This window comes from Scyliorhinus torazame, chromosome 21 (genome assembly GCF_047496885.1).
Source record: "Scyliorhinus torazame isolate Kashiwa2021f chromosome 21, sScyTor2.1, whole genome shotgun sequence".
NCBI lineage: Eukaryota > Metazoa > Chordata > Chondrichthyes > Carcharhiniformes > Scyliorhinidae > Scyliorhinus > Scyliorhinus torazame.
In genome coordinates this window covers 13,273,152-13,558,667 of record NC_092727.1, presented here as the reverse complement: position 1 = coordinate 13,558,667, position 285,516 = coordinate 13,273,152, and the positions used below count along the sequence as shown (strand labels likewise).

General features: G+C 50.8%; 3 protein-coding genes across 6 annotated transcripts in view; all 3 read left to right on the top strand.

Annotated features, from left to right (window-relative positions):
- The window catches only part of hinfp (histone H4 transcription factor), a 17,222-nt gene extending 14,649 nt beyond the window's left edge, over window positions 1-2,573 (top strand). For all 3 annotated transcript variants that reach the window (XM_072486523.1, XM_072486524.1, XM_072486525.1), the window contains one exon: window positions 1,704-2,573. In XM_072486523.1, the coding sequence (XP_072342624.1) occupies window positions 1,704-2,232 (529 nt within the window). In that variant the 3' untranslated portion in view covers window positions 2,233-2,573. The remainder of the gene's footprint in view (window positions 1-1,703) is intronic.
- A 66,077-nt stretch (window positions 2,574-68,650) lies between these two features.
- On the top strand, window positions 68,651-206,424 carry c2cd2l (c2cd2 like). Of its 2 annotated transcripts, none has more exons than XM_072486521.1 (14): window positions 68,651-69,643; window positions 162,406-162,501; window positions 171,113-171,232; window positions 179,681-179,788; window positions 180,909-181,019; window positions 181,665-181,782; window positions 187,787-187,910; window positions 189,218-189,282; window positions 191,593-191,720; window positions 192,883-193,054; window positions 197,668-197,760; window positions 198,603-198,739; window positions 200,433-200,718; window positions 203,995-206,424. In XM_072486521.1, exons 1-14 carry the CDS (start codon window positions 69,281-69,283, stop codon window positions 204,222-204,224), a joined length of 2,151 nt encoding a protein of 716 aa, XP_072342622.1. In that variant the 5' UTR covers window positions 68,651-69,280; the 3' UTR covers window positions 204,225-206,424. The 2 variants fall into 2 exon arrangements, with proteins under 2 accessions (XP_072342622.1, XP_072342623.1); XM_072486522.1 differs by having other exon boundaries at window positions 68,652-69,643; window positions 198,606-198,739.
- A 7,006-nt stretch (window positions 206,425-213,430) lies between these two features.
- On the top strand, window positions 213,431-213,984 carry LOC140398173 (histone H2A-like). The gene has a single exon (XM_072486520.1). The coding sequence runs from the start codon at window positions 213,451-213,453 to the stop codon at window positions 213,904-213,906; it is 456 nt and encodes a 151-aa protein (XP_072342621.1). The 5' UTR covers window positions 213,431-213,450; the 3' UTR covers window positions 213,907-213,984.
- Window positions 213,985-285,516: the final 71,532 nt, after the last annotated feature.

The window sequence follows — 285,516 nt, the reverse complement described above, 5'->3', positions numbered from 1 at the left end:
TCGTGTACAATCTCTTGGCTGATGGGGAAGGTCCTCTGTCACTCTATAATGAGCAAGATTGATGATGCATAAGAATTGGGGGAGGAATGGGGGTTTGCAAACCAACTGATATCTTGTTGCTTCCCTGCCTCACTATATCACTCCTGTGCCCAGAAATTATGAATTTACATAAACAAATCTGTGTACATAAATTAATGTTTTGCCCTATTGAGTGTGACAGCGAGCTTGTCTTGCTCTTTTGATTCATTTCAAATAGAAGTGATACTGTAAATGATTTGCTCATGTGCCGTTCCATAGGCTGTGAATTTCCTTGTACATATCATTCCACTTTAAAATGGTGATTGGTTATGTGAATTGAGACTCCATAAATCTTCCAACACTCAGATTGCCATAAATATATTCTTCAATTAAATTGAAGTGTCAGAATCATAGTGAGTTGTTTATCTTTACTGTATCTAGGTTAAATCACATGATTCCAAGGAAACTGGGTCACCTTGTTGTCCTTTCCGATTTCTCCTGATTTAAAAACAGATACGTTTAGCGTAGGATCAAGACAACCTGTCCTTTCTCAGCAACACTAAACTCAGCACTGAAATGACAAACTTACTGTTTTCATATTCGATTAATGGGAGGCATCTCTTTGGCTGTATAAAATGAATTACTACTCGGGGATGCAAAGTTGCCCAAAGTTTGGTGCTAAGTGAGTTTGCAGTCTCCATTTCAATGGGAATGGCTACTTTGGGAAAATGAAACTGCTTTTGTGGAATGAGCACTTGTTCTTGGGCTGGGCTTTGCTTCTGTATCAAATTATTTTAGCTGTCTCGAGCAGAAAGGTGTTTCATTCCTCAGAATGGCCTTGGACTGAAGAAGAGATTTTGTTTTAGAAACTCCTTTAGATTTGAACAAAATATGTAAGGAAATATAAAAACCAGGCCCGGTTTTTAAAAACAAAAAATGTACAGTTATTTGGGAAGAGTGAGAAATGGGGAAATGACCCACTGACACGGCTAATCTGCACTTTAACTCCATCTGCCTGGAGTTTTTGGCTTGCAAAAACCTTATTGATCTCGGGTAGAAATTCATAAGTAAGCCAGCTTCCCCTGCTTTTTGTATGAAAAAATGCTTTCTAACTTCTCTCCTGAATGGCCGAGCTGTGGTTTTAAGGCTATGTTTGCTTGTGCTACAAGGGTAACGTACCTGAGCTGGTCCATTGGACGAGAGGAAATGAGGTGCCTATTTTTGTCTACTCGTGGAAACAATGGGGGCATCCTGTGGCAGAAACGTAGTATCATTCTTGGCCGATGTGATGTTTTGACCAGGACCTATCATGGGTCTATGAACCGTTGATCCTGACCACCTATGGCTTCACTCGGGAAGGCATTCTCGTGGCATGGCTTGTGAATGGCATGTTGGCTCAGCACATGGATGCACTTGTCCTGGGCTCATGTCTGCCATTTCCCACAGCAATTCATGAGTATTGCTGATTGCAAGTTAGCTCTTTGCTAGAAGGAGAAGATGGGGGAAAAAATACTTCCCCTGCAGACAGACCATCTCCTGACCCTAGTATCTTGCCTGAGAGCTAAAAGCAGGTCGCCTCTTCTGGATAAGGAACTTGCAAGTTGTTGGAAAAGCATTAAAAGAAATAGCTAATGGGGCACGAATTGCATGTTCTCACCTTTTTACATTAATGTTCATTCATCCAGATACAAAGAGCACGAGGATGGTTACATGCGTCTGCAATTGGTCCGTTACGAGAGTGTCGAACTGACCGAGCAATTAATGAAAGACCGGGAAAAGCAGGATGGCCGTGTGGACAGCACGTCGGAGAGTTTGATTTTATCGGAAGCAAACCTAAGAGGGATTATACTGGAACCAATAGAGGAAACAAACAGTGAGGAGCATGACACAGGGAGGCAGAGCCCCGATGCTCTGAGCTGTTGTACAGCCGAATATGTGGAACATCCCAATCACGATGTGGCTGCTGGAGAGCAACATCGGCAAGAATCACCGTTAGATTCCCCTGACTCGAATAAAAACCCCATTATCCGAGTGGTCAATCGGACAAATGAGAATGGGGAAAATGAAACCGTTTACTACGTTCTGACCAATGCACCACATATCCCAGGGAACGCAGAAGCATCTGCTGAGGACATTAATATGGAGGTTGAGGGGACCTCCACTGACAATATAGAAAAGACTGCGGAAGAACTAGGCATTCAAATAATTGGCTAGGAGCTAGGATTAGCCACCCACGCACATCACCACTTGATGCAAATTTTAAGCCTTGATCTGATCTGCATATTCAGTTTTACCTTGGAGTCAGGAATGAGCTTTGCGATGTTGTATGGATTTGGTTGGCCAACATGGGCTGTATTTCTAGTCATGTTTCTTTAATTTACCCCTCCCTTCAAGACAAGCCTCATTATGTTCCAGCTGTAGTGTTGTCGGGCACAGTGCGGTTCCTACTAAATTATGCTTTAAAGATTAGGTCAAACAAATCTGTTAGAAAATAGATTTTGACAGATGGGTGATCAGTGTCAATACAGCAAATACAGTTTTCACCAGCAAATGTATTTTTATTGTGTAAAAGTCCTCTGGTGTTATTGCTGTTCATTTTTCAAGAAATGCGCTATCTTTATTGCCCTGCAATCCTATTCATTAACTGTTATAAAATAACTCCTCCTTACTCTTGAGGATTAGGAATTATTATAGAAAATTTCCTCTTTGTTGCCTTCAGGTACTCTTACTTTCCTCCTCCATCAGGTACCATACTCTAATTGGCAATCATGGACTTAGATTAGGCTGGTGCATGATTTTGCTTGGCAAAGTACTGCAGTGGTTTGCCAGTGTTTTCTGCAGTGAGCTGACCAGGAACTCTCCTCTTCCATCAGGCGTATCACAAGGATCGACGAGCTGATAATCAACCTGTTTGGCCACATTATTAACATCGCTTCCATGGCCATCCAGTTCTGAAGTGGAACTTGAACCGGAGCTCCCTGTCCGAGGCAGGCATGCTACCCACTGTGCCACAAGACCGCCACCATTTCTTTACACGGGAATAACTGATTCCTGAAATGTTTGAAGTCCTTTCACTTGTCAGCTATTGATGGCTGCCACCTTGATATAGAAGCATTAGTGAGCGCAGCAAGGACCAACATGTTTTCTGTACTGTAACCTCAGTATCTTATGCCTAGTTTATCTGCATACTCTTTCTCACTCTCTCTGCCCACCCCCACCAAAATGTAAAGGCACTTCTGAGTAGCTAATAGCTCTTTCACTTTATGGTTCTACTACCTATTGTTGAAATCGGGTGTGGTCACTAACCATCACCAGTGCCTATGTATTTATAGATTAATCGACCTGTCATCTATTTCAAACAGGGAAAAGAAAATAAATATTTACACCTTGGCCACTGCTCTCTCAGTTAATATTGTGAGCAGTCAGCGCACACTTCACTTGCCCTTGCTTTACAAGCAGCCTAGAGACTGCCGCAATGTAAATCTGTGACTGTTGTGCCAAAACCTTGTCCTGCGTCCAGAAAGTGGTCGAGGGATGCGTCTGAAATAATCCCCCCAAGGCCAGAAAACAGAGGCAACTGGAATTCCCAGCTTGCTAATATGTATTTCAGTTTAACAACCACAGAGCATTGAGGGTGATATACATTTTTTAAAACTCTTATACATGCCTCCCCTGCTATTACAATGGTAGTATCACCAAAGTTAAATTGTTTGGGGTGCTATCTGGAATATATTGTTTCCTTAAGCCAAATGAGCTAAGCCCTTTGGCACTTTCTTTGTAACAAATGTTTGGTTATCAAAGGCAGTTCTAGCAAGCATGTATGCTATTATTTAGAATAACTGAATAGTCCTGAGCAAGTATTAAACGAATAAAAACATGACAATGCTGGAAATACTCAGAAGATAATATAGCGTCCTTGGAGAGAGAATCAGTTAACATTTCAGGTTGATTGCCATGCATTAAAACTGCAAGAGATGACTAAGCATGGAGTAAATTTAAAACACGCTGTCGCTGGGACAAAATCCTGGAACTCCCTGACCGCACTGTGGGTGTGCCTCCACCTCAGCGACTGCAGCGATTCAAGAAGGCAGCTCACCACCACCTTCTCAAGGGCAACTAGGGATGGGCAATAAATGCTGGCCTAGCCAGTGACAACACATCCCATAAATGAATGAAAACAAAGGAATTTCAGTTGGAATTCACACCACAATAAGTGGGAGCTAAAGATGGGTTGCTCAGGGAGGGGATGTGGCTGTCTGAGCATGTTTTGGTAGATATCTATCAAACACACAAAAAGAGAAATGGAAAGCAATGAAACTGAAGAAGGTATGAGAGACAATCTTAAATCCCGTTGGAGCAAAGAGCAGAACTCCCAAGGTGGATATTGTTCAAAGTGGCAATGGATTCAAATAGTCAAATTTGTTTTTAAAATGTTTGAATTCATCTGTGTTTTGTGGTTGCATTCCATTGCGTTGCCTATTTTTCTGTGTAAATGGAAAACCAGTTGCTTTGGTCCACAATATACAAAATAACTTCTATTCCCTATAATCAAGACTGCCAGTATATGTCATTCCACTCAGTTGGCGCTAAATTATCTCTTCATAAAATGCGTTCATGTTTTAGTGCATTTCTATCCCATGGCATTATTCAAAAAGCAATGACTCCCCATTTTTCTGACCAACATTGCAACACCAGTTATTTGTTTCATTGTGGTTTGTGGGAGTTTACCGTGTGCAAATTGGCTGTTGCGCTTTCTGACTTAATGATGACTGCATTTCGCGTGAAGCTCTTGGGAATATCGGAGTTGTGTTGAGGCCATATATAAATGCAAGCCGATTATTTGACTCAGAGCATTTGTTCAGTTCTGAGCTCCACGTCTTACTCAGGATAGATTGGCCTTGGAGGGAGTTCAGCGTAGATTTGTTCTCAGTTGGACTCCCAAGAGTTAAATAACAAGAAGCGATTACATGAACCAGGGTTATATTCCCTGTACGTCAGAAGATTAAGTGGTGATTCCATCAATGGCTAAATCAAAGCTATTTTCCGAGGATGAGGATTGGGGGCATTGCATTAAAATTGGATCCAGGCCTTTCAGAAGCGAAGTTAAGAAACACACGCAAAGGTTGGTAAAAGTATGGAACTCCTTCAACTAATGGCACTTAATGCTCGGTTAATTGTTAATTTAAACCTGAGATTGTTGGAATTCTGTGAACCAATGGATTGAGCAATATGAGGCAACGGTGAGCAAATGGAGTTACTTTGCACATCAGCTCTGATTCCATTGAATTGTTCGTGGGGCTTGTGAGGCTAAATGGTCTACCCATGTTCCAATGCTCCTCTTCAAGAGTTTAGTTAATAGTTTCGGGATTGTCCATGTCTGGATAATGGTGGAGACATGAATAGATTTTGAGGTATGCATTGCACCTTTGAGTTACATCTGGTGCTTTTTTTTTCTATTAGTTAAGGAACACACAATCTGAAAATCCACAAATTCGGAGAGCAATGACAGGTTAATCTTTGAAATGTAAACCCTTCAATAGACAGAAATCAGAGTGACTAAGTTTCCTGCTTGTCTTTAAGCTTCAGAGTGCATCTATTTAGATGCGATTTAGCCCTTGTAAATTTAATAATTAAAAAGTTCAAAGCTCAAAAATAAGAAATTTTCCTTTTCATACGTTAACAACCTTGAAAGTATGGCGGATAATCAAAGCAGGACCAGGCCCCTCGGGCCTGATGCATTATTCAATCAGGTGGTGACTGATCTTCAACTTCAAAACCCCTTTCCTGTTTTATCTCTTGATTCCTTGAGCGAGCAAGGATCTATCTATCTGCGATCTCAATGAATAAGAATTCACAACCCTCGGGGAGAGAATTTCAAACACGTAATTCTCTGGTGATGAAATTCCTTCTCTTCCTAAATGGCCTTTTTCTGAGATGCTCCAGTCCGAGGAAGCAGGTGCTCACCATCGGTCCCATCAAGGCCTCCCACAACCTTTTTTTTTTAATAAACATTTTATTGAGGTATTTTTGGTATTGTAACAACAAAATAAACAATGTACATGAAACTATATAACATAGTGCAAAAGCCGTCTCCCTTCCTTACAGGTCCCACCTTTATTAACCCCCTACTCTAAGCTAAACTAAGCCCCCCCCCCTTCTGCTGATGATTAATTTTCCGAGAAGAAGTCGACGAATGGCTGCCACTTCAGAGCGGACCCTAACAGTGACCCTCTCAAGGTGAACTTCATTTTCTCCAAACAGAAATAGCTAGCCATGTCCAATAGCCAGGTCTCCGACTTCGGAGGCTTTGAGTCCCACCAAGCTAATAGTATCCGTCTCCGGGCTACCAGGGAAGCAAAGGCTAGAACATCTGCCTCTTTCTCCTGGATTCCCGGGACTTCCGACACCCTGAAAATCGCCACCTCTGGACTCCGTGCCACCCTTGTTTTTAACAGCGTGGACATGACATCTGCAAACCCCTGCCAAAATCCCCTAAGCTTTGGACATGCCCAGAACATGTGGATATGGTTCGCTGGTCCTCCCGCACATTTTGCACACCTGTCTTCCATCCCAAAGCATCTGCTCATCCGGGCCACTGTCATGTGAGCCCGATGAACGACCTTGAATTGTATCAGGCTGAGCCTGGCACATGTTGCGGACGCGTTGACTACTCAACGCATCCGCCCATAGACCATCCTCGATCTTTCCTTCCTGCTCCTCCCACTTGCGCTTCAACTCCATGGTCTGCATCTCCTCTGACCCCATAAGTTCCTTGTAAATGTCAGAGACGCTCCCTTCTCCTACCCACCCTCTGGAAACTACCCTGTCCTGAATCCCCCTTAGCAGGAATGTTGACACCTGTTTACATTGGAAGTCCCGCACTTGCAGATACCTGAATTTGTTTCTCCTCGCCAATCCAAACTTCTCCAGCGCCCTCATACTCGGAAAGCTCCCCTCTATAAACATGTCCCCAATCCTCTCAATCCCTGCTCGCCGCCATATCCGAAACCCCCCATCCATACTTCCCAGGGCAAACCGGTGATTAATTCAGATTGGGGACCAGACCGATGCTCCCACATGTCTCCTCCATTGCCCCCAGACTCTCAGGGCCGCCACCACCATGGGCTGGTGGAGTACTGTGCCGGCGGGAACGGCAGAGGCGCAGTTACCAACGCCCCCAGACTGGTGCTTTACGTGAAGCCGGCTCCATACGCTCCCATGCCGACTCCTCCCCCACCACCCACTTCCTGATCATGGCTATATTCGCCGCCCAGTAATAGTTACTAAAATTTGGCATCGCCAGCCTGCCCTCTCCCGACTCCGCTCAAGCATTACCTTCCTTACTCATGGGGTCTTGCCCGCCCAAATGAAGGCAGTGATCACTTTGTTGACCCGTTTAAAAAAGGACCGCGGATGGGGAGACACTGAAATCAAACAGGAATCTCGGGAGGACCATCAACTTCACCATCTGCACCCTCCCAGCCAGTGACAACGGAAGCGCGTGCCATCTCCGAAAATCATCCTTCATTTGGTCTACTAGTCGGGCCAGATTTAATTTATGCAACCGGTCCCATTCCCGAGCCACTTGAATGCCTAGGTACCTAAAGCTTCCCCCTACTAATCTAAACGGCAGCTCCCCCAATCGCCTCTCCTCTCCCCTTGCCTGGACCGCAAACATCTCACTTTTCCCCATATTTAGCTTATACCCCGAAAACCGGCCAAATTCCCCTAGAATCCTCATGATTTCTTCCATCACCTCTATTGGGTCCGATACATACAGAAGCAGGTCGTCTGCATAGAGCGAGACTCTGCTCCCCCCCCCCCCCCCCCCCCCGAACCAGCCCCTTCCAGCCGTTTGAGGCTCTCACAGCAATTGCCAACGGCTCTATAGCTAGCGCAAACAACAGTGGGGAGAGGGAGCATCCCTGTCTCGTCCCCCGGTGCAGTCTAAAATGGCCCGATGTTGTCCTATTCATCCGTACGTTTGCCACAGGAGCCTGATACAGCACCCTGACTCAGTCAATAAAGCCCCGCCCAAATCCGAACCGTCCCAGTACCTCCCACAGATAATCCCATTCTACCCGATCAAAAGTCTTTTCTGCATCCATTGCGATCACTACCTCCACCTCCCTACCTTCTGGGGGCATCATGATCACATTTAACAGCCTTCTTACATTGGCCACCAACCGCCTACCCCTAACAAACCCTGTCTGGTCCTCCCCAATAACGTCCGGAACACAATCCTCAATCCTGGAGGACAAAAGTTTGGCCAGCAATTTAGCATCCACATTCAACAGGGATCTCGGCCTGTAGGACCCACACTGCTCCGGGTTCTTGTCCCGCTTCAGAATCAGCGAAATCGTGGCCTGTGACATCGTCTAGGGCAGCACCCCTCTTTCCCTTGCCTCATTGAACGTCCTCATCAACACCGGCCCCAATATCCCGAGGAACCTTTTATAAAACTCCACTGGGTACCAGTCCGGCCCTGGGGCTTTACTCGACTGTGCGGCCTTCAGACCCTCCACTATCTCTTCCAACCCGATCGGGGTCCTCAGCTCTTCTACCAGCTCCCCGTCCACCTTTGGGAAATTCAGCCCCTCCAAGAAGTGCCCCATCCCCTCCAGCCCTGTAGGGGGTTCCGACCTGTACAGCTTACTGTAGAAATCCCTAAATGCCTTATTCACCCCTGCTGAATCTCCCCTGTCCGTCACTTACTTTCCCTATCTCCCTGGCTGTCTCCCTCTTTCTAAGCTGCTGTGCAAGCATTCTGCTGGCCTTCTCTCCATGCTCATAGATCACCCCTCTCGCCTTTCTCAGCTGCTCCACCACCCTGCCTGTGGTTAACAACACGGATTCCACCTGTAGCCTCCGCCGTTCCCTTAAAAGCCCTGTCTCTGGGGTCTCCGCATACCTCCTATCCATCTGTAGTATCTCCTTTATCAGTCGGGCCGTCTCTGCCCTGTCCACCTTCTCCCTATGGGCCCGTATCGAGATCAGCTCCCCTCTGACCACTTCAGTGCTTCCCAGACCACCGCTGCTGAAATTTCCCCCGTGTCGTTGACCTGCAGGTAGTTCTGAATACATTTCCTCAGCCGCTCGCACACCCCTTCGTCAGCCAAAAGTCCCACATTTAACCCTCCAGTGCAGGCGCTGGTTACTGTCTTTACTAACCTGCAGGTCAACCCAGTGCGGAGCATGGTCTGAGATTGTGATCGCCGAGTACCCCGTGTCCACCACCCCTGGCAGTAAGGCCCTGCTCAAAATGACGAAATCCGGGAGTACACTTTATGCACGTGTGAGTAGAAGGAGAACTCCTTCACCCTCGGCTGCCCAAATCTCCATGGATCCACCCCCCCCCCCCCCCCCCTCCCCCTCCCCATCTGCTCCATGAACCCTTTTAGTTCCTTTGCCATTGCTGGCACCCTGCCTGTTCTCGAGCTTGACCGGTCCAAGCCAGGGTCAATAACTGTGTTGAAGTCCCCTCCTATGACCAACCTGTGCGAGTCCAGGTCTGGTATCTTACCCAGCATCCTCTTTATAAACTCCACATCATCATCCCAATTTGGCGCATAGACATTTACTAATACCCCCTCCAGTTTCCTACTGACCATAATGTACCAACCTCCCACATCCGAGACTATTCTACCCGCTTCAAACACCACCCGCTGATTGAACAGGATTGCGACCCCTCTAGTCTTTGAGTCTAGTCCCGAGTGAAAGACCTGACTGACCCAGCCTTTCCTCAATCTGATCTGGTCAGTTACTCTAAGGTGCGTCTCCTGCAACATTACCACTTCCTCCTTCAGTCCCTTAAGATGCGCGGACACACGTGCCCTCTTGACCGGCCCATTTAACCCTTGAACATTCCAGGTGATCAGCTTAGTTGGGGGGCTCATTGCCCCCTCCCCCCTTCGCCGATCAGCCATCCCCTTTTTTGGGCCCTTCTTCAGTCCATGCTCCGCACCTCCACAGGTCCGCCCCCAGGCAGCCTCCGCCCCCAACCTCCTCTCTGTCCCTTAGCCCAAGCTCCTCCCTTGTCAACAGAACATTTACCCCCCCCCCTCCCTCCCCTAGTATCAACACTCTGTAACCCAACCACTTTAATAAACCAAACATATGCACACCCCCCACTGCGCTTCCGTGAGCTAGCCCGCCAGCTAGCTTGGTGGCCCCATCCCTGGCGCGGGATAGTCTCCCTTCTATTGTTCCCTCCCTCCCCCGCTCATACAAACATACTCCAACATCAAACAATCCCCACACAATTGCCCGACAGAAAAACACCAAGATCTAAACAAGCACACTTCCATCCCCCAACAGTGCAAATGAAAACCTTAACTCACTCAGCTCTACCGCTGGTCCCAAATCAATGCAAAAGGCATTACAAACAGCTTCCCCAAAATGAAAAACGAGAAACTTTTTTTTTTAAAGAACAGAAAAACAATACAAACGTTGCAACAAAGTTCAAGAGTTCTCAGTCCCCCACCAGTCCTTTCCTTTTTGTGAAGTCCAATGCGTCCTCAGGCGACTCAAAATAAAAGTGCTGTTACTCGTGCGTGACCCACAGTCGGGCCGGATACAACAGTCCAAACTTCACCTTTTTCTTAAAAAGGATCGACCTAATCTGGTTGAAGCCTGCTCTTCTCCTGGCCACCTCCACACTCAGGTCTTGGTAAACCTGCAGGATACTGTTGTCCCACTTACAGCTCTGTGCCTGCTTGGCCCACTGTAGAATGCGCTCCTTATTCAAGTACCTGTGGAATCTCACCACCATTGCCCTCGGGGGGGTGTCTCCCATTCACGGTTTCCTCGCGAGCGCTCTGTGAGCCCTGTCCACCTCCAAGGGCCGGGAGAATGCCGCATCCCCCAGCAGCTTCTCAAACATACCCGCTGTGTATGCCCCAGCGTCCGCTCCTTTGGACCCCTCCGGGAGCCCAATGATTCTCAAGTTCTGCTATGAGTATTCTCTAGGTCCTCCACCTTCTCCAGGAGTCTTTTCTGCTGGTCTCTCAGCATCCCCACCTCCAGTTCCACCGCAGTTTGATGTTTCTCCTGCTCAGCCAGCGCCTTCTCTACCTTCTGGAGCACCCGATCTTGGATGTCCAATCTAAGCTCCAGCCGCTCAATTGACACTTTTATCGGGTCCAAGCAATCCCGTTTCTGCTTGGCAAAGCCTTCCTGAATAACTTGCATCAGCTGCTCCGTTGACCGCTGGGTTGACAAACCAGAGGTCCGGTCCTCCGCCATGTTGTCTCCTGCTGCAGCTTCAGCCCAAGCCTTCTCTGTCTTACTGTTTCTGCCTTTACGAGCACTTCTAGTCCTTCTCTCCATGCACCGATGTGGAAATTCAGTACACAATTGCCTCTGTCATCAGTTTTACAATTCAAGTCCGGTAGAAAATCGGGGAAAAGGTCCAAATGTCCGACCAGAGCGGAAGCCACCAAATGTGCGACTTACTCCTTCATAGCCGCCACCGGACGTCCCCTCCCACAACCTTTTCTTTCTCAATGAGGCCACCTCTCATTCTTCTAGTCGCCAGAGAGCACAGGTCTATACTTCATCTCCCTCATCCCAAGAATCAATCTTGTAAACCTTTGCCGTACTGCTTCTATGGCAAATATATCCTCCCTTGGGCATAGAGACTAAAACTGTGGAGTAGCCCAATGTTGTGTCACAAAAACCCTGTACAATTAAAGCAGAGCTTCCTTACTCTTGTACTCCAACTCCTTCGCAGTAAAGATTAGCATGCAATTTGCCTTCCTAATTGTTGTACCTATAATAAAAGCAAAATATTGCAGATGCTGGAAATTTGAGATAAAAACAAACCCCATAAGACATAGGAGCAGAATTAGGCCACTCGGCCCATCGAGTCTGCTCCGCCATTCAATCATGGCTGATATTTTCTCATCCCCATTCTCCTGCCTTCTCACCATTACCCCTGATCCCCTTATTAGTCAAGAACCTATCTATCTCTGTCTTAAAGACACTCAGTGATTTGGCCTCCACAGCCTTGTGCGGCAATGAGTTCCACTGATTCACCACCCTCTGGCTGAAGAAATTCCTCCTCATCTCTGTTTGAAAAGATCGTCACTTTAGCCTGAGACGGTGTCCTTTTCTTCTAGTTTCTCCTACAAGTGAAATGAAATGAAAATTGCTTATTGTCACAAGTAGGCTTCAAATGAAGTTACTGTGAAAAGCCCCTAGTCGCCACATTCCGGCGCCTGTTCGGGGAGGCTGGTACGGGAATTGAACCACGCTGCTATCCTGCCTTGGTCTGCTTTCAAAGCCAGCGAGCGAATTAGCCCTGTGCTAAACAGCCCCTGTAAACATCCTCTCCACGTCCACTCTATCCAGGCCTCGCAGTATCCTGTAAGTTTCATGGAAAACCTCAGCAGGTCTGGCAGCAACTGTGGAATTTTTAAAAAGTTTGTCCAGAGCTGAATAGTGGGAGAAATGTGATGGAGGGGGTAGAACAAAATGGAAGGCCAGGGATAGGTGTGAGCTAGGAGAGATTGAAATAAAAGATGCTCAGGGCACAAGACAAATGCAGCATTGGTAACAGTGGTAAGGACTAAAGAAGGTGCTGATAGTGGCATGAAGGTAAGATAGAAGAATGTGTTAATAGCATCTGCTATTAAACAGTATAAAATCCATCACATTTCACCCTCTCTCCAATTCTGAAGATGAGTCATTAAGGGCTCAAAATAGTAACTTTTTTTCTCTTCACAGACTTGCTGAGTTTTTCAGCATTTTCTGTTTTTAATTGCTGTGACTACATGTTAACTTGCTCTGAAATGTGTGCAAGAAAATATTGGGGTCTGTTAGCTCAGTTGGCTGGACAGCTGGTTCATAATACAGAGAGACGCCAACGGTGTGGGTTCAATTCCTGTACCAGCTGAGGTTATGCATGAAGGCGCAACCTTGCCCCTCGCCTGAGGTGTGATGACATCCGTAGCAGCCGATGGTCCTCGGGAAACATGGTGACATTAATTTTCTTTTCAATTCATTTAAAAAATAGTGTAGTTTTCTATTCTTACCAAAATGAATAAGCTCATTATCTCTATATTCCATTTGTCACCTTGTTGCCTACCCACTTATCTATGTCCCTTTGCAGACTCGGTGTTCTCACAGATTACTGCCCCGCCTGGCTTCATATCACGAGCAAAGCCACACTCCACCTTGTGGTGCCCCACTGCTAACAGACTTTGTTCAATTTTGAAAGTACAATGCATCTGCTCTCGATTGGAAAAGCAATATCTTGTTTGAGACTGCTTGAGGTCTTGACTTCAGCTGACAGGAATACACAAGTTGCATGTTAAATGTTTGGACAGGAGTCTGTACGCCTTTGGGTCAGTGGGAGTAACTTGCTGATCATTTTGTTCACCTGTTCTTCAGTTAAGCAGAGCAGAGGCAATGATCACGGTTACGTTGAGATTTGTTTCAATTTCATAGAATCCCTACAGTGTAAAAGGAGGCCGTTCAGCCCATCACTTCTGCACCGACCCTCTAAATGCCCACCCCACCCAAGCCCACTCTCCAGCCCTATCGCCGTTACCTCATAACCCCATCTAACCTGCACATCTCTGGACACTACGGGGGAATTTAGCACGGCCAATCCACCTAACCTGCACATTTTTGGACTGGGAGGAAACCGGAGCACCCGGAGGAAACCCACACAGACACTGGGAGGAAGTACAAACTCCACACAGACAGTCACCCAAGGGCGGAATTGAATGTGGGTCCGTGGCGCTGTGAGACAGCAGTGCTAACTACTGTGGCACCATGCTGCCCAAAGTTCCTCGAATGTTGGAGGGAATAGAACTGGTGAATCATGGGTGGGTGGGGAGAGTGTATCTTCTTTGTGTGTTTGGAATCTAAAACTGCAGCAATTGTTTGACTTTGTCAAAAAAAGGACTGTTGACTATTGACCTTGTTAATGCGAAGCAGGCATCTTCGCCTTTGTGTACATACATTGCTTGTGTTTATTTTATAATAAAAGCAGAACACCTTGAGCTGTGTATAATGTTGGAGAAATAGATCATTTTAAACCTTTCATACTAAATACTAAAATATCTAATTTAGAGAAGGTATGATTAGCAACAACGTCAGACTGACACAGATGGACTAAGATTTTGAAAATACTCTGTCCAACTTAATTCCAGAGCTAAAATCAGACTGGCATCGTTTTTAAGGAAATACCTAAGGAACTTTTACTGTTAAATGCAAGAAGTGTGAATGATGTGCATTTATCACTGACATTAATCCATATTGATTAATTTGTTGAATAATAAACCTAGCATTCATTGATTTATTAAGAGTGGGTTAATGAGAGTGTCCATATATCTGCATCAGTGGCAGTATTGGGTTTGGTGTCTTTTGTAATCTAATCAATCAGTCTGATTGCTGTATTTTTTCTCTTGGCACCAAAGAATTGACTTTTTTAGATTTAAAATGATCTATGGTACAGATAATATGTACCATATCTGTATGTTTGACAGTTAGTATAAGGCTCTTGTCGCTGAGTAAGCATTTGTGGATTCAATTTCTACTCCAGGGCTTGGTCACGTAACCTCGCGTGACATTGCGGGTACAATCCTTCCACTGAAGAGTTGAATCAAGAACCCATCTTCCTGTCCTAGCAGTCCAGGTGGGTGTTAGCTGCTACACTCAAACAGTAACAGCTACCAAAAGATTACTTGACCATCCAGCCTATCCAATATAATTGGGATGTGTTGTGCATCACAATACTTAGACTCAGCACCCTACCTGGGATCATTTTGTGTGAAAGGCTGGCTGCCAAACTTCCTGCAGAGATAAGAAATAGTTTCCTTTCTTTGTACTTTTACTCCCATTTTGTTCCTTCTGAAGAATGTTCCCCTATTCTGCAGTGATATCATGGTTGTGTTGTAATTCACTGACTGACCACTAGGGATCTCACGAGTTATGTAAGTAAATGACCCCTCAGACTGATTCGAGGAAGTCAAAGAGACAGTTGCTTGTGCATGATTTTACTGTTTCATCTGTTCTCGTGTATATAGTTTACCCACACTTAATGTTAATAAATCGTTTATAGCTTTAACTACAAGTGTTCTTGTAATAAATAAGACCATCTGACAAGAACATTACATATTCTTCAGCCAGTCTGGCTTATCTGAGACCAAAGAGGCTGGTATGTGGTCTGCTTGCAAGTCTGTCAGCCTTTTTAGTATCATTGTCAATCCTGGCTGCAGATCTTGCAGATAGCATCAGAAAAAGTAGGGATGTCTAACTCTAAAATGTCACAAATAGGCACACAGATCAAGGAAGTAATTGCAGTTATGTTAATCCCAGCTGTGAGCAATGTGCTAAAATACTCTGGTGTGATTAATTCCAACTAATTTCTAGAATTGAACATCATTGGTTAAACACCAGTGCACACTTTTTGCTATTTTTCTATAGTTAAGATGGTAAAACTACAAGATGGTAAAACTACTAAGGTGGGGGGAGGTAATCATAGAATTATACGGCACCTACAGTGCAGAAGGAGGCCATTCAGCCCATTGAGTCTGCATCAACCCTCCGAAAGAGCACTCTACCCAGCACCCCCCCCCCCCCCCCCCCCCCCAGCCCCATCCCTGCAACCCCATCCAACCTATGGACATAAAGAGGCAATTTATCGTGGCTAATCCACCTAACCTGCACATCTTTGGACTGTGGGAGGAAGCGGGCGGAAACTCACGCAGACACGGGAAGAATGGGCAAACTCCACACAGACAGTCACCCAAGTTCAGAATTGAACCCAGGTCCCTGGCGCTGTGAGGCAGCAGTGTTGACCACCGTGCCGCCGTGATGGTGTACTTGTCTTGGTCACTGACTAATAATTCAGGGACCCAGGGTCGTTCCTTGGGTACATGATACACCATTTACCAACAGCACATGGCGAAATTTGAATTCAATTTTTAAAAATCTGGAATAATGACCATGAAACCATTGTTGTAAAAACCCATCTGGTTTATTAATGTCCTTTAGGGAGAAAAAATCTGCCATTCCTTACTGGACTGGCTGGCATTGACTCCCGATTCACAGCAATGGGGCTGACTCTCCCATGTCCTCAGTTTGAGGGTTCGGGCTATTAGGGATGGGCCTGCCCAGCCAGTGATGTCCACATCCCATGAATTAACCTTAAAAAGAATTACAGCTGTCCTCGTGCCTCCTGACTTGAGATGCAGATTATTTTCATTCAGGTCTCATTCATCTCTCCTCTGCTGGCCATGTGGATGTTTTGGCGACAACAGAAATGGGCATGATTGGGATCCAGGTCCTCAAAAGAGAAAATGCAGAGCGGTAAAGATGAAGCACTTGAACGAAGAAAGGAAAAACAGGGGAGAAAGACACCAATTTGACGTGGGTTGGGGAAGTGGAAGTGGTGGAGCATGTAACTCTAGAAAGTCACAAATGTGAGGTTATCCATTTTGGTAGGAATAACAGCAAAAGGGATTATTATTTAAATGATAAAATATTAAAACATGCTGCTGTGAAGAGGGACCTGGGTGTGCTAGTGCATGAGTCACAAAATGTTGGTTTACAGGTGCAACAAGTGATTAAGAAGCCAAATGGAGTTTTGTCCTTCATTGCTAGAGGGATGGAGTTTAAGACTAGAGAGGTTATGCTGCAATTGTATAAGGTGTTAGTGAGGCCACACCTGGAGTATTGTGTTCAGTTTTGGTCTCTTTACCTGGAAAGGACGTACTGGCGCCGGAGGGTGTGCAAAGGAGATTCACTAGGTTAATCCCAGAGTTGAGGGGTCGGATTATGAGGAGAGGTTGAGTAGACTGGGACTGTACTCGTTGGAATTTAGAAGGTTGCGGGGGGGGGGGGGGGGGGGGGGGATCCTATAGAAACATATAAAATTATGAAGGGAATAAATAGGATAGATGCGGGCAGGTTGTTTCCACTGGCGGATGAAAGCAGAACTAGGGGGCATAGCCTCAAAATAAGGGGAAGTAGATTTAGGACTGAGTTTAGGAGGAACATCTTCACCCAAAGGGTTGTGAATCGATGGAATTCCTTGCCCAGTAAAGCAGTTGAGGCTCCTTCATTAAATGTTTTTAAGATAAAGATAGATAGGTTTTTGAAGAATAAAGGAATACAGGATTATGGTGTTCGGGCCGGAAAGTGGAGCTGAGTCCACAAAAGATCAGCCATGATATCATTGAATGGCGGAGCAGGCTCGAGTAGCCAGATGGCCTACTCCTGCTCCTAGTTCTTATGTTCTTATGTAACTAGGTCGAACAGACTCAATGTGGTGTGAAGGAGTCCGAGTTAATTAGGAATAAAAAGATAAAATGCTGGATAAACTCAGAAGGTCTGGCAGCATCTGTGGAGCGAGGAACAGAGTTAACGTTTTAAGTACGATATGACTCTTCCTTGGAACTGAATCAAAGGCACGAGATAGAGAAAGCCATTTTTATAGAATTCACATTATAAGTTGTAAATTAGAATTAGAGAAAAACAAACATTTTCCAGGTTTAGTACGGGGTAATCCATAGAGCCTCCCTGGCTCCTAAGTCAGTAGTACCTGTTCTTTTTTGAAGGACCAACTCTGAGTTCTCCGGATCATACTGGTACTGCAGATAGAGGCTTCTTTTTCTTCGTAATTATTTGCTTATTTATTTTTCTGTTCAAATAGTTAGTGAGAAACTGCTTCAACCAGACCTTTTTTTTAAAAAAAATTTTAATTCAAATTTTTCCAACAATTTTTAATAACAAACAAACCCCCCCCATAACAAAAGGAGGAAAGAACACAAACCCCACATTCAAAAATAATAAACTACATATACATTGGGTTTCTCCCCCATATATTAACCCCTCCATATAAGATTCAACAGTACCCTTGGGGAACCCGCCCTGCCCAAATACCCCCCCGAAAGAGACATCCCCCCCTCCCCCCCCCTGGGTTGCTGCTGCTGCTGATCTCCTCCTAGCGCTCCGCGAGATAGTCTAGGAAACGTTGCCACCACCTGAAGAACCCCTGTACAGACCCTCGCAAGGCAAACTTTATCCTCTCCAGTTTAATGAACTCTGCCATGTCATTTATCCAGGCTTCCACACTGGGGAGCTTCACGTCCCTCCATAGTAACAAGATCCTTCGCCGGGCTACCAGGGACGCAAAGGCCAGAATACCGGCCTCTTTCGCCTCCTGCACTCCCGGCTCGTCCGATACCCCAAATAATGCCAACCCCCAACTCGGCTTGACCTGGACTTTCACCACCTTGGACATAGTCCTCGCAAGACCCCTCCAAAACCCCTCCAGTGCCGGGCACGACCAGAACATGTGGACGTGATTTGCCGGACTCCCCGAGCACCTCCCACACCTGTCCTCCACCCCAAAGAACCTACTCATCCTCGCCCCTGTCATATGCGCTCTATGAACAACCTTGAATTGTATTAGGCTGAGCCTGGCGCAAGAGGAGGAAGAATTGACCCTACTCAGGGCATCAGCTCACAGACCCTCATCTAACTCCTCCCCAAGCTCCTCCTCCCACTTGCCCTTTAGCTCCTCTACCACAGCCTCCTCCTCTTCTTTCAGCTCCTGGTAGATCACCAAGACCCTGCCCTCCAACCCATATGCCCGAAATCACCCTGTCCTGAATCCTCTGTGCCGGGAGCAACGGGAATTCCCTCACCTGCCGCCTCACAAGCGCCCTCACTTGCTTGTACCTGAACGCATTTCCCGGGGGTAACCCAAACTTCTCCTCCAGCGCCCCTAGACTCGCAAACATCCCGTCTATAAACAGGTCCCCCATTCTTCTGATCCCTGCCCTATGCCAGCTCCGAACCCCCCCCCCCATCCATCTTTCCCGGGACTAACCGATGGCTCTCCCTAATCGGGGACCAAACCGAGGCGCCCATCTCGCCTCTATGCCGTCTCCACTGCCACCAGATCTTCAACGTTGCCGCCACCACCGGGCTCGTGGTGTACCTTGTCGGCGAGAGCGGCAGCGGTGCCGTCACCAGCGCCCTCAGGCTCGTGCCCCTGCAGGATGCCATCTCCAACCTCTTCCACGCCGCCCCCTCGTCCTCTATTACCCACTTACGGATCATCGCCACGTTGGCTGCCCAGTAGTAGCCACACAGATTCGGCAGCGCCAGCCCTCCCTGTCCCTGCTACGCTCCAGAAACACCCTCTTTACCCTCGGGGTCTTATTTGCCCACACAAAACCCATGATGCTCCTACCTACCCGTTTAAGAAAGGCCTTGGTAATCATAATGGGAAGGCACTGGAACACAAAAAGAAACCTCGGGAGGACCATCATTTTAACCGACTGTACCCTGCCCGCTAACAAGAGTGGCAGCACATCCCATCTTTTGAAATCCTCCTCCATCTGCTCCACCAACCGCGTCAAATTGAGCTTGTGCAGTGCCCCCCAGCTCCCCGCCACCTGAATCCCTAAGTACCGAAAGTTCCTTTCCGCCCCCTTCAATGGTAGGTCGTCTATCCCCCTTCCCTGGTCCCCTGGATGCACCACAAAGAGTTCACTTTTCCCTACGTTAAGCTTATAGCCCGAAAAGTCCCCAAACTCCCTTCGGATCCGCATGACCTCCACCATCCCCTCCACTGGATCTGCCATGTATAGCAACAAGTCGCCCTCATACAGCGACACCCAGTGTACCTCACCCTCTCGGACCAACCCCCTCCATTTCCTGGGCTCCCTTAGTGCCATGGCCAAAGGCTCGATTGCCAACGCGAACAACAAGGGGGACAGGGGGCATCCCTGCCTCGTCCCTCGGTACAGCCGAAAGTACTCCGACCTCCGCCGATTCGTAGCCACACTCGCCACCGGGGCTCTATATAGGAGCCTGACCCACCTGATAAACCCCTCCCCGAACCCAAACCTCCGCAACACTTCCCACAGATACTCCCACTCCACCCGATCGAAGGCCTTCTCCGCGTCCGTAGCTGCCACTACCTCCGGCTCTCCCTCCACCAATGGCATCATAATCACGTTGAGGAGCCTCCACACATTGGTGTTTAGCTGCCTGCCCTTTACAAATCCCGTCTGGTCCTCATGAATCACCCCAGGGACACAGTCCTCAATTCTCGTGGCCAGCACTTTTGCCTGCAGCTTAGCATCCACATTGAGGAGCGAGATCGGTCTATACGACCCACATTGCAGTGGGTCCTTCTCCATCTTCAGAATCAGCGGGATCAGCGCCCCGGACATTGTTGGGGGCAGGGTCCCCCCCTCCCTTGCCTCATTGAAACTCCTTACTAACAACGGGCCTAGCAGGTCCACATACTTCCTATAAAACTCAACCGGGAACCCATCAGGCCCCGGGGCCTTCCCCGCCTGCATGTTCCCCAATCCTTTAATCAGCTCCTCCAACCCAATTGGCGCCCTTAAACCAGCCACCTCCTGCTCCTCCACCTTCGGGAACCTCAGTTGATCCAAAAATCGTCGCATCCCCTCTTCCCCTGCTGGGGGCTCAGATCTATACAGCTCCTCATAGAAGTCCTTAAATACCTCATTCACTCTCGCCGCACTCTGCACCGTATTCCCCCCTCTATCCTTAACTCCACCTATCTCCCTCGCTGCCACCCTCTTACGAAACTTGTGTGCCAGCATCCGGCTTGCCTTCTCCCCATACTTGTACGTCGTCCCCTGTGCTTTCCTCCACTGTGCCTCTGCTTTCCCTGTGGTCAACAGATCAAACTCCGTCTGGAGGCTTCGCCGCTCCCTAAGTAGCCCCTCCTCGGAGGCCTCTGCATATCTCCTGTCCACTCTTAAGATCTCCCCCACCAGCCTCTCCCTCTCCCTGCCCTCTCTCTTATCCCTGTGGGCCCTAATGGCGATTAACTCTCCCCTGACCACCGCCTTCAATGCCTCCCAGACTACCCCCACCTGCACCTCTCCATTGTCATTGGCCTCCAAGTATCTCTCAATGCACCCCCGCACCCTCCCACACACCTCCTCATCCGCCAGTAATCCCACATCAAGACGCCACAGCGGGCGCTGGTCCCTCTCCTTTCCTAACTCTAGCTCCACCCAGTGCGGGGCGTGGTCCGAGATGGCTATTGCCGAATACTCCGTTCCTTCCACTTTCGGGATTTGCGCCCTACTCAAAACAAAAAAATCTATCCGGAGTAAGCTCTATGTAGATGGGAAAAGAATGAGAATTCCCTGGCCAGGGGTCTAGCAAACCTCCATGGATCCACTCCCCCATCTGATCCATAAACCCTCTAAGCACCTTGGCCACAGCCGGCCTCTTCCCTGTCCTGGATCTGGAGCGATCTAATGCTGGATCCAGCACCGTGTTGAAATCACCCCCCCATTATCAAGCTTCCTGCCTCCAGGTCCGGAATCCGACCCAGCATGCGCTTCATAAATCCAGCATCATCCCAGTTCGGGGCGTATACGTTTATCAGTACCACCCGCACCCCCTGCAACCTACCATTCACCATCACATATTGACCTCCAATATCCACTACAATATTCTTGGCCTCAAACGACACCCGCTTCCCCACCAGTATTGCAACCCCTCTGTTCTTTGCATCCAGCCCCGAATGGATACCTGTCCTACCCATCCCTTTCTCAACCTAACCTGATCTGCCACCTTCAAATGTGTCTCCTGAAGCATGACCACGTCTGCCTTCAGTCCTTTTAAGTGCACGAACACCCGGGCCCTCTTGATCGGCCCATTCAGGCCCCTCACATTCCAAGTTATCAGCCGGATTGGGGAGCTTCTCAACCGCCCCCCTGCCGACTAGCCATCTCCTTTTCTAGGCCAGTCCCGTGCCCGGGCTTCCCGCACCCTCCAGTCCCCCAGACGGCGGACCCCCGCCCCGACCACCTCTCCTATTTCCAGTTCCATATTGGCCAATGCAGCAGCAACCCTATACCCCCCCCCCCCCCCCCCCCCCCGCTAGATCAGTATCTAGCTCTTTTGCTCCCCCCATATGTCAGCTGACTCCTGCTGACCCCGGCCTCAACCAGGCCCTTGAACAATAAGACTAACTGTCCATGTTCATGAGCAGGAAGGTGGGTACATATTATTGCCATGAAGTTCATTCACTTGCCCCAGAGGGATGGGTTTAAATATGGTAAAGGTTTCTTATTAGTCCATTGGTGAACTTTCCTGAGCTTTAAATGTTGTTTGAGTCAATTTTGCACCCTCAGCTTCAAGTACTCAATGAACCAGGTGTGTACCTAAAGGAGGTGCAGAAGCAAAGGCATAGACATCAATAGCAAGGAAGTTATGCTGGACCTTTATAATTTAATTAATAATCTTTATTGTCACAAGTAGGCTTACATTAGTGGGCAGCACAGTAGCATAGTGGTTAGCATAATTGCTTCACAGCTCCAGGGTCCCAGGTTCGATTCCCAGCTTGGGTCATTGGCTGTGCGGAGTCTGCACGTTCTCCCCGTGTGTGCGTGAGTTTCCTCCGGGTGCTCCGGTTTCCTCCCACAGTCCAAAGATGTGCGGGTTAGGTGGATTCGCCATGATAAATTGCCCTTAGTGTTAGGTGGGGTTACTGGGTTATGGGGATAGAGTGGAGGTGTGGGCTTGGGTAGGGTGCTCTTTCCAAGAGCCGGTGCAGACTCAATGGGCCGAATGGCCTCCTTCTGCACTGTAAATTCTATGATCTATGATTACAATGAAGTTACTGTGAAAAGCCCCTCGTCGCCACACTCCGGCGCCAGTTTGGGTACAGAGGGAGAATTCAGAACGTCCAAATTACCTAACAGCACGTCTTTCAGGACTAGTGCGAGGAAACCGGAGAACCCGGAGGAAACCCACGCAGGCACGGGGAGAACGTGCAGACTCCACACAGTGACACAGCCGGGAATCAAACCTGGGACCCTGGTGCTGTGAAGCAACAGTGCAAACCACTGTGCTACCATGCTGCCCTAAAACTCTAGTTCAGCATCAAGGTGTTCTTCACTGCATCTGCCGCAGTGATAACACTCCTATTAGGCCAAAGGTTCTTGGCTTGATGGCCATGAAAGGTGCATTAATCTGTAAATTCTTCCAATATGGCAGGTGGTAGAAGTGGGAGAGTTTCCTGGTCAGCCGTACTGCAGAAACTGATGGCAAACCACTGCAGTACTTTTTCAAACATAATCATGGACCAACCCAATAGGAGTCCATGCTTGCCAACGCCCTCTTAAGGCATGGTACCTGGAGGTGAAAGAGTTCAGCCTCATTGGCTTCTGGTCACCGCACTTTAAGAAAGATGTAAAGAGCATTAGGAAGGGTGCAGAAAAGATTTACATGAATGGTTCCAGAGATGAGGGACTTCAGTTACATAAATAGATTGGAGAAGCTGAGGCTGTTCTTCATAGAGAAGAGAAAGTTGAGAGGACATTAGATCATGAAGGGTCATGTGATGAATGTAGAATATTTTTATATAGATTGTATTGTATATACCTGTTGCAGTAATGTTATTAAAAAGAAGGGTTATGGTATATATATCTTGCAGTAATGTGTTTTTGGGACATTGTGTTTAGATTTAGGGAAGCAGTCATGGAATCTGAGTGGGTTAAAGATGATGTAATTAATGGGAGAAGCCAGGTCTGTAGCAGGCAGTTTTGCTTTGGGTTTTGCGAGGTGTTTTAAGCTGAGCAGAATCTTTTTCGAAATGCTGTCAGGTTGAGCAATAGTTTGACAAAGACTGTTTCCTGAAAGTGTCTTTTTCTCTTTCTCCTCAAGCAGTCTTTCCAAGAAATCTCTGACAAGTGTTCAGCAAATAATTCTGCGCTTGATAACTTTAATTGTAATGGGCTTTACTCAACTGGAGATAGAGAAGGTGGAAGTTAATAGTAAAAAGCATTTCCTTTTATTTTAAGAATTGTTTAGCTATTAATTGAAAATCTATTTTCAATGTGACATTAATGTGTTTAATCCTGTGTTAAGAATAAAGTTTGTTTTAATATAAAAAATATCTATTGGTCAGTGAAATCACTCCTGAGCGAAGTATCCTTTTTTCATAGTTGAATTATTTTTTTTAACAAGTGTTTGGGGTTCTTGTCCGATATCCTAATGGATGTTGGGGTCAGGTTCAGCATCTTAACAATCTGGGTAGAGTAGATAGGGAGAATCTGTTCTCATAAGCGATAACCTGAGGACACAGACATAAGGTGATTGGAAAAAGAGCCAAAGACAACATGAGGGAATTATAGAAATATATATCGTATGAGGATAATATAACTTTTTTAAGCATCGAGCGGTTAGGGTCTGGAATGCACCGCCTGAGAGTGTGGTGGAGGCAGATTCAACTGTGGGTCTCAAAGGAATGAGATTCGGTGTGTCAGAAGACCCGGGAGTCCAGGGGGTGAGAAAGGCCGTTGTCTTGGCCTATGCCTCCCTGGTAGCTTGCAGGCGGATATTGTTGGATTGGAGGGACTCGGGACCTGCGAAACCGGCGGGTGTGGGTGACTGACCTGGCAGAGTTTCTCAGGCTAGAAAAACTAACGCTCGCCTTGACAGGTTCTGTGGAGGGGTTTGCCTGGACGTGGCAGCCATTCATCGACTTCTTCGAGAAACGTTGTCAGTGGGGGGTTAAAACGGGGAGGATGAAAATGAAATGAAATGAAAATCGCTTATTGTCACAAGTAGGCTTCAAATGAAGTGACTGTGTAAAGCCCCTGGTCGCCACATTCCGGCGCCTGTTCGGGGAGGCTGGTACGGGAATTGAACCGTGCTGCTGGCCTGCCTTGGTCTGCTTTAAAAGCCAGCTATTTAGCCCAGTGAGGAGTCGGGGGGGGGGGGGGCACAGGATAGTGGGGTGTTTGGTATTTTGTTGAGTGGGTTATTTGCAGCCGTGTTGGCTTGCTTTACTTTGTGATTGTTTGTTGTGTAAATATATAAATGCCTCAGTAAAATATTTTTTTAAAAAATGGAATGAGAATTTTTCTAATAGAAAGCATTCACAGGGCTATGGGGAAAAGGTGAGGATGCCGAACTAGGTGAGTTACTCTGCCAGAGAGCTGGTGTGGACATGGTGAGTCGAATGTCTCCTGTGCTGCAACTGTTCCATGAACCTATAATCACGGACCTTCAGATATGGATAGCCACAGATCTTCAAAGAATGGATTGGTGGATCCATGTAGCTGCATCATCTGCAGTTGGCTTGACGATTTTGATTTTTAAATGAATGTAATTATACTGACTGGCCACGTTAAGCTGCAACAATTGCCGTCAACTTGTGTCAATATATTTTGGATTGTTTGATGTTTGTTTCAAGAGGGTTTGTGTCACATTAAACTGGCTGTTTTAGGAATATCTGAATAATCGCTGATTGTTGGGCTGAATAGATTTGGGGAGAACTGGGTTGCGAGTGGAGCAGTAATATTGCAGACAAACAGCTTTGATCAGAAGTCCATCAGACAGTTGTCTACATATAATGTCATCAAGGCCCCGCGGGAAAGAGATGGTGGATCCTGTTGGACAGCTCCCTGAGCAGACTGTTTAAAAGTCATTTGGCAGAATGCTTCATCACCAGAACTTTCAAAGAAGCACCAAGATGTAGCCTAGATGGGAGTTAGGAGGGTCCTCCCCGTCAGGTCCTTCCTGTACACCTGGAGTCTCACCTTTTGCACGTTGCCCTCGAGGGGGCGGTGGTGGTGCCTTTGCAAAGAAAGTCTGGGAGGAGATGCGGTGGCTTTTGTCGAGGTTCACCCCGAGCAGCTTGGTAATGTAGGTCTTTGCAAGTGCTCCAATGGCAGTGCCCAGGGACGCACACCGACATAAACATCAGCTGTGGCAGGAATACCATCAACCCGGTAGAAGACATTCTTTGGTTCGCCTGAACACGGCTGACCTTCCAGTGCAAAGGGCAGACTGCCACATTCCAAGGTGCAGGGCCATGTGCTGAGCAACACCCCAAAGTTTGTCTTAGTCTCCACACACAGGGGCTGGAAACTGTGTAAAACCCCTCAGGCTTTATGTTTGACAGATGATGAATCTTGTAAATCGTGTAATTGTAAATGTTGTGAATAACATACAGTATTCACACAGAATGAGTGTTGGAAGAGACTGATTAGGTTTGCACCTTATGTCATGTCAAATTTGAATTGTCATGTAATGTACTTTTATAGATTTTATGAATAAAGTATACTTATGGGAAAAAAATTGGAGCAGTAATTCAATTAAGTTTGGAGGAAATCTACTTCAATTGAAGGAGGGGCGTGGGGATAAGACTAAATCCCTTGATGAGCTGCTATATGTATTTAATTGGCAAGATAGCACGTGGATGTGAAATTTTAAAAAGATTTTGTTCTAGAGTCATATGGTTTTACAGCAGAGAAAGAGGCTCTTCAGCCCATCACGTCTGCACCGGCAATCAAGCACATACCTATTCTAACCCCAATTTTACAGCACTTGGTCCGTAGCCTCGTATGTTATTGACTGTACTGTACGTGGTATACTGTACACGTGTTATACTGTACATGTGTTGTACTGTACATGTGTTATACTGTACATGTGGTGCAATGTACATGTGTTATACTGTACATGTGTTGTACTGTACACGTGTTATACTGTACAGGATTTATACTGTGCATGTATCATACTGTGCATGTATCATACTGGGTATGTGTTATACTGTACAGGTGTTATACTGTACACGTTTAATACTGTACATGTGTCATACTGTACACATGGATACTATACATGTGTTAAAAGCTGGCATGTCACTCTTCCCTGACTTTGTGTGCTTCATGTATGAGAAAGCTGCTCATGTGTTAATCGGCCAATCCCTGAGGGCAAGGCAAAATACATCAGACACAATAAGGTGATGGTTTCATGCTGCATAACCACCCCCTTTAAACCTGTGTTTAAACCTATGTTTCGGTGTATACTCAACTGGGGCAGGAGATTAAACGTCCCCACCACTGCAGCAGGAAGTTTGTCAATGTTTCAAAACAAGTGTGAAATAATAGCTGTTTATCTTCTCTGTCTGGGACTTATGTTAAAAGCATAAGAAGCCTAGAATCACTCGGTGCTCTATCGCTGCTCCAATCAGTGTGTAAGATTATTGTATCACAGTTGGCACGTGTACACACACAATAGCACGTACATTCCCTTCATCACAGATTCCTCAGCTGCAATAGATTGTAGGTGTATCCAAGGGAGGTAAAATAATGCAAATAATCAACCATGAAAAGAGGTTTATAAACTACAAGAGAACAAATCAGAGTTTACAAGCCTGCACCAACAAATCTGCACACCTTTCGTGTCCCAGTTCTCAAGGTGCCCCAAGCTGCTTCAGAGAGAAAGAATGACTTTGAAAGAGTTCTCATCATTACAGGCAGAGAGAGCTGCCAGTTTGCGCACAGGATTCTGTTAGTGTTGATGCACTATCAGTTATGACGAGACGAGAGTAGAGTGTAGTCGAGGCTTTATTAAGCAGAGATGTGTAGCCTCCTGCAGCTGCTACCAGAAATGGCTGCAGCTCGGTGAGCACACACCAGCAGGCGGAGCCAGCAGGCAGGGATCTACCCCTGTACCTGCAGTACAGGAGCCTTACGGTATTACATCTCGTATGTGTCATATATCAAGTGCTTTGATGACGGTAGCAGACGTCATTTCGGGGCATGTGATGGCGAAGGGGAATCTGGAGTATTCGCCGACCACGTTAAGGAAGTACGTGTTTCGGTCGGTGGAGGGGAGGGGCCCTTTGAAATCCACGCTGAGGCATTCAAAGGGGCGGGAGGCCTTCACTAGATGCTCGCGGTCTGACCGGTAGAAGTGTGGTTTGCACTCCGCGCAGACCTGGCAGTCTCTGGTGATAGCCCTGACCTCCTCAGTGGAGTAGGGCAGATTGCGGCCTTTATGAAGTGAAGGAACCGGGTGACCCCTGGGTGACAGAGAGCGTCGTGTAGGGTCCGGAGTCGGTCCACTTGTGCGCTGGCACATCTACCTCGGGATAGGGCATCGGGGGGCTCGTTGAGTTTGCCGGGGCAATACAAAATCTTGTAATTGAAGGTGGAGAGCTCGATCCTCCACCTCAAGATTTTATCATTTTTTATGCCCCACTGTGTGTTATTGAACATGAAGGCAACCGACCATTGGTCAGTGAGGAGAGTGAATCTCCTGCCGGCCAGGTAATGCCTCCAATGCCGCACAGCTTCTACGATGGCTTGAGCCTCCTTTTCGATGGAGGAGTGCCGAATTTCGGAGGCATGGAGGGTGCGGGAAAAGAATGCTACTGGCCTGCCTGCCTGGTTGCGGGTGGCGGCCAGAGCGACGGCTGATGCATCGCTCTTGACTTGGAAGGTGAGCGTCTCATCAACCGCGTGCATCGCGGCCTTGGCGATGTCGGCCTTGATACGGTTGGAAGCCTGGCGAGCCACAGCCGTCAGGGGGAAAACAGTGGAGTGAATGAGTGGGCGGCTTTGCCCGCATAGTTAGGAACCCACTGGGTGTCGTATGAGAAGAACCCCAGGCATCGTTTGAGGGCCTTGGGGCAGTGGGGGAGGGGGAGTTCCATGAGGGGGCGCATGCGATCGGGGTCGGGCCCGAGAACTCAATTTTGCACCACATAGCCGAGGATGGCTAAGCGGTTGGTGCTGAACATGCACTTCTCCTTGTTGTACGTTAGGTTGAGGTGTTTGGCGGTGTGGAGGAATTTGGAACGGTTAGCGTCGTGGTCCTGCTGGTCGTGGCCGCAGATGATGACGTTATCCAGGTACGGGAAGGTGGCCCGCAGTCCGTACCGGTCAACCATTCGGTCCATCTCCCGTTGGAAGATCGAGACCCCATTAGTGACGCCGAAGGGAACCCTAAGGAAGTGGTAAAGGAGGCCGTCCGCTTCAAACGCGGTGTACGGGAGGTCCGCTTTGCGAATGGGGAGCTGGTGGTAGGCAGATTTCAGGTCCACTGTCGAAAAGACCCGGTACTGCGCAATCTGATTGACCATATCAGATATGCGTGGGAGGGCGTATGCGTCGAGCTGCGTGTACCGATTGATGGTCTGACTGTAGTCAACAACCATCCTGTTTTTCTCCCCAGTTTTCACAGCTACCACTTGGGCTCTCCAGGGGCTGTTGCTGGCCTTGATAATGCCTTCCCGCAGTTGCTGCTGAACCTCCGACCTGATGAAGGTCCTGTCCTGGGCACTGTACCGTCTGCTCCTGGTGGCAACGGGTTTGCAATCCAGGGTGAGGTTTGCAAACAGAGAAGGTGGGTTGACGTTAAGGGTCGTGAGGCCGCATACAGTAAGGGGTGGTAGGGGCCCGCCGAATTTTAGGGTTAAACTTTGGAGGTTGCACTGGAAGTAGTGGCTGAGTAGCAAGGCAGCGCAGAGGTTGGGGAGGACGTAGAGCCGGAAGTCACTAAACTCTACGCCCTGGTGAGGGTGGCAGTGCAGTACCCCCGGATCTCCACGGAGTGAGATCCGGAGGTGAGGGAGATTCTCTGGTTAATGGGGTGTACCGCGAGGGAGCAGCGCCTTACCGTATCGGGGTGGATGAAGCTCTCTGTGCTCCCAGAGTCAAGAAGGCTTGATGCCTTGTGCCCATCGACCTTAACCGTCGTCGACGTGGTTGCGAGGTTGTGCGGCCGGGACTGGTCGATAGTGATGGAGGCGAGGTGAAGCTGGTGTTGGAAAGCCCCTGGCTGGTCGGCAGCCGATGAGCGGCCCGATGAGGTGCCCACCGAGCAGGGGTCCTGAGGCGGGGAAGATGGCGGCGCCCACGGGGCGCACGTGGCGGGCGGCGTTAAAGATGGCGGTGGCCACTGGCCGCACGAGGCTTGATGGGGGGAAGATGGTGGCGCCCACGGGCCGCACGTGGGTTGCGGGGGCGAAAATGGCAGCGCCCACGGGCTGCACGTGGGGGATGCAGGAACAATGGGCCTGGTTACAGCGACGATCGAGCGGGCCTGGCACACAGCAACAAAATGTCCTTTCTTCCCGCAGGCCTTACAGTGTGCGCTCCGGGCAGCGCTGCCGGGGGTGCTTTGTCTGTCCGCAGAAGTAGCACTTGGGTCCCCCGGGGTTGGCTGGCTGCCGCGCGGCGCAGGCTTGGGGTTGGCGGGGGGCGGTCGCTGATGGGGTCCACGATGGGGTGTTCGCTGGTGGGGTTCATGATGTCCAGGAGGTGGGCGCTGTGCGGTCGGGGGCGTACGCTTGTACATTACGGGGGGCGACCGTTAGTGAGATCGCGAGTTTCTTGTTCGCCGCGAGGTCGAGGGTAGCCCCTTCTAAGAAGCGCTGGCGGATGTACGCCGACCCTATACCCGTAACAAAAGCGTCCCTAATTAGGAGTTCGGAATGTTCAACAGCCGAAACAGCCTGGCAATCGCAGTCCCTCGCCAGGGCGTGCAGGGCACGCCAGAAATCTTCCACAGACTCACCGGGGAGTTGATGCCGCGTGGACAGGAGGTGCCTGGTGTAGACCTTGTTGGTCTGCTGAGTGTAGTTCTCTTTCAGTAGCACCATGGCCTCAGTGTAGGTCGGCGCGTCCTGGATGAGGGGAAAGATATCGGAGCTCAGCCACGTATACAGGAGCTGGAGCTTCTGTGCCTCTAAGGGTGGTTCTGTCGCAGATCCGATGTAGGCTTCAAAGCAAGCTAGCCAATGTGAGAAGGCCGACTTGGCGTTGTCTGCTTGAGGGTGCAGCTGCAGGCGATCCGGCTCGATGCGGAGATCCATCGTTGTAAAATCTATGCTTAATAAATTGATGCACTATCAATTATGACGAGACGAGAGTAGAGAGTAATCGAGGCTTTATTACACAGAGATGTGTAGCCTCCTGCAGCTGCTGCCGAAATGGCTGCAGCTCGGTGAGCACACACATTTATACTCCGCCTACTGGGCGGAGCCAGCAGGCAGGGATCTACCCCTGTACCTGTAGTACAGGAGCCTTACCGTATTACATCTCGTATGTGATATATACAACAGTGGTGACTACCACAAGTGGTTTGGGTTTGTGGGGAAGGAGGTGAGGGGGGAATGTTGGCTGGGTCCCCTGCTGTTTGTGGATAATATGCTCAACATCTTTACATCCATCGGGTCCACCTAAACAGGCAGACAGGCCTCAAGTAAACTTTGCACGGGCGACAGTGCAGCATTCCCTTGGAACTGCACCGAATGTCAGCCTGGACCACATGCTCAAGTCTACATTGCTAATAAATCCCGTGGACACCATAAAATTATTTTTATTTCTTAATTAGTAAAGTGCTTAACCTCATTTTTCAATAAGGTGGATATTTTATATACTTAGAGAACAATATGTTTCTGCCCTGTAGGTGGTGCAATGGATTAGGAAACAATTGTCCTTTAACTTTGGGACATAACAGCTAATATACTGTCGATCATAGACAAGTTTCCTATTTGGACAGTTCAGTAATTGCTGAAATTGGCCACAAGCCAGTCAGCCATAAGTTACCCTCCCTCCTTAAAGTATCCCACCAATAACAAACAGTCCTCCTAATTAAATGTACAATTGTTTGAGCAGGTTAAGAAAAGCAGGCAATCTTGCTCAGTCCACCATCCCTCTGCAGAAAGCTTCTTGCAAAAATGGCACATTATCGAGGCTAAAGGCACCTTGAATAGATAACCAGCATTAATAGCATACATTTAACTGCTTACTGTTAATGCCAAATATTCCCATTACTTGTACCCTAACCTAATGCTGTTGGTAGAATTTTGTTTCCCTCAGCAGTTCGTAGTCCGAACACGGTGGTTAGTGCTGCTGCCTCACAGCGCCAGTTACCCAGGTTTGGCACTGCTGCCTCACAGCGCCAGTGACCCAGGTTTGGCACTGCTGCCTCACAGCGCCAGTTACCCAGGTTTGGCACTGCTGCCTCACAGCGCCAGTGACCCAGGTTTGGCACTGCTGCCTCACAGCGCCAGTGACCCAGGTTTGGCACTGCTGCCTCACAGCGCCAGTGACCCAGGTTTGGCACTGCTGCCTCACAGCGCCAGTGACCCAGGTTTGGCACTGCTGCCTCACAGCGCCAGTGACCCAGGTTTGGCACTGCTGCCTCACAGCGCCAGTTACCCAGGTTTGGCACTGCTGCCTCACAGCGCCAGTGACCCAGGTTTGGCACTGCTGCCTCACAGCGCCAGTGACCCAGGTTTGGCACTGCTGCCTCACAGTGCCAGTGACCCAGGTTCGGCACTGCTGCCTCACAGCGCCAGGGACCCAGGTTTGGCACTGCTGCCTCACAGCGCCAGGGACCCAGGTTTGGCACTGCTGCCTCACAGCGCCAATGACCCAGGTTTGGCACTGCTGCCTCACAGCGCCAGTGACCCAGGCCCGGTGCTGCTGCCTCACAGCGCCAGTGACCCAGGCCCGGTGCTGCTGCCTCACAGCGCCAGTGACCCAGGTTCGGCACTGCTGCCTCACAGTGCCAGTGACCCAGGTTCGGCACTGCTGCCTCACAGCGCCAGGGACCCAGGTTTGGCACTGCTGCCTCACAGCGCCAGGGACCCAGGTTCGGCACTGCTGCCTCACAGCGCCAATGACCCAGGTTTGGCACTGCTGCCTCACAGCGCCAGTGACCCAGGCCCGGTGCTGCTGCCTCACAGTGCCAGTGACCCAGGTTTGGCACTGCTGCCTCACAGTGCCAATGACCCAGGTTCGGCACTGCTGCCTCACAGCGCCAGTGACCCAGGCCCGGTGCTGCTGCCTCACAGCGCCAGTGACCCAGGCCCGGTGCTGCTGCCTCACAGCGCCAATGACCCAGGTTTGGCACTGCTGCCTCACAGCGCCAGGGACCCAGGCCCGGTGCTGCTGCCTCACAGTGCCAGTGACCCAGGTTTGGCACTGCTGCCTCACAGCGCCAGGGACCCAGGCCCGGTGCTGCTGCCTCACAGCGCCAGTGACCCAGGCCCGGTGCTGCTGCCTCACAGCGCCAATGACCCAGGCCCGGTGCTGCTGCCTCACAGTGCCAGTGACCCAGGTTTGGCACTGCTGCCTCACAGCGCCAATGACCCAGGTTTGGCACTGCTGCCTCACAGCGCCAGGGACCCAGGTTTGGCACTGCTGCCTCACAGCGCCAGTGACCCAGGTTCGGCACTGCTGCCTCACAGCGCCAGTGACCCAGGTTTGGCACTGCTGCCTCACAGTGCCAGTGACCCAGGTTTGGCACTGCTGCCTCACAGTGCCAGTGACCCAGGTTTGGCACTGCTGCCTCACAGTGCCAGTGACCCAGGTTTGGCACTGCTGCCTCACAGCGCCAGGGACCCAGGTTTGGCACTGCTGCCTCACAGCGCCAGTGACCCAGGTTCGGCACTGCTGCCTCACAGCGCCAGTTACCCAGGTTCAGCACTGCTGCCTCACAGCGCCAGGGACCCAGGCCCGGTGCTGCTGCCTCACAGCGCCAGGGACCCAGGTTCGGCACTGCTGCCTCACAGCGCCAGTGACCCAGGCCCGGTGCTGCTGCCTCACAGCGCCAGTGACCCAGGTTCGGCACTGCTGCCTCACAGCGCCAGTGACCCAGGTTCGGCACTGCTGCCTCACAGCGCCAGGGACCCAGGTTTGGCACTGCTGCCTCACAGCGCCAGTGACCCAGGTTTGGCACTGCTGCCTCACAGTGCCAGTGACCCAGGTTTGGCACTGCTGCCTCACAGCGCCAGTGACCCAGGCCCGGTGCTGCTGCCTCACAGCGCCAGTGACCCAGGTTTGGCACTGCTGCCTCACAGTGCCAGTGACCCAGGTTTGGCACTGCTGCCTCACAGCGCCAGTGACCCAGGTTCGGCACTGCTGCCTCACAGCGCCAGTGACCCAGGTTTGGCACTGCTGCCTCACAGCGCCAGTGACCCAGGTTCGGCACTGCTGCCTCACAGCGCCAGGGACCCAGGTTCGGCACTGCTGCCTCACAGCGCCAGGGACCCAGGTTTGGCACTGCTGCCTCACAGCGCCAGTGACCCAGGTTTGGCACTGCTGCCTCACAGCGCCAGGGACCCAGGTTCGGCACTGCTGCCTCACAGTGCCAGGAACCCAGGTTCGGCACTGCTGCCTCACAGCGCCAGTTACCCAGATTTGGCACTGCTGCCTCACAGCGCCAGTGACCCAGGTTCAGCACTGCTGCCTCACAGCGCCAGTTACCCAGGTTTGGCACTGCTGCCTCACAGCGCCAATGACCCAGGTTCGGCACTGCTGCCTCACAGTGCCAGTGACCCAGGTTTGGCACTGCTGCCTCACAGCGCCAGTGACCCAGGTTTGGCACTGCTGCCTCACAGAGCCAGTGACCCAGGTTTGGCACTGCTGCCTCACAGTGCCAGGGATCAAGGTTCTTACATCCATAAATGTGCAGGTTAGGTGGACTGGCCAAGCTAAGTTATTCCTTAGTGGCCAGAATGGAACCCTGGCACTGGGACACAGCAGTGTTAACCGCGGTGCCACCCTAATGCTTTGGTACAAAATGGTTGAAATCTTCCGTTGTTGTTCGCACGCGGCTGGGATTTTCTGGTGGGGATAATATTTCCCATTGTGGAAGAGTCTCGAACTAGAGGGCATCATCCCAGGGTAAGGGCGTGGCCCGTTCAAAACAGAGATGAGGAGGAATTTCTTCTCTTAGAGGGTATCGATTCTATGGAATTCTTTACCGCAGAGAGCTGTAGATGCTGGGAAGTTAAGTACACCCAAGGCTGGGCTGGACAGATTTTTAATCAGTAAGGGAATCAATGGATGTGGGAATAAGGCGGGAAAGTGGAGTTGAGGGTTATCACATCAGATCAGTTGTGATCGCATGAATGGCGGGGCAGACGAAGCTGAGTGGCCTACTTCTGCTCCGAATTCATGTGTTAAAAAGCACCGGTCTGATAGCTAAGAGTCGGAATATTGTGAACAAGAAATGTGCCTTAGGGAGAGAGCAAAGTAAAATTCAAAAGGTCATAAATGTCTGAATCGGGCTGAACACACAGTCAGTGACGCCTGGGGCAGGCTACGTTATGACTGAATATAATTTCCAAAAAGAAACAGACTTACCACAATGACTAGATATCTAATTTTAAAATCACATCAGGAAACCAGCTTCAGGAGGACTTCACTGAACAATGGACTTGGCAGCCTTTGACAAGAGTTGGCCAGTTGCTCACCTTGAGAAGCCAGCGGTGCTTTTTGAGCAGTGGTGGAAAATGTCACAACTATCTCTGTTAAGAATCTTCCTTTCGAAGGTGTCTCTTTGCAGAATGTGTGACAGAACTGTAGAAATTATTATTCACCTGACAGTTAGGCCTCTTGGTTCATCGTGTCTGCTAGCTCTCTCCTAAACTAATCCACTGCCCTTTCTCTCTCCGTACCCCTTTCCGTATTTATCTTCCTATCCCAAAAGTTGCAAAGGCGTCCACCTCAACCACATTTAACGATCCGTGCAAAGAAATTTCTCCTCAACTCTTAGCGACAATCTTAAATTGAGGGCCTTCCATTAATACTTACTCTCAAATAGAGACAATCATTTTTCCCTTTTCACTCTCTCAAGATCCTTCCACTAAATACCCCCTTAACCTTCTTTGCTTCAGTGTAAACAGGGCTTTAAATCTCTCCTCATAATTCCAGATCCCATTTATTTTCTGGTTTGAACAAACAACCCTTGGACCTGTTGACATTGCTCAGTTTAAAATGTGCTCCCAGCTCCCAGAGTTATTTATTTCAGCTCGGAGCCTGTTACACATCTGTTGTGGGGACTGGAGTGTTCAATTGTTCAGTGTTTGATTACTCACTGCCGCCTTCTCAAGGGCAATTAGGGATGGACAATAAATCCTGGCCCAACCAGTGACACCCACATCTCTTGAATTAATTTTATAAAAAAGCAAAAAAAACTGGTTGTGCATAGAAACATATGTAGAAAATATAATCAGGAGAAGGTCAGACGGCCCTTTGGGCCTGCTCCCCCATTCATCACAATCACGCTGATCGTCAAGCTCAATCCTCTGATCCCCCCTCATCCCGTGATTCCTTTAGCCCCAAGCGCTATATCTAATTCCTTCTTGAAATTATACAATGTTTTGGCCTCAACTACTTTCTCTGACAGCGAATTCCACAGACTCACCACTCTCTGGGTGAAGAAACATCCCCTCACCTCAGTCCTAGAAGGTTTACCCCTTATCCTCAAACGATGGCCCCTAGGTCTATTCTCCCCCACCATCGGGAACATTCTTTCTGAATCTACCCGGTCTAAACCTGTTAGAATTTTCTTTTTTTTAAATAAATTTAGAGTACCCAATTCATTTTTTCCAATTAAGAGGGCAATTTAGCGTGGCCAGTCCACCTACCCTGCACATCTTTTGGGTTGTGGGGGCGAAACCCACGCAAACACGGGGAGAATGTGCAAACTCCACACGGACAGTGACCCAGAGCCGGGATCAAACCTGGGACCTCGGCGCCGTGAGGCAGCAGGGCTAACCCGCTGCGCCACCGTGCTGCCCCGGTTAGAATTTTCTAAGTTTCTATGAGATCCTGTCTCACTCTCCTAAACTCCAATGAATATAATCCTAACTGATTTAGTCTCTCCTTTGCTCCTTTGTTATTTATCTCCTTTGCTACTCGTAGGATCTTCCTATGTACAAATTGTCTGCCACATTATTGACTGTCTAACAACTGTGGCAGCATTTCACAATCCATTGTTTGTAAACCACATTGGAACTGTGTGAGGAAGTCACAATAAAAATACGAATTGGAACAGGCTTGACACAGTTGAGCAAGTCCTTTGACCCTCACTGGCCAAGATCTTATATAAACAAGTCGGTGTGTGGCACACTCACCTCAAGAGGCTGGAGGTTCTGTGCTCAGCTTCCACTCCAGGGCTTAAGCACAAAAAACAATGCAGTACTGAGGAAGTGCTGCACTATGTGGTAAACCACGGTTACACCTGTATTAGGTGATGTAAGGTAGGACCTGAACTACAGGTTCGCCGGGCTACCGGGCTACTGCTGGATCCGCCCAGTAGGAGGAGTATAAATATGCATGTCCTCTATTCAGCAGCCATTTCGCCAGCTGCTGTGGGAGGCCACACATCTTACTGCAATAAAGCCACAGTTGTATCCAACCTGAGTCTGCGTACAATTGATCGTGCATCAATTTATTGCAGTAAGATTTTCTATAAGATGGACCACCGAATCAAACCAGATCGCCTGCAGCTGGATCCGCAATCAAGCGACGCCAGAAAGGACTTTAATCACTGGCTAGCCTGCTTCGAGGCCTATATCAACTCAACGACCACCCCTCTGACGGAGGCTCAAAAGATACAGATCCTGTATTCAAGGTTGAGCTCCAGCGTGTTTCCGCTGATCCAGGTCGCCCCGAACTACGCGGACACATGGCGCTCCTCAAAGAAAACAACGCACAGAAAGCGTACACATTCTTCGCCAGGCATGTACTCGCCACTCACTCTCAACTCCCTGGTGAGTCCATAGAAGACTTCTGGCGGGCCCTAATCCCACTCATCCGGGACTGTGACTGTCAGGCCATTAGGGCCACCGAACATTCTAACCTTCTTGTGCGCGATGCTTTTGTAACGGGGATTGGGTCGAACCTCATTCGCCAAAGGCTGCTTGAAGGGTCCACGCTCGACGGAGCGGGGACTAAGAAGCTAGCACTCTCCATGGCAGTCGCCTCACGTAATGCTCAGGCCTACCCCTCCGGCCGCGCGGCCCAGCCCTCCTATCCCTCGTGGACCCCACAAACGGCCGCCCCAGCCGGGGCTTTACCCAGCCAGTACTCCTGCGCCACACGCCAATCCGCACACCCCGGGGGTCCCCGATGTTACTTCTGCGGCCAGCAGAAGCACCCTCGCCAACGCAGCCCGGCCCGCGCTGCCATTTGCAAGGCTTGCAGCAAAAAGGGTCTCTTCGCCGCGGCGTGCCAGGCCCGCGCAGTCGCCGCTATCGCCCCCTCCCCCTGACACACACACAAAGGGCACCGCTATCTTCGTCCCAGACCACGAGCAGCCAGTGGGCGCCACCATCACCCCCCCCCCCCCGCAGTCCACGTGCGGCCCATGGGCGCCGCCATCTTGTCCAGCCCCCGCAACGTACGGCCCATGGGCGCCGCCATTTCATCCCCCGCAGGATCTTCTGGCGCCGCCATCTTGTCTTCCCCACGGGGCATGGTTGCCGACAACATTCCACGACCTGGGCCCCCCACGCTCTCCATCTTCGGACGCCAGCGACGACCAACCGCAGCTCGCCTCAGTGACGCTCGACCAGTCTCGTTCACACAACCTGGCCACCGCCTCGACTACGGTGAAAATCAATGGCCACGTGATCTCTTGCCTGCTGGACTCCGGGAGCACCGAAAGCTTCATCCACCTGGATACGGTAAGGCGCTACACCCTCGCAGTCCACCCCGCCAATCAAAGAATCTCCCTGGCCTCCCATTCCGTCTCAATCCGGGGGTTCACTCTCACGGTCCAGGGCGTAGAATTCAGCGGCTTCCGCCTCTACGTCCTTCCTAATCTCTGCGCTGCACTACTACTAGGCCTGGACGTCCAGTGCAATCTCCAGAGCCTCACCCTCAAATTCGGCGGGCCCTTACCACCCCTGACAGTGTGCGGCCTCGCGACCCTGAAGGTCGACCCACCCAATCTAACTTCGGATTGCAAGCCCGTTGCCACCAGGTGCAGACGGTACAGCACCCAGGACAGGACCTTCATCAGGTCCGAGGTCCAGCGGCTGTTTCGGGAGGGCATTATCGAGGCCAGCAACAGCCCCTGGAGAGCTCAATTGGAAGTCGTTAAAACTGGGGAGCAGCACAGAATGGTCGTGGACTACAGCCAGACCATCAATCGGTACACGCAGCTCGACGTGTACCACCTCCCAGGCATATCTGATATGGTCAATCAGATTGCGCAGTACCGGGTCTTCTCAATGATAGACCTAAAATCCGCCTACCACCAGTTCCCATTCGTAAATCGGACCGTCCATATACTGCCTTCGAGGCGGACGGTCGTCTCTATCACTTCGTCAGGGTTCCCTTTGGCGTCACTAATGGGGTTTTGGTCTTCCAAAGGGAGATGGACCGAATGGTCGACCGGTACGGTTTGCGGACCACCTTTCCATACCTAGACAACATCACCATCTACGGCCATGATCAGCAGGACCACGATGCCAACCTTGCTAAATTCCTCCGCACCGCCACTCTCCTCAACCTCACCTACAACAAGGAGAAGTGCGTGTTCAGCACAACCTGCCTAGCCATCCTCGGTTATGTGGTCCAGAACGGAGTTCTGGGGCCCGATCCCGACCGCATGCGGCCTCTCATGCAGCTTCCCCTCCCCCACTGCCCCAAGGCCCTCAAACGCTGCCTTGGGTTCTTCTGCTACTACGCCCAGTGGGTCCCAAACTATGCGGACAAGGCCCGCCCACTCATACAGTCCATCCACTTTCCCCTTACGGCCGAGGCACAACAGGCCTTCGCCCGGATCAGAGCTGATATAGCCAAGACCACAATGCACGCTGTAGATGAGACACTGCCCTTCCAAGTAGAAAGCGACGCATCAGACGTCGCACTTGCCGCCACCCTCAACCAGGCAGGCAGACCCGTGGCATTCTTTTCCCGCACCCTTCATGCCTCAGAAATTCGGCACTCATCCGTCGAAAAAGTGGCCCAAGCTATCGTTGAAACTGTGTGGCATTACCTGGCCGGCAGGAGATTCACTCTCCTCACTGACCAACGGTCGGTAGCCTTCATGTTCAACATCACGCAGCGAGGCAAGATCAAAAATGATAAAATCTTGCGGTGGAGAATCGAGCTCTCCACCTATAATTATGAGATTTTGTATCGCCCCGGCAAACTCAACGAGCCCCCAGACGCCCTATCCCGAGGTACATGTGCCAGCGCACAAGTAGACCGACTCCGGGCCGTATACGACAGCCTTTGTCACACGGGGATCACACGGTTGTACCATCTTGTCAAGGCTCGCAATCTGCCCTACTCCGTCGAGGAAGTACGGACAGTCACCAGGGACTGCCAGGTCTGTGCAGAGTGCAAGCCGCACTTCTACCGGCCGGACTGTGTGCGCCTGGTGAAAGTCTCCTGCCCCTTTGAACGCCTCAGCATGGATTTCAAAGGGCCCCTCCCCTCCACCGGCCATAACACGTATATTCTCAGTGTGGTCGATGAATACTCCAGGTTCCCCTTCGCCATCTCCTGCCCTGATATGACGTCTGCCACCGTCATCAAGACCCTCAACACAATCTTCGTTCTGTTCGGCTTCCTCGCCTACATCCACAGTGACAGGGGATCCTCATTCATGAGTGATGAGCTGTGTCAGTTCCTGCTCAGCAGGGGTATCGTCTCCAGCAGGACGACCAGCTATAACCCCCGGGGAAACGGGCAGGTAGAGAGGGAGAACGGGACAGTTTGGAGGGCCGTCCAACTGGCCCTACTTTCCAGGAACCTCCCAGCCTCTCGCTGGCAGGAGGTCCTCCCTGATGCACTACACTCCATCCGGTCGCTACATTGCACCGCTACGAATAACACACCCCATGAACGTCTTTTTGCCTTCCCCAGGAAGTCCACTTCCAGGGTGTCGCTCCAGACTTGACTCGCAGCTCCAGGACCGGTCCTGCTCTGTAGGCACGTCCGATTCCACAAGGCGGACCCGTTGGTGGATAGGGTGCACTTGCTCCATGCCAACCCCCAGTATGCCTATGTGATGTACCCCGACGGCCGCCAAGATACTGTCTCCCTCAGGGACCTGGCACCAGCAGGTTCCACTCATACACACTTCCCCAGCCCGGCGCCACCCTCCCCTCCCCCGGCGCTCCCAACATTAATCCCACCAGGACCATCCCTCCTTCCCCTGCCCACGCAAGAGGATGAAGAGGATTTCGGCACGCTCCCGGGGTCACCCGACATCAGGCCAGCACCGACGTCGCCAGCATCGACATCGCCGCCATCGTTACGTCGCTCCCAGTGGAACGTCAAGGCACCAGACCGGTTGAATCTCTAACTGGCACCGGACTTTCAAAAGACATTTTTTTCTCTCCTAATAAAACACTGTACATAAATTCACTACTGTATATAGTTCTCCACCACCCACGCTGGACTCATTTTTAACAGGAGGTGAATGTGGTAAACCACTGTTACACCTGTATTAGGTGATATAAGGTAGGACCTGTACTGCAGGTTCGCCAGGAGCCCCTGCCTGCTGGCTCCGCCCAGTAGGAGGAGTATAAATATGCGTGTCCTCTATTCAGCAGCCATTTCGGCAGCTGCTGTGGGAGGCCACACATCTTAAAGCAATAAAGCCACAGTTGTCTCCAACCTGAGTCTTCGTACAATTGATCGTGCATCACACTGTCGGAGGTCAATACTGAGTTAGTGCAGCACTGTCAGAGGGTCAGTACTGAGGGAGTGCTGCCCTGTCAGAGGGTCAGTACTGAGGGAGTGCTGCACTGTCAGAGGGTCAGTACTGAGGGAGTGCTGCACTGTCAGGGCCGGTACTGTGGGAGTGCAGCACTGTCAGAGGGTCAGTACTGAGGGAGTGCTGCACTGTCAGAGCGTCAGTACTGAGGGAGCGCTGCACTGTCAGAGGGTCAGTACTGAGGGAGCGCTGCACTGTCAGAGGGTCAGTACTGAGGGAGTGCTGCACTGTCAGAGGGTCAGTACTGAGGGAATGCTGCACTGTCAGAGTGTCAGTACTGAGGGAGTGCCGCACTGTCAGAGGGTCAGTACTGAGGGAGTGCTGCACTGTCAGAGGGTCAGTACTGAGGGAGTGCTGCACTGTCAGAGGGTCAGTACTGAGGGAGTGCTGCACTATCAGAGGGTGAGTACTGAGGGAGCGCTGCACTGTCAGAGGGTGAGTACTGAGGGAATGCTGTACTGTCAGAGTGTCAGTACTGAGGGAGTGCCGCACTGTCAGAGGGTGAGTACTGAGGGAGTGCTGCACTGTCAGAGGGTCAGTACTGAGGTAGTGCTGCACTGTCAGAGGGTCAGTGCTGAGGGAGTGCTGCACTGTCAGAGGGTGAGTACTGAGGGAGCGCTGCACTGTCAGAGGGTCAGTCCTGAGGGAGTGCTGCACTGTCGAGGGTCAGTACTGAGGGAGTGCTGCACTGTCAGAGTGTCAGTACTGAGGGAGTGCCGCACTGTCAGACGGTCAGTACTGAGGGAGTGCTGCACTGTCAGAGGGTCAGTACTGAGGGAGTGCTGAACTGTCAGAGGGTCAGTACTGAGGGACTGCCGCACTGTCAGAGGGTCAGTACTGAGGGAGTGCTGCACTGTCAGAGGGTCAGTACTGAGGGAGTGCTGAACTGTCAGAGGGTCAGTACTGAGGGAGTGCTGCACTGTCAGAGGGTGAGTACTGAGGGAGCGCTGCACTGTCAGAGGGTCAGTACTGAGGGAGTGCTGCACTGTCAGAGGGTCAGTACTGAGGGAGTGCTGCACTGTCAGAGTGTCAGTACTGAGGGAGTGCCGCACTGTCAGAGGGTCAGTACTGAGGGAGTGCTGCACTGTCAGAGGGTCAGTACTGAGGGAGCGCTGCACTGTCAGAGGGTCAGTACTGAGGGAGCGCTGCACTGTCAGAGGGTCAGTACTGAGGGAGTGCTGCACTGTCAGAGGGTGAGTACTGAGGGAATGCTGCACTGTCAGAGTGTCAGTACTGAGGGAGTGCCGCACTGTCAGAGGGTCAGTACTGAGGGAGTGCTGCACTGTCAGAGGGTCAGTACTGAGGGAGTGCTGCACTGTCAGAGGGTCAGTACTGAGGGAGTGCTGCACTGTCAGAGGGTGAGTACTGAGGGAGTGTTGCACTGTCAGAGGGTCAGTACTGAGGAAGTGCTGCAATGTCAGAGGGTCATTACTGAGGGAGTGCTGTACTGTCAGAGGGTCAGTACTGAGGGAGTGCTGCACTGTTAGAAGGTCAGTACTGAGGGAGTGCTGCACTGTCAGAGGGTCAGTACTGAGGGTGCGCTGCACTGTCAGAGGGTCAGTACTGAGGGAGTGCTGCACTGTCAGAGGGTCAGTACTGAGGGTGTGCTGCACTGTCGGAGGGTCAGTACTGAGGGAGTGCTGCACTGTCAGAGGGTCAGTACTGAGGGAGCGCTGCACTGTCAGAGGGTCAGTACTGAAGGGGGCGCTGCACTGTCAGAGGGTCAGTACTGAGGGAGTGCTGCACTGTCAGAGGGTCAGTACTGAGGGAGTGCTGCACTGTCAGTTGGTCAGTACTGAGGGAGTGCTGCACTGACAGAGTGTCAGTACTGAGGGAGTACCGCACTGTCAGAGGGTCAGTACTGAGGGAGTGCTGCACTGTCAGAGGGTCAGTACTGAGGGAGTGCCGCACTGTCAGAGGGTCAGTACTGAGGGAGTGCCGCACTGTCAGTGGGTCAGTACTGAGGGAGTGCCGCACTGTCAGAGGGTCAGTACTGAGGGAGTGCTGCACTGTCAGAGGGTCAGTACTGAGGGAGCCGCACTGTCAGAGGGTCAGTACTGAGGGAGTGCTGCACTGTCAGAGGGTCAGTACTGAGGGAGTGCTGCACTGTCAGAGGGTCACTGCTGCGGGCGTGCTGCACTGACAGAGGGTCAGTACTGAGGGAGTGCTGCACTGTCAGAGGGTCAGTGCTGCGGGAGTGCTGCACTGTCAGAGGGTCAGTACTGAGGGAGCGCTGCACTGTCAGAGGGTCAGTACTGAGGGAGTGCCGCACTGTCAGAGGGTCAGTACTGAGGGAGTGCCGCACTGTCAGAGGGTCAGTACTGAGGGAGTGCCGCACTGTCAGAGGGTCAGTACTGAGGGAGTGCTGCACTGTCAGAGGGAGTGCTGCACTGTCAGAGGGTCAGTACTGAGGGAGTGCTGCACTGTCAGAGGGTCAGTGCTGAGGGAGTGCTGCACTGTCAGAGGGTCAGTACTGAGGGAGCGCTGCACTGTCAGAGGGTCAGTACTGAGAGAGTGCTGCACTGTCAGAGGGTCAGTACTGAGGGAGTGCCGCACTGTCAGAGGGTCAGTACTGAGGGAGTGCTGCACTGCCAGAGGGTCAGTACTGAGGGAGTGCTGCACTGTTAGAGGGTCAGTGCTTAGGGAGTGCTGCACTGTCAGAGGGTCAGTACTGAGGGAGTGCCGCACTGTCAGAGGGTCAGTACTGAGGGAGCGCTGCACTGTCAGAGGGTCAGTACTGAGGGAGCGCTGCACTGACAGAGGGTCAGTACTGAGGGAGTGCTGCACTGTCAGATGGTCAGTGCTGAGGGGGTGCTGCATTCTCAGAGTGTCAGTACTGAGGGAGTGCTGCACTGTCAGAGGGTCAGTACTGAGGGAACGCTGCACTGTCAGAGGGTCAGTACTGAGGGAGTGCTGCACTGTCAGAGGGTCAGTACTGAGGGAGTGCCACACTGTCAGAGGGTCAGTACTGAGGGAGTGCTGCACTGTCAGAGGGTCAGTACTGAGGGAGTGCTGCACTGTCAGAGGGTCAGTACTGGGGGAGTGCTGCACTGTCAGGCTCAGCACTGAGGGTGTGCGGCACTGTCAGAGGGTCAGTACTGAGGGAGTGCTGCACTGTCAGAGGGTGAGTACTGAGGGAGTGCTGCACTGTCAGAGGGTCAGTACTGAGGGAGTGCTGCACTGTCAGAGGGTCAGTACTGAGGGAGTGCTGCACTGTGAGAGGGTCAGTCCTGAGGGAGTGTTGCACTGTCAGAGGGTCAGTACTGAGGGAGTGCTGCACTGTCAGAGGGTCAGTACTGAGGGAGTGCTGCACTGTCAGAGGGTCAGTACTGAGGGAGTGCTGCACTGTCAGAGTATCAGTACTGAGGGAGTGCCGCACTGTCAGAGGGTCTGTACTGAGGGACTGCTGCACTGTCAGAGGGTCAGTACTGAGGGAGTGCTGCACTGACAGAGTGTCAGTACTGAGGGAGTGCCGCACTGTCAGAGTGTCAGTACCGAGGGAGTGCTGCACTGTCAGAGGGTCAGTACTGAGGGAACGCTGCACTGACAGTGGGTCAGTACTGAGGGAGTGCTGCACTGTCAGAGGGTCAATGCTGAGGGAGTGCTGCATTGTCAGAGTGTCAGTACTGAGGGAGTGCTGCAGTGTCAGAGGATCAGTACTGAGGGAGCGCTGCACTGTCAGAGGGTCAGTACTGAGGGAGTGCTGCACTGTCAGAGGGTCAGTACTGAGGGAGTGCTGCACTGTCAGAGGGTCAGTACTGAGGGAGTGCTGCACTGTCAGAGGGTCAGTACTGAGGGAGTGCCGCACTGTCAGATGGTCAGTACTGAGGGAGCGCTGCACTGTCAGAGGGTCAGTACTGAGGGAGTGCTGCACTGTCAGAGGGTCAGTACTGAGGGAGTGCTGCACTGTCAGGGTCAGCACTGAGGGAGTGCGGCACTGTCAGTGGGTCAGTACTGAGGGAGTGCTGCACTGTCAGAGGGTGAGTACTGAGGGAGTGCTGCACTGTCAGAGGGTGAGTACTGAGGGAGTGCTGCACTGTCAGAGGGTCAGTACTGAGGGAGTGCTGCACTGTCAGAGGGTCAGTCCTGAGGGAGTGCTGCACTGTCAGAGTGTCAGTACTGAGCGAGTGCTGCACTGTCAGAGGGTCAGTACTGAGGGAGTGCTGTACTGTCAGAGGGTCAGTACTGAGGGAGTGCTGCACTGTCAGAGGGTGAGTACTGAGGGAGCGCTGCACTGTCAGAGGGTCAGTACTGAGGGAGTGCTGCACTGTCAGAGGGTCAGTACTGAGGGAGTGCTGCACTGTCAGAGTGTCAGTACTGAGGGAGTGCCGCACTGTCAGAGGGTCAGTACTGAGGGAGTGCTGCACTGTCAGAGGGTCAGTACTGAGGGAGTGCTGCACTGTCAGAGGGTCAGTACTGAGGGAGTGCTGCACTGTCAGAGGGTCAGTACTGAGGGAGTGCTGCACTGTCAGAGGGTGAGTACTGAGGCTCGGAGCGCTGCACTGTCAGAGGGTCAGTACTGAGGGAGTGCTGCACTGTCAGAGGGTCAGTACTGAGGGAGTGCTGCACTGTCAGAGTGTCAGTACTGAGGGAGTGCCGCACTGTCAGAGGGTCAGTACTGAGGGAGTGCTGCACTGTCAGAGGGTCAGTACTGAGGGAGCGCTGCACTGTCAGAGGGTCAGTACTGAGGGAGCGCTGCACTGTCAGAGGGTCAGTACTGAGGGAGTGCTGCACTGTCAGAGGGTGAGTACTGAGGGAATGCTGCACTGTCAGAGTGTCAGTACTGCGGGAGTGCCGCACTGTCAGAGGGTCAGTACTGAGGGAGTGCTGCACTGTCAGAGGGTCAGTACTGAGGGAGTGCTGCACTGTCAGAGGGTCAGTACTGAGGGAGTGCTGCACTGTCAGATTGTCAGTACTGAGTGAGTGCTGCACTGTCAGAGTGTCAGTACTGAGGGAGTGCCGCACTGTCAGAGGGTCAGTACTGAGGGAGTGCTGCACTGTCAGAGGGTCAGTACTGAGGGAGTGCTGCACTGTCAGATTGTCAGTACTGAGGGTGCGCTGCACTGTCAGAGGGTCAGTACTGAGGGAGTGCTGCACTGTCAGAGGGTCAGTACTGAGGGTGTGCTGCACTGTCAGAGGGTCAGTACTGAGGGAGTGCTGCACTGTCAGAGGGTCAGTACTGAGGGAGCGCTGCACTGTCAGAGGGTCAGTACTGAAGGGGGCGCTGCACTGTCAGAGGGTCAGTACTGAGGGAGTGCTGCACTGTCAGAGGGTCAGTACTGAGGGAGTGCTGCACTGTCAGTTGGTCAGTACTGAGGGAGTGCTGCACTGACAGAGTGTCAGTACTGAGGGAGTGCCGCACTGTCAGAGGGTCAGTACTGAGGGAGTGCTGCACTGTCAGAGGGTCAGTACTGAGGGAGTGCCGCACTGTCAGTGGGTCAGTACTGAGGGAGTGCCGCACTGTCAGAGGGTCAGTACTGAGTGAGTGCTGCACTGTCAGAGGGAGTGCTGCACTGTCAGAGGGTCAGTACTGAGGGAGTGCTGCACTGACAGAGGGTCAGTACTGAGGGAGTGCTGCACTGTCAGAGGGTCAGTGCTGAGGGAGTGCTGCACTGTCAGAGGGTCAGTACTGAGGGAGCGCTGCACTGTCAGAGGGTCAGTACTGAGGGAGTGCCGCACTGTCAGAGGGTCAGTACTGAGGGAGTGCCGCACTGTCAGAGGGTCAGTACTGAGGGAGTGCTGCACTGTCAGAGGGAGTGCTGCACTGTCAGAGGGTCAGTACTGAGGGAGTGCTGCACTGTCAGAGGGTCAGTGCTGAGGGAGTGCTGCACTGTCAGAGGGTCAGTACTGAGGGAGCGCTGCACTGTCAGAGGGTCAGTACTGAGAGAGTGCTGCACCGTCAGAGGGTCAGTCCTGAGGGAGTGCCGCACTGTCAAAGGGTCAGTACTAAGGGAGTGCTGCACTGTCAGAGGGTCAGTACTGAGGGAGTGCTGCACTGTCAGAGGGTCAGTGCTTAGGGAGTGCTGCACTGTCAGAGGGTCTGTACTGAGGGAGTGCCGCACTGTCAGAGGGTCAGTACTGAGGGAGCGCTGCACTGACAGAGGGTCAGTACTGAGGGAGTGCTGCACTGTCAGAGGGTCAGTGCTGAGGGGGTGCTGCATTCTCAGAGTGTCAGTACTGAGGGAGTGCTGCACTGTCAGAGGGTCAGTACTGAGGGAGCGCTGCACTGTCAGAGGGTCAGTACTGAGGGAGTGCTGCACTGTCAGAGGGTCAGTACTGAGGGAGTGCCACACTGTCAGAGGGTCAGTACTGAGGGAGTGCTGCACTGTCAGAGGGTCAGTACTGAGGGAGTGCTGCACTGTCAGAGGGTCAGTACTGAGGGAGTGCTGCACTGTCAGGCTCAGCACTGAGGGAGTGCGGCACTGTCAGAGGGTCAGTACTGAGGGAGTGCTGCACTGTCAGAGGGTGAGTACTGAGGGAGTGCTGCACTGTCAGAGGGTCAGTACTGAGGGAGTGCTGCACTGTCAGTGGGTCAGTACTGAGGGAGTGCTGCACTGTGAGAGTGTCAGTCCTGAGGGAGTGTTGCACTGTCAGAGGGTCAGTACTGAGGGAGTGCCGCACTGTCAGAGGGTCAGTACTGAGGGAGTGCTGCACTGTCAGAGTGTCAGTACTGAGGGAGTGCCGCACTGTCAGAGGGTCAGTACTGAGGGAGTGCTGCACTGTCAGAGGGTCAGTACTGAGGGAGTGCTGCACTGACAGAGTGTCAGTACTGAGGGAGTGCCCCACTGTCAGAGTGTCAGTACCGAGGGAGTGCTGCACTGTCAGAGGGTCAGTACTGAGGGAGCGCTGCACTGACAGAGGGTCAGTACTGAGGGAGTGCTGCACTGTCAGAGGGTCAATGCTGAGGGAGTGCTGCATTGTCAGAGTGTCAGTACTGAGGGAGTGCTGCACTGTCAGAGGATCAGTACTGAGGGAGCGCTGTACTGTCAGAGGGTCAGTACTGAGGGAGTGCTGCACTGTCAGAGGGTCAGTACTGAAGGAGTGCTGCACTGTCAGAGGGTCAGTACTGAGTGAGTGCTGCACTGTCAGAGGGTCAGTACTGAGGGAGTGCCGCACTGTCAGAGGGTCAGTATTGAGGGAGTGCTGCACTGTCAGAGGGTCAGTACTGAGGGAGTGCTGCACTGTCAGAGGGTCAGTACTGAGGGAGTGCTGCACTGTCAGAGGGTCAGTACTGAGGGAGTGCTGCACTGTCAGAGGGTCAGTACTGAGGGAGTGCTGCACTGTCAGGATCAGCACTGAGGGTGTGCGGCACTGTCAGTGGGTCAGTACTGAGGGAGTGCTGCACTGTCAGAGGGTCAGAACTGAGGGAGTGCCGCACTGTCAGAGGGTCAGTACTGAGGGAGTGCTGCACTGTCAGAGGGTCAGTACTGAGGGAGTGCCGCACTGTCAGAGGGTCAGTACTGAGGGAGTGCCGCACTGTCAGAGGGTCAGTACTGAGGGAGTGCTGCACTGTCAGAGGGTCAGTACTGAGGCTGTGCCGCACTGTCAGAGGGTCAGTACTGAGGGAGTGCTGCACTGTCAGAGGGTCAGTACTGAGGGAGTGCCGCACTGTCAGAGGGTCAGTACTGAGGGAGTGCCGCACTGTCAGAGGGTCAGTACTGAGGGAGTGCTGCACTGTCAGAGGGTCAGTACTGAGGCTGTGCCGCACTGTCAGAGGGTCAGTACTGAGGGAGTGCTGCACTGTCAGAGGGTCAGTACTGAGGGAGTGCTGCACTGTCAGAGGGTCAGTACTGAGGGAGTGCCGCACTGTCAGAGGGTCAGTACTGAGGCTGTGCCGCACTGTCAGAGGGTCAGTACTGAGGGAGTGCTGCACTGTCAGAGGGTCAGTACTGAGGGAGTGCTGCACTGTCAGAGGGTCAGTACTGAGGGAGTGCCGCACTGTCAGAGGGTCAGTGCTGAGGGAGTGCCGCACTGTCAGAGGGTCAGTACTGAGGGAGTGCTGCACTGTCAGATGGTCAGTACTGAGGGAGTGCTGCACTGTCAGATGGTCAGTACTGAGGGAGTGCTGCACTGTCAGAGGGTCAGTCCTGAGGGGGTACTAAAGGAGATTACCCGGTCACGGTCACATTCCTGTGTGCGATCTTACTGAGTGCAAATTGACTGCTGTGTTTCCTACATTACAACGGTGACTACACTTCGAAAATATGTCATTGGCTGTAATGTGCTTTGGGTCGTCCGGAGGTCATGAAAGGCGCCAAATAAATGTAAGTAATTTTTTCCAAGGGCTGCTGGGGACTGTGGAGCTTGTCCCAGCGCCTCACGGAGAAATGGGAAGAAAATTAAAAGGGGAAGCGAAAGGAGCAGGACAAGCCTCTTGCTACATTGACACACATGGACTGATTAGACGATAACTCTGTAATCTGGCCCAGCTACAGCTCGAGCCCAGCACACCAGGCAGCAGCTGTATGATGACAGGCACATAATGTCACTCCAGCAGCAGCAGTTTGATCTATAACTAATACCTCTTCCAAAATTATAATGAAATCTGCATCCACAATTCATCTTTTAATTAGGTCAAATCAGCTTGGTCATTATCATTATCTTTCAAAGCCCGGCTCTACTCTGGGCTGTACTCACTGTTTTTTTAAACAATGCTTTGCTGCCTCCACCCCCCCTCCCCCAATGTAGGGGAGCTCTGTGTTGCTGATTAAATTAAAAAATGCTATTACATCAGTGAAAGAAGATAGAATAATGTTCATGAAATCCCTCCAGTGCAGAAAGAACACATTCCGCCCATCAAATTTGCACCAACCTACTGAAAGAGCACTCTAACCTAGGCACAAACCCCCCACCCAAACCTGTAATCCCGCTAGAAGGCAATTTAGAATATCCAATCCAGCTAACCTGCACGTCTTTGGACTGTGGGAGGAAACCAGAGCTCCCGGAGGAAACCCACGCAGACACGGGGGTGGGGGGGGGGGGGTGTGGAACTGCAAACTCCACACAGACAGCCACCTGAGGCCGGAATCGAACCCGGATCGTTGTGACTCTGAGGCTAACGACTATGTCACCGTGCCGCCCCAGTTCAGTGACCTGTACTACCAGACTACAGGAGGTGCACTCCATCACTCCTCCTAGAAATTGAAACTATTGTGAAGAACTGTAATTGTAAGCAGTTGTATTTATAGTGAGCCTGTCACAACCTCGGAATGAAACAAAACCCGACACAACTAATGATCGTGAAATAAGAAAGTGCTGGAAAGACTCGGCAGGTCTGGCAGCGTCTGTGAAGGGAGAAGCCGAGCTATAATGTTTCGAGCCTGTGTCGCTCTCCTGCACAACTGTACATTGAGTTGTTGAAGAAGTCTGGGAACAGAAATCGTACAGGCCCACATGCACCACAGTATCTCTGGTTCCTTCTGAAAACAAACTTTGATCTGTAGTGCCAGTGTACGGCAGTCCCTCCAGGGAATCTCAGAATCTGTGTATATGAACAGATTATAAGTGGCTGATTCCCAGGTCAGTAATGTTACAAAATGCAGCATACAAAAATGGTACTGCCAAACACGGCAAAAAAAAAAACCTTTGGGGAAATTTTCTGTTCTAACTCCACAATGGTGATTGACGCCAAACCAGGAAATAACATTAGTCATTGTTGGAAAATCTGTGCAATGAGGGTGAATGGCACAATATTAGCATTTGAGTGTAATGTCACTGAGTCTTTACATTTGTAGGGCAAATTTAAAATGTGAATGATTTTTTAAAAACATTATTAATTTAGGATTTGAATGTCCTTGCTTCCCTCTGCAAATCTGCTCCTCATTTCTCCCTCTCTCGTTTCTCACTTCCTCCCTTTCTCTCCTCCGGTTTCTCTTCTATATCTCCACTCCCCTCTTCTCTGCTGCTCTATTACGGTTCTGCCCCCACCTCTCTTTTTTCTCCCCGCTTTTCTTTTCCTTGCTCCTCAATCCCTCTCTCTTAGCCCCCAATCCCCCCTCTCCCAGCCCCCTCTCTGTCTCCATCCCTCTCCCATGACTCCATCACTCCTTTCTTTCCATTTCCCTCCCTCATCCATGCCTCCCTTTACTCCCTCTCTCCTCCCTTTCCTTCCTCCCTCTTTTCCCGCCCCTCAGCTCTCCCTGTCCCTCCCCTAGCTCGCATCCCTCTCTCTTCCTCCACCCTTGCTCTCAGCTTCCTCCCCTCTCTGTCTCTCCTCCCTCCAGTCTCTCATCCATATCTGCCCCTACCTCTTTCTTTCTCTCCGTCCCTCCCTACACCTTTCTCCATGTCTGCCCCTCCCTCATTTCTTCTGTCTCTGTCTTTTGTTACCACCCCTTGGGCTAGTGCGCAAACAATTCCAGCCCCATTTGAACCGGAGTCGCAACAATGAACCAATAATTCTTGGGAAAATACCCAATATCTTTGGCCCTTGACTGCCCCATAATTTCAGTCACCAGGTGTGGTAAACCACTGTTGCACCTGTATTAGGTGATGTAAGGTAGAACCTGACTACAGGTTCGCCGGTAGTCCCTGCCTGCTGGCTCCGCCCAGTAGGCGGAGTATAAATATGCCTGCCCTCCGTGCAGCAGCCATTCCGCCAGCTGCTGTGGGGGGCCACACATCTTAAAGCAATAAAGCCACAGTTGTATCCAACTCTAGTCTTTGTTCAATTGATCGTGCCTCAATTTATTGCTCTAAGATTTTCTAAAAGATGGACCTCCGAATCAAACCAGATCGCCTGCAGCTGGATCCGCAATCAAGCGACGTCAAAAAGGACTTTAATCACTAGCTAGCTTGCTTTGAGGCGTACAGCAACTCAGTGACCACCCCTGTTCCGGAGTCTCAGAAGGTACAGATCCTGTACTCAAGGTTGAGCTCCAACGTGTTTCCGCTGATCCAGGTCGCCCCGAACTATGCCGACGCCATGGCGCTTCTCAAAGAAAACTACGCACAGAAAACGAACACGCTCTTCGCCAGGCATGTACTCGCCACTCGCTCTCAACTCCCTGGTGAGTCCATAGAAGACTTCTGGCGGGCCCTAATCCCACTCGTCCGGGACTGTGACTGTCAGGCCATTACAGTCACCGAACATTCCAACCTTCTTATGCGGGACGCGTTCGTAACGGGGATTGGGTCGGACCTCATACGCCAAACACTGTTAGAAGGGGCCACGCTCGACCTAGCCGAAACAAAGAAGCTAGCGCTCTCCATGACGGTTGCCCCACGTAACATTCAGGTCTACCCCACCAGCCGCGCGGCCCACCCCTCATACCCCTCGTGGACCCCACAGATGGCCGCCCCAGCGGGGGCCTTACCCAGCCAGTACGCCTGCGCCACATGCCAGCCCGCGCACCCCGGGGGTCCCCGATGTTACTTCTGCGGCCAGCAGAAGCACCCTCGCCAACACTGCCCGGCCCGCCCTGCCCTGTGCAAGGCTTGTGGCAAAAAGGGGCACTTCGCCGCGGTGTGCCAGGCCCGCGCAGTCGCCGCTATCGCCTCCACCCCCCCCTAGCCTACACACAACGTGCGCCGCCATCTTCATCTCCCCGGACCACACGCGGCCAGTGGGCACCGCCATCTTCTCCCCCTCAGTCCACATGCGGCCCATGGGTGCCCCCATCTTGTCCAACCCCCGCAACGTGCGGCCCATGGGCGCCACCATTTTGTCCCCCGCAGGATCTTCAGGCGCCGCCATCTTGTCTCCCCCACGGGACATGGACACCGACAGCATTCCAGGACCTGGGTCCCCCAGGCTCCCCATCATCCGACATCAGCGACGACCGACCACGACTTGCCTCAGTGACGATCGACCAGTCTCGTCCGCACAACCTGGCCACCGCATCGACCAGTGTGAAAATCAACGGCCACGTGATCTCTTGCCTGCTGGACTCCGGGAGCATCGAAAGCTTCATACACCTGGATACGGTAAGGCGCTGCTCCCTCGCAGTACACCCAGCCAACCAAAGAATTTCCCTGGCCTCCGGATTCTATTCCGTCGCTATCCGGGGGTTCTGCACGGTCACACTCATGGTCCAGGGCGTAGAATTCAGCGGCTTCTGCCTCTACGTCCTCCCTCACCTCTGTGCTGCCCTACTACTCGGCCTGGACTTCCAGTGTAACCTACAGAGCCTAACCCTCAAATTCGGCGGGCCCCTACCACCCCTCACTGTGTGCGGCCTCGCAACCCTAAAGGTCGATCCGCCTTCCCTCTTCGCCAATCTAACCCCGGATTGCAAACCCGTCGTCACCAGGAGCAGTCGGTACAGCACCCAGGACAGCACCTTCATCAGGTCCGAGGTCCAGCGGCTGCTTCGGGAGGGCATCATCGAGGCCAGCAACAGCCCCTGGAGAGCCCAAGTGGTAGTCGTTAAAACTGGGGAGAAGCACAGAATGGTCGTGGACTACAGCCAGACCATCAATCGATACACGCAGCTTGACGCGTACCGCCTCCCACGCATATCTGAGATGGTCACTCAGATTGCGCAGTACCGGGTCTTCTCAACAGTGGACCTCAAATCCGCCGACCACCAGCTCCCCATTTGTAAATCAGACCGTCCATACACCGCCTTCGAGGCAGACGGTTGTCTCTATCACTTCCTCAGGGTTCCCTTCGCCGTCACTAACGCGGTCTCGGTCTTCCAAAGGGAGATGGACCAAATGGTTGACCGGAACGATTTACGGGCCACCTCCCGTACCTAGACAACGTCACCATCTGCGGCCATGACCAGCAGGACCACGATGCCAACCTTGCCGAATTTCTCCACAGCGCCACTCTCCTCAACCTCACCTACAACAAGGAGAAGTGCGTGTTTAGCATGACCCGCTTAGCCATACTCGGCTATGTGGTCCAGAACGGAGTTCTGGGGCCCGATCCCGACCGCATGCGCCCCCTCATGGAGCTTCCCCTCCCCCACTGCCCCAAGTCCTGTGCCCTAGCACAATTGCTTCACAGCTCCAGGCTCCCAGGTTCGATTCCTGGTTGGGTCACTGTCTGTGCGAAGTCTGCATGTTCTCCCCGTGTGTGCGTGGGTTTCCTCCGGGTGCTCCGGTTTCCTCCCACAGTCCAAAGATGTGCGGGTTAGGTGGATTGACCATGATAAATTGCCCTTAGTGTCCAAAAAGGTTAAGTAGTGGTTGCTGGGTTGCGGCGATAGGGTAGATACGTGGGCTTGAGTGGATTGTTTTGTAAGGGCCGGTGCAGACTCGATGGGCCGAATGGCCTCCTTCTGCACTGTAAATTCTATGAAGGCCCTCAAACGCTGCCTGGGGTTCTTCTCCTACTACGCCCAGTGGGTCCCAACCTATGCGGACAAGGCCCGCCCACTCATTCAGTCCACCCATTTTCCCCTGACGGCCAAGGCACAGCAGGTCTTCGCTCGTCGGGATGCACGCAGTAGACGGAACACTGCCCTTTCAAGTAGAGAGAGACGCATCGGACGTCGCCCTAGCCGCCACCCTCAATCAGGCAGGCAGACCCGTGGCATTCTTTTCCCGCACCCTTCATGCCTCAGAAATTCGGCACTCATCCGTCGAAAAAGAGGCCCAAGCTATCGTTGAAGTGTGCGGCATTGGAGGCATTACCTGGCCGGCAGGAGATTCACTCTCCTCACGGACCAACGGTCGATAGCCTTCACGTTCAATAACACACAGCGGGGCAAGATCAAAAACGCTAAAACCTTGCGGTGGAGGATCGAGCTCTCCACCTATAATTATGAGATTTTGTATCGACCCGGCAAACTCAATGAGCCCCCAGACGCACTATCCCGAGGTACATATGCCAGCGCACAAGTAGACCGACTCCGGGCCCTGCACGACAGCCTTTGTCACCCAGGAGTCACCAGCAGGTTCCACACACACACCCCTCCGGCCCGGCGCTCCCAGCATTAACCCCACCAGGAACATCCGTCCTTCCCCTGCCCACCCCCGAGGATGAAGAGGATTTCGGCACGCTCCCGGAGTCACCGAACATCAGGCTCGCATCGACATCGCCGCCACCGCTACGTCGCTTCCAGCGGAACATCAAGGCACCAGACCGGTTAAATCTCTAACTGGCACCGGACTTCAAAAGACATTTTTTTCTGATCAAATACTGCAAATATAAATTCATCGCTGTATATAGTTCTCCACCACCCCCGCTGGACTCAATTTTAACAGGAGGTGAATATGGTAAACCACTGTTGCACCTGTATTAGGTGATGCATAAATAGCCATTTCGCCAGCTGCTGTGGGAGGCCAGACATCTTAGAGCAATAAAGTTTCAGTTGTATCTAACTCTAGTCTTTGTTCAATTGATCGTGCCTCACCAGGTTAGTAAATTTAAACACAATTATTGTTTATTTATAACAGGAACCAGAATGAAATGTGCAGTGAATAGAACTGGTTAACTAATTCCTAATCCCTGATTTTAACTTGCCCCACCCTCGACACACACACACCAGACAGACAAACACAGAGGGGAGAAGAGGGGTGTAAAATAATAATGAAAGGGATAAAAGTCTTTGTTTTAGATGTTTGTTTCTAGCACACTGTCCTTCAAACCACTACTTTCGACTCTAATGTTTTTCACTATAGATTTATGCAGTTTCTGGACAAGACACAAGTGTAAGAGAGCAGGTTCATTTCTCTGTGTGTCCAGTTTTCAACTCTGCTTCCCTTGGGTCTCTGGAAATCATCCCACTCAGGCAGGATCCAATCACCACCTGTTACCAGGCAGCCAATCAATCGAACCGAGTCCCAGCCCATCTCCCGGGTGCCACAAAGTCTGAGTTCTTCAGTCCAAAGCTAGCAGAGTGTTCCCTTTTGTAACTTTTGAATTCCCCATAATGATAATAATCTTTATTGTCACAAGTAGGCTTACATTAACACTGCAATGAAGTTACTGTGAAAATTCCCGAGTCGCCACATTCCGGCGCCTGTTCGGGTACACAGAGGGGGAATTCAGAATGTCCAATTCACCCAACAACACGTCTTTCGGGTCTTGTGGGAGGAAAACGGAGCACCCGGAGGAAACCCGCGCAGACACTGGGAGAACGTGCAGACTCCACACAGACAGTGACCCAAGCCGGGAATCGAACCTGGGACCCTGCCGTTGTGAAGCAACATCCTGTTCGACTTAAAGATACAAGCCCATTTAGCATCAGTGGATCAAAATGAAAACCGCAAAAAATAAAGAAAAGGGAAATAAAGGAATCAACAGAAGGACCTTTACACTCTCATACCCTCCACCTCACTCTCTGTTCCTCCTTCCTACACGGGACCTTTACACTCTCATACCCTCCATCTCACTCTCTGTTCCTCCTTCCTACACCCCCCCACACTCTGACCCTTACTTCCACTCTCACTGTCCCTTCTTTTTGTCCCTATCCTACCTACTCTCCCCTCCCTCACTCACCCCATACTCCCGCCCCTCCCTCTCTCCCTTCCTCTCCCTCCCATTTCCTTTCCCTCTACCTGTCCATCATCACTTCCCCTCTCTTTTTCCCTCCCCTCTCTCTGTCCCTCCTCCTCCCTATCTCCCTCCTATTCTCTCTCCACTTTGCGCTCTCTCCCTGCCCTCCACACAGCCACCTTCCCTCTCTCCCCAAACCCCTCCCTCTCTCCTTTTTACTCTCCTTCCTGTCCTCTTACCTTCCCTCTCTCCGTCCCCCCTCTCCTCACACTGTCCCTCTCTCTCTACCTCTCCCTCCCAGACCCTCCCCATCCCTCAACCTTCGCTCACTCCCTCCTCTTCTCTGCCCAACCCTGTGCTCCTCTCCTTTCACCTCTGCCTCCCTCTCTTCCGCCCTCCTTCTCCGTCTCAATCCTTCCACTCCCATCTCTTCCCTCCCACCTGCTCCCTATCACTGCCCCTACCTCCCCGTCCCCTCCCTCGATCCACATCCCTCCTTTCCGTGCCTCCCTCACTCTCTACCCCTTCTTCTCCCTCACTCTCTCCATCCTTCCCTCTACCTCATTCTCTCTCCATCCCTCCCTCTCCCTCACTCCCTCCCTGCCATCCCATCTCTCCATCCCAACCTCTCTCCCTCCTCATCCCCCCACCACGCTTCCCCACACCTCCCTCTCCCCCACACCCTTCCCTCTCTCCACCTCTCTTCCACCCCATCCTCTCCCACCTCACTTCTTTCCCATTCCTCCCTCCACACCTCCCTATCCCTCAGCCCACCCTCCCCCACATGTTCCTCCCTCCTCTCCCTCCCCATCTCCCTCAGTTTTCTTCCACCCCACCCCTTTCCCGCTCCCTCTACCCCAACCCTCCATCTCCTGCATCTCTTCCTCTCCAACCCCACCCCCTCCTCCCTCTCCTCCCTCCCTCTCCTTCCACCCCTCTCTCTCCCCATCCGTATCGCCCCTTCTTCCCCCCCTGCATCTCCCCTCCCCCCGCACCCCTCCCCTCCCCTCCCTCATCGCCCCAATCCCTACCATCTTCTCCAACTCACCTCCCCGCCATCTCCCCATTTCCCCTGCCCCCTATCTACCCCACCCCTCCCTCCCCATCTCTCCCACTCCTCCCGCCCCATCTCCCCACCCCCTCCCCATTCCCCATCTCCACTCCCCATCTCCCACACCCACCCTAAACTCCCCATCTCCCTGAGCCCCCCTCCCCATTTCCCTGACCCCCCCTCCCCATCTCCCCCCGGCCCCTCCCCATCTCCCCCAGCCCCCTCCCCATCTCCCCCAGCCCCCTCCCCATCTCCCCACCTCATCTCCTCCACTCCCCAGCTCGCCCACCCCCCTCCCCTCCCCATCACCCACCATCCCACTCACCCCCATCCCCCTCCCCGAGCCCCCTCCTCTACCCACATCACCCCACCTGCCCGTCCCCCTCTCCCCGACCCCCTCTCCCCGACCCTCCTCTCCCCACCCGCCCGTCCCGCCTCTCCCCCCGCCCGTCCCCCTCCCCCTTCTCCCCCGCCCCCTCCCCATCTCCCGCTCCCCATCTCCCCCCGCACCCCTCCCCCCGCACCCATCCCCATCTCCCCCACTCCATCTCCCCACCCCCTCCCCATCTCCCCCACCCCCTCCACATCTCCCCCGCACCCCTCCCCATCTCCCCCCGCACCCCTCCCCATCTCCCCCGCACCCCTCCCCATCTCCCCCCGCACCCCTCCCCATCTCCCCCACCCCCTCCCCATCTCCCCCACCACCTCCCCATCTCCCCCACCCCTTCTCCCCATCTCACCCCCTCCCCATCTCCCCCCCCACCCCATCCCTATCTCCCCCGCACCCCTCCCCATCTCCCCCCGCACCCCTCCCCATCTCCCCCCGCACCCCTCCCCATCTCCCCCCGCACCCCTCCCCATCTCCCCCCGCACCCCTCCCCATCTCCCCCCGCACCCCTCCCCATCTCCCCCCGCACCCCTCCCCATCTCCCCCCGCACCCCTCCCCATCTCCCCCCGCACCCCTCCCCATCTCCCCCCGCACCCCTCCCCATCTCCCCCACCCAATCTCCCCCATCCCCTCCCCATCTCCCCCCTCCCCATCTCCCCCCTCCCCATCTCCCCCCCTCCCCCCACCCCCTCCCCATCTCCCCCCCACCCCCTCTCCCCCACCCCATCTCCCCCCACCCCCTCCCCCCACCCCCTCCCACCCCCTCCCCATCTCCCCCCCACCCCTCTCCCCCCCACCCCCTCCCCATCACCGCCACCCCCTCCACATCTCCCCCACCCCCTCCCCATCTCACCCACCCCATCTCCCCCCACCCCCTCCCCATCACCCCCACCCCCTCCCCATCTCCCCCACCCCATCTCCCCCACCCCTCCCCATCTCCCCCACCCCATCTCCCCCCCGCACACCTCCCCATCTCCCCCACCCCATCTCCCCCACCCCCTCCCCATCCCCTCCCCATCCCCTCCCCCCCCATCTCCCCCTACCCCCATCCCATCTCCCCCCCAACACCTCCCCATCTCCCCCGACCCCATCTCCCCCCCACCGCCTCCCCATCTCCCCCAGCCCCCTCCCCTTCTCCCCCAGCCCCCTCCCCATCTCCCCACCTCATCTCCTCCACTCCCCAGCTCGCCCACCCCCCTCCCCTCCCCATCACCCACCATCCCACTCACCCCCATCCCCGAGCCCCCTCCTCTACCCACATCACCCCACCTGCCCGTCCCCCTCTCCCCGACCCCCTCTCCCCGACCCTCCTCTCCCCACCCGCCCGTCCCGCCTCTCCCCCCGCCCGTCCCCCTCCCCCTTCTCCCCCGCCCCCTCCCCATCTCCCGCTCCCCATCTCCCCCCGCACCCCTCCCCCCTCCCCCCGCACCCATCCCCCCCACTCCATCTCCCCACCCCCTCCCCATCTCCCCCACCCCCTCCACATCTCCCCCGCACCCCTCCCCATCTCCCCCGCACCCCTCCCCATCTCCCCCGCACCCCTCCCCATCTCCCCCCGCACCCCTCCCCATCTCCCCCCGCACCCCTCCCCATCTCCCCCGCACCCCTCCCCATCTCACCCCGCACCCCTCCCCATCTCCCCCCGCACCCCTCCCCATCTCCCCCCGCACCCCTCCCCATCTCCCCCCGCACCCCTCCCCATCTCCCCCCGCACCCCTCCCCATCTCCCCCCGCACCCCTCCCCATCTCCCCCCGCACCCCTCCCCATCTCCCCCCGCACCCCTCCCCATCTCCCCCCGCACCCCTCCCCATCTCCCCCCGCACCCCTCCCCATCTCCCCCACCCAATCTCCCCCACCCCTTCTCCCCATCCCCTCCCCATCTCCCCCCCTCCCCATCTCCCCCCTCCCCCTCCCAATCTCCCCCCCACCCCCTCTCCCCCACCCCATCTCCCCCCACCCCCTCCCCCCACCCCCTCCCCATCTCCCCCCCCACCCCTCTCCCCCCCACCCCCTCCCCATCACCCCCACCACATCTCCCCCACCCCATCTCCCCCACCCCCTCCCCATCTCACCCACCCCATCTCCCCCCACCCTCTCCCCATCACCCCCACCCCCTCCCCATCTCCCACCACCCCCTCCCCATCACCCCCACCCCCTCCCCATCTCCCCCACCCCTTCCCATCTCCCCCACCCCATCTCCCCCCGCACACCTCCCCATCTCCCCCACCCCATCTCCCCCACCCCCTCCCCATCTCCCCCATCCCCTCCCCATCCCCTCCCCCCCCCATCTCCCCTACCCCCATCCCATCTCCCCCCCAACACCTCCCCATCTCCCCCGACCCCATCTCCCCCGACCCCATCTCCCCCCCACCGCCTCTCCATCTCCCCCCCACCCCCTCCCCATCTTCCCCTCCCCACCCCCTCCCCATCTTCCCCTCCCCCACCCCCTCCCCATCTCCCCCACCCCCTCCTCCCCACCCCCCACCCCACCCCCTCCTCCCCACCCCACCCCACCCCCTCCCCTCCTCCCCACCCCACCCCCTCCTCCCCACCCCCCCCCACCCCCTCCTCCCCACCCCCCCACCCCCCCACCCCACCCCCTCCTCCCCACCCCCCCACCCCACCCCCTCCTCCCCACCCCCCCACCCCCTCCTCCCCACCCCCCCACCCCACCCCCCCACCTCCTCCCCACCCCCTCCTCCCCACCCCCTCCTCCCCACCCCCCCTCCTCCCACCCCACACCCCCTCCTCCCCGCCCCCCCTACCCCATCCTCCCCACCCCCCTCCTCCCCACCCCCCCTACCCCATCCTCCCCACCCCCCTCCTCCCCACCCCCCTCCTCCCCACCCCCCTACCCCATCCTCCCCACCCCCCTCCTCCCCACCCCCCTCCTCCACACCCCCCAACCCCCTCCTCCCCACCCCCCAACCCCCTACCCCCTCCTCCCCACCCCCCAACCCCCTACCCCCTCCTCCCCACCCCCCCAACCCCCTCCTCCCCACCCCCCAACCACCTACCCCCTCCGCCCCACCCCCTCCTCCCCACCCCCCAACCCCCTCCTCCCCACCCCCCAACCCCCTCCTCCCCACCCCCTCCTCCCCACCCCCCCACCCCCTCCTCCCCACCCCCCCATCCCCTCCTCCCCACCCCCTCACCCCATCCTCCCCACCCCCCTCCTCCCCACCCCCCAACCCCCTCCTCCCCACCCCCCAACCCCCTACCCACCCCCCAACCCCCTACCCCCTCCGCCCCACCCCCTCCTCCCCACCCCCCAACCCCCTCCTCCCCACCCCCCAACCCCCTCCTCCCCACCCCCCACCCCCTCCTCCCCACCCCCCACCCCCTCCTCCCCATCCCCTCCTCCCCACCCACTCACCCCATCCTCCCCACCCCCCTCCTCCCCACCCCCCAACCCCCTCCTCCCCACCCCCCAACCCCCTCCTCCCCACCCCCCAACCCCCTACCCACCCCCCAACCCCCTACCCCCTCCGCCCCACCCCCTCCTCCCCACCCCCCAACCCCCTCCTCCCCACCCCCCAACCCCCTCCTCCCCACCCCCAACCCCCTCCTCCCCACCCCCCAACCCCCTCCTCCCCACCCCCCTCCTCCCACCCCCTCCTCCCCACCCCCCACCCCCTCCTCCCCACCCCCCACCCCCTCACCCCATCCTCCCCACCCCCTCACCCCATCCTCCCCACCCCCTCACCCCATCCTCCCCACCCCCCTCCTCCCCACCCCCCACCTCCCCCACCCTCCTCCCCCCACCCCCCCCACCCCCCTCCCCCCACCCTCCTCCCCACCCCCCTCCCCACCCCACCCCACCCCCTCCCCACCCCACCCCTCCTCCCCACCCCACCCCTCCTCCCCACCCCCCCCACCCCACCCCTCCTCCCCACCCCCCCCCACCCCACCCCCTCCTCCCCACCCCCCCCCCACCCCACCCCCTCCTCCCCACCCCCCCACCCCACCCCCTCCTCCCCACCCCCCCACCCCCTCCTCCCCACCCCCCCCATCCCACCCCCCCACCTCCTCCCCACCCCCTCCTCCCCACCCCCTCCTCCCCACCCCCCCTCCTCCCACCCCACCCCCCCCTCCTCCCACCCCCTCCTCCCCACCCCCCCCTCCTCCCACCCCACACCCCCTCCTCCCCACCCCCCCCTACCCCATCCTCCCCACCCCCCTCCTCCCCACCCCCCACCCCCTCCTCCCACCCCTTCCTCCCCACCCCCCACCCCCTCCTCCCCACCCCCTCCTCCCCGCCCCCCACCCCCTCCTCCCCGCCCCCCACCCCCTCCTCCCCACCCCCCCCCACCTCCCCACCCCCCCCAACCCCCCCCCACCCCAACCCCTCCTCCCCACCCCGACCCCTCCTCCCCACCCCCCCACCCCCCCACCCCACCCCCTCCTCCCCACCCCCCTCCCCACCCACCCACCCCACCCCCCCCACCCCCTCCCCCCCACCCCCCACCCCACCCCACCCCCTCCTCCCCACCCCCCCCCTCCTCCCCACCCCCCCAACTCCCACCCTCCTCCCCAACCCCACCCCCCTCCTCCCCACCCCCACCCCCCCTCCTCCCCCCTCACCCCCCACCCCCCTCACCCCCCACCCCTTCCTCCCCCCTCACCCCCCACCCCCTCCTCCCCACCCCCTCCTCCCCACCCCCCCACCCCCTCCTCCCCACCCCCACCCCCTCCTCCCACCCCCCACCCCCTCCTACCCACCCCCCCACCCCCTCCTCCCCACCCCCACCCCCTCCTCCCACCCCCCACCCCCCTCCTACCCACCCCCCACCCCCTCCTACCCACCCCCCACCCCCTCCTCCCATCCCCCCCACCCCCTCCTCCCACCCCCCCCACCCCCCCCACCCCCTCCTCCCCACCCCCCACCCCCTCCTCCCATCCCCCCACCCCCTCCTCCCAACCCCCCCACCCCCTCCTCCCATCCCCCCCACCCCTCCTCCCCACCCCCACCCCCTCCTCCCATCCCCCTCACCCCCCTCCTCCCATCCCCCCCACCCCCTCCTCCCATCCCCCCCACCCCCTCCTCCCATCCCCCCCACCCCACCCCCACCACCCACCCCCTCCTCCCATCCCCCCCACCCCCCCACCCCCACCCCCCACCCCTCCTCCCATCCCCCCCACCCCTCCTCCCCACCCTCCTCCCCACCCCCCCACCCCCACCCTCCACCCCCCACCCCCTCCTCCCCACCCCCCCTCCCCACCCCTCCTCCCCCCCCACCCCCTCCTCCCCACCCCCCCCTCCCCACCCCTCCTCCCCACCCCTCCTCCCCCCCACCCCCACCTTCCCCCCACCCCCACCCCCCCCACCTCCCCCCACCCCCCCTCCCCACCCCTCCTCCCCCCCACCCCCACCTTCCCCCCACCCCCCCACCTCCCCCCCACCCCCACCCCCCCACCTCCCCCCCACCCCCACCCCACCCCCCTCCTCCCCACCCCCACCTCCCCACCCCCTCCTCCCCACCCCCTCCTCCCCCCCACCCCCACCTCCCCACCCCCCTCCTCCCCACCCCCTCCTCCCACCCCCCTCCTCCCCACCCCCCACCCCCTCCTCCCACCCCTTCCTCCCCACCCCCCACCCCCCTCCTCCCCCACCCCCCCATCCCCTCCTCCCCGCCCCCCACCCCCTCCTCCCCGCCCCCCACCCCCTCCTCCCCACCCCCCCCCAACCCCCCCCACCCCAACCCCTCCACCCCACCCCGACCCCTCCTCCCCACCCCCCCCACCCCACCCCCTCCTCCCCACCCCCCTCCCCACCCACCCACCCCACCCTCCCCACCCCACCCCTCCTCCCCACCCCCCCCACCCCCTCCCCCCCACCCCCCACCCCACCCCACCCCCTCCTCCCCACCCCCCCCTCCTCCCCCACCCCCCCAACTCCCACCCTCCTCCCCACCCCCACCCCCCCTCCTCCCCCACCCCCACCCCCCCTCCTCCCCCTCACCCCCCACCCCTTCCTCCCCCCTCACCCCCCACCCCCTCCTCCCATCCCCCCACCCCCCCCACCCCCTCCTCCCCACCCCCACCTCCCATCCCCCCACCCCCTCCTCCCAGCCCCCCACCCCCTCCTCCCATCCCCCCCACCCCTCCTCCCCACCCCCACCCCCCCCCACCCCCTCCTCCCATCCCCCTCACCCCCTCCTCCCATCCCCCCCACCCCCTCCTCCTCCCATCCCCCCCACCCCCTCCTCCCATCCCCCCCACCCCCTCCTCCCATCCCCCCCACCCCCTCCTCCCATCCCCCCCACCCCTCCTCCCCACCCCCACCCCCCACCCCCTCCTCCCATCCCCCCCCCCACCCCCCACCCCCACCCCCACCCCCTCCCCCCACCCCTCCTCCCATCCCCCCCACCCCTCCTCCCCACCCCCCCCACCCTCCTCCCCACCCCCCCACCCCCACCCTCCACCCCCCACCCCCCCCTCCCCACCCCCTCCTCCCCACCCCCCCTCCCCACCCCTCCTCCCCCCCACCCCCACCTTCCCCCCACCCCCACCCCCCCCACCTCCCCCCCACCCACCCCTCCTCCCCCCCACCCCCACCTTCCCCCCACCCCCACCCCCCCCCACCCCCTCCCCCCCACCCCCACCCCACCCCCTCCTCCCCACCCCCACCTCCCCACCCCCTCCTCCCCACCCCCTCCTCCCCCCCACCCCCACCTCCCCACCCCCTCCTCCCCACCCCCCCACCCCACCCCCCCACCCCCTCCTCCCCACCCCCCCACCCCACCCCCCCACCCCCTCCTCCCCACCCCCCCACCCCCTCCTCCCCCTCCCCTCCTCCCCACCCCCCCACCCCCTCCTCCCCACCCCCTCCTCCCCACCCCCCCACCCCCCCACCCCCTCCTCCCCACCCCCTCCCCACCCCCCCCTCCCCACCCCCCCCCCCTCCCCACCCCCCCCCCCACCCCCCCCCCTCCCCACCCCCCCCCTCCCCACCCCCCCCCCCCACCCCCCCCCTCCCCACCCCCCCCCTCCCCACCCCCCCCCCCCACCCCCCCCCCTCCCCACCCCCCCCCTCCCCACCCGCCCTCCCCACCCCCCCTCCCCACCCCCTCCTCCCCACCCCCTCCCCTCCCCACCCCTCCTCCCCACCCCCTCCTCCCCACACCCCCCACCCCCTCCTCCCCACACCCCCCCTCCTCCCCACACCCCCCCTCCTCCCCCCCACCCCCACCTCCCCACCCCCTCCTCCCCACACCCCCCCTCCTCCCCCCCCACCCCCACCTCCCCACCCCCCCACCCCCACCTCCCCACCCCCCCACCCCCACCTCCCCACCCCCCCACTCCCTCCTCCCCACCCCCTCCTCCCCCCCCACCCCCTCCTCCCCCCCCACCCCCTCCTCCCCACCCCCTCCTCCCCCCACCCCCTCCTCCCCACCCCCTCCTCCCCACCCCTCCTCCCCACCCCTCCTCCCCACCCCTCCTCCCCACCCCCCCACCCCACCCCCCCCACACCCCCTCCTCCCCACCCCTCCTCCCCACCCCCTCCTCCCCACCCCCCCACCCCACCCCCCCACCCCCCCACCCCCCCTCCTCCCCACCCCCCCCTCCTCCCCACCCCCCCCTCCTCCCCACCCCCCCCTCCTCACCCCCCACCCCACCCCCCCCTCCTCCCCACCCCCCCCTCCTCCCCACCCCCCTCCCCACCCCCCACCCCACCCCCTCCCCACCCCCTCCTCCCCACCGCCCCTCCTCCCCCCCCTCCCCACCCCCCTCCTCCCACCCCCCCTCCCCACCCCCCACCCCACCCCCTCCCCTCTCTCTGTCCCTCCTCCCCCTCTCTCTCTGTCCCTCCTCCCCCCTCTCCCTCCTCCCCCTCTCTCTCTGTCCCTCCTCCCCCCTCTCCCTCCTCCCCCTCTCTCTGTCCCTCCTCTTCCCCTCTCTCTCTCTGTCCCTCCTCCTCTCCCCCTCTCTCTCTCAGTCCCCTCCTCCTCTCCCCCCTCTCTCTCTCTGTCCCTCCTCTCCCCCCTCTCTCTGTCCCTCCTCTCCCCCCTCTCTCTGTCCCTCCTCTCCCCCCTCTCTCTGTCCCTCCTCTCCCCCCTCTCTCTGTCCCTCCTCCCCCCCCTCTCTGTCCCTCCTCCCCCCTCTCTCTGTCCCTCCTCCCCCCTCTCTCTGTCCCTCCTCCTCCCCTCCTCTCTCTGTCCCTCCTCCTCCCCCCTCTCTCTGTCCCTCCTCCTCCCCCTCTCTCTGTCCCTCCTCCTCCCCCTCTCTCTCTCTGTCCCTCCTCCTCCCCCTCTCTCTCTCTGTCCCTCCTCCTCCCTCTTCTCTCTCTCTGTCCCTCCTCCCACCTCTCTCTCTCTCTGTCCCTCCTCCTCCCCCCTCTCTCTCTCTCTGTCCCTCCTCCTCCCCCTTCTCTCTCTGTCCCTCCTCCCCCCTCTCTCTCTGTCCCTCCTCCTCCCCCCTCTCTCTCTGTCCCTCCTCCTCCCTCCTCCCCCTCTCTGTCCCTCCTCCTCCCCCCTCTCTCTCTCTGTCCCTCCTCCTCCCCCCTCTCTCTCTGTCCCTCCTCCTCCCCCCTCTCTCTCTCTCTCTGTCCCTCCTCCTCCCCCTCTCTCTCTCTCTGTCCCTCCTCCTCCCCCCTCTCTCTCTCTCTGTCCCTCCTCCTCCCCCCTCTCTCTCTCTCTGTCCCTCCTCCTCCCCCCTCTCTCTCTCTCTCTGTCCCTCCTCCTCCCCCTCTCTCTCTCTGTCCCTCCTCCTCCCCCCCCTCTCTCTGTCCCTCCTCCTCCCCCTCTCTCTCTGTCCCTCCTCCTCCCCCCTCTCTCTCTGTCCCTCCTCCTTCCCCCTCTCTCTGTCCCTCCTCCTCCCCCTCTCTTGCTGTCCCTCCTCCTCCCCCCTCTCTTTCTCTCTCTGTCCCTCCTCCCCCTCTCTCTCTCTCTCTGTCCCTCCTCCTCCCCCCCCTCTCTCTCTCTGTCCCTCCTCCTCCCCCCTCTCTCTCTGTCCCTCCTCCTCCCCCCTCTCTCTCTCTCTGTCCCTCCTCCTCCCCCTCTCTCTCTCTCTGTCCCTCCTCCTCCCCCTCTCTCTCTCTGTCCCTCCTCCTCCCCCCCTCTCTCTGTCCCTCCTCCTCCCCCTCTCTCTCTGTCCCTCCTCCTCCCCCCCCTCTCTCTGTCCCTCCTCCTCCCCCTCTCTTGCTGTCCCTCCTCCTCCCCCCTCTCTTTCTCTCTCTGTCCCTCCTCCCCCTCTCTCTCTGTCCCTCCTCCCCCTCTCTCTCTGTCCCTCCTCCCCCTCTCTCTCTCTGTCCCTCCTCCCCCTCTCTCTCTGTCCCTCCTCCCCCTCTCTCTCTCTGTCCCTCCTCCCCCTCTCTCTCTGTCCCTCCTCCCCCTCTCTCTCTGTCCCTCCTCCCCCCCTCTCTCTGTCCCTCCTCCCCCCTCTCTCTGTCCCTCCTCCCCCCTCTCTCTGTCCCTCCTCCCCCCCCTCTCTCTGTCCCTCCCCCCTCTCTCTCTGTCCCTCCCCCCTCTCTCTCTCTGTCCCTCCCCCCTCTCTCTCTCTGTCCCTCCCCCTCTCTCTCTCTGTCCCTCCCCCCTCTCTCTCTCTGTCCCTCCTTCCCCCTCTCTCTCTGTCCCCCCTCCTCCCCCCCTCTCTCTGTCCCTCCTCCTCCTCCTCCCCCCCTCTCTCTGTCCCTCCTCCTCCCCCCCTCTCTCTGTCCCTCCTCCTCCCCCCCTCTCTCTGTCCCTCCTCCTCCCCCCCTCTCTCTGTCCCTCCTCCTCCCCCCTCTCTCTCTCTGTCCCTCCTCCTCCCCACTCTCTCTGTCCCTCCTCCTCCCCACTCTCTCTGTCCCTCCTCCTTCCCCCTCTCTCTGTCCCTCCTCCTCCCCCTCTCTTGCTGTCCCTCCTCCTCCCCCTCTCTTTCTCACTCTGTCCCTCCTCCCCCTCTCACTCTGTCCCTCCTCCCCCTCTCACTCTGTCCCTCCCCCCCCTCTCACTCTGTCCCTCCCCCCCCTCTCACTCTGTCCCTCCTCCCCCTCTCACTCTGTCCCTCCTCCCCCTCTCACTCTGTCCCTCCCCCCCCCTCTCACTCTGTCCCTCCCCCCCCCCTCTCACTCTGTCCCTCCCCCCCCCTCTCACTCTGTCCCTCCCCCCCCTCTCACTCTGTCCCTCCCCCCCCCTCTCACTCTGTCCCTCCCCCCCCCTCTCACTCTGTCCCTCCCCCCCCTCTCACTCTGTCCCTCCCCCCCCCTCTCACTCTGTCCCTCCCCCCCCCTCTCACTCTGTCCCTCCCCCCCCCTCTCACTCTGTCCCTCCCCCCCCCCTCTCACTCTGTCCCTCCCCCCCCCTCTCACTCTGTCCCTCCCCCCCCCCCTCTCTCTCTCTCTGTCCCTCCTTCCCCTCTCTCTCTCTCTCTGTCCCTCCTTCCCCTCTCTCTCTCTGTCCCTCCTCCCCCTCTCTCTCTCTGTCCCTCCTCCCCCCCCTCTCTCTCTCTCTCTGTCTGTCTGTCCCTCCTCCCCCCTCTCTCTCTCTCTGTCTGTCCCTCCTCCCTCTCTCTCTGTCCCTCCTCCCTCTCTCTGTCCCTCCTCCCTCTGTGTTGCTGTCTGCCTCAGTCCTGCGCGCTGTGTGTCTGTTGCGCTCTGAATGCTGGTCCGTAGCGGCTTCTATTCCGGTCGGAGAGCCGGGGGAGGGTGGCGGGGAAACGTCGCTGCCTCCATTCACACTGCCTCTGCCTCCCTCAACTCCAGCAAAGACACCAAGAACTCTCCTGGAGGAGGAATCCAGACGAAGCAGCAGAGAAAGACACATTGAATCGCAGAGCAGGATCACCCTGGTGCTGGCAGAGGAAATCACCTGCTGAAACTGACACGCCAGCAATTTCAGCCGCAAGCCCAGTGAAACAGGATGGACATTGGAGGATTATTCGGCATTTAAATGGATCTTTTTTTCCCTGGGATTAGTGCAGAAGCGGCGAGCCGGCCAAATCTGATGTTACGCCTAAAGTTGCATTTTAATGTTGCAATCCTGCGCGATAGAATGTAGCCAAACTGGGAGGATTTGCCTTTTTTAAAGGGGTTGCAGTTTATTTCCCTTTGCTCTACAACTGGGCTGGGAGTGAAGGGTCCGGAGTTTGTCCCATGCACCAGATCCCTTGGCAAGTTGGCCATTGCTCTGTGTGTGTGCCCAGGCTGCAGGGTGCCCATGGCTCTGCTGCTCTCTGCCGCCTTCAGCCTCTTAGGGGGCCCCTCGGCCCCGGCGGCTGCTTTTCCCGACGTGGGCTGGATGGCCCTCCTGCTCTTGTTCGCCGCCTCCCTCGCCACCGTGCTGACTTGGCTGGTGCAGTACTCGCTCGGGATCCTGCGCCGGGACGCCCAGCAGCGCCCCTCTCCTGCCAGCCTGGGACTTTGGAGCTGCCTCGTCAAACTGGGATGCTCCCGGGAAGACAGCGCCTCGGCTTCGGGACTCAAGCGTTTGGTCACTTCCCTGTTCTCCTTCAAATCCTTCAGGGATAACTGGCAGAGAGCGTGGATCAAAGCATTGAACGAGCAGGCTTGTCGAATTGGGGTAGGTTACTGTATTCTCATAGATCTGATGGTGCAAGCCCCCCCCCCCCCCCCCCATATCCTGTTGACTATGGGCCAATCTCCCCATCGGACCAGCTTCTTCCCCGCTGTTACCAGACTCCTAAATGACCCTCTTATGGACTGACCTCATTAACACTACACCCTGTATGCTTCATCCGATGCCGGTGCTTATGTAGTTACATTGTATATTTTGTGTTGCCCTATTATGTATTTTCTTTTCCTCCCTTTTCTTCCCATGTACTTAATGATCTATTGAGCTGCTGGCAGAAAAATATTTGTCACTTTACCTCCGTACACGTGACAATAAACAAATCCAGACCAAGCTGGTTGGCTATGCTGGGCCCAGTCCACCGGTTTATCATGGACCTCCAGTGTACCCTGTGTAAAGTGGAGAGCTCTTGAGTCGTTTTCTTGCGTTCAAATTGCTGGATGTTTACAAGTTGTGATTTGAGATTGATACATTCCACTACTGCAGGTGCAGATATATCATAGACTGTTGGGCATCCATGAGTTTGGAGATTGCAGAGTTCTCTCATGTCAGAAGCAGCAAGAATTTAACACTCATTGTGCAAAGACTTTCTGCAGGCACCGGTGACCGTAATGCAGGGCCATTATAACATTGGAACTTGTAACTCACCAGCATATGTTGGAGATATTGGCATCTGTGTTCTATGTAGCATTGTCCATTCTTTTCATCTTTTTACTTGGGCCATAAGATGTAGGGGGATGAGTAGGCCTTTCGACCTATTAGATCTGCTCCGCCATTGAAAGATATCGTGACTGATCTGATAATCCTCAACTTCACTTTCCTGCCTTATATCCATTTCCCCTGATTCCCACCCTGACTAAAAATCTGTCCCTCTCGGCTTTAAACCTACTTAACGACTCAGCCTCTACAGCTCTCTGCGGTAAAGAATGCCACAGAGAAGAAATTCCTCCTCCTCTCTCTGAAATGGGCTGTCCCCTCACTCTGAGATTATGCCCTCTGGTCCTAGACTCTCCCACAAGAGGAAACAACCTCTCAGCATCTACCCTGTCAATCCTCCTACCTTTTCCTGAATTGGTCCTGGTTCAAGTACCGCTCCATGGGCACTGACCTCGCCCAACATTGTAATTTGCTTAAAAGTCCTCATACAAGAGTTAAGACCTTAAGTGTTTGGCCCTTGAGTGCATCACATGTGGGCTTGATTCTGTTAGCACACCCCCCCCCCCCCCCCCCCCCAAAGAAAATGTCCATCCACAGAACTTGCCATCAGGAATCATCGATTGGCAATCAACTGTGGGAAGAATTTATGAGCTTGTCCAAACACTAACTTGGGGATGCTGAGAGCAAATTCCTTCTGCACAGACTGGGATTTCTGCCCCCTCAAACCTGTGCAGCTTGGCAGAAGCGCACATGGTGCATTTAACCCTCTGCTAAACAACTATATCACCATAATCCTAAGTAAGTAACCTGCTGAAAACGTAGGTCTGGCCTTGGGGCATATTACTCTAGAGGTTCATTTTTTGAAGATTATAATGTCTTCAGTTGGGAGTACATTTTGAAGAGTTACTTTACGAATGTTTAACCAATGTAGAGTAATAATGAAAGGAAAATTCATCAGTAAGCAATGCACAGGATAATAACTGGTTACCCATAAGTTAAAGGGCACCTGTTTTGAGTTGTATATATTCGGTACAATCATACATCCATTATTATGTCCCTTAAGTACAATATCCAAATGTAATTAATATGGTGACCTTTAATTGACCCATCACCTTATTTATAGTTTGTGCCTCCTGATTTATCCAGAATCACTCTGATAGTTATAATTGGTTGGATTCTGGTTCATGCTGGTAAACCTCCTGATTGCACCCTGCACAGTGAGCAGGGACGTTTATGTGTGATGTTGGGAGTCTAAACGTGACGTTTTGCTGATCGTGGGTGACTTATGAAGTCTGTTAGCTGCCTGACAACACTGGGCTGAAAACATGGTCCTTTTCCCCCAGTTTGAATTCAACCCAGGCTGAGGGATGAACGATTTCTGAACAAATCGACCTTGGATGCCAGAAGCCACTTCCTGATAGTTGAGGGCCAAAGTCATAGAACTGCCCACAATTGGTCTGCAATGAGCAACCTCACTCAGAGTGCCCTGTGCGGGAAATGGAAATGTTACATTGCAGCTGTAGGTATCAACTTCTGAGGTTTGGTTAGACCAGTTTGTTGGATAGAAGTGAGATTTGCTGTGTCTGATTCCTGACATGTAAATGCTTCACTCTCATACTGAATGCTACAGATGGAAAATTCTCCATTCACAGAATTGTTGTTCCTTTCACTGAGCACAACTTCTTGAAAGATCTATGACTTAGAAATACTATTGGTGACAGCAGTGGGCCAACACAATCTATTATATAATTTATAGATGTAAATAATGTATTTTAGATCATATGGAACATTTGGCAGCATGGTGGCATTGCGGATAGCACAATTGCTTCACAGCTCCAGGGTCCCAGGTTCGATTCCGGCTTGGGTCACTGTCTGTGCGGAGTCTGCACATCCTTCCTGTGTGTACGTGGGTTTCCTCCGGGTGCTCCGGTTTCCTCCCACAGTCCAAAGATATGCAGGTTAGGTGGATTGGCCATGATAAATTGCCCTTAGTGTCCAAAATTGCCCTTAGTGTTGGGTGGGGTTACTGAGTTATGGGATAGGGTGGAGGTGTTGACCTTGGGTAGGGTGCTCTTTCCAAGAGCTGGTGCAGACTCGATGGGCCGAATGGCCTTCTGCACTGTTAATTCTATGATCTATGATTAAGGCCATTAGATGTAGGAGCAGAAGGAGGCCATTCGGCCCACTGAGTCTGCTCTGATATTCAGTGAGATCATGGCTGACCTGATGTGACAATCCTCAACTCCACTTTCCCACCTTATCCCCATAACCCTCGATTCCCTCACTGAGTAAAAATCTGTTTCTCTCAACCTTGAGCATACTTAATGACCCAGCCTCTGCAGCTCTCTGCGGTAAAGAATTCCACAGATTCACTACCCTCGAAGAGAAGAAATTCCTCCTCATCTCTGTCTTAAATGGCTGCCCCTTACTCTGAGATTATGCCCTCTGGTCCCAGACTCTCCCACAAGGGTAAACAACCTCTCGGCATCTATCTTGTCAAGCCCCCTGAGAATCCTGTTTGTCTCATGTGTTCGCTATTCTGACCAAGTCATCAAATGTTGTGCATTTTGCTGTATGCTTCTCGGAAGTGTCACGTTTATGCCCTACCATGCTTCACTACATTCTTTCATTTATTATGAGCAATGCTATGGCCGATGGTCTGGTTTATTTTAAACAGATTAATATCAGTGTTAAAATAACATGGGTGCTCAACAATGGCATAACTTTGTGAGAAACTCCCAACCATTTCTGAGCACATCAGCAGTGAAAGGGTTACTGCACAGATTCACCACGATTATACTAGGGCTCAAAGGGTTAAATTCTGAAGATAGATTACGTCAATTTGGCTTGCTTTGCCTTGAGTTTAGAAAGTGGACGTCTGACCTGATTGAGTTGTTTAAAATGATTAAGGAATTTGATACGGCAGTCACAGTGAAGATATTTCCACATCAGGGCAGATTTCCAGAAGGGGAGGGCTGTAATTTAACATTACGGATAGATCATTCCGGAATGGGGGTCATTTAGAATGCAGTTGGTGTGACAAACCTTCACTGTCTGGTGTTGCCTCCTCTGAGCCAACCTCAGTTAAAGGTGTGGCTCATTGAAGTGTGACTTTATTTTTAATTATTCTTTCACGGGAAATGGGCAACGCTGACTAGGCTGGAATTTATTATTATTTTAAAAAATAAATTTAGGGTACCCAATTCATTTTTTCCAATTAAGGGGCAATTTAACGTCGTCAATCCACCGACCCTGCACATCTTTGGGTTGTGGGGGTGAGACCCACGCAAACACGGGGAGAATGTGCAAACTCCACATGGACTGTGACCCAGAGCCGGGATCGAACCTGGGACCTCGGCGCCGCGAGGCAGCTGTGCTAACCACTGCGCCACCGTGCCGCCCTACTAGGCTGGAATTTATTGCCCATCCGTAAACGGGCTTGAGAAGGTGCTGTTGCAGTCCGTGTGGTGTAGGTACACCCACAGTGCTGTTAGGGAGGGAGTACCAGGATGTTTGACCCAGTGACCGTGAGGAATGGCGATACGTTTCCAAATCTGGGTGATGTACGGTTTGGAGGGAAACTTGAGGGGAGTGGTGTTCCTTGCATCTGCTGTCCCTGTCCTGCTTGGTGGTAGAGATCACAAATACGGAAGGTGCTGCAGTGCATCTTGTCGATAGTACACACTGTTGCCATTGTGTGTCAGTCGTGCAGGGAGTGAATGTGGATGGGGTGCCAATCAAGTGCGCTGCTTTGTCCTGAATGCTGTCAGGTCTCCAGAGTGTTGGTGGAGCTGCACTCATCCGGTAAGTGGAGAGTATTCTGTCACATTCCTGACTTGCAGATGGTGGACAGGCTTCAGGGAGACAGGAGATGAGTTACTCACCACAGAATTCCCAATCTCCACCCTGCTCTTGTCACCACAGTACTGGAAATATATCGCCGTTCCTTCGCTGTCGTTGGGTCAAAATCCTGGTACTCCTCCCTAACAGCACTGTGGCTGTACCTACACCATGTGGACTGCAGCGGCTCAAGAAGGCTGCTCGCCACCACCTTCTCAATGGCAATTAGGCATGGGCAATAAATGCCGGCCTAGGCAGCGATGCCCACATCCCTTCTATAAACAATAATTATATAGCCAGTCGAGTTCAGTGTCTGGTCAATGGTAATCCCCCCCCAGGATGTTTATAGAGGGGTATTCAGCGATGGTAGTGCCATTGTTTGTCAAGGGAGATAGATTCTTTCTTCTTGGGGGTGGTCAGTGCCTGATAGTTGTGTGGCGTGAATATTAATTTTCAGCCCAAGCCTAAATGTTGTCCAGGTCTTGCTGCATGTGGACACGAATACAGAGGAGTTGTGAATGCTGCTGAACATTGTGCAATCATTGTCAAATGCTGCCTTGATATCAAAGGCAGTGACTCTCACCTCACCTCGAGTTCAACTGTTTAGTCCATGTTTGGACAAAGGCTGCTCACAGAAAATGGGAGCATGTTACTTTCATTCTTTTTACTTGTTCTGAAAGACTGTTGTGACCTAACCACACTACTCCGCTCTCCTCCAGTCCTGTGTGATGGTGGGACATGAAAGTCATACATGTTGCTAGTGAATGTGGGACAGTAGCTGAGCTGTGGGGAATTGAGTGACATTGAACACCAGCACTGTTCGACAAACATGGTGCAGTGGTGAGGAAATCCAGAAAGTGTGGATTTCAAAATGAGGTAAATAAATGTCATCCATCCCTTGGATCCACTAAGATCCAATGCATTACAGGGCAAACTGACCGGCCAATTGTAAATCCCGCCCAATGAGTATTAAACATTTTCCTTAATGGATGAGCAATCCAAACCTAAAAATGACTTGCTCCTAATTACAGCAACTTTTCATTGATCTAGAGTCTTTTAGCACAGTAGAACTAGTACAGTAAACATCCCGTGGTGTTCGCTGTAAGGTTGGAAGAGATATGCCGGGTGCCGCGAGTTTAAACAGTTTCAACCCTGTTCCCACTAGTCAGGCCCACAGCACACAAGCTGCACTAACTGACGTGGAATTTACAAATCTCACTTTAGAGATGATGCAGGATAACTAATGTGTGAAATACAGTGTAGGGATTGAGGCAATTTTCTGGGACATAGAAAATGTTACTCTCTGCTAACCTATTCCGTACCAGATAGGAAATCGTAATATGTTTCCTTTCTCAATATTAAATTCCTTCACCTCAATGCCCGGGATGCAGAGACACAGTGTGCCCTCATGTCCCACCTACGAGGCTGCACTCAGAACTGATGATCAATTGTGTTACTCACAATTTGAAGGTCTGGCACACTTGTGGAAAAAGAAGCAGAAAGAGCCACCAAGGGCTTGTGGTCAACAGGTTTTGGGGCGTTTATTTATTTGTTCTTTGGATTAGCCAGCAAGTCAGCATTTGTTGCCCACCCCTTGAGAAAGTGGTGGTGAGCTGCCTTCTTGAACCGCTGCAGTCCATGTGGTGTAGGTACACCCACAGTGCTGTTAGGAAGGGAGTTCCATGATTTTAACTTCAACGACAGTGAAGGAACGGTGATATATTTCCAAGTCATGGTGGTGTGTGGATATTGGGGGACGGGGACGGGGGACGCTTGCAGCTGGTGGTGTTCCAATGCGTCTTCTGTCCTTATCCTTCTAGGTGCTGTCAAAGGAGCAGAGTTGATGCAGTGCACCTGGAGATGGTGTACACGGCTGCCATTGCCGAGGTAGTGGTGGAAGTGAATGTGTAAGGTTATGGATAGGGTGCCAGTCATCATTAGAACACAGGAGATTGGAACACAGGACATTGGAACACAGGACATTGGAACACAGGACATTGTATGAGAAATGAGCACGGTGTTTCTCACAATTGGAACATAGGACATTGGAACATAGGACATTGGAACATAGGACATTGGAACATAGGACATTGGAACATAGGACATTGGAACATAGGACATTGGAACATGGAACATTTGGGACATTGGAACATTGGAATATAGGACATTGGAACATGGAACATTTGGAACATGCAACATTTGGGACATTGGAACATTTGGGACATTGGAACATTTGGGACATTGGAACATAGAACATTGGGACATTGGAACATTGGAACATTTGGAACATTGGAACATTTGGGACATTGGAACATAGGACATTGGAGCATTTGGGACATTGGAACATAGGACATTGGAGCATTTGGGACATAGGACATTGGAACATAGGAACACAGGATTAGGAGCAGAAGTAGGCAATTCAGCCCTTCGAGCCTGCTCTGTCATTCAATCAGATCATGGCTAATCCCTTCCTGGTATCAAAGCCCCGCCCCCTCCCTGTCTGTTCCCCATATCCATTTAACCCTTCTTAAAAATCAGAAAAATATCTATCTTCCCCCTTGAAACCATTTAATGATTCAGACACCGCACTAGTTCCACACATTCACTTCCCTCTGCGAGAAGTAGTGCCTCCTCGACTCAGTTTTAAATCTACCCCCTTTCAACCTATATCCGTGACCTCTTGTTCTAGATTGCCCCACAAGGGGGAACATTTGGTCTATCTTTACTTTGTCAACCCCTTTTAGTATCTCATACACCTCAATCAGATCCCCTCTCATCCTTCTAAACTCGAGCGAGTATAAGCCCAAACTGTTTAATCTCTCCTCGTACGTCAACCCAATCGTCCCCGGAATCAATCTAGTGATTCTCCTCTGAACTGCCTCCAATGCCACCACATCCTTCCTCAAATAAGGAGACCAAAACTGGACTCAATGTAGTCTCACCAACACCCTATACAATTGCAACAATACTTCTCTACTTTTATACTCTAGGAGTTATCGCTGACATTTTATTTGCCTTTCTTATTACATTTTGTACCTGTACACAGACTTTCTGTGATTCATGAACAATGCCACCCAGATCCCTCTGTTCCAGTTCAATTTGAATCTGCTTTCCATTTTGGAAATTTGTCTGATCATTTTTTCGGCCAAAATTGATAACCTCACAGTTATCCACATTAAACTCCATCTGCCAAATTTTGGCCCAATCTCCTAGCCTATCTATATCCGTTTGTAAAATCTGTATCTCCTCTTCACTGCCTGCTTTCCCACCTGTTTTAATATCATCTGAAAATGTTGCTATGTTACACTCTGTCCCTGTTTGCAGATCATTTATATAGATTGTAAAGAGTTGAGGTCTGAGGACTGATCCCTGTGGCACCCCGCTAATTACAGTTCGCCAGCCAGAGAAGGACCCGACCCTCTGCTTTCTGTCAATCAGCCAATCCTCAATCCGATCTACCCGGAACCCCCTGCAATCTCGCCTTCTGGATCAATCTTTTATGCGGAACCTTGTCAAATGCCTTCTGGAAGTCTAGATATGGCACATCCACAGGTTTCCCATTATCCACCTTGCTGGTTACATCCTCAAAGAACTCAAGCAAGTTTGTCAAGCATGACTTGCCCTTCATAAAACCATGCTGACAATGGTGGAGTGAGCTTTGTCTTTCCAAATGTTCAGTCATCTCCTCCTTTAATGATTGATTCAAGCCCACCAGAGGTCAAGCTAACCGGCCTATAGTTTCCTACCTTTTGCCTCTCTTCATTTTTGAATAGGGGAGTTACGTTAGCGTGTTTCCAATCCACTGGAACATTTCCAGAATCCAGGGAGTTTTGAAATATCATAACCAATGCATCACACTACCTCTGCTGCCACCTCCTTTTACCCTGGGGTGCAGGCCATCAGGTATCGGAGACTTATCTGCCTTTAGTCCCATTAGTTTATTCAATACCTTCTCCCTAGTGATGCTTATTGCACTAAGTTTCTCTGCATTAACCACAGTTCTTGGAAAACTTATTATTATCTGCCGTCACGGCGCCGAGCTCCCAGGTTCGTTCCGGCTCTGGGTCACTGTCCGTGTGGAATTTGCATGTTCTCCCCGTGTTTGCATGGGTTTCGCCCCCACAACCCAAAGCTGTGCAGGCTAGGTGGATTGAAATGAAATGAAATGAAAATTGCTCATTGTCACAAGTAGGCTTCAAATGAAGTTGCTGTGAAAAGCCCCTGGTCGCCACATTCCGGCGCCTGTTTGGGGAGGCTGTTACGGGAATCGAACCGTGCTGCTGGCCTGCCTGCAAAGCCAACGATTTAGCCTGTGCTAAACCAGCCCCTGGTGTGGATTGGCCACACTAAATTGCCCCTTAATTGGAAGAAATGAATTGGGTACTCCAAATTTATAAAAATAAATTTAAATTATCATCTACCGTGAAGACAGAGGCAAAATATTGGTTCAGTGCCTCCGCCATCTTTGTGTTCCCCATTGTTACATCACCAGCATCGTCCTCTAAAGGGCCAACGTTTACTTTAGCTATTCTCTTCCTCTTTATATAAAAGTTCTTGGTATCTGTGTTTATGTTTTCTGCTAGTTTCCTTTCATAGTTCACCTTAGCTTTCTTGATTCTATTTTTGGTAGCTTTTTGCTGACCCCTAAAGATCTCCCAATCCCAGTCAAGCGGGCCTTGGAAGGTGTTGAGCTTCTTTTATATTTTATATTTTATTTTTTAAAGTACCCGATTCTTTTTTTTTTCCAATGAAGGGGCAATTTAGCATGGCCAACCCACCTACCCTCCACTTCTGTGGGGGTGAGACCCACGCAGATACGGGGAGAACGTGCAGACTCCGGTGTCGAGCTTCTTTAGTGCTGTTGGAGCTGCACTCGTCCAGGCAAGTGGAGGGTATTCCATCACACTCCGAGCAAGTGCCCTCTTCACCTCTGCTGTTTCACCGAAGGGGTGTCCACTGTGGACGCTTTCTAATTGGTGACTCGCTCTGAGCATGTCACTTTAACCACACCCCCTCAGTCTTTCCTTGCAGCAGCAGCACATCCAAACTGTTTTGCTGTTGCTCGCATTTCACTTGCCCTTTAGGGTAGTTTAGATATTTTTAGTTGTTGACCAGGCTGCACGAAAAGTATTTATTTGCTGGTGTTGTGTTGCAACCGGTTTCTTGGCTTCTGAACAACACACTGGGATTGTTGCACTATCCAGAAAGGATATTTATGGAAGGGATTTTAGTGTAAAATGAGCTCCTCCTCATTCGTGGGTCAACCAGGAAATAACTTTGCTATCCAGTGATTGGTCATTGTTAAAAACCTGATCCTTCTTTTCAAATTCCCTCCCTCGCCTGGTCATTGTAATCTCACTGGTGGCTTACTGTCAAATATTACTTGATAGCACTTCTGTGAAGTCACTCGGAACCCTTTGCTAAGCTAAAGGTACTATATAAATGCAAGTTGTTGTTCGTAGAACCCCTACTGTGCAAAAGGAGGCCATTCGGCCCATCTAGTTCCGCACCGACCCTTTGAAAGGGCACCCTATCCAGGCCCACCCCGCCCGCAGTGTCAACCCGTAATCTAACCTGCACATCTTGAGACACTAAGGGCAATTTATCATGGCCAATCCACCTAGCCTGCACATCTTTGGATTGTGGGAGGAAACCTGAGCACCCGGAGGAAACCCACGCAGACACGGGGAGAGCGTGGAAGCTCCACACAAACGGTCACCCAAGGCCGGACTCGAATCCTGGTCCCTGACGCTGTGAGGCAGCAGTGCTAACCACTGTGCCGCCGTGCCTGTTGTATCGTTTGCCTGGATCCCGTTCAGCTTTTTTTACACAATTTTTGTAAACCTGCGGCTCCCTCTGCAGCGGAGTACGGCGTTCTGAAATCAAAATGTTTGGAGCAGCCATGGGTCTTGGAATTTCCTGCATCAGTATAGCTTATCTTGGGCGTTGGAGGGAACGGGGAGTGGGTGGAGGCTGCTGATAGGGAAGAGAGGAAATTGGCAACTTGGGGACACACAAGCCGTTGTTTGTGACGGCCAGAGCAAACAAGACACTGAACTCCTTTGTTTTTTAGAACTCATCAAGATTTGCCCACTCCGCTCTTGCAAATACAACAATGCTGAGCGTGCCTGGCACCATTGCGATGATTGTCTTAGGAGTGAACTTAAGGATTGACCACCTACTCCTTGGCAGCCGTCTGCCTGCTGCTGGCAGCAGTGTCATAGTGGTTTTACCATTGTGTTTACCTCAGTGAAAATAGTGCCTTGATTTCAGTCTGCAATTGCTGCAATTGCCAGCCAGAGTAATGAATTAGATCATTAATAAAAATTTTTTTTTAAAATTTAGAATACCCAATTCATTTTTCTAATTATGGGGCAATTTAGCGTGGTCAATCCACCTACCCTGCACATCTTTGGGTGTGGGGGCGAAACCCACGCAAACACGGGGAGAATGTGCAAACTCCGCATGGATCCCAGAGCCGGGATCGAACCTGGGACCTCGGCGCCGTGAGGCAGCAGTGTAAACCACTGTGCCACTGTGCTGCCCTTAAATTAGATAATTTTTAATCCCTGGGTTATGAAGAAACATATTTGATCACAACTCACTTCAGTCGTCGATATTATCAAGAACAACATGAATCAAACCTGAATGTTGTGTGCAAATCTTGAGGCTTTTTTTGATTTGGTTAATAACATTTTATTACAATGTAATTTATTCAGTTTAATAGAGTCAGAAATTGTTTTCATGGTGTGTGTATATACATGGGCCAGGTTCAATAATGAAAGTAGGAGCACTGAGCTTAATGTGGTACTTACACAACCCAGGGAAAGGGTTCTGCTGAGCAAAGTGGGAAATGTCCAAGAACCATCAAACAGGACACCTCTCAGGTTGAAAACAGCAGATGGGGAGACAAAGGGCGTAAATTTACCAAGACAAAGAACAAAGAAAAGTACAGCACAGGAACAGGCCCTTCGGCCCTCCAAGCCCGTGCCGACCATGCTGCCCGACTAAACTAAAATATTCTATACTTCCGGGGTCCGTATCCCTCTATTCCCATCCTATTCATGTATTTGTCAAGCTGCCCCTTAAATGTCACTATTGTCCCTGCTTCCACCACCACCTCCTGCAGCGAGTTCCAGGCACCCACTACCCTCTGTGTAAAAAACTTGCCTCTTACATCTCATCTAAACCTGGCCCCTCGAACCTTAAACCTATGCCCCCTAGTAATTGACCCTCTACCCTGGGGAAAAGTCTCTGACTATCCACTCTGTCTATGCCCCTCATAATTTTGTAGACCTCTATCAGGTCGCCCCTCAACGTCCTTCGTTCCAGTGAGAACAAACCAAGTTTATTCAACCTCTCCACATAGCTAATGCCCTCCATACCAGGCAACATTCTGATAAATCTTTTCTGCACCCTCTCTAAAGCCTCCACATCCTTCTGGTAGTGTGGTGACCAGAATTGAACACTATACTCCAAGTGCGGCCTAACTAAGGTTCTGTACAGCTGCAACATGACTTGCCAATTTTTATACTCAATGCCCCGGCCAATGAAGGCAAGCATGCCGTATGCCTTCTTGACTACCTTCTCCACCTGTGTTGCCCCTTTCAGTGACCTGTGGACCTGAACAAAGCCAATGGCACAAAGTGTCAGAATCTGACTGCAAACCGGCTGGTTTCTCTGAGAAACAGCCAGGTTCTCTCTCCAGAACGTCTGACACTTTGTGGGGGGAAAAAAGCAGAGGGACGTGCTTTCCGCCGTCGCTCTGGCAAGGCGGGGGCTGATAGAGCTGGCAAGCCCGGCTCTACAGGTGGGCTGCCCCAAAAGAGTGCCCCGCCACCCCCACCCACCCACCACCGCCAACTCCGGCATCAGGGCGTCTCCCCGCCACCATCGCCAGAATCTCCCCCCGCCACGGGGTTCCCTGGAGGCCCCTCCCCCCCGGCAGTGCCCACCTATAAGTGCCAACTTGGCGGTCCAGGTTAGCACTGCCAGGTGGGCACAACCCTGGCCACCCGGCGGGGGAGGGGGATGGCTACACTGGCCTCTGCACCCCAGGTATGGTCACCTGGACTGCTGGGAGCAGTAGTGATTCCCGCTAGCCTGCTGATGCACCTGCAGGGGGAGCACCGGAAGTCCCCGGTGCAAGGCATATGTAAATCCATTCAAATTGATGGTAATCAAGCTCGAGGCCTCGCTTGGTTGGGGGTGTGGGGGGAGATCTCATTCTGAGATTTCCCCGCCCCCAAAACTGTTATGGCCTCCTCGTGAGAGTCTGCCTGTCCTGGAGAATGCTGGCTCATTTTATTGACATGTTGCCACAGTTTCCTGACCTCTCCCAGCCTGAAATATTTAATGATGGGTTAAATTATCATTGACCGAGCAAGCCGGAGAATTCCATGAAAAAATTATTTCAAATCAGCGGTGTTTTTAGCCTGACTAAACTTGTCTCTCTCTGGCTGTTGCTTCATTGCTATCATGTGAAGGAGGTACACTTCATTGCTACCCACTCTGCATTCTGTTGCTTGGCAACCTAATTCTGCAAAGTACGTGTGGACTCAAGTCAATAATGTGGAAGATGGAGAGTTACCTTTTTTTTTGGTAAAATCAAATCTCTAATCATTTTCTATCACTGACCGTTTTCTAATATTTTGTTACTGGGGTCCTGTGTTTCAAGGTGGAGTGCCCAATGTCTTCCAAATGCACGCTCCCCCTGTTTAAGCCTCTTCTGAGGGCAATTCTGCCCCTGACTGAATATTGGGAGAGTAGAGAACCCCTGAACAAACGCAAGGATGTTTTATCGCAGGCGAACCAGTCTCACCATCACTCTTATCGAAACCGCGCTGCCTGCAATCAGTCATCGTCAGCCTGACCTGGCGACAGGTCCTTGCAGCAACCTGCACCTTTAACTTGGGTCAGGATCCCAATACTTCCGGGTAGGAAGGAAATTGGATGTCAAGCCAAATGGGGAACAATGAGGGAGGGTGGGCAAACATGTTTGGTACTGGAGCAACAATTAATAAGAGTCTTAAAGGAAAGGGTGGTGGGAATATCGGGGGTTTTGACGATGGAATTTCAGAGAGAGTGGGGGGTTATATGGCTGCCATTGGTCCAGCTGGGTGTCAGATTAGGACATGCCAATCCTGTTTGTCAGGGGCAGAATTTGTGTTTTCTTACTGCCCATGATCAATGTATTTTGGTATGTGAGGTGTGTGCATTTCCTTATCTTCATAGTGAAGCCATTAGCCATTTTGTGCATTTTTAAATAAAGGAGATTATTCATTATCCCACACTTGCCCTGATAGTTTAAAGTGATCGCTCAGTTGACTCATTCATACTATCACACACTCCAAGATTAAATGCAGATGAAGTAAACGAAAGAACAATACAATTACAACCTGGGATTATATCAGTCTCTTTTGTAGCAGATCTGTAGTTTCTTAGATGAGTTGGTGCTTTGGTCAGAGTGAAGGGCTTGAAAAGCAGATACTTCTTAATAAGCTGTGAGGCTTTCAGGAGTTGAATTTCCAGGAGATTTGTGAACTTGAAGTTGGAACAGGTTAGAGGGAGCCCTTCTCCCATTTTCAAGGCATTGCTGTTTATTACCTTGGCTGTTCAGTTGACTGCAGCTGATTCAGTGTCTTCTCTGATGGAATTCTGACTCTACAGAGTTGATTCTTGCTTATTTTTAAAAAGCAGGTAACAAACATGCGTGTCTCATCTCTACCTGGTCCAAATGTTCTTTTGTCTTTACGCTGACTCAACAACTTGGATGAAGTTTCACAAAAGGCGATAGACCTTTGTTAAACAACTAAGCAATAGTCCATACTCACAATAGTCCCAGTTACTTTGTTTCCCGATGGTGAATCCTCCGTGTTTGCAATCAACCAAATTGCTCTAACCACCAAGAGGCTCTGTGGCCTCCTTTTTTTAAAAAAAACCTTTTATGATATGGCTCTGTGGAGGTAAAGCCTTCATTTAGTCTATTTTTGAACAGTAACCAGTGGAGGGCCACAGGGATCAGCGCTGGGACCACAGCTCTTCACAATATCTATTAATGATTTGGAGGAAGGAACAGAGTGTACTGTGGCCCAATCTGCGGCCGATACAAAGGTTGGAAGGCAGATATAAGTAGCTTACGCAGAGATATTGGCAGGCTAAGTGAGTGGGCAGAAAATTGACCAAATGGAATTCAACGTGGGAAAATGTGAGATTGTTCATTTTGGAAGGAGGAATGAGCAGGCGGATTATTATTTAAATGGAGAGAGATTGCAGAAAGCTGCAGCACAAAGGGACTGGGTGGTGGTGGTGGGAGGGGGGGGGGGGGGGGGGGAGTTGTGGGACGAGGTCCTCGTTCATGCAAACCAGAAAGATAGCTTACAGGTGCAGAAGGTTATGGGGAAAGCAAATGAGATGCTGGCTTTTATTTCAAGAGGTCTGGAGTATAATAGTAAAGAGATGTTGCTGCAAATGTACAAGGTATTAGAGAGCCCACATTTAGAATATTGTGTACAGTTTTGGTCCCTTTATTTAAGGAAAGATATATTATCATTGGAGGCAGCACAGAGGAGGTTAACTGGAAGGACCCTGGATACAGAGGGCCTGCCGGATGAGGAAAGATTAAACAGGTTGGGTCTGTACTCCTTGGAGTTCTGAAGAATGAGAGGTGATCTGGTTGAGACATGTAAGATTCTTCAGGGGTTAGACAGGGTAAATGTTGGGAGAATGTTTCCACTCATGCGAGAGTAAGACCAGAGCGCGTAGTCACAGAATAAGGGGGTGCTCATTCAAGCCGGATAATAATATTATTGTAAACCTAGTTTTAAAAAAAATAAAAATTTAAGAGTTCCCAATTAATTTTTTCCAATTAAGGGGCAATTTAGCATGGTTAATCCACCTACCCTGCACATCTTTGGGTTGTGGAGGCGAAACCCAAGCAAACATGGGGAGAATGTGCAAACTCCACATGGACAGTGACCCAGAGCCGGGATCGAACCTGGGACCTCGGCGCCGTGAGGCAGCAGGGCTCACTCACTGCGCCACCATGCTGCCCCTATTATAAACCTAGTTGAATCTGTGTGGAGTTTGCACATTCTCCTCTTGTCTGCATGGGTTTCACCCCCACAACCCAAAGATATGTAGGGTAGGGTAAATTGCCCCTTAATTGGAAAAATAATAATTGGGTACCCTAAATTTATTTTTAAAAAATAAACCTAGTTGAAGGTATTCAGCCAGAGTCTGATGGGGTTCCAACCGGAGCCAAATCTGTTTTACAAAGCAAGTATTACTCCATGCCCTGCTCATTTTAAACTGGATTAAGAGTTGTATGTTTTTATTCTTGCGGTTTAATGGTAAATTGTATAGTTGTGTTAAGGGGTACTTGTAAGCTGTTCTTTTTGGGTGTGAAGTTAAAAGTTTAATATTGTAGTCATAATAAAGTTTTGTTTTAGAAATACCAAAGCCCTATTTTTCATGCAATCACTGCTGGAGTGAATCGTTTTTTCCGCACAGCCTTAAACTGAATTAAAATATTGGGGTTTCGATCCAGTATCCGAGTCACTGTTATGGTCTGATCTGGGATTGTAATACAGTTCCCTTAAAACCTGCCTTACTGTCCAAGCTTTTATTAATTTTGTCCCTTTAACAATATGATTATGTTGGTGGGAAGGGGTAACACGGTGGCGCAGTGGGTTAGCCCTGCTGCCTCACGGGGCCGAGGCCCCAGGTTCTATCCCGGCTCTGGGTCACTGTCCGTGTGGAGTTTGCACATTCTCCCCGTGTTTGCGTGGGTTTCGCCCCCACAACCCAAAGATGTGCAGAGTAGGTGGATTGGCCCTAAACTGTCCCTTAATTGGAAAAAAAATGAATTGGGAAATCTAAATTTAAAAAAAATGTTGGTGGGAAGGACTGTAAAGTCTTTCTCTGTATCTAAAAGCATTATAGCAAATTGCAGTTGTGTGATTCGATGTGGCGGGGATACCTATGGCTGCAGTCATACAGCTGGCAATCACCACAGAGGAGCTCACCGCCACCACTCCCCACCCCATTTCTTTAATCCGCCCTCTGCTGTTTTCTGTTAGCATTTCCGAACCTTTGACCCTCGGCAACACTTAAAGCAGGAAAGGCGTGTCGGAGAAAGTCCGATGACTCGACGATCTTCAGGTCACTTCAGTGATGTTTCTTTATATTTCAACAGTGACCGCACCTCAGAGGTACGGTGTTAGCTGTGAAGGGACTCGGGATGTCCCGAAGCCCTGTAAATGGAACTCTTTCCTTTTGCCTGCTTCAGTTCTCTGGGGGCCTGAGCTGGCCCCTGAGCCTCCCTGGTATCACGTGGAGACAACATACCACAGTGAGAGACACAGCAGAATTCAGTGAACGAGGCTGCAGTGAACATTGCGGGAGATTACTGTCGCTTTGTTGGTATTTCTGGGCTGTGGATCTTTCCTATTATTCCTGTTAGTGTTCTGTGTTATGGAAGGCGACAGTGGCTTTTTAAGTTGAAAACTGTGAGGATACATTATATTGACTGTGACTGTTTTGATGTATCTATCGAGTAACAGCTTTGTCAAACTGAACTTCCAGGACTATTAAAGGTGTCACTGGGATCTCAGTGATAGATACATACATAGATACACAGAAGCTAGGAGCAGGAGGAGGCCGATCATCCAACACAATAGCCTTTCTCCGCATAGCCTTTGATCCCATTCTCCCCAAGTGCTATATCCAGCCGCCTCTTGAATATATTCAATGTTTTAGCATCAACTACTTCCTGTGGTAATGAATTCCACAGGCTCACCACCCTTTGTGTGAAGAAATGTCTCCTTATCTCTGTCCGAAATGGTTTACTCTGAATCCTCAGACTGTGACCCCCGGTTCTGGACACACCCATCATTAGTAACATCTTCCCTGCATCTACTCTGTCTCGTCCTGTTAGAATTTTCTAAGTCTCTATGAGATTCCCCCTCATTCTTCTGAACTCCAGCGAGAACAATCCCAACCTAGTCGATGTCTCCTTGTATGACAGAACCGTCCTCCCTGGAATCAGTCTGGTAAACCTAATGTGTGTAACAATGGAGGAGTGAAACTTGGGTGAAGATGTAGCTATGTGTGTTTTACACACGTGAGGAGAGCCACATTGTGGTTGTGTTACTGGACTAGCAATCCTGAGGCCTGGCTTATTGACCCAGAGATGAGCCAGATACCAGCACAATAGTTTCTGAATTTAAGTTCAGTTAGTTAAACAAATCTGCAAAACAAAAACTTGTATCGATAATGGTGCCCATGAAACTCTTCGATTGACGTTAAAAACTCATCTGGTTCACTAATGTCCTTGAGGGAAGGAAATTGGCCATCCTCGCCTGTCTGGCTTACATGTGGCTTCAGACACTTCGCATTGTGGTTGAATACTTAACTTCCCTTCTGAAATACTCTAGCAAGTCACAATGTATTAAATCACAGTGAAATGTTTCATAAGAATGGGACAGGACGGGCCACCCAGCATCGATCCAGGCACCGGAACGTGAAAGGGGTGCATCCATCAGTCAACCCTGCAGAGAACTGCCTAGACCAGTCAAGCCACCGCCTGAGATAGTCACACTCACCGAATCCCTCCCCATCCCTGGGTGTCCCACTGCCAGGACAGTCTCGCCAGAGGTGGCGGGCGGCACAGTGGTATGCAGTCAGCTGGGACTTGCCCAGGGAGGAGCCAACATTGACACGGGACGATCGCTTCCAATACGAGACACTCCTGTGTGTCCTGGGACAGTGAGTCACCCTTCGGGAGATCAGCTTTGATTCCGTGAGGAGAGTAGGAAAGCACCAGACACGCACAACAATTTGAAGGCAACCAGGTAAACCTACAAATAGGATTTGAAGCAATGGAAGCTGTGCTCAATAGACAAAACAACGCGCTCCCACAACCAAATTGATTCACGGCATTATTTCGGGTGGCCACCTGGAATGCCTGGAAAGAAACCTTTATGATTTTGGCAGCTCTTAACAGAAGCACTCTTCAGGTGCGGGCCGTTATTTGATTACACGCCTCTGTGAAGCACCTTGAGGCACTTTCTACAAAACGTTGCTGCAGAACTGCGAGTTATTGTAGACATGGGATAAATGAGTTGCTGAATCTCGGGATAATCCTCTCGGATTTCTGGAAGCCTCCCAGGAGCAAACCCCGGGCGAAATATCATAAGAGGTGGTTTTAAAAAAAACAGTGTTTTCTTTAACGCGTACAATCATCTTTTAAATTAATACCATGGGCAAAAGGACTGTATATATCAGGGGATGAGGGCGATTGGAGTGGGGGGTGAGAGGGGGTGGAAGTTGGGGGGCTGGGTGGTCATATGATGAAATCTCTGAGAATATGTCCAACCAGAATTGGTGACCTTGGCTGTAGTGACACCTGTCACCTGATTGAGGCCTTTGATTGCTTGATGGTGCTGTGTCGATTCAAGTACTGGTGGAAAGTGGGCAATAATATTTGAACATTTGTGACACCGCAAAATCAAATTGGTGACGGCAGAAGCCAGTGAACGTTATGTTTTGGCCCTCACCGACGCTGTAAATCGAATACTGAAGCTCGCACTCCGCCTCTTTGCCATCTCGCGCGCTTAACGGCTTTTCCTGAGCAGCTACCGGCTTCGGGACTATCATGTGGCACTGCAGAACACAACTCATTCGCTTCCTCTCCTCGGCTGCTTTGCGAGTTTTACCTGAATCCGAAAGACCCTCAGCCACGACTTTTAATCTGTTTATCGATCAGTTGTTTCCTGTTGTGACAGGACAGATGGAGATGGGACAAGCATTTACAGGCCTTTCATAACCACCAGCGCAGTGGTTAGCACAGTTGCTTCACAGCTCCAGGGTCCCAGGTTCGATTCCCGGCTTGGGTCACTGTCTGTGCGGAGTCTGCACGTTCTCCCCGTGTGTGCGTGGGTTTCCTCCGGGTGCTCCGGTTTCCTCCCACAGTCCGAAGATGTGCAGGTTAGGAGGATTGGCCGTGCTAAATTGCCCTTAGTATCCAAAAAGGTTATGTCGGGTTACTAGGTTATTGGGTTACAGGGATAGGGTGGCGGTGTGGGCTTAGGTCGGGTGCTCTTTCCAAGGGCCGGTGCAGGCTCGATGTGCCGATTGACATTCTTCTGCACTGTAAATTCTATGAGTCTATGACTGCAGTGCTTCAAGATGGCTCACCATCAACCAGCTGAGGGCAACTATGGACGGGTGATTAATGTTGGCCTTTAAAACAAAAATGATCATCCAGTCATCCTCCAATGCAAATTCTATGTTGCTAGGTAACAGCAGAATCTGATGATACCTCATCTTGGCCTTCAATCTCGTGTTGACGTTCTCCGTCTAGGCTTCCCCGCGGTGATTGGACATTCGGGGGAGCTGTGTCGGGCTGATAGTGCTGATTGAGCAAAACATCAGCAAACACCAACAGTTTAGGCAGAGAAGAGCAGGAAGTGATGGAATCAAGGTTTTGTACGAGGCCTATTTTTGTGCACTGGAGTTAACACTAATATAGTGCCCTGAAAATAACTGCGCCATTGAACGCACAATTGCCCATGGACAGCTCTATTATGTGTTTACAGATTTTGCATCTGCTAACCTCTGCACTGGTATTGTAACCCATCTGTTACTGGCCACATTATTTGATCTGTTCAAAGGGTGAAGCTACCAGAGCTGTGTTGGGTTGGAGACGCTTGAGGCTGCAATTATGCTGCTGCTTTCTATATCGAAGTAGAAGGAGGGAAATTCCTGGACGCGGGAAGTTTTGAACCACTTTCCAGTTCACATGCAAAGTGTGAATTTTGGGTGTGATGTGCTCTTTGTGTACTGCACAGGGGCCACATTCAATCCAACTCGAATGCGACCCAGTTATGAATACTACAAACTGCTGATGCTGACGGATCTTGCTGTCCTCAGTTTATTCACTGTAATCCCAGTTCCTTCCAAGTTGCACCCATAAATTCTGAGTTCTAATGCTTGGTTTTGATGTGGGTGGGTTTCTCCATTTCAGAAACCCTCCCGCCAATGGAGAATTGTGTTGCGGCGAGGAGACGCGATTCTATCCATGCAGATGGGCCAACACGCTGCCCACGTGCAGCCCGCCCGAGTCCCGGTTCCCCAGGCGTGTGCTTCACTGGAGCCAGGAATCCCATTGGGAGCCTGACGGGCTGGAGCAGCTTTTAACCGCTCCACTCACCCCAGACTCTCATCCCAGCCAAGGGGATGGCTGTTAAGAGAACCGCACTCCGTTCATTGGTGTAGACATTAACAGGATGTTGGACGCCATTGAGGCGAGGAGGGGCACCCTCTTCCCCAGGGTGGGGTGGAGACACCAGCCAGCTGTAATTAATCAAGCCTGGGGGCTAAGGTGGCAGATGCAGTGAGTGCTGACACCCCACCAAGAGGATCGGCAACGCAATACAGGAAGAAGATGTATGCCCTCCTTCGGGCAGCTCGAGTGAGTAACCACCTGTACGACCCTGGCATCACTCCAGTACTTGATCCTGACCCCAACCCCTTTTTTGCCCGTAATACTCCATCTACCAGCATGTTCCCCCAGAGCCCACCCTCCAAGAACTGCCAACACATGTCCTGCCCTCCTTGGCCAGACATCTTGCCCGCATATACCACCAGTTAGAAATCACCCCCATAAAAGCAGCATGCCGGGGTCTCACTCTGTACTTTCTGTGCCCCCGGGCCATAGTCAAAGGGAGCGTCAGAAGACGGGTAGAGGCATGCCCACCTATCACTGGCACATGTGATGGGCAGTAAAGGGTGCCACGTTACCTGTGACACCTGAAATTCGGCCAGGCCCATCCAGGCCCTCCATTGGTCGTCCGCCTAGGGCACCACAGGGCCGAGGATAAGAGAGCAGCAGGTCTCCTCCACTTCTGATGTGCAATCTGGGGGAACACCTTGACCGAGCAGGAGGCTGCAGAAGATCAGAAAGTTAGACGACACTACCGGGGTGGTTGAACGTACTGAGTCGGGGGTAAGGGTACAATCTTTAGAAACACACCATTAAACTCTTTTCCACCACCTGTCCGATCTGCCTCTCACTGTCGACCCATAGGTGGGATAGTTGGGCTGAGGCTGGACGGGTGGATTGAGGGGGACGGGAGGGGGTGACGGGAAGGGGGTTCAGTGTGTATCAAGACCCATGGACGTCGCACAGGCATTCACCCTCACCGGGAAGTGACAGGCCATGGGAGCCGCAGTGTTAGACTGCCGAGTATGACTGCATCCACAGTCTATGGGTCCAAGGCATCCTCTGTCCAACCCCTCACCCAAAATAAGCTGGCCCATGAGAAGGAATCCCCATCGCAGAATCAGGGATCACCTGGGCAGACGGTGGTATGAAATGAAAATCGCGTATTGTCACAAGTAGGCTTCAAATGAAGTTGCTGTGATAAGCCTCTAGTCGCCACATTCCGGCGTCTGTTCGGGGAGGCTGGTACGGGAATAGAACCGTGCTGCTGGCCTGCCTTGGTCTGCTTTCAAAGCCAGCTATTTAGCGCTGTGCTAAACCCATACTTTGTCTAACAATGAGGAGCACCAGAGCGAGTCGTCCTCATCCTCTGTCCCGCAGACAAGACCCGGTGACACTGCCGACCCAGCACCAACACCCTGTTGTGATGCTGAGGTGACCTTCGGAAGGGGTAGAGGGGTGGGGAGATGTGGCCGTGGGAAGGGGTTGAAAAGCTAAGGAAAGGTTGGGCTTTCTCCCTTGGGACAGAAGAGACTGAAGACGGTTGGCAGTGGGGCAGGGGGTGTGATGGCGATGGAGTTGCTGGCCTTTTTGGTCTCCGAATCGGCAAATTGGGAGCGGATCAGGTTCTCCCTGGTTCGTCAGCTGTGAAGGACCCGTTCTGTGGACGGTCGAGCCGGCTCCCGGTCCCCGCCTGGCTCATCCTGGACACCATCCTTGTCCGACAAGGTCGACCGTTCTTCCCTCTCCTCCAGCATGCCACCCCGCTGCTGCGCGATGTTGTGCTGGACACAGCAGACCACTACGATGCGGCGACCCTCTGGGGGCTCCTTTGCAAAGCCCCACCAGAGTGGGCCAGGCAGCGGAAGCACATCTTTAGGAGCCCGATGCACCACTCGCTCCCACTCCTCGTTGCTGCATGATCGTCATTTATAATGATTCTCCACCTCGGTCTGGGATCTCCACACAGGCATCATCAGCCATGACTTCAGCGAGTAGGCCTTACAATCATAGAATTTACAGTGCAGAAGGAGGCCATTCACCTCATCAAATCTGCACCGACCCTCCCAAAGAGCACCCTACCCAGCCCCACATCCCCACCCTATCCCCGTAACACAGTAACCCCACCTACCTAACCTTTGGACACTAAGGGGTAATTTATCACGGCCAATCTACCTAACAAGCACATCTTTGGACTGTGCGAGGAAACCGGAGCACCCGGAGGAAACCCACGCAGACACTGAGCGAACTCCACACAGAGAGTGACCCAAGGCCGGATGCTGTGTGCTAACCACTGAGCCACCCTGCGGCCAATTATTGAACCCCTCACCCGAGGTAGCACCTCAAAGGTGCCAGCGACTCAGAGTGCGCCAGGATGCATGCGGCGTGCATGCTGCCTGGGTATCGTGCACAGACGTGCATGGTGTGCAGCTAGTGGTCGCCGTTTCTGTTCCAACTATTTTGATTGGCTCGAATTTTCAAAGTTGGTCTTTGGGGAAAGGTTCCCTCCCCTGTAAATGGCGGTTCCTGTAACTGCCTGTCGACATGTGAACCCGGGTTCAAAGACCACTCCAACATGAGTCGGTCCTGTCAAGGCATCGATGTGCCAGGCTGAGAGTGCAAAGGCCTGAATGAGTCATCATTCTGAGTAGGCGGGAAAGGAATTGTTGAATTTTTAAAAAAACACACACTCACATTCCCAATTATTATTTAGCTTTGTGATTTGAACCAAACTGAAAATATTGAAACCCTGAATTAAAATAAGAGAGATGCAAAGAACCTGTCCCAACATTTTCTGATTTGACTTCCGTTTTGAGAAAAATGTTGTTTGTGTTGTGGGCCAACTCTTAACTTGTGGAGTGGGAGGTTGCAAAGACCTTTACACCAATTTTGATTTCTTGAGAATAGAGAGGGTTCATAAGAATATGAGGGGCAGGTTTCTCCAGTCCGCCGCACCGGATTTCTGGTTCAGCACACCGCTGGGAAAACCCCCGGACTGCTGGCCAGATGGAGAATCCCGAAGGCGGAGAATCCAGCCCGGGAATTAGGAGCAGGGGCCATTCAGCCCCTTGAAGCTGCACTGCTATTTTGCAAAGTCACGGCTAATCTGTCTATTCCACTTCCTTGTGTCTATCCCCGTAATCCTGTTGATTCGCTTAGTCCAGCAATCAACTCATCGCCCGCCTGGAAAATAGTCAACGATGGAATCAGAGAATTTACAGTGCAGAAGGAGGCCATTCGGCCCATCGAGTCTGCACCGGCCCTTGGAAAGAGCACCCTACTTAAGCCCACACGTCCACCCTATCCTCGTAACCCAGTGACCCCACCTCACCTCAGCATCCGCAATCCTCCCGAGTTGCAGGGATTTCCCCTCGCCTCAGTCCAGCCCCTGATCCAGAGCCTGTGAACCCCACCCCAGAGACACCCCCCCCCCCCCCCCCCCCCCCCCAGACATGAGAAACAGCCTTCAGCATTCACCGTGTCAGCACTTTCTCTGCTCCAGTTGGACCACACTTCATTCTTCTCACTTCCTGGAGAATATTGGCCCATTCTGCTCCCCTGTCTCTAACAGTGTGGGCGTATCTCCAGCTTGTGCTTATCTACGAGCCGGAAGAGAGGGGAGTGGCTTCTGCTTGCAGAACAGAGTTCCGCTCAAACAGCTTTTGAAACCTCAAGTGCAGCGAATGTAAATAGTGATTTTAATCTCCAGAGAAACTGGATTTTTACTGATTACACTTTCCCTCGATCGCTTCGGTATGTAAACAGTAACCTGCATAGTCACTTCAACCTTCCTTCAACACCCCTCTCTTGTGTGACCCGCGTTGACCTTGCCCCTCGTCTGGACACGTGCAGTTTTGTTCCTGAGTGGGCGCCATGAGAATCATAAAGTTCTGCTGATCACAGGACCTGCTTTAATTGGCGGGTCAGAGTATGAACCTGCATCCTGTCCCCCGTTCAGCTTGCCAACCCTCCCGGATTTTCCTGGAGTCTCCTGGGATTAGGGATAGGTCATTGCTGCCAGCAACCAGCGGGAGAGGTTCATGGGGTGGCTCAGTGGGTTAGCACTGCTGCCTCACAGCGCCGGAGACCCCGGGTTCGATTCCGGCTCGGGTGACTGTCTGTGTGCACGTGCTCCCAGTGTGCGTTTCCTCCGGGTGCTCCGGTTTCCTCCCACGGTCGCGAAGGTGTGCAGTTTCGGTAGATTGGCCACGATCAATACGCAGGGTTATGGGGTTAGGGCGGGGGAGTGGGCCTACGTAGAGTGGTCTTTCAGAGAGTCGGTGCCTATTTGATGGGCCGAATGACCATCTTCTGCACTGTAGGGATTCTATACTGTTATCAGGGGCATGAAGTTAAATATTTATTAGTTAAGATATTAAAGATGCTGTTTCAATGGAGGTTGTGTGATTGGAGGCTGAAGGTCATGTGATCAGTCTGTACTCCTGACCAGATTGGCAACCCCACTCTGTATCCTCAATGCATTGCAATCTGGTCTTCTGATACTGCGTCCTACTCTGATTTTAACCCTCTATACCCACAAGAACAGGAGACGCAATGGGTTAAATTTGCAGCAGTGCCCTTATCCCTACGTTTGCGATGCATGGTGACTCCTGCAATTTGTACTTTCAGAGGGGATGGAAGTTCCTCACCTCAGGCAAGCAAGAGGCTCATGAATATTCATACATTGAGGTGCAGTGAACACATGCCAAACAAATCGGGTGACTGCATCGAGGGAAAACATAGAACATACAGTGTAGAAGGAGGCCATTCAGCCCATTGAGTCTGCACCGACCCACTTAAGCCCTCACTTCCACCCTATCCCCGTAACCCAATAACCCCTCCTAACCTTTTTGGTCACTAAGGGCAATTTATCCTGGCCAATCCACCGAAACTGCACGTGTTTGGACTGTGCAAGGAAACCGGAGCACCCGGAGGAAACCCACGCAGACACGGGGAGAACTTGCAGACTCTGCACAGCCAGTGACCCAGCGGGGAATCGAACATGGGACCCTGGCGCTGTGAAGCCAAGGTGCTATCCACTTGTGCTACCGTGCTGCCTGAAAAATGGCATCAATTTAGATCCAGGGCCAGAGGAGGCCCGGGTCATTTAGGGTTCACATTTTCTACAGTTAGGGTTTACTTGTGGGTCAGGAGTAGGAGTGCTGGAAGCCTGGGACCTTTGGTTCCCCCCTCCTCCCCACACGATTGCCCCCACCTCTGCCTCCTCATCACCCTCTAACCTCGGGAACTGTATCCGAGTGCCCCTGGCTTCGGCAGGCTGCTGCTGAGCGGTTAACTTTGGGCAGGCGTCCAATATAAAGAATTAAAACAAGGCCCAGCAGCTCAGAGGTCACCGGATCCACACTAGCGCGACTGCTCAAACGTCCCACTGGGTGCCTCCAGCCAAAATCGGACTTAACCCATTCCTTGCCAGAATCCCATAGCTTGAAGTTTGCTTCGTATTCCAAAAAAGAAAATAAATTCTGGTTTTGGACTGGGCTGAAGATCAGAAGGCCAGTCATCATCTGACAATTTCTTCTTTTTTTTAAATTTAGAGTACCCAGTTAATTATTTTTCCAATTAAGTGGCAATTTAGCATTTCCAATCCACCTAACCTGCACATCTTTGGGTTGTGGGGGTGAAACCCACCCAGACACGGGGTCCTTAGCACTGCAGTCCCAATGCTAACCACTATGCCACGTGCAGCCTATCCTCTGACAATTTCAGGACTGAAATTACAGCTCCCGTTCTCAGATTAAGTTAATTCTTTAAATTGACCCATTATAATCTGTCCTTCAGTTCGAGAAGCTACTCATTTTTATTTTTTTTAAATTTTGAGTACCCAATTCATTTTTTCCAATTAAGGGGTAATTTAGCGTGGCCAATCCACCCACCCTGCACATCTTTGGGTTGTGGGGGTGAAACCCACGCAGACACGGGGAGAAGGTGCAAACTCCACACGGATAGTGACCCAGAGCCGGGATCGAACCTGGGACCTCGTCGCCGTGAGGCCGCAGTGCTAACCCACTATGCCACCGTACTGCCCTCCTCGACAGTAATCATGAGGCAGTTTCACAATCCAACCGTGTTTCCAAGAGTGGTTGTTGTTGATGTACGAGGGGAGGGAGAGAGAAAATATGAGGCCATGATCCGATCAGCCATCATATTGAATGTCAGGGTGGATACTTGGGCCTAATCCCGCACCTAATTTGTATGTCTGTATCTCAGAGAATAAAAAAGAGAAGACAGCTATCTTAATGTCATTGACATCTCTTCATCCACGTGACCAGCCCAGCTTAACACTCATGATCTCGGGTGGCACTGCAGCAACTCACCCAAGGTTCCTTCGGCAGCAGCTTCCAAACCCTCGACCTCTACCAGCTAGAAGGACAATGACAGTAGATATCTGGGAACCCCACCGCCTGGAGATTCCCCTCCCAAGTCACTCACCATCCCGACTTGGAAAATGTCGCTGTTCCTTCACACTGTCGCTGAGTCAAAATCCTGGAATTTCCTCGCCAACAGCACAGTGGGTGTACCTACACCACAGGAACTGCAGCGGTTCAAGAAGGCTATCTTCTCAAGGGCCACTGGGGATGGGCAATAAATGCTGGCCAAGCCAGCGACGGCCATATCCTGCAAATGAAAACACTTACAAAAAAGTATTGCCACCCTGGGTGTGCAGTATAAACGGGAATGAAAAACCTGCATTTATATAACACCTTTTATGACCATAGGATGTTCCAAAGTGCCTTACACTAAATGAAATACTTTTTTAAGTGTCGCCATTGTTGTAATATAAGCCAGTTTGCACCCACAAAGCTCACACAAATAGCAATCTAATAATGATCATGTCATCTGTTCTTTTGTGACATTGATTGAGGGATATATATTGGCCAGGGCACTGGGAATAACTCCCCTGGCTGGATAGGCTGGGACTTTTTTCCCTGGAGCGTAGGAGGCATGGGGTGATCTTATACAGGACTATAAAATAATGAGGAGCATAGATGAGGTCGATAGTCAACACCTTTTCCCAAAGGTAGAGGAGTCTAGAACTGGAGGGCATAGGTTTTCGGGGAGAGAGACCAGAGGGGAAATTCCTTCACACAGAGGGTGGTGAGCATCTGGAACGAGCTGCCAGAGGCAGTGGTAGAGGCGGGTACAATTTTGTCCTTTAAAAAGCAGTTAGGCAATTGCATGGGCAGGGTGGGTACAGAGGGATATGGGCCAAATGCGGGCAAGTGGGACTAGCTTAGTGATAGAAACTTGGCATCATGGACCAGCTGGGCCGAAGGGCCTGTTTCCATGCTGTAAACATTTATGGGCAGCATGGTGGTTAGCACAATTGCTTCACAGCTCCAGGGTCCCGGGTTCGATTCCCAGCTTGGGTCACTGTGCGGAGTCTGTACGTTCTCCCCGTGTGTGCGTGGGTTTCCTCCGGGTGCTCCGGTTTCCTCCCACAGTCCAAAGATGTGCAGGTTGGGTGGATTGGCCATGCTAAATTGCCCTTAGTGTCCAAAATTGCCCTTCGTGTTGGGTGGGGTTACTGGGTTATGGGGATAGGGTGGAGATGTGGGCTTGGGTAGGGTGCTCTTTCCAAGAGCCGGTGCAGACTCGATGGGCCGAATGGCCTCCTTCTGCACTGTAAACAAAAAATAAAATGACTCTATCTGTGACTCTCTTCAATGGAGCCAAGAGTGAAGTGGATGGACGAGGTTCTGGTTTAATGTCTAACATCTTCAATGTGCTGGCACGTGGCTTCAGTGAAGTAGGGTTCACCTAGCTGTGACAGCCCTGGATGTAGTCCGAGTAGGAATCAACGCTCAGCATCCTGAGAAGGGAATTCGATTCCTTTCCTGAAACCCCGCACACTTTTTTAAAAAATTGCAGTGCTGTGAATTTTTTGCGAAGGCAAAACCAAACAGTGAAGGCATGTGCCTCCGAGACAGGAATTCCGACACCAGCAATAATTCTTAAAAGAAGCTGAAGCAAAAATTAAATATTGCCCGTGCTGGAAGTGTGAAATTAAACAGAACAGAAAATGCTGGAAGCCTTCAGCAGGTCTGGTGGCAATGGCGGAGACCGAAACGGAGATGACCAGTCACAGGCTGTGATGTAAAGATCATCAGCCCGTGGGCAGCATAGTAACATTGTGGATAGCACAATTGCTTCACAGCTCCAGGGTCCCAGGTTCAATTCCGGCTTGGGTCACTGTGCAGAGTCTGCACATCCTCCCCGTGTGTGCGTGGGTTTCCTCCGGGTGCTCCGGTTTCCTCCCACAGTCCCACAGATGTGCAGGTTAGGTGGATTGGCCATGATAAATTACCCTTAGTATCCAAAATTGCCCTTAGTGTTGGGTGGGGTTACTGGGTTATGGGGATAGGGTGGATGTGTTGACCTTGGGTAGGGTGCTCTTTCCAAGAGCCGGTGCAGACACGATGGGCCGAATGGCCTCCTTCTGTACTGTAAATTCTATGATAGATATTAACTCTGCCTCTGTCACCACAGATGCAGCCAGAGCTGCTGAGCACCCCGAATATTTTCTGTTTTTATTAATGATCTCTCTCTCTCTGTTCACATAGCAGGATGGGAACGGTTATATAAAAGTAGGTCATATTCTTGTCAAAACACCAGTGCAGTGTAAGTTATGGGACTGTTGCCCCATGGGTCGCGATTAAGGCCACGCCTCTGGAATGAATTCTGAAAGATTGCCAGTGTTAAGCGTTTGCCTGCATTGTGATACAGTTGCCCCGCCTACCACAACCTCCCCAGCCTCTGGCACCATTTAACCCCTTGCAATCCCGATATGAAAATAAAGCTAGGATTTTCTTATATTGTATTATATTCTATACCAAGACTAATAGAAGCAAGTATCCCATATGTCTTTTTAACCAGTTTATTCACCTGTCCTGCTGCCTTTGGTAATCTTTGAACATGCACCCCAAGGTCCCTCTGATCATAAATTGCCCTTAGTGACCAAAAAAAAGGTCAGGAGGGGTTATTGGGTTCCGGGGATAGGGTGGAAGTGAGGGCTTGAGTAGGGCGGTGCAGACGTGATGGGCCGAATGGCCACCTGCTGCATTGTAAGTTCTGTGTTCTACCACTGAGAATCCCGCAGCTAATCTCAGCTCTCCTCTTCTTGAGGCTTACGTAATTGCAGAAACAATAATAGACAGAGCCACCCACGATACAGCCTTGGTAGTGACCAGAGAGGAACCGGTAATGTAAGTTATCCTGAAGAAGACAGTTTGAGACAACGGTGAAAAGACCTTCTGGAAATTCTACTGGATGGGTAAAGAGAGATAGAGAAGATAGATCCTGAGGATGAATTGCTCAGCAGGGGCCTTGCCAATCCTCCAGGATTGAACTGGAGTCCCCCATTAATTATGAACAACCTGGGAGAAAAATGGTACGGTGATTTAAAAAAAAAAGAAAAGATTTTTTTTCATTGTCTTGGAATACTTTTGAGCTGTAACAAGGTTGACGGTAGCGTATCGGCAATTATGAGACCCCCCCAGGAGTAGATTCCATTGGACTTGGCAATCCGAGTCCAAACGCTGATTTATGATGTCAGTGCGATGTCCTACATCTGGCTCGCGTGCAGCACTTCCGATTTCTCATGGGAATGCTCAAAGATTCACTTTTGCTGCTATTTTAAGCTTTGAGAGGGAAGTGCACTTTGTGAGCAGTGAGATTGAGTCAATGTGATAACGAGTGTCCCTTAAGGGTTCTTTGGAGTCAAAGTGGCCGAGAGGTGGGCTGGGCGAATGAGTGGGGGTGGAGTGAGTGAGTGGGGGTAGGTTGAGTGAGTGAGTGGGGGTAGGTTGAGTGAGTGAGTGGGGGTAGGGTGAGTGAGTGAGTGGGGGTAGGGTGAGTGAGTGGGGGTAGGGTGAGTGAGTGGAGGTAGGGTGAGTGAGTGGGGGTAGGGTGAGTGAGTGGGGTAGGGTGAGCGAGTGGGGGTAGGTTGAGTGAGTGAATGGGGGTAGGGTGAGTGAGTGGGGGTAGGGTGAGTGAGTGAGTGGCGGTAGGGTGAGTGAGTGGGGGTAGGGTGAGTGAGTGAGTGGGGTAGTGTGAGTGAGTGGGGTAGTGTGTGAGTGAGTGGGGTAGGGTGAGTGAGTGGGGGTAGGGTGAGTGAGTGAGTGGGGGTAGGGTGAGTGAGTGAGTGGGGGGTAGGGTGAGTGAGTGAGTGGGGGTAGGGTGAGTGAGTGAGTGGGGGTAGGGTGAGTGAGTGAGTGGGGGTAGGGTGAGTGAGTGAGTGGGGGTAGGGTGAGTGAGTGAGTGGGGGTAGGGTGAGTGAGTGAGTGGGGGTAGGGTGAGTGAGTGGCGTAGGGTGAGTGAGTGGCGTAGGGTGTGCGGGTGGAGTGAGTGAGTGAGTGGGTGTTGAGTGAGTGAGTGGGGGTGGAGTGAGTGAGTGGGGGTGGAGTGAGTGAGTGGGGGTGGAGTGAGTGAGTGGGGTGGAGTGAGTGAGTGGGGTGGAGTGAGTGAGTGGGGTGGAGTGAGTGAGTGGGGTGGAGTGAGTGAGTGGGGGTGGAGTGAGTGAGTGGGGGTGGAGTGAGTGGGGGTGGAGAGAGTGAGTGGGGTTGAGTGAGTGAGTGGGGTACGGTGAGTAAGTGAGTGGGGGGGTGGAGCGATTTGGGGGGGATGGAGCGAGTGGGGTGGGTGGAGCGAATGAGGGGGTGGAGCGAGTGGGGGGGGGTGGAGCGAGAGGGGGGGGTGGAGCGAGAGGGGGGTGGAGCGAGGGGGGGGTGGTGCGAATGGGGGGGGAGTGGAGCGTGGGGGGGGTGGAGCGAGTGGGGGGTGGTGCGAGGGGGTGGAGCGAGGGGGGTCGGCTGGGCGAGCGAGGGGGGGGTGGGCTGGGCGAGCAAGGGGGGTGGGCTGGGCGAGCGAGGGGGGGCGGAGCAAGGGGGGGGCGGAGCGAGGGGGGTGGAGCGTGCGAGCGAGGGGGGTGGGCTGGGCGAGCGAGGGGGGTGGGCTGGGGGAGCGAGGGGGGGCGGAACGAGGGGGGGTGGAGCGTGCGAGCGAGGTGGGTGGAGTGTGCGAGCGAGGGGGGTGGGCTGGGCGAGCGAGGGGGGTGGGCTTGGCGAGCGAGGGGGGTTGGGGCGAGGGGGGGCGGAGCGTGCGAGCGAGGGGGATGGGCTGGGCGAGCGAGGGGGGGCAGGGTGAGTGACTGGGGTGGGTGAGGTTAACCCGCATTCTGTGTTTCACACGTCCATGTAGGGAGCTGATTGTTGAAAGTTAATACCGCCTCACCCTAGAAATCTGAGGGCTGCGGAGGGAATTTGATAGTTGGAGTTAATTTCAGCCTTTGCAGCCTCTCTCTTTGCTTTTGCATGCCAGGATATTGCTTCCTTGTCAGTGATCTCGTCTTACTGTCGACAGAATAATATCAATTTGGACGTCATCTGTAGCCTGTCTTTATCCTCTCTTGGGGTTGTGGGCGTCGCTGGCAAGGTCAGCATTTATTGCCCATCCCTAATTGTCCCTGAACTGAGAGATTTGCTCGGTCATTTCAGGGGGCAGTCGCTGCCACCTGGGCACCTTGGCACTACCAAACAGGCACCCTGGCAGTGGCACCCTGGCACTGCTTGGCTGAACCAGTGGCATTCCAGGCGAGCAGAGGCACTGCCAGAGTGGCAGGCTGGCAGTGTCAAGATGCCCGGGTGGCAGGTTGCCCGTGGGGGTGGGGGAGCCCATGGGGCCTGGGAGTGCCCTGCCCTTATGAGGGTGAGGAGGGGGGTGGGATCGAGAACCCCCTAACAAGAAAGGTGGGGCATTGGGAGGGTTGAGAGATCAGGGTGGTGATGTGTCGGGTACTCTGGATCTGTGGAGACTGCGTTTACCTTAGCAGTAACATAGACAGGCTACCAACACTTGTAATAGTACAACTCTATTTTATTTAACTAAGAGCTGTTAAACATACTTGCAGTGTGACAGGTCGACACTATGTTAGATTGACTGAAGACCTATGCCTAACCTGACCAGCCTATACTGCCAGCACATGGTGGATGTTTGTGCTACTGACTGCGGGCTCTGTCTCTCTCAGAGGCTGCATCCCGAATGAGCGGGAAAACTAGTGCCCTCTGTCTTTATAGTGACCGTGCCCTAACTGGTGATTGGCTGCTGTGTTGTGTGTGTTGATTGGTCTTGCAGTGTGTCAGTCAGTGTGTGTCTCTGCATCATCATATCCTGATGTGTATATTATGACGGGTGGCATTCAGAAATGGCACCACAATCTCTTCCTGTACCGATGAGCTGAGCTTGTCAGTGCAGGGAATGAAGGTAAGCGTGGCTGCGGTGGGGCCTTCCTCGCTGAGGCCAGAAAAGAGTCCCATTTGATAACGGGGTCGTTCTTGGCGCTGCAGGTACCGAGAAATACCCGCTGAACGTGCCCAAAACGGGACCCCCCCCCCGCTGTTAAATCGTGTATTGCACTGGGTAAAATTAGGCTGTGTTTGCTGCCAATGCCATGCATACGCTGTGCACTGTTTAACTCTATCTTCACAGGGTTATTCTACTCGGACTCGAGTCACTGCTGTGGAGTCACTGCAAGGAAGCTCTGACTGACCTAGTTACAGTGTCCGTCAATCAGCCAATTCAGAACACAGTCGACAGTAGAGAGCTCTGATTGTACACACCTAATCTCTTGTGCTGTTTTTCTTAAAACGTACGCTGCTGAAAATACTGATTTTGCTATCACTGCGTCTCCTGCTGCTGACGTCATTGTTTTCTGTACTTACGTGAACAAACGCGCATTTGCGTATTGGTGATGTCATAATGGCCAGGAAGGACGCGAGGGATCGTCAGTAGATCTCCCTGTGGACTTTGTGGAATATTGATTCCCCTCTTTAGTGGGCAGTGGCTTGTCCAATAGGGAATATATGGCAGGGACTTAAAACCCGCTGTTCCAAACTGGATAGGCATTTTGGTAGGTCCCTGGGCTTTAACGTATGTGTCGTAGGCTGTGCCTGTGGCCTTTTTTGTTACTGCAATAAAAGGGGTTTGTTATTTAACGACTGGCCTTGGGCCAAGCTATTACAAGTGGCCATCTTGCATTGGCAGGAGTCACAGTGATGAGATTAACACTTGCTCAATTGCAGGCAGCCATTATGGAACTAACTTTATTTACACTTCCACAGCAGAGGGGGCAGTATAACAAAATGCTCCGACCTTGCAATGGAGTTGGTTAGCTCAGTTGGTTGGATGGCTGGTTCGTGATGCGGAATGCCGGGTTCAATTCCCGCACCGGGAGCAGCACGGGTACAATTCCCTCACCGGCTGAACATTGCCCCTCCCCTGAGGTGTGGTGACCCTCGGGTTAAATCGACGCCAGTCTGCTCTCAAAAGGGGAAAGAAGCCTCTGGTCCTCGGTGACTGTGGCGGCATTCAATACAGGCTTAGCATGAGAACCAACAGTGGGCTTGACCTTGCTGTTCGCAGGGTAGAGCCACACGTGAGGAATTATCACTAGGGCAATGGTTATTGGCCACCGGAAAGCCTTGACACCACTGTACAGAACTAGATCAATCAGTTCAATAGAACCATGCTGGTACTAACCCCATCAAGACCCGATGCCTTCTCGAAGAGGAAAAGGTGTCCAAAAACATGTTAAGAGCACCTTGTGTCTGATTGGATCACAAGTTGACTTGGCTCAGCCGTGAGGTGAGAGTCTCATCGTGTCTGACTGTCAGTCCCGAAGCACTGCGACGACAAGAAGCTAATTGTTGCCGGACACACAACTGACTCAGTTCAGACGTGATGTGGATGCCATTGAGTTGCGGTTGCAGTGGTGTTATCTGGAACTGCTGCTGCGTTATTACAATTGAGTAGTATTGTTGCTGAGTCTGAACACCCGATGGCACCGGTAACAGTGTGTTGGTTTAGCACACTGGGCTAAATAGCTGGCTTTGAAAGCAGACCGAGGCAGGCCGGCAGCACGGTTCAATTCCCGTACCAGCCTCCCCAAACAGGCGCCGGAATGTGGCGACTAGGGGCTTTTCACAGTAACTTCATTTGAAGCCTACTTGTGACAATAAGCGATTTTCATTCATTTTCATTTCATTTGCAGTGTGGTGGTACCTTTCGGAGAAATATAATGAACGCGGGCGGGGAAAGTGGTGGGCGTGGCTCGTCAGCTGCACTGCCCGCCTTTCCTGCCATTTTTCCACTTTGCTGACAAAAAAACAGGAGACGGATCCCGTGACGCCAGGCTGGCGGGGCAGACTCAAATCAGCATCCCAATCAAAAATACCCCCCCCCCCATCAGTGCCAGGAGAACACGCCGGAGCACTGCCAAGGTACTGCCTGGGCGTAACCCACGCCCGCCCCCCCACCAACCCGTGAACTGTACTTATCTGTCCCCCCCCGGCAGGGACAAAACCTATGGTAAACCCTGCTGACGTGACATTACTTGGGGGGTCGGGGGGAATGGGCAATCCCTATGTTTGGGGAGGGGGGCGGTGAAACGATACAGCGGGGGAGGCCCACTAAGTGTATATTGCCGTCTGCTACTTCCCAACAATCAGCTATACAGTCTGTACAGAGTTTTCCCGTTTTTCACCCCCACACCCCTGCGACGAATAGCCCCTAAAACACAGTCACAAACATCCCCCACCTTTCTTCAAACCCTCCCTGAAGAGCCCCTTAACTCATACTTTACCTTCTCTAATCGCAGGAAGTCATACAGGTCAACCAACCAAGCCGCTACCCCCGGTGGCGATGCCGACCACCACTCCAGCAAAATTTGCCGCCGTGCAATCAGAGAGGCGAAGGCCAAGACATCGGCCTTCCTCCTCTCCATGAGCTCCGGCTTCTCTGAAACCCCAAATATCGCCACCAAAGGGTCCAGGTCCACCTCCTCCTCCACTATCCTGGCTAAGACCGCGAACACTCCCGTCCAGAATCTTCCCAATTTTTCGCAACCCCAAAACACACGCGTGTGATTCGCTGGCCCCCGCCCACACCTCTCACACTCATCTGCTACCCCCTGAAAGAACCCACTCATTCTCACCCGAGTCATATGCACCCTCTGCACCACCTTAAGCTGTATCAGGCTCATCCTTGCACAAGAGGAGGTCCCGTTTACCCTTCGCAGTGCCTCACTCCATACTCTGCCCGCCGAAAAGGTGACGTCAAGTTTGAGGTTTAAATGTCAGTAGATTGTCGGGAAGCTTGCGGGCAGCAAGACCATTCACAGGGTTGAGGCAAAATGATGCGCATCTCTTGGCTCCTTATTGCCAACCGGAGGGCCAACCAATAAGAATCCTTTAATTAAAAACAGGGACTGCAGGCGGCACGGTGGCGCAGTGGTTAGCACTGCTGCCTCACAGTGCTGAAGATCCAGGTTCAATCCCAGCACTGTCCATGTGGAGTTTGCACATTTTCCCCAGGTCTGCGTGGGTATCACCCCCACAACCCAAAGATGTGCAGGGTAGGTGGATTGGCAACACTAAATTGCCTCTTAATTGGAGAAAAAAAATTGGGAACTCTGAATTTTAATTTTTTTAATTAACATTTGTTTTAAAAAACGGGACTGCTAGGAATACTGAGCAAGTTGGGGAAGCAGAGCTAACATTTCATTTAAAAAAAACATTTAGAGTACCCAATTCATTTTTTCCAATTAAGGGGCAGTTTAGCGTGGCCAATCCACCCACCCTGCACATTTTTGGGTTGGGGGGGCGAAACCCACGCAAACACAGGAAGATTGTGCAAACTCCACACCGACAGTGACCCAGAGCCTGGATCGAACCTGGGACCTTGGCGGCGTGAGACAGCAGTGCTAACCACTGCGCCGCCGTGCTGCCCAACAGTGCCAACATTTCAGGTGAGTGACTGTTCTTTACAACTGGTGGAAGCTAGAGATTTCGCAGTTTTTAAGTGTAAAAGACCTGGGTGGGGCGGGGCTGAGGGAAAGATCGAGTAGAGGATTTGAGCAATTTAATTTGAATTTAAGCAGGATAATGATGTGAGGCAAAAAAAATCCAAGGATGGTAATCAGACAATTAATGAAACGTTAAAAAAAAATGAAGAAACGTTTTGTGATTTGTGTTCCAAAAAAAAAAAGGACTTCCATTTCTATTGTTCGTCACCACAGGACATCCCAAAGTGCTCTGTAGCCAGTGAAGTATTTCTGAAGTGTAGTCGCTGTTCTCACATCGGAAATGCAACAGCAACAACCACCCACCGGCATCAATGTGGTAATGACAAGATGATAAGCTGTTTTGCGATGTTGATTGAAGGATAGATATTTGCCCAGCACACCAGAATAACCACCTTTCTATGAAATAGTGACACAGGATAGTTCATGGCCACCCAAGCAGGCAGCAGGGGCCTTGGTTTAATGTCTGATCGGAGAGACAGCAACTCCAACAGTGCGGCACTCCCTCCCTACCACAGTGGAGTGCCTGCGTTGATTTTTGAGCTTGAGACTCGGCGTGGGATTTGCACCATGTCTTTTTGACACGAGAGTGCTACCAACTGAGCCATGGCTGAAATTTCAACGCTGTGAGGAGTTTTTCTCTGAGGAGCCATTATTAAATCATATATAATTCGAAGGAATGGCAACTTTGCTCGGAGTCACTGGAGGGGGTCCACTGGTGTGAAGGGAAGTAAAACGACAAGCGGCGATCATGACACTGGTCCGAGACTTTGTGTTCTCCCATGCCTGGTGGCACAGGAGGCAGTCAAGGCACATGCTTGGGTCTGTTCCCACCGCTCATTATTATCTTGGAACAGGTCGATAGCCTGTTGCCAGAGGTTATAGCTTGAGGGGTGCCTTCCACATCAAACATGGCTGACCACAAGACACTCCCTCTCTTGCCGCCTGTCTTGGTTGTATTGAAAGCATTTTTCAGATTGATAATCAACCTGTTTGGCCACGTTATGAACGCCCTTTCCTTGGCCAGCATGTCCTGGAGCTTCTGGCTCAGAGGCAGGGAAATAGGAGCTGGAGGAGGCTTTTCATTATGATCATGGCTGATCATCCAGCTCAATAGACTAATCCCCCCCCATACCCTTTGATCCTCTTTGCACCAAGTTCTATATCTAACTTTCTTGGAAACATACAGGGCCCGATGTAACAGAGTCCCGTGCTGAGTGTGTTTAGCCTTGTGGTAACCGCGCTATCTAACAGGACGTTGTTGCAATCTGAGGCCTCAGTGGGGAGGCCACACTTAGTCCCTTTCCTGCACTGAGGAGCTCTGCTCACCAAAACCCCTCTGTTGACAGTGCCATGGTGTCAAGCTGGTAGTGCCAAGGTGGCACCAACAGTGCCAGGGTGCCACCTGGTGGCCTCTTGATCCCCTGGGAGGCCCCTGCAATGCCGTTCCATCTGGCCCCCGTTTGTGGGGAGCAGCACTGAACTGCGCTGGCCTGCCTCACTCTAATACGCAGATTTGCAAATTACTGATCGCACCCTCAATGGGCGGATCCAGCACGCGACGTCACGTGCGATCCCGATCGACGAGCTGGGTAGAGCCCGGAACAGGGAACTCCCCCGCCAGCCACCAGCTGCGCCATGACCCCGATCGTGCCCACGATGTTTTGGCCTCAACTGCTTTCTGTGGTAGTGAATTCGTCAGGCTCACCACTCTCCAGGTGAAGAAAGTTCTCCTCATCTCAAGCGGTCTATCCCGTATCCTCAGGCTGTGACACTCCTTCCCCCCCCCCTCCCCCCTCGCCCCCCCCCCCCCTCCCCCCCCCCCCTCCCCCCCACACCCCCCTCCCTCCGTGTGACAGGACTGTGCTCCGCCAAGAGCAAAATGCCACGACCCGCGAAATCATTGCGAATTGCTGCCTTAACCACCTTAATTGGCCACCTGCCCCTGTGGAGTGGGAAACCGATCCCTCATTCCAGCCCTTTCCTCGGAGAATGCGTCACGGAGGGGAAAATAGCAGACAATCTGTTTTCCCCCATTTCCCATCACCACCGGCTCCAAGACCACCATCAAAGGTCTTGGAAATATCAGTACAATGTTTGCTGACAAAGCAGTGTGTTTATCTTTGCAGTGTGTGGGCAGCACAGTGGCAAGCATTGCTGCCTCACGGAGCCGAGGTCCCAGGTTCGATCCTGGCTCTGGGTCACTGTCCCGTGTGGAGTTTGCACATTCTCCCCGTGTCTGCGTGGGTTTTGCCCCCTCAACCCAAAGATGTGCAGGGTAGGTGGATTGGCCACGCTAAATTGCCCCTTTATTGGAAAAATTGAATTGGGTACTCTAACTTTATTTAAAAAAAATCTTTGCAGTGCATGCTGGTATTCAATACATTATCCATGAACTCAAATTGTTAAAGTTTAAGATGTAAAACAAATTTACAGGAGAATGGTTAAATAATTAATACATCTACATTTAATCTCCGCCCTCCCCTGCGCCCCATGTCTGTTCCTGATGGGTTTTATTTGGAACATTACTACGTCAACAGAAATGGTAATGGGATCATGTGACAATCAGTTGAAAGATTTCTGAACCCACAATGTGATTGATATGTTGGCAGCAGTGAGAGTGACGGAGTTTGATGAATGGGCAGAGATAGGTCAGAGAGAGGGCAGCACGGTAGCATTGTGGATAGCACAATTGCTTCACAGCTCCAGGGTCCCTGGTTCGATTCCCGGCTTGGTTCACTGTCTGTGCGGAGTCTGCACGTTCTCCCCGTGTCTGCGTGGGTTTCCTCCGGGTGCTCCGGTTTCCTCCCACAGTCCAAAGATGTGCGGGTTAGGTGGATTGGCCATGACAAATTACCCTTAGTGTTCAAAATTGGGGGGAGGGGGGAGGGGGGGAGGGGAGGAGGGGGGGGAGGGGAGGCTGCCAACTCCCTAGTGGCTGAATACCCACCAGCAGGCTGAGGGAAGGTCCAGACATGGAGGCTCCAAGCCCCAAGAGGGTGCTGCGATCAAGAAAGGCTGCAATCGAGGCCGTGACTGATCCAGCAGAGTGACTTGGCCTCCACCTGGATTGACCTACCAGTCTAGGTGGCGGTTAGTTGATCACTGATGTTCACACTGGGCTGGTGTCACCACGTTGAGGTGCCCTTGCAGTAGCCGCCATGTCTCGGCAGCGCTTCCCTCTCCTGAGCTGCCCCGCTGAGGTTGCAGAGGCGCCAGCCCTCGTCTTGAGTAACTGCATCGAGGGCCCACCTTGAGCTTGCAGGGGACCAATGAGGAGGCCACCTCCTGGAAGTTTGTTCTGCTGGTCTCAATGCCGGCAAATGCGGGCTTGGCACCGCCAATTTGGATCTGGCGTCAGGGTGCTGAAACCCGTGGTAAAATTGAGCCCGTTGTCTTGGTTCAGACTCGGCCAGTATCTGATTGAATATCAACGAGGCTAAATAATAATAACAATCGCTTATTGTCACAAGTAGGCTTCAATAAAGTTACTGTGAAAAGCCCCTAGTCGCCACATTCCGGCACCTGTTCAGGGAGGCCGGTATAGGAATGGAACCCGTGCTGCTGGCATTGTTCTGCATTACAAGCCAGCTGTTTAGTCCACTGTGCTAAATCAGCCCCTAAAGGAGCTGAATGGCCTAATCCTATCTCCGGGGCAGCAAAGCTGAGCCTAGGCACTAAGACAATGTTTGGAGCAAAGCTGAGAGACCTTCACAGGTTGTGCTTTAAGTGCTGTTTTTTGAAATATTATCCATGTAGGTGGACTCCAATCATCACGAAAGATTGAAGGAGCTACAGTTTCTTTCAGTTGAGGTGGCTGTTTGAATGTGACATAGCGGAGGTCTTTACGATTCTGATTAGTTAGATGGTGATCAATTGTTCGACCAACTGGGTGATTGAGACGTTAACAAGAGGACAGAAACTTTTTAAGATCTTGCGGTGGGCGGGGCGGAAGGATCCAGCCCTTGGTGTGGGTCAGGAAATCTCTCGATACCGAATACAGTTAGAAGGTGGAAGGGATTTTCTCCGTGGAACCCACAGGTGAAATTGTCCTCGTTACTTCTGAAAAGGAATTAAATAATTAAAAAAGAGAGAAATATCAAAATGAGATCAGAGCAAGATTAGATTCACAGGATCGAGCAGGAGGGGCCTGTGTAGCTCATCGTGTTTGCACCGGTTCGCCTAACGAGCAAGTTCGCCTCATGCCACTTTGCAGTTGTCAATCCGTGATCTTGCACATTCTTCCCTTTTCAGATAACAATCTGGTTCCCTCTCGGTTGATCCTGCCTCCACTGCACCCTGAGGCAGTGCATTCCGGACCAACCACCTGCTGCGTGGCACGGTTTTTCCTCCTGTCGCTTTTGCTTCTACTGCCAATCACTTTAAATCCGTGCCCCCTCGTTCCCCCTCTTTTGACGAGCGGGAGCAGTTTCTGTCCCTGTCTACCCTGTCCACAGACCCTTCGAACACCTCCCATCAAATCTCCCCTCGGCCTTCTTCTCTCCAAGGAAAACAGCCCAAGCTCCTCCAGTCTACTTTTGTAACTGAAGTTCCTCCCAGAACGATTAAGGAAAGAAAAGGTGTACCATTTAGATGGGCCGAATGGTTTGGCTTCTGTTCTGTCCGAACATTCCAGGACTGAAAAATGAAAATTTGTCGTCAACAGGCGTAGCAAAGGAATTGGACGACTGAAGGAGGTTGAAATTCCTCGTGAGGTTTAAGCGCCCTGATTGATAGTTAGAGCTTATCACATCCTGATGCGTTTGAAAGCAATCAAATTAAAATTCACGCAAAAATTTGGTGCAGACCTGTTTGTACCGAGGAATTAGAGCAAGTTTGGGTTGATTCTTTTGGGTAGACTATGTTTATATGGGTAAGTGGGAGCTGCCTAGAACCATCAATGAATGAAGAACTTCACAGTACTTTCATTTGAAGCCTACTTGTGACAATAAGTGATTTTCTTTTCATTTCATTTTCATTTCAGAATGCACTGTAGGGATTCTCTGATTCTCTGAATGTGTTTGAAAACTCTAATTAGGATTGGTTTTAGATTAACGGGTGACTACACCTTGTTGTAGCACCTCGTCTAAACCATCAGGGACTTGCGGCTTGCAACCTGTCGGTGTCTGAAACAGGAGATAGCTCAGTCGACAGGCTGAACATTAAGGTGAGTGATTAAATAGGTTGGCTTGTTCCCTTCCCAGTTTGGCACAGCGCCCAGTCAACTGGCTTGCTTCCTTTGTTGGTGGATACGAGATGGAAGTGCTAGAAGTTACGAATGTTTTGATCTGAAGGATCCACGAGCAATGTGCAGGTCACCATTATCGCCACCACAACAGATGAGCTGATATAATAAAAAGGAGCAACTTGACATGTACCTTTATCGGTGCTCAGTCATGATTCTGGAACTCCACGCTCAGCGGCACTCTTGGGAACTCTTTCGCTGGACGGGTCACCGGGACTCGAGGAGACTCCCTGTACAAGTGGAAGAATGAGAATACAGTGGTGAATGTGGGGCCGTGGTAACTGACTCACGCCCTGGCTGAGGCCTGATGAATACGCAAACGTTTCACCAGCATGTCTGCTCCAGTTAAACTTCTGTTTGAACTACTGTTAAACAGAAACAATTTGCCAGTGCCGGACACTCGGTGATTCAGTCCAAAACAAGGCATTATCTTTTTAGGTTATTTTAATTTAAATCTGCAGCCTTTGCTGGTGAGATTTAGCAGCTGTTTGTACATCGAACCCCTACAGTGCAGAAGGAGGCCATTCGGCCCGTCAGATCTGCACCGACCCTCCGAAGGAGCACCCACGCACCCGCCCTATCCCTGTAACCCACCTAACCTTTTGGACACTAAGGGGCAATTTTAGCATGGCCAATCCACCTAACCGGCACATCTTTGGGCTGCAGGAGGAAACCGGAGCACCCGGACACGGGGAGAATGTGCAAACCCCACGCAGACAGTCACCCAAGGTCGGAATCGCACTAAGGTCCCTGGCGCTGAGAGGCAACAGTGCTAACCACTGTGCCACCCATGGGCCAAGTGAGCTAAGCACTCAAAACAAGAGGGCAGTAAGATATTTCATGCTGGGATCTGAATTCTGTAGAGATGGTGCACTGAACTTGAGGTGTACCCATCCCTGGAATTACATTGACAATTGGTTCTATGTTTCTATGGTTAGCAATTATGTGCTAACATACAGTCCCCCAAAAAACTATTTCAATAAGGGTAGGGAGTTTCTCCCAGTCCATTGGCAGGGCCGGCTGTGCCTCAATGGGTAGCACTCTTGCTCTATGATCTGAGTCAAAAGGTTGTGTTTTTTAAAATTCATTTACGGGATGTGGCCGTCGCTGGCTAGGCCAGCATTTATTACCCATCCTTAGTTGCCCTTCAGAAGGTGGTGGTGAGCTGCCTTCTTGAACCACTGCAGTCCTTGAGGTGGAGGTACACCCACCGTGCTGTTAGGGAGGGAGTTCCAGGAATTTGACCCAGTGACAGTGAAGGATCTATTTCCAAGTCAGGGTGGTGAGTGACTTGGAGGGAAACCTCCAGATGGTGGGGTTCCCAGGTATCTGCTGCTCCTGTCCTTCTTGATGGTAGCAGTCGTGGGTTTGGAAGGTGCTGCCTAAGGAGCCTTGGTGAGTTCCTGCAGTGCATCCTGTAGATGGTACACACGGCTGCCACTGTTTGTTGGTGGTGGAAGGTTTGAATGTTTGTGGAAGGGGAGCAATCAAACGGGTTGCTTTGTCCTGGATGATGTTGATCTTCTTGAGTGTTGTTGGAGCTGCACTCATCCAAGCAAGTGGAGAGTATTCCATCACGCTCCTGACTTGTGCCTTGTAGATGGTGGACAGGCTTTGGGTTCATGTCTGATTCCAGGACTTGGGCAACAAAAATCGAACCTGACGCTTCATTGCAGCTGTGACGGAGCAATACTTTCTCATTGATGCCACTCCTCAGATGCGATGAGAAACCGAGGCCCTATTGGCCCTCTCAGGAAGATGTAAAAGATCCCAGGGCACTCTTTCAAAGAAGAGCAGGGACGTTATCCACAGTTTCCAGGCCAATATTTATCGCTCCATCTACATCACAAAACAAATTATCTGTTCATGATCTCATTGCTGTTTGTGTGAACTTGCTATGTGTAAATTGGCTCCTATGATTCATACATTACAACAGTGACTACACTTCAAAGGAAGCCTACATAAGGTCTTGACAACAAAAAACAGACACAGCTTTTGAAGAATACAGAGAAAGTAAACGGGAAGTTAGGAGGGCTAAAACAGGCCATGAAATTTCATTGGCAAGCAGGGTTAAGGAAAATCCCAAGGCCTTTTATTTATATATATATATATATATATATATATATATATAAAAGGAGCAAGAGGGTAGCGAGGGAAAGAGCAGGCCCACTCAAAGACAAAGAAGGGAAGTTATGCATGGAGTCAGAGGAAGTGGGTGAGATCTTTAATGAGTACTTTGCATCGGTATTCACCAAGGAGAGGGACATAACGGATGTTGAGGTTAGGGATGGGTGTGTGAATACTCTAGGACATGTTAGCAAATTGCAGGAGGAAGTGTTGGATAGCTTAAAATGCATTCAGGTAAACAATTCCCCTGGACCGGATGGGATATATCGCAGGTTACTGTGGGAGGAAAGAGAGGATATAGTTGGGGCCTTAATAGATATCTTTGCATCATTTTTGACCACAGGTGAGGTTCCAGAGGACTGGAGAATAGCCAATGTTATCCCTTTGTTGAAGAAGCGAAGCATGGAAAATCCAGGTAATTATACGCCGGTGAGCCTGACGTCAGTGGTGGTGAAGCTGTTGGAGAAGATACTGAGGGACAGGATTTATTCCCATTTGGAAGCGAATGGGTTAGTGATAGGCAACATGGTTTTGTGTGGGGAAGGTCATGTCTTACCGACTTGAGGAGGTGACAAAATTTATTGATGAGTGAAAGGTTGTGGAAGGCATCTACATGGACTTTAGTAAGGCATTCGACAAAGTCCCCATGGCAGACTGGTACAAAAGGTAAAGTCGCATGGGATTCGGGGTGTGCCAGCTAGATGGATAAATGACTGGTTTGGATACAGGAGAGAGAGTGGAAGGGAGTTTTTCAGAATGACGATCTGTAACTAATGGTGTTCCACGGGGATCAGTGATGGGACCACTTGTTTGTAATATATATAAATTATCTGGAGGAATATGTAGATGGTCTGCAGATGACACTAAGATAGGTGGAGTTGCAGAGAGTGAAGGGGACTGTCAGAGAATACAGCAGAAAAAAGATAGATTGGAGAGTTGGGCAGAGAAATGGCAGATGGAGTTCAATCCGGAAAAATGATAGGTGATGCATTTTGAAAGATCAAATTCAGGTGTGCATTACACAGTAAATTTCATAGAATTTACAGTGCAGAAGGAGGCCATTTGACCCATCGAGTCTGCACTGGCTCTTGGAAAGAGCACCCTACCCAAGGTCAACACCTCCACCCTATCCCCATAACCCAGTAACCCCACCCAACACTAAGGGCAATTTTGGACACTAAGGGCAATTTATCATGGCCAATCCACCTAACTTGCACATCTTTGGACTGTGGGAGGAAACCGGAGCACCCGGAGGAAACTCACGCACACACGGGGAGGATGTGCAGACTCCGCACAGACAGTGACCCAAGCTGGAATCGAACCTGGGACCCATGCACAGTGTGAGGTTTTTCCATCTACTGCTTTGTAAATGGCAGATCCCTCAGGGGCATTGACATACAGTGGGACCTGGGCGTTCGGGTCAATAGTTCCATGAAAGTGGCAATGCAGGTGGTCAAGAAGGCATACCGCATGCTTGCCTTCATTGGCTGGGGCATCGAGTGCAAGATTTGGCAGGTCATGTTACAGTTGTATAAAACTTTAATTGGGCCACATTTGGAATACTGCGTGCAGTTCTGGTCACCACACTACCAGAGGACGTGGATGTTTTGGAGAAGGGACAAAGAAGGTTCGCCAGGATGTTGCCTGATCTGGAGGGTGTTAGCTATGAGGAGAGGTTGAATAAACTCGGACTGATTTCATTGGAAAGGTGGAGGCTGAGGGGAGATCTGATTGAGGTCTACAAAATTACGAGAAGTATAGACGGGGTGAATAGTCAGAAGCTTTTTCTCAGGGTGGAAGACACAATTACAAGGGGGCACGGGATCAAAGTGAGAGGGGGAAGTTTAGAGATGTGCGGGGAAAGGTTTTCACACAAAGGGGGGTGGGTGCCGGGAACGCGTTGCCACTGGAGGTGGTAGAGGCGGGCACGATAGCAAAATTTGAGCTGTATCTTGATAGACACATGACCGGGCGGGGAACAAGAACAAAGAAATGTACAGCACAGGAATGGCGGGACAAGATGATTTGGGCAATAAGTAGTAGGTCTAAATAAGGAATCTGATCGGCACAGACTTGATGGGCGAAGGGTCTGTTCCTGTGCTGTAGTATTCTTTGTTTTTTGTTCTTCTTTACTTGAAGCACCGAGGTGTGCCTTTCATGGCCACAGGACTATATACACACAAATAATTTCATATCAAAATTTAACAAACACCCGCTAAAACCTTTTTTAAACTCATTGGTGGAAATTTCCCCCAAATTGGCCAAATGTCAGGTTCAGTCAGAAAACCAACGTGTTTCTCCCCGGAGAAACAGGCAGGTTTCCCAATGGGATCTTCCCACACTTTGCCATTTTTTTTTGAAAGGGGGCGTGTTTTGCGCTGTCGGTGTGACGAACGCAGTCTAAACACGGCAGCAAGGCCGACGACACGTGAAGACATGTTCGCCGCCTCTCCTGAACATAGTTAGCCGGCCTGATCTCCCACCCCACCGAATGTAGATCACAGACATCGGGGCCCTCTCAAAGGGTTACCCTTTGTTCGCCGCCCCATTTAGGCCGTAGCCCCTTCGGACATGCCCCCCCAACAGTGATGGCACTGCCTGCCATGCCCCCAAGCACCCAGGGCTCCAATGGCCTCTGAGGCCCCCCCCACCCACCCGTGGGGTAATGGTGCAGGAAATGGCTGTCACATTTGTCCACAAAACAAATGTCTACACTTCAAATGTATTTGAAGGTGTTTTTCAGAGATGTTCAATAAAGGGATTCTTTTCAATTATCCATGCTTATTTATGTGCATTGGGATAGTGCAGGGCCAGGAATGAGTCATCTCTTTCTGCCTGTTGATATACCCTCGTAACTGAGCCTCCCACATGCACAGTGTGAAGTTTTTCCATCTACTGCTTTGTAAAGTATTTAGTTTAAAGAACCCCATCTTCTCAGATAACCTCAAGTACCTCCATGTGTTTACTTTAGATGAGTGAAGACTTCGAGGTGACCCGCTAAAGGTTGTTACCGTGATTGAAAAGCTGGGGAAAGTGCAGCCTTGTATCTGAAGATAAGTGACTGCAGAGATAGTAGATGCATTGGTTATAATCATCTGAAACTCCTTCGATTTTGGAAGGGTCCCAACAGATTAGAGAATACAAAATGTAACATGTTTATTCAAGAAGGGAGAGAGACAGAAAGCAGGAAACCGTAGGCCAGTTTGCCTAACATCTGTCATGGGGAATTTGCTAGAGTTCATTGTTCAGGAGGTCATATACATACAGTGGATGCTTGGAAAATCATAATGGGATCAGGCAGAGTCAACATGGTTTTGTGAAACAGAAATTGTGTTTAACTTATTACAATTCTTTTAGGAAGTAACAAACAACAGGAATAAAGGGGCACTATTAGGTGTGGTGTACTTGGATTTCGAAAAGACACATGATAATGTGCAAGATTAAAGTTTGCTACACCAAACATATCAGCAAGGATAAAGGATTGATTCGCGAACAGGAAACAGGGTAGCAATAAATGGGTCATTTTCAGGTTGGCAAGATGTAACCCGTGGAGTGCCCCAGGGATCCGGGTTGGGGCTTCAACTATTTGCAATCTATATCAATGCCTTTGATGAGGGGTCAAATGTATGGTAGCTAAATTTGCTGATGGCACCAGGACAGGTAGGAAAGTAAGTTGTCAGGAGGTGGACAGTCTGCAAAGGGATATAGACAGGTTAGGTGAGTGGGAAAAAGAAGTTTGGCAAGTGGAGCATAATGTAGGAAAATATGAAGTTCACTTTGGCAGGAAGAATAGAAAACCAGCGTACAATTTAAATAAAAAGAGATTGCAGAATTTGGGTGTACAAAGGGACCTCGGTGCCCTGGTTCGTGAATTGCAAAAGGTTAGTATGCAGGAAGAGCAAGTGGTGAGGAAGGGAAACGGAATGTTCACCTTTATTGAAAGGGAATGGAAAAAGTAGGGACGATTTACTGTAGCTGCACAAGGTTTTGGTGAGACCACATCTGCAATATGGTGTACAGGTTTGGTCTCCTTATTTGAAAAAGGATGGAATTGCATTAGAAGCAGTTCAGAGGTGGTTCACTGAACATACTCCTGGGGTGACGGATTTATGAAGCAAGGTTGGACAGACTGTGCTGATACCCAATGGAGTTTGGAAGAATGAGAGGTGAAACGGAAGATCCTGAGGGGATTGGATAGGGTGGATACTGCGAGGATGTGGGGGAGAATAGAACTGGGGGACACAAAGTAAAAATAAGAGATCTCACTTTTTAATAATAATCTTCATTAGTGTCACAAGTCGGCTTAAATTAAGAACAAAGAATAATACAGCACAGGAACAGGCCTTTGGCCCTCCAACCTGTACTGGTCATGGTTCCACCCTTGGCCAAAACCCTCAGCACTTCATAATGCCCTATCCCTCTATACCCATCCTATCCATGGGTTTATCAAGATGCAATGAAGTTACTGTGAAAAGCCCCCAGACGCCACATTCCGGCGCCTGCTCGGGTACACAAAGGGGGAATTCAGAATGTCCAATTAACCTAACAAGCACGTCTTTCAGGACTTGTGGGAGGAAACCAGAGCACCCGGAGGAATCCCACGCAGACACGGGGAGAACGTGCAGACTCCACACAGACAGTGACCCAAGCCAGGAATCTAACCCGGGTCCCTGGCGCTGTGAAGCAGTCCAAAGATGTGCAGGTTAGGTGGATTGGCCATGATAAATTGCCCTTCGTGTCCAAAATTGCCCTTAGTGTTGGGTGGGGTTATGGGGATAGGGTGGAGGTGTTGACCTTGGGTAGGGTGCTCTTTCCAAGAGCCGGTGCAGACTCGATGGGTCAAATGGCCTCCTTCTGCACTGCAAATTCTATGAAATTTACTGTGTAATGCACACCTGAATTTGATCTTTCAAAATGCATCACCTATCATTTTTCCGGATTGAACTCCATCTGCCATTTCTCTGCCCAACTCTCCAATCTATCTTTTTTCTGCTGTATTCTCTGACAGTCCCCTTCACTCTCTGCAACTCCACCTATCTTAGTGTCATCTGCAAACTTGCTAATCAGACCATCTACATATTCCTCCAGATAATTTATATATATTACAAACAAGTGGTCCCATCACTGATCCCCGTGGAACACCATTAGTTACAGATCGTCATTCTGAAAAACTCCCTTCCACTCTCTCTCCTGTATCCAAACCAGTCATTTATCCATCTAGCTGGCACACCCCGAATCCCATGTGACTTTACCTTTTGTACCAGTCTGCCATGGAGACTTTGTCGAATGCCTTAATAAAGTCCATGTAGATGCCTTCCACAACCTTTCCCTCGTCAATAAATGGCCTCCTTCTGCACTGTAAATTCTATGATAATCTATGCTAACCACTGTGGTACCGTGCCGCCCATTAAGGTAGAGGTGAAGAGAATTATTTTTCAAGAGTGTTATCAGTTTGTGGGCTTCCCTTACTCAGAGAGCAGTGGGGGCTGCATCGTTGAACTTATTCAAGGCCAAGTTAGACAAGTTTTTGTTGGCCAAGAGAGTCGAGGGTTACTGGGGCGATAGGCAGGAAGGTGGAGTTTGAGGCCACAGTCGGATCAGTTGTGATCTTGTTGAATGGCCAAAGAGGCCCGAAGCACCAAATGACCTATTCCAGCTCAGAAGTCCGCTGTTCCTGTGTGCTCATTGACGGATTGTGTCAGTTTAACTGTTGGGGCGGACCCAAGGACAAGGGTTTAAATGGTGCGAGAGAAAGTGTAGACTAGATGTTGACAGGGGAGGGGTGGCAGTGTGTGTTACGGATGGGGGGGGACGGGGGGGGGGGGCAATGCGACTGTAGGGTCTTCATGACTCCGAGAGCAGTAAACCTCTGCAATGTATTGTCCATTGATCTTTCAAGATTTACTTTCAAGATGAAATTGAAATGGTTCTTGCCAAACAATGGCCAGAATCCAAGTGATAATCCACATCTTGGAAACACCCATCCAGAAGGTTGTATAAGTATAGCTGTTGTAGTGCTGCTGTGGACTCTCTCACACAGGACATTCTCTGCAGTTTCAAGTCACCATAGTCCCAGATGACCACGGGCTGGGTTCCCCTTTGAGGGGGAGAGCTGTGACTGGTGGTGATTTAACCAAAAGGCCACCACGCCTTGGATGAGGGGCGAGGTTGAGAAGGCGGTGCCTTCGTGGATAACCTCAGCCGGTACGGGGAATTGAACCCACCCCGTTGGTCTCGCTCTGCATCGCGGACCAGCTGTCCAGCCAACCGAGCTGAACCAGCCGCCAGTGCGGTCCTCTTCCAAGGTAGATCCAATGACTTGCCATTTCAGGGGCTGTGATTGTGTCATGACAGACACCAGTCAGTGCTGAGCTGTCAGGCCGGACAGCGTTGAGTAGCACAGTGGGCCATACATCCCCAGTAGCTCCATTAGTCTTGCGGCGGCTGCAAGTGCAGGTGTCAAAGGAATTGAGGAGGATCCATGTACAGGTCGAATAAAAATCAAATCGGAAAAAAAATTAGACGGGCTCTACCTTGTAAAAACAGATTTCCTCTGCAATACTGGCAGTGAAGTCATGGCGAAATGTATACGCATTGTAAATTGGTGAGTAATTTTCCCTGAAATATGTTTGCTTATATGTAAACTGTAAAGTTTATATGTATCATCTATATGGATGATAATGGCATAGTGTAGGTTAGATGGCTTTTGTTTCGGTGCAACATCGTGGGCCGAAGGGCCATTACTGCGCTGTATTGTTCTATGTTCTATGTTCTAAAGCTTTTGTGTATTTTTGTAGCAGCGCAGAGCCTATTAAGGAAGCCTGACAGTTTTTGAAGGGTCGACTCTGCTTCTGCATGACTCAACCCAGCAGCGCTGGGGAATTAAAAACTGCTGGAATTGCACCAGCCCTGACAAATGAATCATCCTCTCCAGCACGAAATTCTCTTCAAAAATTAGCTTTTGACTATATAAAGATTGCAGTTGGGTTAAGATGAGCATAATTCAAACAGAAGGAACCGGGGGGGGAAGCAGAACATCTAGCAGGCTTTGTGGTTTCTGATTAGTATGACTGGCCAGAGAGAGAGAAAGAAAAGTCACATTTCTAGCCACGTGATTTTGTTTTAGTTGAGAGTAGGTAAAACCATGGTCAATAAACGCTGTTTGACTTGTGAAGCGAGATAGTGATTGTTATAAGTGAGGCGATTCCAGCACAGAAGTAGGCCATTCGGCCCATCCCAGCTCTGCTAGTGTTTATGATTTTGAGAGCCTCCTCCCCACCCTTCTTCATCGAGCCCCATCAACATGTGGGGAGATGATGGTGCAGTGGTAATGTCACTGAACTAGTAATCCAGAGGCCCAGGTTAATGTCCTGGGGGCATGGGTTCAAATCCCAGCGCGGCAGCTGGTGGAATTTAAAGTCAATTAATTTTAAAAATCCGGAATTGGAAAGCCAGCCCCTGTACTGGGCAGGATTTTACTGGTCCACCAGCGGCAAAATTGACTTTTGGCAGTTGTCCAAATCTTCCCCCCCCCCCCGCCCGTGACGATGCCCGCTGCGGACAGAGCTGGGAAATGCCGCCCTCTGAAACTATCATCGATTGTTGCGTAAACCCATCTGGGTTCACTAATGTCGCTTTGGGAAGGAAATCTGCTGCCCTTACCTGGTCTGGCCTACCTGTGACTCCAGGTCCACAGCAATGTGATTGGCCCCCAGCCAATGAGCAACAAACCCTGGTCTTGCCAGTGACACACCCATTCTGTGACAGAATCAAGAAATAAAAATATATTCTCCGATTCCTCTCTCCTTCAGTCCTAAATGGCCTGTCCCTTATTCTGAGACTATGGCCCCTGGTGCTAGAACTCCCAGCCAGGGGGAAACATCCTTCCTGCATTTACCCCCTGGAGCCCTGTAAGAATTTTGTCCGTTTCAGGGGGACCATCTCTTGTTCTCCTAAACTCTGGGGAACACAGGCGCAAGATCCTGGTCACCAGACAATCCTGCCATCTTCGTTGCACTCCCTCCATGGCAAGTATATCCTTCCTTGGCTAAGGAGACTAAGTGAGCTGTGTAGGAGGAGTAAAGGAGAGTCGATGGGGCAGGAAGAGGAAAACCTTTTCCTCCTTGAGAGATTCCAGGCCAAAGGGGCCTTAACCTTTACAGGCCAGGCTGTTCACATACAAAGGGGAGTGAAAATCTATATCTCTCTTCTGCCAGAATGCGATTGAGACTGGGGGGACAATTGAAAACTTCCAAATTGCGATTTATAGTACTTTGTTAAGCTGGGCTCCAGAAGGTTACAGAATCACGCATGCAGATGGGGTGAAGATGAAATCAGCCATTCTGTAATTAAATGGCATTGCAGGCTCGAGGGACTAAGTGGCCCACTCCTGTTCCTGTGACTCACAGAATCAGCCCAGCGTATGCGCTCCTCGCAGTTATACTTCAATATAAAGCACTTAAATTCACTCTTGGCCGAATTACGTGGGCCCCGGTGATGTACTGACCCTCACGGCGCCATGTACCTAATGGCTTCGGATGAACGGGTTGCTCTGTGGAAATGCTCGCATTCATGTGGAGAGAGAGTGAGTGGGTGCAGAGCCCTGACAACTATTGCCATTGTGTTCCTGACGCGCTAGTTTAATAATAAATAGCCTGCCGCCCAGAACTTGATCATCTCATCTGACCTCTGCAGACAGATGCTTCATTCAGGATCCAGTGGGCCATGAGCAAGCCAAGCTGCATGTCAACTCAACCAATGACCTGCATTCACTGAAACTAAAGAGCTTGTAAAGACCGGCATTGCATTTACATAGCATCCAATTAAGTCTTTCGGGGCATCCTGAAGTTTTTCACACCCACCGAATTTGTTTTGAAGTATCATCACTTGTAATGGAGGCATGCGTGACAGTCAATTAGTACGCAGCAAATTCGCATAAGGTAACACCGGAGGATTTTGTTTTTGATGGGAAGGAGGGGATGTTGACCAGAACACTGGGAGGACACCTCACTCTTCAAATTGTGCTTTTTTTAACATGCAACTGAAGCAATGTGGCACCATTTAATCTTCAATGCTCCCTCAGCTCTGCTGCGGAGTCTCACTAGATTATGTGCTTGGGTGCTGACATGGATGACTCATGGATGACTGGCAACTGGGTCAATGCTCAATTGTTGACAATAACTGACTACAGTTATTATTATTGTTATGTATCCACTGTACGATTTCTTTCTCCAGTTCTGTCTCTCCTGATGGTGCTGACATCTTGGGGTCTATCCACAAGCCCTCTGGCACCTTGGCAAAGCTGCAGTCCTCATGTGAGCTTCATAAACGCCTCTATGAAGAGTGATGGGAGTGTACTTGTAGGTGATATGCTGGCATCCACGCTCTCAAGACAGAAAATTCAGATTCCATAGTAACTTTGGAAAGGGAATTTGTAAATACTTTGAAAGAGAGAAATTTGCCGGCTACTGGGGAAGGAGTTGCACGTTGAAAGGACTAGCGCGCGCGCACACACAAACACACACACGGTGGGCCGAATGGCCTCTTTTTTTCTGTGCTGAGAGATTCTCTGGCCAGACGACAGATTTTCAGGAGGCTTTCATCTTTAGTGCAGTCAATTTGATGTGGGTGTTGTGGAGTGAGTAGCTATTAACAAAGTAGAATCTGTGTCAGTCTATGACTCACTGGTAGCATTCTCAGCCCTTAGAACCAGAGGTCATGGGTTCGAGTCCCACACAAGAGACTTAATCTAGGCCGACTGTCTGTTGCCATATTGAAGTGCTGCACTGTCGGAGGTTCCCTATTTTGGATGAAATATTCAACCGAGGCCCTGTTTACCCCCTCAGGCGGATGTAAAGGAGCCCACTGGACTACTTCAAAGAGAGAAGTTAATTTCTGTATCCTGGTTAATGTTTATCCTTCAATTAATAGCGGAAAGCAGATTATATGGCAATGATTTGTGGGAGCTTACTTTGCGCAAATTGGCTGCCGTATTTACCAATGTTACAACAGTGACTGCTCCTCTGGAGCACCTCATTAGTTGCAATGGTCCTTGCGATTTCCTGAATCATGGAAGGTCCGATAAATGCCAGTTCCCTCTCCAAAATGCTACCTTCACACGATTGGCGCTAATGGAGACGCACCGGTTTTCTGAGGCAGACCTTTCGCGCTGTCGGTGAACTTTGACCTGTCGGCCCTCTCCATGGACTGAGCCGGCCAGCGGGGCAATTGTGTCTTGAAGGTGGAAATAACTTCGCAATGTAATGGCTCTGTCAGGTGTGAATGGGGTCAGCATCAAGCGGCGCCTCAACTGCACAAGAAACACTGGAAACTCACCATGCGCGGAAAATTAGCTTACCATTCCCAGGCGTGGATAGAAAGATTGTGATTTACGTGCCTTTGTAGGAGATACCCAGTTAGTCCCTTTCCATTACTCTCTTCCCATTGCTTTGAATTTTTACCCCATTCAGTACTCACCTCATTCAGTACTCACCCAATTTCTTTTTTGAAAGTAATTAGTGAAAGGCGATATGATGGCACAGTGGTTAGCACTGCTGCCTCGCGGCGCTGAGGACCCGGGCTCGATCCCGGCCCCGGGTCACTATCCGTGTGGAGTTTGCACATTCTCCCCCTGTCTGTGTGAGCTTCACCCCAAAAACCCAAAGATGCGCAGGGTAGGTGGATTGGCCACGTTAAATTGCCCCTTAATTTGGAAAAAAAGAGAATTGGGTACTCTAAATTTTTAAATAAAGAAAGTAATTAGTGAATCTGCCTCCACTGGCCATTTTGACCGTGCCTTCCCGATCACAACAACTTGCTACGTGGAAATAAAACTCTCCTGTCTGCTTCTTTTGCTAATTACCTTAAATTTGTAACCTCTGCCGACTGACCTAAGCCAGCAAAAACATTCTCTCCTCGTTTATTCTATCAAACGGGGCGTGATTTTGAGGGCCTCTGTTGATATTGTTCAGTGAGGGTTTGAAGTGGAATCATTCATGAGCAGACAATTTTCTATTTATTTCTGGCTGATGGGCAGCTGAGCTTGATCCAACAGTTTAACTGCACTGGCAACTTTAACGAGCTCATGCTTTGCAAGCTGTGTTTGGAACCCCTCTTTCCGGATCGATTCCTGATGGTGAGGACAGCACAGCGCTGATTTTTGAAGGCGAATACGGAGGGTGAATATCGGAAATTGGCAGGAGAGCGGGATGGGGCCCGACAGCCCACGATCAGAAAATTGATCCTTTGATCTTTCTTCTTCAGGGTGGTTTGTTCACCGTAACCCAGCAATTACTTTTTTCATTTTCCCAATATATATAATCCAATTTGCAGTTTGGAAGTTACCATTCAATCTGCTTCCGCCACTCTTTCAAAGCACAGCTTCCCGGATCATCATCGACATCCAGAGAGATCTTGCCCCGTAGGCCCACGGAGTGCTCTAATTATTACAACAACAACTTCTATCATCTAGCACCCTGAATGTAAAAAAAAAAAACCTGCCGAGGCGCTTCACAGGAGAATTACAACACAAAGTATGACACCGAACCACATCAGCAGATGGCACGGTGGCTAGCACTGCTGCCTCACAGTGCCAGGACCCCGGGTTCCATTCCAACTTTGGGTGACTGTCTACGTGGAGTTGACACGTTCTCCCCGTGTCTGCATGGGTTTCCTCCAGGTGCTCCGGATCCCTCCCACAGTCCAGAGATGTACAAGCCAGGTGGAGCTACGGGGATAGGTCGGGGGAGTGGGCCTGGGTAGGGTGCTCTTTCAGAGGGCCGGTGCAGACTCGATGGGCCGAATGTCCTCCTTTTGCATTGCAGGGATTCTACTCTATGGAGATATGAGGTTGGATGACCAAACCCTCATTGAGGGTTTGAAGGAGTGTCTTGGAGGAGAAAAGACAAGTAGCGTGCTTAAGAGATTTGGGAAGAGAAATTCAAGAGCTCAGGCACAGCTATCAATGATGGAGAAGTGGAAATTGGGAATTCTCAAGAGGCCGTAAAGAGAGTTGAGATATCTCAGAAGGTTGTGGGGTTGGAGATGATTACAGAGCTGGGGTGGGGAGAGATCATGGAGGGATTTGAAAAAAAGGACGAGAATTTCAAAGTCAAGGATCGCCCAGAAGTGCTGTGGAATAGTCAATTCCAGAGGCTTAAATGAGGGTTTCAGCAGGAGGTAAACTGAGACGCAGTTAAAGTTGGGCAAAAGTGGTGGAAATAGACGGTATTATTAGTTGTTAAAATGTTGGTGATATGTTAACGGCCGTGTGGTTGGAAGTGAGAGGTCTCCTGATCAGGCCAAACAGGAGTTGGCAACCTTATCGGACGGAGATTTAGTGCTAATGATGCTGTTCTCCAGCAAGAGTCAAAAGATAAGCCGAGAGGGCGGCACGATGGCGCAGTGGTTAGCACTGCTGCCTCACAGCGCCGAGGCCCCAGGTTCGATCCCGGCTCTGGGTCACTGTCTGTGTGGAGTTTGCACATTCTCTCCATTGTTATAGGCGAGGCGTTTTCTGAACCCCAAAATGTATCATGGAGTTCAACCAACCTCTCCCTTTAATGGATTTGTTGCTTTTCCGAGCACGCGGCTTTTTCCCTAGGTGTGGGATTACAATTATGGACACGTGGGTTTTTAAACACAAAACACTGTTTATTCCATGAACTCAACTTAACATCTTAAATAAACATTGGATCTCTTAACACCCCTTACTTCAAAGATAACTCAGAAAATATTGCAACAGTAAATAATTCCTTAAAATGTTCCTTCAAACTTCCAAGAGACTTAACATCTTTAAACAAAATCACATCAGGTTAAAGGCTTTACTTTAAATCACCCAAGTGATCCAGAGATGGTCTTTTATGTCAGACATCACAGCAAATCCAGCTCACTGCAAAACACAGACACTCCCCAAGCTCTTTTCAAACTGCAAAACAGCCAGGCACTTTTAAACTGCTCTCAGCAAAACCAGCCAGACCCTTTTCAAAACTGAAACTTCAAAGTGGCTGAACTGAGCTGAGCTCCACCCACTCTCTGACATCACTGTTTTCTTAAAGGTACATTGCTTACACATCCAGTTCTTAAAGGCACTCTCGCATGACACCATGTTTGCATGGGACTCGCGCAAACAATCTAAAGACATGCAGGTTAGATGGATTGGACATGCTAAATTGTCCCTTCATTGGAAAAAATTAATTGGATACTCTTTTTAAAAAATAAAAAAAATAAAAATTTTGAATAAACTTTGTTTTTCTCTCTCTAGATGCTGCCAGATCTGCTGAGTTTAAAAAAAAAATTTAGAGCGTCCAATTCATTTTTTCCAACTTGGGGCAATTTAGCGTGGTCAATCCACCCAGCCTGCACATCTTTTGGGTTGTGGGGGCGAAACCCATGCAGACACTGGGAGAACGTGCAAACTCCACACGGACAGTGACCCAGAGCCGGGCTCGAACCTGGGACCTCAGCACTGTGAGGCGGCAGTGCTAACCACTGCGCCACCGTGCTGCCCTCAGATCTGCTGAGTTTTTGCAGCATTTTCTGTTTTTTATTCCTGAACGTTTATCTGTCTGCGCTTTCACGGGCCTTGGATTTAACAGCCAAATGTCAGCTTTGTATAAATCATAGCATGTGCGTGTCGGGGTCGGAAAGTTAAAACCTCGATATTGAGGCTTAAGGACATGATCTCTCTGCCGATGTTCCAATGCAGTATTGAAGAAGTGGTGCCAGTGTAGGAATTTGTAGGAATGCCAACTCTCTAGTCATCTTCCTGAAGGTCACATGGCCTTCTCCCCCCCCCCCCCCCCCCCCCCCTCACTCACTCCACTTTATTTATTTCTCTCTTTCTCTTGCACACACAGACTCATACATTTTCTCACACTCTCACTCACACCCGCCCAGTGGGCCATTACTTAATGCACATTCTATTCCCAATAGTACCCAATTGGATAGCGAACCAACTGCTAATTTGTCAGGGCGAATTAATCCTTTGTGCAAGCATACAAAGAGCAGGAGTAAACCATGTGGCCCCTCGCTTCTGATCCAAGGTGCTGTGTTGATCTTTAATGCATTATTTGTACCCGCTGGCTGTGTCTTTCTGCATTTCGAGAATGAGCTAGAAATGGCAGGAGGCTTCATTCTTTCACTGGGGTTAGCCAAGAGTCATATTTAAGTGAAAGTTGATTCAACTGAAATTCTAAGCGCCCTGAACGTACTGCAGCTGTATTGGATCACCGAATATCATTGGCTGGAATTCTGTTACATCCCCTAAGATGTTGGCTGTCTCCACGGAGACCGCAGGTTGCATAGCCCAGCCGCCTGAAGCCGCGGGCTGCTCGATATGGAGTGCTCGTCTAAGCATAAACAAACCTAGAATAATGAGGCAGCGGATGAGGTGATGTAGTTTGTCACCGTTTTGCACAGAAATAGTCATCTTTTCACTGAGCGGCTTGGCGATATTTAATTGCCTTTGTCAGCATCAGCATATCATAAATTAATACTTCACTTGCAAGCTCAGATAGCTCTTCATTGCAAATATGCCGCACTCGCTGCAAAGCTAGCTAGATCCTGGAGTCTCTCTGATCTTTCTTGGTTTTGTAATCATGTATAAATTTCCATGCAGATTCTTTTCTGAATAAATCACCACCATTTTGCAGTCTCTAAAGGTGCAAGTGTGCTCAGAATCATAGAATTTATAGTGCAGAAGGAGACCATTCAGCCCATCGAGTCTACATTGGCCCTTGGAAAGAGCACTCTACCTAAGCCCATGCCTCCACCCTAGCCTCGCAACCCAACTAAACACACGTACACGGGCGCGCGCGCAGACACACGCACATACACACACAACACATTCACACACATATACACATACACACCCACAACAAGGCCCTAACCCAGGATTCACGGTTGTACAATGGTTAGCACTGTTGCCTCTCAGTTCCAGGGACCCAGGTTCAATTCTGGACCTAAGGTGACTGAGTGGAGTTTGCACGTCCGCCGCGTGTCTGTGTGAGTTTCCTCCGGGAGCTCCGGTTTCTTCCCACAGTCCAAAGATGTGCAGTTTAGGTGGATTGGCCACGATAAATTGCCCCCGAGTGTCCAAAAGGTTAGGTGGGGTTACTGGGATACGGGGATAGGGTGGAGGTGTAGGCCTTGGTAGGGTGCTCGTTCCAAGGGCCGGTGTAGACTCGATGGGCCGAATGGCCTCCTTCTGCCCTGTAAATTCTATGATTCTATGAAACTTCCAAACCAATGATTTCAAATCCCATCACATACTCCCAGAGCAGTAACGAGGGGTTGCTGGCTAGTCCCAGCCTTTATTTCCCACCGCTAATCGCCGTTGAGAAGGTGGTGATGTCCTGCCTCCTTGAACCGCTGCAGCCCATGTGATGTAGGTACACCCACAGTGTTGACAGGAATTACCATCACCTCTGCCGTTAGTTAAAAATTTTAATCCATGACTAGATCTTTGCCGACTGATGTTGGCCTTGCTGCCTCGACTGATACCACCCTGGAGGTTTTGGTTCTAACTTTGATATTGTCCTGCTGTTTCTGCGATATTTCAGTCTGCTGCTCACAGGTGAATTTCCACCTTGCTTGTTTTTATTCCCTCTCTCCCTTTCCCGAGAGCGCAGATTGCTGCTGACCCCAATCAGTTCTCGGGCACCTCACTTAAGTGGCCACCCATTGGATCAGGAGTCCAGATCATGCACGTCAGTGCCTCTCGAAGCAGGCATGGGGCTCCTTTAAATATGCTAATGGGGGTTCTTCACAGGCTGTAGGGCTCTGCAGGTAATATTCAAGTATCTGTCTGGCTGCGCACTCTAGCCCCAGGTTTCCAGAGGCCTAGCCAGTGATCCTTAAAGGAGGCTGCTTAATGGATGGTCCAGAAAGAGTTTGGTTTCTATTGATTGGGGCAACGGGCATTCAAGCCTTTCTACCCACCCACCAGGCATCTTGGAGCTTGTCTCTTCACTCCCTTACCTCTGTCTCTCTCTTCCCCCTGGCTGGCCAGCTTCTGCCCCTCCTCTGAAAGCAAGGCGGCCATTTTGGCATTTAACTGAGGCCCACAGGCCAGGTTTGACTTGGGCCGTCAGGCAGGTGTCGTGTTGGGTGCTCTACACAGACGAACCAACACCGTTGCGGATGGTACAACTCAGTTTTATTACGAACAAAATTTACAATGGTAAACTGGTTACTGTGGTTCGTTCATTACCCTTGAATCTGTGGACCTATCCCTAACACTATCTTGGACAAGCACTCTGCACATGGTGGATGTCTGAGTGGCTTGCTGTGAGCTCTGTGCCCTGAGCTGTCTCCTGCTGGAATGAGCGGGAAGTGTCGTGTTCCCCGTTTTATAGTGTGTATGCTCTTGCCTGTGATTGGCTGTGGTGTTGTGTGTGTATTGATCTGTCCATCAGTATGTATGTATGTTTGCACCATGATGTTTACCTGACTATCATGACAGCGGGCTCAAGTCACCACTCCACCAAACTGGAGCTGCCTTGTGCATGAGCCCACTTTCTGTGCCCATCGACATCCGCCCACTGCGAATGGAGCAGGGCAGATTGACGCTCTGCGAGGACTTTTGTCCAGTTGGGTGTCTGCCAGACCAGGCTGCATTGCAGACATAGTCGAGATGTTTTGGAGTCTGTCCTTAACGTAAGCATCTTTATCCGGTCTGCAGAATGAGGGCTTCTGCTGCAAAGACTGCCTGGGGAGCATCATGCAATCTTACAGCACAGAAGGAGGCCATTTGGCCCACTATGCTTGCGCTCGCTCTTTGAAAAAGCTGCTCAAATAATCCCACTCTCCATAATCCTGCAATTCTTTTCTTCTTCAACCATTTTATGCAATCCTTTTTTGTAAGTAACAGTTGGATTTGCACCCTTTGAGCTATTGCAATCCAGATCGTAACAACTTGCTGCATAAAGAGAACTTCTCGTCTCTTCTCCGGCTCTTAACCAGAATCAGAAGCGAGTACTTTATAAATACGTTGTTGACCAAGTCACACAATGGTGCATAGTGGAAAATGTGGTCATTTTTCCCGGTTATTGTTTCATAATTACGTTTGCAATTTGGGAAGTAACCAATAGCACGGAGGCTGGTTTAGCACAGGGCTAAATCGCTGGCTTTGAAAGTAGACCAAGGCAGGCCAGCAGCATGGTTCAATTCCCGTACCAGCCTCCCCGAACAGGTGCCAGAATGTGGCGACGAGGGGCTTTTCACAGTAACTTCATTTGAAGCCCACTTGTGACAATAAGCGATTTTCATTTCACTTCATTTCATTTCAAAAGGGCATTCAAACTCCTGTAGGAACATAGATAATCTTTATCTTTATTAGTGTCACAAGTAGGTTTACACTAACACTGCAATGAAGTTACTGTGAAAATCCCCTAGTCGCCACACTCTGGCGCCTGTTCGGGTACACTGAGGGAGAATTCAGAATGTCCAAATTACCTCACAGCATGTCTTTTGGGACATGTGGGAGGAAACCGGAGCACCCGGAGGAAACCCACGCAGACACGGGGAGAACGTGCAGGCTCCGCACAGACAGTGACCCAAGCCGGGAATCAAACCCGGATCCCTGCCGCTGTGAAGCAACAATGCTAAACATTTAGGTGGCATCTTTCACACTCTCAGGACAGCCCAAGGTGCTTTACCGTCAATTAGCTACTTTTGAAATGTAGGTACTGTTGTAGTGTGAGGAACACAACAGTCAAGTTGCGCACAGCAAGCTCTCACAAACAGCAATGGAGTTAGCAAGATCCTGCATCATGGGTGTGACCTAAAGTCTAAATATTGGCCAGGGCACTATGGTGGAATACGTCTGCTTATTGACAAAATAATGCAGGGAGAGTTTCTGGATCCTCCTGAGAGGTCAGTTGGGGTCAGCTTCATATGTGACCTGAAAGGCAGCACATCTGGCAATGCAGTGCTCCCTCGCTACTGCACCAGGAGTGTCAACTTGGACACTTGTGTTCCAGTCTCTGAAGTGAACTTTGGATCCACAATGTGGAGTGTCAGGAGTTAGAAAATGCTACCAACTCAGGCAATGTCGATGCCTCCTATAAATCGCAAACATGAATTTTGACCAGCACAACCACTTCACCTGTGTGAACAAGAAGATTTGGCAGTAATGATGATGAGATCGGTGGGCTCAGAACCATTTCTCCGGCCTACGCTGTGCCCACAATATCTGCTTCACATGGGAGCTCGTTCATTCGCTTCATTTCTGAATGAGCTTCCAGTTACCTCCCTGCCCGCTGACAGCAGTTTCTGTGATAACCGCGGGACATTGGCTTTATCGACACACTTTGACCAGAGCGACAGACTGAATTGTTGATGGATTAATTGCCTCTGCAGCATTCCCGAGGAACTGGGATCACCTGCAGTCCAGAACTCGTTGATAAAACGGCCCTTTGTCACTGGCTGCTGATGGTCCTAAATACAATGGGTTTGACTCGGCCCCTGCTCCCATTGACATAATCCTTCAAAGGCGGTTGATACATTAGTGTGTGAGAACTCACAGCATACATATACACACAAGTTTACAGACCTGCTCCGTCAGTGGGGTATTTACACAGGCACCATGTCAGTGGGGTATTTACACACACGCCTGTGAGTGGGGTATTTACACACACACCTGTCAGTGGGGTATTTACACACACGCCTGTCAGTGGGGTATTTACACACACGCCTGTCAGTGGGGTATTTACACACATGCCTGTCAGTGGGGTATTTACACACACGCCTGTCAGTGGGGTATTTGCACATATGCCTGTGAGTGGGGTATTTACACACATGCCTGTCAGTGGGGTATTTACACATGCCTGTCAGTGGGGTATTTACACACGCCTGTCAGTGGGGTATTTGCACATATGCCTGTGAGTGGGGTATTTACACATATGCCTGTCAGTGGGGTATTTACACACACATGCCTGTCAGTGGGGTATTTACACACATGCCTGTAAGTGGGGTATTTACACACACACCTGACAGTGGGGTATTTACACACACGCGTCAGTGGGGTATTTACACATACGCCTGTCAGTGGGGTATTTACACATACGCCTGTCAGTGGGGTATTTACACACAAGTCTGTCAGTGGGGTATTTACACACACGCCTGTCAGTGGGGTATTTACACACATGCCTGTCAGTGGGGTAGTTGCACACACCTGTCAGTGGGGGATTTACACACATGCCTGTCAGTGGGGTATTTACACACACGCCTGTCAGTGGGGTATTTACACACGTCTGTCAGTGGGGTATTTACACACGTTTGTCAGTGGGGTATTTACACACACGCCTGTCAGTGGGGTATTTACACACGTCTGTCAGTGGGGTATTTACACACACGCCTGTCAGTGGGGTAATTACACACTCGTGTCAGTGGGGTATTTACAGACACTCCTGTCAGTGGGGTATTTACACACACGCCTGTCAGTGGGGTAATTACACACACGCCTGTCAGTGGGGTAATTACACACACGCCTGTCAGTGGGGTATTTACACACATGCCTGTCAGTGGGGTATTTACACACACACCTGTCAGTGAGGTATTTACACACATGCCTGTCAGTGGGGTATTTACACACATGCCTGTCAGTGGGGTATTTACACACACGCCTGTCAGTGGGGTATTTACACTCACGCCTGTCAGTGGGGTATTTACACACATGCCTGTCAGTGGGGTATTTACACACACGCCTGTCAGTGGGGTATTTACACACACGCCTGTCAGTGGGGTATTTACACACGTCAGTGGGGTATTTACACACATGCCTGTCAGTGGGGTATTTACACACACCTGTCAGTGGGGTATTTACACACGCCTGTCAGTGGGGTATTTACACACATGCCTGTCAGTGGGGTATTTACACACATGCCTGTCAGTGGGGTATTTACACACACGCCTGTCAGTGGGGTATTTACACACACGCCTGTCAGTGGGGTATTTACACACACGTCTGTCAGTGGGGTATTTACACACACGCCTGTCAGTGGGGTATTTACACACACGCCTGTCAGTGGGGTATTTACAGACACGCCTGTCAGTGGGGTATTTACACACGCCTGTCAGTGGGGTATTTACACACACGCCTGTCAGGTGGGTATTTACACACGTCTGTCAGTGGGGTATTTACACACACGCCTGTCAGTGGGGTATTTACACACACGCCTGTCAGTGGGGTATTTACACACATGCCTGTCAGTGGGGTATTTACACACACGCCTGTCAGTGGGGTATTTACAAACGTCTGTCAGTGGGGTATTTACACACACGCCTGTCAGTGGGGTATTTACACACACGCCTGTCAGTGGGGTATTTACACACACGCCTGTCAGTGGGGTATTTACACACACGCCTGTCAGTGGGGTATTTACACACGTCTGTCAGTGGGGTATTTACACACACGCCTGTCAGTGGGGTATTTACACACACTCCTGTCAGTGGGGTATTTACACACACTCCTGTCAGTGGGGTATTTACACACACGCCTGTCAGTGGGGTATTTACACACACGCCTGTCAGTGGGGTATTTACACACACTCCTGTCAGTGGGGTATTTACACACACGCCTGTCAGTGGGGTATTTACACACATGCCTGTAAGTGGGGTATTTACACACACACCTGACAGTGGGGTATTTACACACACGCCTGTCAGTGGGGTATTTACACACACGCGTCAGTGGGGTATTTACACATACGCCTGTCAGTGGGGTATTTACACATACGCCTGTCAGTGGGGTATTTACACACAAGTCTGTCAGTGGGGTATTTACACACACGCCTGTCAGTGGGGTATTTACACACACGCCTGTCAGTGGGGTAGTTGCACACACCTGTCAGTGGGGGATTTACACACATGCCTGTCAGTGGGGTATTTACACACATGCCTGTCAGTGGGTTATTTACACACATGCCTGTCAGTGGGGTATTTACACACATGCCTGTCAGTGGGGTATTTACACACACGCCTGTCAGTGGGGTATTTGCACATATGCCTGTGAGTGGGGTATTTACACACATGCCTGTCAGTGGGGTATTTACACACGCCTGTCAGTGGGGTATTTACACACGCCTGTCAGTGGGGTATTTGCACATATGCCTGTGAGTGGGGTATTTACACATATGCCTGTCAGTGGGGTATTTACACACACATGCCTGTCAGTGGGGTATTTACACACATGCCTGTAAGTGGGGTATTTACACACACACCTGACAGTGGGGTATTTACACACACGCCTGTCAGTGGGGTATTTACACACACGCGTCAGTGGGGTATTTACACATACGCCTGTCAGTGGGGTATTTACACATACGCCTGTCAGTGGGGTATTTACACACAAGTCTGTCAGTGGGGTATTTACACACACGCCTGTCAGTGGGGTATTTACACACATGCCTGTCAGTGGGGTAGTTGCACACACCTGTCAGTGGGGGATTTACACACATGCCTGTCAGTGGGGTATTTACACACACGCCTGTCAGTGGGGTATTTACACACGTCTGTCAGTGGGGTATTTACACACGTTTGTCAGTGGGGTATTTACACACACGCCTGTCAGTGGGGTATTTACACACGTCTGTCAGTGGGGTATTTACACACACGCCTGTCAGTGGGGTAATTACACACTCGTGTCAGTGGGGTATTTACAGACACTCCTGTCAGTGGGGTATTTACACACACGCCTGTCAGTGGGGTAATTACACACACGCCTGTCAGTGGGGTAATTACACACACGCCTGTCAGTGGGGTATTTACACACATGCCTGTCAGTGGGGTATTTACACACACACCTGTCAGTGAGGTATTTACACACATGCCTGTCAGTGGGGTATTTACACACATGCCTGTCAGTGGGGTATTTACACACACGCCTGTCAGTGGGGTATTTACACACACGCCTGTCAGTGGGGTATTTACACACATGCCTGTCAGTGGGGTATTTACACACACGCCTGTCAGTGGGGTATTTACACACACGCCTGTCAGTGGGGTATTTACACACGTCAGTGGGGTATTTACACACATGCCTGTCAGTGGGGTATTTACACACACCTGTCAGTGGGGTATTTACACACGCCTGTCAGTGGGGTATTTACACACATGCCTGTCAGTGGGGTATTTACACACACGCCTGTCAGTGGGGTATTTACACACACGCCTGTCAGTGGGGTATTTACACACACGTCTGTCAGTGGGGTATTTACACACACGCCTGTCAGTGGGGTATTTACACACACGCCTGTCAGTGGGGTATTTACAGACACGCCTGTCAGTGGGGTATTTACAGACACGCCTGTCAGTGGGGTATTTACACACGCCTGTCAGTGGGGTATTTACACACACGCCTGTCAGGTGGGTATTTACACACGTCTGTCAGTGGGGTATTTACACACACGCCTGTCAGTGGGGTATTTACACACACGCCTGTCAGTGGGGTATTTACACACATGCCTGTCAGTGGGGTATTTACACACACACCTGTCAGTGGGGTATTTACAAACGTCTGTCAGTGGGGTGTTTACACACACGCCTGTCAGTGGGGTGTTTACACACACGCCTGTCAGTGGGGTATTTACACACACGCCTGTCAGTGGGGTATTTACACACACGCCTGTCAGTGGGGTATTTACACACACGCCTGTCAGTGGGGTATTTACACACGTCTGTCAGTGGGGTATTTACACACACGCCTGTCAGTGGGGTATTTACACACACTCCTGTCAGTGGGGTATTTACACACACTCCTGTCAGTGGGGTATTTACACACACGCCTGTCAGTGGGGTATTTACACACACGCCTGTCAGTGGGGTATTTACACACACTCCTGTCAGTGGGGTATTTACACACACGCCTGTCAGTGGGGTATTTACACACACTCCTGTCAGTGGGGTATTTACACACACGCCTGTCAGTGGGGTATTTACACACATGCCTGTCAGTGGGGTATTTACACACATGCCTGTCAGTGGGGTATTTACACACATGCCTGTCAGTGGGGTATTTACACACATGCCTGTCAGTGGGGTAATTACACACGCCTGCCAGTGGGGTATTTACAAACATGCCTGTCAGTGGGGTATTTACAAACATGCCTGTCAGTGGGGTATTTACACACACGCCTGTCAGTGGGGTATTTACAAACATGCCTGTCAGTGGGGTATTTACACACACGCCTGTCAGTGGGGTATTTACACACGTTTGTCAGTGGGGTATTTACACACACGTCTGTCAGTGGGGTATTTACACACACGCCTGTCAGTGGGGTAATTACACACTCGTGTCAGTGGGGTATTTACAGACACTCCTGTCAGTGGGGTATTTACACACACGCCTGTCAGTGGGGTAATTACACACACGCCTGTCAGTGGGGTAATTACACACACGCCTGTCAGTGGGGTATTTACACACATGCCTGTCAGTGGGGTATTTACACACACACCTGTCAGTGAGGTATTTACACACATGCCTGTCAGTGGGGTATTTACACACATGCCTGTCAGTGGGGTATTTACACACACGCCTGTCAGTGGGGTATTTACACACACGCCTGTCAGTGGGGTATTTACACACATGCCTGTCAGTGGGGTATTTACACACACGCCTGTCAGTGGGGTATTTACACACACGCCTGTCAGTGGGGTATTTACACACGTCAGTGGGGTATTTACACACATGCCTGTCAGTGGGGTATTTACACACACCTGTCAGTGGGGTATTTACACACGCCTGTCAGTGGGGTATTTACACACATGCCTGTCAGTGGGGTATTTACACACACGCCTGTCAGTGGGGTATTTACACACACGCCTGTCAGTGGGGTATTTACACACACGCCTGTCAGTGGGGTATTTACACACACGCCTGTCAGTGGGGTATTTACACACACGCCTGTCAGTGGGGTATTTACACACGCCTGTCAGTGGGGTATTTACACACACGCCTGTCAGTGGGGTATTTACACACGTCTGTCAGTGGGGTATTTACACACACGCCTGTCAGTGGGGTATTTACACACGCCTGTCAGTGGGGTATTTACACACATGCCTGTCAGTGGGGTATTTACACACACGCCTGTCAGTGGGGTATTTACAAACGTCTGTCAGTGGGGTATTTACACACACGCCTGTCAGTGGGGTATTTACACACACGCCTGTCAGTGGGGTATTTACACACACGCCTGTCAGTGGGGTATTTACACACACTCCTGTCAGTGGGGTATTTACACACGTCTGTCAGTGGGGTATTTACACACACGCTTGTCAGTGGGGTATTTACACACACTCCTGTCAGTGGGGTATTTACACACACGCCTGTCAGTGGGGTATTTACACACACTCCTGTCAGTGGGGTATTTACACACACGCCTGTCAGTGGGGTATTTACACACATGCCTGTCAGTGGGGTATTTACACACATGCCTGTCAGTGGGGTATTTACACACATGCCTGTCAGTGGGGTATTTACACACATGCCTGTCAGTGGGGTAATTACACACGCCTGCCAGTGGGGTATTTACAAACATGCCTGTCAGTGGGGTATTTACAAACATGCCTGTCAGTGGGGTATTTACACACACGCCTGTCAGTGGGGTATTTACAAACATGCCTGTCAGTGGGGTATTTACACACACGCCTGTCAGTGGGGTATTTACACACGTTTGTCAGTGGGGTATTTACACACACGTCTGTCAGTGGGGTATTTACACACACGCCTGTCAGTGGGGTAATTACACACTCGTGTCAGTGGGGTATTTACAGACACTCCTGTCAGTGGGGTATTTACACACACGCCTGTCAGTGGGGTAATTACACACACGCCTGTCAGTGGGGTAATTACACACACGCCTGTCAGTGGGGTATTTACACACATGCCTGTCAGTGGGGTATTTACACACACACCTGTCAGTGAGGTATTTACACACATGCCTGTCAGTGGGGTATTTACACACATGCCTGTCAGTGGGGTATTTACACACACGCCTGTCAGTGGGGTATTTACACACACGCCTGTCAGTGGGGTATTTACACACATGCCTGTCAGTGGGGTATTTACACACACGCCTGTCAGTGGGGTATTTACACACACGCCTGTCAGTGGGGTATTTACACACGTCAGTGGGGTATTTACACACATGCCTGTCAGTGGGGTATTTACACACACCTGTCAGTGGGGTATTTACACACGCCTGTCAGTGGGGTATTTACACACATGCCTGTCAGTGGGGTATTTACACACACGCCTGTCAGTGGGGTATTTACACACACGCCTGTCAGTGGGGTATTTACACACACGCCTGTCAGTGGGGTATTTACACACACGCCTGTCAGTGGGGTATTTACACACGCCTGTCAGTGGGGTATTTACACACACGCCTGTCAGTGGGGTATTTACACACGTCTGTCAGTGGGGTATTTACACACACGCCTGTCAGTGGGGTATTTACACACGCCTGTCAGTGGGGTATTTACACACATGCCTGTCAGTGGGGTATTTACACACACGCCTGTCAGTGGGGTATTTACAAACGTCTGTCAGTGGGGTATTTACACACACGCCTGTCAGTGGGGTATTTACACACACGCCTGTCAGTGGGGTATTTACACACACGCCTGTCAGTGGGGTATTTACACACACGCCTGTCAGTGGGGTATTTACACACACGCCTGTCAGTGGGGTATTTACACACACGCCTGTCAGTGGGGTATTTACACACGTCTGTCAGTGGGGTATTTACACACACGCCTGTCAGTGGGGTATTTACACACACTCCTGTCAGTGGGGTATTTACACACACTCCTGTCAGTGGGGTATTTACACACACGCCTGTCAGTGGGGTATTTACACACACGCCTGTCAGTGGGGTATTTACACACACTCCTGTCAGTGGGGTATTTACACACACGCCTGTCAGTGGGGTATTTACACACACTCCTGTCAGTGGGGTATTTACACACACGCCTGTCAGTGGGGTATTTACACACACGCCTGTCAGTGGGGTATTTACACACATGCCTGTCAGTGGGGTATTTACACACATGCCTGTCAGTGGGGTATTTACACACATGCCTGTCAGTGGGGTAATTACACACGCCTGCCAGTGGGGTATTTACAAACATGCCTGTCAGTGGGGTATTTACAAACATGCCTGTCAGTGGGGTATTTACACACACGCCTGTCAGTGGGGTATTTACAAACATGCCTGTCAGTGGGGTATTTACACACACTCCTGTCAGTGGGGTATTTACACACACGCCTGTCAGTGGGGTAATTACACACGTCTGCCAGTGAGGTATTTACACACATGCCTGACAGTGGGGTAGTTACACAGGCACCATGTCAGTGGGGTAATTACACACTCACTCATACCTTCAGTGATCTGAGTGATTACAGTCGATTCACCTCGAGATGCTGGTTAAGTGTCTCCATTTGCTGTGTTTTTGAGCAGCATCAACAACAAGGAAACTGGCCAAGAATTAACTGTTTGCGAAATCTCACTGCGCTCCTGTGTCTGTGTGCGTACTCACTGACCACACTTCAGAGCGTAGTTAGTTCCTGGGTTGCTAGCTGATTTGCAATGTTTTTCAGGATGCAATATGGCGCTAGGTAAATGTAGTTTCTGTCTGTCTTTGAATTCAGCAGCCTCTTATTTCTGGCCATTTGGTGGTGAAGTTAATGAAGTCCCATCTGGCAGAAGGGATGTAAAAATAGCAGTGAACGTTTCCTTCCCCCACCTCCTCGCGCCTACTCCCGAGGAGTCCCTGGTGTGAAGCTTGGCATAAATACTGCAATCGTGCTGCCTTGTCTGGCAGGCTGAGGGGAGAATTATCTCTCCTGGCTCGTTTGTAACCCTTATTATGCTTGTCAGAGCCCAGCAATTAAGCCGTGTTAACCATCCGGTGACGGCAGGCTCAGAGAAGCAGGATGGATATTTCTGTATAACAAAGGATTACCAAGAACAGCAACACTGCAACAAATAGTCACGATTAGCACAAGCAGCGCACTGGACCAAGCTGGTTTGCATTCATATGTATGCAACCTGATAGATGCATAACATATTGTACAAATATGTGCACAGAGACAGGTAAATACATCATGATGGAACACTCTCCACTGGCAGGGAGCTCCAACACCTCATGAGGCTCAGCACTATCCAGGACAAAACCATCGCCGAGAGGCACAGCAACAACTCGCTCGTCCTCCTTTTGTCAGCACCTTCCAAACCCGCAACCTCGCTTAGCAGGACGGGGGCAGCAAACGCGTGGGATTGCCACCCACCTGTCAGTTCCCTTCCCTGTGCACACGCCTACCTGCACCATGTGTTACACATCTCATCAGTTCTACACGCATGATCACAAATCAGCTGGTTCCACTGACTCCCTGCTTGTGTCAATTGTGGCCAATAGTTACGGTGACGTGGAGAAGATTGAGTACGCCATCCGAGGGTCAGAGGAAGGCTTCCTGGATACTTGGGGGCAGTTTGTCGGTCTATTCCAAAACCTGTTCGAGGCCAGCAACGAGGAGTAAGCCAGGGAAAAAAAAAAGAAGAACCAAAGGACTGTGCAACCCGGGGGGGGGGTGGGGGGGGAGAAAAATGGGGAAACCACAAGAGAAGAGGAAGGGTGCTGGAACCAATGGGGAGGGGGGGGCAGGGGAGGAAGGGGGGATATCATAGACCGATCCAGAGGGCAGCAAAGTGTACGTACAGTTAGTCAAATGAAGGACAAAACAAACCTCTCTGTAAAATAAAGCAAATTAGCGCGGGCAAGAAAAATGTAATGTATATCAGTAACAACTGTTTATAAATATGAAAAAAGCCAATGAAAAGATTTTCCAAAAAACAAAATAGTTACGGTGTTGCCGCTCTTTAGGTGTCGCTGGGGGTGAAGATTCTGGAACTCCCTCCCTAACAGCACTGTGGATGTACCTACACCACATGGACTGCAGGGGCTCACCACCATCACCTTTGCAAGGGCAGTTAGGGATGGGTGATAAATGCTGGCCTAGCCAGGGGCACCCACATTCCACAAACGAATGAGAATAAATCTTCGATTCAGCTACATATATGTGACAGGAGGAAAGAGGAACTTGCGTTGCAGAGCATAAATTTTGGACCTTCTGTGGTGAATGAAGTATTTTCCAAGTATAGACCGGAGCAGTGCCAAGTAGTTCATGGATTTCATAGAATTTACAGTGCAGAAGGAGGCCATTCGGCACATCGAGTCTGCACCGGCTCCTGGAAAGAGCACTCTACCCAAGCCCATACCTCTACCCCATCTCCATAAACCAGTAACCCCACCCAACACGAAGGGCAATTTTGGACACGCAATTTAGCATGGCCAATCCACCTAACCTGCACATCTTTGGACTGTGGGAGGAAACCGGAGCACCCGGAGGAAACCCACGCACACACGGGGAGGATGTGCAGACTCCGCACAGACAGTGACCCAAGCCGGGAATCGAACCCGGGACCCTGGAGCTGTGAAGCAATTGTGCTAACCACTGTGCTACCGTGCTGCCCAATAATAATCTTTTATTGCCACAAGCATGAGGTTACTGTGAAAAGCCCCTAGTCGCCACATTCCAGCACCTGTTCGGGTAAGCTGGAAGGGGAATTGCTGCTGGTCTGGTTCTGCATCACAAACCAGCTGTCTAGCCCACTGAGCTAAACCAGCCCTTGTGAGCTAAACCAGCCCTTCGTGCACAGCAAGGTCCCCCAAACAGCAATGTAGTAAATGATCTGTCAATACGTTTCAATGGTGTTGATTGAGGGATAAATAATGGAAAGAATACCGCCACTCTTGAAATAGGAGGAGGGATCTTTTACATTCACCAGCGAGGACAAGATGGGGCTTCAGTTTAAAGTCTCCCCAGAAGCTGAAATTTGGACATGCAAAATCAAAATAGGACAGATGCTGGAAATATGAAAAATAAACAGAAAATGGCGGGAATGCCGAGCACCTCTGGCAGCATCTTTGGAGAAAGGAATTGAGTCAATGATTGGAGTTGATGAAAGCTTCTGACGAAAGGTCGTCAATCTGAAACACTGGCCAAAATTTTCCAGCTGTTTTCTGCCTGCGGGAAATTCCGGTTCCCCGGCAGAGGGGACTGCCTGGGCTGAGTGCAGGACAATACCTTTCACTGTACCTTGCTACACGTGAGAATAAATCAAATAAAATCAAAACAGGGTGCGGACAACGGGAAAACTGGAAGACCCCGGCACAAGCCACAGCTGGGCTGCCCCCGCCAGCATAAAACACGCAATGGGGACACGTGGAAAATCCTGCTCATTAACTCTGTTTCTCCCTCCACAGATGCTGCCCGACCTGCTGAATAGCTTCAGCATTTTATTTATGCGTGTGTGTGTATCTATATGTGTGTGTATCTATATGTGTGTGTATCTATATGTGTGTGTATCTATATGTGTGTGTATCTATATGTGTGTGTATCTATATGTGTGTGTATCTATATGTGTGTGTATCTATATGTGTGTATCTATATGTGTGTGCATATCTATCTACATTGTGTGTGTGTGTGTATGTATGCATAAATGTCTGTGTATATATATAATATATATGAATGTTATAATATACACTGTGCATTAAATATATCATGTATATTAATATACTATCATATGTATCCATCCCATGGATATCATAATACTAATTTTTATGCATGTCACAAGTAGGCTTACATTATCACTGCAATGAAGTTACTATGAAAAGCCCCTAGTCGCCACATTCCGGTGCCTGTTCGGGTACACAGTGAGAATTCAGAATGTCCAATTCATCTAACAACGCGTCTTTCGAGACTTGTGGGAGGAAACTGGAGCACCCGGAAGAAACCCACGCAGACACGGAGAGAACATGCAGACTCCGCACAGACAGTGAACCGAGCGGGAATTGAACCTGGGGCCCTGGCACTGTGAAGCAACAGTGCTAACCACTGTGCTACCATGCAAATGTTAATTGATATTGATATACATGTTAGTTAGCTAACATGTATATATTTGAATAGCATATATCTCAATATCTGTAAGTAGAAAGCTGTGGATATTATTTCAAATGTAGGATTCACATCCACAAAACCAGCCTTCATTTCTTTCAAAAAACTGCCTTTCTCCTTTTTCCATTAGGTTGCATCAATTCTTGTTCCCGGTCTGTTGATCTGCGCCCACTATTCCCTGAGTTACTCCCGCAACCCCAGCAGAGTCAGTGCCACTTTACAGCCAATTTAAAAAATAGTCACCAAGGACAATGCAGTTGTGCCAGTTTGGTCGTGGTCTTTCTTGTGCAGGTTAGGTGGAGTTATGGGGATAGGGCAGGGGAGTGGGCCTAGGTAGGGTGCTCTTTCAGAGGGTCGGTGCAGACTCGATGGACCGAATGACTTCCTTCCGCACTGTAGGAATTCTAAGATGCGATTCTGGGGCCAGGTGTTTGTGGGCTCGATATTGAGCTCATAATCCAGGTTGAACTGTGTGAGGGAGTGCTGCCCTGCCTGAGGACCAGAGCCCCGCAGTCTGCCTGAGGCAGAAGTTTAAGGCTTCACCGACACATAATCGCAATCGCAAAATTGTTGCAGCACAGAAGGCAGCCATTCGCCCCATCAGATCTGCACCAGCTCTCCGAATAAACTATTACTTAATGCCGTTCTCTTGCCTTCTCCCCATAACCCTGCATTTTGTACCTATCCCTTTCGAATGGCTTGATTGAACCTGCCTCCACCACACTCCCAGGCCGCGCGTTCCAGATCAAAACCATTTGCTGAGTGAAAGCTATTTCCTCTAGTCGATTTGTGCTTCTTTTGCCATTTATTGTAAATCTGTGCCTGCTCATTCTCCAGCCTCTCATGAGAGCAGGAACAGTTTCTCCCTCTCTCATGATTTGGATGCCTCCTCATGGCCTTCTTTTTGCTCTAAGGAAAACCATCCCAACTTCTCCAATCTATCTTCATAACTGGAGTTCCCCATCCTGGAACCATTCTTGTGAATCTTTTCTGGACTCTCTCCAATGCCTTTCCATTCTTCCTAAAGTATAGCTTCCTGAACTGGACACATTACAGCACTGACGCTGCACTAGTATCTTGCACAAGTTGAACATAATCTCCTTGCTATTGTATTCTGTTCCCCTGTTAATACAGCCGAGGACACTGTATACTTTATTGACTGCTCTCTCCGGCTGCCCTGCACCTTCAATGATCCATGCACCTATACACCCAGATCCCTCTGCTCCTGTACCCCCAGAGAATTGTTCCCCTTATTTTATACTCTTTCTTTTTTTAAAATAAATTTAGAGTGCCCAATTCATTTTTTCCAATTAAGGGGCAATTTAGCGTGGCCAATCCACCTACCCTGCACACCTTTTGGGTTGTGGGGGGCAAAACCCACGCAAACACGGGGAGAATGTGCAAACTCCACATGGACAGTGACCAGAGCCGGGATCGAACCTTGGACCTCAGCGCCGTGAGGCTGCAGGGCTAACCCACTGCGCCACCGTGCTGCCCTATTTTATACTCACTCTTCATGCTCTTTGTATCGAATGAATTACTTCACATTTCTCCGCATTGAATCCCATTTGTCACCTGTCCGTCCATTCCACCAACTTGTCTCTGTCCTTTTTGCAGTTCTACACCATCCCACTCACATTTAGCAAATTTTATATCATCCACAAATATTGAAATTGTGCCCAGTTTAGGTCATTAGTCTATACCAGGAAGAGCAGATGTCCCAGCACTGACCTCTGGGGAACTCCACTGCAAACCTTCCTCCAACCTAAAAAACATCTTCTGTTTCCTGTCACTTGCCCAATTCTGTATCCATGTTGCCACTGCCCTTTCTATTCCATGCGCTCGCAAGTCTGTTCTGTGGCACTGTATCAAATGCCTTCTGGAAGCCCATGTGCATCACATCAACAGCATCACCCTCATTAACCCTCACTGTCGCCTCATGAAAGACCTCCAAGTTAGTTAAACATGATTTCTCCCGAACAAATGCGTGCTGGCTTTCCTTAACCCGCATTAGTCCACGTGACTATTCATTTTGTTCCTAATTATTGTTTCTAGAAGTTTCCCCACCACCGTGGTTTGCACGACGACGGTGGTGGTGGTGGTGGTGGTAGGGGCTGGGGAAAATAGCAGGGAGACATGTCGGGATGACTACACGATGCACTCCTGCCACTGTGCGAGTTTCCCACGGATGGGTTGCTCACTCAGTGGAGTCAGGCAATCAACTGAAGTATTTTGGCCCCAATTAGGGGCAATGCAAATGCTTCAGCTCAATGGAGACGGCCTCCTTGTGTCAGGCCAGGGGTAGAATCCGAGCCAGAGGTTTCATTGTCCAAAGGGTGTGTGGGGGTGGGGTGGAATTACAGGCATCGAAGTACACTCCACCCCCAGCCCCAGTGATCTTTGCCGAGGTGTTTGCCCTCTGATGTGAGGGGTCTGCCCCCAGCTTCTTCCCACCCCTCGAATTATTATTTATACTTCAGGCTCGGAGGGTTGGTGGGGTTGTAAGGCTCTCTTGGGTTGGTAGCAATGAGGGATCCATTTGGGATGGTGAGTTCCAATTAGGAGGCCGTACTTGGAAACATTCCTGTGCAGGCTTGGGGCATCCTGTTTGGTGCTGAGTTTGGGTTTCCAAAACCCGCAGGAAATTCAGCTCCATGAATCCTCGTCAGCCCTTCCTCCTTCAACCACCTGACAACAAATGGTCTGGCCAATCACCTTGTGTTGCTGGGTCTGCTGTATTTGCCTGCCTAACTGCTCTTTAAAATATCTGAAATGATTGGGCACAGTCCTGTTTGTGGTGACGTGTTCCGAAAATGCCACTGCTCCCGTTGAAGTTAACTTGCCAAAATGGATTAATATCGGAAGCAAAAAATGTGTCCGCTTACTGACAGTGCTCTGGGGATTTGTGCACGTCAGCAGGTCGAAGACAAAGACCGTGCAGTGCTCCCTCATTCAAGGGGCAGCACAGAGGTTAGCACTGCTGCCTCACAGCTCCAGGGAGCCGGGTTCGATTCCAGTCTCGGTTCACTGACTGTGCGGAGTCTGCGCGTTCTCCCCGTGTCCTCCTGGTCCATAGATGTGCAGGTTAAGTGGATTGGCCATGCTAAATTGCCCCTTAGTGTCCAAAGGTTAGATGGGGATAGGGCGGGGGCATAGGCCTGGGTGGGTGCTCATTTGGAGGGTCGATACAGACTCGATGGGCCGAATGACCTCCTTCTGCTCTGCAGGTATTCTACGATCCTAATAACTCCCACATATGAATAGGAGGAGGAGGAGGCCATTTAGCCTCTGGAGCTTTTCAGCCATTTCATGAGATCTCAGATGATCTGCCCCTCGACTCCATTCACATCCTTCACCTCCATATCCCTGGATATTGTGTGGGGGCGAGGGGGGGGGGGGGCAGTGAGACTTCCAGCTTTCCATCACCCTTTGTGTAGAAATGTGCTTCCTGATTGTCAGACTGGGCTGGCAAGTGATGCCTGCTATAGTCGAATAACCTACCATCATTGACTGGTCATCTTCCTGTGTGAAGAATGACCACGTGAGGCAGGGCGCGTGAGCACATCAGGCACTCGTGGAGCTGTACACCTGGGAGGTTGTCCTGAGATAGGTCAGCTGATTGCTTTGTCACAACATTATTGCAACACCAAGTGGCATTTATAAAATATCGGCAGATATAATTGATATTGCGACAAATAAAGAGACACGAGGACAGGTGATCAAAAAGACCACTTTAAGGTGGCAGTGAGGCAGTTAGGTTTTGGGGCCAGTTACCTGAAGACACAGGCGGCAATTACCTTTTTTTGGTCATTCTTTCATGGGATGTGGGAGGTCGCTGGCCAAGGTCAGCGTTAGTTGCCCATCCCAAATTGCCCTTGAACTGAGTGGTTTGCCAGGGTCATTTCAGGGGGTAGTCAAGAGTCAACCAGATTGCTGTGGGTCTGGAGTTACATTTGGGACAAACTGGGTAAATGCGACGCATTTTAGACCATAAGACAATAGGAGCAGAATCAGGCCATTCGGCCCATCAAGTCTGCTCCGCCATTCAATCATGGCTGATCATTTTCTCATCCCCATTCTCCTGCCTTCTCCCCATAACCCCGATCCCCTTATTAATCAAGAACCTATCTATCTCTGTCTTAAAGACACTCAGCGATTTAGCCTCCACAGTCTTCTGCAGCAATGAGTTCCACAGATTCACCACCCTCTGGCTGAAGAAAGCCCTCCTCAGTTTTAAAGGATCGTCCCTTCAGCCTGAGGCTGTGCCCTCGGGTTCTATTTTTTTACTACTAGTGGAAACATCCTCTCCACGTCCACTCTATCCGGGCCTCTCAATATCCAGTAAGTTTCAATAAGATCCCCTTTCATCCTTCTAAACTCCCAACAAGTACAGACCCAGAGTCCTCAACCGTTCCTTCCCTAATTACCATCACGCCACCCCATTATGGAGCGAAGAAGATTGGGAATGCACAAGGAGGCAGAATTGGAGGAGCCAGTTGTACAGTTGGAGGAGGTGGCAGAGATAGGCAGGGGAGAGGGGATGGGTGGAGCAAGCACCTGGGATTTCATTTCATCACCTTCCAGTATTCAGCCTGTTATTTGTGGACCCTACAGATAGCTTAAAAACCTGCGGCTCAGGATTACCGTTGGGAACACGAGTGAGAGAAATCATGTGACATTCTTCATGGGCGCCCTGTACCTACTTAAATGAAATGTACAGCAGAGGACTGGCACACAGAACTATTAACCCTTCACTCACGACTAACACCCGAATAATTCTTCAGCTTGTGAGTTGATGGTTGGTTTTGATCTCTGGGACATGAGCGTAGGCATGAAAGCGATTGCAGAAGGCTGCTGACGCGGGTTACAGGATTAAGTAGAATTGCTTTGTACCAAACATACAACTTAAGCTGCTTTCGGGAGGAGTAATCTTATCGTTCGTAATTTCATGAAGGATTAGAACTGACAGAAATAGCAATGCTGGTTTAAAGGGGCAGCACCCCTCAATTAATTGATTGTGCTTCTAGATGCTTATCTGTTGAAAATGGGTGGTCTGCCTTTAATTGTTGTATGTTTGAGTGGTTGATAAGGGCTGTAGTAATGGGGAAGGAACTGAGTAAACTTTCAGATATTATTAAGCTATAGGTTTTAAGCTGAATAACTGGGGGAGGGATAGATGAGAATTATTTTATACAGCAAGTTGCTTTGATCTGGAAGTAATGCCTGAAAGAGGGATGCAAATATATTCAATAGGGAATTGGATATGCACTTGCAAAGGGAAAATTTGCAGGGCCATGCGGAACAATTTTTTTGTTAATTCTGGCCTACTCATTTCAGCATGCAGTAACTCCTCAGTGTTTCTGCGTAACTGTGACCATGTGGCATCTTGAACTGTCAGACTCTCTTGCATGTGCTTCCTCGCTCACTCTCTCACTCAGTCTCTCTCACTCTCTCTCGCTTGCTCACGCTCTCTCTCGCTCACGCTCTCTCTCTCTCGCATGCTCTCTTATCTTTTCTCTTACTTGCGCTCTCTCTCATGCTCGGTCTCACTCTCTTGCGCTCACTCTCTCTCTCGCCTGCTCTCTCACGTTTCGCTTGCGTACGCTCACACGCTTGCTCTTTCTTGCTCGCTCTTGCTCATGCTATCTCTCGCTCACGCTCTGTCTCGCTGACCTCTCTCGCTCGATCTCTCTCATGCTCTCTCGCTCGTACTCTTGCTCGCATTCTCTCTCTCAACTCTTGCCTTTCTCTTGCTCTTTCTCCTGCCCGCGCTCTCTCTCACCCCGCTCTCTCTCGCCCACGCTCTCTCTCGCTAACTTTCTCACTGTTACTCCAGCTGTCACTCTCACTGTCTCCCTGTCCTCCTCTAAAATGCTCAATAGAAGTTGTCTCTTTGATCAAGTTTTTTCAGCCACCTCTCTTAATATCTCCTTGTGTGGCTTGGTGGCAGATTTCACTTGGTAATGCAAGTTTACCTCCCTCCCAGTACAAGTTGCTATTGTTGCTGATTGAGGGATGGATTTTGGCCACACACCACCCTTCTGCACTGTCCTAAGCTGCAGTGATCCCCCGATCAAATGAATTTCCAAGCATTACAGCATAATCTTATAGGCACATGTGCAGAAAGCACTCGGCATCAATCAATGTGTTGGCCGCTCCCAAGGGGTGGACTGGGAGCGAAGCAGCCTTGTGCCTGAGTGAGGCCTGTCTCCTGGGGCGGTGTTCTCCCTTTGCCGCAGGGAGATCGGTATCTGTAAACAGAGTGTCATAATATACACCAGTATATCATGGTGCAGACACACACTGATGGACACACAGTGGGACCAATCAGCATACACAACACTGCAGCCAATCACCAGTGAGAGCACACGCACTATAAAGACAGGGGACATCAGAGTTCCCGCTCTTGGGAGTAGCAGCCAGCGAGGAGCACAGAGCTCGCAGCCTGCAACACAGACAATCACCATGTGCTGAGTGCACCAACTGGTTAGGAGTAGGCGAAGGTCTATCGTATTTACCAGTTCACGTATGTTTAAATAGTTAACCTTGTAATAAAATAGAGTTGCACCACTTCAAGTGTTGGTGACCTGTTTGTGATCCAGAACACCCACCACATCACAGAGCTCAGACACAGATGCTGGAAAGCATTTTCTTTGCTTCTGTTAAGCAAAGTTAAAGAATTAACCAGGCCATAAGGAGCAGTCATGTATTTTGCCTCCTCCTGCCTGGAAGGACTTCCGGCTGACAGCACTATTGCTGCTTGTGCACAAACTGAGGCCAAGGCTGCAGAGTGGGCCTTGGCGGATAGGGCATGATAAATGGTGAATATAGACAACGTGAAACGAGCACTTTAGGCTCTGCGGACAAGGGATATTTGGGCAGGAATTTCTTCACCGAGGCAGGTGAATCTTTGCAATTCAGAGGACGTTGGAACCTCAGTCACTCTCTATGTTGAGGTCTGAGAGCGATAGATTTCTAAATATTAAAAACATCAAAGGATGTAAGGATCGTGTAGGAAAGTGGTGTTGAAGTAGAAGGTCAGCCATGATCTCATTGAATGGCAGAGTGGGCTTGAAGGGCTGAATGGCCTCCTCCTGCTCCTATTTTCTATGTTCTTTTGTTCTTAGGAATTGTTTAGCGCAATATTATCATAAGTCCCTTCATTCTTCATTCCTTTACCAAAGGAAGTAGTTTCTCTGTATCTATGGTACTGAACTCTTTTAATGCTTTAAAACCACTTGACCAGATCGCCTCTCGCTCTTTTGGACTCGATGGTTGGCATTTTTTCTTTATGCATGCCTCCCCGAGGTTAACTAGTTCATATGAAACAAATTACACTGGAATCAATCTGCAGATTGTTGTAATGGTTTTGACAAATGTTGAATTCTTTACCCGTCAGTCTGGCCTCAATAAAACTCTAGATGGATTTGTAGGCATAGTATTATTTATTTTTAACCAACTTGCAAGTCTGACTCGCTTCACAAAACCCCAGAACACAAGCTGCCTCCAGGGTCTTCCGAATCGAGTGCTATTGGAGACAAAGGAATCTCTACAAATACATTCAAATGGCATCAAGTTTCACATACACGATTCCCAGAGGTCATCCTATACCCCTCCTGACCTGGCCATACATCCTAATTGGCTCACTTCTCATTCCTTAACCCTGGGCCTCTTGTTACCCAGCATCCTTTTCTCCTCCTCTACCAGACACCCCTCCCCCTTCCTTGCCATGCTTTCTGAAATCCTTTGTCTGTGAACTCACTAGAATTAGACCGGCCTCCATCTACATTACTGTAACTAATATATTTAAACTAACTATTTTATATCACATTCGTCAGTTTATTTTTGTCTGGTTGAGTTCAGAATCGTTGATGTAAGATGGTCAAGACAGATTGAATAAAGGATTTGGGAGGAATTTCTGGGCACTGTGTTGAGAACAAGGAACTTGCTGGCACACGGAGGATTTGGAATGGATGGGCTGAAATTTCCCAGACGTTCCCGCCGGCGGAATCTTCGGACCCGCGTTCAATGGGAAAATCCGTCGACAGCGGCGGGACCAGACAATGCTGCCACTGGTCAATGGTGGCCCGCCTCTACCACCGCAAAACATTACACAGGGGCTGACGGTGGGGGACGTGTGTGTGTGTGTGTGTGTGTGTGTGTGTGTGTGTGTGTGTGGGGGGGGGGGGGTAAATCCCATTCATAGCATTGATGTATTTAAGGGAAATCTTGATGCATGCACGAGGGAGCAGGGGAGAGAGGGGTATGGGGTTGGGTGGCTAAGAAGAGGTCATTCGAGTGGAAGGTCGCTTGTGTTGAAGTTTGAAGACCACCATCGACTGACGAATGTGATATAAAAGAGTTGCTTTAGAGATATTAGTTATTGTAATGTAAATATAGGCCGGTCTGATTCTGTTAGTTCACAGACAAAGGATTTCAGAACGCATGGCAAAGCAAGGGGGAGGGGTGTCCAGCTAAGGAGGAGAAAAGGATGCTGGGTAATAGGAGGCCAGAGGAAGGGATGAGACGTGAGCCAATCGGGATGTATGGCCAGGTCAGGAGGGGTATAGGATGACCTATGGGAATCGTGCATGTGAAACTTGATGCCATTTGAATGTATTTGCAGAAATCCCTTTGTCTCCTTCTTCATTCGTTTTCCAGGGGTCTAGGAGACTAGTTCTGTGTCCTGTGTCTGAGAAACTAATCAGACTTGCAAGTCAAATAAAAATAACTAATGCTGTACCTGCAAATCCATCTTGAGTTTTATTGAGGCCAGACTGACGGGTAAAGATTAAGATTTCTCATGACCATGGGCGCCAAATGGTCTTTTCTGTACTATCCTTCTGCCATGGACTGTACACCTGTCTAAAAATAACAAGTGGATTGAGTCAAATCTTCTCGGTGCAGGTAAAAGGCCACAATCAATCAGAGCATTAAAAGGAGATTTCCAGAATTGAGCCTTCTTTATTACATGGTCAAAACAGACAAACAAAGCAGCTGTAGGCCATTCGGCTCCTCGAGCCTACTTTGTCATTCAATAAAATCATGGCTGGATCTGACTGTGGCGTCAACTCCACATTCCTGACCACCACCACCCCCATAAATATCTTTTGAGTCACTTGTTAATCAAGAATCTATCTACCACTGCCTTACAAATATTCAATTAATCTTATCAAGCTTGAAATCAATTGATATCTCAGGCACCAGAGCCCATAGTTCCGATCGGCAGGATGGGGAGCTGAGTTGGCCGAACGCTGTTGTAAATGCCATGGTCACTGTTCAACGAGGCAGTTTTCAGTAAGTGAGGGGGAAAGAATTGCAGCTTTGAAACGCCATCTAATTCCAGCTGTGGGAAGCTGTGATTACTGGTTGGTCATTGGATGCCAGAGAGATCTATGTTAGATATTAGCCGTACACCAGGCTACTTGAGCTTCATGCAACATCTGCACAACAAAGAAAATGGTTCTCTTGGGTCACTGTCTGTTTTATCCTCCGGTTGAGCCAGTTGTTACTCTGATGGTAATTCGATACTTCTGGAGCATTATGTGGGTTACTGCGTGAGGTAATGGAGTGCGACCCAGGAATCCAGTAGCAGTGCAGTCCCTGTTTTTAGGAGCTTGGCACAGAGTCCCTCATGCTATAAATTGACTTGTCATTGCGATGGCTTTATACTTCACCACTTTGTGTCCTTGCTGTGTAAGATGAGGGCAACGGGGACAAACATCATTTCAAGATGTCAGATCTCCAGTTATGCAGCCTTCTAACCAGAGTTTGGTTTTCTCGGCTACATTCTTTGCAATGGGTTTCCGAGGTCAGCTAACCATGAGATCCCTCACTATCTGAGGTTCACTACATCATGCACCTCAAGTACAAAGTCTTAAGAGATCCCTATCATATATTTCCCTGTGTTTGATGTAGCATCATGTAATTTCTGTTGTTGTGCCCTGAATATCTTACACTTTGATAGTCAGCTGGTATTCACCTGGGGAACTTAGGACAAAGGTAGCTGGAGGGGAGGTGGCGGTGGCGCGCGCAGTGGTCAATGACTGGCTGTGTGCTCTGTGGATGGTGTCTCAGTATTTACAGGGAGTCTTTGGGACAGTGTCCATATTTTTAGCGGGTCAGTGGGGTTGCGTCCGTAACAGGTCAGTGGAAGTGTGCCAGTATCAGCAGGTAGCACAATGGTTAGCACAGGGCCAGGGTCCCGGCCTCGATTCCCGGCTGGGTCACTGTCTGTGAGGAGTCTGCACGTTCTCCCCGTGTCTGCGTGGGTTTCCTCCGGGTGCTCCGGTTTCCTCCCGAAAGACGTGCTTGTTAGGTGAATTGGACATTCTGAATTCTCCCTCAGTGTACCCGAACAGGCGCCGGAATGTGACAACTAGGGGATTTTCACAGTAACTTCATTGCAGAGTTAATGTAAGCCTACTTGTGACAATAATTAAAATTATTTAAAAATGGGAATAAAACTTCACTGCAGAAATTCTAAAGGAAGAACATGCATTTACATGGCATCAAATAGTGTTATAAACATGACCCAATTTTTTTTTTGAAACCATGGAATTAGTTCTGAAGTTCAGCCACTATTACGCAGGGAAAGAGGGCAGCCAATTTGTGCAGTGAGTGAGCAGATGTTCTGTTTTTGATAGTGTTGCTTGAGGGAGTAATGTTGGTCAGGAGACTGGGAATTTCTATTGACTTCTTTGAAAACTACGATGGTATTTTTTATGCCATTAAAATGTATTCAACGATGGGAGCATCCATAGATCTCTGGAACAAAGAGAATTTCTCTTCATCTCAGTCCTAAATGATGGGCCCCTTTTCCTGAGATTGTGCCACCTGTGTTTTATATTTCCCAGCCAGAGGATCTATCTACTTCCCCTTTGAAAGCTATGATAGAATCTGCTTTGCAGTTAATACAGTCCAGATCACTTGCTGCGGAAAGAACAATTCTCCTCATCTTAATGTGAATTACCTTTTAATCTGTGTCATCTGGTTACTAATCCTTTTACTACTGCTCCTAATTTACTGTACTGAAACTATTCAAGATTTTGAACGCCTCTATTTAATCGACTGTTAAATCTGTCCTTTAAGACTATCTTCCGCCCCCCCCTCCCCCATCCCTCAAAATTCCTTCCCTTCAGACTCGCACCTTGTCTTTGGAAAGTAAACGTGAAATTAATATTCCTCTCATCCCCCTTGATGAAGAATTAGGGGTGGAGGCAGGGATGGAAAGGCCGTCATGACCTCTAACCCAATGGCGCTACTTGGCATCTTGTCACTGAAATGGCCAATCAAAAATCTCAGGATTAATGCAAACTACTCTTGGGTGCCTTTACTCTGTGGCAGTGTTATTTTCACATGTTCACTGAGTGAGGCACTGTTGAAACCAAAACTATTGAATCAAAATCTAAAAGGAGAAACGCTGTTTAATTATTAACTGCCCTATTGTAGTCCTTTGACAGCTGACTCCTTGCACAGCTCTCGCAGTGAGCATTCCGAGACTGAAGAATGTTCCAGATGCCCAGGTATTCTCGTGGAATGTTCCCAGATTCCTCCGTTTTCTGGGACATAGAAGATTTCTGGAATCTCCAAGCTGATGTATGAGGTTGACATTGGGTAGGGGAGAGTGTCAGACATTTACGGAGAGTTGATGGAGAGGGAGGGAGCTCTGGTGGAGGAGGTCAAGCGCAAATGGGAGGAGGAGTTGGCTGGGGAGGTGAGGGCCAGGACGTGGAAAGAACCCCTGCTGAGGGTGAACACGTCCTCGTCGTTTGCGAGGTTAAGCCTCATCCAGTTTAAGATGGTGCACGGGTCCCACATGACAGTTGCAAGGATGAGCTGGTGCTTGCAGGGGGGGGGCGGGGAGAGGATAGGGATGGGCGGTGGGCGGGGGGGACGGCCCACGAGTCACGTCCACCTGTTCTGGGCATGTCCGAAGCTGAAGGGGTTCTGGCAAGGGGTTCCCGGATGAAATGTCCAAGACTTGGGAGTTAGGAATGGCCCCAAGTTCGGAGGTGGAGATATTCGGTGTGTCGGAAGATCCGGGAGTCCAGGTGGAGAGAGAGGCCAATGTATTGGCCTTTGCCTCCCCGATAGCCCGGAGAGGCAACGTGTTGTGCTGGCGGAACTCTGAGCCGCCGACGGGGCGGCGTGGGGGAGCGACCTGGCAGAGTTCCTGCGTCCGGAGAAGGTCAAGTTCGCCTTATGGTGGGGTGGAGGAGGGGTTCACCCGTGGTGGAAGCTGTTTCGCATTTTTTCAAGGGGAATTAAGGTGTCAGCTGGGGTGGGGGGGATGGGGGTGGAGGGAGATCAGGAAGGGGAAATTAAGAGGGCGGGGAGTGTTTGGTTTCGGGGGATGTTGTGAGCCTGTGTTCTTTGTTCCTGTGGTTTTGTGGTCTTCTGATGTTTTTAGGTACATGTGCAAAATGCCTTTAATAAAAATAATTTTTTAAAAGGAATGGGGCGGGGGATTGGGCCTGGGTGGGATGGTCTTTCCAACAGCCAGTGCAGACTCAATGGGCCGAATAGGCTCTTTTGCACTGTAGGGATGCCATGATTCTATTTTCAATTTTGCAGTGCAGGTTTCTTTAACCAAACAAGGTTGAGGTTCATTTATTTGCTTAGCGAGTTCAGCCTAACACCTGGCTCCCCTAACTAGTCTTTGAATTTCCGGACAAATGGGTGACAGATCCCCATAACAACAACGTATAGTCTCATAGCGCCTTTAATGTTAGGTGCTTCATACGAACATTGTAAAACAATATGATCCCGGGGGACACAAGGGGATATTACGTCACATGACCAAAAACCTGGTGAAAGAGGTCGATTTAAGGAGTAATAAAAGCAAAATACTGCGGGATCTGGGGATCTGAAATTAAAACGGAAAATGCTGGATGAATTCTGCAAGTCTGGCAGCATCTGTGGAGCAAGAAACAGAGTTAACGGGGTAGATTTTCCGGTCTAGCCTGTCGGGAGAATAGTCGCGGGCGGGACAGAAAATTGGACGGACCATTTAAAGGCCCATCGACCTCGGGTGGGAAATTCTGGTCTTGGGACGGACTCGACCAGAAACTCCCGCCTAACATTTTGAGTCGGACCCTTCTTCAGAACTATTCTGCAGAAGGGTCACATGGACTTGAAACTTTGGGCGCGATTCTCCCAAAACATTTCGAAGTTAATTTGTGCCGGGCTTTTCAGGGAGTTTCCAGCAAGTTCCCCACCGCTATCCAATGACACTTATCGTCACTTTTTTGGTCCCTGGGGAGTTTCTCACGAGTCCCCGGTTTAGCCCACCCGTAGAATTTCTTTTAGCACTGGGGAGCTGAACTCCGAGATCGGGCCTCCATTTTGAAAGGGTGCCCCCATCTCTAAGTGAGCTTGTCAGTTCCCCCACAGTACCCACTCATTGGGAATGTCACACTCCGCCCCCCCTCCCCCCACACACACTTACAGCATCCCTCCCTTCCAGGACCCCCACCCATCACTCTCCCAACCTCCCAGAGGCACCTACTTACTTGCCCTGCACACCCCCACCTTTCAACCGCCACCCTCCTTTCATGGGCCCTGACTCTTGGCAGTGCCACCTTGGCACTGTCACCCTTGCACTGCCAAGGTGCCTGGGTGGCACTGCCAGACTGGAAGGGGTGCCAGTTTGGCTGTTCCAATGTGACCCGGTGCCAGGGTGGCACTGCCAAGGGGGGGGCATGTCCATGTCCACTGAGGGGTCTATGTCCATGAAAGGGGGATGGGGGTGGGTTAAGAAGGGGCTTCATAAAGATTGGGGGATGTGAAGGGTGGGGGTTCTGAAAGGCCGGAGGCTGAAAGGAGGGCTGGGGAGGCCTGAAAAGGGGGAGGGATGGCTGAAAAGGGCCCTTAGTGACCTTATAGCGGGTTGTCCTCACTTGGGGAGGTGTGTCAAAATGCCCACATGTGTGTGTGTGTGTGTGTGTGGTGGTGGGGGGGGGGGGTGGGGTGACATTGCCCATGGGTGGAAGGTGTGGGGGGACTAAGCTCATTTAGAGATCGTGGCTCCCTTTCAAGATGGCTGCCCGATCTCTGAGGAGCCGGTCTGGCCAGTGAGTTCAACTCGCCACTGCTGAAAAAAGTTCCAAGTGTGGGCTAGACCAGTGAGAAACTTCCCCTAAAGCCCCCAATGTTGACTAAGTGTGGGTGAATACAGGTGTGGCTCGCACCGAAACAGCCAACGAAAAACACACCACCAAACCCACCCGAAATGATACTGAGAAACCCTTCCGTTAAATTGCCCCCAATATCTCAGAGTCAACAGTTTGCTGATGCATCGCCGCATTATTGTTCCGTATTAAGCAAGGATAGTCTGCCCAAAATCTCTTCATGCTTATCAATGGATATCTCGGGATTGACATCGACAGATCTCCATGTTTCAGTTTAGAATTTAGCACTGAGATCAATCTTCAACAACCTTCCAGACCCCTCCAGACGAGCAAACATGTCAACAGGAGGGACTGGGCTTTGAGGCCTGCAATGCTAGAGGTCACTATGCTCCTGCCGTCGATAAATGCCATACCATGTCATGCATAGTCGATTATATGTAATGTTATAGGAATGTTGTCCTTGTCTTAAAACGCTTGCTGCACCCTGCTGCCCTATGGCTGAGATCGTGGCGCACTTTCATTGAGAGAGCAGCACATCCTGTTACCACTTAGAATTTGTTGATTAAGATTAATTGTAGTTGCCGCGGGTCTGTTTTAATGTCCTCGGCTCGCTGACCTCCGCTGGCGCCCAGCCAAGCAATATCTGCTTGTTCACAAATCCCTTCATGGCCTCTCTCCTCCTTATCTCAATATTCTCCTGTAGCCCCGCAACCCTCCAGGATATCCATGCACCTGCAATGCCTAATCCACGTTGCCCTATAATTCCATGTGGATCTGACAGGCTTTGAGAGTTCCCAGATTATCTATTCAGATGGATGAATGCAGTTCAAGAGATAGAGCTTTGTGTCAGCTCAACAGAGGGGTTGCCACCGCTCCAGGATTTTCCCAGAATCTTCAGGAATTGAAGGTTAATCTCCTGAACACGACTTTGAGAAAAGCCTGTAAGGAAAATCACGGAGACATCAAATTAAATTACCTATGGATGATGCTTGAGCGTCAGCCAATCGACCTTTTTTCCCCTCCTATTTTCAATCTTTCTATCTGGTGAGGAGAAATGTTCAAAGAAAATTCAAACGGAAGCAATCGTTTTAAAATTCCCCATGATTTATCTCCAGGGTTGGACGCAGCAGTGTCTTGGAGATTGAGCCTCGATTGCCGGGGACTCTGGGCCAACCTTGGGAGGGTTGGTGACCCAAAAAGAATGAGCTAACCCTCCAATGTGGGCATATACCTCTGCTGTTCCATTTGATTGGCTGTGGGGTTTTAGTTGCACAAAAGAAGAACAACAGATTTGCCCACGCAACTAGTTACATTTGGATTCCTCCAATACCCCAACCTAGCCTTTTATTTTAATCTAAATTTAAGAGTACCCAATTCATTTTATTTCCAATTAAGGGACAATTTAGCGTGGCCAATCCACCTACCCTGCACACCTTTTGGGTTGTAGGGGCGAAACCCATGCAAACACAGGGAGATTGTGCAAACTCTGCATGGACAGTGACACAGGGCCGGGATCGAACCTGGGACCTCGGCGCCGTGAAGCTGCGGTGCTAACCACTGCGCCAACGTGCTGTCCCACCCCAACCTATCCTAAAGTCCCGCTCCACATCCTTCGCACTTCACCAAATGCTGTGATCTTCCACCCGTGACCAAGCACCCCACCATCCTGCCCCCCCCCCCCCCCCCCCCCCCCCATTCCTCACTGGGCTAAATAGCTGGCTTTGAAAGCAGACCGAGGCAGGCCAGCAGCACGGTTCGATTCCCGTAACCGCCTCCCCGAACAGGCGCCGAATGTGGCGACTAGGGGCTTTTCACAGTAACTTCATTTGAAGCCTACTTGTGACAATAAGCGATTTTCATTTCATTTCAGTAGCTTGGTGGCGTAATGAACACGTTCGTGTTCGGAAATGATAAGAGCGCTAAAAAGAGCTGATTAACCTATTGTAGTTAGGCCTCACAGAGTCAGTCTGTGGTGAGAGGTGTAGATTTGATTATAAATATTCAACGGAGTAATGTTTTGCTTCATTCTTTCAGGGGATGTGAGCATCGCTGGCAAGGTCAACATTTATTGAGTTGCTTACCACACCATTTCAGAGGGCAGTTAAGAGTCAACCCCACATTGGTGTAGGTCCAGGAGTCTCATGTAGGCCGGACTGGATGATGGCAGCAGATTTACTTCACATTAGTGACCCAGATTTTTTTTTTAATGACAGTTGTCAATGGTTTCATGGTCGTCATTACTGAGACTAGCTTTATAATTCCAGATTTGTTAATTTAATTTAAATTTCACCTGTGGTGGGATTTGAACCGCTGTCCCCAGAGCATTAGTCTGGACTTTGGACTACTAGTCCAGTGACATTACCACTGCACCATCATTCCAGCTGCTGCTCCATCTCCAGTGACTCCGCTGGAAAGTACATGCACATGTGCCCAGAGGACAACATGATCAGTCTTCACTTTGACACCTGCACAGGTAGCCTGCCAGTATTAATTGATAATGGGCAACCTCGGCTGGTGAGTGGGCCGCATGAGAGACATAATCTCAGTGGGCAGACTGAAATTGGGCTTGTTCACTAACTACGATCCTCGAATAAGTTTAAATACATTTAATATGCGCTGAATATTTATTTCATAGCCGATTATATGAATGATTAGGCGTTTTCTATATTAATAGCACTGTAATCAGCTTCAAATGGTTAAAAAAAAAATATTTACACTTTGAGTGGACGGCGATTCAGGGCAGGGCTCACAAAGTCAACGTTCTGTGCTAGAACCTGGCCTGCCCTGACTTTATGAGCGTATCACACCAAGGATTCTTTGATCCGAGTTCGCCCCGCCAACGCTGCCAGCGAGATTGGAGAAATAGGCACGCAGCCAAATCGCCATTCATTGCAGCGGGTCTGGAGAATCCCGCCGGGGTGAATGGACGGAGAATTCCGGCCCACTTAAGTCATACCGGTAGGAAAAAAACCTACGCGGACGGAAATCAGCGGAATGTGCCAACTCTGCGCGTGGGCAACGGTCAACAAAATGTCTCGTGGGCCACACTCGGAACCCAGGTGGACCTCGCGTGCCTGGGCCGCAGGTTGCACAGCACTGCTCCAGGGTGAAATTCCAGGCATTTATTTTTCGGAAAATTGTGCACAAAACGCTGAAATCCCGTCGTAGTCTTGTGGGCATCGAGAGTCAGAAGGACCACAGGGGCCGCCCTAAAGAACATTCATGATTGTCTTTACAAATTACCGGACCAATTGAATTAAGTTTCACAATTTACAGAGTTGACCTTTTGTTGCACATCTAATAGCATCATTCTGTTCCCTCCCTCATGTCACAGACAAGAAAAAGTGCGAGATAAATGAAGATTTATCATCGCATCTGCCAGAAACGTCTCAAAGTGATTCAACATTATAATGAATTACGTCGATGTTCAATGACTATTATTAAATAAAGGGCAATTTTCAGGAGAATTAAATAAACAACAGTGGATTGTTGCATTACTGGACCTCTTTCTGCTTTGGTGCATTGTTATTTCATACGCGGGTAAGTTCTGTAAATGGGAACATGTCCTCTGTCACCCCGGCAGAAGGGGCCTCAGTTTAACGTCTCGTTTAAAAGACAGCACCACACTCCATAAGACCATAAGACATATGAGCAGAATTAGGCCACCTGGCCCATCGAGTCTGCTCCGCCATTCAATCATGGCTGATATTTTCTCATCCCCATTCTCCTGCATAACCCCATAACCCCTGATCCCCTTACTAATCAAGAACCTATTTATCTCTGTCTTAAAGACACTCAGTGAATTGGCCTCCACAGCCTTCTGCGGCAAAGAGTTCCACAGATTCACTGCCCTCTGGCTGAAGAAATTCCTCCTCAGCTCTGTTTTAAAGGATCGTCCCTTTAATCTGAGATGGTGTCCTCTGGTTCTAGTTTTTCCTACAAGTGGAATCATCCTCTCCATGTCCACTCTATCCAGGTCTCGCAGTATCTTGTATGTTTCAATAAGATCCCCTCTCATCCTTCTGAACTCGAACGAGTACGGACGCAGAGTCCTCAAACGTTCCTCATACGACAAGCTCTTCATTCCAGGGATCATTCTTGTGAACCTCCTCTGGACCCTTTCCAAGGCCAGCACATCCTTCCTTAGATACGGCGCCCAAAATGCTCACAATACTCCAAATTGGGTCTGACCAGGGCCTTATATAGCCTCAGAAGTACATCCCTGGTCTTGTACTCTAGCCCTCTTGACATGAATGCTAACATTGCATTTGCCTTCTTAACTGCTGAATGAACCTGCACATTAACCTTAAGAGAATCGCGAACAAGGACTCCCAAGTCCCTTTGTGCTTCTGTTCTGTCTTACACTGGAGTGTCAGCCTTGGGTTTTGTACCCAGGTCCTGGAGTGGGACTTGAACCTGAAATCTTGAGACTGAGAGGCGAGAGGCTGAGGCATGGCTGACAGGAGTGAAAGGAGGGAACCCTTCAACAGCCATGAAATTGGAAGATATTCCTTTCTCAGGATTTCCTCCCATTGGTTTTAATCAAGTGTTTTAGCTGTTGGCCATGCTCTGTGAATCCGTGGTCTCTGCTCAGTGGTTTGCACACTTCATTGACTCACAATCTCTCTCTGTTCCAGAGCTCTGTACAGATCAGCTTTGAAGAAGGGCCCAAGCTACCATCCACGGCATGCATCAGTCAAGTGGCTTGTATGGATCAATCCGAGCAGAGCATGGTAAGTTTATTTAAAAAATAATTTTTATTAAGGTTTTCACAGAATATCAATAACAAAATGAAAAAGGAACCCAACAGGGTTAAATACAAAACACAGTCAAAAAACAACCCTCCATATCCCCCCTCCCCCCTGTACATAAATGATAAATTAACACCCCAACTTACCACAAAGCCAACATAGCAAATATATACACCCCCACAGATCCCCCAGTGTAAATAAACATAAATAAAGTAACCCCGCCCCCGAGTTGCTGCTGCCATTGACCAATGTCTACCATTCTGCCAGGAAGTCTAAGAACAGTTGCCACTGCCTAAAGAACCCTTGTACTGACCCACTCAAGGCGAATGTCACCCTCTCCAACTTAATAAACCCTGCCATATCATTGATCTAGGATTCCACGCTTGGGGGCCTCGCGTCCTTCCACTGAACAAGAATCCTTTGTCGGGCTACCAGGGATGCAAAGGCCAGAATACCGGCCTCTTTCCCTCCTGCACTCCCGGCTCCTCTGCCACCCCAAATATTGCGAGCCCCCAGCCCGGTTTGACCCTGGATCCTGCCACCCTCGACACCGTCCTTGCTATGCCCTTCCAAAATTCCTCCAGCGCTGGGCATGCCCAGAACATATGGGTGTGGTTTGCTGGGCTCCCTGAGCATCTAACACACCTGTCCTCACCCCCAATAAACCGGCTCATCCTTGTGCCGGTCATGCGTGCCCTGTGCAGCACCTTAAACTGTATGAGGCTAAGCCTCGCGCACGAAAATGAAGAGTTCACCCTCCCTAGGGCATCTGCCCACGTCCCTTCCTCAATCTCCTCTCCCAACTCCTCCTCCCACTTACCTTTCACCTCCACCACTGAGGCCTCCTCCTCCTGCATCACCTGGTAAGTTTCCGAGATCTTCCCCACTCCCGCCCACCCCCCCGAGAGCACCCTGTCCTGTACCGCGCGTGGCAGCAGCCGCGAGAATTCCACCACCTGCCGCCTGGCAAATGCCCTTACCTGTAGATACCTGAAGGTGTTCCCCGGGGGGAGCCCCTACATCTCCTCCAACTCACCCAGGCTTGCAAACTTCCCGTCCACAAACAGGTCTCCCAACCTTCGTATCCCTGCCCTGTGCCACCCTGAAAACCCTCCATCTGTCCTCCCTAGGACGAACCGGTGGTTCCCCCGTATTGGGGTCCACACTGAGGCCCCAACTTACCCCTTGTGCCGCCTCCACTGCCCTCAGATTTTGAGGGCAGCCGCCACTACCGGGCTCGTGGTATACCTCATTGGAGGGAGCAGCAGCGGCGCCGTTGCCAGCACCCCCAGACTCGTACCCTCACAAGTCGCCGTCTCCAGCCTCTTCCCTGCAAGCCCCTCCCCCTCCATCACCCACTTGCACACCATCGTCGCATTGGCGGCCCAGTAGTACCCACAGTGGTTGGGCAGTGCCAGCCCCCCTTTATCTCTACTCCACTCCAGGAACACCCTTCTCACCCTCGGAGTCCCTCGCGCTCACACAATCCCCATTAAGCTCCTGTTGACCCGCCTAAAGAAGGCCTTCGGGATAAACACGGGGAGGCACTGGAACAGGAACAAAACCCTTGGGAGCACCGTCATTTTGACTGACTGCACCCTACCCGCCAAGGACAGCGGCAACACGTCCCACCTCTTGAACTCCTCCTCCATTTGCTGCACCAGCCTTGTGAAATTAAGCCCATGCAGAGCCCCCCAGCTCCTGGCCACCTGGACCCCCAAATACCTGAAGCACCTCTCCGCCCTTTTTAGTGGGAGCTCGCTAATTCCCCTCTCCTGGTCCCCTGGGTGAACCACGAACAGCTCGCTCTTCCCCATGTTGAGCTTGTACCCCGAGAAATCCCCGAATTCCCTGAGGATCCTCATTACCTCTGGCATTCCCCCCACCGGGTCCGCCACATATAACAGCAAGTCGTCCGCATAGAGCGACACCCTATGCTCCTCCCTACCCCGCACCAACCCCCTCCAGTTCCTCGACTCTCTCAGTGCCATAGCCAGGGGTTCAATTGTCAGTGCGAAGAGCAGGGGGGACAGTGGACACCCCTGCCTCGTCCCTCGGTGCAACCGAAAGTACTCAGACCTCCTCCTGTTCGTGGCCACACTCACCATCGGGATATCGTACAACAGCCTGACCCACCTGACAAACCCCTCCCCAAACCTCTTCAGCATCTCCCACAGGTACCCCCACTCTACTCTATCGAAGGCTTTCTCAGCGTCCATCGCCACCACTATCTCCGCCTCCCCCTCCCTCGTCGGCATCATGATAACATTCAGAAGCCTCCGCACATTCGCGTTCAACTGCCTCCCCGTCACGAACCCCGTCTGGTCTTCGTGGATGACCTGCGGCACACAATCCTCAATCCTCGTGGCTAAGACCTTCGCCAGCACCTTGGCATCTACGTTTAGCAACAAAATCGGCCTGTAAGACCCACACTGCAGGGGATCCTTGTCCCGCTTCAGGGTCAAGGAGATCAGTGCCCGGGACATCGTTGGGGGCAAAGCCCCCCCCTCCCTTGCCTCATTAAAGGTCCTAACTAGCAACGGGCTCAACAGGTCCATATATTTTTTATAGAATTCGACCGGGAAATCGTCCGGCCCAATTGGGGCCCCCAATCCCGCCACCAGTCCCTCCTCCACCTTCGGAAACCTCAATTGGTCCAGAAAACGGCCCATCCCTCCCTCCTCCAGTGGGGGCTCGGACCGATACAATTCCTCATAAAAGTCCCTGAAGACCCCATTGATGCCAACCCCACTCCGCACCACACTCCCTCCCCTGTCCTTAACTCCCCCGATCTCCCTAGCTGCGTCCCGCTTCCGAAGCTGATGCGCCAGCATCCGGCTTGCCTTTTCCCCATACTCATAAACCGCCCCCTGGGCCTTCCTCCACTGCGCCTCCGCCTTCCTGGTGGTCACCAGGTCGAATTCGGCCTGGAGCCTGCGCCTCTTCCTCAACAGTCCTTCCTCAGGCACCTCCGCATACCTCCTGTTACCCTCACCATCTCCCCCTCCACCCTCTCCCTCTCCCTCTGCTCCCTCCTCTCCTTGTGGGCCCTAATGGAGATCAGCTCTCCCCTAACCACCGCCTTCAGCGCCTCCCATACCATCCCCACTCGGACCTCCCCATTATCGTTGGCCTCCAGGTATCTCTCTATGCTTCCTCGGACCCGCTCACTCACCTCCTCGTCCGCCAACAGCCCCACCTCCAAACGCCACAACGGGCGCTGGTCCCTCTCCTCCCCCAGCTCTAAGTCCACCCAATGCGGGGCGTGATCCGAAATGGCTATTGCCGAATACTCGGTATCCTCTACTCTCGCTATCAGCGCCCTGCTCAAAATAAAAAAGTCGATCTGGGAATAAGCCTTATGGACATGTGAGAAGAATGAAAATTCCCTAGCCCTCGGCCTTGCAAATCTTCAAGATTCCACCCCTCCCATCTGGTCCATAAACCCCCTCAGCACTTTAGCCGCCGCCGGCTTCCTACCCGTCCTAGACCTGGAGCGATCCCGTGCCGGATCCAACACCGTGTTAAAGTATCCCCCCATTATCAGGCCCCCTAACTTCCATATCTGGGATCCGACCCAACATGCGCCGCATAAAACCCGCATTGTCCCAGTTCGGAGCATACACATTGACCAGTACCACCCTCTCCCTGCAACTTACCACTAACCATTATGTACCTACCGCCATTGTCTGCCACAATGCTCGACGCTTCAAATGACACCTTCTTTCCCACCAAGATCGCCACCCCTCGATTTTTGGCATCCAGCCCCGAATGAAACACCTGACCGACCCACACTTTCCTCAATCTTACCTGGTCTGCCACCTTCAGGTGTGTCTCCTGGAGCATGACCACATCCGCCTTCAGCCCCTTCAGGTGCGCGAAAACGCGGGCCCGCTTGACCGGCCCGTTCAGTCCCCTTACATTCCAGGTTATCAGCCTGATCAGGGGGCTACCCGCCCCCCTCCCCCGCCGACTAGCCATAAACCCCTCCTCGGCCAGCCACGCGCCCGCACCCCACTCCCGGCCCGTTCCCCACGGCGGCAGACCCCCGTCTCGATCCCCGCCCACTCGCTCCAGCTCCCCCTTGACCATAGCAGCAGCAACTCGATCCCCCCCCCCCCCCCCCCCCCCCCCCCCCCCGGGGCTAGGACCCCTCCTAGCTGCTTTACTCCCCCCATTGCACTTCCGCAAGTCAGCTGACCCCGGCCACTCCCGCCTCTCCTTCGGCTCCTCCCATTGTGTGACACACCCTCCTCTTCCATTCCCCATCCGCAGGCTCAGCACCTCCCCTTTCCATCCCAAGCGCGGGAAACAACCCTCGCTTCCCCGCCCCCTCCAGTCTTCAGAGCGAGAAAAAGCCCGCGCTTACCACCTACCCGGCCCCGCCTCCTCTGACGCAGCTCCTTTTACAGGCCCAGTCCCCTCTCCCCCGACTCGGGCCTGCCCCTCCCCCGCGGGGCCCCATCACACTGCCGGCCATCCACCTCTGTTCCATTTGCTTACCCCCCTCCAACCCAACCAAAACAGTGCCCAATCCGCCCTAACCACCCTCACCAAACCAGAAAGAAAAAAACAAGAGCAAAGGACCCCCCCTCAAAAAGTAACATATCAACCGCAATCCCCAAATGCCCATCCCGACCCTCAATCTGTGTCCAACTTCTCGGCCTGAACAAAGGCCCACGTCTCCTCTGGTGACTCAAAATAATGGTGCCGGTCCTTATAGGTGACCCACAGTCGCGCCTGCTGCAACATGCCAAACTTCACCCCCTTCCTGTGCAGCGCCGCCTTCACCCGGTTGTACCCGGCCCTCCTCTTCACCACCTCCGCACTCCAGTCTTGATATATTCGAGCCTCCGCATTCTCCCACCTGCTGCTCCCCTCCTTTTTGGCCCACCTGAGCACACACTCCCGATCAGCGAACCGATGAAACCCCACCAGCACCGCCCGCGGAGGCTCGTTAGCCTTGGGCCTCCTCGCCAGCACTCTATGGGCCCCTTCCAGCTCCAGGGGCCCCTGGAAGGACCTCGCTCCCATCAGCGAGTTCAACATGGTGACCACATAGGCCCCCACGTCCGGCCCCTCCAGCCCCTCCGGGAGGCCCAGAATCCGCAATTTCTTCCACCTCGACCGATTGTCCGTCTTCTCAAACTGCTCCTGACATTTCTTGTGGAGCGCCTCGTGCGCCTCCACCTTTACCGCCAGGCCTAAGATCTCGTCCTCATTGTCGGAGATCTTTTGTCGGGCCTCGCGGATCGCCACCCCCTGGGCCGTCTGGGTCTCCAGCAGCTTATCAATAGAAGCCTTCATCGGCTCAAACAAGTCCGCTTTAATCTCCATAAAGCAGCGCTGGATACCCTCCTGTTGCTCCTGCGCCCACTGCATCCACGCTGTCTGGTCCCCGCCCGCCGCCATTTTGTTCTTCTTCCCTCGCACCTTCTTCGGGTCCACCACCATTTTTTTAGTCGCCCCGCTCCTGGTAAAAGCCATATACTGCCGGGGAACTATTGCAATCTCCTTCCCACAGCGGGAAACATCGAAAAAATGCCATTGGGGGCCCTGAAAAGAGCCCAAAAGTCCGTTTTTTGCGGGAGCTGCCGAATGTGCGACTTAGCTCCGCATAGCTGCAACCGGAAGTCCAGAGCATGGTAAGTTGATGGACGGAACAAGATGTCCATCGCCTGGGTGATGGCCTTGAGAGAAATGAAAGGGCAGACAAGACTTTGGATCAGGTCGGAGAGAAAACTATCCCCGTGACAGCACAATAGTAACTGGTAAAGATAAAGAAAGACTTTTACAATCCCTGGACGGCCCTAAGCCTTCTGCAGATGGATTGCGTGCAGTCACAGTTAGAGTTTAGGAAATGCAACAGCTTTTTGCACACAGCAGGATGCCAGAATCAGCAATGTGATAATGATCAGATGATACACTATTAATGATGTTGGTTGAGGAATACATATTGGCCAGGACACAGGGGAGAAGTCCCCAGCTCTTCTTCAAAATGGTACTACGTTCACCTGAGAGATCAGACAGGGCTGCGGTTTGAAGTCTCCTCTGACTAACAAGGGGGTGAAAGGGTATCGGGGTTCGGCAGCGATGTGGGGTTGAGGTCACAATCCGAATAGCCGTTATCTTCTTGAATGGCGGAGCACGCTCGAGGGGCCGAGTGGTCTCCTCCTGCTCCTAATTTGTATCTTTGTGTGAAAGACTGTGCAGGCAGGCGTTCCCTTAGCACCTGCAATGAGATTGACTGACCCCCCCTCCCAATGAAATGTGGTTGATTTACAATAACTCCTTTGTACATCATACAGCAGGTCCCAATTGGGCTTCCTTGCCGGTGTCTAACTGCCTGGCTTTATAGACCCTTAACGGGAGTTCATATTCTGCAAGGTCCTCGGGGAAGTTCATTGTTCCCACCCCTTAAGGTACTTGCGAGTTATCGCATCACCCGTCCCCAGGAGCACCTCCCACTTAGCTCACACCGGTTCCCTGCACTTAGTCCCAGGCAACTGCCTCTTCTGGATACGGCAGCCCTGTGCCTGAATGGGCTGGACAGCTGTTGGCCAATCAGGTTGGCTGTCAGCTCTCCCAGGAGGGACTTCCTTCCAAGCGTGGACACGAGTCCCGCCGGCTGCCAACCAATGCTCATTCGAGGGTAAAATGACAGCAGGCCTGTCGAAGTCGGCGCGGACGCATTTCGAAAAATGAGGGCCATGGTGCCTGATAACTATCCTTCATATTCTGAATGTCAGAGCTCCAATGGGTTGTTCAAAAGGGATAAGTGGAACTTCACAATTTGGTGTGGACTTAATAACTCCTTCATCAAGTCAATTGACCCCTCATTGTTAAAGGCGAGGTGTCAAGGATTGAATAAACTATTTTTGACACCTCATTGATTTTTTTTCACCTCTAACTTCTTGTCCAGAGAACATTGCAATGAATCAGAAAGAGTGCATTATCCAACGAACTACGGAGAAAGTAGAACTTAAACCCAACGAGTCATAACACAAGATGACATTAAAAATGAAGCTGGGATGGGCCATTGTGCGCTTCAAGACTGCTCCAGATCTATAAGGACATGGATGATCTTCTATCACATCGCCATTCTCCTGTCTGATCCCCATATCACTTAATTTCCTCAGTATCCAAAAATGTATCAGTCTTGATCTTGAGAATATACCATGCCGTTGTTTACCTTCCGTGTGAGCGGCTGGTGCTATCATTCTCATCAGCTTAAAATGTTATATACAGCAGCATTTGGAAAGTCCCTTCAGACAAAACACCATCGTCAATCTTGCGAGTACAATCTAGTACAGACTAGTTGTTTGCAGGATTGTCAGATACCAGTTGTTATGGGACCATCTTCGGGTTACACAATCAAACTGATGTGAAGCCAGGAGATAAGGGGACGTCAAGCAATGTCCATTGTAATGCATTTTCCATATTCAAGGGTGTGTCAACTGTGGCTCAGATGGTTTGCAGGTTCAAGTCCCACTTCCAGGACTTGAGCACATGAACCAAGCTGACAGTCCGGTCCAGCGCAGCGCCGAGAGAGTGCCGCGGTGTTGGAGTTGCTGACTTCAGTTAAACCCTGTGGGCACCTCTCAGGTGGAGGTTAGAAAATCCTAGGAAAGCAGGGGAGTCAGTCCCGGTGTCCTGGCCAATATTTACCCTTCAATAAGCATCACTCAAACCGATTACCTGATGGTTATCGTCTTGCTGTTGGTGGTCTTTTATTACACTCCTATATCATCTTTTATTACACTTCTTTCGTGTGTTTTGATATACTATGGAGTGTAATATGTGTTACTCAAACCTTGGTTGCTGATGAGGTTTTCTGAATCTCGATGAAGAAGACTTGAACTCATCCAGTAGTGACTAAAGTAGTTCCCGTACCAGCCTCCCCGAACAGGCGCCGGAATGTGGCGACTAGGGGCTTTTCACAGTAACTTCATTTGAAGCCTACTCGTGACAATAAGCGATTTTCATTTTCATAAAGGTTTATTGAGTAACTATAACAATAATTGCGTGAGTTCTTTATTTTAACATTGATACTAGTGATAAGGTCAACAAGATCTAACTACAGTAACTAGGCTTAACTACACTAACCATCTGAGCTAATCTGACACTCCTGTCCTGGTCACAGTACACCCGAAAGAGAGAGCGCGAGAGACACAATGCGGTTGCTTTTATACTCCTGTTGGTCCGGCCCTCTAGTGATCATCTGGTGCTACTGATTACACGTTAACCCCTTATGTACATGCACATACAGATCACTACAGGTGGGAGGTTGCTGTGCACAAATTAGCTGCTGTTTCCCACATTATAACAGTGACGAACGCTCCCAAGGGTGTAAAGATCGTTGAGACATCCGGTGGTGATGAAAGGTGAGGTATAAATCTAAGTTTTGATTTTTCTCTTCACGAGTGGGGCTCCCAAGCTGCTACTCATGCCAACTTTGCTTCGAATGTAAAGAGAATGGTCGGAATTTTAAATTGTGAGCAGAGAAGAATGTTCAGAAAAAGGGCAATGCGGAGTGAAATCTCTGATTATTGTAAAGAGCTTGATTGCTAACGAAGGATCTTGTTTGCTGCAGGTTCTGTGCTGCCAGTTGGTGGTGGATGCAGTTCAGTTCCCCGTGTCGGTCACCCAGCAGTCTCCAGCTGCCGTTTCCATGGATTCCTACCAGGTGACCTTGGCTCCACTGAAAGCACAGGTATTCAGCGCATCATGTTGTTGGGATAAGTGATTGGTCTTTGCTAACATTGATAAGTGGATTGGCGCTCCTATTCATTGTGCAAACATTCAAGAGAGATCTCAATGGCAATTTGATGTCGCCGTGAGCGGTTCTGGACACCAGACCTGAGGAAAGATACAAAAAGCTTGGAGAAAGTCGGTAAACCCGGTAAGGCCTCCCAAGGGTCAAACTACATGGAGACGTTCCACAGAACTAGGGTCATATTCCCTGGAATTTAGACAGTAATCAGGTAATTTGATTGAAGGCTTCAAGATGATAAGGGGGAAGAGAGAGGGTAAATAGAAAAAAAACTCTTTCCATTGGCTGGTGAGTTTATTACAAGGGCACGTGATGTAAAAAGTAGAGCCAGACTTTTCGGGATGAAATTAGGAAAGACCTCCACACACAAAGGAGGTCTGGAAGTTTGGAACCCTCTGCCACAAACGGCAATTCGTGCTCAAATCAGTTGTAAATTTTAAAACTTGAGATTGTTGGATATTTGTTAACCAAGGTATTGAGCGACATGGGTTCTCGATCAGCCTTGGCCTCGTGGAATGGTAGAACAGGCTCGATGGGCTGAGTGGCCTCCGTCTGTTCCCATGGGCGGGATTTAGCGGTCCCTGTCTTCCAGTCCCGTATTATCAACACCTCGTGGTGGGTTCCCCGGCGGTAGGCTGGGCGAGCCACGCAAAAAGCCCATAGGCTGCAGCGGGATCTTCGGCAACCAATGGCTCGCTGCGTCCGGGTGGGAAACCTGCCTTAGGGGGCAGTAAACCCTGGGCCATGTTGCTACGATGAGAAACAAGTTTGCATTTGGGTGGCTGCCAGTGTTTATAGAAGCCACACGGGCTTCTGAAGAGTTTTATTGGACCTTTTCTTCTAATCTTGTATCTTGGAGCGCCTGGCTTCGCCATTATTCCAAAGGATATTATTGTTTGTTTATAGGGTGGGAACGATTGCAGCAACAGTCTGCAGTGCAAACACTCTGTAATTGTCAATGATTATTTTATGACAACTACACCTTCGAATCATTTAAAGATCAGTAAACATTTACAAAAAAGAACAATCACAGAACCACAATAGTGCAAAGGGTGGCTATTTGGCCCATTGAGTCTTCACTGGCCCTCTGATAGAGTACTCCGCCCAACTCGCTCCCCCGCCCTATCTAATAACCCATTAACCCAACCTACGCGTCTTTTTTGGACACTAAGGGGCAATTGGTTACGGCCAATCCACCTAACCTGCACGTCTTTGGACTGTGGGAGGAATCCGGGGCACCGGGAGGAAACCCACGCAGACACGGGGAGAAAGTGGAAACTCCACACAGGCAGTGACCCAAGGCCGGAATTGAACCCGGGTCTCTGCTGCTGTGAGGCAGCAGTGCTGACCACTGTGCCACCATCCCTCGAGGGGGCGCAGGGAATGCTAATATGAGGGAGCTAGGCTTCAGTAGCAGAGAGACTTGCTTGAGCTTTCTGTGGAGACCTGCTCCATATTCGGGACACCACACCTTGGAATGGATATTTGGCCTTGGAAGGGAGCAGAACAGGTCCACCAAAATAATACCGGGTCAGAAAGGGTTAAATACTGAAGGCAGGTTGCATAAATCCAGCTTGTGTTCCCTTGTTTCACGTGGTATAAAAAATTATTTGGTAGGGTGAATATGGAGAACCATTTAATCGCGCCCTTAAATTAGAGTTAAGCCATTCAGTTTTTGTTTTTAAATTTAGAGTACCCAATTCATTTTGTTCCAATTAAGGGGCAATTTAGTGTGGCCAATCCACCTACCCTGCACATCTTTGGGTTGTGGGGGCAAAACCCACGCAGAGAATGTGCAACTCCACACGGACAGTGACCCAGAGCCGGGATCGAACCTGAGACCTCGGCGCCGTGAGGCGGCAGGGCTAACCCACTGAGCCACGGTGCTGCCCGAGTTAAGCCATTCAGGAGCAAAACCATGAAGCTTGCTCTATCAAACAAAGGCCGAACAAATTTTGGTGAACTCCAACAACCTGTTGACGCCAGGGGTCAATCGGAGCTTTCAAAACCGAGATTAATAATTTTCTGTCAGGTGAGGGTAACAAAGGAACGTGAAGCGAAGTGCAGACCAGCCATAGTCTAATTGAATGTTAGAGTAGGCCCAAGTGCCTGAATGAATATTAGCACAATAGAGACGGATGACCTTAGTTCGGGAAACCAGGACATGCAAGCAGTTAGGGTAGAGATGAGAGGGCAGCACGGTGGTGCAGTGGTTAGCACTGCTGCCTCACGGCGCCGAGGTTCCAGGTTCGATTCCGGCTCTGGGTCACTGACCGTGTGGAGTTTGCACATTCTCCCCGTGTTTGCGTGGGTTTCGCCCCCACAACTTAAAAGATGTGCAGGGTAGGTGGATTTGCCACGCTAAATTGCCCCTTAATTGGGAAAAAATGAATTGGGTACTCTAAATTTATTTTAAAAAAATTGTAGAGATGAGAAGTGATAAGGCAAGAAGTTACTCTTGATCCCGCTTCAAATTTTATATGTTCCAATGAGATAATCTCTCATTCCTCTACACCTCTGGGAATACAGGCCCATTGTACTGGAGACCTCTCACCCCTTAGGTACTTCAGTACCTAGATATTTCAGTAAGCTCAGGGAAGGTGGTAAAAGAGGGGGCGAGGTGGCATTGTTAGTCAAGGACAGTATTACGGTGGTAGAAAGGACGTTTGATGAGGACTCACCTACTGAGATAGTATGGGCTGAGGTTAGAAACAGGAAAGGAGAGGTCACCCTGTTAGGAGTTTTCTATAGGCCTCTGAAAAGTTCCAGAGATGTAGAGGAAAGGATTGCAAAGATGATTCTGGATAGGAGCGAAAGTAACAGGGTAGTTGTCATGGGGGACTTTAACTTTACAATTATGGACTGGAAACGCTATAGTTCGAGTACTTTAGATGGGTCCGTTTTTGTCCAATGTGTGCAGGAGGGTTTCCTGACACAGTATGTAGATAGGCCAACGAGAGGCGAGGCCATATTGGATTTGGTACTGGGTAATGAACCAGGACAGGTGTTAGATTTGGAGGTAGGTGAGCACTTTGGTGATGGTGACCACAATTCAATTACGTTTACTTTAGCGATGGAAAGGGATAGGTATATACCGCAGGGCAAGAGTTATAGTTGGGGGAAAGGCAATTATGATGCGATGAGGCAAGACTTAGGATGCATAGGATGGGGAGGGAAACTGCAGGGGATGGGCACAATTGAAATGTGGAGCTTGTTCAAGGAACAGTTACTGCGTGTCCTTGATATGTATGTACCTGTCAGGCAGGGAGGAAATGGTCGAGCGAGGGAACCGTGGTTTACTAAAGTAGTTGAATCACTTGTCAAGAGGAAGAAGGAGGCGTATGTAAAGATGAGATGTGAAGGTTCAGTTAGGGCGCTCGAGAGTTACAAGTTAGCTAGGAAGGACCTAAAGAGAGAGCTAAGAAGAGCCAGGAGGGGACATGAGAAGTCTTTGGCAGGTAGGATCAAGGATGACCCTACAGCTTTCTATAGATATGCCAGGAATAAAAGAATGACTAGGGTAAGAGTAGGGCCAGTCAAGGACAGTAGTGGGAAGTTGTGCATGGAGTCCGAGGAGATAGGAGAGTTGCTAAATGAATATTTTTCATCAGTATTCACACAGGAAAAAGACAATGTTGTCGAGGAGAATACTGAGATTCAGGCTACTAGACTAGAAGGGCTTGAGGTTCATAAGGAGGAGGTGTTAGCAATTCTGGAAAGTGTGAAAATAGATAAGTCCCCTGGGCCGGATGGGATTTATCCTCGGATTCTCTGGGAAGCTAGGGAGGAGATTGCTGAGCCTTTGGGTTTGATCTTTATGTCATCATTGTCTACAGGAATAGTGCCAGAAGACTGGAGGATAGCAAATGTTGTCCCCTTGTTCAAGAAGGGGAGTAGAGACAACCCCGGTAACTCTCGACCAGTGAGCCTTACTTCTGTTGTGGGCAAAGTCTTAGAAAGTTTTATAAGAGATAGGATGTATAATCATCTGGAAAGGAATAATTTGATTAGAGATAGTCAACATGGTTTTGTGAAGGGTAGGTCGTGCCTCACAAACCTTATTGAGTTCTTTGAGAAGGTTACCAAACAGGTGGACGAGGGTAAAGCAGTTGATGTGGGGTATATGGATTTCAGTAAAGCATTTGATAAGGTACCCCACAGTAGGCTATTGCAGAAAATACGGAGGCATGGGATTCAGGGTGATTTAGCAGTTTGGATCAGAAATTGGCTAGCTGGAAGAAGACAAAGGGTGGTGGTTGATGGGAAATGTTCAGACTGGAGTCCAGTTACCAGTGGTGTACCACAAGGATCTGTTTTGGGGCCACTGCTGTTTGTAATTTTTATAAATGACCTGGAGGAGGGCGTAGAAGGATGGGTGAGTAAATTTGAGATGACACTAAAGTCGGTGGAGTTGTGGACAGTGCGGAAGGATGTTACAAATGACAGAGGGACATAGATAAGCTCAGAGCTGGGCTGAGAGGTGGCAAATGGAGTTTAATGCACAAAAGTGTGAGGTGATTCATTTTGGGAGGAATAACAGGAAGACAGAGTACTGGGCTAATGGTAAGATTCTTGGTAGTGTGGATGAGCAGAGAGATCCCGGTGTCCATGTACATAGATCCCTGAAAGTTGCCACCCAGGTTGAGAGGGTTGTTAAGAAGGCGTACTGTGTGTTAGCTTTTATTGGTAGAGGGATTGAGTTTCAGGAGCCATGAGGTCATGTTGCAGCTGTACAAAACTCTGGTGCGGCCGCATTTGGAGTATTGCGTGCAATTCTGGTCACCGCATTATAAGAAGGATGTGGAAGCATTGGAAAGGGTGCAGAGGAGATTTACCAGAATGTTGCCTGGTATGGAGGGAAGATCTTATGAGGAAAGGCTGAGGGACTTGAGGCTGTTTTCGTTAGAGGGAAGAAGGTTAAGAGGTGACTTAATTGAGGCATACAAGATGATCAGAGGATTGGATAGGGTGGACAGTGAGAGCCTTTTTCCTCGGATGGTGATGTCTAGCACGAGGGGACATAGCTTTAAATTGAGGGGAGATAGATATAGGACAGTGGTCAGAGGTAGTTTCTTTACTCCGAGAGTAGTAAGGGCGTGGAATGCCCTGCCTGCAACAGTAGTGGACTCGCCAACACTAAGGGCATTCAAATGGTCATTGGATAGACATATGGACGATAAGGGAATAGTGTAGATGGGCTTTAGAGTGGTTTCACAGGTCGGCGCAACATCGAGGGCTGAAGGGCCTGTACTGCGCTGTAATGTTCTATGTTCTAGTAATCATTGGATAGACCCAGAGCTGCTGGGTGTTTTTTTTAATGTGATTAGGATGACACAATTGGCGCATGTCATGCAGGAATTGAAGATTAAAAGAGACGGCCCCTTTTTCTCTCTGTTCGCTCATGAAGCCAATGAGCTGATTGTTCAACCCGGGGAACGTGGCCAGGCGCCCATTTCATTCCACTGCCCTTCATTAACGAGACACATTTAATTAAAGAAAGAGACAAAGAACAGAAGAGATAACGCTGCAGTGAAATATAGTCATGGCGCCATCTGGCCACCCAGCTCGGAGGCGGACAAGCGGAGTTCGCATCAGGAAATCGAGCTCAATCAATACTATGTTAATCAGCAATAAAGGAACACTTAGCAAAAGCTTTGAAGATGAATTAATAATGGGAGGTTTAATGGCGACCGGTAGAGCTGGCTGTTACTGTGAAGAGGGAATTTGTTGCAAGGATGATGGTGCAGACTCAAAAGTAATATATCTGACATTTTTCTCACGATACATCGTTGAGCCGCTCAACTGATGACTGGAGATCTTTAAGTTATAGTGATGGAGAGGAGCTGCAGGGGCATTAATCAAAACCAGAGTGCTTTTTTGCTGGCATTTACCTTGTCAAACTGCCGTCTGGTTATCCAATTTTATTTACAAAATTAATCTAATACGAGATGGAATTTAGGATAACTGCCACTAGTCTTTCCATTTATCACTCGCCGTCTACAAGGACCTATTGATTCGAAAGAAAACGCCCATCGAATAGAACGCCTTGATGAATGGATAACGGGCAAAGAGGGTAGGGTTGCCAACTGTCCAGGATTGACCTGCAGTCTCCGGGAATTGAAGATCGACCCCGGACATTTTTTTAAAAACTGTGTTTTTCCCTTCACTTGGTACGAAGACACTGAAAATGGGGAGAGAAGAGGCTGTTTGGGAAACAGGTAAGCATCTTCCAACTGGGTAATGAGGCAGTGTGTCGCAAGGATGGGTGTGTTGGGCAGGATTTACCCCCCACACCCACGCGGCATGTTTTACGGCGGTGCAGGCAGCCCACCTTGACCAGCAGTGGGATCTTCCTGTCCCGCTGCTGTCAACAGGGTTTCCTGTTGGTCGCGCGCTCTGCTGCTCGGGAATGCTTGGCGGGAGGGGGTGTCACTGTCGGCGGACCGGACAATCCCACCCATTGTCTGACAAATGGCTGGACTGTGGGGGCAATGCATGTGATGAAACCTCCAGAAATATATTCAATTAAAGTTGGCTGCCCTAAGACAGGGTATTGCTAACTTCCCCCTTTATGGCACGTGAAGCAATGAATCATAGTCCAGAAGGCTCTGCGTTCAATCCAAAGCGTGTCCTGACTTCAGCTTGGGCAAGAATATTATTGCATCATTGTCAATGGCTACAAGGCCATTGAGCTAGCAAAAAGGGGGGGGGGGCTGCTAATTGCTACCTAATGACTGCTGCGGATGTGAATGTTAAATACAGACAGCATTAGATTCAGCTGCAATATCTCACAGTCGGCCAACCCAAATTGTCTTTTAAAAAAGAAAGAAAACCTGATTTTAATAAAGCTTTTGGTGTAGCGCCTCATTGCAAAAATACTCTGGATTGGCTGAAATGGCATTTAGAATCACTGCCGTGCAGAATTAGACCTTTCGGCCCATCGGGTGCGCATTGACCCTCCGAAAGAGCACCCTACCAGCACCCCCCCCCCCCCCCCCTATCCCCGTAACCCAGTAGATCCACCATATCCTTTGGACACTAAGGGGCAATTCTATCATGGCCAATCTACCTAACCTGCACATCTTTGGACTGTGGGACGAAATCGGAGTACTGGAGGAAACCCACGCATACACGGGGAGAACGCGCAGACCCCAACCAGTCACCCAAGGTCAGAATTGAACCCGGGTCCCTGACGCTGCGAGGCAGCCGTGCTAACCACTGTGCCACCGTGCCGCCCATTAGCAACAACTCGCTGAGCTGGATCGATAGGGGCTGGGTGGAGCACTCTTTGGGCTGCATCTGGAGTATTGTGTGGAGCTCTGCGATTCGCAATACACGGGGAAGCGCCCCCAAACTGACAAAGGTACAGAGATGAAGAACTGGAATGATGATTGGCAGACATAAATGAAGATTTGAGACAACAAAATGTCGGGGACAGGTGTGTAAATTTAAACCGGGTGTGCAGGACAATTACATTGGAACAACTCACTGAAAGTTAGGGGCAAATTCCTTAGAGTTGTACAATGTTTAATTGGCCAGGTATCTTGAAGGAGTATACGTTGTTTTAATTTACAGCTGGAACAGCAACATGGCAGATATATGGTTTTGCCCAATGTTGAGTTTTTTAATGTATTTGTGTCTGGATTCAAATACAAAGAATGGTCACTTGGATGAGATACTGTAAGGTGGGCAAACCCCTGGGAACTTTACCCTGGCTTGTGTCCGGGGAGCCTCTGTTTCATGCCTTCTGCTGATGCCTGAGTTAAGATTTGATGGGAGTAAAGGTTGTGGCTATGAGCCTGTGTCATGCTCTTACATAGCACCGTACACATTAGCCTCTGAATGTGCTATGCTGCAGGGCCATCTAGAGGAACACGGCTGAAGCAAAATAATCCCGTTGCCAGTCTCTTCCAGGAGAGGTGTGTGTGTTTGCTGGACACGGCCGCTGAATGTTTTCTCTGGGGTTTAGAGGAGCCAGAGGCGATCTCTTCGAAACGCACAGCATTCTGAAGGGGCTTGACCGGCTGGGCGCCGAGAGATTGTTTCCGCTGGTTGGGGGAAATCCAAAACGCGGGGGCACAGTCTCAAGATAAGGGGCTGACCATTTAGTGCTGGGATGAGGGGAAGTTGCTTCATCCAAAGGGTTGTGAATCTTTGGAATTCTGTACCACAGAGGGTTGTAGATGCTCCATCGTTGAATAGGTTTAAGGCTGTGGGATAGGCAGGTTTTTGGTGTCTCGGGAAATATAAGCGACATGGGGAATGGGCGGGAGAATAGTGTTGAAGTCCATGATTGTGTTGAATGGAGGGACAGGACCGATGGGCCAAATGGTCTGATCCTGTTACTGTTTCTCGCGTTGCTTTGTTAATTTTTCTTTTGCTCTGCAGATGGAGATTTGTTTAGAAGAAGCAGATGTTGAGGGCCTGCTGGTTACTTGGTCATTTAAGGAACCCCCTTCTCTGGCCCTTACGGTCACCTCCAAACTTCAAAGAGGGGTAAGAGAATGAACAAAGTACTAAGTTTCATTATTTTAGGTATTTAATTTGATTTAAACAAGTGATTGGGGGATGCTTTCTGCCCGGGTGAATCATTAGCTGAGCCTAAGCAGTTGAATTTACCCGTTGTCCTCAATTCCTAGGCCAATCATAAACAATCAATATTGCTGCTGACGGTGTTAAAAGTCTGGTCTCAGATGCGCAATGAGTCATGGAATCTTAGAGTGAAGCATTAATACCAACAAAGTATGTGGCACAGGCAGGTTGTTTCATGAAGCGATGTCATAGTGAGGAATGTGTTCCAGGAACATAAGCAACAATGACAGTATATGTTGTACTGCTGACATTGGAAATGGACAGAGACCACCTAGATTTTGCTGAACCAATTAATTTGACCAGCCCTCCTCCTCCATAACCCAACCAACAGTTCATGGGCCCTTCCTTTGTAAGAAAAGGGAATGGCAATGTCGTGAGAGATAACTTGCCCCATTAGCTTATAAGCATCAGCACACCCGCCATCCATTGGTATAAGGGTGGTTGGTGGACAATTACCTGTTGTCTGAATCCATAGCAATGAAAGCACCTGTTAAGAACCAGAGCATCTTATGTCTATATAACGATGTTCACATATAAACAGTCCCAAGGCCTTTCATACTTGGAGCAATGGCAGTGTTCTGATTGGCAGTGTTCAGATTGGCAGAACTCTAACAACACTGGTAACCACATATATTTTAAAGCGGATGATGTAGAGCTGGGAAAATATCTGACATCTGTTAGGTTTGCAGACACCCGCAAGCCTGAGTCCTGGGTGGTCCAAGTTGGAATTTCTTTCGAGTGTCTGTCTATTATTATGGAGCGTCCATAATGTTGCAAGCTTTCCTCCTTGTCGATTTGGGATTGGACTCTTGCTCAGCAGCTTCGCCCAAATCGAAGGGCTGCAAAGTCCAAAGTGTGGTTGCACTGCGATGCCTGGAGAATGGAAGTTAGGATATGTTGGAGGATGTACGGTATGTAAGTGCTTGTATTGTATTCTGCCAACTCTCAAGTGGGTCCATTCTCCACCACTACACTGAAAATGAAATCCCAAATTTGTTCACCTCTTACATTTTTACCTGGACAGGGGAATGAGGGGAAAGCGGACGTTTCCACCATCAAAGAGCTGATTGAGGATACGATAGTCAGCACCAGTCCAGCTATGTTGGTCAACCTTAAGGCACACATAACAAACACAGTAAGTGGCCGCTTTGTTACTTATATCTGTTCTACCTCTGGCAACACACATTCCCTACACTCCTGCCTTCCTAAAAAGGTACATGCATATCAGAGCTGTTTGCCCCTTGCCAGAACTCACTAAGTGGGGTTATCATAATTGCGAACCAAAGGCTTTTTTCGAACCGCTGGGGGTGAGTTTGGGCATGGGCTTGGGTGGGACCATACAGCTGTGGGGATTCTCCATTCCCCATCGCTTAGATCGGGAATCCCGTTCGGGGTGGAGAATCCTGCATGCGGCCCAAAAACGGGATTGGAGCCAGACGGCAGAACTGTCCGCAGTCTCCACTTTAGGGATGGGCAACAAATGGTGACCTTGCCAGCGACAATCACTTCCTATGAATTAATTTGTTTAAAGTGTCCCCTCCAACCACATATGCTAAAAAGGGTTGGCGGTAAACTGAGGAGTCCACTGCATTAAGGTGACATCAAGGTTGGGCTTTCGAAGCCTGAGGATTGCTGGAGGAAGTGTAGACCATGGGTGGTGAAGGAAGGCAGATTGCGAGTTTAGTGATCTGGGCACAAAAACTAATAGAAAACAACCTAATCGTCCAACTGAATTGAGCGGGAATTGTCAAAGTCACCATTTTCTTCACTATTTTTCTAGGTGCCTGTCGAGAAATTTGGCACGGGATTGGCGTCTCCATCAAAGGCCGTGCTGAATGCCGGGTGCAGACTGGTGGTCAGAGAGCTGAAGGCAAACGTGAGCAGAGCGGAGGAAGTGGGTAAGGCTCTGGGATTTCACTTCTAGGTAGCGATTTTGTGATGCAGAGGCGGGTCCCAAGTCCACCTGAGCCGGAACAGGGATCGAAACCCCCTTTCTGTTGGCACTAATCTGATACACACGCTAGCAATCTAGCCCACTGAGCTAACCAGCCCCTCCTTTGGGGTTATGTGTGGCAATTTGCCCGATGACCAGCTGCTTCTTCAAGAAATAGTGTCCCCTGGTTCGGGAGAGGAAAGACATTGGCTAAAGTTCCTGGGTGGGAATTTGCTCTCACCTTCGAAAGTCATAGACCATTCCGTCTTTCGCATCTAGGCCAGGTTTTTCTTCACTTTTGGCCTAATTCCCTTCTCGGTCTCCTTGTCCTTTAATATTTTGCGAACTGTTTAATTAAAGTATTATATTGACTTTGCTTCAGCCCGATGATAACAAATTCCTCGTTTAACCACATAAGGAATTGATTCTTGTGACTATTTTAAATTTGTGTCCTTTTGTGGGTGTGTTACTGACCATTGAAAACACCCCATCAATGTTTAGCCTATTGTAACACTTCATAATTCAGAAGGCATCTACACATCACCTTCTCCGCTGGACTAAAAGAGCCACATTAAGGGCTGGATTCTTCTGTCTCCCAGCCGCGTGTTTCTCGGCGGCGCGCTGTTCTCCGGCGACGGGATTCTCTACTCGCGCCGCTTGTTAATTGGATTTCCCATTGAAGCCACCCCACTCTGCCGGGAAACCCGCAGGCGGAGCCGTCCAGATCAGGGAACCCCAGCGGCCGGAGTATTCCGGCCTAATCTCCTTGTCCATTCCTGGTATAATTTTACAGAATCTCTGCTGCATGTATTCTGTGCCAGAGGAGGCTACGTGGGCGCACTCAACACAACCACAAGTGGTTGAATAATCGAGTAACACCAAGCGTCAAAGTCACAGTCTGCTGCCTCATGGCGCCGAGGTCTCAGGTTCGATCCCGGCTCTGGGTCACTGTCCGTGCGGAGTTTGCACATTCTCCCCGTGTCTGTGAGAGGTACAACCCAAAGATGTGCAGGCTAGGTGGATTGGCCACACAAAATTGCCCCTTAATTGGAAAAAATGAATTGGGTACACTAAATGAATTTTAAAAAAGTCACAGTTCCATAATCATTAAATGTTGCACTCCGTGAAAACATAGCCTCACATGGAATTAAAAATTGTGAGCAAAGAAGACCTAAAAGGAAGAAATATTCTGAAGAAAACGAAGACTTTGAGTTAGAACGTAGGCAGTTGTTCAATTTCCTGCTTTGCCCAGTTCCAAGTCACAGTCATTGGGGTAAAGAAGTCGGAAATAAGAGACCAAACATTGGGGAAAGAGGAGGTAGAGGAAGAAAGAAAGGGATTTGCCTTTACGTGGTACCTTCCACTAGACATCTCAAAGCGTTTGATAGCCAATGACATACTCCCAAAGTTGTATTGGAGGAAACTTAGGAGCCACTTTGTGCACGGCAATGTGATTAATGACCAGGTAGTCTCGTTTTGTGATGTTGACTGGGGGATAAATAGGAGCTGGGACACTCGGGATAGCTCCCCCTACTGTTCTTTGAAATAGCTCCAAGGGAACCTTTGTGGCCACCTAAGAGGGCAGACAGGGCCGCAGTTTAACATCCCACCTGAAAGATGGTACCTCCTGCTGTGTCGCGCTTCCTCAGTACTGCACTGGGGGATCGTCCTGAGTTTTTACGCTCAAACCTTGGAATTGTTCCTGATCCCATGAACCATAACTCAGAGTATAGAGTGCTGTCAACTGAACCACGGCTGGTTTAATGAAGCGCTGGAGACGGGGGAGTTGCCGGAGACGATGAAGCAGGCAGTAATCACACTAATCCCCAAAAAAGGGAATGATCCGGTGGAATGTGGGTCGTATAGATCCATATCACTATTGAACACGGATGTGAAAGTATTGGCTAGGTTGTTGGCGGGGAGGATGGAGGATTGTGTCCCGGGGGTGGGGTTGTAGAAGATCAAACAGGCTTCGTGAAGGGCAGGCAGCTCGCAAGTAATATAAGACGGCTGTTGAATGTGGTGATGAATCCGTCGAGAGCTCTGGTACCGGAGGTGGTGGTGTCCATGGACGCGGAGAAAGCATTTGATCGGGTGGAGTGGCGGTACTTGTTTGAAATTTTGGGAAGGTTTGGGTTTGGGCCGAGATTTGTGGCATGGGTGCGGTTGCTGGATGTGGCGCCAAGAGCGAGGGTGAGGACGAATGATATGAGCTCACGAAGCTTTGACTTACACAGGGGTACGAGGGAGGGGTGCCCACTGTCGCCGCTGCTGTTTGCGCTGGCCATAGAGCCATTGGCGATGGCTCTCAGGGGGTCGGCAGAGTGGCAGGGGATAATGAGGGGACAGAGGGAGCATCGGGTGTCGCTCTATGCCGATGACCTCTTGCTGTATGTTTCGGATCCTTTGGAGAGTATGGGAAGGATTATGAGCCTGGTGGGAAGGTTTGGAGGGTTCTCAGGATACAAGCTGAATGTAGGGAAAAGCGAGGTATTCCCGGTGAATGAACTGGTACAGCGGGCTAATTTAGAGGGGATGCCATTTACGGTAGCGAGGAATAGGTTTAGATTCTTGGGGACTCAGGTAGCGACGGAATGGACGTTGCTCCATAAGTGCAACTTAACGAAGCTGGTGGAGGATGCCAGGGAGGATCTTAAGAGGTGGGATACACTGCACTTAGCATTGGCAGGGAGGGTCCAAGTGGTGAAAATGAATATTCTGCCGAGGTTCTTGTTTATCTTTCAGGCTCTCCCGATCTTTATACCAAAGGCCTTTTTTCGGAAAGTGGACACAATCATCTCTGACTTTGTATGGGCGGGGAAGGTGCTGATGGTGGGGAGGACCCTGCTACAGTGGCAGCGAGGAGGGGGTGGGGGGGGGGGGGGGGGTGGTGGCATCGCCGAACCTGTTTCATTATTATTGGGCGGCAAATGTGGACAAGGTGCGGCGGTGGTGGGAAGAAGGGGTAGAGTGGGTTAGGATGGAGGAGGAATCTTGTAAGGGGTCTAGTTTGAAGGCTATGGTGACGGCAGCATTGCCAATAGCTCCGAGTAGGTATTCAGGGAGCCCAGTGGTGCAGTCCATGGTGAAGATATGGAATCAGCTGAGGAGGCATTTTAGGGTGGAAGGGATGTCGGTGCTAACGCCGCTGTGCGAGCATCATGGGTTTGAGCCGGGGGGAATGGATAGTGTATACAGGAGGTGGAGGGAAGTGGGGCTGGTCAAGGTGAGGGATTTGTATTTGGAGGAAGGGTTCGCCAGTCTGGGGGAGCTAAGGGAGAGGGTTCAGCTGCCGAGGGGTAGTGAGTTCAGGTACCTACAGGTTAGGGACTTTGCACGAAAGGTCTGGAAGGGGTTCCCTAGATTGCCGGGATACACCCTGCTGGAGCGACTGTTGCTTCTGGATGTGGCAGCGGAGGGAAGAATTGGGGATATATATAAGTGGCTGGGGGAGCAGGGAGGCGAGTGGGTGGTGAAGATCAAGGAGAAATGGGCAGCGGAGTTGGGAATGGAGATAATTTGGGGAGTATGGAGTGAGGCATTGCGAAGGGTAAACGGGACCTCCTCTTGTGCAAGGATGAGCCTGATACAGTTTAATGTGGTGCACAGGGTGCATATGACTCGGGCGAGTATGAGTGGGTTCTTTCAGGGGGTAGCAGATGAGTGTGAGAGGTGTGGGCGGGGGCCAGCGAATCATGCGCACATGTTTTGGGGTTGTGAAAAATTGGGAAGATTCTAGGCGGGCGTGTTCGTGATCTTAGCCAGGACAGTGGAGGAGGGAGTGGACCCGGACCCTTTGGTGGCGATATTTGGGGTTTCAGAGAAAGGGAGAGGGTAGAGCTCATGGAGAGGAGGAAGGCCGATGTCTTGGCCTTCGCCTCGCTGATTGCACGGCGACGAATTTTGCTGGAGTGGCGGTCGGCATCGCTACTGGGGGTAGCAGCATGGTTGGGTGACCTATGTGACTTTCTGCGGTTAGAGAAGATAAAGTATGAGTTAAGGGGCTCACAGGGGAGTTTGAGAAAAGGTGGGGGAAGTTTGCGACCGTGTTTGAGGAGCTGTTCGTCGCAGGGGGGTGGGTGATGGGGAAGGGGGGGGTGAAAAAGGAGAAAATTCTGTACAAACTGTATAGTTGATTGTTGGGAAGAATGTTTCCCGGGGTGTTTATTTGCTGTAACCTACTTTGATACAAGTTTGAATAAAATGCGTTTTTTTTAAAAAACTGAACCATGGCTGACACTGAGAAAATTGAACGAGGGACTGTGCTGTTTTACGCCGCTGCTGGTTGCTGTAGAAGAAAACAAGGCAACAAATCAAACAGAACAACCATAGGTTCACCCCAGGAAGAATGGATGGAGGATTTCAGAGCTGGTTCCAGTTGGGAATTAGGAGGGTGGGAGATTTATTTATAGATGGGACTTTTGCGAGCTTGGGAGCATTGGAGGAAAAGTATAAGTTGCCCCGGGGAAATTTCTTGAGATATATGCAGGTGAGGGCATTTACTAGACAACAGGTGAGGGAATTTCCATTGCTCCCGACACAGGGGATACAGGACAGGGTGCTTTCAGGGGTGTGGGTCGGAGAGGGCAAGGTGTCAGAGATTTACCGAGAGATGAGGGAAGAGGGGGAGGAGTCGGTGGGCGAACTAAAAGGAAAGTGGGAAGAAGAACTAGGGGAGGAGATAGAGGAGGGTATGTGGGCTGATGCCCTAAGCAGGGTAAATTCCTCTTCCTCATGCGCCAGGCTTAGCCTGATTCAATTTAAGGTGCTACATAGAGCACACATAACGGGAGCAAGATTGAGCAGGTTCTTTGGAGTGGAGGACAAATGTGGGAGGTGTGGCGGGAGCCCGGCAAACCACGCACATATGTTTTGGGCATGCCCGGCACTGGAAGGGTATTGGAAGGGAGTGACGGGAGTGATTTCGCGGGTGGTGAAGGCCCGGGTCAAACCAGGCTGGGGGTTAGCTCTATTTGGAGTTGCGGAAGAGTCGGGAGTGCAGGAGGCGAAAGAGGCCGACGTTGTGGCCTTTGCGTCCCTAGTAGCCCGGCGCAGGATCCTACTCATGTGGAAGGAGGCGAAACCCCCCGGACTGGAGGCCTGGGTAAATGATATGGCGGGGTTCATTAAACTGGAGCAGATAAAGTTTGCCCTGAGAGGATCGGCTCAAGGGTTCACCAGGCGGTGGCAGCCATTTCTCGACTACCTAGGGGAACGTTAGAGGGAAGACAGATGACCAGCAGCAGCAACCCAGGGGGAGGGGGGGGGGGGGGGGGGGGGGGGGGGGAGGGGGGGTTTAGTTTAGGTCAAAGATAAAGGGGTTTTGTTACTTGTGTATTGTTTAAAATTTCTGTATTGTTATTGTTGCGTTTGCTTTGTAAGAGGGGAAAAATTGTTGTTTGGGAAAAAATTTTCAATAAAACATTTATTAAAAAAAAAAAAAAACAAATCAAACAGCATTCTGAAAGAATTAAATCAAAAATAAATAAACTGTATTGATAAGATACCTTTCATATCTTCAGCGTGTCCCAACTGCTTCGCAACCAAGTTATTTTTTAAACGCAATCACTTTGCTTTGTTAGCCAGCGTGGCAAACAGCTTTAAGGGCATCAAGATCCCATATGCAGCAGCGAGAGGAATGGTTATTTAGGGCAGCAAGGTGGCGCAGTGGGTTCGCACTGCAGCCTCACGCCGCCGAGGTCCCAGGTTCGATCCCGGCTCTGGGTCACTGTCCGTGTGGAGTTTGCACATTCTCCCCGTGCATGCGTGGGTTTCGCCCCCACAGCCCAAAGGATGTGCAGGTTAGGTGGATTGGCCACGCTAAATTGCCCCTTAATTGGAAAAAATGAATTGGGTACTCTAAATTTATTTTTTTTAAAAGAGTATGTCACTGTAGACGGGGATTGAGACTCCACGCCATGTGTTGTGCTACCTCATGGTGTTTTTTGTCACTCGCTCGTGCCTTGCAGGAAGTGGAGAGCTGTGTTGTGTATTGGAGCTCGACAGCCCGGTGCAGCTTAAAAGAACAAAGTCCCTGGCCCCCAAGTCTCGAAATGGAAACACGGAACTGAAGTGGAATGAGGAGCTGATCTTGTGAGTAACCAGCGCCATTTTTCTCTGTCTGTCAGACAACGAAACGTCAAAAGAGAAAGGAGGAATTTCCAACATCTCCCCACATTAAGATGGCCATACTGTTGTTTGAAAGAGTTATTTGAGTTTGCCTGAGGAAATTTCACTGCGACTAGGCCAAAGGAAAGTTTCTTCTCCAGTCCATGTTGTTTGACTTTATAGCCACCCGTTGTGAATGTAGCATGCAGTTTCCCAAGGCACCCGAGACATTGGGATCTACCCCCTTCACCTTGGAGACACTCCCATAGTGCGCTGGGGCTTCGGGGATTGCTCCAGAGATCAGGACGTCATTTAAAAATGGGGCTATGTGTGGCCTCGGCTGGTTTTGCTCACTGGGCTAAAGAGCTGGCTTTGAAAGCAGACCAAGGCAGGCCAGCAGCACGGTTCAATTCCCATACCAGCCTCCCCGAACAGGTGCCGGAATGTGGCGACTAGGGGCTTTTCACAGTAACTTCATTGAAGCCTACTCGTGACAATAAGCGATTTTCATTTTCATTTCATTTGCATTCCCCGCTGAGGCCCTGGGTGTGTTTTATAGCTTTGTGTCAAATCCCGCCCATTAGGTGGGCAGGAGCTGAAATCAGCAGCCCAGCTGCTATTTTTAAATAAATTACAGATAACTAAACTTTGTTACCGAGCCAATTGACTGGGACAATGTGCTGCCTGCACCATGGATACGGTTGACATGGGCAGAGAGACAGGACTACACAGCCCATTTTCTTAAGGAAACTGCTTAAAAGGTGGGAAGGATGAGGTGGGGTTTGTACATTCTCCTAGCGTCTGCGTGGGTTTCCTCCGGGTGCTCCGGTTTCCTCCACAGTCCAATAATGTGCAGGTTTGGTGGATTGGTTGTGGCAAATTGCCCCTTAATACCTAAAGATGTTCAGGTTAGGTGGATTGGCCGTGATCAATGTAACAGGCAGGTCTCTGAAAATACTTCCTGCTGGAAGTTCTAAGTCTTGGAGTCACCCGGAATAATCTCAGCCTGGGTGGTGAAGACTCTCTTTCCCCCATCAGAAAAAAACTACCACTATGGATGGTGTCAGCTGCTATCTACCCATTTCCGTAAATCCCAGAACCACACAGCACAGAAGGAAGTCATTCGGCCCTATTGCTCCAGTGCTGGTTCTTTGGAGACCCTATCCAGTTGGTTCCCACTAGTCTAACTCTTCGCCTCTCCCCTCCTGTGTCCTGCAATGCTTGTTCTGATATTAAAGTTCCCTCACTGTCGATCTTTTTAGTAACGCGATGTGTTTTGTGTTCTTTGCTAGTGAGCTGGGAGCACGAAGCAAGGAGATGAAAGTGAAAATTGTGGAAAGGTCGGAGCGCAGTGAGAGTAAGTGTTTACTCGGAGCTAGAAAATCCACATTTACAGCAGAAAATCGTGGCGGGGGTGATACCGGCCGCATCGCTTCCAACCGGGAGAGCGACGTGGCCAGTGGATGCTGAGCAAAACCTCCTGAAGCCTTCCCAGCAGCCAGTATGCCTCATGAGACCTATCTGAACCTCTCGAGGCGGTGTGATTAGGACCCCGTCCACAGTGGGCCTGACTAAACCGCGCTCCCCTAAGTAGATTTTAAACCTACTAATGCCTACTAAGCTGGGATCTACCAGCCTCCTGGTATCTAACAGCCTCCCCAGGGAGTCCCTATCTGGGTGCTGTTCAGTACTGGCCCACACAAACGTCGATCTGGCGGATCAGCACCCGGGGGTCTCCCAGGCCATCGGAGGCCCGTGGGTGGTCAGGGACAGTGCCGGGTAGCCCCCTGGCCCTGCCCCGGAACACAGGCACCGTGGCTCTGGCACTAACAAGATGCACGGGCAGCACTGCAAAAGCCAGCAAGAGCACTGCCAGGGCGGCGGTGCCTGGGTGCCAGGGTGGCACCACCAAGGGTCAGGGTCTGAGGGGGGCCATGCCCATGAAAGGAGGTGGGAGGTGTATGAACGGTGGAGGGGTGCAGGATGGGTCTGAAGGGGCCTTTGGAAGGTTGGGGAGGTTGAAAAGTGGGGTCCTGAAAGGGGGGTGGAGACGAGCGATAGGGGGGGGTGGAAGGCTTGAAAAGAGGGGCCCTCAGCGACCCCAAAGCGGGATGTCATCACTTGGGAGGGTGTGGGGTATTGCCCATATGTGGGGGGTGACTTTGCCCATGGGTGGGGATGTGGGTGACCCACAATCTCACTTGGAGATCAGGGCGCCCTTTCAAAATAGCAGCCCGACCTCTGAGGAGCCGGCCTGGCCAGTGAATTCAGACACCAGTGATGAAGAAAATTCAAAATGTGAGCTAAACCAGCGAGCAACTCCCCAGGGGCCAAAAAAGTTACTAAGTGTAAGTGTAAAAGTAACTAAGCTAGCGGGGGGGGGGGGGGGGGGGGGGGGGGGGAGGAGGACTAGCTGACAGAGCCGGTGGGAATCTCCCAGCAAAACCACCACAAATGACACTTAGAAACCTTTCCATTAGATCCAGCCTGGTGTATTTAATAGGCTAATAAGGAAAGTGAGGGAGCTTGCATTAATATAACCACTTCCATTACCTCAGGATGTCCCAAAATGTCCTTGTGTCATTGTGTTTGAAATACAGCAACTAAATTGTGCACAGCAAGCTCCCAGAAACAACAATGAATGATGACCAGATAATCTATTTTTAATGATGTTAGTTGAAGGATAATTATTGGGCACGACACCGGCGGGGAGGACTCTCCTGCTGCTCATCAATTAGTACCGTGAGATCTCTTAATGTTCACCTGAGTGGTCAGACAGGGCTTCAGTTTAAAATTGGACTGGAAAGAAGATATCTCCAATGGTGCAGCACTCCTTTAATACTGCACCATGAGTGACAGCCTTGGTTTTGTTCCGAAGCCTCTGGAGTGGGACTTGAACCCCCAAGATGCACTGCAGTAACTCACCAAGGTTCCTTAGGCAGCATCTTTCAAACCCACGGCCACTAACCATCTAGAAGGACAAGAGCAGCAGGTACCTGGGAACCCCACCGCCTGGAGGTTCCCCTCCAAGTCACTCACCACTCTGACTTGGAAATATATCGCCCGTTCCGCCGGGAAACACGCGGCTAAATGCGCTCACTATGGGAATTTGTTCCCATTTAGTTGAATGGCGGCCAATGAGTTTGCATTATGTCAACGTGGCCATCTTAGTTTGGTCACCAGAGGGAGCTGAAGCGATAAAACAGTCAGACCCTTCAATGTATCATCAACATCAAATGATGAGTCCAAAGATGTGCAGGTTAGGTGGATTGGCCATGATAAATTGCCCTTAGTGTCCAAAATTGCCCTTAGTATTGGGTGGTGTTACTGGGTTATGGGGATGGGGGTGGAGGTGTTGACCTTGGGTGGGGTGCTCTTTCCAAGAGCCGGTGCAGACTCGATGGGCCGAATGTCCTCCTTCTGCACTGTAAATTCTATGATAATCCTTCGGCAATTACGTTCTTAAGCCAATTGCTTTGTTGAAGACATTGGCTCAACTATAAGTGAACACAGCTGGCACAGTTGATGTGAAGGAAGACGGGAAGAGTTGGTCATTATGGACTTGACAAGATGGTAAAGAATCAGAGCCTCGACCTGCAGAGTGAAGGGTGGGCAGCACTGGTCAATTACAAAGTAGGAATCACGTGGCCTATTTGTTCTTTTACAGACATTTTATTAGGGCAGAGTGTGATCCCACTGGATTTATCTCGAAGATCCCCCTCTGGATGTCAGAACTTTCCATTAACAGCCGCCCCAGGGATGTCAAACACTCCGCCTGGATCAGTTTCACTGGAGGTACACTAACTGTAACTTTTTAAAAATTATTTTTATTTCTCCCAATTCTGGTCCCTTTTGTCTTTTGTTGCATCAATCCCTGATCACCCTTCTTTAACCAGATGATGATACTGGATTTCTCTGGAAGAAATTCTCCAGTTAGACTTCCCTTTCTACTCATTTTGGGTCTGAATTTGCAAGTAGCTGGTGCAACGTATAAAATGCTTGAGACCATAAAAGATCTTCCATTTAACCGGTGCATCCACCTCTTTGTAACCACAAGGGACATGACAGCTGAAGGCAAGGCTTACTGCCTTTAACCAGTAAATGACACAAACGACTAAATCACACAAACCCACCCGGGTTACGGGTTTAATCCCTGGTATTTGCAGAGCTCAGCTATGATGGTGCCCCCAGTTGAATTGCTCACCAACATCACAGAATACGAGGGCCCAGGTTTGAAGTAATTGGCAAAGGAGACATATGGAGAAACTTTTTCACGCAGCAAGCGATTAAGATCTGCGTTACACTGTCAGACAGTGTGGTGGAGGCCTTCAAAGGGGAATTGGATTGTTATCTGAAAAGGAAAGGCTGCTGGGTTATGGGTAGAAGGTGGGAGAATGGCACTGGATGAAATGTTCACTCGACGAGCCGGTCCAGACATGGTGAGCCGAATGCAGAATACACCAAGGTCCAGGCCTTGAATATATATCAGGAAGAGCAAGGGACCCAAAACTGACCCTTGAGGAACTCCCATACAAACCTTCCTCCGATTTGAAAAACATCCAGTAACCATTACTGTTTCCTGTCACTCAGACAGTTTTGCATCCATGTTACTAGTGTGTCTTTTATTCCATGAGCTACTTTTCTCACAAGTCTGTTATGCGGAACTGTACCAAGTGCCTTTTCAAACTCCATGTACACCTCATCAACTGCATTACCCTCATCAACCTTCGCTGTTACCTGATCAAAAAATCCCCAACATGTTAAACACTATTTTCCCTTAACGAATCTATGTTGGCTTTCATTAATCAACCCACATTTGTCCATGTGACAATTAATTTTTTCTCTAATTATTGTTTCTAGAATTTTCCCCACCACCAAAGTTCAACTTCAAAGGGAAGAAAATTGGAGATAGAACCAAGTAGCAACAAAACAATGGATTTTCTTTTTTTTTTTGCAGTTGAGTTATATAGAGTCTCCAGATTCAAAGGCTGGCCTGTCCCTCGTCCCTATGCGAACAACTGTCACCCCTACAAAAAAGATTGAAATGGATCGAATCATTATGCCTGATGGAACTATTGTGACAACTGTGACAACCATTCAATCTCGGCCCAAGATGGATGGAAAGATGGGTAAGATTCCCATTTCTACTTGTGCTCATCTGTCTGTGATGCTGACTCTTAGAGTTATGAATTGGAGCGTTTTGCTCTGCCGTTGGCTGTCCAGTCGTACACACAAGAAATAGGAGGAGAATATTGATTAGTTTGATCATGGTTGACCTTGCATTTCAGCTCAATTTTCCCTCCCGCTCCACACATTCCTTGATTCCCAAACTACCCCAGCCTTAAATTTATTCAATCCGCAGAGAATTCCAAAGAGGCAAAACCTTTTGAGTGAAATAATCCCTCCTCATCTCAGTCTTAAATCATCAGCCCCTATCCTGAGACTGTGGCCCCCGTGTTTCCAAGTTCCAGGGGATACAATCTCTCAGCACCTACCCAACAAGGTCCTTCAGAATCTTGAATGTTTCAATGAAGAGCACCTCGCATTCTTCTAAGCCCAGAGAATATAGGCCCAATTTACCCAAACTCTTAGTTGGAAAGCAAATTTTAAAAATGCCTGCGTATAAAACCTATACAAATTTTGAATGCTGCGCTGTCCGTGAGGCGGCCCATTGGGGGCTGGAGCATCGCGAGAGGTCCTGCCAATGCCGTTGCAACGGCATGCGCCACGCAACACGATTACGCCATTTCCAAAGGAACGGAGCGTGGTTGAGCGGTGTCAAACCGGGCCCCTTATCTTTCTTTGTTCTGAAATGCTCATTTTGGATTTGTGCAACTCGACCATAACTCCCGAAATTGAGAGAGAATGATTAACAGATTTACCTCATTGTCCCATCACGATAGACTGAATGTGCCTGTGTTTCCATGGCGTTTGCTTTGGCCATTTGCAAAGCCGTGACAAAGGGGTGGGATTAAAGTATCCTTCACAAGGCCGTGCAAATGTAGAGCTGCAGTCAAACGTGGAATTAGAGACGGTGCTTGTGAGTCTCGCAGGAAAGCAATGGCCTGAATCCAGCATGTCCTTGCTCAGACAGAGCACAAATGCATCTATTGTCATTGCAGATTCAAGTCGGCCTCTGCCTCCACATAAAATACGCTTGACAGAGTTCTTGTGTGGGTAGATGAGAACAGAAGACATACTCGCAGCTACGAAAGGTCATTAAATCGAAACCAAAACAGAAAATGCTGGACAATCTCAGCAGGTCTGATAGCATCTGTGGAGAGAGAAGGGAGCTGCCGTTTCGAGTCTGGATGACTCATTTAACTCATTTATCCATTTTAATGCAAACAATCCCAATACTGACCTTCTTACCATTTCCCTCAACCGCTTTTCCCGAAGCTCATTTTTGTCAATAATATAGCAATAATGGTTCAAAGGAATAATCAAACAAAAATTAACATCGAGCCTAAGGGAGGCAACATTAGACCAGGTGAGCCAAAAATTTTAAGAAGCATTTCAAAGGAAGAGAGAGTGAGAGGGAGCGGTAGCATATCGGATAACTCACCTGGAACACTTTAGGCGGAATTACTCAACTCTTTCCGCTGGCGGGATCTTCCGGCCCACCAAAGTCAAACCCCAACAGCAACACGGGCAAGGAATGCAAATCGGCATCGACTTTGCCGGCACCACCGCCAGTGGTGAGCCGCCTCGGTTGTGCGAAAGCCCGCCGTGGCGGGGCTGGGGAATTCTGCCCTTTGTCAATCTTCACGACATGTTTAAAAAAAATAAATAAAATAAAATAAAATAAAAAAAAAACATTCGCCGGCACGTCAAAGTTGCCATTTTTACGAGCCTGCCTTCCTTAACTTTTCCCAAAACCTCTTTATTCCAAAATGTGATCACCGTGCCTTGTTGGTTCAGGGAGAGGCTGCATGAATTGTTCAGCATCTCCAGACTGAGCGGGATGGTCACTTGGGTGGAATGCTGGACAATTGAGGCCCGGATTTTCCTACCGGCTGGCGAGCGACACAGAGGTCATTTCCTTCGGCGGGGCGGGAAGATCTCCTGCCGGCCAATGGCAAGCCACCACAGTCGCTAGAAAATTAGCTGCAGGCGGGGTGAGGGTGGGGGTTTGCAAAAAGATTGGCCCGAGAACTTGTTTCGGTGTCTGGCGTGCATGTGGATTGACTCTTTTGTTCCATACATCCTGGAAGTAGTGACGATGTGCACTATAACATCCTTGGCATGTTGATAGTCTTTCTACGGTCCTGTACAAAAGAACATCCTCCAGGCCTCCGACATCTATCTGCTCACCTTCTCGGTGTTCTTTAGGCAGGTAGCCAGCCTTTGGGTTTACAGACCCCCCTCTCCCCTGCTCCTGCACCAGTGTTTCTGTCAACTCAGCAGTTTGTTAATACTGTTCACTATTTGATGGAGGAAATGTTTGGTTTTGTTCTTGGCACTTTGTTCTAAAACGTACAGTGCAGAAGGCGGCCATTCGGCCCAGCGAGTCTGCACCGACCCACTTAAGCCCTAACTTCCACCCTATCCCCGTAACCCAATAACCCCTCCTAACCTTTTTGATCACGAAGGGCAATTTAGCATGGCCAATCCACCAAACCTGCACATCTTTGGACTGAGAGAGGAAACCGGAGCACCCGGAGGAAACCCACGCAGACACGGGGAGAACGTGCAGACTCCGCACAGACAGTGACCCAGCGGGGAATCGAACCTGGGACCCTGGAGCCTGTGAAGCCACTGTGTTATCCACTTGTGCTACCGCGCTGCCCTAATTTTCTGATCCCCAAATTTTGAAATGGATATTGAGGCACTGGAGAAGGTGCAAAAAAGATCTACAATAAACCTCAAACTGAGAGCCTATACTCATCTGAAAAGATTGGAACAGGCGTGGGCATTACTTTTTAACAGGAAAGGGAAAGTTCTGACCTGATCTGGGTCTTTGAAGATATTTATGGGGCTTGGTAGGGTCAGCATAGAGAAGATGTTTTCACTTGTGGGGAAGACAAAAAAAGCCAGTGGTCATATATCTAAGATGAATCATTCCACTAGGTGGGGAATTCACACCTTGAAGGGGTAGTGCAGTATAATGGAGTATTACAGACTAAGAGCCGATTTTCTGCCCCCATTTGGCAGAGGCGTAAATCCCGTTATGGCCGGAAACACTCACAAGAGGTCCACAACGGGATTTGTGACAGGGTGATCTCAGAATGGGATCACCTCCACTGCCCGCCAGCGACATGAGCAGGCTGGTGCCCAGCATGATTCCCGTTAATTTAAAAGCATTTTAATATTCAAAATCGGCTTAACGCTGAATATTCTGGCACCATCAGATGTTCCCACCCAGCGGCGTAACGTAACGTCGGCAGGGATCAGCACTGGTCTCCAAAAACAGAGACCAGACGTGATGAGCACGCCGGGGGGCTCGGAGGCCAGTGAAACCCCTGGGTGGACTGCCAACCGGGCACGGTCAGGATGGCACTTCCTGGGGTAGGGCGAGAAGGGGACAGGGCCTGTGGGCGACCCCATGACAAGGGTTCTCTTCATGTGGTTATGGGTGGTACTTGAGGGGGCGGGGGTGATTGGCGGGGGACGCGCTGCCCTGAAGACCCATTTCCAGCGATTAGAGGGGGAGGGGAGGACAGGGGTGTGCAGCAAGATGATGCTGGGGGTAGGTCTTTAGCCAGTATCTGAGATCAGGTGGGGTGGAGGAGAGGGGGTGGTACCACGGTCTCTGTGGAGCAGGCCATGCTGGCATTTTTAGGCCCTGCCTCTCGCAATGGCGGCGCAAAGCATGCCCCCCCCTTCCTACCTTTAAAAAAAAAAATGGCAAAGTGCGGGAAGATCCCGACAGACAACCCGTCTGTTTCTCTGGGGAGGAAAATGCCGGTTTGCAGTCAGAAACTTAAACTTTGCCATTTGTGGGGGGAGAAAATTCCACCCCAAGTCTCAAAGAGTTGACTGTAATGGCCTATCATGTCATGGAAGGAAGTGACATATACTCGTAATTGAAGAGTTTCTCGGAGAAAGCAGTCTGGAAAGAGGTTAGCGTAAGGGAGTGTTCTCACCAAAGTAAATATATTACAATGAAGTGTTTGCAGCTAACGGAATTTGGGAGTTATTGAAACTATTCCAACCCAACAAGACAATAATATCGGTGATAGAGGCAGAGCCCCTCAAAACCTTCCTTGGCCATGAATCGCCAGAATCCACAAAGCTGTGGATCAAGAGTTGGAATGTGGAATTAGATTGAATGGCTGCTTGGCGTCAAGCATGGGCTGAATGGACACCTTTCGTGCTGCAAGTTTCTATAATTTTAGGGAATTCACCGGAAACTGTTTTACCCAAAGAGTGGTTAAAATAGCGACCCTGTTCCCACCAGGATTAGTTTGGGTGATTAACCTGGATTGATTGAAGGGGCAGCTTGTTACGTACAGGAACGAAAAGAGGAAAGAAGAACGTTTGAGCTGGTGGAGGTGAAAGGAAGCTCATGTGGTGGATAATTACCGGCATGGACCAAGTAGATCAAGCGGCCTGCTTCTGTTCTGTATATTCAGTGTAATTCCATGTAAAGGAGTTTAACCTATCTTTCCTACTAGGTGTCATCAACGTTCACGGTGCCCATGGCAGTCACCGACTACTGGAGCTCAAACCACAGCTTCCGCAAACATACTGCCAGCCCCTTGAATACAATATCGTAACCAATTCTTTCTGCCACCCACAGATTCTCCTGCACGGTCACCCTCAAAGGTGGAAGTAACGGACAAGAGGTCCATCAAGATGGATGACAGCCCTGTAAATCTGTCTCCTAACAACGGTATGTACACGTGTTCGTTGGGAGTGTGTGTTCTGCTTGTTTGATTCTGGGGATAATGGTGTTGAGGGGTACAAAGGAACTCTCGTACCTTTAGTGAGTTTGGGGGGCCTTTATAATTGGTTTCCCGAGTGTAAAACAGGTAATGTTGGTTCCCTCTCCATCGCACTTCAATGGCAAGGAAAAATGGGCTGTGATGTACAGTAGGTGACCAATTCAATATTGTTTTGCATAGAATCATTAAATATTAAAACCTAATGTGTTAGGTTTTGTGTTTGCTGATCAAGATTTTCTTGCAGTGTGAGTTTTGCCAAGTTTCAACAAGGCTCTTTTGTTTTGAAGACCTCTAGCTCCATAGACTTTTCCATGCCAAGACAGCAGACCCGCTCTGTGCCTCTGGCAATACCACCTTAGAAGCTGCCAGGTTTCTTCCTATTGCGTAGTGAGTCTGCCTAGTACAATAACTGAGATGAAGAGACCAGGAAGTTCAGATTTCATGGCTGGACTGTCCTGCTCTGTTTTCTCTGCTGGGGATCAGACCCAAGAGTACCCTGCTGGTGTTTGGTAGGGCTCAAGGACCCTCTAACATGTGAGTTGGAGCGTTCGGGGGAAGGTGTTATATGGTTGGGGGGTGGGGGGGCCGAGAGATCAGGGAGTCCCGATTTCTTCCTGCACTGAGGATCTCCGCTCAGCGGAGAAAAAGGTTAAATTGAAGCCTCGAGGAGGCGTTCCCCGCCAGGGCCCGAAATAGTAACAGAGTGCGGTTAGATAGCGGGGCCGTTCCTGACACTACAAGATCACGCCCTCTGTCTCGTGCGGCTAATAATGTTTTCATGTGTGGTCAGCAGTGGATAATCACCTTGCCAATGGTTTGGATCCAGTGGTACAGACAGCAATCCGGCAGCTGACAGAATCCGCCAACAAGCCCAGCAAAAAGACACCAACAAAACGCAGCACCTTGATTATATCAGGCGTTTCCAAGGTAATCCTCTCTGCCTTCTGCTTCCCGGAGCAAGGAATTCGCTCTCTGCAGCTCACTGGGTTATTTTGCGAATGTAGCACCTATACCAATCAATCAGTGGGTGACTGATTTATTGAAGGATTCCAATTCAACCATCTACCCTGGTGAGGTTTGGAACTGGGAATCCCAGAGATTTGCTGAACCTTTGTGCCTCGCCCGCTCAGTGACCTTGAACGGGTGACTGAAAGAAGGCCGTGGGTTCGGGAGCAACAATTCAATCAGTGGTTGAGGAAGAAGTAATGAGCTGTGAATGGTTAATTCACCAACATAAATTGTGAAATGGGACAGAGTTAGTGCCTAAACCTGACTGGAAATTTTTAAGTGATCTGTTACGAGCAAGTCACCTGTGCTAGTTTCTAACGACATGTCAGAAGACCTAACGTTTTATAAATTGAAGGAAATTGCACCGTGCAGGCGAGTGGCATGTTCAGGCTAAAAGGTGCACATGTTCTGCATTTTTGAAATGATTGATTGGGTCAATTAGAGTTCAGATTGGAGCGGAGATCTTGGCTTTGTTTGATTGATGGGTCAAATAAGGATTTCAGGCAGTGCGGAACTCCTGTGCAGTTGAAGGGGGTATGTTTGCAGGTCAATGGGAGTTTAAGAGCAGGGGAGTGGACCCAATTGGAGCACTTTCAAAAAGCTGGCATGGACTGATGGGTCGAATGGGCCTGTTGACGCTACGTCATTCGGGGATTTATTCTTGGAGAGAAAGTGAGCTCAAATCCTCGGTAAAGACAGAGGGAGGAGTCAGATGTAGAAAGTGTAAATGAGCCTAATTGTAACCGTCTTGTGCACAGGGCACTCCTCCCATAAACGGCGCACTTAATTCTGCCAAACTTGTGGCTTATCAGCAAAGCCAGGGAGCTGTCTGCCCATTGTGACAAGAATTCAAACTTTTTGCCAGTAATTGTCAACTTGGGATCATTTAGTGGTTTTAAAAAGTTGACCATCTTCAGCTATCGAAGAAGGAGGCCATTCGGTCTATCATGTTTACGCAGGTCTTCAAATGAGCAATGCCCCTCGTGCCACCCCCCCCCTCCCACCCCACAACCCTGCACATTTTTCCTCACCAGCTATGAATCCAATCCCCCCTTTTTAAAAATAAATTTAGAGTACCCAATTCATTTTTTTTTCCAATTAAGGGGCAATTTAGCGTGGCCAATCCACCTACCCTGCACATCTTTGGGTTTTGGGGGTGAAACCCACACAAACACAGGGCGAATGTGCAAACTCCACACGGACAGTGACCCAGAGCCGGGATCGAACCTGGGACCTCGGCGTCGTGAGGCGGCAATGCTAGCCACTGCGCCACCGTGCTGCCAATCCAATCCCCTTTTGAATGCCTTGATTGAACCCATCTCCGTCACACTCTCAAACGGTGCATTCTAGATCCCAACCACTGCAATTAACCTTCATTCCTCCCATTTCCTTCAGACTGTGGAAGTGAGGGCTGAGGGAATGCAATAGTTTGAAGCCTGGTCAGGTGGGGGAAAATGAGCCCGTTCTTGTCGTGGAACTCTTGTGTATTTGGTGTTGAGACCCAGCTTGATTCTGTGCACATAAAGGCCCAGTGTAGTCTTGTCTGATCAGCCGGCCTTTCCTCTTGTCTGCCAAGTACACACTTACCCTCCTCTCTTGCCCTATGACCTAGGCTCCCATTGACCAGGAAGAAATGGCGCTCTCTGTGGGCTACGCGGCCTCCATGGATGCCTCTCTGCAGGGTGAGCCGGGGCTGCCCGCTTTGCCTCATTGCAGTGCTCAAAGTGCGCTGGACTCTCCCAAATCGCCCGACTCCCAAAACCAGTGGCAGATGGTCAGTCAGGACTTGGATGAAGCGGCCGTGTCGGATATTTCCGAACGTCCATCGGTGGACGACGTTGAGTCAGAAACTGGGTCGACGGGAGCGCTTGAAACACGAAGCTTAAAGGATCATAAAGGTAAAAGAAAATTGATTTCACTTGTAATATTCTGTTGTGTCTCTCCCTCTCATGTATTGTGTGATATAAATGCAGTACATCTGTACACTATAATATGTAGGAAATGGGAGCAGGATTGTTAGACGTTTAGCTGCTGTTGTATAAAGAGTCAAAGGTTCTGCTGCTTTTCCACAAACACCTTTAATTTACTTCAACAGACTCTGTACAAAACTCGACATCACATCACCTGACACAAAGGCCACCTGAAGCACCTTTACATATCAGTGTCAATTATTGGATACTTAAAATAAATGAGACAACTAATTGGAATGTCTCTTAACCCATTACGTAACAAGGAATAGGCCCTTCGGCCCCTCAATCCTGCTCCGCCATTCAACTAGATCATGACTGACCTTCTACCTTAACGCAATTTTCTCGCACTATCCCCATATCATTCCTGTATAGAAATCTATCGATATCTGTCTTGAATATACTCAATGACTGAAGATAGCTTAAATAAACACTTTCTTTACTCATTCTTGGGAAGTCTGTGTCATGAGCAAGGCCAACATTTATTGTCCATCCCTAAATGTCTTGGAGAAAGTGGCGGTGAACCATCCACGTGGGGTAGGAGCACCCCACAGTGCTGTCAAAATCCAGAATTTTGATCCTGCAAGAGTGAAGCAACAGCAATTATAGTTCCAAGTCAGGCTGACTTGAGTCAGAGAGTGGTGTTCCTGTACTTGTCCTTCTGGGTGGTAGAAGTCAGAGGTTTGAAAGGTGCAGTCGAAAGAGGCTTGGTGATGTGGTACACAACCTCAGCCGGTACTGGGACTGAACCCGCGCTGCTGGGCTCGCTCTGCATCACAAACTAGCTGTCCAGCCCACTGAGCTAAACCAGCCCCCCTCAAGTATGAGCCTTAATGAGTCATAGAATCTCTCCAGTGCAGGAGGAGGCCATTCAGCCCATCGAGCCTGCACCGACCCTCTGAATGAGCACCTTACCTAGGCCCACTACCATGCCCTATCCCGTAAACCTGAAACCTAATCCGCACATCTTTGGACACATAAGGGACAATTTAGCGTGGCCAGTCCACCTGACTGGCACATCTTTGGACCGTGGGAAGAAACCAGAGCACCCGGAGGAAACCCACGCAGCCATGGGGAGAACGTGCAGACTCCGCACAGGCAGACACCCAAGCCCAGAATTGAACCTGGGTCCCTGGTGCTGTGAGGCAGCAGTGCTAACCAATGTGCCACTCTGCCGCCCACTCAATCATGGAGAAAGCACATGTATCTTAAGAGCAACGTTGTCCACACAAGTTGTCGTCCCTGGAGAATATTTAAGAGGGTGTTAAAACCGGGGTGATACTTTCCCACCATCCTACCTGTACTTAATAGAAGGGGCACCGAGGCAACTTGTAGTTTACTGGTGGCTGCCGCAACTAAGATCAACAAACTCAATCCTGTGGCAATCCAGACCAATCTGTGTACCACAGTGCCACACTGGGTGGTGTGTGTTCATCAATTGAGTTATAGGTCACCGTTAACCCTGGTAACTTTGCAATTGCAGAAGACCCTGAGCCAGTCAGGTTCCTTGCGTGGATCTAGTGAAAGGATCGACGCAGTGATTTAAACATGTCCCTTTGGTCTATTTTTAAATGACCTGTTACAAACATACTTTTTCGTTGCTGGTTTGCGGATTTTAGACCAATTTAAGTAGGTCAGATTCAGTACCGCTGTCCCATCAACATGCAAGCTCTCAAACTTCTAAAGACAAACTCAGGTCCTGGTGGGGACACATGTGCTAACTAACCAGAGTCTAAAGCTACTACAAAGACTAATGCTAAGTACATTGACATAAATCTACAAAAACACATTAAAGGGTTAATGTTTCAGATCGATGACCTTTCATCTGAACTGTCATGGTACTGTATGTTTGAATGTTGATGTTATTACAATCCCAGACCAGACTCCAACAGTGGCTAGGGTACTGGGCAGAAACCCCAATATTTTATTTTAATTTTGTAAGACTGTAGGGAAAAGATACCTCACTCCAGGACTGATTTAACCCAAACATAGGGTAACTAAATATTGAAAACAAACTTAATTACCAACAGTGTTAAAATGTCTCTAACATCACACCAGAAAATAGCTTATAATTACCCCTCAAACAATGCTAATCAATACAGTGACACAATAACCCTTAACTGCTATCTTTACTTCCATTACGACAACAGAACCATCTCAGATCCCAATCCACTTTTAAATGCTGTTAGCACTCAGGAATATGTGCTGTACAGGGATCTCTTGAAACTGCACTTTAAAAAAGAGAAACATTTTGATTGCTTTAAAGAAAGAGATCTGACCCTGTCAGAACAATACAGGATCTCCAGCTTCCTTCATAGCTTGACACTCAGCTCCCAACTAATTTGGAAAGAAACTGCTAGTCTGTCCACAGAGAGATCTTTCTCTCTCTCCCCCCCCCCCCCCCCCCCCCCGCAGCAGGTTCGGGTTTCCTGTAGGCGTCGGATGGCTACAGTGGGAAATCCCATTGACCAGCTGGGGGAAACTGAGAATCCCCTGCCAGCGACGGCGCTGCCGAGAAACACACAGATGGGGTAGTAGACAATTCACCCCAATGTCTCTAATTAAATACTCCAGAGGGAACCCTCTTAAGACAAACAAAAAATCCATTAGTCAACCTTTTACGATGCTTTAATTGCCCCCCCTGGTTTCAAAGAAAGTCCAGCTGTCTTTGCAAACCAGGATTTTTAAAAACACCATTGCAGGAGTTAATATTTTTTTAAATAATCTTTATTCCCATAAGTAGGCTTATATTAACACAGCAATGAAGTTACTGTGGAAGGCCGTTTGTCGCCACATCCCGGTGCCTGTTCGGGTACACAGAGGGAGAATTATGAATGTCCAAATTACCTCATAACACGTCTTTCAGGACTTGTCGGAGGAAACCGGAGCACCCGGAGGAAACCCACGCAGACACGGGGAGAACATGCAGACTCCGCACAGACAGTGACCCAAGCCGGGAGTCGAACCTGGGACCCTGGCGCTGTGAAGCCATAGTGCTAACCACTATGCTACCGTGCTGCCTGTTATACACACTAACCCGGATTTTAACCCTTACTGCACCAAATACATATAATACAATATTTCTGAAATTCCTACATTCATCACGATGTTGTCCTTATTCTTTGCTTGCCAATGCGGCGACAGGTTGCCACCTATGTTCTTACCTGTGTTGCTCTGACTTCAGTTTCCTCTCCCCTTTCCTCGCAGTTGGCTTTCTCCGCAGTGGCACAAAGCTCTTGTTCAGGAGGAGAAACAAACAGAAGGAGCCGGGTTTCAGCCACTCGCACGATGATCTCTCCAACGTGAGCAACAGCCCCGCCTCCACGCGGAAGAAATCGGGCAGCTTCTCGCGGAAGCTGATCAAGAGTTTCTCTTTTAAGTCCAAGTCGAAGTCAAAGGCCAGCACGAATGGCAGCACTGCGGCAACCGGGAACTGACTACGCTGGGAATCCCAGAGAGGGTTGTCAGACAAAGGACCTGGAGGCTGGACTACCTGGGGTAGAGCAACAGGCGACGGAGCACTTGGACCCCTGTTGGGATTTCTGCAGTAATTTATCTCCTGGTTTCTTCTCGAAGACTTTTCTGTGAAATGAAAGGAGCACTGCCACCTTTCATCGATCATCGCTTGTGAAAGCCACTGTGCAGTGATGTTCCTCCTTCGTTACATCGCAAAAACCTCAAAGCCTGGAGGAAACCTGAAGCTTTGGACATGCTGAAGCTAAAGGTTGACCTTGAGTCAGGACCGGAGACAAAATGCATTTGTTTGGTGACACTAGCTTTAAATGTAAATTCTTTAGACCCTCTTCAACTCTTTCCCCCAATTTTATTTATTGAAAATCTATAATGGTGCCAGGTTTGGCAGCTTTGCAAAATGTTTCACAGGAGACCCTGTTTTAATTGGGACGAATGAATTCAGCCATTTCATTGATTGCTTTCTACTCTCAACTGTTTGCCAAGGCGTTATATTGTGTTGTTCTTTCGGAAAGTGAGTGAAAAAACAAATGTAAACACCTTTGCGACGTAAAAAGAAAACACCTTGACTTAGTGTTGCTGTACCGCCTAAAGTCCCTGAACATAACCTAGTGGACGGTGAGGGGAGTTATTTTTGCAGGACTGAGTGCGCTCTCTGTGGGGAAAGGGGAATAATGTCAGTGAGTTGGAATATTTGGCCTTTAACATGCACTTAGTTCTCCCGATTCACGGGTCTCAATGACATATGTTCTCGTCCAGTTCCCTAAGCGTGCGTGTGATAGATTTAAGCTGGAATATTGTATCCAATTCTGGACACCACACTTGAGGAACTCTGTCAAGCCCTGAGCGAGGGTGCAGTGGAGGGTTGCTAAAATGGTACCACTAGTGTGCGGACTTTGGTTTGGGAGAGACTCAATGAGCTGGGTTTTCTGCTTGGAGCAGAGAAGGTTCAAATGAAATTTTAATGGAGATATTCAAAACTATATGAAGCATTAGGAGAGTTTAATCGAGGAGAAGTTGTTTCCTGTTGTAGAAAGGGTCGATAATGAGAGGACATATTTATGTTAATTGACAAACAGAACCAGAGGCAAATGGGATTTATTTTATTTTCTATGCGATGATTTCTAATGATCCAGAATGCACTACCCAGAAAGGGGGGGGGGGATCAGATTTAATGGTAATTTTCAGAAGTGAGTTGGATATGTACAAAGGGGGAGAAAAGTGCAGGGCAAGCGCAGAAGGGAGTGAGATTGATTTTAGTTGCTCCTTCGAAGAGCTGGCACAAGCATAAATGGCCTTCATTGCTATATTGTTCCCATTATTCAATGCTTGCGCCCATTAGGTCAAGGAACCTCGACACCAATTTACACCTTAAGCTAAACCATTTAAACACAGCATCATAAAATGTTGGAAAACACAGGTCAGGCAGCACCGGTGAGGAGAGAAACAGAGTTAACATTTCAGGTTGCTGACCTTTACCCAGAACTCAAAAGGCCATTTTTTGAAACATTAACTCTATCTCTCCCTCTGCAGATGCTGCCTGATTGGATGAGTATTCCCATAATTTTCTGTCTTTTATTTCAGAGAGGAGGCAGTGAGGTAGTGGTATTGTCGCTGAACTAGTAATCCAGAGATTATTGCTTTGGGTGCTTGGGTTCCAATCCCACCGTGGCAGATGGTGACATTTGAATTCAATTTTTTTTTAATGGATTTAAAAGTGTTTTTTTTTTTTTTGTTGTTGTTAAAACCCATCTGGTTCTCCAGTGACCTTTGGAGAAAGAAATCTGCCATCCCTACCTGGTGGCCTCTTAAATGCGCGCAGGGATAGGCAATAAATGTTGGTCCAGCGATGCCCGCATCCCAATGAATAATTAAAAAAGAATTCCTTAGCATCTGCAGTATTTTGCTTTTTGTCAAAATTTTATCCAGAGTGGAGACTTGGTTAATGGGCCAGAATTTGACATGAAAGTAAAATTTGCCACAATTAAGGGAGCGTTGATATGAAAAGTACCTGGTGTGCCCATAACCATTCCCGCAGTACGCCCTGAGCACAGTATTTGGTGATTATGATCACAATGGCAACCTTCAGTGAATAAGTTAATATGTTATTTGAGGAGTGTCGTCATACACGTTGTATAGAAATTTATGGTAGTGGCGGGGGAGGAGCGGGGGGTGGGGGGGTGGGGGGGGGGTCTAACCCACAGTGCTAGATGCCACTGTCTGTACATCAAAAATCTGTCTTGTACCCAGATCTTGCAGCACGTCAGCCCCTCGGTAGCAACCGGCCAGTTACACTGTGACCTCTCAAGACCCGGAAACACCAATTGTCCAGAAATCTATTGAGCAAACACCAAGTTACTCCCGGCATCACATTAGTCCAGTGCTTTGGAAGCAGAAACATGGAAGATACGGTCTTTGGATTTGTTTTTAAATTACTGCTTTATGATGCGTTATCACCGCTTTCTGCTTCCGGTTTACGGAGTTTCCGTCCACAGAATTGTGGTTAGGCATTCAAACGTCATTCTGTAATCCTGAAAATTCCAAAATCTAGAAATGACTTGGTCCCAAGCATTCCGGACTGGAGAGGTTACAGTGTTTCTTCTTCCCTGGCTGCAGAGAGATTTCCGATATATATCCCGAGAGAAGGTAAATTGAGACTCCAGGTTCCGAAAGATTTGCCTGCATATTGATGAAGTTGGAGATCGGAACCAACAGAACTTACCCTTGGGCTCCAATATGTCATTTGGCCATGGGAGATGGGATATGCGGGAAAAACTATTAACGGGGTTTACGGACTGGATCTCCACCTACAGATGCTTTTCTAGATTTTGTTTTCCAGGTACATATTGAAGCATCTGACTCAATTACCATTGTGACGAGGGTGGAGCCCCTGGTTCAAGGAGATGTTTGTAGATGGTTCTTTGTGAGATACGAGTGTAAAAAGTTTATTGTACATAGTAAATTTTAATCTAGTGTCTGGGGGAGGTTGGGGAGGGGGGGGGGGAATATCCGAGCGTGGTTATATTTATGATGTGAAACTGTTCTAGCAGCTATAGGCGGGTACTTCACAGCAGTTTGTGTCGATTATCCGGTGAATGGGATGGGGTGGGTGCTGGGAATGTGATCTTAGCTCAAGTTCTGAGGTCTGTTCTGCTGTGACTGAAATTTTTATCAAAGTTCCACCAACCAAATGTCTCCAGAGAAGCAAGGGTCAGATAAATAGTTGGGGAGTGAAAGACTGGAGCACAACTGAACGTCGTACTCGACACCTACGCTACCGAGACAGTGACATCCTACTCGCGTTAGAAATACTCCATTTGAAGAGGAAACAGACTGCAAATGGAGTGTAGATATTTTCCCATAGAGTGTTATGTGCTGCACTGTCCTGAATGCTACTTTAAACCCAGACTCCAAAGAGAGCACACGCATCTTTAATCACCTTGGAAATAAAAGTTGATTACAAAACAAAAACGTGTCCATCATGTTGATTCATGATTCATGGAGACTCAATTTCATGATTCATGGAGGATCCGATCATTTTTCTGAATGTTTATATTTACAGCTGAGGGTGTGCTTCGACCCATTATGAACCTGGCGTATTCACCTGATCTGCTATACCTGTCAGCAGGTATACCTGGGGGTCACCAGGTAGATTGGGGGCGCAGGTAAATTTGTCTGATCCCCAGTGTGTTGGGGCAGTGGGCACCTTCCCCCTCCCCTCCCCTCAAACATGCTGAGGCACCAGGAGCGACATTTCTGTTTAAGCCAATCAGATTTACCCAAGAAATGTCCAGTGTCAGAATCACAGGTGCCTGGAACCCGCTGTTGGAGATGCCAGCAGGTAGGCACTGATTGCGGTCATTTGAATCTTTGCCATTGGGTAAAATCAACAGCAGCGAATCAACAATTTCCTTTTACACTTTGATGTTTTTATATATATATATATATATTACAGATAATATATACATATATAAAATAAATTATGCATTATAAACTTGTACCAAGCCTCAGTTAGACCATATCTGCAGTACTGTACAGGGTTCTGGACTCCATTATTATAAAGAACATATAGACACACGAGAGAGAGTTCAAAGAAAGCTGACCAGGATGATACCACGAATGCAGGATACATCCATCTGGATAGGATACCAGGAATGCGGGGATATATCCATCAGGATAGGATATCAGGAATGTGGAGGCATATCCATCAGGATAGGATACCAGGAAGGCAGAGGCATATCCATCGGGATAGGATACCAGGAATGCAGAGGCATATCCATCGGGACAGGATACCAGGTATGCAGAGACATATCCATCGGGATAGAATACCAGGAATGTGGAGGCATATCCTGGGCAGCACGGTAGCATAGTGGTTAGCACTGTTGCTTCACAGCTCCAGGGTCTCAGGTTCGATTCCCAGCTTGGGTCTGTGGCGATATGCATCACTGTAAATACACAAGGGGTTAATGCAAATACACTAAGACTAAGTAAACACTAGAGGGAGCACCAGAGACATCATGACATGCAGACATACAGCTAATGAACACATAGAATAGGACACGACCAATGGGCAGTCAGGACACCCAGAGGTGACACTACCACAAGGGGGCAACATGCTCTTTCTCCTTTCCACAGACGACACGGGCAGATCGGAAGCATCACACCCACCCCATGGATTAGAGCAGACTGGTTCGTTAGACTGAGTTACTATAGCAAGATTAGCAGGAGAGTCGAACTCAAGTAGGAGAATTGCTAACTGTTCAATAAATGTGTTAAACCTATCTCCAAGTCTGAACCTTCCTTTTGGGCAGCACGGTAGCATTGTGGATAGCACAATTGCTTCACAGCTCCAGGGTCCCAGGTTCGATTCTGGCTTGGGTCACTGTCTGTGCGGAGTCTGCACATCCTCCCCCTGTCTGCGTGGGTTTTCTCCGGGTGCTCCGGTTTCCTCCCACAGTCCAAAGATGTGCAGGTTAAGTGGATTGGCCATGATAAATTGACCTTAGTGTCCAAAATTGCCCTTAGTGTTGGGTGGGGTTACTGGGTTATGGGGATAGGGTGGAGGTTTTGACCTTGGATAGGGTGCTCTTTCCAAGAGCCGGTGCAGACTCGATGGGCTGAATGGCCTCCTTCCGCATTGTAAATTCTATGAAATCCATCGGGATAGGATACCAGGAATGCAGAGGCATATCCATCGGGGTAGGATACCAGGAATGCGGGGGCATATCCATCGGGATAGGATACTAGGAATGCAGAGGCATTTCCATCGGGATAAGATACCAGGCATGTGGAGGCATATCCATCAGGACAGAATACCAGGAATGGGGGGAGATATCCATCAGGATAGGATACCGGGAATGTGAGGGTATATCCATCAGGACAGGGCTCAAGGAATGCAGAGGTATATCCATCTGGATAGGATACCAGGAATGTGGGGGTTTATCCATCAGAATAGGATACCGGGAAAGTGGGGGTATATCTATCTGGATGGGATACCAGGAATGTGGGGGCATTTCCATCAGGATACGATGGGCAGCACGATAGCACAGTGGTTAGCACTATGGCTTCACAGCTACAGGGTCCCAGGTTTGATTCCTGGCTTGGGTCACTGTCTGTGCGGAGTCTGCACGTTCTCCCCGTGTCTGCGTGGGTTTCCTCCGGGTGCTCCGGTTTCCTCCCACAAGTCCCGAAAGACTATTAGGTAATTTGGACATTCTGAATTCTCCCTGTGTACCCGAACAGGCGCCGGAATGTGCCAACTAGGGGCTTTTCACAGTAACTTCATTGCAGTGTTAATGTAAGCCTACTTGTGACAATAAAGATTATGATTATACCAGAAATGTGGGGCATATCCATCAGGACAGATTACCAAGACAGCAGGGGTTTAGCCATTGGGATAGGACACCAGGAATGTGGGTGTAGCCATCGGGATAGGACACCAGGAATGTGGGTGTAGCCATCGGGATACGACACCAGGAATGTGGGGGTATCCATCGGGATAGGACACCAGGAATGTGGGGGTATCCATCGGGATAGGATACCAGGAATGTGGGGGTATCCATCGGGATAGGACACCAGGAATGTGGATATAACCATCGGGATAGGACACCAGGAATGCGGGGTCATATCCATCGGGATAGGATACCAGGAAAGTGGGGGTATATCCATCAGGATAGGACACCAGAAATACAGGAGCATATCCGACAGGATATGAATATTCACCAGGAAGTGAATATTATAGTGCAATTAAGGGGAGACCATATAAGTATATGAGAGAGAAAGGATTTGAGAGTAATGCTGATAGATTTAGATGAGGACAGACTGAGGTGGCCCGAGTGCAAAATAAACACCAGCATGGTCTGGTTGGGCTGAATGGCCTGTTTCTGTGCCCTATATCCTGCTGCCTCGCAGCACCTGGAGCTCAGGTTCAATTCTGACTTTGTGGAGTATCTGTGTGGAGTTTACACCTTCTCCTCGTGTCTGCGTGGGTTTCCTCTGGCTGCCCCGGTTTCCTCCCACAGTCCAAAGATGTGCAGGTTAGGTGGATTGGCCATGCTGAATTGCCCCTTAGTATCCAGGGATGTGTAGGTTGGGTTATGGGGCGAAGACGAGATGCATGGGGCAGTTTGCCTGGGTAGATTGCTCTTTCGGAGGGTCAGTGCAGACCCAATGGGCTGACTGGTCTCTTTCTGTACTGTCAGGATTCTATAATCCTATGTACTCAATCCAATATAATATGCAAAATAGGTGTTGATTTATTATCACCCAACAATGAAAGTTAAAATGACCCATAATATGTGATAACCCTCTATCTCTATTCATTTACCCGCTATGAATAAATGGGTTGATGCTGGAATTAAAAATCACACGAGAAGGATTATCACATGGGACTTAATTCACTGTGAGAAACACCTCGATTTCTAAGGTAACATTATTAATTCTGCCACCAGAAACAGTAGTAAGAGATTCCAAATAGCACCTGGTAACTTCCCTTATTATTTCAAGGTCCCAACAGACAGTTTGAGAAAAGTGGTTGGACAGCTGAATAATTAATCCTTGGTTTTGGCATGCAATTCGCATGCTGTCTTCTATTTTTGTTTCAACACCTTTTCTGTCCAATTTTTGGTGCAGTCTGTGTAAATGAGTAACTTTTTTTAAGATGGTGAATAAGATCTAAACAGCATTTTCTTCTTGAAGGTGTCTTTCGTTGGCAATAATGATAGCCAAAGTATTCAAAACAAATCTACTGTGGCCCATTTCCTGTGGGTGTGTGTTTTTTCTGCTACTAAAACTCCTGTGCAGCTTGAGTCAGTATGTTCTGTGGTTTTAACTGCACACCTACCGGCTGCCCACAATTCTACCATCGCCAAACTCGGGCTCATCTGAAACTCTGCTCCTTGCATCCTAACTCGCACTCAATCCCATCAACCCTATTGCTCTCTCACCGACATTGGCTTCCTGTGAAGCAATGCCTCAATTTTACAATTCCTGTCCTTTCTTTTCAAATCCCTCCCGACATCTCTAATCTTTCCCAGGCGTACAGCCCTTTGAGCATTGCTGCTTTTAATTGATGCACCATTGTGGGCGGCATGGTAGCACAGTGGTAGCACTGTTGCTTCACAGTGCCAGGGTCCCAGGTTCAAATCCCGGCTTGGGTCACTGTCTGTGCGGAGTCTGCACGTTCTCTCCGTACCTGCGTGGGTTTCCTCCGGGTGCTCCGGTTTCCTCCCACAAGACCCGAAAGGCATGCTGTTAGGTGAATTGGATATTCTGAATTCTCCCTGTGTACCCGAACAGGTGCCGGAATGTGGCGACTCAGGGTTTTTCGCGGTAACTTCATTACAGTGTGAATGTAAGCCTACTTGTGACAATAAAGATTATTATTATGGTGGCAGAGGGGGCAGCATGGTGGCGCAGTGGTTAGCACTGATGCCTCACGGCACCAAGGTCCCAGGTTCGATCCTGGCTCTGGGTCACTGTCAGTATGGAGTTTGCACATTCTCCCTGTGTTTGCATGGGTTTTGCCCCCACAGCCCAAAGATGTGCAGGGTAGGTGGATTGGTCACGCTAATTGCCCCTTAATTGGAAAAAATTAATTGGGTACTCTAAATTTAAAGAAAAGTATTATGGTGGCAGCGGCTTCAGTCACCTGGACCCTAAACTCTAGCTGGTCCGCCTTCTTTAAGGTCTTCTGTAAAATCCACCTCTTTAACGCTGTCAGCCACCAGCCCCAATACCCCCTTACGTGGCTCAGTGTAAGGCTTGTCGTTTGACACAGTCTACGACGTTGCAGGCGCTATATCAATGCATGTTGTTGTTATCAAATAAGGGCAGGCGCTCTAAATGTACAAGTCCGGGAAATAGACAGTAGGCCCACCCACAGCCGGTGCTTATATTTTCTCGGATGCAATTTCGGCTTCTCTTGCAACCTTCCCTTATAAAAGCTGCTCCTTCTGATTACAACAAACAATCAAACATCGGAATAAGTTGCTGGGTGTAAAGTTTCCGTTCGTATCACTGCTTAAATAAATGGGAGAGTTGCCCCCGGGCCATTTCTTAAAAATGAACTGTTCGTCCCGGACTCGGGATAAAATTTGACAAAAGTGGAATTTTGAACCAACCCAAGTTTAAACTTGCTCCAATTGCAAGTTTTCTCCTTTAAAAAAAAATCTACATCGTTATATCCAGCGGATGATTTTTGTGTTGATAGAAAAAAAAGGCAATTGCTATTCTCAGCTCCGATTATTTATTTTGGGTAGATATAATTTGGAATCTTTACAAACAAAGCCCCCCCCCCCCATTTACTCCCGCTCGAATTAACGCGCGCTATTTCCCATTCAAACATTTTGAAGAGGGGAGCCAGCGGCGGGAACGCCAGCCATTGGGTGGGCGGCCGCCCCCAGGAGTCCAATGGCAGGGGAGCGTGGCGGCGGCTCGCGGGCCGGACTCTGACTGACGTGGGCCGCGGCCAATGGGAGAGGGGGACGGGGCCCGGGCGCAGTCCAATCGGAATGCGGGGGAGGGGTTTCTAAAGGGGTGGTGGGCGGGACCCGGGCTGTATTCTGATTGACGTGGGCCGCGGCCAATGGGAGAGGGGGCGGGTCCAGGCGCAGTCAATCGGAGCGCAGGGGGCGGGAGGAGTATATAAGGGGGTGGCGGGCGGGTAGCCAGCCGCCATTTTGCGGAGCTAAGATGTCTGGCAGAGGGAAGAGCAGCAGCGGCGGCAAGGCCCGCGCCAAGGCCAAGACGCGCTCGTCGCGGGCCGGCCTGCAGTTCCCGGTCGGCCGCGTGCACCGCCTGCTCCGCAAGGGCAACTACGCGGACCGCGTGGGCGCCGGAGCCCCGGTCTACCTGGCCGCCGTGCTGGAGTACCTGACCGCCGAGATCCTGGAGCTGGCCGGCAACGCGGCCCGCGACAACAAGAAGTCCCGCATCATCCCCCGCCACCTGCAGCTCGCCATCCGCAACGACGAGGAGCTCAACAAGCTGCTGGGCGGCGTGACCATCGCCCAGGGCGGCGTCCTGCCCAACATCCAGGCCGTGCTGCTGCCCAAGAAGTCGGGCTCGGGTCCGGCCGCCGGCGGCGGAGGGGGAGGAGGCGGCAAGAGCGGCGGCAAGAAGAGCTCGCAGCAGTCGCAGGAGTTCTAGATCCTTCACCGGCTGACAACCGACCCCCGCAAACCCCCCTCCCCCACCCCCCCCTCTCCAACCCCCACCCCCCCTCCCCAACCCCCCCCTCCCCAATCCCCAACCCCCCCCCTCCCCAATCCCCAACCCCCCCCTCCCCAATCCCCAACCCCCCAACCCCCACCCCCCCCTCCCCCCACCCCCCCTCCCCAACCCCCCCTCCAACCCAGCCCCCTCCAACAGGGAGAGAATCAGGAGATGGACATTGAGAACAGACTCTGTACAACAACAAAATCATCCCCAGCGCCTGGAAACCTACATCTGCATTGTCTCCATTCCCTCTCTCTCTGTTCCACATGGAGACAGGGGACTCCTGTCATCCTCTGCATCTAAATACCCCCCCCCCCCATCTCCTCTCAGCCCCCCCCCCCCCCATCTCCTCTCAGCCCCCCCCCCCAATCTCCTCTCAGCCCCCCCCCCCCCATCTCCTCTCAGCCCCCCCCCCAATCTCCTCTCAGCCCCCCCCCCAATCTCCTCAGCCCCCCCCCAATCTCCTCTCAGCCCCCCCCCCCAATCTCCTCTCAGCCCCCCCCAATCTCCTCTCAGCCCCCCCCATATCTCCTCTCAGCCCCCCCCAATCTCCTCTCAGCCCCCCCCCATATCTCCTCTCAGCCCCCCCCCCATCTCCTCTCAGCCCCCCCCCCACATCTCTCAGCCCCCCCCCACATCTCCTCTCAGCCCCCCCCCACATCTCCTCTCAGCCCCCCCCCACCCCACATCTCCTCTCAGCCCCCCCCCCCCCATCTCCTCTCAGCCCCCCCCCCCCATCTCCTCTCAGCCCCCCCCCCCCATCTCCTCTCAGCCCCCCCCCCCATCTCCTCTCAGCCCCCCCACATCTCCTCTCTCTCCCCCCTCCCATCTCCTCTCTCTTTCCCCCCCCATCTCCTCTCTCTTTCCCCCCACCCACATCTCCTCTCTCTTTCCCCCCACCCACATCTCCTCTCTCTTTCCCCCCCACCCACATCTCCTCTCTCTTCCCCCCCCCCCACCCACATCTCCTCTCTCTTCCCCCACCCACATCTCCTCTCTCTTCCCCCACCCACATCTCCTCTCTCTTCCCCCCCCCACCCACATCTCCTCCCTCTCTTCCCCCCCCACCCACATCTCCTCTCTCTTCCCCCCCCCCTCGTCACCACATGGACACAGGACCCATGGCAACTCCTCCATCCCCCTCCTGTTTTTCTCTCTCCCACATGGACACAAGGGACTCCTGGCATTCCCTTCCTCTACATTCATTCTCTCTCTTCCCCCCCCCCCATCTCTCCGTTTTGTTTCTATCCCGCCCCCTCCTTTATTTTCTTTTGTTACTGGTTGAAGCGTGTGCTTTTTTGAAAAAAAATTCTTCCCACTAATTTTTCATTACCATGCTTGTTTCTTGCCTGATTTTTTTTTTTTTTTGAAGGGGGTGTTTGTCAGTTGTGGGTGGGTTGCGGTTTGCTACGAGGTTTTGGTCGTTTTATTTTACTTATTGGGTTTCTTCTGACTTTTTTTTTTTTGGTGGGGGGGCTGCAGTTATCAGTCGTGTGGGTCTCGTTTGCTACCAGGTTCAGTCAGTGTTTTTTTTTACATTCCCTTTTGAGTTTACTTTTGTAATGAGAAGGTTGTATTGCTCCTGCCTGTGCTTCGTTATGTATTTTTTTTTATTGGTAATCCTCTTGTTTCGCCGAAGACTTTCCGATATTCGCCTGGAGTGTTTCCGAGTTAAGTTTTCCTTTTTGACTTGGGCTCTGACCGAGGAAAAAACAGTTGCTGTGTCCGGCTTCAGGCTATGGGTACCTTCCGTGGTGTTGTTGCAGTCTTCATAACTTGGCCGAAGCACTTCGTCAGACGGTTCAAGATAAGATTCAAGATCTTGTAACAAAATGTACTGTCCTGATAATTGTAGCCTGAAGTTCAGCAGTAAATGGGTTATGTGTAACCTCAACTGTAACCGTTCTTAAAATAACTTTTTTCTTCTGACGAATGTGGTGCTACCTCAAGTATCCAGCTACACTTGTTACACTTGAGGTTTCCTATATGATGTCGAGGTTAATGTGCTCTGTTGAATCGCCCATGAGCAAGGGTTTAGATTTCAAACTAAGTGTTACATTTCTTCGAGATGAGGGGCAAGAATTGTTTTGAAAACCAAGTAAGCTGCCTTTTTAAGCGGGTGTATGCAGCTGCCGTTTTGTAGACTGGCAAGTGAATTGTACAATGATATTTTGGAAACCTGTTTGAACTGTCTTTAGATACAAGGGTAGTATTCCATGTATATAAGTAAAATGACTTTTCTGGTCTGCTACTAGCCTTGGGTGGGTGAGAAGATTTTAGTCCGTTCAGAATAAAGATTACCTATTTACTTTTTGAAATTGAATCTATGGATCTTATTTTGCTTCAGTCCCCCTTAACAGATGGGGTTTACTGGGGAGCATTTCACCCGGGCAAAGTAGGACTTGTGCGACGAAAGAGAGAATGCTGAAAAATCTCAGCAGGTCTGGCAGCATCTGTAGGGAGTGAAAAGAGCTACTGTTTCGAGTCCAATGACACTAAGCCCTGTGGAACGATATGTGGAAGTGAGTCTTGCTAAATACTTTGTCCAACACTAAGGAGAAATAGGGGGGGGGGCGGGGGTGACATACGGAAAACCTGTCGGAGAGAAGAGCAGTACTTCAGGGTAGGCATTCCTGGAAGAAAAGTGGCGGTGAGTTAAACACTAGATAAAAGCAAATTACTGCGAATGCTGGAATCTGAATGAAATGCTGGGAAAATCTCAGCAGGTCTGGCAGCATCTGTAGGGAGAGAAAAGAGGTTACGTTTCAAGTCCAATGACGTCAAAGTAGGACTTGTTCCGATGAGTGAAATGCACCACACTTTCTGACCAAGTAGGAACTAGTGCACTGACGTCCAGGAAAGGAATCTCCGTGCCAGCAATAGTTACTGACTGATCAGCCAACAGTACTTTCTCCCAACCAGTTGTATAGGCTATGTAAAAACTGAAGATGCTTGAAATAACCGCTCGGGCAGTGTTTCTGGAGAGTGGGTTACTAGTGTTTCAGGTTGCTGATGACTTCTCAGAACAAATATCGAAATTAAACTACTCCATTGATGCCGCCTTGCTGAGTGTTTCTAACATCTGGTGTTCATCTTTGTTGGGCATTGCCAGTTCTCCCTGCCTCAAATATTAAATAGGGTTTTCTTGTACCACCAGGACTGTTCTATGTCTTGTCAGGCTCCTTGGGAAGGTTGCAAAATCTGACCGTGGAAAGGCCTACATGAAGACAAGCTTGCACCACTTGCACCCACAACCAGTCATCCACCAGCAGCACCTACCTGCTCACTGACAATGGGGGTAGTCATCAAGTCTAACATTAATGCTGGGAAGATGTAAAGGCTAGAGTAGAAAACAGTGTTGAAGATGGGGAATTAAAGTGGTAACCGCCCAGGCTTGTGGTCACAACAGGATGGCCAAATTCAATGAATGTAGTGGTTACGTTGGAAGAAGACTGGATGAAATAATGGAAACCTGGTCTTGTTTGGGGAGGAGAATACAAATGTTAGGAGGAAGTAGAGTGGGCCAGGATCTGCAGGAAGGAATGGTCCATTTGAAATACTGGAAGGGCAAGATGTTTTTTGTGGCACCTTGTTGGAGATGGTAGTCGATCCATAGAATTTAGTGCAGAAAGGGCCCATCGAGTCTGCACCGGCCCTTGGAAAGAGCACCTTACTTAAGCCCACACCTCCACTCTATCCCAGCAACCCCACCTAACCTAAGGGCAATTTAGCATAGCCAATCCACCTAACCTGCACATCTGGACTGTGGGAGGAAACCCACGCAGCCACACGGAGAACGTGCAGACTCTGCACAGTGACTCAAGCCAGGAATCGAACCTGGGACCCTGGAGCTGTGAAGCAACTGCCCAAATTGGATCTAGGAGTTGGGTTAAAATATGAGGGCCTCTGCCAGGGACATGTGTTCAATTTCAACCATTGATGACTGGAGTTTGCACGTTCTTGTTTCTACGTGGGTTTCCTCCTACAGTCCAAAGATGTGCAGGTGACATGGGTTGGCAATGAAATGAAAACCACTTGTCACAAGTAGGCTTCAATGAAGTTACTGTGAAAAACCCCTAGTCGCCACATTCCGGTGCCTGTTCGGGAAGGCTGGTACAGGAGTTGAACCGTGCTGCTGGCCTGCCTTGGTCTGCTTTAAAAGCCAGCTATTTAGCCCAGTGTGCTAAACCAGCCCCTTTAGTGACCAATGGTTAGGTGGGAAGTGAGCTTAGTTTAGGTGCTCTTTTGGAGGGCTGGTGCAGGATCAATGGGCTGTATGGCCTGCACCGTAGGGATTCTATAATTCAGTTGTGGGATGAAAGGGTGAGGGTCAAAATTTGAGAAATGGGCAATTAAGCGACCTGTCTACCATTAGAGGAGGATTGCCAACAGGAAAAAGGATGTCCTGGTGGGGCATTGTCTGACCTGATTTGACAGAAACGCAAAAGGAATGAAGGCTTTGGAGGCATCAATGTAGTTGGGTATTAATGGGCTCGTAATAGATACTGGTGGGCAGACTACCTGTAAAAATCTGCATAGATGGATTGTATGGGAGGTGTGGAAGTACGAAGCAGTATTCCTGGTTTTTTTCAGTGGAGAGAATGTAATAGAAGCTCATTCAACTCCCAAGTCTATTCCAATGAGATCACAGCTGGTCTGTGACCTAACAATACCACCTTTTCCCCACATTTCTAATTTCTACCAACCTTTCCATCTAGAGGTGTTAAATTAGCTCTGAAAGAGTGGACTATTATTTGGATTATGCTCCCTACTCTTAGACATCCCGAACAATATAATTTCTACCTACCCCTCAACTAATCAAATCAAGCTTAACATACAACAGTAAATTGTAACAACTAACCCTACTTTATGTAATCTTGTAACTTAACTCTTGGAGTCCCTGTGTCATTCACTCAAATTACACTGCTTCATCCAAGGCCCATATATCATTCCTATGGTACAGTCCACATATTTCGTTTCAGAAAGTTAATTCGCAGCTCTCCCATTAATAACAGTAAGAATAATGAAATTTATATTTTGTTCCCTTAATGATGCCATTTAAACGCAAGTTGAACTCTCCATTCATTGTACAGTAGCGGGGGATTTCACACTGAAAGGCTATTTGGAAGGATGTATTCCTAATAAGAGAATAATACACCGGACCGATGCTTATCCACCATAACTTGTTTGTCTGACAGGACGTGTGCTACCTCAAGCATCAGGAGTCAAAAGCTTTTTATGCCAAATGAGTACCATAGTATTTGTTTACGTACTGTACTAAATCTGTAAAAAGTTGACTTGTTTATTTGGTCTGTTGAAAACCAGCATGATGTATTGTTGAAATAAAAACAGAAAATGCTGGATAAACTGCAGATCTGGCAGGATCTATGGAGGTAGAAACACAGTTCATGTTCTGAGCCCTTTGGAAGGGTCATATGGACTGAACATTAACTATTTCTCGGCAGGTGCTGCCAGACATGCTGAGTTGATACAGCATTTTCTGTTTTTATCCACTATGTTGCTTTTACATGATGTTCACTGTGCTTCCTTCCCGCAGTCTGAGACGTTGCCCAAAGATACGAGCATTTTTTTTTCCTAACTGATAAAAGTTCATGCATGAAGACCTAGATCATTGGAAGGGTGTTCCTCCATTTATTTTTAGGCATTGCTAGGCTGATAAAGTTAACTGGTTATTGTCAGCACACAAGTGTAATGTTTGTGCTGCTGATTTTAAAATGTGCCCCATTTCGTTGCAAACGTAAAATACAAATGAGCTGACAATCTAAATGGAACATGTGTCATAACACAGTAACTGCCTCAGGAAGCCTCTCAATGGAGGGGCTGTAATGTATATGCGCAGCTGATTCGTACACTAGAAACAACTCAGAACTGAATGAACACGTCACTGCTGCTTACCAAAAAATGTGCTAGTACAAAATAGTAACACAGATGCTGGCCCTGTGTGCATTTTTGATCTTTAACCAACTGGGGAGGAACTGACCTTGGCCACTACTGCAAGGAAAAGATAGAACTGTACAGAAATGAGTTGCCTATATGGTGGTTGGAATCGGGCAGCCAGGACCCGTTAGCATTTTTACCTATGGCTTACAGTCTTTCACTTAAAGCTTACTTGCCAATGGATAAGCATGTTCCTCCCCTTATGTGCCCGGATCGAGATGAACAATCCTTCATCCCCATGAACTGGCTATCTTATACAGGAACTAATACAAACTGAATGGAGAGCGATGTTTTTGTAAGTGTAGGCTTGGATCTTGATTGCTCGCTACACTGAACACGAACATCCTAAATCCATTAATAATTGGGCTGAATTTATCCTCCAAAGATACACCTCCATTGGTATCAGTGGGATTTGGAGTGGTGAATCGGGGATGTGCTGGATAATATCGCTCCTCTCACATGAGCAGTTAAGCCTATTATTTTTCTAAGGGTTGATTCAAAGAGCAGATTTCACCAGTTTTAGCGGGTGAGCTGTTTGCACAGTGAGAGGCGTCGGTCCACTCAATTTGATTTTACTCACTTGAAATGAAATGAAAATCGCTTATTGTCACAAGTAGGCTTCAAATGGAGTTACTGTGAAAAGCCCTTAGTCACCACATTCCGGTGCCTGTTCGGGGAGGCTGGTACGGGAATTGAACTGTGCTGCTGGCCTGCCTTGGTCTGCTTTAAAAGCCAGCTCTTTAGCCCTGTGCTAAACCAGCCGCTGTTGCACCCAGTCTGATATTTATTTATTCAATGACTATTTTGTCATTGACGTTAATCTTGGCAAATCCCTGACATAATTTAATGAAGGCGATTTGTCAGTTGGGAATTTATTTTGTCGGAATATCCAGTGGAGGTTCCTAGTTTCTGCTGGCATTTGAAGTTGCTCGAGTACCAGCCAGGGTGCATTCCATTGTTACTGCACCCAGCTCTCACTCTACAGCCCGAACTTTAGGTTTGTGGAGTCACCTCTTTTACTTCAGGAACTAGATGGTTTTGACATTGGGTAGCTGCACCAGGTATTGTACTCAGCAGGTCAGGGACATGAAAATGCTGGCTAATAAATCAATCCGAAAGAAGTTCAATGCCTCTTTTGCAATTTGATCAAAGGCCATGGGAGATGGTGCATTTGACATCGGTACTGATGGACCTCAGTTATTGGCAAAAACTGGAGAATCTGGGAATGTCCCCTGGAGATTTGAGAAATTTGGCAGAGGTGCTCAAAATTGTGAGGTGTTTTTCCGTCCCCCCAGACGGCCAATGGAATTTCCCATTGTGTTCGATTCCCGGCTTGGGCCACTGTCTGTGTCGAGTGTGCACATTCTCCCCGTGTCTGCGTCGGTTTCCTCCGGGTGCTCCGGTTTCCTCCCACTATTCCGAAAGACGTGCTGTTAGGTAATTTGGACTTCTCAATTCTCCTGTGTACCTGAACAGGTGCCAGAGTGTGGCGACTAGGGGATTTTCACGGTAACTTCATTGCAGTCTTAATGTAAGTCTACTTGTGACAATAAAGGTTGTTATTATTATTAACTCTCCCCTTACCACTGCCTTAAGCCCCTCCCACAGCGTGGCAGCCGAGACCTCCCCTGTATCATTCAGTTCCACATACCCCCGGATAGCGGCCCTCATCTGCCAGTAGCCCCACATCCAACCTCCACTGTGGGCACTGTGCCCCCCCCCGGTCCACTTGCAAATTTACCCAGTGCGGTGTGTGGTCTGAAACCACAATCACCGAGTACCCCGAGTTGACAACCCCGCCTGCAGCTTCTGTCCACCACAAAAATATCAACCCGGGAGTATACCCTGTGTACATGGGAGAAGTACGAGAACCCCTTCGCTCTCGGCCTCCCAAACCTCCACAGGTCCAAACCCCCACGCCCATGCGCTCCATGAACCCCTTCAGCTCCTTCACCGTCTTTCCCCCCCCCCCCCCCCCACCTCAGGCTCAACCAGTCCAAACCTGGTTCAATGACCGTGTTAAAGTCTGTTCACCCCCCACCCATGATCAACACCCGGTGCGAGTCCAGGTCTGGGAACTTCCCCATCACCCATCTCATAAACTCCACATCGTCCCAGTTTGGGGCAAAAACATTAACCAAACCCACCGACATTCCCTCCCGCTCACCATCACAAACCCCCCACCCTCCCGAATCTGCCACAATATTCCCAACCTCAGACGCCACCCGCTTGTTTAGCAGCACCGCTTACCCCCTAGCCCCCTCGTTTCATCTCTAAACCTGAGTGAAAGATCTGCCCTACCCACCCTTTCCTTAACCTTATCTGACCCTTTATCTTCAGATGTGTTTATTGTGAAAAAGCCACGTCCGCCTTCAAGCTCAAGTGCACGAACACACGCGGCCGTTTTATTGGCCCATTCAGCCCTCTCACATTCCATGTGACCAGCCTGGTCGGGGACACCTCTCCTGCCAATCAGCCAGATCCTTTCTTAAGCGCAGGCTTTTCCCCCCGCGTTTAGGGCTGAAGGGGCGGGGCCGGAGCTGGGAAGCGCGGGCTTTTTCTCCCGCGCTTGGTGTGGAATGGATGAGATCCCGCTTTGGGGGGGGGGGGAAGTTCCACACTGGGGGGGGGGGGGTCGATGGAGTGGCCGGGGTCAGCAGGAGTCAGCTGACTTACGGGAGTGCAATGGGGGGAGCAATGCAGCTAGGGGGGGACCGGGTTGCTGCTGGAATGGCCAAGGGGGAGCTGGAGTTGGTAGAGGAGGTCGGAGCGGGGGTCTGCCACTGTGGGGAACGGGCCGTGCGGGGTGCGTGGGCACGTGGCTGGCCTAGGAAGGGAGGGGGGTGAGTAGCCCCCTGATCCGGCTGATAACCTGGAATGTAAGGGGACTGAATGGGCCGGTCAAGCGGGCCCGGGTGTTTGCGCACCTGAAGGGGCTGGAGGCAGATGTGGCCATGCTTCAGGAGACACACCTGAGGGTGGCGGATCAGGTAAGGTTGAGAATGGGGTGGGTAGGGCAGGTGTTTCATTCGTGTTTGGATGCAAAAAATCGGGGGGTGGCGATCTTGGTGGGGAAGAGAGTGTCGTTCGAGGTGTCGAGCATTGTGGCAGACAATGGCGGTAGGTATGTGATGGTAAGTGGCAAGCTGCAGGGGGAGTGGGTGGTGTTGGTTAATGTATATGCCCCGAATTGGGACGATGCGGGGTTCATGCGGCGTATGCTGGGTCGGATTCCGGGCCTGGAGACAGGGGGCCTGATAATGGGGGGGGATTTCAACACGGTGCTGGACCCGGCATTGGATCGCTCTTGGTCTAGGAGGGGCAGGAGGCCGGCGGCGGCCAAGGTGCTGAGGGGGTTCACTGTGGACGAGGAGGTGAGCGGGCGGGTCCGGTCTGGGAGGCGCTGAAGGCGGTGGTCAGAGGAGAGCTGATCTCCATTAGGGCACACAAGGAGAGGGGGGAGAGGAGAGAGAGGGAGAGATTGGTGGGGGAGATGGTGAGGGTGGATATGAGGTACGCGGAGGCCCCGGAGGAGGGATTGCTTCGGGAGCGGTGTAGCCTCCAGGCTGAGTTCGATTTGTTGACCACCAGGAAGGCGGAGGCGCAGTGGAGGAAGGCGCAGGGGGCGGTATATGAATACGGAGAAAAGGCAAGACGGATGCTGCCGCACCAGCTTTGGAAGCGAGAGGCAGCTAGGGAGTTCGGGATGGAGGAGGGAACACGGTGCGAAGTGCGGTGGGTATCAATGGGGTATTCAGGGACTTCTCCGAGGAACTGTACCGGTCTGAGCCCCCACTGGAAGAGGGAGGGATGGGTCGCTTCCTGGATCGGCTGAGGTTTCCGAGGGTGGAGGAGGGGCAGGTGGCAGAGTTGGGGGCGCCGGTTGGGTTGGAGGAGTTGGTCAAAGGGATAGGGAACATGCAGGCGGGGAAGGCACCGGGGCCAGATGGGTTCGCGGTTGAATTTTACAAGAAGTATGCGGACCTGCTGGGCCCGCTGTTGGTAAGGACCTTTAACGAGGCAAGGGAAGGGGGGCTCTGCCCCCGGCAATGTCTAGAGTGCTGATTTCCCTGATCCTGAAGCGGGACAAGGATCCCCTACAGTGTGGGTCATACAGGCCGATCTCACTCTTAAATGTAGATGCAAAGTTGCTGGCAAAGATTTTGGCCATGAGGATAGAGGACTGTGTGCCGCAGGACATACACGAGGATCAGACGGGGTTCGTGAAAGGGAGGCATTTGAACACCAATATACGGAGTCTCTTGAATGTTATAATGATGCCGGCGATGGAAGGGGAGGCGGAGATAGTGGCGGCGATGGATGCGGAGAAGGCCTTTGATAGGGTGGAGTGGGGGTGGCTGTGGGAGGTGTTGAAAAGGTTTGGGTTCGGGGAGGGGTTCGTCAGGTGGGTGAGGCTGCTGTATGAGGCCCCGGTGGCGAGTGGCCACGAACAGAAGGAGGTCAGAGTATTTCCGGCTATACCGGAGGTCGAGGCAGGGGTGTCCCCTGTCCCCCCCGCTCTTTGCACTGGCGATTGAACCCCTGGCCAGGGTGTTGAGGGAGTCGAGGAACTGGAGGAGGCTGGTGCGGGTTGGGGAGGAGCATCGGGTGTCGCTCTATGCGGATGATTTGCTGCTATATGTGGCGGACTTGGTGGGGGGACTGCCGGAGGTGATGAGGATCCTTAGGGAGTTTGGAGATTTCTCCGGGTACAAGCTTAATATGGGGAAGAGTGAGTTGTTCGTAGTGCACCCGGGGGACCAGGAGAGAGGGATTGGTGAGCTCCCACTAAAAAGGGCGGAGAGGAGTTTCAGGTACCTGGGGGTCCAGGTGGCTAGGATCTGGGGGCCTTACATAAGCTTAACTTCACGAGGCTGGTGGAGCAGATGGAGGAGGAGTTTAAGAGGTGGGACATGCTGCCACTCCCTGGCGGGTAGAGTGCTGTCAATTAAAATAACGGTGCTCCCGAGGTTTTTGTTCCTGTTCCAATGCCTCCCCATCCTGATCCGTAGGGCCTTTTTCAGGCGGGTTAACAGGAGCGTTATGGGGTTTGTATGGGCGCAGAAGACCCCGAGGGTGAGAAGGGTGTTCCTGGAGTGGTGCAGGGATGGGGGGGGGTTGGCGCTGCCTAACCTCTGTGGGTATTATTGGGCCGCCAACGTGGTGATGGTACGTAAGTGGGTGGTGGAGGGGGATGAGGCGGCATGGAAGAGGCTGGAGATGGCATCCTGTGTGGGCACGAGCCTGGTGGCGCTGGTGACGGCGCCGCTGCCGCTTCCTCCAACGAGGTACTCCACAAGCCCGGTGGTGGCAGCTACCCTCAAAATTTGGGGGCAATGGAGACGTCACAGGGGGAGGTGGGGGCCTCGGTGTGGTCCCCGATTTGGGGGAACCGCCGGTTTGTTCCGGGGAGGATGGACAGAGGGTTTCTGAGCTGGCACATGGCAGGTATTAGAAGGATGGGGGACCTGTTTGTGGACGGGATGTTCGCGAGCCTGGGTGAGCTGGAGGAGAAGTTTGGGCTCCCCCCGGGGAACACCTTCAGATATATGCAGGTAAGGGCGTTTGTTCGGCGGCAGGTGGGGAGTTCGCACTGTTGCCATCACGCGGGGTCCAGGACAGGGTGCTGTCGGGGGGGTGGCTTGGAGCAGGGGCTGTTTAGCACAGGGCTAAATTGCTGGCTTTGAAAGCAGGCCAGCAGCACGGTTCAATTCCCGTAACAGCCTCCCCGAACAGGCGCCGGAATGTGGCGACTAGGGGCTTTTCACAGTAACTTCATTTGAAGCCTACTTGTGACAATAAGCGATTTTCATTTCATCTCGGCAACGTATCGGGTGATGCAGGAGGAGGAGGCCTCGGTGGAGGAGCTAAAGGGTAAATGGGAGGAGGAGTTGGGTGAGGAGCTTGACGAGGGGATGTGGGTGGATGCCCTAGGGAGGGTGAACTCTTCCTCCTCTTGCGTGAGGCTCAGCCTCATACAATTTAAGGTGCTGCATAGGGCTCACATGACCGGAGCAAGGATAAGCCGGTTCTTTGGGTGCAAGGACAGGTGTGCTCAGTGCTCAGGGAGCCCAGCAAATCACACCCACATGTTCTGAGCCTGCCCAGCGCTGGAGGACCTTTGGAAGGGTGTAGCGAGAATGGTGTCGAGGGTGGTAGGTTCCAGGGTCAAACCGGGCTGGGAGCTCGCAATATTTGGGGTGGCAGAGGAGCCGGGAGTGCAGGAGGCGAAAGAGGCCGGTATTCTGGCCTTTGCGTCCCGGGTAGCCCGGCGAAGGATTCTTCTTCAGTGGAAAGATGCGAGGCCCCCAAGCGTGGAATCCTGGATCAGTGATATGGCGGGGTTTATTAAGTTGGAGAGGGTGAAATTCGCCTTAAGGGGATCGGTACAAGGGTTCTTCAGGCGGTGGCAACCGTTCCTGGCAGAACGTCAGAGGATGGTCAGCAGCGGCAGCAACCCGGGGGGGGAGAGGGGGCTCGGGGAGGGGGGGGGGGTTTGTTTTTCGTTTTTTTCTTGAGTGGGTGTGTATTTGGGCCTTTGTGTTGATGAAGGCTGTTAATTTATTATTTATGTATATGGCGGGGGGGGGGGGGGGGGGGGGGTCCTTTTCTTTCTGTATTTTGTTGGTGATATATTGTGAAAATTTGAATAAAAATTATTTAAAAAAAAGAAAAACCATATCCTTTCTTGGGCCAGCGTCGCCCCGTGTCACACGAACCTCCAGGCCCACTCTCGGATTCCCTCCATCATCACTCCTTGCTGCGCCACAGCAGACACACCTTTGTCAGAATGTGCTCCCGCTAATTAGCTTGCCCAGTTAGCCTGGCAGCCCCCGCCCAAGGCTACTGAACTTCCTAACCCCCCCACCCCCCAAATCCAATCCCCACCACGCGCATACATCAATTGAACACACGGCAAAGACACAAGAAAAAAGGTGCACTCACCCTCAACGCTCGCCAAGCATCCCGCCACCATCCCAACAAAACATCTCAGAGGAAAAATGTTCTCCGACAGCCATCAAACGAAAAGACAGAAAAAACAAACACGTCCTCACACAGTTCAATGTCCTCCTTCTCCTGCCAGTCCATTGTCTCTGGTGTTCCGAAATAGTGTTCCCAGCTGTTAAAAGTCACCCAGAGGCGGGCCGGGTGCAACATCCTAAACTCCACCCCCTTCTTAAAGAGGGCAGCCTTCACCCGATTGAACCCGCTCTCCGCTTTGTCTGGTCCTGGTACACCCGAAGCTCGTTCTCTTCCCAGGTGCACCTCCTCGTCTGCCTCACCCATCTCAGTATCTTTTTCTTAGCCAGGAAACGGCAGAGACGCACCACCACTGCCCTCGGCGGCTCGTTACCCTGCAGCTTCCTCATCAGCGCCCTGTGAGCTCGGTCAAGGGCCGGTCAGAGGCCCCCTCCCCCATCAACTCTTCCAGCAGCTTGGCCACATGCGTGCCGGAGTCCACTCCCCAGCCTTCAGGCATCCCCACGATGCGTAAATTCTGTCTCCGGGAGCGATTCTCCAGGCCCTCCATCTTTTACCGCTTCTGAGTCTCCCGCATCATACCTATTTTGGCCACCAATGAGGCAAGCTACACCTCATGCTCCTCCACTGCCTCCGCTGAATAGCCTGGCCCTGCGACTCCAGCCTCTGTTCCACGCGATCAATCCCCCCTTTTAATGGTTCCACCGCCTTGGCTAGGTCCCCCTGGGTTCCCTCCTCTGCTGGCTGAACTTCTCATGCAAGAAGTCCACCAGTTGCTCTGTTGACCACTAGGCAGGCAGGACAGGCCCTTTACCCTCCGCCATCTTGACCTGTGACACACAAAGGTTCTCTTGCTCCAACTGCTCCCTTCTTCTTGACCCAATTCTGGTCCGTGGATCCATCCACCAGCCCCACCCAGTGGAGTTTATATTTTTCCAGTCACTTCTGCACCTTTATCAGCAAAACATCCACCCTACAAGCAGGGAAAAGGTCTGAAAAAAACGCTTTGAGCTGCCAAATGTGCGACCGCTCACTCCATGGTCGCCACCGGAAGTCGTCCTGCAGGTTAGATTTTAATCGGAAAGTCTCATTTAATTTGGATGCCATGATATCTTTTACCAATTTTTAAAATCTTCTGATTTATTGCGAGAGACTATTCATTACTGACATGATGCTGCGCTGCCTTGAACTGTGGCACTGATGTGGGTTTTGGAGGGAAACCTGCAGCTGATGGTGTTCCTCCAAGTGGTTGAGGTTGTGGACTTGGAAGGTGCTGTTGAAGGAGTTTTGCAGAAGTTCCTCAGGGTTGTGTCCTGGGCCCAGCCATCAATGACCTTCCAACACAAGGTCAGATGTGGGAATTGTCTCCGATGGTGATTCACACAATATCCAGCACCTCAGACACTGAAGCACTCCACATGCAAATACAGCAAGACCTGGACAATGTCCAGGCTTCGGCTGGTAAGTGGCAAGTAACATTTGTGCCTCACAAGTGCCAAATCAAACCATCACCCCATGACATTCAATGGCATTACCATCACTGAATCCCCCACTATTAATGTCCTGGGGGTTACCATTGACCACAAACTGAACTGGGCTAGCTGTATAAATACTGGGGCTACCAGGGCAGGTCAAAGGCGAGGAATCCTGCGGAGAGTAACTCACCTCCTGAATCACCGAAGCCTGTCCACCATCTACAAGGCGCAAGTCAGGAGTGTAATGGGATACTCTCCACTTGCCTGATGGGTACCGCTCCAACGGCATTCAAGAAGATCAATGGCATCCAAGACAAAGCAGTTTGATTGGCACCCCATCCGCAAATGTTACGTTATTTCATGCACAGTGGCAGCTGTGTGTACCATCAACAAGATGCACAGCAGGAACTCACCAAGCCTGCCTCAACAGCACCTTCCAAATCCAAGGCCACGACCATCTAGAAGGACAAGGGCAGCAGATACATGGGACCATCACCACTGGGAAGTTCCCCTCCAAGCCACTCGCCATCCTGACTTGGAAATATACCCACCATTCCTTCACTGCCGCTGGGTCAAAATCCTGGAACTCCCTCCCTAATAGCACAGTGGGTGTACCTACACCACATGGACTACAGCGGTTCAAGAAGGCAGCTCACCTCCTTCTCAAGGGCAATTAGGAATGGACAACAAAGGCTGGCCCAGCCAACATCCTGTAAAAAAATATGACAACTGGATGGAAGTTTGTCTGGACCGATTTACAGTGCTGAGTTCCGTCCTGGACACTGCACCTCAGGAAGATATCTTGCCTGTGGAGGAGTGCAGAACGCAGATGCACCAGAATGCTACTGGGGTCAAAGCGGTCAACTTATGCACACATCTTGCCTTCCCTTGCCTTGTATGTATGCTCTTGAATGTGGAAGATAATATGGGTGATCTAATTGAGCTGTTGAAGATGGTTAGAGGGGTGGGTTGGGTAGACAGAATCTATTCCTGTATGGGGTGAGTTGGAAAAGTTCCAGAAACGAGGGCGGGGGTGGAGGGGGCTTAGCCTAAAAACTAAAGCTTGGCCATTTGGGGTGGCGCCAGAAAGCACTTCTTCACATAAAGCAAATCGAGATCTCTTCCCCCAAGGCTGCCGAGGCCGGGCCTCAACCGAAAATTTCAAACTACGATCCGTAGCTTTTTTGCTCTGAGTAAAACATTATTAGTTACAGACTCAAGATGGTTGGAATTAAAATACAGGTTTCACCATTTAAATTGCTGGCCAGATTTCCTGGTGGCACCATTGAGGCAGAAGCTGCTTTTATATTTAAGAATGAAGAGTTTGTTGGCACACTATGTAAAAGAGGACAGCGAGGTATAGAACATACAGTGCAGAAGGAGGCCATTCAGCCCATCGAGTCTGCACCGACCCACTTAAGCCCTCACTTCCACCCTGTCCCCGTTGTCCCAATAACCTCTCCTAACCCTTTTTTTGGGTCACAAAGGGCAATTTATAATCCACCTAACCTGCACATCTTTGGACTGTGGGAGGAAACCGGAGCACCCAGAGGAAACCCACGCAGACACGGGGAGAACGTGCAGACTCCGCACAGACAGTGACCCAGCGGGGAATCGAACCTGGGACCCTGTGAAGCCACAGTGCTAACCACTGTGCTGTCGGTGTATAGGTGGCTTTCTCTTTGTAACAATGTATTGGAGAATCTACACTTGAATGATACTTATAAAAAGTCACAGCAGCAGATTAAGTTCGAATTTACAACTAGTTGAATTTATTCATTATAATTAAATTCTAATTTATCTCAATGCTCTGGGCGAGGAAAGTTGTGTGTTATGGTTTTTAACGCATGCTATTCTTTCGCAATGCTATATGATATGCCCAGTAAGAAGTCTTACAACACCAGGTTAAAGTAAAACAGGTTTATTTGGAATCACTAGCTTTCAGAGCACAGCTCTGGAAGATGGTCGAGTCTTCGGGGCAGCACGGTAGCATAGTGGTTAGCCTAGTGGCTTCACAGCTCCAGGGTCCCAGGTTCAATTCCCCGCTGGGTCACTGTCTGTGCGGAGTCTGCACGTTCTCCCTGTGTCTGCGTGGGTTTCCTCCGGGTGCTCCGGTTTCCTCCCACAGTCCAAAGATGTGCGGGTTAGGTGGATTGGCCATGATAAATTGCCTTAATGTCCAAAAAGGTTAAGTGGGGGTTACTGGGTTACAGGGATAGGGTAGATATGTGGGCTTGAGTAGGGTGCTCTTGTAAGGGCCGGTGCAGACTCGATGGGCCGAATGGCCTCCTTCAGCACTGTAAATTTTATGATTCCTTCATCTGACTCACCCTGATGAAGGAGTTACGCTCCGAAAGCTCGTGATCCCAAATAAACCTGTTGGACTTTAACCTGGTGTTGTAAGACTTCTTACTGTGCTCACCCCAGTCCAACGCAGGCATCTCCACATCATAAGATATGCCAGTATTAAGAAAATAAATCTTGGTAGATTTGCTTACATATTCCCCAGGATGTAAATGTATTGAATCTGATGTCACTAACACAAGCATTCCCCGTCATTCCAGCATTTCCATTCCATCCAGACAGATGATTCAGCATTCAGATGGGATCCCTGTTAAAGCAACCTTTAAACAATGCAGTGGGTGACCTGCGTAGAACTCACATCAAAGTGAGCGTGTGACATTTCTAGTCCTTACTACAACACAGATCTGCTTTTATATCGCACCTTTAACATGGGGAAACATCCCAGTGTGCGTCACTGGACAAACACTGACACTAAAGCAGAAGAGGGATGACTGAAAGCTCTCTCAAAGAGGTAGGTTTTAGGGGATGACATCAAAGGAGAGCGGTGGAAGGAGACTGGTTAGAAAGAGAATTCTGCAGTTTAGGGTTTAGGCAGTTGAAGGCACGATGAAGCAAAGAGAGTTACGGATGTTTAATAAAACAGGCCTCTGCTGGACCTGCTTGATGGTCTTTCCGAGCTTTGCCATGGGTAGGAAGGTCATCTCCACCCTGGCTGTCGAGGTAGCTAATGCGGAAGAAGAATAAAGTTTAAAAATGAATGAACCTGTCATGAACAAATGAGGTATCAGTAACTTTGATCAGATATCAAAGCAGAACCTGAGTGCCGGATGTAGAAAACTATTTGGAAATGTCAAAACAGGAAATACTCATCAAGTCTATCTGAACAGTTAATAACTGTATACTCAAAAAAACATACCCAATAATTATTGGCAGGTTTTCTCAGACAGTAATTTACCTTCTCACCAGTTCCAATTACTATATGTTATGTTAGAATCTTACCTTTTTTTCTCTGGGTGTGCCAATGTGATTTTGATCCGCACAGAGAACATCTTTCATCAAAACCACATCGGCATTCAGAGGCTTCTCCAATAACGGATGAGAGCCGTCTGGCCCAGACTTTGGCGGCAGCTGGGCATTTGAGGGAATCTTCCCTTCGACTGGTTTAGACCTTTCAATTTTTCAAGTGGCAAGTTGCTGGTGTTGTGAGCTGGTAGCGTCAGAGTGAACACGGTAAGCAACAGTCTTTCTCAATAAATCAGCTTTGGGGTTTGTGCGCTAACTCTTGGAATTTTGGCCGTAAGTTACGCCCAAGCCACCTCCGCCCATCAAACGCTCCACCCAACTCTATCTGCACTTACTTGGGGTTAGAGAACTCGCAAAGCCTCAACTAAATTATTTGATCTTTTCATTGTAAAAACTATATCCTCACTGGGACCTGCTCAGTATTTTCTGATTCATTAAATGCATTTACTTGGCATGACTATCAATCTAATTAAAATTTTAAATGTTTCCCCAGTTGAAGGTTCTTAAACATGTTAGGGCCATGAATGATGGGTGGAATGGGCTGAAATTTTTCATTTCCTGACTTACATATGCTGATATCAGCTCATTTATAGCCATTTTAAGTTCAGACGTGTTCTAATGAGATTGGGTAAATACTTGCGGGTAACTTGGCATCGGCAAAACAAAAACAAAATTGTGCTGATTTTCAGATCTTACCTCTGGGCTGTGCCCAAGAAAACTCCAGTGCCACTAAGCGAGAAATCAAAAAAGGAAACATAGACAGAACATAAGAAAACGGTTTCAAGTACCCTCTTGGAAGAAAAGGAAGGAAACAGGCTGGGGAGCTGTCAGGGCCAAGAGTCTGATGTGCACTGTTTGATAGCGTAGCTGAATTTGAATTTGTGGCATGCAGAAATCATGTGAACCTACACTCTGTCAGACAAGGTCTGCACTTTAACATTGTGGCACTTAGACCCCAATGTAGCAGTGCATTTTCCACTTCCTGTTGCTCGACTTTATACAAATCTAGTAATTAATCACGTATGGAATGGTGTTATCTAAGGGATGGAGGTGTTGTCGACAATGCTGTCAAGTGGTACTTCCACAGAGTTAACTGCTGGGTGGAGGGGAAGGGGAAGAAAGAGAAAGGGTTATTCCTCGTGGCTTGCTGCATCTGCAAATCTATAGGCTGCTCAAGACACACAGAAGTGATGTCTCTTCACGTTCACACCCTATCTATCTAGAACCGCTTCCACACAGCACGAATTGGCCAAGTGGTTGGGCGAATTGTTGCAACAGGTTTTGGTCAAGGTTTCCAGATACATGGTGAAGGAGTCCTTCACACTTGCGAAGACCAAGCAAGACTTGCGTATCAATTGCAATGCTGTGTCCACGTGCCAGCCTATTCACCAATCTGCCACTTAAGGAAGCCATCAATATTTGCACTGCAGCCCTATTTCATGGCGATCTAAACCCAACACCATTGCGTGAATCAGTACTCATTGAGCTTATCAATTCAGCAGATGAGATCAGCTTTAATGACACTGTGTATGCCCAAATAGATGGTGTTGCCATGGGATCCCATCTAGGCCCAGCTCTCGCAAACATCTTTGTTGGGTTCCATGAGAAATATGTCATCAACGGAGTGACTGACACCTAACTTCCTACCGCTTGTATATTTCTGATTTGTGCAAGATACGTTTTCTATATTTAAATTCACAGCTGCATTTAAGAATTCCCTTTCATGTCTTAACTGGCTCCATACTGTGTTCAAATTTACCTATGAAATGGAGCAGTCAAATCAACTCTCTTTCCATTGAGAAATCTACCAGGAGTTCTCTCCCACGGGTTTACTGCAAGCCCACCTTTACTGGTCAATGCACGCATTGAGATTCTTACAGTTCCAGACTCTATAAGATGAGTCTATTGATAACCTTGTAAATAGGGTCCAAAACATTTGCTCACCATGCAACCTTGATGCTGAAAGACGGTGCATCCTACGGGATAGTGGATACCCTAACCATCATTTCATGCGGTATATCGCAGAAACTCATGACTGGGCCTGAGACCATCATTTGCGGCCCCCTGTAAAGGGCCCAGTCTAGCGAAAATGAAATGAAAATCGCCTATTGTCACAAGTAGGCTTCAAATGAAGTTACTGTGAAAAGCCCCTAGTCGCCACATTCCGGCACCTGTTCGGGGAGGCTGGTACGGGAATTCAACCATGCTGCTGGCCTGCCTGGGTCTGCTTTCAAAGCCAGCGATTTAGCCCAGTGTGCTAAACCAGCCCCTGTGTGCTGGACCAACAGTTCAAGTAACCCTGATAGGGCAAGGTATTGAAAACATTTGAGCAACAGGTGAAGCTAACTGTTTCACGATGCAGTAGTACGTGGGTGGCCCTCGCTACCAACAGGATGATGCCATCAAGCCAAAAAGACATCCTGCCCATCACACAAATGAATCATGTAGTATATGAATTTCAGTGCCAGTGTGATGCGAGGTATTAGTGAACGGCCAGGGGTGTGGCCAGGATAAGGGGGGGGGGGCATGTGCGGACATGAGCTGCAGTGTAGCCTTGTGGGCCTGGGTGGGCACTGGGGTCCTCACCATGTCTGTCCTTTACCCCCTTCAGAAAATGGAGTTTGGTGTGCAGCCAGGTGTGGTTGGCATCTGCCTGGTCGCCGCAGCCTTGGCGGATGCACTGAGGCTGCACGAGCTGGAACTGCTCAGGGAGGACCCTGCAGCACCAGGAGCCTGCACCAGAGGAGCAGGAGCCAGCCAGTGAGGATGGAGAGCCAGCCGCCCAGCAGGCCGAGGAGGAGGCGTCACATCAGGCCCCGTGCATACCGGCAGGGCCTGACGTATGAAGACCTGCCGGACTGGGCGTGCCAAACGATTGCAGTTGAGCAGAGCGACTGTGAGACATCTTTGCTGGATCATGGCGCATTGGGAACCATGGGGGACTGGGGGAGGACACCCTGCCGGTGACGAAGCTGCCTGGGAGGAAGACACCACATTCCCAGAGCCACAACCGCCGGGGCCCCCACCAGGATCATCGCCGAAGCCCAGACGCTCCAGAAGGACGACCAGGCCACCCGATCGTCTGATTGCTGCACCATAAAACAAAAAAAGCATTTTCTGTTACCCTCGACATCACGGTAGCTCCATACCTGTTCCTACCATGCAAAAAGGCGACAGTAACGCTGGCCATCACTCCGCTGGGTTCTTTTTTTAACAAGGGGTGAATGTGGTAATACCAGGTATTGCAGTACCTGAGAGGTGGATGACCATTAGCTAGACCTAGAAGTCTACCATTGGCTAACGCACATAGCTCCGCCCTGAGATGCGGGGTATAAGAACCAATGCCGTCCCAGCAGCCTTCACTTTCTGTATCGAAGCTGCTGGGTACAGTTCTAGCTGATTAAAGCCTATTAGTTATGACTCACCTTGTCTCGAGAGTAATTGATTGCGCATCACCTTAACTCGGCATTCTCTAATGAAATGGTTCCTGTTGCCCTCTATAGCGTTACATTCAAAATAGGCAGGGACATGCACCAATGCAACATGAGCAGGAAATGCGGGCAGGATGACCATCATTTCCTGACCATTTACAGCCAATCCTTGCCACCAGCGGGTAACTTTGAAATGAGTAACCATTATTTGTGAATTGTCATTGCTTTGAGATCACCACGACACAACCTTAAGTTACACTTTGGCTCTCCGTTATAATACTGAGGATATATATCGCCCTCAAGTGGTGTAAATAGTTCATGGCAACTTTCACTGTGGTTTCGGAACAGCACATCGATACAAACCAGAGGAGATTGCTAGCACAACAAATTACTTATTACAGCTCCCATACTACTGAAGGCATCAACATGTTTTCTTTTGTGTTGAAGTTCTAATTTTGTTTCTAATTTTCGTGTTCTGCTAGAAAAGGCATGCATGTTCTCCCCAATGTCCTGGCCATTACATATCTCTCAATAACCATCGCTAACAAAATATATACCAGATTGCTGCTCCTGGGATTTGCTGTGTCAAATAGGGGGATCAAAATAAAGAGGGAGTGTGTGTGTGTGTGATTGGCAGTGTGAGGTCAGTGTGTGTGTATGTCTGTGAATGGCAGTGTGAGGGCAGTGTGTGTGTGTGTGTGAATGGCAGTGTGAGGTCAGTGTGTGTGTGTGTGAATGGCAGTGTGAGGTCAGTGTGTGTGTGTGTGAATGGCAGTGTGAGGTCAGTGTGTGTGTGTGTGAATGGCAGTGTGAGGGCAGTGTGTGTGTGTGTGTGAATGGCAGTGTGAGGTCAGTGTGTGTGTGTGTGAATGGCAGTGTGAGGTCAGTGTGTGTGAATGGCAGTGTGAGGTCAGTGTGTGCGTGTGTGAATGGCAGTGTGAGGTCAGTGTGTGCGTGTGTGAATGGCAGTGTGAGGTCAGTGTGTGTGTGTGTGAATGGCAGTGTGAGGGCAGTGTGTGTGTGTGTGATTGGCAGTGTATGGGCAGTGTGTGTGTGTGTGTGAATGGCAGTGTGAGGTCAGGGTATGTGTGAATGGCAGTGTGAGGTCAGTGTGTGTGTGTGTGAATGGCAGTGTGAGGTCAGTGTGTGTGTGTGAATGGCAGTGTGAGGTCAGGGTGTGTGTGAATGGCAGTGTGAGGTCAGTGTGTGTGTGTGTGAATGGCAGTGTGAGGGCAGTGTGTGTATGAATGGCAGTGTGAGGTCAGTGTGTGTGTGAATGGCAGTGTGAGGTCAGTGTGTGTGTGTGAAGAGCAGTGTGAGGTCAGTGTGTGTGTGAATGGCAGTGTGAGGTCAGTGTGTGTGAATGGCAGTGTGAGGTCAGTGTGTGTGTGTGTGAATGGCAGTGTGAGGGCAGTGTGTGTGTGAATGGCAGTGTGAGGTCAGTGTGTGTGTGAATAGCAGTGTGAGGTCAGTGTGTCTGTGATTGGCAGTGTGAGGTCAGTGTGTGTGTGTGTGAATGGCAGTGTGAGGGCAGTGTGTGTGTGTGTGTGATTAGCAGTGTGAGGTCAGTGTGTGTGTGATTCGCAGTGTGAGGTCAGTGTGTGTGTGTGTGTGAATGGCAGTGTGAGGGCAGTGTGTGTGTGTGTGTGGATGGCAGAGTGAGGTCAGTGTGTGTGTGAATGGCAGTGTGAGGTCAGTGTGTCTGTGATTGGCAGTGTGAGGTCAGTGTGTGTGTGTGTGAATGGCAGTGTGAGGGCAGTGTGTGTGTGTGTGTGAATGGCAGTGTGAGGTCAGTGTGTGTGTGAATGGCAGTGTGAGATCAGTGTGTCTGTGATTGGCAGTGTGAGGTCAGTGTGTGTGTGTGTGAATGGCAGTGTGAGGTCAGTGTGTGTGAATGGCAGTGTGAGGTCTGTGTGTGTGTGTGTGAATGGCAGTGTGAGGGCAGTGTGTGTGTGTGTGTGAATGGCAGTGTGAGGTCAGTGTGTGTGTGTGAATGGCAGTGTGAGGTCAGGGTGTGTGTGAATGGCAGTGTGAGGTCAGTGTGTGTGAATGGAGAGTGTGAGGTCTGTGTGTGTGTGTGTGAATGGCAGTGTGAGGGCAGTGTGTGTGTGTGTGTGTGTGAATGGCAGTGTGAGGTCAGTGCTTGTGTGTGAATGGCAGTGTGAGGTCAGTGTGTGTGTGAATAGCAGTGTGAGGTCAGTGTGTGTGTGTGTGAATGGCAGTGTGAGGTCAGGGTGTGTGTGAATGGCAGTGTGAGGTCAGTGTGTGTGTGAATGGCAGTGTGAGGTCAGTGTGTGTGTGTGAATGGCAGTGTGAGGTCAGTCTGTGTGTGTGGATGGCAGTGTGAGGTCAGTGTGTGTGTGTGTGAATGGCAGTGTGAGGTCAGTGTGTGTGTGTGTGAATGGCAGTGTGAGGGCAGTGTGTGTGAATGGCAGTGTGAGGTCAGTGTGTGTGTGAATAGCAGTGTGAGGTCAGTGTGTGTGTGTGTGAATGGCAGTGTGAGGTCAGTGTGTGTGTGTGTGAATGGCAGTGTGAGGTCAGTGTGTGTGTGTGAATGGCAGTGTGAGGTCAGTGTGTGTGTGTGTGAATGGCAGTGTGAGGTCTGTGTTTGTGTGATTGGCAGTGTGAGGTCTGTGTGTGTGTGTGAATGGCAGTGTGAGGTCAGTGTGTCTGTGTGTGAAAGGCAGTGTGAGGTCAGTGTGTGTGTGTGATTAGCAGTGTGAGGTCAGTGTGTCTGTGTGATTGGCAGTGTGAGGTCCGTGTGTGTGTGTGTGTGAATGGCAGTGTGAGGTCAGTGTGTGTGTGAATGGCAGTGTGAGGTCAGTGTGTGTGTGTGAATGACAGTGTGAGGTCAGTGTGTGTGTGATTGGCAGTGTGAGGTCAGTGTGTGTGTGCGTGAATGGCAGTGTGAGGTCAGTGTGTCTGTGTGTGAAAGGCAGTGTGAGGTCAGTGTGTGTGTGTGATTGGCAGTGTGAGGTCAGTGTGTGTGTGAATGGCAGTGTGAGGTCAGTGTGTGTGTGTGTGAATGGCAGTGTGAGGTCAGTGTGTCTGTGTGTGAAAGGCAGTGTGAGGTCAGTGTGTGTGTGTGATTGGCAGTGTGAGGTCAGTGTGTGTGTGATTGGCAGTGTGAGGTCAGTGTGTGTGTGTGTGAATGGCAGTGTGAGGTCAGTGTGTCTGTGTGTGAAAGGCAGTGTGAGGTCAGTGTGTGTGTGTGATTGGCAGTGTGAGGTCAGTGTGTGTGTGTGTGAATGGCAGTGTGATGTCAGTGTGTGTGTGATTGGCAGTGTGAGGTCAGTGTGTGTGTGATTGGCAGTGTGAGGTCAGTGTGTGTGTGTGTGAATGGCAGTGTGAGGTCAGTGTGTCTGTGTGTGAAAGGCAGTGTGAGGTCAGTGTGTGTGTGTGATTGGCAGTGTGAGGTCAGTGTGTGTGTGAATGGCAGTGTGAGGTCAGTGTGTGTGTGAATGGCAGTGTGAGGTCAGTGTGTGTGTGTGCGTGAATGGCAGTGTGAGGTCAGTGTGTGTGAATAGCAGTGTGAGGTCAGTGTGTGTGTGATTGGCAGTGTGAGGTCAGTGTGTGTGTGTGTGAAAGGCAGTGTGAGGTCAGTGTGTGTGTGTGATTGGCAGTGTGAGGTCCGTGTGTGTGTGAATGGCAGTGTGAGGTCAGTGTGTGTGTGTGTGAATGACAGTGTGAGGTCAGTGTGTGTGTGTGTGTGAATGGCAGTGTGAGGTCAGTGTGTGTGAATAGCAGTGTGAGGTCAGTGTGTGTGTGATTGGCAGTGTGAGGTCAGTGTGTGTGTGTGTGAATGGCAGTGTGAGGTCAGTGTGTGTGAATGGCAGTGTGAGGTCAGTGTGTGTGTGATTGGCAGTGTGAGGTCAGTGTGTGTGTGTGTGAATGGCAGTGTGAGGTCAGTGTGTCTGTGTGTGAATGGCAGAGTGAGGTCAGTGTGTGTGTGTGATTAGCAGTGTGAGGTCAGTGTGTGTGTGACTAGCAGTGTGAGGTCAGTGTGTGTGTGTGTGAATAGCAGTGTGAGGTCAGTGTGTGCGTGTGTGAATGGCAGTGTGAGGGCAGTGTGTCTGTGAATGGCAGTGTGAGGTCAGTGTGTGCGTGTGTGAATGGCAGTGTGAGGGCAGTGTGTGTGTGAATGGCAGTGTGAGGGCAGTGTGTGTGTGAATGGCAGTGTGAGGTCAGTGTGTGTGTGTGTGAATAGCAGTGTGAGGTCAGTGTGTGCGTGTGTGAATGGCAGTGTGAGGGCAGTGTGTGTGTGATTGGCAGTGTGAGGTCAGTGTGTGTGTGTGTGTGAATGGCAGTGTGAGGTCTGTGTGTGTGTGTGTGTGATTGGCAGTGTGAGATCAGTGTGTGTGTGTGTGTGTGAATGGCAGTGTGAGGTCAGTGTGTGTGTGAATGGCAGTGTGAGGGCAGTGTGTGTGTGTGTGTGTGATTGGCAGTGTGAGGTCAGTGTGTGTGTGAATGGCAGTGTGAGGTCAGTGTGTGTGTGTGTGAATGGCAGTGTGAGGTCAGTGTGTCTGTGTGTGAAAGGCAGTGTGAGGTCAGTGTGTGTGTGTGATTGGCAGTGTGAGGTCAGTGTGTGTGTGATTGGCAGTGTGAGGTCAGTGTGTGTGTGTGTGAATGGCAGTGTGAGGTCAGTGTGTCTGTGTGTGAAAGGCAGTGTGAGGTCAGTGTGTGTGTGTGATTGGCAGTGTGAGGTCAGTGTGTGTGTGTGTGAATGGCAGTGTGATGTCAGTGTGTGTGTGATTGGCAGTGTGAGGTCAGTGTGTGTGTGATTGGCAGTGTGAGGTCAGTGTGTGTGTGTGTGAATGGCAGTGTGAGGTCAGTGTGTCTGTGTGTGAAAGGCAGTGTGAGGTCAGTGTGTGTGTGTGATTGGCAGTGTGAGGTCAGTGTGTGTGTGAATGGCAGTGTGAGGTCAGTGTGTGTGTGAATGGCAGTGTGAGGTCAGTGTGTGTGTGTGCGTGAATGGCAGTGTGAGGTCAGTGTGTGTGAATAGCAGTGTGAGGTCAGTGTGTGTGTGATTGGCAGTGTGAGGTCAGTGTGTGTGTGTGTGAAAGGCAGTGTGAGGTCAGTGTGTGTGTGTGATTGGCAGTGTGAGGTCCGTGTGTGTGTGAATGGCAGTGTGAGGTCAGTGTGTGTGTGTGTGAATGACAGTGTGAGGTCAGTGTGTGTGTGTGTGTGAATGGCAGTGTGAGGTCAGTGTGTGTGAATAGCAGTGTGAGGTCAGTGTGTGTGTGATTGGCAGTGTGAGGTCAGTGTGTGTGTGTGTGAATGGCAGTGTGAGGTCAGTGTGTGTGAATGGCAGTGTGAGGTCAGTGTGTGTGTGATTGGCAGTGTGAGGTCAGTGTGTGTGTGTGTGAATGGCAGTGTGAGGTCAGTGTGTCTGTGTGTGAATGGCAGAGTGAGGTCAGTGTGTGTGTGTGTGTGTGATTAGCAGTGTGAGGTCAGTGTGTGTGTGACTAGCAGTGTGAGGTCAGTGTGTGTGTGTGTGAATAGCAGTGTGAGGTCAGTGTGTGCGTGTGTGAATGGCAGTGTGAGGGCAGTGTGTCTGTGAATGGCAGTGTGAGGTCAGTGTGTGCGTGTGTGAATGGCAGTGTGAGGGCAGTGTGTGTGTGAATGGCAGTGTGAGGGCAGTGTGTGTGTGAATGGCAGTGTGAGGTCAGTGTGTGTGTGTGTGAATAGCAGTGTGAGGTCAGTGTGTGCGTGTGTGAATGGCAGTGTGAGGGCAGTGTGTGTGTGATTGGCAGTGTGAGGTCAGTGTGTGTGTGTGTGTGAATGGCAGTGTGAGGTCTGTGTGTGTGTGTGTGTGATTGGCAGTGTGAGATCAGTGTGTGTGTGTGTGTGTGAATGGCAGTGTGAGGTCAGTGTGTGTGTGAATGGCAGTGTGAGGGCAGTGTGTGTGTGTGTGTGTGAATGGCAGTGTGAGGTCAGTGTGTGTGTGAATGGCAGTGTGAGGTCAGTGTGTGTGAATGGTAGTGTCAGGTCAGTGTGTGTGTGTGAATGCCAGTGTGAGGTCAGTGTGTGTGTGTGTGTGAATGGCAGTGTGAGGTCAGTGTGTGTGTGTGTGATTGGCAGTGTGAGGTCAGTGTGTGTGTGTGTGAATGGCAGTGTGAGGTCAGTGTGTGTGTGAATGGCAGTGTGAGGTCAGTGTGTGTGTGAATGGCAGTGTGAGGTCAGTGTGTGTGTGTGTGAATGCCAGTGTGAGGTCAGTGAGTGTGTGTGTGAATGCCAGTGTGAGGTCAGTGTGTGTGTGTTTGTGTGTGAATGGCAGTGTGAGGTCAGTGTGTGTGTGAATGGCAGTGTGAGGTCAGTGTGTGTGTGAATGGCAGTGTGAGGCCAGTGTGTGTGTGTGTGTGAATGGCAGTGTGAGGTCAGTGTGTGTGTGTGTGAATGGCAGTGTGAGGTCAGTGCGTGTGTGAATGGCAGTGTGAGGTCAGTGTGTGTGTGAATGGCAGTGTGAGGTCAGTGTGAGTGAATGGCAGTGTGAGGTCAGTGTGTGTGTGTGTGTGTGTGTGAATGGCAGTGTGAGGTCAGTGTGTGTGTGAATGGCAGTGTGAGGTCAGTGTGTGTGTGAATGGCAGTGTGAGGTCAGTGTGTGTGTGAATGGCAGTGTGAGGTCAGTGTGTGTGTGTGTGTGTGAATGGCAGTGTGAGGTCAGTGTGTGTGTGTGTGTGTGTGTGTGAATGGCAGTGTGAGGTCAGTGTGTGTGTGAATGGCAGTGTGAGGTCAGTGTGTGTGTGAATGGCAGTGTGAGGTCAGTGTGTGTGTGTGTGTGAATGGCAGTGTGAGGTCAGTGTGTGTGTGTGTGTGTGTGTGTGTGTGAATGGCAGTGTGAGGTCAGTGTGTGTGTGAATGGCAGTGTGAGGTCAGTGTGTGTGTGTGCGTGAATGGCAGTGTGAGGTCAGTGTGTGAATGGCAGTGTGAGGTCAGTGTGTGTGTGTGATTGGCAGTGTGAGGTCAGTGTGTGTGTGAATGGCAGTGTGAGGTCAGTGTGTGTGTGTGCGTGAATGGCAGTGTGAGGTCATTGTGTGTGAATGGCAGTGTGAGGTCAGTGTGTGTGTGTGAATGGCAGTGTGAGGTCAGTGTGTGTGTGAATAGCAGTGTGAGGTCAGTGTGTGTGTGTGTGAATGGCAGTGTGAGGTCAGGGTGTGTGTGAATGGCAGTGTGAGGTCAGTGTGTGTGTGAATGGCAGTGTGAGGTCAGTGTGTGTGTGTGAATGGCAGTGTGAGGTCAGTCTGTGTGTGTGGATGGCAGTGTGAGGTCAGTGTGTGTGTGTGTGAATGGCAGTGTGAGGTCAGTGTGTGTGTGTGTGTGAATGGCAGTGTGAGGGCAGTGTGTGTGAATGGCAGTGTGAGGTCAGTGTGTGTGTGAATAGCAATGTGAGGTCAGTGTGTGTGTGTGTGAATGGCAGTGTGAGGTCAGTGTGTGTGTGTGTGAATGGCAGTGTGAGGTCAGTGTGTGTGTGTGTGAATGGCAGTGTGAGGTCAGTGTGTGTGTGTGTGAATGGCAGTGTGAGGTCTGTGTTTGTGTGATTGGCAGTGTGAGGTCTGTGTGTGTGTGTGAATGGCAGTGTGAGGTCAGTGTGTGTGTGTGTGAATGGCAGTGTGAGGTCAGTGTGTGTGAATGGCAGTGTGAGGTCAGTGTGTGCGTGTGTGAATGGCAGTGTGAGGTCAGTATGTGCGTGTGTGAATGGCAGTGTGAGGTCAGTGTGTGTGTGTGTGAATGGCAGTGTGAGGGCAGTGTGTGTGTGTGTGATTGGCAGTGTATGGGCAGTGTGTGTGTGTGTGTGAATGGCAGTGTGAGGTCAGGGTACGTGTGAATGGCAGTGTGAGGTCAGTGTGTGTGTGTGTGAATGGCAGTGTGAGGTCAGTGTGTGTGTGTGAATGGCAGTGTGAGGTCAGGGTGTGTGTGAATGGCAGTGTGAGGTCAGTGTGTGTGTGTGTGAATGGCAGTGTGAGGGCAGTGTGTGTATGAATGGCAGTGTGAGGTCAGTGTGTGTGTGAATGGCAGTGTGAGGTCAGTGTGTGTGTGTGAAGAGCAGTGTGAGGTCAGTGTGTGTGTGAATGGCAGTGTGAGGTCAGTGTGTGTGAATGGCAGTGTGAGGTCAGTGTGTGTGTGTGTGAATGGCAGTGTGAGGGCAGTGTGTGTGTGAATGGCAGTGTGAGGTCAGTGTGTGTGTGAATAGCAGTGTGAGGTCAGTGTGTCTGTGATTGGCAGTGTGAGGTCAGTGTGTGTGTGTGTGAATGGCAGTGTGAGGGCAGTGTGTGTGTGTGTGTGATTAGCAGTGTGAGGTCAGTGTGTGTGTGATTCGCAGTGTGAGGTCAGTGTGTGTGTGTGTGTGAATGGCAGTGTGAGGGCAGTGTGTGTGTGTGTGTGGATGGCAGTGTGAGGTCAGTGTGTGTGTGAATGGCAGTGTGAGGTCAGTGTGTCTGTGATTGGCAGTGTGAGGTCAGTGTGTGTGTGTGTGAATGGCAGTGTGAGGGCAGTGTGTGTGTGTGTGTGAATGGCAGTGTGAGGTCAGTGTGTGTGTGAATGGCAGTGTGAGGTCAGTGTGTCTGTGATTGGCAGTGTGAGGTCAGTGTGTGTGTGTGTGAATGGCAGTGTGAGGTCAGTGTGTGTGAATGGCAGTGTGAGGTCTGTGTGTGTGTGTGTGAATGGCAGTGTGAGGGCAGTGTGTGTGTGTGTGTGAATGGCAGTGTGAGGTCAGTGTGTGTGTGTGAATGGCAGTGTGAGGTCAGGGTGTGTGTGAATGGCAGTGTGAGGTCAGTGTGTGTGAATGGAGAGTGTGAGGTCTGTGTGTGTGTGTGTGAATGGCAGTGTGAGGGCAGTGTGTGTGTGTGTGTGTGTGAATGGCAGTGTGAGGTCAGTGCTTGTGTGTGAATGGCAGTGTGAGGTCAGTGTGTGTGTGAATAGCAGTGTGAGGTCAGTGTGTGTGTGTGTGAATGGCAGTGTGAGGTCAGGGTGTGTGTGAATGGCAGTGTGAGGTCAGTGTGTGTGTGAATGGCAGTGTGAGGTCAGTGTGTGTGTGTGAATGGCAGTGTGAGGTCAGTCTGTGTGTGTGGATGGCAGTGTGAGGTCAGTGTGTGTGTGTGTGAATGGCAGTGTGAGGTCAGTGTGTGTGTGTGTGAATGGCAGTGTGAGGGCAGTGTGTGTGAATGGCAGTGTGAGGTCAGTGTGTGTGTGAATAGCAGTGTGAGGTCAGTGTGTGTGTGTGTGAATGGCAGTGTGAGGTCAGTGTGTGTGTGTGTGAATGGCAGTGTGAGGTCAGTGTGTGTGTGTGAATGGCAGTGTGAGGTCAGTGTGTGTGTGTGTGAATGGCAGTGTGAGGTCTGTGTTTGTGTGATTGGCAGTGTGAAGTCTGTGTGTGTGTGTGAATGGCAGTGTGAGGTCAGTGTGTCTGTGTGTGAAAGGCAGTGTGAGGTCAGTGTGTGTGTGTGATTAGCAGTGTGAGGTCAGTGTGTCTGTGTGATTGGCAGTGTGAGGTCCGTGTGTGTGTGTGTGTGAATGGCAGTGTGAGGTCAGTGTGTGTGTGAATGGCAGTGTGAGGTCAGTGTGTGTGTGTGAATGACAGTGTGAGGTCAGTGTGTGTGTGATTGGCAGTGTGAGGTCAGTGTGTGTGTGTGTGAATGGCAGTGTGAGGTCAGTGTGTCTGTGTGTGAAAGGCAGTGTGAGGTCAGTGTGTGTGTGTGATTGGCAGTGTGAGGTCAGTGTGTGTGTGAATGGCAGTGTGAGGTCAGTGTGTGTGTGTGTGAATGGCAGTGTGAGGTCAGTGTGTCTGTGTGTGAAAGGCAGTGTGAGGTCAGTGTGTGTGTGTGATTGGCAGTGTGAGGTCAGTGTGTGTGTGATTGGCAGTGTGAGGTCAGTGTGTGTGTGTGTGAATGGCAGTGTGAGGTCAGTGTGTCTGTGTGTGAAAGGCAGTGTGAGGTCAGTGTGTGTGTGTGATTGGCAGTGTGAGGTCAGTGTGTGTGTGTGTGAATGGCAGTGTGATGTCAGTGTGTGTGTGATTGGCAGTGTGAGGTCAGTGTGTGTGTGATTGGCAGTGTGAGGTCAGTGTGTGTGTGTGTGAATGGCAGTGTGAGGTCAGTGTGTCTGTGTGTGAAAGGCAGTGTGAGGTCAGTGTGTGTGTGTGATTGGCAGTGTGAGGTCAGTGTGTGTGTGAATGGCAGTGTGAGGTCAGTGTGTGTGTGAATGGCAGTGTGAGGTCAGTGTGTGTGTGTGCGTGAATGGCAGTGTGAGGTCAGTGTGTGTGAATAGCAGTGTGAGGTCAGTGTGTGTGTGATTGGCAGTGTGAGGTCAGTGTGTGTGTGTGTGAAAGGCAGTGTGAGGTCAGTGTGTGTGTGTGATTGGCAGTGTGAGGTCCGTGTGTGTGTGAATGGCAGTGTGAGGTCAGTGTGTGTGTGTGTGAATGACAGTGTGAGGTCAGTGTGTGTGTGTGTGTGAATGGCAGTGTGAGGTCAGTGTGTGTGAATAGCAGTGTGAGGTCAGTGTGTGTGTGATTGGCAGTGTGAGGTCAGTGTGTGTGTGTGTGAATGGCAGTGTGAGGTCAGTGTGTGTGAATGGCAGTGTGAGGTCAGTGTGTGTGTGATTGGCAGTGTGAGGTCAGTGTGTGTGTGTGTGAATGGCAGTGTGAGGTCAGTGTGTCTGTGTGTGAATGGCAGAGTGAGGTCAGTGTGTGTGTGTGATTAGCAGTGTGAGGTCAGTGTGTGTGTGACTAGCAGTGTGAGGTCAGTGTGTGTGTGTGTGAATAGCAGTGTGAGGTCTGTGTGTGCGTGTGTGAATGGCAGTGTGAGGGCAGTGTGTCTGTGAATGGCAGTGTGAGGTCAGTGTGTGCGTGTGTGAATGGCAGTGTGAGGGCAGTGTGTGTGTGAATGGCAGTGTGAGGGCAGTGTGTGTGTGAATGGCAGTGTGAGGTCAGTGTGTGTGTGTGTGAATAGCAGTGTGAGGTCAGTGTGTGCGTGTGTGAATGGCAGTGTGAGGGCAGTGTGTGTGTGATTGGCAGTGTGAGGTCAGTGTGTGTGTGTGTGTGAATGGCAGTGTGAGGTCTGTGTGTGTGTGTGTGTGATTGGCAGTGTGAGATCAGTGTGTGTGTGTGTGTGTGAATGGCAGTGTGAGGTCAGTGTGTGTGTGAATGGCAGTGTGAGGGCAGTGTGTGTGTGTGTGTGTGATTGGCAGTGTGAGGTCAGTGTGTGTGTGAATGGCAGTGTGAGGTCAGTGTGTGTGTGTGTGAATGGCAGTGTGAGGTCAGTGTGTCTGTGTGTGAAAGGCAGTGTGAGGTCAGTGTGTGTGTGTGATTGGCAGTATGAGGTCAGTGTGTGTGTGATTGGCAGTGTGAGGTCAGTGTGTGTGTGTGTGAATGGCAGTGTGAGGTCAGTGTGTCTGTGTGTGAAAGGCAGTGTGAGGTCAGTGTGTGTGTGTGATTGGCAGTGTGAGGTCAGTGTGTGTGTGTGTGAATGGCAGTGTGATGTCAGTGTGTGTGTGATTGGCAGTGTGAGGTCAGTGTGTGTGTGATTGGCAGTGTGAGGTCAGTGTGTGTGTGTGTGAATGGCAGTGTGAGGTCAGTGTGTCTGTGTGTGAAAGGCAGTGTGAGGTCAGTGTGTGTGTGTGATTGGCAGTGTGAGGTCAGTGTGTGTGTGAATGGCAGTGTGAGGTCAGTGTGTGTGTGAATGGCAGTGTGAGGTCAGTGTGTGTGTGTGCGTGAATGGCAGTGTGAGGTCAGTGTGTGTGAATAGCAGTGTGAGGTCAGTGTGTGTGTGATTGGCAGTGTGAGGTCAGTGTGTGTGTGTGTGAAAGGCAGTGTGAGGTCAGTGTGTGTGTGTGATTGGCAGTGTGAGGTCCGTGTGTGTGTGAATGGCAGTGTGAGGTCAGTGTGTGTGTGTGTGAATGACAGTGTGAGGTCAGTGTGTGTGTGTGTGTGAATGGCAGTGTGAGGTCAGTGTGTGTGAATAGCAGTGTGAGGTCAGTGTGTGTGTGATTGGCAGTGTGAGGTCAGTGTGTGTGTGTGTGAATGGCAGTGTGAGGTCAGTGTGTGTGAATGGCAGTGTGAGGTCAGTGTGTGTGTGATTGGCAGTGTGAGGTCAGTGTGTGTGTGTGTGAATGGCAGTGTGAGGTCAGTGTGTCTGTGTGTGAATGGCAGAGTGAGGTCAGTGTGTGTGTGATTAGCAGTGTGAGGTCAGTGTGTGTGTGACTAGCAGTGTGAGGTCAGTGTGTGTGTGTGTGAATAGCAGTGTGAGGTCAGTGTGTGCGTGTGTGAATGGCAGTGTGAGGGCAGTGTGTCTGTGAATGGCAGTGTGAGGTCAGTGTGTGCGTGTGTGAATGGCAGTGTGAGGGCAGTGTGTGTGTGAATGGCAGTGTGAGGGCAGTGTGTGTGTGAATGGCAGTGTGAGGTCAGTGTGTGTGTGTGTGAATAGCAGTGTGAGGTCAGTGTGTGCGTGTGTGAATGGCAGTGTGAGGGCAGTGTGTGTGTGATTGGCAGTGTGAGGTCAGTGTGTGTGTGTGTGTGAATGGCAGTGTGAGGTCTGTGTGTGTGTGTGTGTGATTGGCAGTGTGAGATCAGTGTGTGTGTGTGTGTGTGAATGGCAGTGTGAGGTCAGTGTGTGTGTGAATGGCAGTGTGAGGGCAGTGTGTGTGTGTGTGTGTGAATGGCAGTGTGAGGTCAGTGTGTGTGTGAATGGCAGTGTGAGGTCAGTGTGTGTGAATGGTAGTGTCAGGTCAGTGTGTGTGTGTGAATGCCAGTGTGAGGTCAGTGTGTGTGTGTGTGTGAATGGCAGTGTGAGGTCAGTGTGTGTGTGTGTGATTGGCAGTGTGAGGTCAGTGTGTGTGTGTGTGAATGGCAGTGTGAGGTCAGTGTGTGTGTGAATGGCAGTGTGAGGTCAGTGTGTGTGTGAATGGCAGTGTGAGGTCAGTGTGTGTGTGTGTGAATGCCAGTGTGAGGTCAGTGAGTGTGTGTGTGAATGCCAGTGTGAGGTCAGTGTGTGTGTGTTTGTGTGTGAATGGCAGTGTGAGGTCAGTGTGTGTGTGAATGGCAGTGTGAGGTCAGTGTGTGTGTGAATGGCAGTGTGAGGCCAGTGTGTGTGTGTGTGTGAATGGCAGTGTGAGGTCAGTGTGTGTGTGTGTGAATGGCAGTGTGAGGTCAGTGCGTGTGTGAATGGCAGTGTGAGGTCAGTGTGTGTGTGAATGGCAGTGTGAGGTCAGTGTGTGTGAATGGCAGTGTGAGGTCAGTGTGTGTGTGTGTGTGTGTGTGAATGGCAGTGTGAGGTCAGTGTGTGTGTGAATGGCAGTGTGAGGTCAGTGTGTGTGTGAATGGCAGTGTGAGGTCAGTGTGTGTGTGAATGGCAGTGTGAGGTCAGTGTGTGTGTGTGTGTGAATGGCAGTGTGAGGTCAGTGTGTGTGTGTGTGTGTGTGTGTGTGAATGGCAGTGTGAGGTCAGTGTGTGTGTGAATGGCAGTGTGAGGTCAGTGTGTGTGTGAATGGCAGTGTGAGGTCAGTGTGTGTGTGTGTGTGAATGGCAGTGTGAGGTCAGTGTGTGTGTGTGTGTGTGTGTGTGTGTGAATGGCAGTGTGAGGTCAGTGTGTGTGTGAATGGCAGTGTGAGGTCAGTGTGTGTGTGTGCGTGAATGGCAGTGTGAGGTCAGTGTGTGAATGGCAGTGTGAGGTCAGTGTGTGTGTGTGATTGGCAGTGTGAGGTCAGTGTGTGTGTGAATGGCAGTGTGAGGTCAGTGTGTGTGTGTGCGTGAATGGCAGTGTGAGGTCATTGTGTGTGAATGGCAGTGTGAGGTCAGTGTGTGTGTGTGAATGGCAGTGTGAGGTCAGTGTGTGTGTGAATAGCAGTGTGAGGTCAGTGTGTGTGTGTGTGAATGGCAGTGTGAGGTCAGGGTGTGTGTGAATGGCAGTGTGAGGTCAGTGTGTGTGTGAATGGCAGTGTGAGGTCAGTGTGTGTGTGTGAATGGCAGTGTGAGGTCAGTCTGTGTGTGTGGATGGCAGTGTGAGGTCAGTGTGTGTGTGTGTGAATGGCAGTGTGAGGTCAGTGTGTGTGTGTGTGTGAATGGCAGTGTGAGGGCAGTGTGTGTGAATGGCAGTGTGAGGTCAGTGTGTGTGTGAATAGCAATGTGAGGTCAGTGTGTGTGTGTGTGAATGGCAGTGTGAGGTCAGTGTGTGTGTGTGTGAATGGCAGTGTGAGGTCAGTGTGTGTGTGTGTGAATGGCAGTGTGAGGTCAGTGTGTGTGTGTGTGAATGGCAGTGTGAGGTCTGTGTTTGTGTGATTGGCAGTGTGAGGTCTGTGTGTGTGTGTGAATGGCAGTGTGAGGTCAGTGTGTGTGTGTGTGAATGGCAGTGTGAGGTCAGTGTGTGTGAATGGCAGTGTGAGGTCAGTGTGTGCGTGTGTGAATGGCAGTGTGAGGTCAGTATGTGCGTGTGTGAATGGCAGTGTGAGGTCAGTGTGTGTGTGTGTGAATGGCAGTGTGAGGGCAGTGTGTGTGTGTGTGATTGGCAGTGTATGGGCAGTGTGTGTGTGTGTGTGAATGGCAGTGTGAGGTCAGGGTACGTGTGAATGGCAGTGTGAGGTCAGTGTGTGTGTGTGTGAATGGCAGTGTGAGGTCAGTGTGTGTGTGTGAATGGCAGTGTGAGGTCAGGGTGTGTGTGAATGGCAGTGTGAGGTCAGTGTGTGTGTGTGTGAATGGCAGTGTGAGGGCAGTGTGTGTATGAATGGCAGTGTGAGGTCAGTGTGTGTGTGAATGGCAGTGTGAGGTCAGTGTGTGTGTGTGAAGAGCAGTGTGAGGTCAGTGTGTGTGTGAATGGCAGTGTGAGGTCAGTGTGTGTGAATGGCAGTGTGAGGTCAGTGTGTGTGTGTGTGAATGGCAGTGTGAGGGCAGTGTGTGTGTGAATGGCAGTGTGAGGTCAGTGTGTGTGTGAATAGCAGTGTGAGGTCAGTGTGTCTGTGATTGGCAGTGTGAGGTCAGTGTGTGTGTGTGTGAATGGCAGTGTGAGGGCAGTGTGTGTGTGTGTGTGATTAGCAGTGTGAGGTCAGTGTGTGTGTGATTCGCAGTGTGAGGTCAGTGTGTGTGTGTGTGTGAATGGCAGTGTGAGGGCAGTGTGTGTGTGTGTGTGGATGGCAGTGTGAGGTCAGTGTGTGTGTGAATGGCAGTGTGAGGTCAGTGTGTCTGTGATTGGCAGTGTGAGGTCAGTGTGTGTGTGTGTGAATGGCAGTGTGAGGGCAGTGTGTGTGTGTGTGTGAATGGCAGTGTGAGGTCAGTGTGTGTGTGAATGGCAGTGTGAGGTCAGTGTGTCTGTGATTGGCAGTGTGAGGTCAGTGTGTGTGTGTGTGAATGGCAGTGTGAGGTCAGTGTGTGTGAATGGCAGTGTGAGGTCTGTGTGTGTGTGTGTGAATGGCAGTGTGAGGGCAGTGTGTGTGTGTGTGTGAATGGCAGTGTGAGGTCAGTGTGTGTGTGTGAATGGCAGTGTGAGGTCAGGGTGTGTGTGAATGGCAGTGTGAGGTCAGTGTGTGTGAATGGAGAGTGTGAGGTCTGTGTGTGTGTGTGTGAATGGCAGTGTGAGGGCAGTGTGTGTGTGTGTGTGTGTGAATGGCAGTGTGAGGTCAGTGCTTGTGTGTGAATGGCAGTGTGAGGTCAGTGTGTGTGTGAATAGCAGTGTGAGGTCAGTGTGTGTGTGTGTGAATGGCAGTGTGAGGTCAGGGTGTGTGTGAATGGCAGTGTGAGGTCAGTGTGTGTGTGAATGGCAGTGTGAGGTCAGTGTGTGTGTGTGAATGGCAGTGTGAGGTCAGTCTGTGTGTGTGGATGGCAGTGTGAGGTCAGTGTGTGTGTGTGTGAATGGCAGTGTGAGGTCAGTGTGTGTGTGTGTGAATGGCAGTGTGAGGGCAGTGTGTGTGAATGGCAGTGTGAGGTCAGTGTGTGTGTGAATAGCAGTGTGAGGTCAGTGTGTGTGTGTGTGAATGGCAGTGTGAGGTCAGTGTGTGTGTGTGTGAATGGCAGTGTGAGGTCAGTGTGTGTGTGTGAATGGCAGTGTGAGGTCAGTGTGTGTGTGTGTGAATGGCAGTGTGAGGTCTGTGTTTGTGTGATTGGCAGTGTGAAGTCTGTGTGTGTGTGTGAATGGCAGTGTGAGGTCAGTGTGTCTGTGTGTGAAAGGCAGTGTGAGGTCAGTGTGTGTGTGTGATTAGCAGTGTGAGGTCAGTGTGTCTGTGTGATTGGCAGTGTGAGGTCCGTGTGTGTGTGTGTGTGAATGGCAGTGTGAGGTCAGTGTGTGTGTGAATGGCAGTGTGAGGTCAGTGTGTGTGTGTGAATGACAGTGTGAGGTCAGTGTGTGTGTGATTGGCAGTGTGAGGTCAGTGTGTGTGTGTGTGAATGGCAGTGTGAGGTCAGTGTGTCTGTGTGTGAAAGGCAGTGTGAGGTCAGTGTGTGTGTGTGATTGGCAGTGTGAGGTCAGTGTGTGTGTGAATGGCAGTGTGAGGTCAGTGTGTGTGTGTGTGAATGGCAGTGTGAGGTCAGTGTGTCTGTGTGTGAAAGGCAGTGTGAGGTCAGTGTGTGTGTGTGATTGGCAGTGTGAGGTCAGTGTGTGTGTGATTGGCAGTGTGAGGTCAGTGTGTGTGTGTGTGAATGGCAGTGTGAGGTCAGTGTGTCTGTGTGTGAAAGGCAGTGTGAGGTCAGTGTGTGTGTGTGATTGGCAGTGTGAGGTCAGTGTGTGTGTGTGTGAATGGCAGTGTGATGTCAGTGTGTGTGTGATTGGCAGTGTGAGGTCAGTGTGTGTGTGATTGGCAGTGTGAGGTCAGTGTGTGTCTGTGTGAATGGCAGTGTGAGGTCAGTGTGTCTGTGTGTGAAAGGCAGTGTGAGGTCAGTGTGTGTGTGTGATTGGCAGTGTGAGGTCAGTGTGTGTGTGAATGGCAGTGTGAGGTCAGTGTGTGTGTGAATGGCAGTGTGAGGTCAGTGTGTGTGTGTGCGTGAATGGCAGTGTGAGGTCAGTGTGTGTGAATAGCAGTGTGAGGTCAGTGTGTGTGTGATTGGCAGTGTGAGGTCAGTGTGTGTGTGTGTGAAAGGCAGTGTGAGGTCAGTGTGTGTGTGTGATTGGCAGTGTGAGGTCCGTGTGTGTGTGAATGGCAGTGTGAGGTCAGTGTGTGTGTGTGTGAATGACAGTGTGAAGTCAGTGTGTGTGTGTGTGTGAATGGCAGTGTGAGGTCAGTGTGTGTGAATAGCAGTGTGAGGTCAGTGTGTGTGTGATTGGCAGTGTGAGGTCAGTGTGTGTGTGTGTGAATGGCAGTGTGAGGTCAGTGTGTGTGAATGGCAGTGTGAGGTCAGTGTGTGTGTGATTGGCAGTGTGAGGTCAGTGTGTGTGTGTGTGAATGGCAGTGTGAGGTCAGTGTGTCTGTGTGTGAATGGCAGAGTGAGGTCAGTGTGTGTGTGTGTGTGTGATTAGCAGTGTGAGGTCAGTGTGTGTGTGACTAGCAGTGTGAGGTCAGTGTGTGTGTGTGTGAATAGCAGTGTGAGGTCAGTGTGTGCGTGTGTGAATGGCAGTGTGAGGGCAGTGTGTCTGTGAATGGCAGTGTGAGGTCAGTGTGTGCGTGTGTGAATGGCAGTGTGAGGGCAGTGTGTGTGTGAATGGCAGTGTGAGGGCAGTGTGTGTGTGAATGGCAGTGTGAGGTCAGTGTGTGTGTGTGTGAATAGCAGTGTGAGGTCAGTGTGTGCGTGTGTGAATGGCAGTGTGAGGGCAGTGTGTGTGTGATTGGCAGTGTGAGGTCAGTGTGTGTGTGTGTGTGAATGGCAGTGTGAGGTCTGTGTGTGTGTGTGTGTGATTGGCAGTGTGAGATCAGTGTGTGTGTGTGTGTGTGAATGGCAGTGTGAGGTCAGTGTGTGTGTGAATGGCAGTGTGAGGGCAGTGTGTGTGTGTGTGTGTGAATGGCAGTGTGAGGTCAGTGTGTGTGTGAATGGCAGTGTGAGGTCAGTGTGTGTGAATGGTAGTGTCAGGTCAGTGTGTGTGTGTGAATGCCAGTGTGAGGTCAGTGTGTGTGTGTGTGTGAATGGCAGTGTGAGGTCAGTGTGTGTGTGTGTGATTGGCAGTGTGAGGTCAGTGTGTGTGTGTGTGAATGCCAGTGTGAGGTCAGTGTGTGTGTGAATGGCAGTGTGAGGTCAGTGTGTGTGTGAATGGCAGTGTGAGGTCAGTGTGTGTGTGTGTGAATGCCAGTGTGAGGTCAGTGAGTGTGTGTGTGAATGCCAGTGTGAGGTCAGTGTGTGTGTGTTTGTGTGTGAATGGCAGTGTGAGGTCAGTGTGTGTGTGAATGGCAGTGTGAGGTCAGTGTGTGTGTGAATGGCAGTGTGAGGCCAGTGTGTGTGTGTGTGTGAATGGCAGTGTGAGGTCAGTGTGTGTGTGTGTGAATGGCAGTGTGAGGTCAGTGCGTGTGTGAATGGCAGTGTGAGGTCAGTGTGTGTGTGAATGGCAGTGTGAGGTCAGTGTGTGTGTGTGTGTGAATGGCAGTGTGAGGTCAGTGTGTGTGTGTGTGTGTGTGTGAATGGCAGTGTGAGGTCAGTGTGTGTGTGAATGGCAGTGTGAGGTCAGTGTGTGTGTGAATGGCAGTGTGAGGTCAGTGTGTGTGTGAATGGCAGTGTGAGGTCAGTGTGTGTGTGTGTGTGAATGGCAGTGTGAGGTCAGTGTGTGTGTGTGTGTGTGTGTGTGTGAATGGCAGTGTGAGGTCAGTGTGTGTGTGAATGGCAGTGTGAGGTCAGTGTGTGTGTGAATGGCAGTGTGAGGTCAGTGTGTGTGTGTGTGTGAATGGCAGTGTGAGGTCAGTGTGTGTGTGTGTGTGTGTGTGTGTGAATGGCAGTGTGAGGTCAGTGTGTGTGTGAATGGCAGTGTGAGGTCAGTGTGTGTGTGTGCGTGAATGGCAGTGTGAGGTCAGTGTGTGAATGGCAGTGTGAGGTCAGTGTGTGTGTGTGATTGGCAGTGTGAGGTCAGTGTGTGTGTGAATGGCAGTGTGAGGTCAGTGTGTGTGTGTGCGTGAATGGCAGTGTGAGGTCATTGTGTGTGAATGGCAGTGTGAGGTCAGTGTGTGTGTGTGAATGGCAGTGTGAGGTCAGTGTGTGTGTGAATAGCAGTGTGAGGTCAGTGTGTGTGTGTGTGAATGGCAGTGTGAGGTCAGGGTGTGTGTGAATGGCAGTGTGAGGTCAGTGTGTGTGTGAATGGCAGTGTGAGGTCAGTGTGTGTGTGTGAATGGCAGTGTGAGGTCAGTCTGTGTGTGTGGATGGCAGTGTGAGGTCAGTGTGTGTGTGTGTGAATGGCAGTGTGAGGTCAGTGTGTGTGTGTGTGTGAATGGCAGTGTGAGGGCAGTGTGTGTGAATGGCAGTGTGAGGTCAGTGTGTGTGTGAATAGCAATGTGAGGTCAGTGTGTGTGTGTGTGAATGGCAGTGTGAGGTCAGTGTGTGTGTGTGTGAATGGCAGTGTGAGGTCAGTGTGTGTGTGTGTGAATGGCAGTGTGAGGTCAGTGTGTGTGTGTGTGAATGGCAGTGTGAGGTCTGTGTTTGTGTGATTGGCAGTGTGAGGTCTGTGTGTGTGTGTGAATGGCAGTGTGAGGTCAGTGTGTCTGTGTGTGAAAGGCAGTGTGACGTCAGTGTGTGTGTGTGATTAGCAGTGTGAGGTCAGTGTGTGTGTGTGATTGGCAGTGTGAGGTCCGTGTGTGTGTGAATGGCAGTGTGAGGTCAGTGTGTGTGTGTGAATGACAGTGTGAGGTCAGTGTGTGTGTGATTGGCAGTGTGAGGTCAGTGTGTGTGTGTGTGAATGGCAGTGTGAGGTCAGTGTGTCTGTGTGTGAAAGGCAGTGTGAGGTCAGTGTGTGTGTCTGATTGGCAGTGTGAGGTCAGTGTGTGTGTGAATGGCAGTGTGAGGTCAGTGTGTGTGTGTGTGAATGGCAGTGTGAGGTCAGTGTGTCTGTGTGTGAAAGGCAGTGTGAGGTCAGTGTGTGTGTGTGATTGGCAGTGTGAGGTCAGTGTGTGTGTGATTGGCAGTGTGAGGTCAGTGTGTGTGTGTGTGAATGGCAGAGTGAGGTCAGTGTGTCTGTGTGTGAAAGGCAGTGTGAGGTCAGTGTGTGTGTGTGATTGGCAGTGTGAGGTCAGTGTGTGTGTGTGTGTGAATGGCAGTGTGAGGTCAGTGTGTGTGTGATTGGCAGTGTGAGGTCAGTGTGTGTGTGATTGGCAGTGTGAGGTCAGTGTGTGTGTGTGTGAATGGCAGTGTGAGGTCAGTGTGTCTGTGTGTGAAAGGCAGTGTGAGGTCAGTGTGTGTGTGTGATTGGCAGTGTGAGGTCAGTGTGTGTGTGAATGGCAGTGTGAGGTCAGTGTGTGTGTGAATGGCAGTGTGAGGTCAGTGTGTGTGTGTGCGTGAATGGCAGTGTGAGGTCAGTGTGTGTGAATAGCAGTGTGAGGTCAGTGTGTGTGTGATTGGCAGTGTGAGGTCAGTGTGTGTGTGTGTGAAAGGCAGTGTGAGGTCAGTGTGTGTGTGTGATTGGCAGTGTGAGGTCCGTGTGTGTGTGTGTGTGAATGGCAGTGTGAGGTCAGTGTGTGTGTGAATGGCAGTGTGAGGTCAGTGTGTGTGTGTGTGAATGACAGTGTGAGGTCAGTGTGTGTGTGTGTGTGTGAATGGCAGTGTGAGGTCAGTGTGTGTGAATAGCAGTGTGAGGTCAGTGTGTGTGTGATTGGCAGTGTGAGGTCAGTGTGTGTGTGTGTGAATTGCAGTGTGAGGTCAGTGTGTGTGAATGGCAGTGTGAGGTCAGTGTGTGTGTGATTGGCAGTGTGAGGTCAGTGTGTGTGTGTGTGAATGGCAGTGTGAGGTCAGTGTGTCTGTGTGTGAATGGCAGAGTGAGGTCAGTGTGTGTGTGTGTGTGTGATTAGCAGTGTGAGGTCAGTGTGTGTGTGACTAGCAGTGTGAGGTCAGTGTGTGTGTGTGTGAATAGCAGTGTGAGGTCAGTGTGTGCGTGTGTGAATGGCAGTGTGAGGGCAGTGTGTCTGTGAATGGCAGTGTGAGGTCAGTGTGTGCGTGTGTGAATGGCAGTGTGAGGGCAGTGTGTGTGTGAATGGCAGTGTGAGGGCAGTGTGTGTGTGAATGGCAGTGTGAGGTCAGTGTGTGTGTGTGTGAATAGCAGTGTGAGGTCAGTGTGTGCGTGTGTGAATGGCAGTGTGAGGGCAGTGTGTGTGTGATTGGCAGTGTGAGGTCAGTGTGTGTGTGTGTGTGAATGGCAGTGTGAGGTCTGTGTGTGTGTGTGTGTGATTGGCAGTGTGAGATCAGTGTGTGTGTGTGTGTGTGAATGGCAGTGTGAGGTCAGTGTGTGTGTGAATGGCAGTGTGAGGGCAGTGTGTGTGTGTGTGTGTGAATGGCAGTGTGAGGTCAGTGTGTGTGTGAATGGCAGTGTGAGGTCAGTGTGTGTGAATGGTAGTGTCAGGTCAGTGTGTGTGTGTGAATGCCAGTGTGAGGTCAGTGTGTGTGTGTGTGTGAATGGCAGTGTGAGGTCAGTGTGTGTGTGTGTGATTGGCAGTGTGAGGTCAGTGTGTGTGTGTGTGAATGCCAGTGTGAGGTCAGTGTGTGTGTGAATGGCAGTGTGAGGTCAGTGTGTGTGTGAATGGCAGTGTGAGGTCAGTGTGTGTGTGTGTGAATGCCAGTGTGAGGTCAGTGAGTGTGTGTGTGAATGCCAGTGTGAGGTCAGTGTGTGTGTGTTTGTGTGTGAATGGCAGTGTGAGGTCAGTGTGTGTGTGAATGGCAGTGTGAGGTCAGTGTGTGTGTGAATGGCAGTGTGAGGCCAGTGTGTGTGTGTGTGTCTGTGAATGGCAGTGTGAGGTCAGTGTGTGTGTGTGTGAATGGCAGTGTGAGGTCAGTGCGTGTGTGAATGGCAGTGTGAGGTCAGTGTGTGTGTGAATGGCAGTGTGAGGTCAGTGTGTGTGTGTGTGTGAATGGCAGTGTGAGGTCAGTGTGTGTGTGTGTGTGTGTGTGAATGGCAGTGTGAGGTCAGTGTGTGTGTGAATGGCAGTGTGAGGTCAGTGTGTGTGTGAATGGCAGTGTGAGGTCAGTGTGTGTGTGAATGGCAGTGTGAGGTCAGTGTGTGTGTGTGTGTGAATGGCAGTGTGAGGTCAGTGTGTGTGTGTGTGTGTGTGTGTGTGTGAATGGCAGTGTGAGGTCAGTGTGTGTGTGAATGGCAGTGTGAGGTCAGTGTGTGTGTGTGCGTGAATGGCAGTGTGAGGTCAGTGTGTGAATGGCAGTGTGAGGTCAGTGTGTGTGTGTGATTGGCAGTGTGAGGTCAGTGTGTGTGTGAATGGCAGTGTGAGGTCAGTGTGTGTGTGTGCGTGAATGGCAGTGTGAGGTCAGTGTGTGTGAATGGCAGTGTGAGGTCAGTGTGTGTGTGTGAATGGCAGTGTGAGGTCAGTGTGTGTGTGTGAATGGCAGTGTGAGGTCAGTGTGTGAATGGCAGTGTGAGGTCAGTGTGTGTGTGTGAATGGCAGTGTGAGGTCAGTGTGTGTGTGAATGGCAGTGTGAGGTCAGTGTGTGTGTGTGCGTGAATGGCAGTGTGAGGTCAGTGTGTGTGAATGGCAGTGTGAGGTCAGTGTGTGTGAATGGCAGTGTGAGGTCAGTGTGTGTGTGATTGGCAGTGTGAGGTCAGTGTGTGTGTGTGTGAATGGCAGTGTGAGGTCAGTGTGTGTGTGTGTGAATGGCAGTGTGAGGTCAGTGTGTCTGTGTGTGAATGGCAGAGTGAGGTCAGTGTGTGTGTGTGTGTGATTAGCAGTGTGAGGTCAGTGTGTGTGTGATTAGCAGTGTGAGGTCAGTGTGTGTGTGTGAATAGCAGTGTGAGGTCAGTGTGTGTGTGTGTGAATGGCAGTGTGAGGGCAGTGTGTGTGTGAATGGCAGTGCGAGGCCAGTGTGTGTGTGTGTGTGTGAATGGCAGAGTGAGGTCAGTGTGTGTGTGTGTGTGATTAGCAGTGTGAGGTCAGTGTGTGTGTGATTAGCAGTGTGAGGTCAGTGTGTGTGTGTGTGAATAGCAGTGTGAGGTCAGTGTGTGTGGGTGTGAATGGCAGTGTGAGGGCAGTGTGTGTGTGAATGGCAGTGTGAGGTCAGTGTGTGTGTGTGTGTGATTGGCAGTGTGAGGTCAGTGTGTGTGTGAATGGCAGTGTGAGGTCAGTGTGTGTGTGAATGGCAGCGTGAGGTCTGTGTGTGTGTGTGTGTGATTGGCAGTGTGAGGTCAGTGTGTGTGTGAATGGCAGTGTGAGGTCAGTGTGTGTGTGTGAATGCCAGTGTCAGGTCAATGTGTGTGTGTGTGTGAATGGCAGTGTGAGGTCAGTGTGTTTGTGTGTGATTGGCAGTGTGAGGTCAGTGTTTGTGTGTGTGAATGCCAGTGTGAGGTCAGTGTGTGTGTGAATGGCAGTGTGAGGTCAGTGTGTGTGTGAATGGCAGTGTGAGGTCAGTGTGTGTGTGTGTGAATGCCAGTGTGAGGTCAGTGTGTGTGTGTGTGAATGCCGGTGTGAGGTCAGTGTGTGTGTGTTTGTGTGTGAATGGCAGTGTGAGGTCAGTGTCTGTGTGTTTGTGTGTGAATGGCAGTGTGAGGTCAGTGTGTGTGTGAATGGCAGTGTGAGGTCAGTGTGTGTGTGAATGGCAGTGTGAGGTCAGTGTGTGTGTGTGTGTGTGTGAATGGCAGTGTGAGGTCAGTGTGTGTGTGTGTGAATGGCAGTGTGAGGTCAGTGTGTGTGTGAATGGCAGTGTGAGGTCAGTGTGTGTGTGAATGGCAGTGTGAGGTCAGTGTGTGTGTGTGTGAATGGCAGTGTGAGGTCAGTGTGTGTGTGTGTGTGTGTGTGTGAATGGCAGTGTGAGGTCAGTGTGTGTGTGAATGGCAGTGTGAGGTCAGTGTGTGTGTGTGTGTGTGAATGGCAGTGTGAGGTCAGTGTGTGTGTGAATGGCAGTGTGAGGTCAGTGTGTGTGTGGTTGGCAGTGTGAGGTCAGTGTGTGTGTGTGTGTGTGTGTGTGAATGGCAGTGTGAGGTCAGTGTGTGTGTGGATGGCAGTGTGAGGTCTGTGTGTGTGTGTGTGAATGGCAGTGTGAGGTCAGTGTGTGTGTGAGTGTGTGAATGGCAGTGTGAGGTCAGTGTGTGTGTGTGTGAATGGCAGTGTGAGGTCAGTGTGTGTGTGTGAATGGCAGCGTGAGGTCAGTGTGTGTGTGTGTGTGAATGGCAGTGTGAGGTCAGTGTTTGTGTGTGTAAATGACAGTGTGAGGTCAGTGTGTGTGTGTGTGATTGGCAGTGTGAGTTCAGTGTGTGTGTGTGTGTGAATGGCAGTGTGAGGTCAGTGTGTGTGTGTGTGTGAATGGCAGTGTGAGGTCAGTGTTTGTGTGTGTAAATGACAGTGTGAGGTCAGTGTGTGTGTTTGTGATTGGCTGTGTGAGTTCAGTGTGTGTGTGTGTGTGAATGGCAGTGTGAGGTCAGTGTGTGTGAATGGCAGTGTGAGGTCAGTGTTTGTGTGTGTAAATGACAGTGTGAGGTCAGTGTGTGTGTGTGTGAATGGCAGTGTGAGTTCAGTGTGTGTGTGAATGGCAGAGTGAGGTCAGTGTGTGTGTGTGTGTGAATGGCAGTGTGAGGTCAGTGTGTGTGTGTGTGTGTGTGAATGGCAGTGTGAGGTCTGTGTGTGTCTGTGAATGGCAGTTTGAGGTCAGTGTGTGTGTGTGTGTGTTAATGGCAGTGTGAGGTCTGTGTGTGTGTGTGAATGGCAGAGTGAGGTCAGTGTGTGTGTGTGTGTGTGTGAATGGCAGTGTGAGGTCAGTGTGTGTGTGTGTGTGTGAATGGCAGTGTGAGGTCAGTGTGTGAATGGCAGTGTGAGGTCAGTGTGTGAATGGCAGTGTGAGGTCAGTGTGTGTGTGAATGGCAGTGTGAGGTCAGTGTGTGTGTGTGTGTGAATGGCAGTGTGAGGTCAGTGTGTGTGTGTGTGTGTGAATGGCAGTGTGAGGTAAGTGTGTGTGTGTGTGAATGGCAGTGTGAGGTCAGTGTGTGTAAGTGTGAATGGCAGTGTGAGGTCAGTGTGTGTGTGTCAATGGCAGTGTGAGGTCAGTGTGTGTGTGTGTGTGAATGGCGGTCTGAGGTCAGTGTGTGTGTGAATGGCAGTCTGAGGTCAGTGTGTGTGTGAATGGCAGTGTGAGGCCAGTGTGTGTGTGTGTGTGTGTGAATGGCAGTGTGAGGTCAGTGTGTGTGTGTGTGAATGGCAGTGCGAGGTCAGTGCGTGTGTGAATGGCAGTGTGAGGTCAGTGTGTGTGTGAATGGCAGTGTGAGGTCAGTGTGTGTGTGTGTGTGAATGGCAGTGTGAGGTCAGTGTGTGTGTGTGTGTGTGTGTGAATGGCAGTGTGAGGTCAGTGTGTGTGTGAATGGAAGTGTGAGGTCAGTGTGTGTGTGAATGGCAGTGTGAGGTCAGTGTGTGTGTGAATGGCAGTGTGAGGTCAGTGTGTGTGTGTGTGTGAATGGCAGTGTGAGGTCAGTGTGTGTGTGTGTGTGTGTGTGTGTGAATGGCAGTGTGAGGTCAGTGTGTGTGTGAATGGCAGTGTGAGGTCAGTGTGTGTGTGTGCGTGAATGGCAGTGTGAGGTCAGTGTGTGAATGGCAGTGTGAGGTCAGTGTGTGTGTGTGCGTGAATGGCAGTGTGAGGTCAGTGTGTGTGAATGGCAGTGTGAGGTCAGTGTGTGTGTGTGAATGGCAGTGTGAGGACAGTGTGTGTGTGAATGGCAGTGTGAGGTCAGTGTGTGAATGGCAGTGTGAGGTCAGTGTGTGTGTGTGAATGGCAGTGTGAGGTCAGTGTGTGTGTGAATGGCAGTGTGAGGTCAGTGTGTGTGTGTGCGTGAATGGCAGTGTGAGGTCAGTGTGTGTGAATGGCAGTGTGAGGTCAGTGTGTGTGAATGGCAGTGTGAGGTCAGTGTGTGTGTGATTGGCAGTGTGAGGTCAGTGTGTGTGTGTGTGAATGGCAGTGTGAGGTCAGTGTGTGTGTGTGTGAATGGCAGTGTGAGGTCAGTGTGTCTGTGTGTGAATGGCAGAGTGAGGTCAGTGTGTGTGTGTGTGTGATTAGCAGTGTGAGGTCAGTGTGTGTGTGATTAGCAGTGTGAGGTCAGTGTGTGTGTGTGTGAATAGCAGTGTGAGGTCAGTGTGTGTGGGTGTGAATGGCAGTGTGAGGGCAGTGTGTGTGTAAATGGCAGTGTGAGGTCAGTGTGTGTGTGTGTGTGTGATTGGCAGTGTGAGATCAGTGTGTGTGTGAATGGCAGTGTGAGGTCAGTGTGTGTGTGAATGGCAGCGTGAGGTCTGTGTGTGTGTGTGTGTGATTGGCAGTGTGAGGTCAGTGTGTGTGTGAATGGCAGTGTGAGGTCAGTGTGTGTGTGTGAATGCCAGTGTCAGGTCAATGTGTGTGTGTGTGTGAATGGCAGTGTGAGGTCAGTGTGTTTGTGTGTGATTGGCAGTGTGAGGTCAGTGTGTGTGTGTGTGAATGCCAGTGTGAGGTCAGTGTGTGTGTGTGTGAATGCCAGTGTGAGGTCAGTGTGTGTGTGTGTGAATGGCAGTGTGAGGTCAGTGTGTGTGTGAATGGCAGTGTGAGGTCAGTGTGTGTGTGAATGGCAGTGTGAGGTCAGTGTGTGTGTGTGTGAATGCCAGTGTGAGGTCAGTGTGTGTGTGTGTGAATGCCAGTGTGAGGTCAGTGTGTGTGTGAATGCCAGTGTGAGGTCAGTGTGTGTGTGAATGGCAGTGTGAGGTCAGTGTGTGTGTGTGAATGGCAGTGTGAGGTCAGTGTGTGTGTGTGTGTGTGAATGGCAGTGTGAGGTCAGTGTGTGTGTGAATGGCAGTGTGAGGTCAGTGTGTGTGTGTGTGAATGCCAGTGTGAGGTCAGTGTGTGTGTGTGTGAATGCCAGTGTGAGGTCAGTGTGTGTGTTTGTGTGTGAATGGCAGTGTGAGGTCAGTGTCTGTGTGTTTGTGTGTGAATGGCAGTGTGAGGTCAGTGTCTGTGTGTTTGTGTGTGAATGGCAGTGTGAGGTCAGTGTGTGTGTGTGTGTGTGTGTGTGAATGGCAGTGTGAGGTCAGTGTGTGTGTAAATGGCAGTGTGAGGTCAGTGTGTGTGTGTGTGTGTGATTGGCAGTGTGAGGTCAGTGTGTGTGTGAATGGCAGTGTGAGGTCAGTGTGTGTGTGAATGGCAGCGTGAGGTCTGTGTGTGTGTGTGTGTGATTGGCAGTGTGAGGTCAGTGTGTGTGTGAATGGCAGTGTGAGGTCAGTGTGTGTGTGTGAATGCCAGTGTCAGGTCAATGTGTGTGTGTGTGTGAATGGCAGTGTGAGGTCAGTGTGTTTGTGTGTGATTGGCAGTGTGAGGTCAGTGTGTGTGTGTGTGAATGCCAGTGTGAGGTCAGTGTGTGTGTGTGTGAATGCCAGTGTGAGGTCAGTGTGTGTGTGTGTGAATGGCAGTGTGAGGTCAGTGTGTGTGTGAATGGCAGTGTGAGGTCAGTGTGTGTGTGAATGGCAGTGTGAGGTCAGTGTGTGTGTGTGTGAATGCCAGTGTGAGGTCAGTGTGTGTGTGTGTGAATGCCAGTGTGAGGTCAGTGTGTGTGTGAATGCCAGTGTGAGGTCAGTGTGTGTGTGAATGGCAGTGTGAGGTCAGTGTGTGTGTGTGAATGGCAGTGTGAGGTCAGTGTGTGTGTGTGTGTGTGCGAATGGCAGTGTGAGGTCAGTGTGTGTGTGAATGGCAGTGTGAGGTCAGTGTGTGTGTGTGTGAATGCCAGTGTGAGGTCAGTGTGTGTGTGTGTGAATGCCAGTGTGAGGTCAGTGTGTGTGTTTGTGTGTGAATGGCAGTGTGAGGTCAGTGTCTGTGTGTTTGTGTGTGAATGGCAGTGTGAGGTCAGTGTCTGTGTGTTTGTGTGTGAATGGCAGTGTGAGGTCAGTGTGTGTGTGTGTGTGTGTGTGTGAATGGCAGTGTGAGGTCAGTGTGTGTGTGTGAATGGCAGTGTGAGGTCAGTGGGTGTGTGTGTGTGAATGGCAGTGTGAGGTCAGTGTGTGTGTTTGTGTGTGAATGGCAGTGTGAGGTCAGTGTCTGTGTGTTTGTGTGTGAATGGCAGTGTGAGGTCAGTGTCTGTGTGTTTGTGTGTGAATGGCAGTGTGAGGTCAGTGTGTGTGTGTGTGTGTGTGTGAATGGCAGTGTGAGGTCAGTGTGTGTGTGAATGGCAGTGTGAGGTCAGTGTGTGTGTGTGTGTGAATGGCAGTGTGAGGTCAGTGTGTGTGTTTGTGTGTGAATGGCAGTGTGAGGTCAGTGTCTGTGTGTTTGTGTGTGAATGGCAGTGTGAGGTCAGTGTCTGTGTGTTTGTGTGTGAATGGCAGTGTGAGGTCAGTGCGTGTGTGTGTGAATGGCAGTGTGAGGTCAGTGTGTGTGTGTGTGTGTGTGTGAATGGCAGTGTGAGGTCAGTGCGTGTGTGTGTGAATGGCAGTGTGAGGTCAGTGTGTGTGTGTGTGTGTGTGTGAATGGCAGTGTGAGGTCAGTGTGTGTGTGAATGGCAGTGTGAGGTCAGTGTGTGTGTGTGTGTGAATGGCAGTGTGAGGTCAGTGTGTGTGTGTGTGAATGGCAGTGTGAGGTCAGTGTGTGTGTGTGTGAATGGCAGTGTGAGGTCAGTGTGTGTGTGAATGGCAGTGTGAGGTCAGTGTGTGTGTGAATGGCAGTGTGAGGTCAGTGTGTGTGTGAATGGCAGTGTGAGGTCAGTGTGTGTGTGAATGGCAGTGTGAGGTCAGTGTGTGTGTGTGTGTGTGAATGGCAGTGTGAGGTCAGTGTGTGTGTGTGAATGGCAGTTTGAGGTCAGTGTGTGTGTGTGTGTGAATGGCAGTGTGAGGTCAGTGTGTGTGTGTGTGAATGGCAGTGTGAGGTCAGTGTGTGTGTGAATGGCAGTGTGAGGTCAGTGTGTGTGTGTGTGTGAATGGCAGTGTGAGGTCAGTGTGTGTGTGTGTGAATGGCAGTGTGAGGTCAGTGTGTGTGTGAATGGCAGTGTGAGGTAAGTGTCTGTGTGTGTGAATGGCAGTGTGAGGTCAGTGTGTGTGTGTGTGAATGGCAGTGTGAGGTCAGTGTGTGTGTGTGTGTGAATGGCAGTGTGAGGTCAGTGTGTGTGTGAATGGCAGTGTGAGGTCAGTGTCTGTGTGTGTGAATGGCAGTGTGAGGTCAGTGTGTGTGTGTGTGAATGGCAGTGTGAGGTCAGTGTGTGTGTGAATGGCAGTGTGAGGTCAGTGTGTGTGTGAATGGCAGTGTGAGGTCAGTGTGTGTGTGTGTGAATGGCAGTGTGAGGTCAGTGTGTGTGTGTGTGTGTGTGTGTGAATGGCAGTGTGAGGTCAGTGTGTGTGTGAATGGCAGTGTGAGGTCAGTGTGTGTGTGTGTGTGTGAATGGCAGTGTGAGGTCAGTGTGTGTGTGAATGGCAGTGAGAGGTCAGTGTGTGTGTGGTTGGCAGTGTGAGGTCAGTGTGTGTGTGTGTGTGTGTGTGTGAATGGCAGTGTGAGGTCAGTGTGTGTGTGGATGGCAGTGTGAGGTCTGTGTGTGTGTGTGTGAATGGCAGTGTGAGGTCAGTGTGTGTGTGAGTGTGTGAATGGCAGTGTGAGGTCAGTGTGTGTGTGTGTGAATGGCAGTGTGAGTTCAGTGTGTGTGTGTGAATGGCAGTGTGAGGTCAGTGTGTGTGTGTGTGTGAATGGCAGTGTGAGGTCAGTGTCTGTGTGTTTGTGTGTGAATGGCAGTGTGAGGTCAGTGTGTGTGAATGGCAGTGTGAGGTCAGTGTGTGTGTGTGTGTGAATGGCAGTGTGAGGTCAGTGTGTGTGTAAATGTCAGTGTGAGGTCAGTGTGTGTGTGTGTGCATGGCAGTGTGAGGTCAGTGTGTGTGTGTGAATGGCAGTGTGAGGTCATGTGTGTGTGTGAATGGCAGTGTGAGGTCAGTGTGTGTGTGTGTGAATGGTAGTGTGAGGTCAGTGTGTGTGTGTGAATGGCAGTGTGAGATCAGTGTGTGTGTGTGTGTGAATGGCAGTGTGAGGTCAGTGTGTGTGTGAATGGCAGTGTGAGGTCAGTGTGTGTGTGTGAATGGCAGTGTGAGATCAGTGTGTGTGTGTGTGTGAATGGCAGTGTGAGGTCAGTGTGTGTGTGTGAATGGTGTGTGAGGTCAGTGTGTGTGTGATTGGCAGTGTGAGGTCAGTGTGTGTGTGAATGGCAGTGTGAGGTCAGTGTGTGGTGTGAATGGTGTGTGAGGTCAGTGTGTGTGTGATTGGCAGTGTGAGGTCAGTGTGTGTGTGTGTGAATGGCAGTGTGAGGTCAGTGTGTGTGTGTGAATGGCAGTGTGAGTTCAGTGTGTGTGTGTGTGTGAATGGCAGTGTGAGGTCAGTGTGTGTGTGTGTGAATAGCAGTGTGAGGTCAGTGTGTGTGTGAATGGCAGTGTGAGATCAGTGTGTGTGTGTGTGTGAATGGCAGTGTGAGGTCAGTGTGTGTGTGTGAATGGTGTGTGAGGTCAGTGTGTGTGTGATTGGCAGTGTGAGGTCAGTGTGTGTGTGTGAATGGCAGTGTGAGGTCAGTGTGTGTGTGATTGGCAGTGTGAGGTCAGTGTGTGTGTGAATTGCAGTGTGAGGTCAGTGTGTGTGTGTGTGTGCGAATGGCAGTGTGAGGTCAGTGTGTGTGTGAATGGCAGTGTGAGGTCAGTGTGTGTGTGATTGGCAGTGTGAGGTCAGTGTGTGTGTGAATTGCAGTGTGAGGTCAGTGTGTGTGTGTGTGTGCGAATGGCAGTGTGAGGACAGTGTGTGTGTGAATTGCAGTGTGAGGTCAGTGTGTGTGTGTGTGTGCGAATGGCAGTGTGAGGTCAGTGTGTGTTAATGGCAGTGTGAGGTCAGTGTGTGTGTGTGAATGGCAGTGTGAGGTCAGTGTGTGTGTGTGAATGGCAGTGTGAGGTCAGTGTGTGTGTGATTGGCAGTGTGAGGTCAGTGTGTGTGTGAATTGCAGTGTGAGGTCAGTGTGTGTGTGTGTGTGCGAATGGCAGTGTGAGGTCAGTGTGTGTGTGAATGGCAGTGTGAGGTCAGTGTGTGTGTGTGTGTGTGAATGGCAGTGTGAGGTCAGTGTGTGTGTGTGTGTGTGTGAATGGCAGTGTGAGGTCAGTGTGTGTGTGTGAATGGCAGTGTGAGGTCAGTGTGTGTGTGTGAATGGCAGTGTGAGGTCAGTGTGTGTGTGATTGGCAGTGTGAGGTCAGTGTGTGTGTGAATTGCAGTGTGAGGTCAGTGTGTGTGTGTGTGTGTGAATGGCAGTGTGAGGTCAGTGTGTGTGTGATTGGCAGTGTGAGGTCAGTGTGTGTGAATGGCATTGTGAGGTCAGTGTGTGTGTGTGTGAATGGCAGTGTGAGGTCAGTGTGTGTGTGTGTGTGAATGGCAGTGTGAGGTCAGTGTGTGTGTAAATGTCAGTGTGAGGTTAGTGTGTGTGTGTGTGCATGGCAGTGTGAGGTCAGTGTGTGTGTGTGAATGGCAGTGTGAGGTCATGTGTGTGTGTGTGAATGGCAGTGTGAGGTCAGTGTGTGTGTGTGTGAATGGTAGTGTAAGGTCAGTGTGTGTGTGTGAATGGCAGTGTGAGATCAGTGTGTGTGTGTGTGTGAATGGCAGTGTGAGGTCAGTGTGTGTGTGAATGGCAGTGTGAGGTCAGTGTGTGTGTGTGAATGGCAGTGTGAGATCAGTGTGTGTGTGTGTGTGAATGGCAGTGTGAGGTCAGTGTGTGTGTGTGAATGGTGTGTGAGGTCAGTGTGTGTGTGATTGGCAGTGTGAGGTCAGTGTGTGTGTGAATGGCAGTGTGAGGTCAGTGTGTGTGTGTGAATGGTGTGTGAGGTCAGTGTGCGTGTGATTGGCAGTGTGAGGTCATTGTGTGTGTGTGTGAATGGCAGTGTGAGGTCAGTGTGTGTGTGTGAATGGCAGTGTGAGATCAGTGTGTGTGTGTGTGTGAATGGCAGTGTGAGGTCAGTGTGTGTGTGTGTGAATGGCAGTGTGAGGTCAGTGTGTGTGTGAATGGCAGTGTGAGGTCAGTGTGTGTGTGTGAATGGCAGTGTGAGGTCAGTGTGTGTGTGTGAATGGCAGTGTGAGGTCAGTGTGTGTGTGAATGGCAGTGTGAGGTCAGTGTGTGTGTGAATGGCAGTGTGAGATCAGTGTGTGTGTGTGTGTGAATGGCAGTGTGAGGTCAGTGTGTGTGTGTGTGAATGGCAGTGTGAGGTCAGTGTGTGTGTGTGTGAATGGCAGTGTGAGGTCAGTGTGTGTGTGAATGGCAGTGTGAGGTCAGTGTGTGTGTGTGAATGGCAGTGTGAGATCAGTGTGTGTGTGTGTGAATGGCAGTGTGAGGTCAGTGTGTGTGTGTATGAATGGCAGTGTGAGGTCAGTGCGTGTGTGTGTGAATGGCAGTGTGAGGTCAGTGTGTGTGTGAATGGCAGTGTGAGGTCAGTGTATGTGTGTGTGTGAATGGCAGTGTGAGGTCAGTGTGTGTGTGTGAATGGCAGTGTGATGTCAGTGTGTGTGTGAATGGCAGTGTGAGGTGAGTGCGTGTGTGTGTGAATGGCAGTGTGATGTCAGTGTGTGTGTGATTGGCAGTGTGAGGTCAGTGTGTGTGTGAATGGCAGTGTGAGGTCAGTGTGTGTGTGAATGGCAGTGTGAGGTCAGTGTATGTGTGAATGGCAGTGTGAGGTCAGTGTATGTGTGTGTGTGAATGGCAGTGTGAGGTCAGTGTGTGTGTGAATGGCAGTGTGAGGTCAGTGTATGTGTGTGTGTGAATGGCAGTGTGAGTTCAGTGTGTGTGTGAATGGCAGTGTGAGGTCAGTGTCTGTGTGAATGGCAGTGTGAGGTCAGTGTGTGAGTGTGAATGGCTGTGTGAGGCCAGTGTGTGTGTGAATGGCAGTGTGAGGTCAGTGTGTGTGTGTGTGAATGGCAGTGTGAGGTCAGTGTCTGTGTGAATGGCAGTGTGAGGTCAGTGTGTGTGTGAATGGCAGTGTGAGGTCCGCGTGTGTGTGTGTGTGAATGGCAGCGTGAGGTCAGTGTGTGTGTGTGTGAATGGCAGTGTGAGGTCAGTGTGTGTGTGTGTGAATGGCAGTGTGAGGTCAGTGTGTGTGTGAATGGCAGTGTGAGGTCAGTGTGTGTGTGAATGGCAGTGTGAGGTCAGTGTGTGTGTGTGTGAATGGAAGTGTGAGGTCAGTGTGTGTGTGTGATTGGCAGTGTGAGGTCAGTGTGTGTGTGTGTGAATGGCAGTGTGAGGTCAGTGTGTGTGTGTGTGAATGGCAGTGTGAGGTCAGTGTGTGTGTGAATGGCAGTGTGAGGTCAGTGTGTGTGTGAATGGCAGTGTGAGGTCAGTGTGTGTGTGTGTGAATGGAAGTGTGAGGTCAGTGTGTGTGTGTGATTGGCAGTGTGAGGTCAGTGTGTGTGTGAATGGCAGTGTGAGGTCAGTGTGTGTGTGTGATTGGCAGTGTGAGGTCTGTGTCTGTGTGTGTGTGTGGGAGTGTGAGGTCAGTGTGTGTGTGTGTGTGAATGGCAGTGTGAGGTCAGTGTGTGTGTGGGTGTGAATGGCAGTGTGAGGTCAGTGTGCGTGTGTAAATGGCAGTGTGAGGTCAGTGTGTGTGTGTGTGAATGGCAGTGTGAGGTCAGTGTGTGTGTGTGAATGGCAGTGTGAGGTCAGTGTGTGTGTGAATGGCAGTGTGAGGTCAGTGTGTGTGTGTGTGAATGGCAGTGTGAGGTCAGTGTGTGTGTGAATGGCAGTGTGAGGTCAGTGTGTGTGTGTAAATGGCAGTGTGAGGTTAGTGTGTGTGTATGTGAATGGCAGTGTGAGGTCAGTGTGTGTGTGAATGGCAGTGTGAGGTTAGTGTGTGTGTATGTGAATGGCAGTGTGAGGTCAGTGTGTGTGTGGGTGTGAATGGCAGTGTGAGGTCAGTGTGCGTGTGTAAATGGCAGTGTGAGGTCAGTGTGTGTGTGTGTGCATGGCAGTGTGAGGTCAGTGTGTGTGTGAAAGGCAGTGTGAGGTCAGTGTGTGTGAATGGCAGTGTGAGGTCAGTGTGTGTGTGTGTGTGAATGGCAGTGTGAGGTCAGTGTGTGTGTAAATGGCAGTGTGAGGTCAGTGTGTGTGTGATTGGCAGTGTGAGGTCAGTGTGTGTGTGATTGGCAGTGTGAGGTCAGTGTGTGTGTGATTGGCAGTGTGAGGTCAGTGTGTGTGAATGGCAGTGTGAGGTCAGTGTGTGTGTGTGTGTGAATGGCGGTGTGAGGTCAGTGTGTGAATGGCAGTGTGAGGTCAGTGTGTGTGTGATTGGCAGTGTGAGGTCAGTGTGTGTGTGATTGGCAGTGTGAGGTCAGTGTGTGTGTGTGTGTGAATGGCGGTGTGAGGTCAGTGTGTGAATGGCACTGTGAGGTCAGTGTGTGTGTGAATGGCAGTGTGAGGTCAGTGTGTGTGTGATTGGCAGTGTGATGTCAGTGTGTGTGTGTGTGTGAATGGCAGTGTGAGGTCAGTGTGTGAATGGCAGTGTGAGGTCAGTGTGTGTGTGAATGGCAGTGTGAGGTCAGTGTGTGTGTGAATGGCAGTGTGAGTTCAGTGTGTGTGTGTGTGTGAATGGCAGTGTGAGGTCAGTGTGTGTGTGTGTGAATGGCAGTGTGAGGTCAGTGTGTGTGTGTGTGAATGGCGGTGTGAGGTCAGTGATGTGAATGGCAGTGTGAGTTCAGTGTGTGTGTGGGTGTGAATGGCAGTGTGAGGTCAGTGTGCGTGTGTGAATGGCAGTGTGAGGTCAGTGTGTGTGTGAATGGCAGTGTGATGTCAGTGTCTGTGTGAATGGCAGTGTGAGTTCAGTGTGTGTGTGGGTGTGAATGGCAGTGTGAGGTCAGTGTGCGTGTGTGAATGGCAGTGTGAGGTCAGTGTGTGTGTGTGTGTGAATGGCAGTGTGAGGTCAGTGTGTGTGTGAATGGCAGTGTGAGGTCAGTGCGTGTGTGTGTGTGTGTGAATGGCAGTGTGAGGTCAGTGTGTGTATGTGTGTGTGAATGGCAGTGTGAGGTCAGTGTGTGTGTGTGAATGGCAGTGTGAGGTCAGTGTGTGTGTGGGTGTGAATGGCAGTGTGAGGTCAGTGTGCGTGTGTGAATGGCAGTGTGAGGTCAGTGTGTGTGTGTGTGTGAATGGCAGTGTGAGGCCAGTGTGTGTGTGAATGGCAGTGTGAGGTCAGTGTGTGTGTGTGTGTGTGTGAATGGCAGTGTGAGGTCAGTGTGTGTGTGTGAATGGCAGTGTGAGTTCATTATGTGTGTGGGTGTGAATGGCAGTGTGAGGTCAGTGTGCGTGTGTGAATGGCAGTGTGAGGTCAGTGTGTGTGTGTGTGTGTATATGGCAGTGTGAGGTCATTGTGTGTGTGAATGGCAGTGTGAGGTCAGTGTGTGTGTGAATGGCAGTGTGAAGTCAGTGTGTGTGTGTGTGTGTGAATGGCAGTGTGAGGTCAGTGTGTGTATGTGTGTGTGAATGGCAGTGTGAGGTCAGTGTGTGTGTGTGAATGGCAGTGTGAGGTCAGTGTGTGTGTGAATGGCAGTGTGAGGTCAGTGTGTGTGTGTGTGTGTGAATGGCAGTGTGAGGTCAGTGCGTGTGTGTGTGTGTGAATGGCAGTGTGAGGTCAGTGTGTGTGTGTGAATGGCAGTGTGAGGTCAGTGTGTGTGTGAATGGCAGTGTGAGGTCAGTGTGTGCGTGTGTGTGTGAATGGCAGTGTGAGGTCAGTGTGTGTATGTGAATGGCAGTGTGAGGTCAGTGTGTGTGTGTGTGTGAATGGCAGTGGGAGGTCAGTGCGTGTCTGTGTGTGTGAATGGCAGTGTGAGGTCAGTGTGTGTATGTGAATGGCAGTGTGAGGTCAGTGTGTGTGTGTGTGTGTGAATGGCAGTGTGAGGTCAGTGTGTGTGTGTGTGTGTGTGTGAAAGGCAGTGTGAGGTCAGTGTGTGTGTGTCTGATTGGCAGTGTGAGGTCAGTGTGTGTGTGAATGGCAGTGTGAGGTCAGTGTGTGCGTGTGTGTGTGAATGGCAGTGTGAGGTCAGTGTGTGTATGTGAATGGCAGTGTGAGGTCAGTGTGTGTGTGAATTGCAGTGTGAGGTCAGTGTGTGTGTGAATGGCAGTGTGAGGTCAGTGTGTGTGTGATTGGCAGTGTGAGGTCAGTGTGTGTGTGTTTGATTGGCAGTGTGAGGTCAGTGTGTGTGTGAATGGCAGTGTGAGGTCAGTGTGTGTGTGATTGGCAGTGTGAGGTCAGTGTGTGTGTGATTGGCAGTGTGAGGTCATTGTGTGTGTGAATTGCAGTGTGAGGTCAGTGTGTGTGTGAATGGCAGTGTGAGATCAGTGTGTGTGTGATTGGCAGTGTGAGGTCAGTGTGTGTGTGTGTGAAAGGCAGTGTGAGGTCAGTGTGTGTGAATCGCAGTGTGAGGTCAGTGTGTGTGTGAATGGCAGTGTGAGGTCAGTGTGTGTGTGAATGGCAGTGTGAGGTCAGTGTGTGTGTGTGTGTGCGTGAATGGCAGTGTGAGGTCAGTGTGTGTGTGTGAATGGCAGTGTGAGTTCAGTGTGTGTGTGGGTGTGAATGGCAGTGTGAGGTCAGTGTGCGTGTGTGAATGGCAGTGTGAGGTCAGTGTGTGTGTGTGTGTGAATGGCAGTGTGAGGTCAGTGTGTGTGTGAATGGCAGTGTGAGGTAAGTGTGTGTGTGAATGGCAGTGTGAGGTCAGTGTGTGTGTGTGTGTGTGAATGGCAGTGTGAGGTCAGTGTGTGTATGTGTGTGTGAATGGCAGTGTGAGGTCAGTGTGTGTGTGTGAATGGCAGTGTGAGGTCAGTGTGTGTGTGAATGGCAGTGTGAGGTCAGTGTGTGTGTGTGTGTGTGAATGGCAGTGTGAGGTCAGTGCGTGTGTGTGTGTGTGTGAAAGGCAGTGTGAGGTCAGTGTGTGTGTGTCTGACCGGCAGTGTGAGGTCAGTGTGTGTGTGAATGGCAGTGTGAGGTCAGTGTGTGCGTGTGTGTGTGAATGGCAGTGTGAGGTCAGTGTGTGTATGTGAATGGCAGTGTGAGGTCAGTGTGTGTGTGTGTGTGAATGGCAGTGTGAGGTCAGTGCGTGTGTATGTGTGTGAATGGCAGTGTGAGGTCAGAATGTGTATGTGAATGGCAGTGTGAGGTCAGTGTGTGTGTGTGTGTGTGAATGGCAGTGTGAGGTCAGTGTGTGTGTGTGTGTGTGTGTGTGAAAGGCAGTGTGAGGTCAGTGTGTGTGTGTCTCATTGGCAGTGTGAGGTCAGTGTGTGTGTGAATGGCAGTGTGAGGTCAGTGTGTGCGTGTGTGTGTGAATGGCAGTGTGAGGTCAGTGTGTGTATGTGAATGGCAGTGTCAGGTCAGTGTGTGTGTGAATGGCAGTGTGAGGTCAGTGTGTGTGTGAATGGCAGTGTGAGGTCAGTGTGTGTGTGATTGGCAGTGTGAGGTCAGTGTGTGTGTGTTTGATTGGCAGTGTGAGGTCAGTGTGTGTGTGAATGGCAGTGTGAGGTCAGTGTGTGTGTGATTGGCAGTGTGAGGTCAGTGTGTGTGTGATTGGCAGTGTGAGGTCATTGTGTGTGTGAATTGCAGTGTGAGGTCAGTGTGTGTGTGAATGGCAGTGTGAGATCAGTGTGTGTGTGATTGGCAGTGTGAGGTCAGTGTGTGTGTGTGTGAAAGGCAGTGTGAGGTCAGTGTGTGTGAATGGCAGTGTGAGGTCAGTGTGTGTGTGAATGGCAGTGTGAGGTCAGTGTGTGAATGGCAGTGTGAGGTCAGTGTGTGTGTGTGAATGGCAGTGTGAGGTCAGTGTGTGTGTGTGTGAATGGCAGTGTGAGGTCAGTGTGTGTGAATGGCAGTGTGAGGTCAGTGTGTGTCTGTGTGAATGGCAGTGTGAGGTCAGTGTGTGTGTGTGTGAATGCCAGTGTGAGGTCAGTGTGTGTGTGTGAATGGCAGTGTGAGGTCAGTGTGTGTGTGTGTGCATGGCAGTGTGAGGTCAGTGTGTGTGTGTGAATGGCAGTGTGAGGTCAGTGTGTGTGTGTGAATGGCAGTGTAAGGTCAGTGTGTGAATGGCAGTGTGAGGTCAGTGTGTGTGTGAATGGCAGTGTGAGGTCAATGTGTGTGTGGCTGTAAATGGCAGTGTGAGGTCAGTGTGTGTGTGTGAATGGCAGTGTGAGATCAGTGTGTGTGTGTGTGTGAATGGCAGTGTGAGGTCAGTGTGTGTGTCATTGGCAGTGTGAGGTCAGTGTGTGTGTGTGTGTGAATGGCAGTGTGAGGTCAGTGTGTGTGTGTGTGAAAGGCAGTGTGAGGTCAGTGCGTGTGTGTGTGAATGGCAGTGTGAGGTCTGTGTGTGTGTGTGTGTGTGAATGGCAGTGTGAGGTCAGTGTATGTGTGTGTGTGAATGGCAGTGTGAGGTCAGTGTGTGTGTGTGAATGGCAGTGTGACGTCAGTGTGTGTGTGAATGGCAGTGTGAGGTCAGTGTGTGTGTGTGAATGGCAGTGTGAGGTCAGTGTGTGTGTGAAGGCAGTGTGAGGTCAGTGTGTGTGTGTGTGTGAATGGCAGTGTGAGTTCAGTGTGTGTGTGTGTGTGTGTGTGTGAATGGCAGTGTGAGGTCAGTGTGTGTGTGTGAATGGCAGTGTGAGGTCAGTGTGTGTGTGAATGGCAGTGTGAGGTCAGTGTGTGTGTGTGTGAATGGCAGTGTGAGGTCAGTGTGTGTGTGTGAATGGCATTGTGAGGTCAGTGTGTGTGTGTGTGAATGGCAGTGTGAGGTCAGTGTGTGTGTGAATGGCAGTGTGAGGTCAGTGTGTGTGTGTGAATGGCAGTGTGAGGGCAGTGTGTGAGTGTGTGTGAATGGCAGTGTGAGGTCAGTGTGTGTGTGAATTGCAGTGTGAGGTCAGTGTGTGTGTGTGAATGGCAGTGTGAGGGCAGTGTGTGAGTGTGTGTGAATGGCAGTGTGAGGTCAGCGTGTGTGTGAATGGCACTGGGAGGTCAATGTGTGTGTGTGTGTGAATGGCAGTGTGAGGTCAGTGTGTGTGTGAATGGCAGTGTGAGGGCAGTGTGTGTGAGTGTGTGTGATTGGCAGTGTGAGGTCAGTGTGTGTGTGTGAATGGCAGTGTGAGGTCAGTGTGTGTGTGTGTGTGAATGGCAGTGTGAGGTCAGTGTGTGTGTGAATGTCAGTGTGAGGTCAGTGTGTGTGTGTGTGTGAATGGCAGTGTGAGGTCAGTGTGTGTGTGAATGGCAATGTGAGGTCAGTGTGTGTGTGTGAATGGCAGTGTGAGGTCAGTGTGTGTGTGTGTGTGTAAATGGCAGTGTGAGGCCAGTGCGTGTGTGTGAATGGCAGTGAGAGGGCAGTGTGTGTGTGAATGGCAGTGTGAGGTCAGTGTGTGTGTGTGTGTGTCATTGGATGTGTGAGGTCAGTGTGTGTGTGTGTGTGAATGGCAGTGTGAGGTCAGTGTGTGTGTGAATGGCAGTGTGAGGTCAGTGTGTGTGTGTGTGTGAATGGTAGTGTGAGGTCAGTGTGTGTGTGAATGGCAGTGTGAGGTCAGTGTGTGTGTGTGAATGGCAGTGTGAGGTCAGTGTGTGTGTGTGTGTGAATGGCAGTATGAGGTCAGTGTGTGTGTGTGTGTGTGAATGGCAGTATGAGGTCAGTGTGTGTGTGAAAGGCAGTGTGAGGTCAGTGTGTGTGTGTGTGTGTGTGAATGGTAGTGTGAGTGTGAATGGCAGTGTGAGGTCAGTGTGTGTGTGTGAATGGCAGTGTGAGGTCAGTGTGTGTGTGTGAATGGCAGTGTGAGGTCAGTGTGTGTGTGTGAATGGCAGTGTGAGGTCAGTGTGTGTGTGTGAATGGCAGTGTGAGGTCAGTGTGTGTGTGTGTGTGTGAATGGCAGTGTGAGGTCAGTGCGTGTGTGTGTGTGTGTGAAAGGCAGTGTGAGGTCAGTGTGTGTGTGTCTGATCGGCAGTGTGAGGTCAGTGTGTGTGTGAATGGCAGTGTGAGGTCAGTGTGTGCGTGTGTGTGTGAATGGCAGTGTGAGGTCAGTGTGTGTATGGGAATGGCAGTGTGAGGTCAGTGTGTGTGTGTGTGTGAATGGCAGTGTGAGGTCAGTGCGTGTGTGTGTGTGTGAATGGCAGTGTGAGGTCAGTGTGTGTATGTGAATGGCAGTGTGAGGTCAGTGTGTGTGTGTGTGTGTGAATGGCAGTGTGAGGTCAGTGTGTGTGTGTGTGTGTGTGTGTGAAAGGCAGTGTGAGGTCAGTGTGTGTGTGTCTGATTGGCAGTGTGAGGTCAGTGTGTGTGTGAATGGCAGTGTGAGGTCAGTGTGTGCGTGTGTGTGTGAATGGCAGTGTGAGGTCAGTGTGTGTATGTGAATGGCAGTGTCAGGTCAGTGTGTGTGTGAATTGCAGTGTGAGGTCAGTGTGTGTGTGAATGGCAGTGTGAGGTCAGTGTGTGTGTGATTGGCAGTGTGAGGTCAGTGTGTGTGTGTTTGATTGGCAGTGTGAGGTCAGTGTGTGTGTGAATGGCAGTGTGAGGTCAGTGTGTGTGTGATTGGCAGTGTGAGGTCAGTGTGTGTGTGATTGGCAGTGTGAGGTCATTGTGTGTGTGAATTGCAGTGTGAGGTCAGTGTGTGTGTGAATGGCAGTGTGAGATCAGTGTGTGTGTGATTAGCAGTGTGAGGTCAGTGTGTGTGTGTGTGAAAGGCAGTGTGAGGTCAGTGTGTGTGAATGGCAGTGTGAGGTCAGTGTGTGTGTGAATGGCAGTGTGAGGTCAGTGTGTGAATGGCAGTGTGAGGTCAGTGTGTGTGTGTGAATGGCAGTGTGAGGTCAGTGTGTGTGTGTGTGAATGGCAGTGTGAGGTCAGTGTGTGTGAATGGCAGTGTGAGGTCAGTGTGTGTCTGTGTGAATGGCAGTGTGAGGTCAGTGTGTGTGTGTGTGAATGCCAGTGTGAGGTCAGTGTGTGTGTGTGAATGGCAGTGTGAGGTCAGTGTGTGTGTGTGTGCATGGCAGTATGAGGTCAGTGTGTGTGTGTGAATGGCAGTCTGAGGTCAGTGTGTGTGTGTGAATGGCAGTGTAAGGTCAGTGTGTGAATGGCAGTGTGAGGTCAGTGTGTGTGTGAATGGCAGTGTGAGGTCAGTGTGTGTGTGGCTGTAAATGTCAGTGTGAGGTCAGTGTGTGTGTGTGAATGGCAGTGTGAGATCAGTGTGTGTGTGTGTGTGAATGGCAGTGTGAGGTCAGTGTGTGTGTCATTGGCAGTGTGAGGTCAGTGTGTGTGTGTGTGTGAATGGCAGTGTGAGGTCAGTGTGTGTGTGTGTGAAAGGCAGTGTGAGGTCAGTGCGTGTGTGTGTGAATGGCAGTGTGAGGTCTGTGTGTGTGTGTGTGTGTGAATGGCAGTGTGAGGTCAGTGTATGTGTGTGTGTGAATGGCAGTGTGAGGTCAGTGTGTGTGTGTGAATGGCAGTGTGACGTCAGTGTGTGTGTGAATGGCAGTGTGAGGTCAGTGTGTGTGTGTGAATGGCAGTGTGAGGTCAGTGTGTGTGTGAAGGCAGTGTGAGGTCAGTGTGTGTGTGTGTGTGAATGGCAGTGTGAGTTCAGTGTGTGTGTGTGTGTGTGTGTGTGTGAATGGCAGTGTGAGGTCAGTGTGTGTGTGTGAATGGCAGTGTGAGGTCAGTGTGTGTGTGAATGGCAGTGTGAGGTCAGTGTGTGTGTGTGTGAATGGCAGTGTGAGGTCAGTGTGTGTGTGTGAATGGCATTGTGAGGTCAGTGTGTGTGTGTGTGAATGGCAGTGTGAGGTCAGTGTGTGTGTGAATGGCAGTGTGAGGTCAGTGTGTGTGTGTGAATGGCAGGGTGAGGGCAGTGTGTGAGTGTGTGTGAATGGCAGTGTGAGGTCAGTGTGTGTGTGAATTGCAGTGTGAGGTCAGTGTGTGTGTGTGAATGGCAGTGTGAGGGCAGTGTGTGAGTGTGTGTGAATGGCAGTGTGAGGTCAGCGTGTGTGTGAATGGCACTGGGAGGTCAATATGTGTGTGTGTGTGAATGGCAGTGTGAGGTCAGTGTGTGTGTGAATGGCAGTGTGAGGGCAGTGTGTGAGTGTGTGTGATTGGCAGTGTGAGGTCAGTGTGTGTGTGTGAATGGCAGTGTGAGGTCAGTGTGTGTGTGTGTGTGAATGGCAGTGTGAGGTCAGTGTGTGTGTGAATGTCAGTGTGAGGTCAGTGTGTGTGTGTGTGTGAATGGCAGTGTGATGTCAGTGTGTGTGTGAATGGCAATGTGAGGTCAGTGTGTGTGTGTGAATGGCAGTGTGAGGTCAGTGTGTGTGTGTGTGTGTAAATGGCAGTGTGAGGCCAGTGCGTGTGTGTGAATGGCAGTGAGAGGGCAGTGTGTGTGTGAATGGCAGTGTGAGGTCAGTGTGTGTGTGTGTGTGTCATTGGATGTGTGAGGTCAGTGTGTGTGTGTGTGTGAATGGCAGTGTGAGGTCAGTGTGTGTGTGAATGGCAGTGTGAGGTCAGTGTGTGTGTGTGTGTGAATGGTAGTGTGAGGTCAGTGTGTGTGTGAATGGCAGTGTGAGGTCAGTGTGTGTGTGTGAATGGCAGTGTGAGGTCAGTGTGTGTGTGTGTGTGAATGGCAGTATGAGGTCAGTGTGTGTGTGAAAGGCAGTGTGAGGTCAGTGTGTGTGTGTGTGTGTGAATGGTAGTGTGAGTGTGAATGGCAGTGTGAGGTCAGTGTGTGTGTGTGAATGGCAGTGTGAGGTCAGTGTGTGTGTGTGAATGGCAGTGTGAGGTCAGTGTGTGTGTGTGAATGGCAGTGTGAGGTCAGTGTGTGTGTGTGAATGGCAGTGTGAGGTCAGTGTGTGTGTGTGTGTGAATGGCAGTGTGAGGTCAGTGTGTGTGTGAATGGCAGTGTGAGGTCAGTGTGTGTGTGTGTGTGTGAATGGTAGTGTGAGGTCAGTGTGTGTGTGAATGACAGTGTGAGGTCAGTGTGTGTGTGTGAATGGCAGTGTGAGGTCAGTGTGTGTGTGTGTGTGAATGGCAGTGTGAGGTCAGTGTGTGTGTGAATGGCAGTATGAGGTCAGTGTGTGTGTGAATGGCAGTGTGAGGTCAGTGTGTGTGTGTGTGTGTGAATGGTAGTGTGAGGTCAGTGTGTGTGTGAATGGCAGTGTGAGGTCAGTGTGTGTGTGTGAATGGCAGTGTGAGGTCAGTGTGTGTGTGTGTGAATGGCAGTATGAGGTCAGTGTGTGTGTGAAAGGCAGTGTGAGGTCAGTGTGTGTGTGTGAATGGCAGTGTGAGGTCAGTGTGTGTGTGAATGGCAGTGTGAGGTCAGTGTGTGTGTGTGTGTGTGAATGGTAGTGTGAGGTCAGTGTGTGTGTGAATGGCAGTGTTAGGTCAGTGTGTGTGTGTGAATGGCAGTGTGAGGTCAGTGTGTGTGTGTGTGTGAATGGCAGTATGAGGTCAGTGTGTGTGTGAAAGGCAGTGTGAGGTCAGTGTGTGTGTGTGAATGGTAGTGTGAGGTCAGTGTGTGTGTGAATGTCAGTGTGAGTTCAGTGTGTGTGTGTGAATGGCAGTGTGAGGTCAGTGTGTGTGTGTGCGAATGGCAGTGTGAGGTCAGTGTGTGTGTGTGTGTGTCGTTGGAAGTGTGAGGTCAGTGTGTGTGTGAATGGCAGTGTGAGGTCAGTGTGTGTGTGTGAATGGCAGTGTGAGGTCAGTGTGTGTGTGTGTGTGTGTGAATGGCAGTGTGAGGTCAGTGTGTGTGTGTGAATGACAGTGTGAGGTCAGTGTGTGTGAAAGGCAGTGTGAGGTCAGTGTGTGTGTGAATGGCAGTGTGAGGTCAGTGTGTGTGTCATTGGCAGTGTGAGGTCAGTGTGTGTGTGTGTGTGAATGGCAGTGTGAGGTCAGTGTGTGTGTGTGTGTGTGAATGGTAGTGTGAGGTCAGTGTGTGTGTGAATGGCAGTGTGAGGTCAGTGTGTGTGTGTGAATGGCAGTGTGAGGTCAGTGTGTGTGTGTGAATGGCAGTGTGAGGTCAGTGTGTGTGATTGGCAGTGCAAGGTCAGTGTGCGTGTGTGAATGGCAGTGTGAGGTCAGTGTGTGTGTGAATGGCAGTGTGAGGTCAGTGTGTGTGTGTGAATGGCAGTGTGAGGTCAGTGTGTGTGTGTGTGTGAATGGCAGCGTGAGGTCAGTGTGTGTGAATGGCAGTGTGAGGTCAGTGTGTGTGTGAATGGCAGTGTGAAGTCAGTGTGTGTGTGTGTGTGTGAATGGCAGTGTGAGGTCAGTGTGTGTATGTGTGTGTGAATGGCAGTGTGAGGTCAGTGTGTGTGTGTGAATGGCAGTGTGAGGTCAGTGTGTGTGTGAATGGCAGTGTGAGGTCAGTGTGTGTGTGTGTGTGTGAATGGCAGTGTGAGGTCAGTGCGTGTGTGTGTGTGTGAATGGCAGTGTGAGGTCAGTGTGTGTGTGTGAATGGCAGTGTGAGGTCAGTGTGTGTGTGAATGGCAGTGTGAGGTCAGTGTGTGCGTGTGTGTGTGAATGGCAGTGTGAGGTCAGTGTGTGTATGTGAATGGCAGTGTGAGGTCAGTGTGTGTGTGTGTGTGAATGGCAGTGGGAGGTCAGTGCGTGTCTGTGTGTGTGAATGGCAGTGTGAGGTCAGTGTGTGTATGTGAATGGCAGTGTGAGGTCAGTGTGTGTGTGTGTGTGTGAATGGCAGTGTGAGGTCAGTGTGTGTGTGTGTGTGTGTGTGAAAGGCAGTGTGAGGTCAGTGTGTGTGTGTCTGATTGGCAGTGTGAGGTCAGTGTGTGTGTGAATGGCAGTGTGAGGTCAGTGTGTGCGTGTGTGTGTGAATGGCAGTGTGAGGTCAGTGTGTGTATGTGAATGGCAGTGTGAGGTCAGTGTGTGTGTGAATTGCAGTGTGAGGTCAGTGTGTGTGTGAATGGCAGTGTGAGGTCAGTGTGTGTGTGATTGGCAGTGTGAGGTCAGTGTGTGTGTGTTTGATTGGCAGTGTGAGGTCAGTGTGTGTGTGAATGGCAGTGTGAGGTCAGTGTGTGTGTGATTGGCAGTGTGAGGTCAGTGTGTGTGTGATTGGCAGTGTGAGGTCATTGTGTGTGTGAATTGCAGTGTGAGGTCAGTGTGTGTGTGAATGGCAGTGTGAGATCAGTGTGTGTGTGATTGGCAGTGTGAGGTCAGTGTGTGTGTGTGTGAAAGGCAGTGTGAGGTCAGTGTGTGTGAATCGCAGTGTGAGGTCAGTGTGTGTGTGAATGGCAGTGTGAGGTCAGTGTGTGTGTGAATGGCAGTGTGAGGTCAGTGTGTGTGTGTGTGTGCGTGAATGGCAGTGTGAGGTCAGTGTGTGTGTGTGAATGGCAGTGTGAGTTCAGTGTGTGTGTGGGTGTGAATGGCAGTGTGAGGTCAGTGTGCGTGTGTGAATGGCAGTGTGAGGTCAGTGTGTGTGTGTGTGTGAATGGCAGTGTGAGGTCAGTGTGTGTGTGAATGGCAGTGTGAGGTAAGTGTGTGTGTGAATGGCAGTGTGAGGTCAGTGTGTGTGTGTGTGTGTGAATGGCAGTGTGAGGTCAGTGTGTGTATGTGTGTGTGAATGGCAGTGTGAGGTCAGTGTGTGTGTGTGAATGGCAGTGTGAGGTCAGTGTGTGTGTGAATGGCAGTGTGAGGTCAGTGTGTGTGTGTGTGTGTGAATGGCAGTGTGAGGTCAGTGCGTGTGTGTGTGTGTGTGAAAGGCAGTGTGAGGTCAGTGTGTGTGTGTCTGATCGGCAGTGTGAGGTCAGTGTGTGTGTGAATGGCAGTGTGAGGTCAGTGTGTGCGTGTGTGTGTGAATGGCAGTGTGAGGTCAGTGTGTGTATGTGAATGGCAGTGTGAGGTCAGTGTGTGTGTGTGTGTGAATGGCAGTGTGAGGTCAGTGCGTGTGTATGTGTGTGAATGGCAGTGTGAGGTCAGTGTGTGTATGTGAATGGCAGTGTGAGGTCAGTGTGTGTGTGTGTGTGTGAATGGCAGTGTGAGGTCAGTGTGTGTGTGTGTGTGTGTGTGTGAAAGGCAGTGTGAGGTCAGTGTGTGTGTGTCTGATTGGCAGTGTGAGGTCAGTGTGTGTGTGAATGGCAGTGTGAGGTCAGTGTGTGCGTGTGTGTGTGAATGGCAGTGTGAGGTCAGTGTGTGTATGTGAATGGCAGTGTCAGGTCAGTGTGTGTGTGAATGGCAGTGTGAGGTCAGTGTGTGTGTGAATGGCAGTGTGAGGTCAGTGTGTGTGTGATTGGCAGTGTGAGGTCAGTGTGTGTGTGTTTGATTGGCAGTGTGAGGTCAGTGTGTGTGTGAATGGCAGTGTGAGGTCAGAGTGTGTGTGATTGGCAGTGTGAGGTCAGTGTGTGTGTGATTGGCAGTGTGAGGTCATTGTGTGTGTGAATTGCAGTGTGAGGTCAGTGTGTGTGTGAATGGCAGTGTGAGATCAGTGTGTGTGTGATTGGCAGTGTGAGGTCAGTGTGTGTGTGTGTGAAAGGCAGTGTGAGGTCAGTGTGTGTGAATGGCAGTGTGAGGTCAGTGTGTGTGTGAATGGCAGTGTGAGGTCAGTGTGTGAATGGCAGTGTGAGGTCAGTGTGTGTGTGTGAATGGCAGTGTGAGGTCAGTGTGTGTGTGTGTGAATGGCAGTGTGAGGTCAGTGTGTGTGAATGGCAGTGTGAGGTCAGTGTGTGTCTGTGTGAATGGCAGTGTGAGGTCAGTGTGTGTGTGTGTGAATGCCAGTGTGAGGTCAGTGTGTGTGTGTGAATGGCAGTGTGAGGTCAGTGTGTGTGTGTGTGCATGGCAGTGTGAGGTCAGTGTGTGTGTGTGAATGGCAGTGTGAGGTCAGTGTGTGTGTGTGAATGGCAGTGTAAGGTCAGTGTGTGAATGGCAGTGTGAGGTCAGTGTGTGTGTGAATGGCAGTGTGAGGTCAGTGTGTGTGTGGCTGTAAATGGCAGTGTGAGGTCAGTGTGTGTGTGTGAATGGCAGTGTGAGATCAGTGTGTGTGTGTGTGTGAATGGCAGTGTGAGGTCAGTGTGTGTGTCATTGGCAGTGTGAGGTCAGTGTGTGTGTGTGTGTGAATGGCAGTGTGAGGTCAGTGTGTGTGTGTGTGAAAGGCAGTGTGAGGTCAGTGCGTGTGTGTGTGAATGGCAGTGTGAGGTCTGTGTGTGTGTGTGTGTGTGAATGGCAGTGTGAGGTCAGTGTATGTGTGTGTGTGAATGGCAGTGTGAGGTCAGTGTGTGTGTGTGAATGGCAGTGTGACGTCAGTGTGTGTGTGAATGGCAGTGTGAGGTCAGTGTGTGTGTGTGAATGGCAGTGTGACGTCAGTGTGTGTGTGAAGGCAGTGTGAGGTCAGTGTGTGTGTGTGTGTGAATGGCAGTGTGAGTTCAGTGTGTGTGTGTGTGTGTGTGTGTGAATGGCAGTGTGAGGTCAGTGTGTGTGTGTGAATGGCAGTGTGAGGTCAGTGTGTGTGTGAATGGCAGTGTGAGGTCAGTGTGTGTGTGTGTGAATGGCAGTGTGAGGTCAGTGTGTGTGTGTGAATGGCATTGTGAGGTCAGTGTGTGTGTGTGTGAATGGCAGTGTGAGGTCAGTGTGTGTGTGAATGGCAGTGTGAGGTCAGTGTGTGTGTGTGAATGGCAGTGTGAGGGCAGTGTGTGAGTGTGTGTGAATGGCAGTGTGAGGTCAGTGTGTGTGTGAATTGCAGTGTGAGGTCAGTGTGTGTGTGTGAATGGCAGTGTGAGGGCAGTGTGTGAGTGTGTGTGAATGGCAGTGTGAGGTCAGCGTGTGTGTGAATGGCACTGGGAGGTCAATGTGTGTGTGTGTGTGAATGGCAGTGTGAGGTCAGTGTGTGTGTGAATGGCAGTGTGAGGGCAGTGTGTGTGAGTGTGTGTGATTGGCAGTGTGAGGTCAGTGTGTGTGTGTGAATGGCAGTGTGAGGTCAGTGTGTGTGTGTGTGTGAATGGCAGTGTGAGGTCAGTGTGTGTGTGAATGTCAGTGTGAGGTCAGTGTGTGTGTGTGTGTGAATGGCAGTGTGAGGTCAGTGTGTGTGTGAATGGCAATGTGAGGTCAGTGTGTGTGTGTGAATGGCAGTGTGAGGTCAGTGTGTGTGTGTGTGTGTAAATGGCAGTGTGAGGCCAGTGCGTGTGTGTGAATGGCAGTGAGAGGGCAGTGTGTGTGTGAATGGCAGTGTGAGGTCAGTGTGTGTGTGTGTGTGTCATTGGATGTGTGAGGTCAGTGTGTGTGTGTGTGTGAATGGCAGTGTGAGGTCAGTGTGTGTGTGAATGGCAGTGTGAGGTCAGTGTGTGTGTGTGTGTGAATGGTAGTGTGAGGTCAGTGTGTGTGTGAATGGCAGTGTGAGGTCAGTGTGTGTGTGTGAATGGCAGTGTGAGGTCAGTGTGTGTGTGTGTGTGAATGGCAGTATGAGGTCAGTGTGTGTGTGTGTGTGTGAATGGCAGTATGAGGTCAGTGTGTGTGTGAAAGGCAGTGTGAGGTCAGTGTGTGTGTGTGTGTGTGTGAATGGTAGTGTGAGTGTGAATGGCAGTGTGAGGTCAGTGTGTGTGTGTGAATGGCAGTGTGAGGTCAGTGTGTGTGTGTGAATGGCAGTGTGAGGTCAGTGTGTGTGTGTGAATGGCAGTGTGAGGTCAGTGTGTGTGTGTGAATGGCAGTGTGAGGTCAGTGTGTGTGTGTGTGTGTGAATGGCAGTGTGAGGTCAGTGCGTGTGTGTGTGTGTGTGAAAGGCAGTGTGAGGTCAGTGTGTGTGTGTCTGATCGGCAGTGTGAGGTCAGTGTGTGTGTGAATGGCAGTGTGAGGTCAGTGTGTGCGTGTGTGTGTGAATGGCAGTGTGAGGTCAGTGTGTGTATGGGAATGGCAGTGTGAGGTCAGTGTGTGTGTGTGTGTGAATGGCAGTGTGAGGTCAGTGCGTGTGTGTGTGTGTGAATGGCAGTGTGAGGTCAGTGTGTGTATGTGAATGGCAGTGTGAGGTCAGTGTGTGTGTGTGTGTGTGAATGGCAGTGTGAGGTCAGTGTGTGTGTGTGTGTGTGTGTGTGAAAGGCAGTGTGAGGTCAGTGTGTGTGTGTCTGATTGGCAGTGTGAGGTCAGTGTGTGTGTGAATGGCAGTGTGAGGTCAGTGTGTGCGTGTGTGTGTGAATGGCAGTGTGAGGTCAGTGTGTGTATGTGAATGGCAGTGTCAGGTCAGTGTGTGTGTGAATTGCAGTTGAGGTCAGTGTGTGTGTGAATGGCAGTGTGAGGTCAGTGTGTGTGTGATTGGCAGTGTGAGGTCAGTGTGTGTGTGTTTGATTGGCAGTGTGAGGTCAGTGTGTGTGTGAATGGCAGTGTGAGGTCAGTGTGTGTGTGATTGGCAGTGTGAGGTCAGTGTGTGTGTGATTGGCAGTGTGAGGTCATTGTGTGTGTGAATTGCAGTGTGAGGTCAGTGTGTGTGTGAATGGCAGTGTGAGATCAGTGTGTGTGTGATTAGCAGTGTGAGGTCAGTGTGTGTGTGTGTGAAAGGCAGTGTGAGGTCAGTGTGTGTGAATGGCAGTGTGAGGTCAGTGTGTGTGTGAATGGCAGTGTGAGGTCAGTGTGTGAATGGCAGTGTGAGGTCAGTGTGTGTGTGTGAATGGCAGTGTGAGGTCAGTGTGTGTGTGTGTGAATGGCAGTGTGAGGTCAGTGTGTGTGAATGGCAGTGTGAGGTCAGTGTGTGTCTGTGTGAATGGCAGTGTGAGGTCAGTGTGTGTGTGTGTGAATGCCAGTGTGAGGTCAGTGTGTGTGTGTGAATGGCAGTGTGAGGTCAGTGTGTGTGTGTGTGCATGGCAGTATGAGGTCAGTGTGTGTGTGTGAATGGCAGTGTGAGGTCAGTGTGTGTGTGTGAATGGCAGTGTAAGGTCAGTGTGTGAATGGCAGTGTGAGGTCAGTGTGTGTGTGAATGGCAGTGTGAGGTCAGTGTGTGTGTGGCTGTAAATGGCAGTGTGAGGTCAGTGTGTGTGTGTGAATGGCAGTGTGAGATCAGTGTGTGTGTGTGTGTGAATGGCAGTGTGAGGTCAGTGTGTGTGTCATTGGCAGTGTGAGGTCAGTGTGTGTGTGTGTGTGAATGGCAGTGTGAGGTCAGTGTGTGTGTGTGTGAAAGGCAGTGTGAGGTCAGTGCGTGTGTGTGTGAATGGCAGTGTGAGGTCTGTGTGTGTGCGTGTGTGTGAATGGCAGTGTGAGGTCAGTGTATGTGTGTGTGTGAATGGCAGTGTGAGGTCAGTGTGTGTGTGTGAATGGCAGTGTGACGTCAGTGTGTGTGTGAATGGCAGTGTGAGGTCAGTGTGTGTGTGTGAATGGCAGTGTGAGGTCAGTGTGTGTGTGAAGGCAGTGTGAGGTCAGTGTGTGTGTGTGTGTGAATGGCAGTGTGAGTTCAGTGTGTGTGTGTGTGTGTGTGTGT

Excerpts from the sequence above, each read along its gene's own strand:
- LOC140398173 (XM_072486520.1), top strand. The coding sequence starts at position 213,451 with ATGTCTGGCAGAGGGAAGAGCAGCAGCGGCGGCAAGGCCCGCGCCAAG.
- c2cd2l (XM_072486521.1), top strand. The coding sequence starts at position 69,281 with ATGGCTCTGCTGCTCTCTGCCGCCTTCAGCCTCTTAGGGGGCCCCTCG. Across the intron at positions 69,644-162,405 it reads AGCAGGCTTGTCGAATTGGG|AGCTCTGTACAGATCAGCTT; the intron begins GTAGGTTACTGT and ends TCTCTGTTCCAG. Across the intron at positions 193,055-197,667 it reads CAAGATGGATGGAAAGATGG|ATTCTCCTGCACGGTCACCC; the intron begins GTAAGATTCCCA and ends TGCCACCCACAG.